The sequence below is a fragment of the Pongo abelii genome, chromosome 9 (genome assembly GCF_028885655.2).
Source record: "Pongo abelii isolate AG06213 chromosome 9, NHGRI_mPonAbe1-v2.0_pri, whole genome shotgun sequence".
Classification (NCBI taxonomy): Eukaryota; Metazoa; Chordata; class Mammalia; order Primates; family Hominidae; genus Pongo; species Pongo abelii.
This window is the reverse complement of record NC_071994.2, coordinates 15,565,573-15,853,930: the sequence shown is the minus strand read 5'-3', so window position 1 is coordinate 15,853,930 and position 288,358 is coordinate 15,565,573. Positions and strand designations below refer to the sequence as shown.

Here is a 288,358-nt window from a genome sequence, read left to right as displayed (position 1 = left end):
AGCAAAAAGAAATAAATGGAACTACATCAAACTAAAAACTTCTGCACAGCAAAAGAAGCAGTCAACAAAATTAAAAAGCAAGCCATAAATTGGGGGAAAATGTTGCAAACTATATAGCAGATAAGAGTTAATACCTAATATTTATAAGTCATAATATTTAATAGCAAAAAAAATGCAACCTGATTTTTAAAATGGATATAAGACCTGAGTATACATTTATCCAAAGAGGAAACAAAAATGGCCAACAGGTATATGAAAAGGTGTTCATCATCACTGATCATCAGAGAAATGCAAATCAAAACCACAATGAGATACCATCTCACACCAGTCAGAATGGCTACTAGTAAAAAGTAAAAAAAAAACAGATGCTGGCAAGGTTGCAGAGAAAATGGAGCACTTATACACTGTTGGTGGGAGCATAAATTGGTTTAACCATTATGGAAAGCAGTATGGTGATTCCCCAAAGAGCTAAAAACAGAACTACCATTTGACCCAGCAATCCCATTACTGAGTATATCCTTAGAGGAACATAAGTCATTCTACCATAAAGACACATGCACACGAATGTTCATTGCAGCACTACTCAATGAACAAACAATAGCAAAGACATGAAATATAAATGCCCATCAAAGACAGACTGGATAAAGAAAATGTGGTACCTATACAGCATGGAATACTATGTAACCATGAAAAAAGAATGAGATTATGGCTTTTGTGGGAACATGGATGAAGCTGGAGGCCATTATATTTAGCAAAGTAACACAGAAACAGAAAACCAAATGCCACATGTTCTCACCTATGAGTGGGAGCTAAATGATGAGAATGCATGAACACTAACAAGGGAACAACAGACACTAGGGCCTAATGAGGGTGTAGGGTGAGGGGAAGGAGAGGAACAGAAAAAATAACTATTGGGTACCAGGCTTAGTATCTGGGTGACAAAATAATCTGTACAACAAACCCCCGTGACATGAGTTTACCTATATAACAAACCTGCACATGTTCTCTCAACCTAAAATAAAAGTTAAAAAAGAAAAGAAAAGAAATGAAGAAAACACAGTATGGCATCCTAAGTTCTTGTCATTTCTCTACACATAATATTTACCAGCCATTTGTTCTCAAAAACATAATCACATTTTAGGGTTTAATCTACCTGGGTTCTCATCATGGAAACTGACTTTTTAAACTGTATTCAATGTCAGTGACACTGTCTCAAACAGATCACTTGGTGGTGGCTGACTACAATGGCACCAGAAATCCAGGAAGTAAAGTTTGTACTTCTTCTCTCTACCTAGCTATTCTTGTGACATACAAAGAGTCACTTACATATTCTTGTTTCTATCTTCGTTATAGAAATAGCAATATCTACCCAAATGTTGTTCTTACTAATGTAAATGTGTTGCTCCATTTGTCACCCTCTTGAGGGCCCCTTTGATTTCCTTGTTCCTCAAACTATAGATCAGAGGGTTTAACATGGGGATAAGGATAACATAGAACACTGAGAGCACCTTGTCCTGCTTCATGGAGTGGCTAGAGCTAGCATGCATGTACACAGAAAGGGCTATGCCATAGAAGACAGCCACAGCTGCCAGGTGGGAGGCACAGGTATTGAAGACCTTGGCACGACCTTTGGTTGATGATATTTTCAGTATGGAAGCTACAATGAAACCATAAGACAAAAGGATAACAAGCAAAGAGACCAACCCAACAAAAATAGCTACCAGAAAAAGAATCATATGGCTGATAAAGGGGTTGGAGCAAGACAAGGAAATAATCTGAAGTATGTTACAGAAGAAATGTTGAATGATATTTGGCCCACAGTAGTAGAGATTAAAGTAAGGGACTGTATGAACTAAGCTACTAAGGAATCCACCCCCATAGACTCCAGCTACCGTCTAACAGACACTAGGGACCATGATTGCTGAGTACTGCAGGGGGCTGCCAATGGCCACATATCTGTCACAGGCCATGGTGACCAAGAGGCAGCACTCAGCCAGACTCACCCAGGCCCCAACAAAATACTGAGTGGCACAGGCAAGGAAGGAAATTGTCTTCTTATCTTTTAAGAAGACTGAAAGCATCCTTGGGCTGATGGTAGAAGAATAGCAGATGTCTATAAATGACAGGAAACTGAGAAAAAAGTACATGGGTGTGTGCAGGTGAGAGTCTATTCTGATGAGGATGATAAGACCCATGTTCCAAATCAGGATCACAAGATAGATCACCAGGAAGCCTGGAAAGAGGATGCGTGGCAGCTCTTTTTCATCTGAGAGTCCTACGAGAACAAACATGGCCACAGAGTTGTGGTTCCCACTCACTTCCATGGATCTGCTTGGTGCCATCTGCTGAGAAAAAGGAATGAGAAGGAAATGGGTTTATTCCCAGAAAAGAAAAAGAAACACTATTTTTTTCAGTCATGAAGCTGGCTAAATATAAAACCTTGAATCATCAATGTTGAGTTAATTTGTGTCTTTCATATACACAATCATGAAACTTTACTGAAAATTTTTTAGATAACTATCATGCTGTCTTTGGGGACAAAGACAGTAAATAAGCATAATTAGTATGATACCACCTAAAATGTCTTAATTTCTTGTGTTCCTGTTTTACAAATACATGAGACTTTGAAGATATGCTAAATTAAGAAAATTCTGTCATTTCTCTATACAGTTGACCCTTGAACAACATGGATTTGAACTATGGAGCTCCACTTATACATGAAATTCTTTTCAATAAGTACAGTGGAAAATATTTTAGAGATCTGTAACAATTTGAAAACAATTCACAAATAAATTACATAACCTAGAAATATCAAAAATATAAAGACAAAGTTAGGTATGTCACAACCACATAAAATATATACAGATATTAGTCTCTTTTATCATTTGTTATCACAAAATATACAAAGATCTATTATAAAAAGTTAATTTTAAAAAAAGTATAATGAACAGAAATTTATTGGCTCACAGTTCTGGAAGCTGGAAATTCTAAGATCAAGATCAAGGGGCTAACATCTGGCAAGGGACTTCTTGCTGTGTCATAACAATGACAGAAGAGCAAAGAGAGGGCAAGAAAGAGAGTAAAAGAGGGCCAACTTCCCCCTTTTATAATGAACTGTCTCCCTTGATAATGGCATTAATCCATTCTCTCCACCTTCATGGCCTAATCACATTTCATTGGGCCTCATCTCTTAACACTGTTGTAAAAAGTTAAAATTTATCAAAACTTACATTCACAGACACAACCATTCATGGTGCCATTCACAAATGAGGGAAATATAAACAAACATAAAGATTCAGTATTAAATCATAACTGCACATAATTAACTGTGGTACATACTGTACTGCTGTAATAATGTTGAAACTACCTCCTGTTGCTATTGCAGTGAGCTCAAGTGTTGAAATTATCTGCTTAAAGTGCTTTGCGAGGCTAGTTATCCTCATGTGGGAAATTCATCTCTCCAAAAAAATGTGTATAGCAGTAAAAAGTTATCTCTCATGGTTCTCAGATATTTTTCATTGTGCTTAGTACAGTATCATAAACCTTGAATAACACCATGGAACCAATACAAAGTGCTACTAGTGATTCTGGAAGTGCTCCCAAGAAGCAGAAAAATAGTCACGACATCACAAGAAAAAGTTGAATTGTTTGATATATACCACAGATTGAGGTCTGCAGCTACAGTTGCCTGCCATTATAAGATAAATGAATCCAGCACAAGGACCATTGTGAACAAAAGAAAAGGAAATTCATGAAGCTGTCACTGCAGCTACTCCAGCAGGTACAAAATCCTTATACTTTCTGTGAAATACCTTTTTATCTCATACTGAAAATGCAACTTTTATGTGGGTGCAGGATTGCTACACAAAAAGCATACCTGTAGACTCTAATATGATTCCAGAAAAAGAGAAGTCATTATATGACAGCTTAAAGCCAAAGAAAGGTAAAGAATCTAAAGCTGGAGAATTTAATGCTAGTAAAGAATGACTGGATAATTTTCAAAAAAGGTTTGGCTTTTAAAATGTCAAGATAACAGGAAAAGCAACTTCTGCTGACCAAGAGAAGCAGATGAATTCCCAGACACCATTAAGAAAAAAATCATTAAACAGAAAAGATATCTGCCTGAAGAGATTTTTGATGAAGACAAAAGCGCCCTATTCTGGGGTGTTGGAGAATGCCACAAAGGACATTTATTAATAAAGAAGAGAAGCAAGTATCAGGATAGGCTAACTTGACTGTTTTGTGCAAATGCCATTGGGTTTATGATCAGGACTGCCCTTATCTATAAAGCTGCTAACTCCCAAGCCTCAAAGGGAAAAATGATAAACACCAGCTGCCAGTCTTTCGGTTGTACAAGAAGGTGTAGATAATGAGAATGCTTTTTCTGGATTAGTTCCAGAATGGACGCTTTGTGAAGTCAGGAAGTACCTTGCCAGTAAGGGACTTCCTCTAAAAAAAATATTTTGATATTGGACAATGCCCCTGACAACCCAGAACCCCATGAGTTCAACACCAAAGGCATCAAAGTGGTCTACTTGCACTCAAAAACAATGTCTCTAATTTAGCCTCTAGATCAGGGGGTCACAGTGACCTTCAAGTCTCATTATACAAGATACTCTATGAAAAGATTGTCAACACTATGGAAAAGGGCCCTAACTGAGAGGACATTGTGAAAGTCTGGAAGAATTACATCATTGAAGATGCTGTCATTGTTACAGAAAAAAACTGTGGAAGCCATCAGGCCCCAAACAATACATTCCTGCTGGAGAAAATGGTGTACAGCCATTGTGCTTTACTTCACAGGATTTATGACAGAGCCAACCAAGAAAATCATGAAAGAGATTGTGGGCATCTAATAATAGTGAGGGGGGGTTCAAGATATGGATCTCAGAGACATTCAAAAGCTAGTGAACACAACATCAGAGGAATTAACAGAAAACAGCTTGATGGAGATGAGTGCTTCCAGACAAGTGCCAGATAATGAAGAAGAAGACATAGAAGAAGCATTGCCAGAAGACATATTGGCATTAGACAATCAGGCAGAAGGATTCCAGTTACTCAAGACTGCTTTTGACTTCTTTTATGACATGGACCCTTCTATGATACAAGCACTGAAACTAAAGCAAATGGTATAGGGTTTGACACCATATAGAAACATTTTTAGAGAAATGAAAAGGGGAAAAATTCAGGCAGAAATTATGATTTATTTTCATAAAGACTGAGTCAGCCTGCCAATCCTGTCTCCCCCTCCATTTCCTCCAACTCTCCTACTTCTGCTACCCCTGAGACAGCAAGACCAATCCCTCCTCTTATTCTTCCTCCTCAGCCTACACAAGCCAGTATTTCTAAAAACCCCTATGCAACATGAAGACAATGAGGATGAAGGTCATTATGATGATCTATTTCCACTCAATGAATAGTAAATACTTTATTTTCCTTATGACTTTCTTAATAACATTTTCCTCTAGCTTACTTTGTTGTAAAAATACAGTATAAAATACATGTAATATTTAAAATATGTTGACTATTTATATTATTGGTAAGGCTTCCAGTTAACAGTAGGCCAGTTCAGGGAAAGCAAAGCATTAAGTCTTCAGCCAAATGGTAAATAACCAATAGAATTTTTTGCCTCAGGCACTGTATGCTCTCTTTAAGATTCTATAGCTATCATTCTTTCTAGATCATTAGAACATCCCCCAACCAAAACACATGTTTATTCAAATGTATTCACGTTAGAAAGAAAGTCATGGGGAACCTTGAAGGTAGAAAATAGCTGTCAAATATAGCCTGGGAGTTGTGTCTAAGGGTAGAAGTTGAAATCCCAAACATTTCCATTGCTGTGATATTAATGGAACAAACTTTGTATGAACTACAAGTATTTGTCAACATTAGCCATCCAAAATATCTTCCTTCTCGCTAACCATTTCCCAGTCTCCTAGTTCCAAAAAGAAAAAGAAAATCTCCACAGAAGCATCAGACTATTCTTAGAGAAGCACACTCTAAGTGGTTCTTTTCCCAAAATGAGATCAGTCATGGCTTCCTGTTGCACTGCATTGAAAAAATTTTTCAAGAAATGAGGTGTTTAATTGGAAAAGAACATTTAGATGTTTGTCATTAATATGAAAGGGGAGGATGGTAGCAGACAGACAATGCATTTGGCATCCCAGACTTAGGGGTTGCCCTGTCCACAGTAAGACTGAATAGAGAAAGAATCTTGTGGGAAGAGAACAGAAAGTTGTATTCATTACCTTTTTCATCATCATCGTCACCAACAGAAGAACAAAGATCTATTGAGGAGCTACAATACGTACTGATCTTCTCCTTGTAACTATAAAGATATGTACAATTTTCTCTAATTTATGCTCATTCAATATAGGAACCTTAAATCTGGTATACTATTTACTAAGCACAATATTTGTATTCTGAAAATTGCCTCTATATTTCTATCATATGTCTCTGGAATCCCAGATAGATGTTTGTTGGATCTTCTTTCTCTATCCTCCACATCAATATAACATTCATTATTTATATTTCTCTACTGTGTTCTGTTTTCTTTTTACAGATTTTTTTCAATAAATTAATTTTATGATAAATTATACTAATTGGTTGTTTGATACATTCATTGTGTTTCAAATTTCAATCATAATATGTTGTTTTCTTTTCTACAAGCTCTATTTTGTTCTTTTCCAAATAGTCAATTTATTGTTCTTTAACCATACTTTCAATAGCACTCTTTAAACATATTAAACATAATTATTAAATTATTACATAATAACTTAAATACCTGTTTGATGTTATTGCTGACTCTCATTCAAGATGTGAGCTATTTACTTGTGTGTTTAGTGAATTTTAATCAGAAGTTCTTTAAAAATGCAGTTACTTTAAATTTATCTGCAGGAACCATTGAGGCTTGAGTATAACATGTGTTCTGCCAGAAATGATTTCTATTACTTCTGTCGGGTACCTTGGGGATAATACCAACCCAGAATCCATATAAGCAATAACTTTGACTTGGGGGTTTCTCGGGGCCACAAAAGTCATAAGATTTAGGCTACATAGCTAAGTAAATAGGAGTTTGAGGCTAAAAATCATCAGGGGAAACCTTTTGTCTTCCTCCAAAACTAAGGCTGAGAGAATTACGCATATCACGGTTTCATTTTGTGGGATCAGGTTTTTCTATTTTGCCCTGAGAGAATGGTACCCTTTGGGAGGCCCTGTTTCAGTGTCATGAGGGTTGTCTCTTACCCAACCTCCTTCACTGTCTTTTTCTCCTACCCTTTATACAGGCCCATTAAACTCAGCCTTAGGCCACCAGGGTTTAGTAGATCCCTCTTGGGAAAATGCTGGCCCCAGCCTACTATCTTCTTAGGTTTTTGCTTTCTTATTATCTCCATACCTTTAGGAATTTATGTTCTTTCTCACTGGCTGAGCCATGAAAAAAATGTGTTTTAGATTTTATCTAGCATTCTTACTAGTTTCTGTGAATGTATAACCCACCATATTCCCAGAAACATGTCTACAAACAATATTTTTATGAAAACCTTGGTAACTTCAACTTATCACTGGCCAGTTTTTCTAAAAACCCCAAGCTCTTTGATTTTCTTATGTTTTTGTTCCTAATATGCCTAAATTTTCCTTAAAAGCAAGGCATGGTAGATAGCTAATGTTATTGAGGGTATACTCTATCCCAGGTGCTATTACAAATCCTTTCATGATTTGTCTCATTTTAATTTGTCCAACAGCCCCAAGAGATCTGTGCTCTTATAATTCTCATTTTGTAGAGAAGGAGACTGTGACAGGTCCAAAATGGTAAATATAGCCCCAAATCAGACAAATCAGAACTGGGATTCAAATCCAGGCAATCCAACTCCAGAGCATCTTAACAGACTGCAATCCACCGCCTCACCAAAACATCAGTGCATTGATTGATTAAATGCATTAACTGATGCATTAATCTTATTTCTAACCACTATGGAGTGTAAAGCACTATACTTTGGATGAGGCAAAAGATCTCATAAGCGGCCTAGAGCCCAGTGAGTTGTGAATTGTGTCCATGGAGGCATACTGCCAGCAAGAGATGATATGTGGCATGAAAAAGACAGAGATAAGATCCTGCAGATAAACACCTGCTGGATGTAGGCAAGAAGTTAAGGAGCCAGAGAAAGCTCCTGCACATACTTTATGAGGATTTCTCATGGTCTCCACAATGGCAGAGCCTATTTTGGAGAAGTTATTTTACAAATGGACAGGGCAATGACAATGTAATTGAACATGCTATCAATAACACAATCACTATATCGCTTCACATAGATATTATTTCAGGAAATGAACAGAGAAGTGGTAATGCTGACTGCTTGCCAAGGAAGTGACAGAAACTGGAAAAGAATGTATCTTCTTTCAGGAAGAAAAAATAATAAAGTATTAAAATGTTTTGCAAATTTTGCTGGTGTGAATGAGTAACAGGAAAGTCTTGGATTTTAGATGGTGACCACTGCAAAACTTGTGTCTACAGATACCTAAGAGATAAAATTACCACCTCTACAAAGATTTGCCACATTGTTTTTCTCAGCCACCTTAGATTTTACCACTTCTAATTAAACCTTATTTCTAGTTGCCTCTTATCTTTCAAGGACCCCTAAGCTTGCTTTTTTTGTTTTGGAAAAATCTATTTTGGGATAAAATTTATCTCTGCTCTCTTTCTTTACTTTTTTCTCATACCATTCCTCACATAATGTATTCCTCCTCCCCATGCTTACCTCCATTTAGCCTTTCTTAGCAAATTAAAAGAAAAAATTACAAGAAACATTAAAGAGTGGCTTCTTTGACATGCTTCTTTTCTTCGAGCCATTTCATCAGCAGCTCTTTCTAATATTCACTTAGTTGACTTTGAAAAAGTTCAACATGTCTGTTGGCTAGAAAACAAAATCTGAAGATTTTTGTCTCTATCAGGAACAATGTGGACAGGATTTGCCTCAGAAGACCGAGTGTTACACTTATTCTTGACAACTGGTTCTCCAGAGTCTCCAAATTAATGACTAAGGTTTCTCCAGAACCTGCCATCCTCATAAGAGCCACGTTGGATCCACTCAATTCAGTAATAATACCCTCCTTAGTCTTCTATAGGCTGTCCAAATTTAACTTTTGAAATGGAGTGAATCAGATAGTATAGGCCCTTCAAAAATAGCCCATAATTCTTCTGGGTCTATATTCTCTCATTTTTAGTACCAATCAAAGATTGGTACCAGTTAAAGATTTTCTAGCCTCTCCCTCATCCCCCTACTTTGTACTAAAGTGTATTAACACAGCTTATATATTTAAATAATCCTTCTATAGATTTGTTTCTCAGGCTAAAAGAGATGCCATGAAAGAGGACTTCTGGTGAAACTTCAAGGACTTAATGATACTTCAAGGACATTGATACAAGCTATTTGTAAATCAGAAATTCTACCTGGATCCTAGGCCCTTGACAGTCCTTAGAGAAGAGTCAGTAAGTAACTCACCTAAGAGCTTTAAGAACGGTTTCCTCTCTTGTGATCCATCTCCTTTTACTTTGTGGTGTAGCCAGATATTCAGAAATGGCCAATAGGTATATTGATTTCCAGCCTCTGAGAGTATCCTATTCCATCAGTGCTCATCTCAGTACTCTGAGATGAGCACATAGTCTATTGCTAGCAATGTTTCATTCACTCAGCCTCCTTCAAAAATGATCCAGCTGTGGAAGAAGGCCTTAAATGCTTATGAGCTTTCTTCAACATATCTAAGAAAGGATCTGAGAGCACAACTCATTAACAAAGAAGGAGCAATTAAAAAGGTGGAAGCTGTAAATAACCTCCCTTGTGGGTGACAGAAAGGAGCCCAACTCTATTAATTGGTCCCTTGCTTAGACTCTAAGCTCTCCCTTGAGGGTGTTAATTCTTTTACATGTTTTGACACCAAGGGTCCCTCCTTGCACCTTGAAAGAATCATGAGGCTGATTTAGAGGTCACTTTCAACCTTGTCATCCATAAACTAACTGTGTCACCATAGCATAGGAACAATCATCAGAGACCTCTGTCTGGGAAAAACACCAGGAAGTAGCAAGCATACTCTCAGCTATTCTGAGTCAGACTCTCTGCAGTAGATGGATTCTCAATTCTTTACTTTCTTATTCTGGACCAATTTTTTAATTTCTACATTGGACTCCATGGATGGATCATATTCAAAAAGACCTTACGGAGATTTGGAGTAGGGAAGAAGAAACATAAACAGGTTCATTTTTCTCCCTCATAGCTCCAACAGCTTGGTTTAACTTCCCACACAGAGGTGTCCAATCTTTTGGCTTCCCTGAGCCACACTGAAAGAAGAATTGTCTTGGGCCACATATAAACTACACTAACAATAGATGATGAGCTAAGAAAACTCTCAGAAAAACTCATAATGTTTTAAGAAGTTTATTAATTTGAATTGGGCCACATTCAAAGCCATCCTGGGCTGCATGCTGCCCATGGGCCATGGGTTGGACAAGCTTAGAAGGCATAAAAGAGTAGCAGATGAAGAATGGGAGGGGAGAGTGATTATACCAATAAAGGCAGAGATGAGGAGTGTTAAATCAAGTTTAGTCTAAAGCTGCCTCCTTGCATATTTTAAATTTGGTCTAAAGGTTTTTCTGTGCATCATGAACTATAACAAGTGGAGGTGTAAATAGACCATAGCCTACACTTGTGCCAATCACCAAGTATTGGCCAATCAAATATAGTCAACTTTTCTAACCATGTTCAAATAAAGCAAATGCTGAGTTGTAACTAATCCAGCTGTTTCTGTACCTCATTTCTGTTTTCTGTATGTCATTTTCCTTTTTCTGTCCATAATTCTTTTTCCATCATGAAGCTGTGCTGAAGTCTCTGAGCCTACCCTGGCTCAAGAGGCTGCCCAATTTGTGCTCAATTAAGCTCCTTTAAAGTTAATGCAGCTGAAATTTTCTTTTATTAGATGGTTTCAGTAGTGGGATCTGAAGTAGAGCTTCTAACAATTCCCAGAAGCACTGAATGACCCAATTGTGTCCTTTGCTCTCTCAGAGCAGCTGGAGATTGTGGTAGGTTCTCTCTGGGATTCCAAAGCTCCACAAATTTGTGTTTTGAGCAATTTGGGGTTTCTTTGAGAAAATTTCTGATTCAAACTGGGTTTGGAAGTAGCAACAGAAACTACACCAGGTCCAGGATAGGATTGGATCTGGTAATCAACTGGCTTGGATCCAGTCAGAGGCCTCTTGCATCTGACTGGGTCAGAAAGAAACTGGTAGAAAATGGCAGTGTAAAATTTTTTACAGGAGGTGTAAAATTTGGCTTTTGGAAATTTGAAGGCAAATGAAACACTTAAGCAACTAACTACAAAAAAAAAAAAATTAAATCTGCCTTGGACTCTTCGCTGACATCTATGGGTGACAGGATTAGGCATGTGCAGGATCATGGGACATGGGGAAACTTTTTCTTCCTAAAGAGGGAAAGTTCAGAGCTGATGGGGCTGCTGGAAAAGATCCCTTCATGACCTACAAGCGGCTGCCTGAACTTCTGATTCAGTATTGCTGCAATGAGTGGATCTTTCTCTGGCCTCTCTGAGCTCCTCACCTTCCCCACCCTGCTGTGGGCAATGCTTTTCCCCCTCTCTCTCTCTTGCTCTCACTCTATGAAAACTGACTGTGGGAATAGTAAAAATCAGTGTCTATTGCAAAGTTTTAATTAATGAGAAAAATTTTGTCAGGCTAGTCTTTAGCTGTAGCAAATCTTGTGTACTTTTTGCTATGATTTTGTTTTGTGTGAATTTGTCTTTCTGCATCATTCTATCATAAAAAGGGATACCATAGGATGGAAGATGGGCTTAGGACTCCATAATCTCACTGTTCAAATCAGCCCAGCAAACTGATCAGTAACAAATTTTACAGCAGGTCCCTGGAACAAACAAAAAGTGGATGAGGTCTCTATCTTGTTTTATGTCCTTGAGAGCTTGACCTTATAACCACATGGTGGTACTTTCTCTTGATCTCTGCCATCTAGGGAACAGGAATTTTGGGGTTCATGTCATAGTTAGCTCTAGAAATTATCTTGAGCAGTTAAAAGCCTTTGCAAGCTCAAAATTGACTAGCCTCCTTCTGGGAAGAGCAATGGAAAGTACCCAGTGCTGTAGCTTAGCAGCTAAGGCTTTGCCATTTTACAATGCAGCCCAGGTTTAATCCTGTCTTAGGAAATGAGTCCTTTCTGATTTGATATCTGTGTGACCTTTACCATTTGTTGATTCTGTTTGTCTCCATGAATAATTTCTGGCATCCCCTCTTAAGTTTTCCTTTTTCTGAGCACCTTTGGAGATTCTAGATCTTGTAGACACTGCTAACCACTCCTTTGAAAATACCTCATACATTCATGGTTAAGTCATAACCTTTGTTGAGGCTTGTGGCTTTCACCTGTGAAGTCACTTTTGGTAAGGTTTAAAAGCCAAAAATATTGGCCATTTGGCCTGGCTAAAGTAGGGTAATAAGAAATGTAAAAGGACTTTTATGTATAAGAACACTATGGTTAAAATCAGCTTAATTAAAGGCAGATATCCAAGCTATACGTATACTTAAAAGGTCTTTATGTTTTTTCTCTTTTTGAATCTTGTTTTCCTGGAAAAATGGCTTTTTTCTTCTCAGTTGACTGAATTATTTCTATATTTTGCCTTCTTGCTGTTCTTGATGCTCACATGAGAGAGCTTCAGATAATTGCTAACAGTTTCCATTCTGGGAAAAAAAACCTCTGTTTTTCTCATGGAACCCTGGGAATTGAAAGCAGATAGGTGTCTCTCAAAATCTAAGGTTCTGTTTGATTTTACATTATGTTACCTGACTTTTTTTACTTTTGGGGGTATCAGGTATTACTTTACATTATGAGAGAACATTGATGTGTAATAATCAAGTAGGAAATATACTTTTAGGGATGTCTAATGGCAGTTATGGGGGAGATACTCAACTCTTTGCATGTTTGGATTAGAGAAGCATGCTCTTGGTCACCTAGAAGGTATAGAAATATCCCTACCCCCACTGAGAAATAAGGCTTCCATGGGAGATGGGCTGATTCCCTCTTTTTTGGGATCCAGGATCTGGTATAAAAATGAGACCCTTAATTTTGGGAATCTGTTTTTGCCTTTCAGCTGTGCCTGCTTATTAGGCCCTAGAAATTGCATGTTTTCCTAGCCATATTCCTCCATGGACTCCACCCTGAAGCCAGTAATCCAACTAAGAAACTTAAATACTGGCAAATGAAAAACCTTACAACTACTAGTTCATCTTTCTCTGTATTTATATGTGTCATGTCTGTGATGTTTACACAAAAGAGCTCAAATTAATTGGCTTAAAGAAAAATAAGCACTTAAATCAAGTATTTTGTCAGAAAAATTAAAACTAATGCCTTTTAGTTCATGTGACTTTAGTACTCTTTGAGAATTAAAGACAGTTTTAAAGATTATTGGTAAAATAAAAATGTCTTCAAAATTTAGACATTTGATCTAAAGTAGATCAGGTATTAGGTTTGCTAAATGCTTTAAGGTCATAAACTGCTACTCTGACATTTTGAAATTGTTTAATTTACCTACCTTGGAGCTGTTAGATTCTAGATAAGGACTGGGGATGTGTGGAATTAGCCATGCCACCTAGCTATGCAAAGAAGGTGATAAACAAAAGAGATTTTAGGTGAGAAAGGATCTTCTATGGTAAATTATTGTCCTAAAGTAAAATGATTGTTTGTTTAAAAGGAGGGATGTTTAGGACAAGTCAGAAAGTCCAAGCATGTCATAGATGGTCTGTATAAGTCATGAAAAGGAATTTATTCCAGAAATCTTGTACAATTTAAAGTTTATTAGGCCTCCTAAATGCTTCATAAAATACCACTATGACTCTTAACTATACAAATTTCCTGCTTTACAGCTAAGTAAGGCCTGGGGACATGGGGTATTAGCCATGCCCCCTAGCTATGCTGGAAAAAGTCAGCCTTTATCTGCACTTCTGACTGGTGTCCCAGGGTTCATACCCACTGCATAATTAAAATTGATTACTAACAAGGTTTTTCACCACAAGTAAAAGTTGCTAAGAGTTAACAATATAACATATATTTGAGACTACTGAACAAACAATTCTATACACAATGGGTGTAAGGGAAGTAGAATATACTTTTGGTAAAAGATTATAAGAAGGCATGGGAATATGGATTTCTTGCCTAAGTTTAGATGGTAAAAGATTGTTTTAAGTGAGATAGGAAAAACCTAAAGGTTTGAACAAGTTGTGAAAGGTTTATAAAAAATTAATTGTAAAAAAGATTCTGTGTGTGAACATATTAGCTAAAGTTAAAAGGGTATTATTCAGTTTTTTTGTAAATTGAACATTGGAATAAAAGCACAACCAGCTTTTCTTAGAGCACTAAGCTGCTTTTTAACGAATTTGTAAACAGTCATAAAGTATTTATCAGAATCTCACCTTATGGTCAAACTAATTAAGATTAAATAGATTTGTTTATGAACTTTTATTAAAAATTTACATAAATAGTACATTAATGCAAGGGTGAAATTTGGCTTTCTCTCTTAAACAAAATTGCATGTAATATTAATAAAAGATTAATGAAAGATTTTTGTTTGCCTTTTGAGTAAACTACAGGAAAAAGATGTAAAAAACAAGAAACAGATTGTTTTGAAAGCTAAGTCTTCCTTCTATCAATGAGTAATGGTTTTTGCCTTTTTAAAATTTTCGAGTTATCATTTTGGTAACTCAAAAATGAATGACTTATGGTGATCTGGAATTCTATTTCATAATATCAAACATTGTAAACCTTTAACATATTTGATGTGTCCCAAAATCAAATTTCTGCTTCAAAATTAAGTTTTTTTAATCTCTAACTTTGTGGTGTTACAGAGGGCCCCTGAAGAATCCAAAAGAAAGGTAAACAGAATTACTTGACATGTTAAGTTACATGGGAAGCACTGTCAAAATAAAAAATAATGTTTAACTTCCTTTGGGTTATATTTTAGTGAGTATTAATATATGTTCCAAAATTATATGGTATTTCTAAAATTCTAATGTGTCTGAGTATATGCTATTAATCATAATTATGGTTATTATGTGTAGTTATTGAAGACCAAGAAATAACCTAATTTCTTTGTCAGTTGTGTCTTTCACTATGACTATTTAAAGTTATTTCCATAATTAATTGCTTGATGCTGATGCAGTTTTTGAAAACTTCACAAGCGTGCAAAATCCTAGAATATGGTGTCTTTTAGGAGGTTCATGAAAAGATGGAAAGGACCCTGAAAAGCATTATTGAATACAGGTTTCTGGCTGCTAACCCAAGTAGAACAAAAATTAATTGAATACCAAGAAAATACTTTGCCAGATTTTCATGCTAAATCAGCCAGTACTGAAATTGTTTAGACATGCAATTTGAACAAACTCCATGATCTATGTCAAATTACCTACAATAACCCATCAGTTATCAGTGCTATGCACATAAATTTGAGAAACAACTGGTATTCAAGAGGACATAAATTCAATGATAAGCTTGGACTTATGGAGAACAAGGATGTCAACTTGTCCTTCCAGAGTCCTTAAAGCTTTTGTTATTAAGAGTTCTGCATTCCATGACTCATCCTGAAAAAGATAAAATAATCCAAATTAAATACATATTGGTGTGGTGACTTTTAAATTGCTAAAATAGCTTATGACCAATGTTTGCTTTGTCAAACCCATATTCCTGGGAAGATAATCAAAGTCTCAGGTACATTTGGCTACCTGATGGGCCATTTAAACCTGTATAGAGAGACTTCATTCAATTATCATTTTCAATGCATGTTTTCCAGTTGTATAAAAGCTTTCCCATGCAAGAGGTCTGATGTTATAACAGTATATTGTGATGTCACAGTATATTCTTACCAGGTAAAGAAAGATTTTTATGGTTCACTGACTGGGGAAAATCAACCTCTTCACAATCTAGAATCTGAAGATTGGGTCTTCTGAAAACATCAATCTAGAATCTGAAGACTGGATCTTCTGAACACATCAGAAAAAGACTGCCCTTGCCACCCACACTGCAGCAAACTTTGAAACCTTGAATCTTGGGTTAATAATCTTACAACTGAGAAAGGTCCCTCCACACTCTTGGAACCTTACATGCATTGGAAACCTTAAGGTAAAGCTAACTGGGAAGTTTCTCCTCAGAAAAAGATGGCATCCTTGATGTGAACAGCTTCTACTGAGATCATGGATCAAGACATCTGTACTATAATGATCCTTATTTTTGAATATTTTCCCTTGCTTTTGCCTCCATGAAAAATAGAAGTGAAAAGGGGGTCTGTTGTGTGCACTCATGGGGTATATTTTAATTTGTGAAGGATTTTGCAGCCAGTCTTTTACACGGATAACCTTGTACCTTGACAGATAAAAGATAAAGGCCCCAATGTAGGTGAGAAATTTTAATGGTACATACATTGCCCCATAATCAGTCAGAAATGGAACAGTGGTTCACTCCTCCTAACCTACATCATGGCTTAAAGAGAACATTGCCAGGAGGGCTCCACTCTTCTAGAAGGGCATCAATTGTTAAGTCCTTTTCCCATGGTTTGGAGTAAAAAAGGAAATGATTAGAAATGTATCTCTCATGATAGGCTCTATAGAGGATTCTACTGTAAAGGCTATCATTACACAACAGACTTTACATTCTCTTGTGAAAGTTATGCTAAATAATAGAATTGCTCTAGATTACTTACTGGCTAAACAGAAGTATCTGTGCAGCCGCTGCCATTTGTGGCCTATGGAGAAATACATCAAATGTAGATTATAGAGATTCAGCTGTAGGGGGTTAATGAAGAGACTGCTTACTTAAGTGAGTGAACTCTAGCTAATTCTTTGATCTATTTGATTTCAGGTAGTTTGGTTTATGGGGACTCTGAGTAAGAAGCATACTCCAAAATCTTGGTATTATTCTCCTGATAGTCATAATAGCCATCTCCCTGGTGGGCTATGTTCTCTCAAAAGTTTTAAATGTTTGCATGCAGCCATCTCTGGAATGTCTCTTCAACTGGAATGATAAGAGCTGACAGAAATGTGTGACCATGAGGACACTGTAACCTATGAATGACATGCTGAGACCAGAAACCACAAACAATGGTAACAGAGTGGAGCTAAGGCCCTAAGTTTTGCCACACTCTCACCTATGTGAGAACCTGACCAAAAAAGGGGAATTTTTAAACAAAATTATGGGAGGTCGTTGTTTTGGACTGAGCTCATGCAGTAGGCCCCAAGAAACCAGACCAAACAAAAATGGAGTCACTCATGCTAAATGTGACATAATCAAACTAAGACTTTAAGGAAATACATAGATCCTCCAACAGACAAGGTTTTGGTTTTTTCATGTAAACAGGACATTCCAGCATAAGGAGGAAACTTCTACTGAATCCTTGTTCCTACTTTGTAAAACCCACTCTTTTACTGTTTCCCAGTGGGTTTCAATAACAAATAAGTACATTTACAATGATGGTAGTGACATCAGTTACTAAAGTTTCAGTCAATCTCTCAAAATTGAAAAGATATTTTTAGCATAAAGCTGCCTCCTTATAGATTTTAAGTTCAGCCTAAAGGTTTTTCTGTAAATTGTGAACTATAAAGAGTGGAGGTGTAAATTGACTGTAGCCTACACTTGTGCCAATCACCGAGTTTTGGCCAATCAAGTATAGCCAACTGTTCAAACCGTGTCCAAATAAGGCAAATGCTGATATGTAGCCAATCCAGTTGTTTCTGTATTTCACTTTTGTTTTCTGTAGGTCACTTTCCTTTCTTTGTTCATAAATCTTCTTCCACCACATAACTGTGCTGAAGTCTCTGAGCCTACTCTGGCTCAAGAAGCAGCTCAGTTCATGAATTCTTCATTGCTCAATTAAACTGCTTTAAATTTAATTTGGCTGAAGTTTTTGTTTTATCAGGAGTCAAAGAGGAAGAACTGAGTAAAATGTGCAGGAAAGTTTGAAAAGATAAATAATATTCAGCCACCCCCATCTGCCAAGCATGAACACTTTCACCTCCTTCCTCCCTGCCTTACTAGCTCTTTATCTTCTCTCTCCAGATTGAATAAGAAGAGAAGAAATCCTATTTTTCAACCCAAGACACTAACCGGGATTAAGCCTATGTCATTTGCTCTTCAAAGTCTGGCTTTTCTTTCAGAAACACACTGGACATTATATGGGAAGAACACTTAGAGACTGGGCTGTGGAGAAGACCAAAGAGTCTGCTGCAATATATTAGCAAGTAAATTCTCCTCATACTTCTAACATGAATTTAGTCTTTGTTTTATTCCCATCCAGACTTCCTATTAGAAATTTTACTTAGCTGTATACAGCAAGATAATATGTTTGAAATATCATCTAGTTTTTTACTTAGTATTCTTTTCCCCATATCTCTAATCATTTCTTTCTCCCAGGCAGGTAGGTTGTTAGGTCCTCAAGCCTCAGAGAAAAAATGTGACAGCAAAAGGAAGTTGAATTAAAAATGATAAGACCAAAATCATGAGTGAGTCTTCAGAATGGCTTACAGACAAAGCCCGAGATAAATCACAACCTTCATCCAGGTTAGGAGACACCAAAAGCAGAGAGCCTCTAACTATGTTTTGTTCAAGGTCTTGGTTGGCAGGCAGAAACTTAAGAAAATAGGGTCATGGGGTCTTCCAAATAGACATTTGAGTGCTGCAGTTTCCTGTGCAGTATTCAGGATGGGAGAAAGAACAATCTCCATCTAACCAAGGGTGGCTTATCAGAGTCATCGGACCTAATCAATCTTGAGGATAGGAATAAACAGAAATCAGCAACAACGCGTTTGTGATTTAACAGCTGGGATCTGATGAAACAACAGATATTTTCAGAGTTGCTAGTACGGTAAGATCAAGGATCAGATGCCCCCAATACTCTGACATCATTCAAGTTCTATAGAACTTAGACAAACCTGGGGGATGGGGAAGAAAAGGAACTTGAATTGATACTTTTTCCCTCAGTGGAGAAAAAGGAGAGCATAAAGTAAAAATATTTATGGGATGATGATGAAAACTGCATTTCTTGAATACCAGAATTTGTAGGGTGTCGAAATCCCTTGAGTGCTTATATAAGTATTATCATCTTCCAGGTGCATTATAATAGACCAACTGACTATACCTCAATTTATTTAACCTTTTTCTTCTATTTTTGTTTTAAGCCACAATGTTTTGTAGTAATTCCTTGTACAGTAATAGGCAATTAACATCCCAAGAATGTAGACAACTTATTCAAAATGAGTCCTATTTTTGTGATTCTTGGTATATATTACAAAATTAATTTTAGACTCAGGAATCTTTTATTTTAATGGCAGAAGAAAAAGAACTTAAACTGGATGAAGCATTAAAGTTAATCTTTTAGTTCATAAAACAGAGGTATTCAGAGAAAATTTGATCACTGGCTCAAACAGTATTACCAAATATCCAATTTCCTTCATTAAGTTTAGTATGCCTTATGCAGGAATTGTGCCATCCTGTGGCAAATTTTCCTAGTAGTAGCATAATTCTTGTACAAGTTCCAGATCTCATGGTCTCACCTCACATCATCCTAAAGAAGAGAGCATCTCTTCTGGTAGATAACACAGATGAAAGGTTTCTTCCCAGATGCCTAGCAAGCATCTCCTTGCATTTTTCTGTCTTTGATTGGGCTATATTGCCCACTTCTACTCCAAGCTAGTTGTTACAGCTTTTGGATGATATTTGCTGATTGCTGATTGGCTTAAACCAATCAGAATTTATCTCTGAACCCAGAGTTGGAACCAAACTTACTCAATGACAGCTGAGAACAGAAAAGGACATCTCTCCCCACTGTAAAAAAAAAAAAAAAAAAAAAAAAATTCAAGATACTCCTCTGAGAAAGAATGATTATTGATGCTAGGCGGCATACAAATAAATAAATAAATAATCACTGACTTTTGAAACTTAACTCTCAATGTAATAACTGTAAATTACACATAGTTTTAAAAGTCAAGTTAATTTTAGTACTTAATATGGAAAACAGTTCTGGTTCTATCCTCATCCTTGCTCCTGATATAGCACTCTGTTCTTGTTTGAAGGACACAATATCTTCTTTAATCTGAGTGTATTAATTTTTGGATTTTTTTCCTATTCCTATAGCTCTTGAATTGTCTTTTGTCATTGGGTTCCTTTTTTCTGTTTGTTTTAGGGCTCTGTCTGGTAGTCCTTGAGTATGCTTTCAAATTACAGAATGAGCATTAAAAAAAACAAGATCTGAAGCTTGGTGCTCATGGTCAGAGATAGTCTTCTGGCAGACTTTCTGCTAGGTGATCTGGCAGCAACTTCACAATTGCTGAGATGGACCCCTCCTGTAAGCATCAGTAGTTATGTTCCCTTGGGCAGGATTTTCTCTACATAAAAATTCAGTCTTTTGCCTAGAAGATATCAACCCAGTTAGGAGTGTTCCAAGTGCTGAATGAGTGAACGGAGTAAGTGCATGGTGGACAGAGGAGCTCAAACTGGGGAAATCTCCCCTTTCACGATGTAGATACTATTGTAATGCCTCTTTTTTTAGCATTCCTCCTTAGCTATGTCTGATAGCTCTGAGCCCACAGTCTCTGGTTCAGTTCTCCAGAGAATAAACTTCCAGTCTTCTGACAGAGTTGGGAAGGGATGGTTGGGGGAAGTTTGCTGTATGCAAGAAGAAGAGAGGGGATGGTCCGGGAATCCAGTTGTTTCTTAATAGATTTTCAACCAAACTGCCAGTTCTAAGCCTCACACACCCTGTACAGGTTCCTAGTGTTTTCCATTTCTGATCCTTTCTGAGACTGTGCAGTCAAATGGCTTCTTCCCTACTCTTCCACCCTAGCCCATCCAAAACCCATAGCTTTCTGATTTATTTAGAGTTGGTTGCCTCTCATACATCTGCTTTCTACCTTCCAACTCTTGTCACCACTTCTCTTATTCTCCACATCCTGGTGGTTTTGTAATTTAAAAAAAACTTTTATTGTCATTTGAGGTGGGCTCCAGGAAGGGGTAAAGACAAAAGTATGGTTTTAGCCTAAATGTTTAACCAAATATCGCTACAACTATATTTTCAAAATGTTTAAATCATTTTATATTTTTCCTAGAAATAAGTGACTATATACTATCACTCACTGTATTTTCACCCATATTCAGATAATGCAATTTTTAAATTATTTTAATATTTGTTTTGGGCTGATATTTTATTAGGTAGAATTACTTTAATTTTCCATTGTTACCTTTGGAACAGAACTTTTTGTTCATATGTTTATATTTTTAAGCAGATTCATTTAATTCTAATTTCTATTGCCTCTGCTTATTAAAATGTAATTAGCTTACACTGTTATTGTACCAATTTCTGTAGCCTACCAATTGCTCATAAAAACATGCTTTAATATTCCTAAGGCCTTATTCCTGAGTAATAAACATATATACATATATGTGTGTAGATTAAAGATATGAGGAAACCACATTTTGCTTTCATTCTAAAAGTATAATTAAATCATAGTTCTAAAAATTAAACTGTGATCTGTCAAATTTGACTGAAAAACTGAGAAATTCTGTATCCTCAACATATAATCCAAAATAAGTAATTTATTAACATACATTAATTGATCTAATAAACAAGGCCAATCAATACACAATTTTGATTTGCACTATAAAAAGCTAATTCTAAAACAAAAAAGAATATATGTTGTTACAATATAATATAGCATAAAAATTAGATAGTCTTGATAACCATATTTCTCCCAGAAGAAGTCTACTGAGAACTTACCTGCCACATAAATTATTTGTTTTATTTTTTATCAAGCACTTTTAGGAACTTCACTGAATGTAAGTGATAGGATAATTTTGACTCCGTAGGAGCCCAAATACTAAGATTTGCTCTAAAATACTAACGTTTATTCATTCATTCAACAAATATTGATCAAATGCATACCTAATGTGCCAGGCACTGTTCAGATGCTGGTACCTTAACAGTCCTATTATCAATGACAGAAGCCTAGGTGACAGAGTGTACAGCATACGGTACATCTTCCCTTCCTCTTTAGAACCTGACAAAGACAGGTAGGTAATAATGTCACAGAAAAATTTGCTGAAGTGAATGATATGGTTTGTCTGTGTACCCATCCAAATCTCATCTTAAATTGTAGCTCCCATAGTTATCTCATTCTGTGGCAGGGACCTGGTGGAAGATAATTGAATCATGGGAGCAGTTTCCCCTATACTGTTCTCATGGTAGTGAATAAGTGTCACAAGATCTGATGGCTTTATAAGGGGTTTTCCCTTTCGCTTGGTTCTCATTCTTCTCTTGTCTGCTGCCATGTAAGACATGAGTTTCACCTTCCACCAGGGTGGTGAGGCTTCCCCCAGCCATGTGGAACTGAGTCCATTAAACTTCTTTCTTCTGTAAATTGCCTAGTCTTGGGTATGTCTTTAACAGCAGCTTGAAAACAGACTAATACAGTGGGACTCCTCCCCATCACACTCCCACTAAGAACTCCTACAAGACGAAAGCTACCTTTCGAGGATAGAGAAAAGGTACCATCAAACTCAGCTTTAGGGATGCATGCCAAATACAAAAAAGAAGGGGGAAAAAAAGGATAAAAGTGATTATTTTAATTAGCTTGACTTTATCATTCCACATTGTAAATACATATCAAAACATCACATTGTACCCCATAAATACATATAATTATGATCTGTCAATTAAAATAATATAATTTTTTAAGTGTAATGGTGAGTTACAGCTCATTGTAATTGTAAAATAAAAGTAAATCAAACGCCAGCCATAAAAAGGAACAAAATCATGTCTTTTGCAAGGACATGGATGGAGTTGGAAGCCATTATCCTCAGCAAACTAATGCAGGAACAGAAAACCAAACACTGCATGTTCTCGCTTACAAATGGGAGCTGAATGATGAGAAGACATGAACACATGGAGGGAAACAACACACACGGGGGCCTGTTGGGGTAGGGAGGGAGAGCAACAAGAAGAATAACTAATGGATGCTGGGCTTAATACCTAGGGGATGGGATGATCTGTGCAGCAAGCCACCATGGCACATGTTTACCTACGTAACAAACCTGCACATGTATCCTGGAACTTAAAATAAACACTGAAACAAAAAAGTGATGAGGAAGACTCTCCAAGTAGGTAACTACTTTCCAGGTAGGACTCAATGGGTTCTTGGGAGCCTTCAGGTTATTCCTGCTGCTTGGGGGCAGGAGGTGGAGGAGGAGCTAAAGGCGGAGGTATGAAATCAACCATAAAAATAAAATGTATGTAAAGTTTTAAAAAAGAAACATAAAACCACATGATAAAGTTATTTGTTTTTGAAATGTTATTACAAATAGTTTGTAATGTTAAAACATAGGAAGAGGTTTAAAAAAAAGTAAATCAAATGAATAAAGAAGGCCAAAGTCCTAATAAAAAGATGCTTAAGTTGCTAAAGCAAGAAAATCTCATCTATCACTATCTGTTGGAAAACTACCAGAGATGGTATGTATGATGAAAAACAATTCCAGAACCTTTCAAGATCTGAAAGTCTCAGACACTGAAGGTGTTAAACAGGGAAGGAATACCTACTTTGCCTTCTGGTAAAAAAGAGGGTCTGCAAGAAAAAAAAAAAAAAGTGGCATTTATACATGTAGTACAGACAATATAAGCAATTGTCAGTAGTATCTCTCACAGGGTACATGAAATGTGGAGAGGGAAGGCTAGATTGGTGCAGGACTTCTGAGAACCCACATCTTCTTGATGACTCTCCCAGGACACCTCCCGCTGCAGCTCAGCCCCAGATGCGGTCTCACTGCCAATCCTGCCAGGCTACATACATAGCTTTCAGTTGTTAGGAAATGAGCTATGAGTTTCAGTGTTGTGTCTGACTTATAGGCTTTTCTCCTTCTAAACCATGCGGAGCAATTTTGCTCCTTAAGAATTTCTTAAGATCAAAGCAACCCAGCCTCTTTTTGCATAAGAAAGATGTTTTATTAGAACAAACAAGAATATACCATACAATATCAAAGTGATACTTTATGCATACCAATTTTTCTATGCATGCTGACATTTAAGTCTAGTTTGACATCATAGTTCTATCTCAGAAGAACTTGCTTTGAGCACAAAATGAATTCTCTGTTTTTCTATGAGGTCTCCCTGGGTCCCAGCTGCCAATTTATTTATAGAATGTGGTCCCACCCAAAGTGTGCGGTTAGTCTCTTCAACTAGATACTGCCAGCCATTTGGTCTGGCAACTCTGAAGAGAGATGCTGCTATATCTAGTTTGTAAAAGTTCCAAGCCATGAATGCAAGAGACTGGTGTGGCTATTTATTTGCTTGTACAAAAGAGTGAACTCTTATCCCTGGCCAGGCCCACAAGCAGTATTGCATATAGGAGGTCTTAACCAGCATAAGGGGAGAGAGAAGCACAAGAAGAGAGAGGGTGGAATAAAGGCAGCAAAGGTCAATAGAAACACCTGGCTTATCATCCCCAGGGGGTTTGAAAATGTTATAGACATGAGGACAAGTCACCAGGAAATCAGGGAGGTAGTCACGGATCAAGCTGATGGAAGAATGTGCTGGTATGCATGGCGTATCTCCTTACATGCAAGATAGTCAGGTTGCCCCTGCTTGCTTTTATGTCAGGGAGATCCAGATTCATTATCTGGACACAAGCAGATGAAATACAAATGATTCCTCATTTCTGTGGATGATCACAGAATAGGCAAGCTCTAGGTTTGTGAAGGTTTAAGACTAGAAACATAAGACTATTCATCTTTAGAAAAATGTTAAGCATCTCATCAGAGCTCCTTTAATGCATCACTCATTAATTCGTGAGTGTGCATAATTATATGTACCTACAAAGAAAAAAAGTAGGTGAATGTTGATGGTGCATAGGACAACAACAAGGTGTCTACAAAACTCTAAAACTTAAACCATAAAATCAGCCCGTGGTTTCACTATGCACTCTCTGTGTGTAAATTGTGTCACAGAAGCATTTTAGAGAAAAAATATATATATTTCTTAGACCAAAAGTAGGAAAAGCTGTAAGTTCATCAATCTATAAATATTGATTAGAAGGGAGGACAGTCATCTTGGAAGAGAGGAAAAGGAATGCTTGGGGAGAAAAATTGGTAGTGCCCTTGCCCAGGGCCTCAGCCGATCTGGACCCTCTAGCTGGGTGTATCAGGAACTGATCCACTTTATCAGCTTTGCTGTGATCCCTTTCTCTCCAAATAGACTTTTCATTGTAATTTGTCTTTCTGTATGGCTTCCTGACAGATGGATAATTGTGCCACTGGCATAAGTTCAAGCTTGGCAGCTTTGTTCTTCACTGAAAATTAAATCTGTCATTCTGGCTTATGCAGCTAGCTATTCTGAGCTTGGTTAACTTCAGTCCATCTGGAAAAGATTTTTGGAAGTTGCAAACATGAGTGCCACACCCTGGATGACGGTTTTTACTAAAGTGAATTCTATCTCCAGCTAGCTAGCCCTCCCAGGAAAGAGTTTCACCTCCTCCTCCTTCAAATGGCTATAAAATGCCTGATTCCTTAAGGGCCCAAAATATTCTGTTTAATGTGTGTCTGATTATATGCCCCATAATAAATACACTTGTTTAGGAAATTTTTAACATGTGGCTTACTGTATACCCCAAAACATTCAAGTCTTACAAGCAATCTCCATCTTATGCATTAGAATTAATGCATATTAATTCTATTAATAAGACTTACATTCTTCTTGGTAGTTGGGCAAACTGCAAAAATACCTTATATCTTCTCAGTGCAATGAGAAAATTACCATTACTCGTAGATATATATGTGATTGAACAAGAAAAATTTTTATGAAGACTTTTTATTCAGAATCTCTGTTCATCAAAAAAGTTTAGGGATGGTAAAGACTGATAATAGCTCCATATAAATCCAAAGCATGAGACATTTTCATTAGTTAATTGTGTCATTTCAATGACTTTTGACATTAGGAGAACTTAAAATTAACTACCATTTTGAAAATTGATAAACTGAAGGACAGGAGCTTGCTGAGTTGGAGTACAGGTCAAGAAATGTGGAGGAAAAAAAAATAGCTATAAGGAAAAGGGGGAGAGGCATCCAGGTAGCTGATAGAGTTGGCAAAATGGCCGCAGCTGTGAACCTGAGCGCGCTCTAATTCCCTAAGAACTGCTTCTGATATGCAAGAGAAATAATCACAGAGATAGTAATATGGGTGTGCCTGTTGGCTGAGACTGATATGTCTCAATTGGAGTGGATGCCCTAAACCTATTTCTTCGGTCTCTTTTTAACACATTACCCCGGATTTTTCTTGATTTATATAAAACTGAGTAAAAATATTGACTAATAACATAAGCTAACCTGTACTAAGTATTACCATATGCCAGGCACTGGGCTAAGTAAACCCTCTTTATGCATATTCTCGCTTAATTGTTGTATCAATTTTATGGGGTATGTTGAAAAAAAAAGTCAAACTCTGTAAAATATTTGAAGAGATTTATTCTGAGCCAAATATGAATAACCATGGCCCGTGACACAGACATCTCAGGATGTCTCAGGACATCCTGAGAATATTCGCCCAAGGTGGTTGGGGTACAGCTTGGTTTTATATATTTTAGGGAGGCATGGTACATCAATCAAATACATTTAAGAAATACATTGATTTCATTCAGAAAGGCAGGACAGCTCAAAGTGGAGACTTCCAGGTTATAGGTAAATTTAAACATTTTCTGGCAGACAATTGGTCGAGTTCATCTGAAGACCTGGGATTAATGGAAAGAAATGTTCAGGTTAAGGTAAAGGATTGTGGAGACCAAGTTTTATTGTGCAGAAGAAGCTCTCAGATAGCAGACTTCAGAGAGAGCAGGTTGTAAATTGTTTCTTATCGAACTTAAAAGGGTACCTGGCTCTTAGTTGATTATCTCCTAGATCAGGGAAGGAAGGAAGGAAAACAAAGGGGAGAGGGGATTCTCTATAGAATATGGATTTTTCCCACAGGAGACTTTGCAGGGCAATTTCAAGGTATGGCAAGGAAATATATTTTGGTGTAAAACATTTTGATTTTCTTCCTTGTTATGCTACAGTCAGATTGTAAAGTAAGTCACTGTATACAGAGTTAAATAAAACCAATCTAATGAGAATTTATGGTTTGCAGGGCATGACTCCCCAGACTCCTTAGAAAGGAATTTGGGCAAGATAAAAAAAATCAGAGCTTAGTCCTCAGGTAGTTACAGATGAGGAAAATAGAGTTTCTAAATAACTTGGATCAGGCTATGTACCTACAAAATGGCAGAGATGAAATTAATAATCTCAGGTCCGATGACTTAAAAGTGAATATTCTTAACCCTCTTTGCAAAAGTCCCTCTAGAACCTCTTTCTAATTCAATAAATCCATTGCAAAAATTACATTTCCTACCAAACTAAGGAAATCTCTTCTATTTCTTCTATTTGGATAATGATTAAGCATTATATAATAATAATAATAGTAATAGCACCTCTGGGACATTTTCTATTCACAATGCAGTATTCTAAGTATTTACATGTACTGATTCATTTAATTCTTCACAATAATCCTAGGATAAAATTACTATTATAATTTCCATTTTATGATGAGGATCTGAGGCACCTAGAGTCCAAGCAACTTGCCTAAAGACACACAGGCATATATTATTTACTCACTTATTTATAGCCTGCCCAAGAAAGGCCACAGCTGAATGAATTTATTCCAGTTCTTTACTGCCAGTTCAAGGATACATAACAAGTTCTGAGAAAATGTAGAAGAGAAAAATCATTTTCTTCAATTCTTTGGCTAAGTTCTCTTCTAGAATTAATCACAACCCTGGTAAAAATAGAGAACTTTTCATCCCAAATGAGCGTATGCTTCTCTTTAGATTCCTAAGAAACTTTAATTGTTGGTTAGAAAGCTGTCACTCTGGGCCTAAGCAATAATTCCTTGGTTTTATTCAAATTGTTTTAGTGGCCTCTTTTCTTAGCTGATTGAATTAGCCAAGAGGTTGTTTGTTCAGTCATTAATGCCTACTGTTCTTGCACTGCTATAAAAATATTCCTTAGGCTAGGTAATTCATAAACAGATTTAATTGGCTCACAGTTGTTCAGGCTTTACAGGAAGCATGGTGCTGGCATCAGCTTAGCTTCTAGGGAGGCCTCAGGAAGCTTACAATCATGGCAGAAGGCAAAGGGGGAGCAGGTACATCACATGACAAAAGCAGGAGCAAGAGAGAGAGAGGAGAGTGAGAGGAGAGAGAGAGTGGCAGGGGGTTGGGGGGAGTGCTACACACTTTTAAATGACCAGATCTCACAAGAACTCACTATCATGAATACAGCACCAACCCATGAGGGAACCATCCCCAGGATTCAAACACCTCCCACCAGGCCCCACCTCCAGCACTGGAGATTGCAATTAGACATGAGATGTGAGTGGGGACAAATATCCAAATTATATCAAGGACCAAATCAGAATTCTTGCCTTAATGCATCTAAAGAGTATGAAAACTCTCCCATCAGTCACAGGGGCTCCTATGGCCGTGATTCTGAAACACGGGAAGGTATCTGCCCTGTGTTTTCATGAGCTCTAATGAAACCATTTGAGAATCTCAGAAGAGGGAAAGGCAACTGTGTTTAGAAAAAGCATCATCCTCTTCAGGTCATTATACCATGTTGTACCTTAAAGATCACCACACTAAATGCTGGACTAACATTTTTTCGATGATTTTCCTCCTATACATACAAACTCTGTTTTGACGTTCCAGGATGTTTTTTTGTCATGGTGAAGTTTTCTGCTAGGTAGAGCATTTAAAATCTCAAACTATACAATGCTATTCATTTTACAAAGTAACAATGGCCAAAATGTTTTCTAATAACCAACAGGCAAACTATTAGTGAAATCTTAAGAATTAGAGAAAAAAACCTGATTCACACAATTCATTCTATAGATCAACTAGTTTAAAATTACGTAAATGTCTGCACAATTGACCCAGCTCACAGCTTCATTATAAACATTAGCCCAAGGTCATAAAAATGAATGGTCCACCGTGAGAAATCCTGGGGTCTCTTCCCATGGCTTTCCTCATGGCATTTTTAATCTCCTTATTCCTAAAACTGTAGATGATGGGATTGACTGTGCGGATCACCAAGGCATAGAATATGGACACCACCTTGTCCCTGTTTAGGGAGTAGCTGGAACTGGGTCGCATGTACATGAAGAATCCAGAACCATAGAAGAGGGTCACAGCAGTCAGGTGAGAGGCACAAGTGCTGAAGGTCTTTGTCCTACCTGTAGCTGAGCTGATCTTCACAACAGCGGCAACAATGTAACCATAAGAGATGAGGACCACCAGCACAGACACTATTCCAACGACAACACTGACTATGAAGGTCACCACCTCGCTGCTGAAGGTATCAGAGCAGGACAGAGCCAGGACTGGAGGGAGGTCACAGAAAAAGTGGTTGATCATATTGGGCCCACAGAAATCATGCTGATACACAGAGTATTGTTTCAATGAAAGAACTAAGGAATCCACCCACATAGGCGCCAACCACCATCTTTAAACAAAGTGTGTGGGATATAAGGACTGTGTAAAGCAAGGGGTTGCAGATTGCAGCATACCGGTCATAGGCCATAGCTGCCAGGAGAAAGCATTCAGTCAGCCCCATCCCACAGAAGACAAAGTACTGAGTGGCACAGCCAACAAAGGAAATGGTTTTCTGTTCTGTGATGATGTCAGACAGCATCTTGGGGGCACTGGAGGACACGTAGCAGATGTCCAGGAAGGACAGGTTACTGAGGAAGAAGTACATGGGCGTGTGCAGGTGAGAGTCCATCTTAATGAGGGCAATGAGGCTTAAGTTCCAGGCCAATGTCAGGAGGTAGAGCCCCAGAAATAACACAAAAAGAAAAATCTTCATTTGAGGATGGTCTGAAAGTCCCAGGAGAATGAATTTTGTCACAATTGTGTTGTTCCTTCCTACAGCCATAGGCCTGCTTCCTGCATAAAGGAAAGAAGAATCCTGTGGTCAGTTAGATTTTGTTTGTTATTGTAAGAGTGGGTATTTCCTAGAAGATCATACAAACAGTCAGCACCAAGTTAAACAACACCCAGTTAAAGCCCAGCCACCTGCTAGGCAAAGACTTTTCAGAGGAAGTCAGCCTAGGATAATCAGTATGCTCTAAGCTTGTTGACCAAAAGAGAATCAATCTAATAATAAAGTAGAAACTGATTGGGAGTCAGAAGCCTGAGTTTTGTCTTCAGCTCCATTCATAACTTGCTGGAGACTTTGAAAAAGTCATTTCTCCAGATTCTCATTTTCCCAAATGGGAAATGAGAGGGTTGAATCAGATGAGTTTGAAGTGTCCCTTTGGACTTGGGTTCCCTATGGGTTTTTTAGACTTTCTGACTTGAAAATAAAGTGTAAATAAATAAAGTATAATAAAGTTAGGCATTTTTATGCATTATAGATCTTTAGTATGAGAACTCAAAAGAAGGGAACTGAATTCAGTGGGCTACAATTTTTGACATATTCCATTTTGGGGGAGGAAATCCAGGCAACGGTCTAACAATCTATTCTTCTAGGTAGTAAAACTAAGTGGGAAAAAAATGTGTGTGTGTGTGTGTGTATACATATTTGTGTGTATATGTATATTTGTGTATATATATATATATATGTTATATGTATGTGTGCAGGGATAATTGTATATATGTGTATGTTTATGCATATATATGCACACACACACTTAGCATGCTTAAGACCAGAACATTTATTCTAATTATATAATGCTCTTAATAAAAGTCATTGCACAAAATTCATAGAATGATGAAAATTTGGACTAGCACAGTCAGCACAATTATAGGAAAGAAGGGATATGAACAGGTTTCCATAAAGGGGAAAGGGGAGCAGTACCTAAGCTGACTGAGATGGGCTGAGCCATTCTGGTCAAGAACAAATAGCAATCAATATTTTTTTCTGGGCAAGAAAAGCAGCACGGAGAAGAGGGTTCATTCAATATTTAAAGACAGTGATAAGCAAGGAACAACTTTGATGTCATCAAGCCAGAACAGATGATCACTATGAAGACAAGAGATAAGCCCATACATATCTGGCAGTTAAGAAAGACAGACTGGCACTGATGTAAGATCAAAATGAGGAAACAGGCCAGGAACAGTGGCTCACTCCTGTAATCCCAGCACTTTGGGAGGTGGAAGCAGCCCAATTTCTTGAGCTCAAGAATTTGAGACCAGCCTGGAAAACATGGCAAAACCCTGTCTCTACTAAAAATACAAAAATTAGCTGGGCATGGTGGCACATGCCTGTAGTTCCAGTTACTGGGGAGGCTGAGGCAGGAGAATCGTTTGAACCCACGAGGCAGAGGTTGCAGTGAGCTGAGATCGCATGCCACTGCACTCCAACCTGGTGACCAAGCGAGACTCCGTCTCAAAAAATAACAATAATAATAATACATAACAGCGGGGTGTGGTGGCACACGCCTGTAGTTCCAGCTACTTGGAAGGCTGAGGTGAGGGGGATCGCTTGAGCCCAGGAGGTCTAGGCTGCAGTGAGCCATGACTGCGCCACTGCACTCAAGCCTGGAAGACAGAGTGAGACCCTGCCTCAAAAAAAAAGGAATTTTTTTTAAAAAATTAGGAAATACAAATGGGTATAAAGAGGCAGAAATGCCCTGAGAAAGACTCTGGTGAAATTAAGGTTGCTGTATTTTATTATTTGTATGGAATTTGTTTGCCCATGCATGTTTGCACCCAATGGTAACTGTGGTTCTCTGTCATTCATCATATTAAAAACTGCTCCTAGCTTTGCGTTTTTTACAAATTTCTAATCTCCCCTCAAGTCACTGGTCAAGCAGTCAAAACCAAGACGAGCCTAGATTGATCTTCACTAAAACATCAATCTATTTAATCCTATCAAAAAGGAAGTAAGATGAATTTGGTATCTCTTATCTTGGTGAAATCTTCCCTACCAGAATGTAAGTTACTCAAAGACAGGCAGGGAGTGTTGCCCATTCTGTTTCCTGATCTATCCTTGTAACCACCCAATGGGTTCACCTTGCCCACTGCCTAGACAGAGCTCATTTATCAAGACAGGGGAATTGCAATGGAGAAAGAGTAATTCAGGCAGAGCTGGTTGTGCAGGAGGACTGGAGTTTTATTATTACTCAAATTAGTCTCCCTGAGCATCAGGGATCAGAGTTTTTAAAGATAATTTGGCGAGTAGGGGCTTGGGAAGTGGGGAATCCTGATTGGTTAGGTTGGAGATGGAATCAAATGGGTCGAAGTGAGTTTTTCTTGCTGTCTTCTGTTCCTGGGTGGGATGACAGAACTGGTTGAGCCAGTTAACAGGTCTGGGTGGTGTCAGCTGATCCATCTAGTGCAGGGTCTGCAAAATATCTCAAGCACTCATCTTAGGTTTTATAATAGTGATGTTATCCCCAGGACCAATTTGGGAAGGTTCATACTCTTGGAGTCAGAGGCTGCATGACCCCTAAACTGTAATTTCTGATCTTGCAGCTAATTTGTTAGTCCTGCAAAGACAGACTGGTTCCTAGGCAAAAAGGGGGTCTCTTCAGGAAAGAGCTGCTATTAATTTTGTTTCAGAGTCAAACCATGAACTGAACTCCTTCCCAAAGTTACTTCAGCCTATGCCCAAGAATGGACAAAGACAGCTTAATGGTTAGAAGCAAGATGGAGTCAGGTAGGTATGATTTCTTTGACTGTCATAATTTCCTCAGTTATAATTTTGCAAAGGCAGTTTTATCATAAGTACAAAGAATAGGGCCTGGGACATAGGTGCCCAGTAAATAATTTTGTTGAATAAATAGATTTTTTTCCCACCGCTTATCCTCAGAGTTTGGCAGAAGGGTTTGGCCTATGACTTAGTATATTTGGTCTGTTATTATTATAATAACAAAACATGTAATATATAATTAATCACAAACACTAATCATATAACAATCATAATATAATAATATAATCAAACACTTATTTAGTACTTATTGTGTGCCAGGTACTGTTTGAAAGACTTGATTTCTGTAAACTCATTTAATTCTCCTAATAGACTCAAGAAGTGGCAGCATTACTCGCCCCGTTTTACAAATAAAAGGTAGAATAGGTTGTAAATGTATAGTTGTGATTTGCTGCTGAATGGATGAGGTAGGAGGGAATGAGCTGGACTTACGGGATTGCACTGGGCAGAAGGGTCCTGCAATCTTGTGCTACAAGAGAAGAAATATTGATTGCTTTGTTGCCATAACATCTTTTGCAAACCAGGTCATCTGCATTTCCCACTGCTCCACGGCTGGTTTCTCATTCCATCAATTTCTTATGCTTTGGCCTCATGTAGATAGTAAACCATGTTTCTGGAATCTCCGCTCCTTTGTTAACAAGTCTTCCAAATAAATGGGCTGTGGGAGTTCATTATTTTAATGGGCAGAGGTAGCCACATTCTTTCTCCAAGAGGCTGCCCTCTGCCACTCATTCCAGGGTCCAACATAAAAAGCCCAGCAATCATTAGAGCTAAACATTTCTGAGCACTAATTGTTCCCTGGAGTGGTGGCGAAAAGAGCCAACCACTCATCACGGGAGCCTCTTTCCATCCCCCTACCTATTCTTCTCTGAGCTTTCCCTGATTTGAGTCCAGGAAGACTCCCTGCTGGGTTAGTAGATGCCTTTTGCTTAAAAGAAACTTCATCAGAAGTAAACCACACATAAACACACCAAGCCTTGTGCTGAAATATACTGGTTAGAAACACATGTTTCCAACTCTGAGAATTGGGTTTAAATTCTGGCTCTGCCCTTTCACCGATATAAACATGTTCAATGTTGTTTAATGTCTCAAACTTATCAACTCCCTCATTTGTAAAACTGGCGTAACAAGAATACCTACCTCAACAGAGTTGTGACAATTAAATAAGCTATGAATAAGAAAGGCTTAGCACAGTGCCTAACAAACAGAAATCACTCAATGAATGTAAACTAATGATGTCATTAACTCTGTTTCTTGGGTCATGGCCAAAAATGTGTCTTTCCTTTCTATCTTTTTCTTGTGACTCATTTGCATCACGATGAAAAGATTTCTTTTCTCTTTATTTTTTTTAATGAGGCTGGATGGGATGAAGGGCTTGATGGGGCTCTTCTTTTCTCTTTTTAATATTTCGGGTGCTACTACCAGCAACGCCACTACCTGGATGTGTCACTGTGGGCAAATCAATTAACCCCTCCAGCCTGAATGAATTGGGCTCACTCTCCAAGAATTCCTCCAGTCCTGAAAGTCTGATGTTTTAAAACATTGATTTCCTGTTTTTTTAAATGTTTTCTTCAGGAATAAAGTTTATAAAAAATAAATTAATCTATTTCATGGAGACTAAGTCAGCAATCCTCAGTCTCAAAAGAAAAAAAATTAAATGAGAGAAATGTCTTCTATATAAAGGGATATAATTACTGAGACTCTTGACTTACAAGGTAATAGGCTTAATTTAGGTAAGAAATATAGCAACTAAGATTGTTGAAAGAAAAGGAGGTAAATGGCTTCAAGAATCAACTGGGAACATGAAAAGGCAAGGAAGTCCTTCATCAAAAGAAACATTCTTATCTAAGGTTGAAGATAAACTGTCCTAGGAAATTCTGATGCTGAAGGAGTAAACCCCAACTAACTATGAAAGAGTTTTGATACTGAGTTAAGATCTGGGGAATTTAAAAGGTAAATCTCACAGTTATGATGGATACATTTTTCTAGGATTAGAAAAGGCTGATAAGATAGGGTAGTGATAGATTTCATCTGTCATGGCAACTCTGATTATAGTGATAATGACTATCTACAAAGTAAGATTGAGAATCTTAAGAATAAAGAGCAATAATGTCTTTTGCGCCAATTTGGATGGAGCTGGAGGCCATTATTCTACATGAAGTAACTCAGGAATGGAAAACCAAATACTGTATGTTCTCACTTATAAGTAGGAGCAAAGCTGTGAGAACACAGAGACATATAGAGTCATATGGACTTTGGGGCCTCAGGGGGAAGGGTGGATGGAAGTGGGATGAGGAATAAAAGACTACATATTGGGTATACTGTGCAATGTTTGAGTGACAGGTACACTAAAATCTCAGAATGCACCACTAATAGAATTCATCCATGTAATCAAAACCCACTTGTACCCCAAAAGCTATTGAAATAAAAAAAGAACAAATTATAAATTAACGATGTCTGTATTGGACAGAAAAATGCAGAATGAGGACTCAGAATGTATTTATTAACCTAGTCTCTAAGAAATCTGAGAATGAGGAAGAAAGTCATCCTATTAAATCCATCTGGATAAAACCATAAACTCTTCATGCCCTTACTTTAAAAAATCAAATTTGATCAAAATGCCAGAAGTTTCAGTGAACATCAGAAAGTATCAAAGGAAATATGTTACAGAACAATATGAATATATTTAATATTACTCAAGTGTACACTTAAAAAATAATTAAGATGCCGGTTGAGGTGGCTCAAGCCTGTAATCCCAGCACTTTGGGAGGCCGCGGCGGGCGGATCACGAGGTCAGGAGATCGAGGCCCTCCTGGCTAACACGATGAAACCCCGTCTCTACTAAAAAAAAAATACAAAAAATAAGCTGCGCATGGTGGCGGGCGCATGTAGTCCCAGCTACTCGGGAGGCTGAGGCAGGAGAATGGCGTGAACCCGGGAGGTGGAGTTTGCAGTGAGCCGAGATCGCGCCACTGCACTCCAGCCAGGGCGACAGAGTGAGACTCCGTCTCAAAAAAAAAAAAAAAAAAAAAAAAATTAAGATGACGTGATGATTAATTTTAGGTGTCAATCGGACTGGATTAAGAAATATCCAGACAGCTAGTAAAGCACTATTTCTGGGTATGTCTGTAAGACAGAGGATGTTTTGAACCAGTGGACTGAGTAAGGAAGATCCGCCCTCACTCAATGTTGATGGGCACCCTCCAATCAGTTGAGGGCCTGGAAAGAACAAAAAAGCAGTGGAAAAGTAAATTCCCCCTTTCTCCTCTGAAGTTGAGATACCTTTCTCTCGTCCTTTGACATCGTATCTCCAGGGTCTCCTTTGGAGTCTGGGATTTGCATTAGTAGCCCCTTAGGTTATCAGGCGTTTGGCCTCACGTTGAGAGTTACACCGTTGGCTTTCTTGGTTTAGGGGCCTTTGGACTTAGACTGAACCATGCTCAGGAAGTCAGGATTCTGTGATTCTTCAGCTAGCAGATGTTACGTTATGGGACTTCTTAGCCTCCATAATCTCATGAGCCAGTTCTCCTGATAAACCCACTCTCACCTATCCATCTGTTAATATCTGTCCATCTATTCATCTATCTGTCTATCCATTCATACATCCTCCTGGTTCTGTCTCTCTAGAGAACCCCAACTAATAAAGATGGTAAATTTAATATCATATGCTTTTTACCACAATAAAAAAGTATGAAAGCAAATAGCACATAAAGGCAAATAAACTCCACATCAAATTATAAATGTTTAGAATTGGAAGTGCTTTAAGGTCCAACTCAAAATTTATCTCCCTAGGATCCTATGCATCTTAGAGTTTGTTCTCTGAGAGCATCTCCTGAAATATGATTTACTTTCATTTTAGCTTAACATTTTAGCATGGCTGTTTGAATGAGTTTACTTGAATTGTTTCAAAGAAAACCCAGAGAAAAATCCAAATATCCTTAGTAGTAAAACATCTTAACTCTCAAATTGGAATTTGAAAAGTTATCTCCGGGTGCATTTCTTCCACTAGCGACTAGGAAAAATTTCAACCTGATATGGATCGAAAGTGTTTTCACAAGACATCTCTAACAAACCCAAAGTGAAGGTATACTGAAAAGTTTTAGAGGTCTTTAACAATTTATACAAGAGAGAAATTGCAAAGGCATCATAGGACCTGAATTATAATTCCCATTCTACTATGGCAGATTGGACTGTTGATCTCTCTTGACCCCTCTCTGGACCTCAATTTTTTTTATTCTGAAACCAAAGAGCTAGAATAGAAAACCTCTGAAAACTCAAACAGCATGATTCCTGCTAAGATAACTTTATTACTACACCATTGTCTGTCAAAACCAAGCACCTATTGGTTTTTATCCGTATGAAATGTTGCTGCCACCTAGTGGAAATATGCCTAAATTGTAGGGTCAGTTGCAATAGTGACAAACACATTCCTCACTGTGATCCAAGCACTGTACCGTGTGCTTCTCAAGCACCTGAACTCAATATTATCATGAAGTTCAATTCTGAGAAATAAACTACATCAGGGAGAGGGGCAACATACTGAGCATAATGTAAATGGTAAATAACAATAATAAGCAAATATATTTAAATAAGGGTGATGTAACTGAAAACAGTAAGTCATAAGTATACATTCATGGTATAATTTTTTAAATCAGATTTTTAAATATTTAAAAAGAGATACAATGACATAACAAGAGAGCAAATGAGAAGAGTAGGCATCAGAAGTAAAAATAATTGGTAGTGGGACCACACATCATGGGCTGAAATCCATCCGATTGCCAGTGTGTGGTCTTGGATGCCTCAGTTGATCTTACATAAACTTTTCCTTTATCTCTGAGAGTGCACCAAATCTATCAACATTGTATGTCTGTGTGAAGAGCATATAATATACAATCTATATGAAAACCATTATATAATCCATTCAAACATGAGGGGTTATCATTTTGATTTTTAAATTGCCCATTTGTCTCAGAAGAAACATCTCCAGCAGTAATATTCTGATAATTAGTTTATTAGAAATAGCATGATAATCTATATTATTGTTGTCCCTGGCTAACTATATGTTTTTATTAAATACCAGTTAGCTATATGTGTTCATTAAAATGTCATCTAATTTGGATATGGTTTTTTAAAACTTTCATTTTTAACCAATCTTGGCACAGTATTTTTTAATAAACAATTACCTTAGATATCAGGGTCATTTTTATTTTTATTCATGTACTTAGTATTATCATAGCCCTAATTATTTGTAAATAATGTAAATTTTATGCTCCTGAAAAACACCTGAAAATATTGAACTCTCATGAAATTGCCAGGTAAAACTTAAATTAAAAAATGAATCATTAGGAAATTTTAAGTGTTAATTCCAAATCAAATGAAAATATGCTTAATTATTGATATAGTGAAAGTTGCAGTGAATATTTTAAATAATGTTAATGCAAAAAATAAAGCACAATTTTCTCTACTTATCAGGGTATTTGAGGACTCAAATGAATTGACAACATCATGAGTATAAATTTTCCAAGAAGGCTTTGAACATTGCTCTGACTAAACATCCATTGAAATGAATTTCCCTCAGGAACTCTTAAAGGGAGCATCTCAAAAGAAAAGAATCACAAGGTACTCATCTAGTTTCAGAACAATGACCTGAGCTCAGAAGAGAAAGGAGGTTCTGGAAAGAACCAGTTTTCTATCACTTAAATTATCCTTCAGCCCAGCCCAAAGACACATTCCTGAGTCCTGGCCCAAAGGGACTGGGAAAAGAATGCTGGAAAAAAGAAACTGAAAAGAGTATTGACGTGCAAGTAGTACTAATGCCAGCAGTTTGGGTAGCATCAGGGTATGATGCTCTCAATGCAGATACTTGTGTCTTCAGTGCCAGCATCTCAGCCATGAGACACTGTTGTGCATCAGAGCTAGTGACATGGTGTCTATCTGCAGGAAATATCATCCTGATCCATAACAGGAAGGAAGGAAAACAATAGATAACACACTAGTAGATTATTATACAAAGAGTATGTGAGCCACTCCCTGATGGCTTCCACAACTAGGAGGAATTTTGAGGACTATGTGGGTATAGAAGGAATTCAAAGCAATCTGGGGTAGTAAGACACCCTGGAAACTTTGTTTGATAACTATTATTGTGATCATGTTTCAGTCTTCCAGCTGATGTGGGCAAGAACAGTGGTTATACATAGCATTATTAATTTAAACTCTGAGATAAAAGGAAATAGCCTAGGTAAAATGTGTAGAAGATGAAAAACAGACCACAGACAAGACTTTGAGGATTATTCCCACATGTAAGGGTATAGAGGGAGCAAGAATCTTTGACGATTACAATAAGCCTACTATCTCTCATGTCCATTCTGTTACCCCAACACACACACACACACACACACACACATAACATATTTTCACCTACAATTGTGAGGGCTGAAGGCAAGAAAACAATAAACAAATGCAGCTGGTGACTCCTCCTTGGTACCAGAGTAACTCCTGGCTATGTCTTTATTGAACTGCCTCCCATGGCTACCTTGGGTTTTAGAATTGAAAATTGCATCTGCTTCTGCTTTAGGATTCCACTCCTGAAGATCAACTGCGTGGCTCTTGTTCTCTTCTCTCTCTTAAAATTAGGTTCTTTGGGAATTACCTTCTCTCAAATCCAACTACCTGGTTAGGGATATATATTATATACATATATCCAAGTTGGATTTATCCTCAAAAATATGTAAATCTGGTTCGACATTTTAAAATCAGTCAATGAATCTCTCTTTATCAATAAAGTGAAAATCAAGCAGAAAATATAAAATCAATCAATTCAATATATGTCTTTTACAAAATCCAGCATCAATTTATGATAAAGACTCTTGGCAAACTAGGCTTAGAAAGAACGTCTGCAACCTGATATAGTTCATAGGTTAATAACAAAAATACCCTACAGCTATTATGACACTTACTAATAAAAAACTAAATGTTTTTCTCCTAAGATCAGGAAAAAGGCAATGATGTCTGCTCTCACCATTCATTTTATACATTGTACTGGAGTTCTTATCAATAAAGCAGGAAAAATGAGTAAAAGTTACATAGATTGCAAAGAAAAATATAAAACTTCCTTTATGCAATGTATTAGTCTGTTTCACATAGCTATAAAGAACTTCCCAAGACTGGGTAATATATAAAGGAAAAAGGTTAATTGACTCAGTACTACATGGCTGGGGAGGCCTCGGGAAACTTAAAATCATGGTGGAAGGTGAAGGGGAAGCAAGGACCTCCTTCACATGGCAGCAGGAGAGAGAGAGTGAGACAGCCAAGCGGGAAGAGCCCCTTATAAAACCATCAGATCTCATGAAAGCTCACTTGCTATCATAAGAACAGAATGGGGGAAACTACCGCAATGATTCAGTTACCTACCCCCAGGTCTTTCCCTCAACACTTGGGGATTACAATTCAAGATGAGATTTGGGTGGGGACACAAAGCCTAACCATATCATCCACAAATAATATGATTGTAGAAAATCCCAAAGAATCTATAGCATAGGTTCAAGAACTAATAAGTAAGTTAAGCAGTGCCCCAATAAACAGTCAAATTATAAAAATTAACTGTAGTGAACAATTGGTAATTGAGCTAGTAATTAACAATTAGTAATTGAACACTATTAGTAAATAATTGGTAATTGAAATTTTCAAATGTATCATTTACAATACAATAGCATTTTTAAAAACATGAAATACTTAGGTATAAACCTAATGAAATAAGTACAAGATCCGTGTGCAGCAAACTATAAAACACTGATGAAAGAAACCAATTATCTAAATATGTGGAGATATATACCATGTGTATGGATTAGAAGACTCAATGTGGTGCCATAATAAATATCAATTCCCCCAAAATAGATCCTATATTCAACACATTTTAAATCAAATATCAACAGGATTTTCTGTAGATATTTTCAAATTGATTCTAAAAATTTTTATGTTGATGCTGATCATTTTGAAAAAATAAAAATAATAAAATAAAATATTTATGGAAAGATAAAGCAACTAGAAGAGCCAAAATAGTTTTGAAATAGAAGAACAAAATTGAGGGACACACATTACTTGCTTTGACAAGATACACATACAGCTACAATAATTAAGAAAGTATGGTATTGGAGAAAGAAAAGAATACATAAATCAATGAAACAGAATAGACAGTTCTGTTCTGAAGAACAGAAATAGACCCACATACTTACAATCAAACGACTTTCATCAATATGCAAAAAACAGCTCAAATGAGAAAGAATATACTTTTCCACGAATAGTGCTAGGACAATTGGATACCATTGTGCCAAAATATGAAACAGTTCTTACTTCACACCATACACAAGTAATTAAATCATACAACTAAACGTAAAATATAAATTATAAAATTTCTAGAGGAAAACGTAGAAAAAAATCATTATGACTTTGCGTTATGTAAAGATTTCCTAGGTGTTACACCAAAAACACAATTAATAAAAGGAAAAATGATAAATCAGACATTGCAAAAATTGAGGATTCTGCTCTCAAAAAATATTATTAACGGAATGAAAAGACAAGTTACAGATTGGAAAAAAATATTTTCAAATTATATATTTGATAAAGGAATTGTATGTAGCATATACAAAGAACTTTCAAAACTAAGTATTACATTTTAGAAATTTTTTAAATGGGCAAAATATATGTGAACATATAATTCAGCAAAATAGATACATGGATGGACATATGATACTCAACACCACTATTCATTAACAAAATAGAAATTAAAATCAAAACTAAACCCCACTTGTATCTATTAGAATGGCAAAAAATAAAAATAAAAAACAAGTAGCATACAGTAAGTGTAGCCATTCTGGAAAACAGTATAGATATGCCTCAAAAAACTAAACTTAGAACTGCTATATGACCCAGCAATCCCACTACTGGGTATATATCCAAAGATAGTGAAATCAATACGTCAAAGAGATAACTGCACTCTCATGTTTATTGCAGCACTATTCACCATAGACATGATATGAAATCAAGCTGAATGTCCATTAATGGATGAATGGCTAAAGAATATATAGTGTATATACACTATTCTGCCTTCAAAGAGAAGAAAATCTTGTCGTTTGCTACAACATGAATAAACCTGGAGGGCATTACGGCAAGTGAAATAAACCTGGCACAGAAAGACAAATACTGTATGCCCTCAATTATGTAAAATCTAAAAAAAATTGAACTCATAGAAGCAGAGAGTAGAATGGTGGCTATCAGGGGCATGGGTGGGGGGAGCAGGGAGATGTCACTTAAAAGGTACAAAGCTTCAGTTAGACAGGAGAAATAAATTTTGGAGATTTGTTGTACAGCATGGTGACTATAATTAATGATAATGTGTGTAGTATACTTGAAAATCACTGAAAAAGTAGATTTTCAAATGTTCTCATCAGAAAAATCATAATTAGGTGAGCTGATGGATATGTGAATTTGCTTGATTTAATAATTCTTCTATGTATACATATATCAAAACATTATGTTATATAACATAAATATATACAATTTGGCATTTGTCAATTTAAATAAATAAATAAATGAAGAGACCTAACTCTCAATAAATAAATATGTACGTACTTAAGGAATGCACGAATGAATAATTTCTCCCTTATCCATGTTTTTCCTTTGAATTCTACTCTCCAACCATTTTTTTCTCTGCCTGGTTGGATAGCTTTCTCTCCTTTAATTAGCCATGGAATTGAGATCAGTCATCCACTGTTTATTGTAGTTACTTTGAAAAGACCGAAGTTCCATGTTCTCAGCTTAAGAAACAAGAGAATCAAATATTTTACTTTTTCCCCTCCACCTGAAAGCACATGTACTAATGGCTTGCTTTTTGTTAAATGTGTGGCCCAATATTACTTTTTATTCGTATGTAGCTCTCCACAGAAAAAAAGTTCTACACCTTTATATTACACCTTTATATTCCATAGCAGAATAAGTTATTTAAAATGTTTTAAGAAAAAAAATGCCCTATTTCTAATGTCTCTTTCCTGGAATAAGATAGTAGATTTCTGTGGAAAGAAAATGGATTTATGATTGACCATATCAACACATTTATGTGAGTTTCAAAATAAATGCATGTGTCATACATTTATATGCAGTGTTTGGTATTACACAAGGTTCAAATATCAGATCAATCCCTTACTAGCATAAAATTTCGATCAATTTATTTAGCTTCTCTGAATTTCAGTTTCCTCCTCTGCACGGGGAATTTGGGAGAACTTAGTGAGTTAACACACATAAGGCACATAGTATAGCGCTTAGCACATAGCAGGAGCTCAGGAAGGTTAAGGTCCCATCCTTTTAACATACTTCTGGCCAAATAGGTTCTACTAAGTAATGGAAAAGAGTCAATAAATATGTATTTATAGATAGGCAATGTTGCTTTATTTTGTAGAGTGGTGTTTAACCTATCCTTATGTTCCACTGCTATCCTGAGTTTTTTCGTCATGTACTACCAGAAAATATCTTGATTGGCCTTGGGGGATTGGAGGCCCTAGCCACTAGGATGGAGTTTAATAAGCAACAGTTTTGGAGCTTTTAGAGTTTGCGTTCTAGACAACCCCAGAGACCAATTAACCATAAAGCTGTGAAGTTCGGGTGATACATTCCTCCCTTTCAAAAAGACCCTCAGGGGCAAATATAATGAAACATCTCCAAGGAGAGAAGAAAAAAAAAACCTCTCCCCAATTTATCCCCAAGCCCAGCTTTGAACATTTTCTCAAAATGACCCTAAATGCAGATATTAGCTGATGCCAGAAGAGCTTCTTAAAGATTACAACCTCCATCCTTTATATATCTTTTTCCTCCTTTACTCTGCCCCAAAACACACCTTCTATGCACCAAGAGGATATTTTGATCCTTGAGGAAAAAACCAGCCTCAAGCTCTCTCCAAACTCATTAGCACTTTGGGAATTGGAAGCAGCCACTGAAACCCGATTAAACTCCTTCCAAAGCAGAACAACTCAAAACAGATATCAACTAAAGGGCAGACAGAGCAGGAGCAACAGGGTAAGTGCAGTTTGCTCTTTGTCTTCATGCCCATATTAATCTCACATGATAGAATTCCCTATATCCACAAGCCCATATAGGTAACCAATAAGTTCTTTGACTTTTAGTTTTTCTCCCTGCACCTCTCAATGCTATTTGTCTTTCCTCAAATTCAGCCAAATCTTTTTTTGTACTTTTTTAAAAATAGACCTTACTTTTTAGAGCAATTGTAGAGTCATAGCAATATTGACCAGAGATTTCCTATTTATCCTTTTACTCCCACACATGCATAGCCTCCTCCATGATCAACCTCCCCCACCACGGTGGTACATTGTTACAATCAATGAACCTGCATTGGCACATTATTATCACCCAAAATCCATAGTTGACATTTGGGTTCATTCTTGGTGTTGTGCATTCCGTGGGTTTGGACAAATGTATAATGACATGTATCCACTGTTATAGGATCATTCATAGTAGCTTCACTGTCCTAAAAACCCTCTGTGCTCTGCCTGTTCACCCTTCCCTCTCCCTGACCCCTAGCAACTACTGATCTTTTTACTGTCTCCATAGTTTTGCTTTTTCCAAAATGTCTTATAGGTGGAATCATACACTATGTAGCCTTTTCAGGTTGATTTCTTTCACTTAGTAATATGCACGTAAGGTTCCTCCATGTCTTTTCATGGCTTGATAGCTCATTTCTTTTAGGTACTATACTTTTCAAGATGTCTGCTGTATACTTTTTTGTTTTCAAGCATTCTCTGCTGTCATTTAAGTACTTAAGTAGAATATGGAAACTTTGAATGTACAGATTTTTTTGCCAAAGTTTTTTAAATGTACATTATTCTTTTTGTATTTGAGCTTTCTCCAATTCAAAACTGAAATTCCAGATAATATGCAGAAATTTAGGATTTACATTGAAGTTTGTTGTCTGTCTCAGATAATTCTATGCTCTTGATTTATCAGTTGAATAGTTTTCCCAGTGCAGTGTTTTATTAATTGTTGTATACGATAAGCTGGACCCTGTTTGATATAGTTTGAGTGTTTTTTCCCTCCAAATCTCATGTTGAAATGTAATCCCCATTGTTGGAGGCGGGGCCTGGTAGGAGGTAATTGGCCCATGGGGCGGATCCTTCATGAATGGGGTAGTGCTATCCCCTTGGTGATGAGTGAATTCAGGCAATAGCTGGTTGTTTAAAGAGCCTGGCCCCTTTCTGTTGCTCTCTCTCTCTTGCGTCTGCTCTCACCATATGAGATGTCTACTCCCCCTTCACCTTCCGCCATGATTATAAGCTTCCTGCAGCCCTCACCAGAAGCAGATGCCAGCACCACACTTCTTGTGCTGTCTGCCGAACTGTGAGCCAATTAAACCTCTTTTCTTTATAAATTATCCAGCCTCAGGTAGTCCTGAAAAATGGCCTAATACACTATTCTATATTGTCTTAAATGGGACATATTACTAAAAGAGAGCTAAAAGAGACACATGGTCTCTTCAACTGGTAATCAGTTGACTATTAAATGTTCAGTAGCTTTTTTTTAAGTCTTCAGAAAATCATGATGAATTATTAGCTTTATAAATGCATTAATTGTTCATTACAAATTTTGTGAACAGTAAACCCAGCATACTATTAGATGCTAAGGTAAAACAAATATGAAACCAATCTTTTCAAAAACCAAGGTTACTCTAAGAACGGAAATTTGCTCACCGTGATAATCTGAGTGAGGCATTTAAGAGCCTGATTCTGAAATCACAGCCCAATCTTGGTTCTTCTCTACCGCTCCCGTGATGAGCTTCCTGAAGTACATTTGAGCCCTTGCAACTACCAAGATGATTAAAAGGGAATGACATTTCTGAAGGAACCTCTATGCCCTTAAACACAGCCTCAATTATTAGTAAATAATCCAAAAAGTAATTTAGAAGGCCTGTAATCCAGACACACTTTACATAGCAGATTTTCCAAACACTGCAGAGGCCTCTAAACTCCAAAACCCTCCTTCTCTTTTCTCACTAATGCTATGAATGATACCATCTGAATCTTAATTCTTGAATTAAAGTCTTGACCCCTTTAGCATTGTCACTTACATTGAGAGGAACTCCTCATTTCATCAATCATTTGTACATTCAGATAAAAGAAAGACCTGGAAGAGCATTATCTTGAGGGCACCAGGCACTGGCAGGGATGAGAGGAAAATGGCATCATGAAGTGAAGGACACCCAGATCAGGATTGATGGGGAAATCACAGAACACCTCCAACTCCACAATTTGGCTGAGGTCCTTATCATTCCATGTTTTCCTCCATCACCAACTGTGTCTGTGAAGCTCAAATGAGGCAAATTTGGTTACAAAGTTTAATACTTCTTCCAGATATATTTGATGGAAAATGAACAGAATCATAAATCAACTCTATGAGTCCCCATCAATTATCCAATATCTTCTATGTGCAAAGGTCTGTGCTAGGTGCTTGGTTTTACTGTATTATTATCTTCCCATGTCTGTCAAGGATAGTGTAGTTCACGAAGATGCTGGAACTGCATCTATGAGTCTAATGAGATCACTGAGCCTCTCAGACTCTTCCTCTTCAGCTCTGTAAAATAGACCTGGTGTTGATTATACCTGTATCATAGAATTGTAGGGAGTCCAGGCTCCCCAAGTTTGCTGCAAGAGTGAATAAAACCTCCTTTCCCTCTCAAGGGAAGAAGCACTTCTTCGTGACAGGGTTCCAGGCCATAAAGCACTCCATACGACCCTTAAGATACCTTCTCTCTAATGTTCTAAAATAAGCTCCAGGGCGTCTATATGTGGGAATAAAACTCTACATATGCTTTTCCTTTTGTTTCAATTTGTCCAGCTCCACTTTCTGTTTCTGGGGCTGGGAAATCTCATCCTTAAATACAAAATTTCTCCCTCCTGATGACAATATTCAAAACAGACTTTCAATTAACCCATCAGACCTCCAATCATTAAGTTCCTCAACCTCACTCATAAACACTTCTTACAAACCTGCATGGTCCATTAGTGAACTTCTTATTTCTCTAACATAAGCATACTTCAACCTATTACATAAGGAGGAAGGGTTTCAAAATTAATGGTTGGTTCTATCAATAATACTTTAAGGAATAGTTGCTGCTGATAACAATCACAGTCCCAGTTTATTAAGCAAACATTCTATCTCAAGACCCATCATGATCCCTTTATACATTATCTTAAGCAATTTTCAAGCTCTGTTAAGTAGTTACTGTTTGTTCTGTTGTTGTTTTGAGTCAAGGTCTCCCTTTGTCACCTAGACGGGAGTGCAGTGGCATGATCACAACTAAATGCAACCTCAACCTCGTGGGCTCAAGCAATCCTCCCACCTCAGCCTCCTGGTAGCTGGGACCACAGGTGTATGCCACCATGCCCTACTAATTTTTCACTTTTATTTTTATTTGTAGAGATGAGGTCTCACCATGTTTCTCAGGCTGGTCTCGAGCTCCTGGCCTCAAGCAATCCTCCAGCCTCTGCTTCCCAAAGTGCTAGGATTATGGGCATAAGCCACCACACCTGGCCAGTAGTCACTGTTATTCCCATTTTACAAATGAGGAAATTGAAACTCAGAAAGGCTAAATGAGTTGCCCATCATCCCACACCTGGCAAGTGGCAGAGTCAGAATTAGAACCAGTCTTTTTCTAAAGCCTACCCAGGATCAAACCACTACCTTCTCCCACTCCCCTTTCTTCTAACCTGAATAGGTGCTGCCAGATGACCCTGAATCATAACACAGACCTCAGGTTTCTACCTTGCCAAATGGCTGTACCTCTATGGAATGTGTGAGGGCTCCCGCAGAGCTCTTTTTGTTTTAGCTCCCAGTTTCTCCATGTGGCTCTACATCTGCTCTCGACTATGCCAAAGTTTGTTGCACGTTCCTCTTTTATTTCCTCGAAGGATAAAGAATCCTCTCTTGACTCTAGAAAGTTCACAAATCTTTCACAAACAGGAGCAAAACCTTAGAATATAGGATGAAGCTTAAAGTCATACTGACAATATTGTGACTAATGTGATGAATATCTAAAACTCTGCACAAATGACAGCATGATGATAGCTAAAAGGAGCTTCACATTCTCCCATTATCCAAATTTGAGGGGTTTAGCACTGAAAAATAAGTAGAAGGAACTATTGAAAGGGGAGAAATGGGCCCCAACTTCAAGGGCATCTGTGTGTGCAAGTTCCAGGAAAAAATATTAAGAATGTCAATGAGACCTTAACTGGCAATGAGTAGATGTGGATTGATTTGTGAAAATTGAGGATGTCAAAATAAAGTCGCTCTCTTAAACTAAGCAAGAAAATTTTGGCACAAATAGAGTATTACTTCCCAAATTGTGAAGTTATTGACTTGCAATGATTTCTATAATGTATACAAGTTACGAAAGTTTGTGTACTATGATACAAACACCTATGCACATAAACATATACTTGTACATAAAAACTATACGCCAAAATGTTAAGAGTTATTATTTCAGGAGATAGATCATAATGTTCAGTTTCCTTTTTTTTCATTAATCAGGAACATGATTTTTGGTTTCAATAGTTCACATTTGTATATTGATCATATTAATCAAAATATTTCACAGTTCTTTAATTTAAAAGCCAGCTAAAATAATTTCATTGATTTCCAAATTATTTGGGTTAAGAACTGAAGAAGGATCAAGATATATTCCAAACCTTTAAGGGTCATTCACCATGAGCCACATGGCCCTCTGACCACATTTTTCCTGGTACTTTCTGTAGGATTAGGGACCCAGTTTCAGAGACCTGATGACTGCAGTTCTCTTCTGATTAATGTGCATTGAGACTCATTGTGGATGTGTGAGGGGGCAATGGGAGTCCTTACTGGTGTGGATTTAATAAAATCAAGTCCCTGATCTTGAAAGATGCTTCATGCACTGAAAATTCAAACAATTTAATTGAGGATACTTTGTAACTTAGGTTTAAAATAACAACAGCAACAACAATAAATACTTATAGAACAGTTACTATGGGCCAGGCATGTTCTAAGAAGGTTAGATGATACATGATGATGATGATAGATGGTAGATAGATGATAGACAGACAGATAGATGGATGGATAGATAGATAGATAGATAGATGATAGATAGATGATAATTAGACAGATCCTATAACAAAGTAAATACTATTGTTATCTCTAATTTTACAGAGAGAGACAGTTCAAGTGACCTGGTCAACATCACACATCTACTAAGTGAAGCTGAGAATTAAATCCAGGCAGTCTAGATCCAGAGCCCACACTCAACAACTAAACAACTCAGGCCAGGGGCAGTGGCTCACACCTGTAATCCCAGCAGTTTGGGAGGCTGAGGCGGGCGGATCACCTGAGGTCTTTCGAGACCAGCCTGACCAACATGGAGAAACCCCATCTCTACTTAAAATACAAAATTAGCCAGGTGTGGTGGCACATGCCTGTAATCTCAGCTACTCAGGAGGCTGAAGCAGGAGAATCGCTTGAACCCAGGAGGCGGAGGTTGTGGTGAGCCGAGATCGTGCCATTGCACTCCAGCCTGGGCAACAAGAGCGAAATTCCGTCTCAAAAAAAATAAAAATTAAAAAATAAATAAATAAATAAAATAATAACTCAGAAAGCTCAGACTGAGATAAATTTGAAATTCAACCTACATTGGTATATTTGGACCCAATATTTGATGATTAAGGGTGTTTTTATATACATGTGCATTAAAAACATGCATCCTTTGCATTAAAAACATTCTATCTGATTAATCATCTCACAACTACATAGCTGAACCTAGTTCCATTGATCTTTCCTTCCTAATATTGAAACTTAGGTAAAGTAGATGAATAGTTATTCCAAGTCATGACTTGACTTACCTGAGGCACACAGAACTGTCCTAATAATTACTCATTGGTCACTTGTTACATGCCAGGCACTTAAAACAAATCTGTGAAGTAATTGCTATCATCTATTTTTAAGGATAAATAAACTGAAGCCAGAGATGTTAGCTATCTCACCCAAAATGGTGGAGGTAGGAGTTGATCCTAGGGATTTTGGGTTCAAAATTTAGATTCATTATCAACTACACTATACTACCTAAATATTTAAGATGATGACTGCAACTGCCTTCTTTGAGAGAGAGAGACTGAGATTGAGACCAAGAAAGAGAGTCTTTGCATAAAGCTGTAACCTGTAATCCTCTGCCCTCCCTCTCAAGCATTTTGTAGTTATTTGCTAATACCACCTGTAATGTGGACTGTCATTACTATCCCAGGTCTGCATCTTGTCCTTGTGGTCCATGGGAAGCATGTCCATAACCAAAGCCTGGAACAGCTCATCAGTGACCATGTTCATCCTCCTGGGATTCACAGACCATCCAGAACTCCAGGCCCTCCTCTTTGTGACCTTCCTGGGCATCTATCTTATGACCCTGGCCTGGAACCTGGCCTTATTTTTCTGATCAGAGGTGACACCCATCTGCACATACCCATGTACTTCTTCCTAAGCAACTTGTCTTTCATTGACATCTGCTACTCTTCTGCTGTGGCTCCCAAGATGCTCACTGACTTCTTCTGGGAGCAGAAGACCATATCATTTGTGGGCTGTGCTGCTCAGGTTTTTTCTTTGTTGGCACGGGTCTGTCTGAGTGCCTCCTTCTGACTGCTATGGCATAAGACCAATATGCAGCCATCTCCAACCCCCTTCTCTACCCCACTATCATGACCCAGGGCCTCTGTACACGCATGGTGGTTGGGGCATGTGTTGGTGGCTTCCTGAGCTCCCTGATCCAGGCCAGCTCCATATTTAGGCTTCACTTTTTCAGACCCAACATCATCAACCACTTCTTCTGTGACCTCCCACCAGTCCTGGCTCTATCTTGCTCTGACACCTTCCTCAGTCAAGTGGTGAATTTCCTCGTGGTGGTCACTGCCTTTCCTCCAACTCCTTATCTCCTATGGTTACACAGTGTCTGCTGTCCTGAAGATCCCTTCAGCAGAGGGCCGATGGAAAGCCTGCAACACTTGTGCCTCACATCTGATGGTGGTGACTCTGCTGTTTGGGACAGCCCTTTTCATGTACTTGCGACCCAGCTCCAACTACTCGCTAGGCAGGGACAAGGTGGTGTCTGTGTTCTATTCATTGGTGATCCCCATGTTGAACCCTCTTATTTACAGTTTGAGGAACGAAGAGATCAAGGATGCCCTGTGGAAGGTGTTGGAAAGGAAGAAAGTGTTTTCTTAGGTCATGCGTAGAAACTTATTTATCCAAACTGCTGGAGAATTAAAAGATCCAAGCCTTCAACTCCACCTCTGCCTCAGGCAAGGGAGACATTTTGTGCTCTTATTTGTGGAGACTCTTCCCTCCAGATTCCTCTCACTCTTCCTCATGATCACTTGTCTACTGACTGTGACATAGATAGCCAAAAAGGAGAAGGAATTTCTTCAGAAAAAAAAAAAAAAGGACCTCCCCAGGATAGCCTATTTTCACAATAATCACAATAACTAGCCTTTATTGGGCCCTTAGTATGTACCAGGCACAAAAGTTATTTAATTAAATACTCATTGCAGTACTAAAATACACAATGAACTATCTGTATGTTACAAAATAAGGAAACAGTGTGTCAGCAAGGAAAATTAACTTGTTTAGGATCACCAAGGAAGAGGCAGAACCCTGATTCACACCAAGGTCTTCCTGACTCCAGAGCCCACGGTCTGCCCAAACGCTGCACTCCACATTCAACAAAAAAAATAGCCCAAAAGTAGTACAAGCATATAACTCTTGTTACTGGCATATGGCAGAATCTGAAAAGATACACTATGTGTAGTTAAGGTAAATTACAAGAACGAGATGCCTACCTCATCAAATGCCCTCTCTAGGATCTCCCTGTTGAATTCCCATTATGGCTACTGAGTAATTTGCTAAGCAAATGCTGAAGGACATTCCCCTTGGCTGCCATTTCTATCTCAGCTATGTAAGGGCTGGGGAAACTTGAGTCCAGTGGTGTCACACCAATACTCTTCTTTTCTCAGTCTCAGTCCCCTAAACTTCCTATCAGTCAGTACCTCCTTGATTTTTCTTTAGTATTTCACTAAATGTTGTATTTTTTTCTTTTAATTTTATGGTATTTTATTTTAAGTTCTGGGATACATATGTAGGATGTGCAGGTTTGTTACATAGGTAAACATGTGTCATGGTGATTTGCTGCACCTATCCACCCATCACCTAGGTATTAAGCCCCACATCCGTTAGCTATTTATCCTGATGCTCTCCCTCCTCCCTGCCTCCTGACAGGCCCCAATGTGTGTTGTTCCCCTCTCTGTGTCCACGTGTTCCCATTGTTTAGCTCTTACTTACAAGTGAGAACATTGGATATTTGGTTATCTGTTCGTGTGTTAGTTTGCTGAGGATAATGGCTTCCAGCTCTATCCATGTCCCTGCAAAGAACACTAATTCCTTCCTTTTATGGCTGCATAGTATTCCATGGTATATATGTACCATATTTTCTTTATCCAATCTCTCATTGATGGGAATTTGGGTTGATTCCATGTCTTTGCTATTGTGAATAGTGCTGCAATGAACATACACATGCATGTATATTTATAATAGAATTATTTATATTCCTTTGGATATATACCCAGTAATAAGATTGCTGGGTCAAATGATATTTCCATTTCTAGGTCTTTGAGGACTCGCCACACTGTCTTCCACAATGGTTGAACTAATTTACATTCCCACCAACAGTATAAAAGCATTCCTATTTCTCCACAGCCTCGCCAGCATCTGTTGTTTCTTGACTTTTTAATAATTGCCATTCTGACTAGCATGAGATGGTATCTCATTGTGATTTTTTATTTGCATTTCTCTAATAATTAGTGATGTTGAGCTTTTTTTCATATGTTTGTTGGCCATACAAATGTCTTCTCTTAAGAAGTGTCTGTTCATGTCATTTGCCCACTTTTAGATAGGGTTGTTTGTTTTTTTCTTGTAAATTTGTTTAAGTTACCTTTGTCAGATAGATAGATTGCAAAAATTTTCTCCCATTCTGTAGGTTGTCTGTTCATTTTAATGATAGCTTCCTTTTCAGAATCTCTTTAGTTTAATTAGATCCCATTTGCCAATTTTTGCTTTTGTTGCAATTGCTTTTGACGTTTTCATCATGAAATCTTTGCCGGTGCCTATGTCCTAAATGGCATTGCCTAGATTTTCTTCTAGGATTTTTATAGTTTGGGGCTTTACATTTAAATCTTTAATCCATCTTGAGTTAATTTTTGTATAAAGTGTAAGGAACTGGTCCATTTTCAATTTTCTGTATATGGCTAGCCAGTTTTCCCAGCACCATTTATTAAATAGGGAATCCTTTCCCCATTGCTTGTCTTTATCAGGTTTGTCAAAGATTCAATGGTTGTAGATGTGCAGTCTTATTTCTGAGATCTCTATTGTGTTCTATTGGTCTACATGTCTGTTTTTGTACAAGTACCATGTTGTTTTGGTTACCATAGACTTGTAGTATAGCTTGAAGTCAGGACGTGTAATGCCTCCAGCTTTGTTCTTTTTGCTTAAGATTGTCTTGGCTATACTATCTCCTTGATTTTAACCATGCCATTCTTTTACCAGTTCAGGACCTGCCTCCATTTCACAGTTTGGTGTCCTTTTTGATTACCACACCCTGAATTCCCCTTGCTATCTTCTATCTGAACCCATTGCTCCCATAAAATTCCTGTTTCTCCTCTTGAATAAATTAAACCTTGCAGCCCACATTGGGTATAATTTATTTGCCATCATCTCAGGGAGGTATATCCCAGGTTCCCACCTCCGATAATTACCCTTTCATTTCAGGCACTCACGGTGGAATTGTCCCACACAACTATTTCTGTTGGTAAATCTCTCTCTCTGGCCATTTGTAACACATTCACTTTTCCATTGATGTAGGTCAATTGGATAAGTAGATATTTGATTTGATTGTTCATATAAGAGAATTAATTATTTCCTCCATATCTAGAAGAACATAAACAATGCATAGGAAAGCAGAGATCCCTTCTCAGGTTTCCCAGGTTCTTCATCCTCTAAATTCATTCCCATCCACGGCCAATAAAATGTAGAATGACTCCTACAAATCATATATACAGGTACTCAGAGAGAGAGAGTTGAAATTTGCTGAGTGCTTACTAAGTTTCAAGTTCTATTCTGAACATGTCATACATGTTAAGCCATTGAATCCCCACACACAGCCATTGACTGGAAACTGACTCAGCATGGCTCCAGAGACTAAACTCATCAACACTTTGTGACATTTCCCCCAAGTGGGCCCCTGATTAGGTTGAAGTGGGGAGGTTTTATAGTGGCAGCCAAATATACCACCCAGGGAAAATACTAGAGAAACTCAACATATGCCTCCCTCTTCTGTCTACTGGAAGTATCCCATGCCTCCATTTTTCTATTGCACATCTTCCAAAATGTAGGCCCAGAAGCAGAGGCCACAGCCATACCTAGAACTACAGAACGATTGCCATTGGGGTCAGGCTGGTGTATGAAACTGCAACAATTAAGTCAGTAAAATTTTAGGAATGAAAAGCTGACAGTACATCTGTATATTAAGGGATACTTGCTTTACAGAAATATCAGCAAATGAATCAAAAATTTATAGGCATTTTACCATTACAAGGGAAATTCAAGAAAGAATATGAGAAGGAGAGATTGTCTGATCCTCACCCCTATTTGGTTGCAGTTACATCATTAGCTTCTTCAGGCATTATTGGGTAGTAGAGAACAGCAGGAGGCAGGGAGACAAAAATCAACATATCAGTTTAATAATGTTAAACCGACAGATAATGTTCTGTTGGAGGACATGGCTTTGATCTGGTCCTATGGCTGCCCCACAATGTACACTAGAATTAGACAGGCTAACCCAGGAGAAGCAGGCTTGCCCTGTTGCACTAATTGCGTAGATGAGAGAAAATCAGTCTACGTGCTCCCTGCAGGGAGACAGATCCCAAAGAAAGAGAAGGAAGATCAGAAGGCCAAGTTCTCCTGCCTAATTTTTTTCCTGGATTCACCACTCCTTTAAATCAGGGGTGTTCAATCTTTTGGCTTCCCTGGGCAACATTGAAAGAATTTGTCTTGGGCCGCACAAAAAAAACACACTAATGATAGTTGATGAGCTTTAAAAAAAATCACAAAAAAAACTTAATGTTTTAAGGAAGTTTACAAATTTGTATCGGGCCACATTCAAAGCCGTCCTGGGCTGCATGAAGCCCATGGGCTGTGGGTTGCGCAAGCTTGCTCTACATCACTCCTACCTTCCTAGAAAGGACTGAGTGAAGGAGGAGGCACAAAACCTGCATGCCATTTCAGTGTAAGTCCCTCTCCAGGAAAACAGGAGGAAAAGGGAAGGAACTCCCCATACACATACTAAGATCTTTAAAGTTACTTCACCCTGATCCTCTAAGAAGCCCTAAACTGAAGTTCCATCCACGACTATGAGGGGCCACTAGACCAGGAGGTCTCATCTAGTGGAATCCAATTTGCCAGTATCTCCAGGTCTCTGTCAAGGCCTCTTTATGATGACGTTGGTCTCATCCAATGCTTGGATCTTACAGGATTATTATGAGCCCAAAAAAATGAAAATTGATTTTTAGAAATCTCTTAGAAAAAATTTAAAACATTATATAAATACCAGGGATTCTTGTTATTATCAAATGCCGCTTCCCCCAAGGAAGCATTCCCAGACTCCCTGGACCTCACTAAATCCCTGGGCCAATTTCGCCCCATTCTTGCCCTTTGGTGTGAATCATCACAGTTGTAAGTTCATGCTTGAGGGTGGGGGTCACATCTGTCTCTTCAGAAATATATTCTCAGCATCTAGAACTATGCCTGATATACAAAACGCAATAAATATGCATTTTTGTTCAATTATTACAATTGATCTGTTTGAAAAAAATCAATTATGTGACCCAAATTGTAACCATTGTCACATGAAATTGACTCTTGAACTATAATATTGTTGATGAAATTGCTGTAATCGTTATCATACAAGGACTTTGCATCAAATTTGATGTTGATATAATTTAGAGAAGGGGCCTTTGGAGATTCCTCAGACTTCCCTGTACACAGTTTCATCACCTCCTTATTAGATGTGCTATCATAATGGGTGTGTGTGTGTGTGTGTGTGTGTGTGAAAAGGAGAGAAAAAATATGCACACATGTTGCTTAGTAACTTTTTGATAACTCCCATTGCATCTGCAACTGCCAGCTTCTCCACTGAAAATATATTTCCTACAAATATCCAACATTACTCCCTATGCTAATTATTATAGTAGACTTCTTATTCAGCATCAGTTAGGAACAGTGTAAACTGTTCATGTGTTTGGGTGAAGAAGGGCAGAGCAGTGATGATGGGGAACTTGTCAGGCTCACTTTACCAATGCAAAGGTAGGTGAGGGCGTCCTGAAAATTTTGCACACCTACAACCTTATGATTTCGATAGTGTCTCTGAAAGGCAAAATGTCCATTTGCAATTCTGGAAGTATATGTCATCTTGAACTAAAAGCTTCAGGCTGATTAAGATCTCCTACCTCTAACCTAAAATACTGGGCTTCTTAAGACACATTCAAATAAGGTAATTTTTCAAAAATTAAAACTCATTCCATAAACATTACTAAGCCCCTACCATGTGTAAAAAAAAAAAAATAACTGGCATGATCTCTTTCTTAAAAGGTGATTAAAAGTTAGATGGCAGCAGAAAGACAATTATATGATGATATTAGTATTATGATAATATTAATACCCTACATTTGTATAATACTTTGAAGTTTACAGTATTCTCTCATATGCATGAAACCATTTAATTGACTTACACAGCAACATAAGTGAATAAGGGATGTAAGATGAGGCTGAAAATGGCGTAAAGAAAAACAAATACTTGTTGGGGAACTACTGCACATCAGGAGCTGGACACCCATTTGTTCATTCATCTTCAAAAAGAATTATTGAATAACTGCTATGTTCCAGGTAAGAGCTGGGGATACAATAGTGAAAAAAGAAATCCTTGCCTTCAGGGAGTTTACATTTGGAGGAAAAGGCAGACACACATAGACCCATAAAGGCATGGAGTAAAAAGTGCTAGATTATCACAAGCAAACCTCACTATGCAAAGTATGGTGTATGTTCCCCATTTCATGGAATAAGGTGCTGGGGTTCATAAAGGTTAACTTGCTCCGGGTCACAAGAGCCACAGTTTAAAATACTGGAACCTGGCTTCGAAGGCTGTGCTCTTTTGAACAAGCTAATTCTACGTTCAATCGTGCAACCCTGAGGTTACAAAATAGAAAGGCTATCATTTGATCCTGACCTGACATTGAGCCTGATAGTCCAGAACCTTCTAAGGTGATTGGCCAGAAGAGTAGGTGGAATAATATTAATGTGAAAGAGAAGTCAACAATAAGTAGATTTGACCTCAGTTCCCAGAGACCTGAGTTGGCTGATTCCAGGTTCTCCTCTGGGTGCCTCCAGCCAATGCCTCATGGAGCCATAACACACCAAAAGAAAAATTAGAGCTGTCTTTCCCACACACCCTTTTCCATAATAAGTCAGCTTCTTAGAACAATTTTAAAAACAAAAAAAAGAAAAATACAAGTTACATAATATCAGAGCTCAAATTAATGGAGAATTTTTTACTTCAAATTGTAAATAGGTATAATACTTTTTGTGATTTTCATAATCAGAAGCCATTTAAAATCATTTTTTTAATTAGACACAACAGAATGTCTTTTTAAAATAAAAATGCCAAAATCCAATTACCAACAGGTAATGGCTACTACTGTTGTGATATATTAATACATCTTTTCAGACTTCTAGCCATGTAGATATTTTTCCCAAAAATAACATCATGTGACATATTCAGTGTTTTAATCTGTCACTAAAAAGAAATCTTTCCATGTTTAAAAGTACAATTCTACGTTATCACTTTGAATGTCTGCAAATACTTAATTGTACTATTGTGCCATATTTATTGAACAAATTTTCTATAACAGACGCTAACTTAAATTCTAATTTCTACTATTTGAAACAGCAATGTGATGAGCTTTGTTTATGTTTAGGACATTAAACATTTGGTTTATTAACTCTTTAGCATAAATTCCTAAAGTAGAAATTTTGAGTCACGGGGTTTGCACATTTTACACTTTGACATATATTTCCAGAATGACCCCAGAAATGTTGCCCATGTGTGCACTCCTGTTAATCATATAAAAGTGTCACTTTCCCCACATCTATGCCAACAGTGGACTTTTCAACATTGGTTAATCTTCTAGATGAGAAATGATACCTAATTGCAATTTAATTTGTATTTCCTTTTTTCTTTCTTTCTCTCCCTTTTTTAATAGAGACAGGATCTTCCTATGTTGCCCAGGCTGGTCTCAAACTCATGAGCTCAAGAGATCCTCCCGCCTTGGCCTCCCAATATATTTCTTTGATCAATAGTTGATTGACTGTCTTTTCACATGTGGGCTAACCAACTGTATTTTTCTGTGAATCATGACTCATTTTTGTTTTAAAGTATCAAAATGTCTGTGTCTTACAGATTTATAAGAGCTCTTTATATATCAAAGATGTTAAGCTTGTTTTACATTTTTTTAGATATTTTCCCAAGTTTTTTATTTATAGTTTTAAGCTTATTTATAATGCTTTTAAAATGTAAAAGTTTTATGTTTTTACTTAGTCATATAATAATTATTGGTGTAATGCTCCTCTACTCCAAAAGTTATGAAAACACTTACCTAAGTTTTATTCTAATATTTTAATTGTTTTATTTTTTGGTATTTATATTATTAAGGTGATAAAATCTTCTTGTCTTCCATTTCTGTGAGAAGTTAAAGAGTGTTGCAATTTATTTCATCTCATGGTATCTATATATAAAAAGAAATTAAACATTCAAACACAATTAGAATTGGGCTGTGTCCTTTTTTTTTTTTTTTTTTTTTTTTTTTGGAGACAAGTTCTTGCTCCATCACCCAGACTGGAGTACAGTGGTGCAATCACACTTCACTGCAGAGTTTCAATGTCCCAGGCAGAATTGATCTGCCCAGTTCAGCCTCCTGCATATCTGGGACTACAGCATACACCACCACCAGGCCTGGCTAATATTTTTTGTGGAGACAGGGTTTCAGGCTGGTCTCAAACTCCTGGCCTCAAGTGATCTGCCCACCTCCACCTCCCAAATTGCTGGGATTAAAGGTGTGAGCCACCACACCCAGTCTGTTTCTTTTTTTGTTTTTGTTTTTGTTTTTTTTCACTTTTATTTTAAGTTCAGGTGTGTAAGTGCAGGTTTATTACATAGGTAAATTTGTTGTACAGATTATTTCATCACCAAGGTATTAAGCCTAGTGTCCATTAGTTATTTTTCCTGATCGTCTCTCTCCTCCCACCCTCCACTCTCCAAAAGGCCCCAGGATGTGTTGTTCCCCTCTCTGTGTTCCTGTATTCTCATCATTTAGCTCCTACTTATAAGTGAAAACATGCAGTATTTGTTTTTCTGTTCCTGTGTTAGTTTGCTAAGGATAATGGCCTCCAGTTCCACCCATGTCTCTGCAAAGGACATGATCTCATTCTTTTTTATAGCTGCATAGTAATCCATGGTGTGTATGTACCACATTTTCTTAACTCAATCTATCATTGATGGGCATTTAGGTTGATTCCATGTCTTTGCTATTGTGAATAGTGTTGCAATGAACATACACGTGCATGTGTTTACAATATGATGATTTATATTTCTTTGGGTGTATACCTAGTAATAGAATTGCTGGATGGAATGTTATTTCTGTCTTTAGATCTTTGAGAAACTGCCACACTGTCTTCCACAATGGCTGAACTAATTTACATTCCCACCAACAGTTTATAAGCATACTTTTTCTCCACAACCTTGCCAACATCTGTTATTTTTTGGCTTTTTAATAGTAGCCATTCTGACTGGTATTAGATGGTATCTCATTGTGGTTTTGATTTGCATTTCTGTAATGATCAATAATGTTTAGCTTTTTTTCATATGATTGTTGGCTGCATGTACGTTCTCTTTTGAAAAGTGTCTGTTCATTCTTTGCCTGTTTTTTTATGGAGTTGTTTGGTTTTTTCTTGTAAATTTATTTAAGTTCCTTATGGATGCTGGATATTAGACCTTTGTTGGATGCATAGTTTGCAAAAAATTTTCTTCCATTCTGCAGGTTGTCTGTTTACTCTGTTGATCATTTCTTTTGCTGTGCGGCAGCTCTTTACAATACCTTTATCATCAGTTAAAATGAGAAAATTAACGTGCCATTTGACCTAGTAAGTTCATTTTTGGGAATGTATCTTAAAAAGAAATCATAGATGCACATGAAAGTGCATTTACAAAATGTTGAGTGCAGGATTATTCAAAAATACTAATCAGGGACCGACTAGGCAACTGAAGAGATCAAGGTATGACTTTTGTAGCCCCTCACTTCCTGTACATTCTACAAGCCTGACTCGCAATGCCACTCACTCACCCTGGTTTTCATACTCTCTATCTTAAGTCCTGAATCCCAAACTACTGTGCTCTCCTGGCTGGTGTCTCGTTCCATTTTAGCCATCACGACTGACGCTTATTCTTCACCTGCCTGATTCCCACATACCTATGAAAACCTGTCTCTACCTTAGTAACCAATGTATTTCCCATCACATTCCACAAGGGATCAGGGAGATCTTGCAGCAACAATGAAAAACTACATACAGTAAAACAATAGAATGTAAGTAAGGAACTGTTAAGAGGCTACATGTGAAAAATTATGGAGTAGGAAATTAAGTCACACATATGTTTTTGAATGTATGAAAGCCAAAGCGAAGATACATAGTCAGGGCCTGGCGCGGCGGCTCACGCCTGTAATCCCAGCACTTTGGGAGGCTGAAGTGGGTAGATCACCTGAGGTCAGGAGTTCCAGACCAGCCCGGCCAACATTGCAAAACCCTGTCTCTATTAAAAATACAGAAATTAGTTGGGCATGGTGGTGCGTGCCTGCAATCTCAGCTACTCGGGAGGATGAAGCAGGAGAATCGCTTGAACTGGGAGGCGGAGATTGCAGTCAGCCAAGATCGCACCACTGCACTCCAGCCTGAGCAACAGAGCAAGACTCTGTCTTAAAAAACACACACATACACAAAACCACAAAGATACACAGTCTGTTACACAATTCTTATTGCCTCAGAAAAGAATGCACACTGATGTCCCACAGGAGCTCTGCCTTGCACTGGGGTCTAGGATAAATGTCTTATTTGGAGTCTCCTGGGAAGAACTAAATAGATCTTGCCCTGAGTACAATCCAAAGATGGATGCTCTTCCTTGTAGACACTCTAATAAAAGGCAATAACATAATTCCAAATACATTGTGCCAGTTACTGTGTTACTGGATGCTGGCATAGTAAAGTAAGATTTCTTTTGGGCTGTATACCGTAAATATGTGCAATTTTTAAAAGACTGTAAAAAGTTTTTTAATTAAAAATAAATAAATAAAAATAAAAGAGGCAATTCACTTCCACAGGAATGAAATGATTCTAATGGTGGAAACATCAGGGATCTAAGAAGATCACAGGATTTTTGTTTAAGAGGAATTCTGTATGTTCTAACCCCTCAAACTAAACTATAAAATACACTCAACTGTAAGAGAACTGAAATAAGAAAAATTAAGAACTATGTTTCTTATGGAATACTTTCTTTTGCTTTTATTTCAGGGAAAATGCTCTATCCTTTTTTCATCTGGTATACTGTCTTCTTTCTTTTCCTATCTTTTTCAGACATAATTACGTTTTTTTCAAATGCCAATTGCCTACTTTTTATTGTTGAATTAGATTTTGGTCATCTCAATTATTTAAATTTTTTTTTTTTTTTCTGAGGCGGAGTCTCACTCAGTCACCCAGGCTGGAGTGCAGTGGCGCAATCTTGGCTCACCGCACACTTTGCCTCCCGGGTTCACACCATTCTCCTGCCTCAGCCTCCCTAGTAGCTGGGACTACAGGCGCCCACCACCACGCCTGGCTAATTTTTTGTATTTTTAGTAGAGACGGGGTTTCACTGTGTTAGTCAGGATGGTCTCTATCTCCTGACCTCGTGATCCACCTGCCTCGTCCTCCCAAAGTGCTGGGATTACAGGCGTGAGCCACCGCACCCGGCCTCTTAAATTTTTTAAAATCATCCAGAGTATGAGTCTTTGGGACATACAGATATTCTTTTGTTTCACATGCCTGCTGTATCAAATGGTTTGGGGGCGGGGTTGTTGTTTTGTAGAGACAGGGACTTGCTCTGTCACCCAGGCTGGAGTACAATGGCACAATCATAGCTCACTGCAGCCTCGAATTCCTAGGCTCAAGTGATCCCCCTACTTCAGCCTCCTGAGTAGCTGGGACTGCAGGTGCACAGCACCATGCCTGGCTAATTTTTTTTTTAATTTGTTGTTGTTGTTAAGACAGGGTCTCACTATTGTCCCGGCTGGTCTCAAACTCCTGAACTCAAGCAATCTGCCTGCCTTGACCTCCCAAAGTGCTGGGATTACAGGCATTAGCCACTGCACCTGGTTCATACAGATATTCTTACTGAAAGAAGTTTGTCCTCACATGACTGAATTTCTGATTTGGGAAAAAGAAGTATTAATATAGTAAATTGCTGTTATATAGCAATAGTAGAATATCCCTGGAATTTGAGTCAACAAACCTGGTCACAGTTCTCTGTCTTTCACCAATTCAAACTCTGATTCTGAAAAAAATAAATGTCCTTCTCTAGTCACTCCTAAAGTAAGAAGCATTAGACTAATTTATCTCTGAAGTCCTGTGACGCTCTAATGATCAGTTTTTCTGTGATACTAAAACATGCCCTGAACAATGATTGTAGCTCTATACTCTACCAAGAGCCCTGTGTGCCAATAGCAAGGTCCAGGCTTCCCAGAGTGCCAAAGAAGAGTACTTATGAAGGCCTGACTCTTCTCTTTTTATAAGGGATGAGATGAGGATTAGGTAGTCAGGCTACTTAATAAACTGTTTAAGCCTTATATACACACTAGTATTCTGGTAAGCCAAAGTAAGACCCAGACTCTCTGATTGCTCAGAGTGGTACAGTGGAAAAACCTCTGGAGACTATGTTAAAGAAAAATTATTCACCAGAAAATTATTAAAGACAGGAAGATAGATTTCATTTAAAACTCTTGCAACAGAAGAAAAAAATTGAACTCAACTCGAAATATAGCAAAGACAAGTGAAGATTTATAAGCAATGAGCAGAGTAAGGGAGGTCAGTGGATTGAAAATTACTAAGAAACGATATCAAAGGTAGGGTGGTTCTTGCTAAACTGGCATAAAAGAATTCTAGCTAAAGACTGGCCAAGGACTTAGACACAAGGACTTAGATATTGAGGGTGAGGGATGAGGTTAAAAATAATAAATATATAAAAGGGTAAGGGGTGAATAATTTGATTAGATTTCAAGGGTGAGGAATTCTCATTAAACTGATTTGGCAAGATTCATGTTAAAATTGGGCTCAGCAAAGACAGACACAGAAGGTCAAGGTTGAGTAATAGTCGAGAAAGGGGCTCAGAAGGGCCTAACCAACATTTGGTCAAGGAGGGAATCTTTTTCAAGTCAGGAGAATGATTTGGATTTGAATCCTCGATTTACAATTCACTAATTTTGCGACTATGCAGATGTGAGTAAGTCATTAACTGCTGTAAAGCTTCAGTTTTCCCATATATAAAATGGAGATAACCATTCTAAAGACTCTTCAGAAACTTCATGAGAATCTAAATCAAGATGAGCTATTGCAGGTGAAAGCCCTTGGTAAAGCATAGGCAAACGGCCACAGTCCATCCATCTCTCTCTGGTCAGAGTGAGGATACAGACATGTGATGGTTTTTTCCTGTTAACGCAAGGTATTTACAATAAGAAGAACCATATGAAAGAAGAATTTCCAGACCACAAAGGGAAGATTGGCCCAGTTTTTCTGTGTAGTCATGATGACCTGGATGCTGGAGAACAGTATGTGATCAATGATTTTGCCACCTCATGTAGCCATAATCCAAGTTCTAACATATCTTTGCCCAAGGTAGGACCTGGAAGAGAGTCATCCCCATCATGGACCACATCAACCACACTAATGTGAAGGAGTTTTTCTTCCTGGAACTTACTCGTTCCCAAGAGCTGGAGTTTTTCTTGTTTGTGGTCTTCTTTGCTGTGTATGCAGCAACAGTCCTGGGAAATGCACTCATTGTGGTCACTATCACCTGTGAGTCCCGCCTGCACACTCCTATGTACTTTCTCCTGTGGAACAAATCAGTCCTGGAGGTCGTTTTTTCATCTATCACCGTCCCCAAGTTCCTGGTGGATCTTTTATCAGACAGGAAAACCATCTCCTACAATGGCTGCATGGCACAGATCTTTTTCTTCCACTTTGCTGGTGGGGCAGATATTTTTTTCCTCTCTGTGATGGCCTATGACGGATACCTTGCAATCGCCAAGCCCCTGCACTACATGACCATGATGAGGAAAGAGGTGTGGGTGGCCTTGGTGGTGGCTTCTTGGGTGGGTGGTGGTTTGCATTCAATCATCCAGGTAATTCTGATGCTTCCACTCCCCTTTTGTGGCCCCAACACACTGGATGCCTTTTACTGTGATGTGCCCCAGGTGGTAAAACTGGCCTGCACTGACACCTTTGCTTTGGAGCTTCTCATGATCTCTAACAACGGACTGGTGACCTTGCTCTGGTTCCTCCTGCTCCTGGGCTCCTACACTGTCATTCTGGTGGTGCTGAGATCCCACTCTGGGGAGGGGCGGAACAAGGCCCTCTCCACATGCACGTCCCACATCCTGGTGGTGACTCTTCACTTCGTGCCTTGCGTTTACGTCTACTGCCGGCCCTTCACGACGCTGCCCACGGACACAACCATATCCATTAATAACACGGTCATTACCCCCATGCTGAATCCCATCATCTATTCCCTAAGAAATCAAGAGATGAAGTCAGCCATGCAGAGGCTGCAGAGGAGACTTGGGCCTTCCGAGAGCAGAAAATGGGGGTGAGCAGTCAGATGGAGAGTGGAAGTCTGTCTGACTTAGTTTTCTCAAAATGCTAGCCTAAGAGTAACAGGTAGCTAGCTCTTCTTCCACCACTTCATTGTATATCTTCATAGCCACTCGATTCTATTAGCTGGCATATACAAACAAAAAGAAGAAATCAAATTAACAATGTGAGCTATTGAGCTTGTGGACTTAGGAGAAGAAGGGGGTATAAGGTTGAAATCAATACCCTAAATGCTTTTTGGTGTTATCTGTGACTCATACCAACACTTATCTCACTTTCAGCACCCGTAATATGGAAATATCATTACTTGCTCACAAGTTTGTCAAAAGAATGAAATGTGATCAATGCTGTGAGGATGATAGTTGTGAAGGTTAGTACTGCTCCTGGCATTAATCAGGTATTCAATCAACATTCCCTACTACCTATCCCTCTCTTTCTAAATGTGCATATACACAGAATATGGCCTCATTTATTTCATATATGCTTCCTCTGGTGACTCTGCTATATCCAGTCAATTATTGAAATCACTTTATTATTTTTTTTTTTTTTGAGATGGAGTCTTGCTCTCTTGCCCAGGCTGGAGTGCAGTGGCGCTATCTCGGCTCACTGCAAGCTCCGCCTCCTGGGTTCATGCCATTCTCCCGCCTCAGCCTTCTGAGTAGCTGGGACTACAGGCGCCCGCCATGACGCCCGGCTAATTTTTTGTATTTTTAGTAGAGATGGGGTTTCACCATTTTAGCCAGGATGGTCTCAATCTCCTGACCTCGTGATCCACCTGCCTCGGCCTCCCAAAGTGCTGTGATTACAGGCATGAGCCACCGTGACTGGCCTTGATTTTATATTTTAAGTACAGAATCTTAAGTATATTTCACCAATTAGTGAAAATGGAAGGAATATTTAAACTGTAAGTCAAATATGTACATGGACAAATTTATACATGGACCAAGTATTTCCTGTTCTCAGGTCTAGTCTACTGGTTTACCAACTGAAATTAAAAAGATGCTTGTATGGTTTGGGTACATACACGTGCAGAGATAATTTTTTTTATGTTAACCTGAACTTCCTTTTCTTCTTTATACCCTCTTTACATTTCACCCTCGGGGCTTTTATGACTGGAATAAAACCGTAGTTTTTGTTTATGTATGGGTAGACAATTCAAGACAAATCATGGTGGTTCAAGAAAACAAAACCTGTCTAATAAATACACTTTATGCATTCATGGCCCACTTTTTGTTCCAGGAGAGAAAAGAAACACATTGTATTCAGGGTCATTTGGGAATAGCCACTGGGTCTGTGTTAGAATCCACCTCTCTCTCAAGGGAAGGATTCCAAGAGAGTAGATATCTAAAGACAATGAATCCTCCTTCTTCCTCCATACGCACCTCAAATCCACCCTTCAGCCTTCAACAATCATTCAAAAATTATCCAAGAGAAGTAAGGAAGCTCAAGAAATTGCAACACATTGAAAAAATTTTGCAAGGTACCAAACTGTTATAACGCATTAATATTTGGCCAAGAAGATCCTAGTAGTTGACATACATCCGTGATCCTCCCTGAGTCCTACAAGACAGAGATATTGAGCCAGGACTCTGCATCAGCTCCCCTGCAGCCCCAAGGGCCTAGAGTCGCAGTTACTCGTGGCAGGAGGATCATTTGAACCCAGGAGTTGGAGACCAGCTTGGACAACACTGCAAGACCTTGTTTCCACACACACACAAAAAAATTATTAGCCCCCTCAGGGAGCTTTATTAACTATTTTTCCTAATTGCTCCCTTATGAGGAAATTCAATACCAATAATATACTGTATATAGTTATGTGTACTGAGGCCTTTTGAAGGGTCATACATCATTGTAATATATAAGTTTTGTTGCTCCCCTGAAAACGAATTGTCTCTTTGGGCATGTCAGGATCTCGTTCAGTGTGAATGATTATATGACATTAGATGTTTCCAGAGACCAATATTTCCCCAAAACTCAGAGAATCACAGAATAGGTAGATTCATGTCCATGTGTTCTGGGGCCTTGCAAGAATTTGGAAAGCAGAGAAACGTGGGCATCCTTGTGCGTATCTCTGTGTGTGTGTGTGTGTGTGTGTGTGTGTGCATATGTGTGGACTTGCTTGCAGTAATAACTTGAAAACTGTTTAATAACTCCCTCTGGAACTCTGACACTACCAGAAGAATGCCCACTCTATTTCCACACTCACATCCAATAAAATTTCCTTTGCTAATTCTCATATTAGGCCTGAGCCTGAGACATTAGTGCACGTAGCAAGGACATTTTGAGCCAAGGAGAAGAGCCAACAATGATGTAACTCTCTTAGTCAGCCCTTTCCAACATGAAGGCTGAAGAGAAGACATTGAAATCTGGTATAATTTATTTTCAGAAGGACTTTGCCTTCAAGCACCATATTTCCCCACCATTATATATGCTGAGGCCCAGCTACCCAGTCTCAGATGGTGTAAATTCATGTTGGACACTGAAGGACCTAGGTAAGAATATTGAACTGTCAGAGTGTGAGATATTATGGATTATACATGAATATGATGAGCATGAAAAATGTGTCAAGTGTATAAGATATGGCAAAAATAGTTGAAAACTTTAGCAACAGGAAACCAAAAAAAAAAGGATGTTAAACATTGGGAAATAAGTAATATCTTCATAAAAAGGAACCACAGCAATGGGGTCAGCATAATAAAAGAGAAGGCAGTTTGTATTTGATAGAAAAATAGACCAGGTGGTGGCTTACATCTGTGATCCTTTGAGAAGCTGAGATGAGCAGATTGCCTGAACTCAGTTGAGCCAACATAGTGAGACCCCATCTCTACTAAAACCACAAAAAATTAGCCAAGCATGGTGGTGCACCCCTGCAGTCCCAGCTACTCAGGAGGCTGAGGCACGAGAATTGCTTGAACCCGCGAGGCAGAGGTTGCAATGAGCAGAGATCACACCACTGCACTCCAGCCTGGGCAGCAGAATGAGACTCTGTCTCCAAAAATAAATTAAAGTGAAATAAAATAAAATAAGAAAAAGAAAGGAGCAGATTTTGTTTCAGTTTAGGGTTTGCCCATGAGGATCATGAAGCTCTTTCTACCAAATAGGTGCTTGCTTAAAAAAAACATGACTTTAACCTCAAATTCCCTTAACAACTGTGAAGGTTTCAAAGTCAGCTCCATATGCATACTTTGCCCATGGCTCACTGGGTGTCATTTCTCTTTGATTTGGAAACAGCTTTAGTCCCAAACCCATTCACCCAGTGCTGAAGCCTCGGTTCCACTCGGTCAATTCACACATGTTCACTGAAACAAAAATAAGCAAGCTGATTCAAAGAGAAGCTGTCCTTTCACAGAATAGCATTTTACATTTTGCAAATGTCTTCATAAATAACCCTTCATGATAGGCAGGAAAGATTTGGTTTTAGGAGAAACGGAAAGGAACCAAGTTAACTGAATGCCTACTACTGAATGACGGGTACTTACAAACACTACCTCATTTAATCCTTAGGCTACCTAACAAGGTGTTATGCTTCCCAGTTTCCAGAGGAGTAAACTAAAGAAAAATAAAAGACTTGCCAAGGTAACAAAGTAGGAAGAGAGAGAATTCCAGCCCCGGTGTGCCCTACTCCAAAGCTCTTAACATTATCCCACACTGCATTATCATAGACTGCCGCGGCATTTCACCATTGAGGATCTGAGGCACAAAGAGGCAAAGCGGCTCTCTCAAAGTCACAGAACATTTTCATGGCCTGGATCAGAACATGAATCTTTACCTAGCATCTGAAACCAAGTCAAAGATATGAGCAACATAGGCTGGGCACAGTGGCTCACGCCTGTAATCCCAGCACTTTGGGAGGCCAAGGTGGGAGGATCACCTAAAGTCAGGAGTTCAAGACCAGCCTGGCCAACATGATAAAACCCCACCTCTACTAAAAATACAAAAATTAGCTGGGCATGGTGGTATGCACCTGTAACCTCAGGTACTCGGGAAGATGAGGCAGGAGAATTGCTTGAACCCGGGAGGCGGACGTTGCAGTGGGCCGAGATCACACCATTGCACTCCAGCCTGAGTGACAAGAGTGAAACTCCATCTCAAAAAAATATATATATATATATGTATACATATATATATGAGCAATATTGTTTCTTAGCCTGTGTTCGTCAAGATCCTTCTCACTCACTCAGACTCAAAGACCAATACATACAAGTCACGATGTGCCCTTATCAGCTAGATGTATTCATTAATGTAAAAAACATTAATAAGCACCTAACATGTGCCCCAGACTAGGTGAGGCTTTAAAAACATTAGGATGAATAAAACATTGAGCAGACAGGATGAACTTGAGGCTTAATAGGAAAATTATACTGAATTAAGGAGAGACAGACATACAAGAAATTAGATGCTATAAACCACGATAGGTGTCAGGGTAGAGAATGGCGGAGACACAAACGAGGGACCTAGGTGAGGGGTGTTAGGAACATGTGGTCAAAGGAGTATACCCTGAACCTGAGTGTTGAAAGCCCGGGATTTGTCAAGGCAGATAGTTGGGATATTCTGAGAATGGGAAGGACATGGTAGGCAGAGGCAGCAACAGGAACGTAGACCCAAAAGCATAGGCAAACAATAATTTGCATAATATTTGAGCCACTGAAACCAGAATCAAAGGAAACAAGGCACCAGATAATATCCAAGATGAAGAAAAGTCTTGGATGAAAAAAAAAAAAAAGGAGTTTGGGGGCTTTTTTGGTTGTTTTTTGAGACAGAGTCTCGCTCTGTCACCCAGGCTGGAGTGCAGTGGTGCGATCTCGGCTCATTGCAACCTCCACCTCCCGGGTTCAAGCAATTCTCCTGCCTCAGCCTCCTGAGTAGCTGGGATTATAGATGCGCACCACCATGCCCAGCTAATTTTTGTATTTTAAATAGAGATGTGGTTTCACTGTGTTGGCCAGGCTGGTCTCAAATTCCTGACTTCAAGTGACCCGCCTGCCTATGCCACTGCGCCTGACCCAAAAAAAAGGAGTTCAAACTTTATTTTTCAGGCAATAGGGTACCATTTAAAAAAATAAACAAAGAAATAACATGGTCTCATTTAGAATATAAAGACATTTCTGGAAATAACAAAGAGAATGAGGTAAGAGGAATGCAGACCAAAGAACAGGAGACCAGTTAAGGAATTCCTGTAATAATCTAAGAATAGATGACAGGCTTTAACTGAGGATGGAGAAGAGAGAACAAGAGAAGTAAAGAAAGTGGAATCCTAGGAGAGTTAATTTTGCACAATGTCCAAGTGCGTAGCTCAGTATATGTCATTGGGATAAAATGCTGCCCCCATCAGTACATGCTGTGGAGTTCACTGTGCCCATGTGGAATAAACAGACTCAGGAAACAGAGGGTCACATTCTCTGGAGCAGATGAGAGGCAATGTGTGTTTTGGGTTTGTTTATCCACACGATTTTTTAAGGTTATCGCCCTTCCAAAGCTTGTTTTTCCGCAGCCCGAGCACGATGCCTCCCAGCTGTGCACTGAACTGGGGACCTTCTATCTGTAATATGGTGCCAGATGACTCAGGCAGATGCTTAGGCTGAGTATGACTATTTTCCTCTGAGTTAACTTTTGTCATGCTGCCACCATCATAAATTTTATAAGTTATTGAAATTATGGTGTCAGGCTCCAGAAAAAAATATATATATATATTGAAGTGTTGTGAATGGAAAATGTATTGGGCTGAAAGTCAAACACTGACTTCACCACTACCTTGCTGTGTGGTCTCCTACATGTCACTTCAGCCTAACAGGAAATTTACTTTTCTTTAATTGATCCAAAAGCAACAAAAGGTTACTGGTTCTTTGAAAAGATAAATAAAATTGATAGACCATTAGCAAGATTAACCAAGAAAAGAAGAGAGAAAATCCAAATAACCTCACTAAGAAACGAAACAGGAGATATTACAACTGACACCACTGAAATACAAAAGATCATTCAAGGCTACTGCGAACACCTTTACACACATAAACTAGAAAACCTAGAAGAGAAGGGTAAATTTCTGGAAAAATACAACCCCCTAGCTTAAATCAGGAAGAATTAGATACCCTGAACAGACCAATACCAATAACAAGCAACAAGATTGAAATGGTTATTAAAAAAATACCAACCAAAAAAGTCCAGGACCAGACGGATTCACAACTTAATTCTACCAGCCACTCAAAGAAGAATTGGTACCAATCCTTTTGACAGTATTCAACAAGATAGAGAAAGAAGGAACCCTCCCTAACTCATTCTATGAAGCCAGCATCACCCTAATACCAAAACCAGGAAAGGACACAACCAAAAAAGAAAACTACAGACTGATACCCTTGATGAATATAGATACTAAAATCCTTAACAAAATACTAGCTAACCAAATCCAACAACATATCAAAAAGATAATCCACCATGATCAAGTGGATTTCATACCAGGGATGCAGGGATGGTTTAACATATGCAGTTCAATAATTGTGATATGCCACATAAACAGAATTAAAAACAAAAACCACATGATCATCTCAACAGATACAGAAAAAAAATTCTGCAAAATCCAGCATCCCTTTATGATTAAAACTCTGAGCAAAGTCAGCATACGAGGGACATGCCTTAATGTAATAATAGCCATCTATGACCAATCCACAGCCAACATAATACTGAATGGGGAAAAGATGAAAGCATTCCCTCTGAGAACTGGAACAAGACAAGGATGCCCACTCTCACCACTCCTCTTCAACATAGTACTGGAAGTCCTAGCCAGAGCAATCAGACAAGAGAAAGAAATAAAGGGCATCCAAATCAGTAAAGAGGAAGTCAAACTTTCACTGTTTGCTGACAATATGATCTTTTACCTTGAAAACCCTAAAGACTCCTCCAGAAAGCTCCTAGAACTGATAAAAGAAATAGCAAAGTTTATGGATGCAAGATTAATGTACACAAATCAGTAGCTCTTCTATACAACAACAAAGACCAAGCAGAGAATCAAATCAAGAACTCAACCCCTTTTACAATAGCTACAAAAAAAATAAAATACTTAGGAATATACCTAACCAAGGAGTTGAAAGTCCTCTACAGGGAAAACTACAAAACACTGCTGAAATAAATTACAGATGACACAAACAAATGGAAACACATCCCATGCTCATGGATGGATAGAATCAGTATAGTGAAAATGACCATACTGCCCAAAGCAGTCTACAAATTGAATGCAATCCCCATCAAAATACCACCATCATTCTTCATAAAATTAGAAAAAAAAATCTAAAATTCATATGGAATCAAAAAAGAGCCCACAAACCCAAAGCAAGACTAAGCAAAAAGAACAAAATCTGGAGGCATCAGACTACCTGATTTCAAACTATACTATAAGGCCATAGTCACCAAAACAGCGTGGTACTGGCATAAAAATAAGCACATAGACCAGTGGAACAGAGTAGAGAACCCAGAAATAAACCCAAATACAGCCAACTGATCTTTGACAAAGCAAACAAAAATCTAAAGTAGGGAGAGGACACGACACCCTTTTCAACAAATGGTGCTGGGATAATTGGTTAGTCACATGTAGGAGGATGAAACTGGATCCTCATCTCTCACTTTATACAGAAGTCAACTCAAGATGGATTAAAGACTTAAACCTAAGACCTGAAGCTATAAAAATTCTAGGAGATAACGTCAGAAAAACCCTTCTAGACATCGGCTTAGGCAAGGATTTCATGACCAAGAACCAGAAAGCAAATGCAATAAAAACAAAGATAAATAACTGGGACCTAATTAAACTAAAGAGCTTTTGCATGGAAAAAGGAACAGCTGGCAGAGTAAACAGACAACCCACAGAGTGGGAGAAAATCTTCACAATCTATACATCTGACAAAGGCCTAATATCCAGAATCTGTAACAAACTCAAACAAATCAGTAAGAAAAAAAAAAAAAAATCCCATCAAAAAGTGGGCTAAGGACATTAATAGACAATTCTCAAAAGAAGATACAAATGGCCAATAACCATATGAAAAAATGCTCAACATCACTAACGATCAGGGAAATGCAAATCAAAACCACAATTCAATATCACCTTACTCCTGCAAGAATGGCCATATCAAAAAATCAAAAAACCGTAGTTGTTGGCATGGATACGGTGAACAGGGAACACTTCTAGACTGCTGGTGGGAATGTAAACTTTCACAGCCACTGTGCAAAGCAGTGTGGATATTCCTTAAAGAACTAAAAGTAGAACTACCATTTGATCCAGCAATCCCACTACTGGATATCTACCCAGAGGAAAATAAGTCATTATTCAAAAAAGACATGAGCACAAGCATGTTTATAGCAGCTCAATTCACAATTGCAAAATCGTGGAAACAACCCAAATGCCCATCAATCAACTAGTGAGTAAAGAAACTGTGAGATATATATATATATTATATATATATATATATATATATTTGTGTGTGTGTGTGTGTGTGTATAGTTCACCATATATATAATGGAATACTATGCAGCCATAAAAAGGAATGAATTAACAGCATTTGCAGTGACCTGGATGAGATTGGGGAATATTGCTCTAAGTGAAGTAACTCAGGAATGAAAAACCAAACATCGTATGTTCTCACTGATATATGGGAGCTAAGCTATGAGGATGCAAAGGCATAAGAATCACACAATGGATTTTGGGGACTTGGGGGGAAGAGTGGGAGGGGCGAGGTATAAAAGACTACAAATATGGTGCAGTGTATACTGCTCGAGTGATGGGTGCACCAAAATCTCACAAATCACCACTATAGAGCTCACTCATGTAACCAAGTACCACCTATACCCCAATAACTTATGGAAAAATAAAATAAAGAAAAATATAGATAAATTGGACAAATTCTTCATAAGACACAGATTACCAAAATTGACATAAGAAGATTATTTTGTCTAAACAGCTCTATATCTGTTCAAAAAATTGATTTTTATCTTAATTTTTAATTTATATATAATATATGAACATAGTTTCAGAGTATATGTGATAATTTAATACATTCATATAATTTATAGAGATCAAATCAGTATACTTGGAATATCCATCATCTTAAATATTTGTCTTTTTGCTGGAACCATTTGCATTTTTCTCTTTCAGCTATTTTGAAATATACAATAGATTACTGTAAAGTATAGTCACTCTACTGATCTAATACTATGTCTTATTTCTTCTGTCAAACTGCATATCTGTCCTCATTAATCAAACTTTCTTCCCCCATCCTTCCCTGCCTCTGATAACCATTAATCTACTCTCTATCTTCATGAGATACACATTTTTAGCTCCCACATATGAGTGAGAATATGTGATATTTGTCTTTCTGTGCTTGTCTTATTTCATATAACATAATGATGTCCAGTTCTTTCTATGTTGCTGCAAATTACAGGATTTTATTCTTTCTATGACTAAATAATATTTTATTGTGTATATTTACCATATTTTCTTTATCCATTCATCCATTAATAGACAATTACGTTAATTCCATATTTTGACTATCATGAATAGTGCTGCAATAAACATGAGACTACAGTTATCTCTTCAATATATTGATTTCCTCTCTTTTGGTTATATACCCAATTGTGGAATTGCTGGGTCATAAGGTTGTTCTATTTTTAGTTTTTGGAAAACCTTCATACAGTTTTCCACAATGGCTCAACTAATTTACATTCCCACTAATAGTGCTGTCATTCTCTCCAGCATCCATTATTCCCTGTCTTTTTATTAAAACCATTCTAAATGGGATGAGATTATATCTCATTGTAGTTTTGATTTGAATTTATCTGATGATTAATGATATTGAACATGTTTTCATATACCTGTTGGCCATTTGTATGTCTTCTTTTCAGAAATATTTATTCAGATGTTTTGGTCATTTTTTTAGTCGTATTATTTGATTTTTGGCTATTGATGTGTTTGAGCACCGTTTATATTCTGATTCTGAGTCCCTTGTCAATAGATAGTTTGCAAATATTTTCTCCCAACAAAGAATTGAATTTTGTTTGTTTGTTTTTGAGACGGAGTCTGGCTCTGTCGCCCAGGCTGGAGTGCAGTGGCGCAATCTCGGCTCACGGCAAGCTCCGCCTCCCGAGTTCACGCCATTCTCCGGCCTCAGCCCCTCGAGTAGCTGGGACTACAGGCGCCCGCCACCACGCCTGGCTAATTTTTTGTATTTTTAGTAGAGATGGGGTTTCACCGTGTTAGCCAGGATGGTCTCGATCAACTGACCTCGTGATCCGCCCGTCTCGGCCTCCCAAAGTGCTGGGATTACAGGCGTGAGCCACTGCGCCCGGCCTTGTTTGTTTGTTTGCTGAGACAAGCTGGAGTGCAATGGAACAAGCTTGGCTCACTGCCTGCCACATTGATCTCCCAGGCTCAAGCCATAATCTCACCTCAGCTTCCCAAGTAGCTGGGACAATAGGCGCATGCCACTGTGCTGGAGATAGATAGATACATAGATAGACAGATACACATAGATAGATGGATGATTGATATAGATAGATAGATAGATAGATAGATAGATAGATAGATAGATAAATTTTTTTTAAGAGATAGAGTTTCCCTAAGTTGCTCAGACTGGTCTCAAACTCTTGAGCTGAAGAGATCTACCCTCCTCAGCCTCCCAAAATGCTGAGATTACAGGTGCGAGCCATTGTGCCTGGCCTAAGAATTAGATTTTAGTTAAAACCTTCACACAAGAAATCGCTAAGCCCAGATGGCTTCACAGGTGAATTCTAATAAACATTTAAGGAAGAAATAATACCAATATTACAAAACTCTTTCAAAAACTAGAGAAGAGAACACTTCCCAATTTAGTATGGTTTTTGAGGATAGTGTGGCAATAATACCAAAACCAGACAATGACATTATAAAAATATAAAAGTACTGACCAAAATCCCTCATGAATGTAGAGGTACTCTGAAATGTAACAACAACAAAAGACATTACTACAAAAAATTAAAGAAGTCCTAAATAGAGAAATATATCATATTCACAGATTGAAAGACTCAATATTTTTAAGATTTCAATTCTCCCCCAAATTAACCTATAGATAAACACAATCCAAGTCAAAACTCCACCAAGACTTCTTGTTCATTACGCTGATTGTAAGTTTCTATGGACATGGGAAGGATTTTAAATACCCAAAACAATTTTGTGAAAGAAAACAAAGTTGGAGGACATAAACTACCTGAACTCAAGACTTATTGGACAACTACTGGAAAACTACAATCATCAATAACATATAAATGAACTTGAATAAACCTAGGTCATTGGAAAGGAAGAGAGAGTCCAGAAACACACACGTACATATATGGTTAATTGAATTTAAGTACAGCTATCTAGGTAAATCAATGGAGAAGGGGAGGAATAATCACCTTTTCAACAAATTATGTGGAAACAACTGATATCCATATGAGAAAAAATAAACCTTCACACTTACCTCTCACTGCAGAAAAAAATTACCTTGAAATACATCAAAGAGTTAAATATAAAAGTTCAAACTATTAGACTTTTTTTTTAACTGTCCCCACTTTCTTTTTTTTTTATTTTATTATTATTTTACTTTAAGTTTTAGGGTACATGTGCACAACGTGCAGGTTTGTTACATATGTATACATGTGCCATGTTGGTGTACTGCACCCATTAACTCGTCATTTAGCATTAGGTATATCTCCTAATGCTATCCCTCTCCCCTCCCCCCACCCCACAACAGTCCCTGGTGTGTGATGTTCCCCTTCCTGTGTCCATGTGTTCTCATTGTTCAATTCCCACCTATGAGTGAGAACATGCGGTGTTTGGTTTTTTGTCCTTGCAATAGTTTACTGAGAATGATGGTTTCCAGTTTCATCCATGTCCCTACAAAGGACATGAACTCGTCATTTTTTATGGCTGCATAGTATTCCATGGTGTATATGTGCCACATTTTCTTAATCCAGTCTATCATTATTGGACATTTAGGTTGGTTCCAAGTGTTTGCTATTGTGAATAGTGCCGCAATAAACATACATGTGCATGTGTCTTTATAGCAGCAACTATTAGACTTCTAAGAGGAAAGACAAAAAGTTTGCAATTTGGGGGTAGACGAAAATTTTTTAGAGAAGATTAAAAAAATAGAAAATATTGAACTTCCAAATTTAAATTGCTGCTACTGAACCTTGAAGAGGAATGCAAAATTAAGAAAGGGACAAAGCAAGAAAATAAGAAAACAATCTACACGCTTAATAAAAATTCATATCCTATGAATGAAATCAGTAATTCCCAGAAACCCCTAACCTAAACATGGCAATGAGATAAAAGTTCTCCCTTAATAGGAAATGGTCAATGTAAAGTTGAATTCATTAATGAAAAAAAACAAAAATTCTAAGTTTCAGCAAGTTATAGAAGGCTACGAACTACATATGTCCACTTCCTGGGGAAAAAAAAAGAGGTATTTATTGGCTCTTTATTGGTAGAGCCAGAGTCCAGCAGAGAGGGCAGCATAAAATGCACACATAAAAAGCACCCGATTAGTGAAAAAACTGATGAATAAAGAAATATGAGTTTTAGTTTTTTAATGGTTTCTTATTGCCTAAAAAATAAAGTTTAAACTCCTTTTTTGGGAGGCCAGACGTGGTGGCCCAAGCCTGTAATCCCACCACTTTAGGACGCCAAGGCAGGTGGATCACCTGAGGTCAGGAGTTCGAGACCAGCCTGGCCAGCATGGTGAAACCCTGTCTCTACTAAAAATACAAAAAAAAAAAAAAATTAGCCGGTCGTGGTGGCGTGTCCCTGTAATCCCTGCTACTTGGGAAGCTGAGGCAGGAAAATCACTTGAACCCGGGAGGCGGAGGTTGCAGTGAGCCAAGATATAGCCACTGCACTCCAGCCTGGGCGACAGGAGCAAAACTCAGTCTCAAAAAAAAAAAAAAGAAAGAAAGAAAGAAAGAAATATGAGTTTTAGTGACAGAAAAACAATAAGTAAAATTTGTGTACTTCAAAATATATCAAGAAAATTAAAACAAGCTGTTGACTAGGAAGATTTATTTGCAATACATATTTCTAATAAAGGACTTGTATCCAAAATATATCCTAAAACTCAAATTAAGAAAAATTAATATAGCAACAAATTTGAATAGACACAAAATCAAAATAAACTATATGATAAGTACATAAAAAATGTACAACATCACTGATGGTCAGGAAAATAAAAATTAACACCATGGCCAGGTGCAGTGGTTCACGCCTGTAATCCTAACACTTCGGGAGGTCTAGGCGGGCAGATCACTTGAGTCCAGGAGTTTGAGACCAGCCTAGGCAATATGGCGAAACCCTGTCTCTACAAAAAATAAAAAAATTAGCCGGGCGTAGTGGCATGTGCCTGTAGTCCCAGCTGCTTGGGAAGCTGTGTTGGGAGGATCACTTGAGCCAGGGAGTTAGAGGTTGCAGTGAGCCAAGATCACGCCACTGCACTCCAGCCTGAGCGACAGAGTGAGACCCTGTCAGAAAAAAAGAAAAACACCATAATGAGATACTACCACATACCCATGAGAATAATGAAAATTCATGATGCTAACAATATCAAATGTTGGGAAAAACATGAAGCAACTGCAACACTGCTGGTAGATCTGTCAATTGCTGCAATCACTTTTTAAAACAGTTGGGCAGTTTCTTATAAAGTTAAACATGCATTACCATATAGCGCCCTAACACCTCCAGGTATTTACCCAAGAGAAATAAAAACCTATGTTCACAAGACTTGAACAAGTATGTTTAGAGTAGATTTATTCATAGTAGCCAGAAACTAGAAACAACTCAAATGCCCATCAACAGTTAATTGGACAAACGAATTGTGATAAATCTATTCAATGGAATACCATTCACAATAATTAGGGGTAAGTAATACACTCAAGAAAACAGATGAATCTCAAAAATATTTTTTTAAAAAGCCAAATACAAAAGAGTTCCTCTATATTATTTCTATAAAATTGATTTTTTAGAACAGAAATGAAATTTTCTTGAATATATATATTTATTTTCTTGACTATTATACATTTAAAAGTTATTTCCATTCTTATATATACTTGTTGTATATTCTGTTCTCTCTCTCTCTCTAGATATATATATATATCGGTGGGAGGTGTATATGTTTCCAATGCTTCTCTTCAGTCTTTTTTTTTTTTTTCTGAGACGGAGTTTCACTCTTGTTTCCCAGACTTGAGCACAATGGCACGATCTCGGCTCACTGCAACCTCGACCTCCTGGGTTCAAGCGATTCTCCTGCCTCAGCCTCCCGAGTAGTGGGAATTACAGGCATACACCACCACGCCCAGCTAATTTGTATTTTTAGTAGAGACAAGGTTTCTCCATGTTAGTCAGGCTGGTCTTGAACTCCCGACTTCAGTCTTTTACACAGCTGCAAGAATGATCCTGTATGATTATGTCACTGCTCTATTTAAACCCTCCAATTTCACTCAGAATAAAAATGAAATTCTCATAATGGACTACTCATTCTATATAATCTTGACATCATCTGCTAAGCACTGGTCTTTTTGATGTTCCAAAAACATGCTGCCTCTCACCTTAATACCCTTGGGTAAAACGCAGTTCCTATCCATTGCACCTATCTCACTGCCTACCTAGTGGTTTTTGTTCTGTTTACCACCAACATACTCTATACATTTTACTGATTTACTTTATTTATTACCTGGGCTATCCCACTAGAATAGTAGCTCCATGAGGACAGGATTTTGGTCTATTTTATTCACTGCTGTACTTTCAGTTCCTTGGGTATAAAATAGACTCTCGAGAAGTAATTGTGGTCTAAACAGGTTTTTACACTTTTCTGTGTATTTGATATAAATCACAGATGCCAGAGAGCTTATATAATCACTAAGTCCCTGCGTCACATAAATGCCATTACTGCATCCTATTCACATATTAATTCTTTTTTCCAATTAAATTTAAAATCTTAAAGCTCTATTCCCCAGTACTAAAATTCCAAAACAGATTCAGATTTGTCTGGATCCAATTCATCCTTCTCACCTTCACTGAAAGGCATCAACTCCCCTCAGACTCATTGCCTATTTAATACGTCTGAATCAGGAGTCTCCACACATGTAACACAATTCATCATAAAGCTTGTAGGTAAAATACATTCTTGTTCTTTTTATTAATTGATTCTCTTCCTTTCCTTGTATCTGCTGCTTCTCACTCAAGTCAGACGTTGATGACTGAGACAGAAGAGGATGGAAACAAAGGTCCATTCAGTCTGCTACTCCAGAACCAGGTTAGTGAGGCCCAGAAAAAGGCAAAAAAAAAAAAAAAACACACACCAAGCATTATCCATCTCAACATGCATGTTCAGTCTCATGCTGTTCTTTGTAGACTAGTTTAATGTAATGAAACACAAATAAGTTCAAACTCATTGTCATTCTGGAAAGAGTGGAGGTGGATTCTATAGAAAACCAAACCTTTCAATAAATTGAGTTAGGCTAAAAATAAGTATTGCGTTTATGTGAACAGTTTTATTATCTTACACTGACCCATCTGTCTCCCAACTGAAAGAGTCCACATAAGTAGGGTTGGAAACAGGAAAATGTATATTCCCCAAATATCACTTAAGTTGTTTCTGTTTATATGGACATTTATTAAAACATCATGGTCATACTCAAATGAGATGGACAGTAAGTAAGTGTGTGTGTGTGTGTGTAAAACAAAAAAATGCATCATGGGGCTATATTCATTCTGTGTTTAATTAGAAACTGGACTGGAAGCAAATTACTTTAGGTCCAGTTCTCCTAGGTTTTTGGCAACCTAATTGCAACCCACAGGTAGATGATGTCCTCTGAGCCTTGCAAGCTGTGAAAATTGGACTCAAAGTCTCTCTGGCATAGCACTTGACGTGTATTAACAAAGTTCTTATTGAACTATGGTTAAGGAGATAGGTTTCCTCTATTGCCTCTAGAGAATTTGGACACCAACCAAAATGTACCCATATGTGTCTGTGTATACATGGCATGCTTTGGTAACATTTTAATAACTCCCATTGAAACTCCATTACCAACAGCAAAATCAGCCACTTGACTTCTCTGTTGTCCAATAACATTCTCTTTCCAATTCATAAATTCAGCATGAGCCTCAGAGGTTTGAACATAAGTCAAGGACACAATGGAAAAACTTTTAAAGATGTGATTGAGTCTGACTTTTCTCTCCAAAAGCAGAGCAAAGACACTGAGATATTTAGCATTGCAAAGGGCTTAACCTTTAGACAAGATTTTCAAGAATTAATGTCAGTAGTCTTCTGTTATGCACTATACCTAATAGCATCCAATTTGTAGTTGGAGTTTTGGGATCAAAGGAACTAGGTAAAGACAAACTTCTAGCTAAGGTTAAGGTTTTGCATAGTGAAATTGAGATGTTTTTATTGATTATGTATGACTAACTTTACTTTGAATATTTTTCAGGTATATCAAATGCTTCAGAGTTAAAATAATCATCTCAATGACAGAAACAACAAAGTTGGGTGTTAAATATTGGAAAAACTGATATTGTGTTAAGGGAGATGCTGGAAATGTGATCCATTTGGTGTGAGAGGAGGCATCATGCATTCACTGTGACCCTTTGAGTTGCTTATGTGTGAGGCCACCTCAGCCTAAGGTCAATGCAAAAGGGTTTCCAGAGCTGCTTTCTGCCAAATGCTTACCTTCGGAAAGACTTTTTCAAATGCTTTTCTGATACAAAGTTTCAACCTATAATGACTGAACTTGGGGAAAAAATGAAATATTGTGTCTTCCATCCTGTTTCCATACCTTCCATTTCATACATTCTTTCTTCACCCAACAAAGATTCATGCTATATTCCATATGAAAGACAAGATTTACACTAGTGCAGACTTACCTAATGGGTGGTGGTGACAATTAAATAAGTCAAGTTTTTATACCACTTCATATATACAAAGGACTCAAATAATGGATTTTGTTACTGACAGAAGTGATCATATTTCCTACCATAGGTGCTGTGCCACCTAAATCTTCTCTTACAACACATCTCACTTTTTATTGTGTGTCATGTTCACTTATTTGCATAAATCTTCCATTTCTGTTGGTCTGTAAATACTTTAGAAATGTGGCCCAACTTATTTGTATACATTTGAAGATTGCAATAAATGTCCACCGGCTATGTATAAGGTGGCGTGAGTAATAATAATTATAAAATTTATTCCAAATGACCAATGACGGCCTATAAACATAGGTGTTATTCTAAAGATGACAATGTCTCTCATTGCTGTGTGATCCCTCCACCTTCTAAGCTTTGATCCAAAGAGGGATAGAGCAGAAGAAAGTGTGATGATACAGTATCCGCTGCCTCCCAGAAGGGGAGGTCACTGTCTTTTTCTCACCCCAACACTCAAGCAAGATCCATAACCTTTCATCACCACTTTCCAGAACACCCCACTCCATGTAATACTAGAAGTTCATGGATCAGAGTTGAGAGTAAAGAAGTCCAAGGGGCCGGGCGCGGTGGCTCACGCCAGTAATCTCAGCACTTTGGGAGGCCGAGGCGGGCGGATCACGAGGTCAGGAGATCGAGACCATCCTGGCTAACGCAGTGAAACCCCATCTCTACTAAAAATACAAAAAAAAATTAGCCGGGTGTGGTGGCGTTCACCTGTAGTCCCAGCTACTAGGGAGGCTGAGGCAGGAGAATGGCGTGAACCCGGGAGGTGGAGTTTGCAGTGAGCCGAGATAGCGCCACTGCACTCCAGCCTGGGTGACAGAGTGAGACTCCGTCTCAAAAAAAAAAAAAAAAGAAATCAAAGGACATTGTCCCCACCTACCATGGACGAACATTTCAGGCTTTCCTATCCTGATTAGGAGAACAAGAAGCTCAGCAGGCTTAAACCATTCATTCACCAACCAAACAATACCTAGGCACCATTGAATGTAATAATAAATCTTTTGTCAATGAGGTTTCTGTTACTAAGAAAAATCTCCTTCCATTCCACACTTCCTCCCTCTGTACTAACCACACTGCATTTTCCAATGTTCTCTGTATAAGCATGTCATCTTCACCACTGACTGACGTTTTACAGGCTGTTTCCTTTGCATGATATATCCTATTTCTGTTTCCTGGAAATTCATCCAAATTGAGGGAAAACTTTCTCTCCTCTAGGAAGGCTTCCCGCACTAGTCTCAGCTAGAGCACTGCTGTGCTTCCACAGCACTATATTGGTACCAGCATCATCTCCCATGTGTGATTATGCACTTACATGTTTATATTTTCCATCAGAGCAAAAATTGCTCCAGAGTAAGAACTTTGCTGTGGTCATGTGAATATTGCTATTACTAGCAGAATCCCAGCCACACTACAGGGATTACAAAATGTGTGCCGAAGGACTGAAGGATTCATTGGCTAAACGAAAGCCTTCTCACTGGCCTAATAAAAGGAAGGTCAGGAATGTAATCAAATCCAGCATTAAGGAGTCATGTTCCATTTTAATGACATCAATTTCTGCAGCACAGTCTTATCGGAGGTGCTGCAGAGGTGTGGAATATTGGGCTGAACCTATGCTGATCCAAACTTACCTTAAAATTTTATAATTTTTTAAACAGTGCATCTGAGACTGTTTTTCTGCTGCCTTTACCCTAAAGTAAATGGGAAGAAACAACTGATCAAGTGAATGCTTAAACAATGATCATATGTTGTAACACATGTAATGTTGTAAGCTTTGGAGGTAAACAGAATCACATCTGAAGTTCAGTTCCAGACTTACTACTGCTGTGAGTTTGAGAAAATGAGTCTACCTTTCTGAAGATCGTTTCTTTATCTGTGGGGAGAAATTTTTTTAAGAAATCTTCTTTATAGGAATACATAAGAGAATAATTCACAAGACACATTTACTCTTGGGGTATGGAGATTGCAGGGACGTCAAGGCTCTCCAGCTGATTTTCTCCCAGCCACATGCGGTAGGTGAAGACAGGATCTACTGTTGGTGAAGACAGAAAAGGCGAAGGAAAAACAGGACAGGAGGTTAGACCTCTCGACAAAGCCTGAAATTGGGCATCAACAGTCAGACCCCAGGGTCTGTACCCTCACTCAGTCTACTTTTCTCTTTTCTGAGACAGGGTCTCACTCTGTCACCCAGGCTGGAGTGCAGGGTGCAATCATGGCTCACTGCAGGCTGGACTTCTGGGGCTCAAGTGATCCTCCCACTTCAGCTTCCTAAGTAGCTGGGACCACAGGTGTGTGCCACCACGCATGGCTAATTTTTTTATTTTTTGTAGTGATAGAGTCTCCCTATGTTGCCTCACTCAATCTTGTATTCTCTCAACTGAATCTTTCCCTCGACTCAGATGCCTACTCCTCTCTGCTGACTCAAACTGGTATTACCCACGCAGAATCCATCTGACACAGGGCAGAGTGCAGGGGTCAGAGCCCATGTCATTCAGCTAGTTGATGGCAGAATAAGGACCACATAGAACTAATGCTCCAATCTCCCCAATCCAGAGCTCTCTTCACTACATCCCAGTGCCTCTCTCAGCAGCGAAATTCTTCCTTTGGAGAAAAAAAAATAAATCACCTTTCAGATTTTCAAAACTTTTGGTTCCTATCAAAATTTATTCCTGTACAGGGCAAAAAAAATAACTGATAATAATAATATTGACCATAAACCAGGAGCAGCCACAACATAAAAAAAAGAAAAACCTGGTACTTTCACTTCTGTCTTTTGAGAAAGCCAGAACGTTTGACCTCCAAAGCAGTATAAGTGACAAGAAGAGATGAAAAGATTTCCTTAAAGCAGAATAAAGAGAGGAAAGATTTATTACATTGGGAGTTTTGTACCAAAAACATCAAATTAAACATGGGTAATTGATTTTTTAAAATACACTATGTCACTACTTAACATATTTTCATTCCCAAAATAGTTCTATAGGAGAAGAATTATTGAATGACTTTGCATATGATAATTTGATTTTATCACCAAACTAACTGTAATCTGAAAAACGTGAACAATGCAACAAATTGCAAAAACTACAACCACGTGGGAAGTTTCTGCACCGCATTCTAGGTGTTTAGAAAGACAACAAAATAAATATCCCAGTGCTTTCACATGACATGGTTTAAAACCAAAGAGAATAAAGAGGATGATTCAATGGAGGTGAAAAACTGCACCAGGGTAAAAGAATTTATTTTCCTTGGCCTGACCCAGAATTGGGAAGCGAGCTTAGTCTTATTTCTTTTCCTACTCTTGGTGTATGTCACAACTCTGCTGGGAAACCTCCTCATCATGGTCACTGTCACCTGTGAATCTCGCCTTCACACGCCCATGTATTTTTTGCTCCGTAATTTATCTATTGCAGATATCTGCTTCTCTTTCATCACAGCGCCCAAGGTTCTGGCGGATCTTCTGTCTGAAAGAAAGACCATCTCCTTCAATCATTGCTTCACTCAGATGTTTCTCTTCCACCTTATTGGAGGGGTGGATGTATTTTCTCTGTCAGTGATGGCATTGGATCGATATGTGGCCATCTCCAAGCCGCTGCACTATGCGACTATCATGAGTAGAGACCGTTGCATTGGGCTCACAGTGGCAGCCTGGTTGGGGGGCTTTGTCCACTCCATCATGCAGATTTCCCTGTTGCTCCCACTCCCTTTCTGTGGACCCAATGTTCTTGACACTTTCTACTGTGATGTCCCCCAGGTGCTCAAACTGGCCCATACAGACATTTTCATACTTGAACTACTAATGATTTCCAACAATGGACTGCTCACCACACTGTGGTTTTTCCTGCTCCTGGTGTCCTACATGGTCATGTTATCATTACTCAAGTCTCAGGCAGGAGAGGGCAGGAGGAAAGCCATCTCCACCTGCACCTCCCACATCACTGTGGTGACCCTGCATTTCGTGCCCTGCATCTATGTCTATGCCCGGCCCTTCACTGCCCTCCCCACAGATAAGGCCATCTCTGTCACCTTCACTGTCATCTCCCCTCTGCTCAACCCCTTGATCTACACCCTGAGGAACCAGGACATGAAGTCAGCCATGAGGAGACTGAAGGGAAGTCTTGTGCCTTCTGATAGAAAATAGAAAAAAAAATCCTCAGCTCTTCATCACCGAAGATATCTTATATTTCTTATTTTTCCCATGAAGTCATATTCATATATTCAAATATATTGTCAAACCAACTATACTTAGTAATAATTAATTTTTCTATTTATGTTAGTAAGTAACTGATAAGCTTCTGGTCAGGGAGAGATTCACACCTTCTAATTGAAAATAAACCAGAGCTCCCTCCTCTTCACCACCACGATTTTGTATCATGATTTTTCTTCCATGGACTCCAAGTTCTGAAAATGTTGCCTGCTGAATTGAATATATTTATTTAGTGATTGCTAAGTATTTGTTTTATTTTCATAAGTAATACATAAAATTATATATATATACCTAGCAAATGCATATTATATATAGTAAAGCTTCTTATCTGCATTTAGTTGACATAAATATTAATAATTTAAACAGAGCCTTTATGATTCAGAAAAGAGAGGGAAAATTGTTAGCAAATGTGTATATGATTTTGCAGTCCAATTTTAAAGAAAAATTAAGCCAAGTGCACGCAGACATTATCATTACCTTTCTGCTCCTGTTACAGTAAAGGAAGTTGTGGGGTGTATCTGAAACACAATGGAGTTTGGGATTGACTTTCTGTATAATTTTCATAAGGTAAATGTATCCTAAATGATCCTTATGATGGGCAAGGTCATTACCTTGCCCCTTCTTGAACCCCAAGCTCACTGGCCACCCTACCGCATTTCCTTGGTACTCTGTGCTTAGGGTTAGCATTGCACTCAGGACTCTATTTTGAAACTTCCTATTTTCTTGTCTCTTTCTCTTACTCGGCAGTGACTTCCCCAGGAGCAGGGATTATGTTTTATTTACTGTCACAGCAGCTAAAACATACTAAGACTTCAACAATATGTTGCTGAATAAATAGCTCGAAGATTGAATGTTGTCACATACTTGACACACTCTGTAGCCTGTGAGTTTCTACAAATGACAAAAACACATTAAGCTACTTTAAGCTATGCATATACATACATAAAGCTTGGAAAAAAGTGAAAAATGATTATTTTACACGTTTCTGCAATTATGTTTTTGGCTGTTCACTTAATACTTTTTATAAGGATCTGGAGTTCTTCTTATTGAAACTGGAATTCTTTCTGTATCTGATACTAATCTTGTCCCACAACCTAGATATGCAAGAAATATAACATTTTAAAATTTTAAATAACTTGATTTCTATTTCAAGCTTCCATTCAGTTGTGGTGGCTGGAAATTTAATTTTTCATTACGAACTTCCCTTAATGGTTTCTGAGTTCCAGGGAAAGAGAGTGGGAAATCGGGATAAAAGGTGATACATCATTATACAAAGGTAAATTCTTTCCTGAACCAATAGTGGCAGTGTTCATGAACTAAGTACAATTGTCTCTGCCTTTCATGTTCACAAGCAAAAAGAATCTGCTAACATATTTCTTAGAGATTAAAGAAAAATGTGATTACCTCAGTAAATATAGAAAAGCATTTGATAATGTTCAACACCAATTTATGGCCAAAACTCATAAATAAATAAAGAAAAGAAGCATTCTTTCTTAACCTAATAAAAAGTCAATATAAATATTATAACACAAATTATATGTTAAGGTAAAATGGAAGCAATCCCTTTAAGTGCTACCTTATATTCCCACTCCAATCAATACTCTACTTTTCACAACAGAGACACAGAAAAACTTTGAACTCAATTCCTGATGTAATTCAGGGCATTCACAATTAAATTATGTATCTGACTTCTATGAGGTCAGCCCTATGGCAATAAGAAATAAATAAGTAGCTGAAGACTTGCATAAAAGCTCTCTGGGGCCAGGCATGGTGGCTCACACCAATAATCACAGCATTTTGGGAGGCCGAGGCAGGTGGATCATTTGAGGTCAAGAGTTTGAGACCAGCCTGGACAACATGGTGAAACCTTGTCTCTACTAAAAACACAAAAATTTGCCAGTTCGTGGTGGCACATGCCTGTAATCCCAGCTACTCAGGAGGATGAGGCACAAGAACCACTTCAGCCTGGGAAGCAGAAGCTGCAGTGAGCTGAGATCGTGCCACCAGACTCCAGCCTGGATGACAAAGTGAGAGTCTTAAACAGAAAAAAAGAAAAAGCTCTCTGGTTCCCAGACTTCACCTTGAGCTGAGCATATAAACCACTTGTCATTTCTTTAGTGTAATTTATTTAATGTAGTTAGGAGTAGCCACCCCTCCTCCACAGTCCCTGTAGTGCTGACAAAGTCAAGTGCAGGAGTCACCTCATGATTCAAGGCACTTGCTTCACTAAGAAAATTGTCACAGTCAATAACATGTGACAATTTGGTTAGTTATAATGCCTGTGTATGCCATGGATTGCCAGAATCTGATTTACCGTGGATAAGGAATTCAGCATGATGTTCATGACCAAGGACATTTCAAGTCATCTCAGAATCTCATCTTTGAGAGTCTGCTTTTTGCTATCACTTCTGTTACCAAATACTTTACCAATCAGGGTCAAGTCAAGACAACAGAAGCCACATCAGTTATTTATCAAAAGATTTTTTATCACAAAAAAAATTTAAATATAAAAGTAAAATGTATGGCAAAAAAAGAGTGGGAAAATAAATATACTGTTGTAAGATTTATATTCAACATGAAGTGATATCATATGAAGTCCATCTGATATGAGTTAAAGATGCATATTGTAAGCCCTAGAGTAATCACTAAAGAATAAAACTGCAAGATACAGATAATAAGACAATAAATGAAATAAAATAAAAAAACTAAAAATATTGAATTATCCCAAAGAAGGCAGAAAAATAATAAAAGGAAGCAAAAAATAAATGGGAAAAAAATTTCAAATAAAAGCAAAATGAGCCACACACAGTGGCTCACTCCTGTAATCCCAACACTTTGAGAGGCTGAGGCGAGTGGATCACTGAAGCTCCGGAGTTTGAGACTACCCCTGGCCAACATAGTAAAACCCCGTCTCTACTGAAAATACAAAAATTAGCTGGGCATGGTGGCGTGCACCTGTAAACCCAGCTACTTTGGAGGCTGAGGCAGGAGAATCGCTTGAACCTGGGAGGCGGAGGTAGCAGTGAGCTGAGATTGTACCACTGCACTCCAGCCTGAGTGAAAAAGTGAGACTCCATCTCAAAAAAAAAAAAAGAAAAAAGAAAAAAATCAAAATGGTAGCTGTAAGCACAACTGTATTCAAAACTACATTAAAGATTTCTCAATGTCGGAATAGGAGCTTACAAGCAACCAAGGTGGTAAGGTAAATATGAAGCATGTGATAATGGATTAGTGTTGGAGACATCAGTATGAAAGCATGTTTAGTGGCCAAGTGTGGTGGCTCACACCTGTAATCCCAGCACTTTGGGAGGCCAAGGTAGAAAGACTGCTTGGGCCCAGGAGTTCAAGACCAGCCTGGACAACATGTTACTGGGGAGGGTGGAAGGGGAGTGAGGAGTAAAAGACTACACATTGGGTACAGTGTACACTGCTCAAGTGATGAGTGCACCAAAGTCTCATGTGGCCCAGGCACTGTCGTTCACACTTGTAATCCCAGCACTTTGGGAGGAAGAGGCAGGTGGATCACCTGAGGTCAGGAGTTCCAGACCACCCTGGCCAACCTTGTGAAACCCCGTCTCTACCAAAAATACACAAATGAGCCGGGTGTGGTGGCACCCGCCTGTAATTCCAGCTACTGGGAGGCTGAAGCACGAGAATCACTTGAATCCAAGAGGAGGAGTTTGCAGTGAGCCAAGATTGCGCCACTGTACTACAGCCTGTGCGACAGAAGAAGACCCTGTCTCAAAAAAATTTTAAAAAAAAAAGAATTTATCCATGTAACCAAACACCACCTGTTCCCCCCAGTCCTATTGAAATAAAATAAATAAATAAGAAAAACTTTTTTAAAAAAGTGCATTTTGTGGAGGTAGAGAGTAGAATGGTGGTTACCAGAGTCTGGAAGGGGAATGGGGGTGAAAGAACGAACTTGGTGAAGCGGTATTAAAACACCATTCTGTAGAGGAAATAAGTTCTAGTATTCAATAGTAAAGTATATTTATAATATAAATATTATAGTTACAAATAATTTATTTTATTTATTTTATATTTCACAATAGCTAGAAGAGAAGATGTGTAATATTCCCAGCACAAAGAAAAGACAAATGTTTGAAGAGATGGATATCCCAATTACCCTAATTTTGATTATTACACATTGTATGCAGGTATCAAAATATCACATGTACCCCCAAAATATGTATAACAATTATATATCAATAAGGTTTTCTTAATTTTTAAAAATAATAAAATAGAAAATGTTTGGTAAAATTTACTAGGGAAGTTATCAGGTCCTGGACTCTTCCTTGTTGGAAGGTTTTTGATTACTGATTTAATCTCCTTATGTGTTATTAGCCATTTCATATTTTCTATTTATTCATGATTCAGTCTTGATAGATGTGTGTTTCTAGGAATTTGTCCATTTCTTCTAGGTTATCCAAATTTTTAGCATATAAAAAGTTTATGATATTCTCTTACAATCCTTTGTATTTTCGTGGCATCAGTTATAATGTCTCTTCTTTGGTTTCTAATTTTATTTAATAAAGTATTCTATCTTTTTTTCTTAATCTAAAGTTTTGTCAATTTTATCTTTTTAAAAAAAACAATTCTTAGTTGTTTTTCTTGATATTAAAAACTGGTTTCTTGGCTGGACACGGTGGCTCATGCCTATAATCCCAGCAGTTTGGGAGGCCGAGGTGGGCGGATCTTCTGAGGTCAGGAGTTTGAGACCAGCCTTGTCCAGGCTGGTGAAGCCTGGACATGGTGAAACCCCATCTCTACTAAAAATACAAAAATTAGCCAGGCATCATGGTGGGTACCTGTAATCTCAACTACTTGGGAGGCTGAGGCATGAGAATCTCTTGAACCGAGGAGGCAGAGGTTGCAGTGAGCTGAAACCATGCCAGCCTGGGTGACAGAGAGACTCTGTCACAAAAAAAAAAAAAAAAAAAAAAAAAATGAAAGTACATATAGACCAAAATACCTCATGAACATAGAAAAATGCCAAAAAATAAAAACAAGAACAAAAAATTAACAGAAAATAAAGTCAGAAATACAGAAAATAAATGTCATAAATAAATCAAGACATACATAGATTATATTCACAAATTGAAAGCCTCAGTATTGTTAAGATTTCAGTTCTGCCCAAATTAATCTATACATTCAATGTAACCCAAATCAAAATTTTAGCAGGCCTTCTTGTTTGTTAAACTGATTGTAATTTTTTTTTCACAGGGTCTCTCTCTGTCACCCAGGCTGGAGTGCTGTGGTGCGATCTCAGCTCACTGAAGCTTCAACCTCTCAGGCTCAAGTGATCCTCCAGCTTAGGCCTCCCAATTAGCTGGGACTACATACAGGCACATGACATCATGCCCAGCTTTTATATATATATATTTTGTAGAGACAGGGTTTCGCCATATTTGCCAAGCTGGTCTCAAACTCCTGGGCTCAAGCGATCCACCTGCGTTGGCCTCCCAAAGTGCTGGAATTGCAGGCATGAACCAGGACTCCATGCCTGATTGTAAATTTTCTATGGAAATGAAAGGAATCTAGAATACATAAAACAAATTTGTAAAAGAAAACAAAGTTGGAGAACTTATACTATCTGAATTCAAGATTTATTGGACAGCTACAATCATCAATACCATATAAAATGGGCATGAAGCTAGCATGGATCATTTGAAAAGAAGTCTGTAAATACAGGCACACGTATATGATCAATTAAATTTAAATAAATGTGCCAAAGTAAATCAAGAGAGGAGCAGAGAATAATCATCTTTTTAATAAATTGAGCAAAAACAACTGGTTATCCATGTGGAAAACAAAAAACCTTCACCTGAAAGTCACATTATGCAAAAAATTAACTTGGAGTATATCAAAGATATAAACATAAAAGTTCAAACTACAAAACCTCTGAAGAAAATTGGACAAGATATTTGCAATGTTAAGGTAAGTAAATATTTCTTAGACATGATTAAAAAAATAGAAAAACATACTAGAACTTCAAATTTTTAAATTTCTGTTCTTCCAAAACATTATTAAGAAAACTAAGAACAAGCTGTAGACTAGGTTAAACTCTTTGCAATACATATTTCTTACGATTAACTGGTATCCAAAATATATTTAAAATCCCTAAAACTCAAATTCAGGAAAAAAAAAGATTTTTTAATAGTTACAAATTTGAATAGGCACACCACAAAATAAATTATATGATTAGTCAATAAGTACTTGAAAAGATGATCAACATCACTGGTCATCAGGGAAATGCACATTAACACCATAATAAGATACCACCACATGCCCATGAGGATCATTAAAATCCATGCTGCTAACAATATCAAGAGTCAGGAAGAGTATGGCAGCCACTGGAACACTGCTGGTGGGGCTGTCAAATAGTGCAATTGCTTTATAAAATAGTCTAGCAATTACTTAAAAAGTTAAACATGACACAACTGATAACTTGCAACAAAATGGATAAATCTCAAAAGCATAAGAAAAAAGTCAAACACAAAAGAGTCCTTCCATATTATAACTCCAGAAAGTTTTTAGTGGAACTGAAATTTGCTTGCCAAAATATTAACATATTTATATACTTGGCTGTGGGTATATAGGTTTTCTCTTTTTTTTTTCTGAAGCAGGGTCTTGTCTGTCACCCAGGCTGGAGCGCAGTGGCACAACCTTGGCTCACTGCAACCTTCAACTCCCGGGACCAAATGATCCTCCTGCCTCAGCCTCCCAAGTAACTGGGACTACAGGTATGCACCACCATACCTGGCTAATTTTTGTACCTTGGGGAAAGACAGGATTTTGCCATGTTATCCAGGCTGGTCTCAAATTCCAGGAATCAAGAAATCTGCCCACCTTGGCCTCCCAAAGTGCTGGGATTACAGGCGTGAGCCACCGCACCCAGCCTCTGTTGCTGCTCTTAAGTATGAAAAATTACAGATCCAAGAGTTTTCCTCTTAAAACCTCCAATTTCACTCGGAATAGAAGTCAAATTCTCACAATGGCCTAATAGTTCACCAAAATCTTACCCACCCATTACCTTTTCACATCATCTGTTAAACACCAGCCTTGCTGATGTTCCAAAAACATACCCCCCTCACCTTAATACCCTTTTATAATTTGCAGTTCTTATCCCTTGCTGCCTATCTCACTGCCCTGCCTAATGGTTTTTGTTCTGTTTATCACCAACGTACTCCATACATTTTATTTACGTTATTTATTATCTGGGTCATCCAATTAGAACACTCTATGAGGACAGGATTTGGGTCTGTTTTATTCACTGCTGTACTTTCAATGTCTTGGGTATAAAATAGACTCTTGAGAAAAAACTGAACAGGTTTTTACACTCTTCTGTGTATTTGATATAAATCACAGATGCCAGAGAACTTATATAATCACAAGTCCCTGTCTCACATGAATGTGATTACTGCATCCTATTCACATATCAATTCTTGTTTCCAATTAAATTTAAAATTTGATGACTCAGACAGAAGAGGATGGAGGCAAAGTTCCATTCAGTGTGGTTCTCTGGGACCAAATTACTTGGCTCCTGAACATGAAACAAACAAAAATTACCTTTTTTTTTTTTTTTCTTGAGACGGAGGCTTGCTGTGTCACCCAGACTGGAGTACTGTGACACGATCTTGGCTCACTGCAACCTCTGCCTCCTGGGTTCAAACGATTCTCCTGTCTAAGCATCTGGGATCACAGGCAAACGCCACCACACATGGCTAGTTTTTGTATTTTTAGTAGAGATGGAGTTTCACGATGCTGCCCAGGCTGGTCTTGATCTCCCGGCCTCAAGTGATCCACCCACTTCGGCACCACAAAGTAGGGGGATTACAGGCCTGAGCCACCACGCCTGGCCAAAAATTACCAGTTTCAACATACATGACCTGTTTCATGTTATGTTTGTAGATAAACTTGCTTTCAAAAAAAAAAAGGTAGAAAAGCAGGAAAATCCAAACTCATCATCACTGTGGAAATAGTGAATTTGAGTTCTATATATCAAACCAATCAATAAACAAGTTATTCTAAATTAACACTGTTAATTGTTGAATAGTTTTACTAACTTATACTGATTTAGCTATCTCCAAATTGAAATATCCCATAAGAGAAAATGTGCATCCACCAAACATTGTCTAAGTTGTGACTCTATTTATGTGGATGCTTATAGCGATGTCATTGAGCTACGATCATTCTGTGTATAATTAGAAACCGGACTGGTAGCAAATTATTTGAGGTCCAGTTCTCCTAGGTTTTTGGCAATCTAGTTGAAACCCAGGTAGATGGTGTCCTCTGAGCACTGCAAGCTGTGAAAATTGGACTCAAAGTCTTGCTGGCATAGCACTCGGCATGTTTTAACAAAGCTTTTAGTGAACTGTGGTCAAGGGGATGGATTTCTTCTATTGCCTCCAAAGAACTTGGACACCAACCAAAATGTGCCTGTATGTGTCTGTGTGTACATGTGCATGCTTTGGTAACATTTTAATAACTCCCATTGAAACTCCATTACCAACGGCAAAATCAGCCACTTAATTTCCACTCCCTTGTCCAATAACATTCTCTTTGCGATTCTTAAATTAAGCATGAGCCTCAGGGATTTGGGCATAAGATAGGGACACAATGGAAGAATTTTAAAGATATGATACCTTGAGTCTGCCCTTTGTCTCCTGAAAGTGGAGCAGACACCAAGATATCTGGTATTCCAAAGGGCTCTACGTTTAGACAAAATCTTCAAGAATTAATGTCAACAATCTTCTGTCATGCACTGTATCTAACAGCATCCAATTTTTTTTTTTTTTTTGGAGTTTCAGGATCAGAGGAAGAAACTAAAGCCATCAACCTGCTAGCTAAGGTTAAGGTTATGTATACTGAAATTGAAATGTTGTTACTAATTACATATAAATAATTTGACTTTTTTCAGGTATATTATCTTTTCAGGTATATTAAATGCTTCAGAGTCAAGGTGATCATCTGACTGACAGAAACAACAAAGGTGGGTGTTAAATATTGGGGAGACTGGTGTTAAGAGCAATACAGAGGCCAGGTGTGGTGGCTCACGCCTGTAATCCCAGCCCTTTGGGATGCTGAAGCAGGCAGATTACCTGAGGTCAGGAGTTCACTAGCCTGGCCAACATGGTGAAACCCTGTCTCTACAAAAATACAGAAATTAGCTGGGCATGATGGCCGGTGCCTGTAATCCCAGCTACTCGGGAGGCTGAGGCAGGAGAATCGCTTGAACCCTGGAGGTGGAGGTTGCAGTGAGCTGAGATCACACCATTGCACTCCAGCCTGGATGACAGAGCGAGACTCCATCTCAGAAAAAAAGAGAGAGATACAGAAATGTAGTCTATTCGGTGTGAGAGAAAGCATCATGCATTTGCTGTGACCCTTTGAGTTGCTTATTGGTAAGGTCTCTTTCTGTCAAATGTTTATCTTCACAACTTTTTTCAAACAATCTTTCTAGAAAAATTTAGAGCCCATATAGAATATTGGGGGAAAGGCACTATTTCTTTTATCCTATTTCCATCTTTTTATTTTATACACCTGTTCCTTCAGCCAAACATAGATTCTGGAAATACTTCATATGAAGTACAGGAATAGCATCAATGCTTACCCAATAGATGGTGGTGAGAATTAAATTAATCAAGTTTTATGCTGCTTCACACATAGGAAACACTCAAGAAAGTAAAAGCTTGTATTTCTACTGGAAATTATCATATCTTCTATCAACTTCCAATCTCACCCAAATCTATCTCTGCTTCTCACATGACATACCTCACATTCTATAATGCATGATGCTTCATCAATTTACACAAATCATCCACATTTATTAGGCTATACACACTTGTTAAACACAGACAATGTGGTCCAATTTATCCATATGCATTTGAAGATTGCAATAAATATTCACTGGCTATGTTTAAGGTGGAGCAAGTAATAATAATTTAAAATTTCTCCTTCAAATGATCAATTACTGCTTATAAACATTGGCATTATTCTAAAGATGGCAATGTCTCTCACTGCTGTGTTGTCCCAACACCCTCTTACTTTGATCCAAAAAGAGAAAGAGCAGAAGAAAGTCTAATGAGACAGTGTAGGCTGCCTCTCAGAAGGGGTCACTGTCTTTTTCCCTCTTCCACACTGGAGCAAGAACCACAGCCTTCCATCACCACTTTCCAGAACACCCTCCTCCGCATGATACTAGAAATTCATGGATCAAAGTTGAGAGTAAAGAAGTCGAAGGACATTGCCCCGACCCACCATGGAAGAACATTTTAGACTTTACTATCCTGAATATGAGAACAAGGAGGTCAGTAGACAGTTCAATCATTCACTAACCAACCAATACCTAACAAACACTGAATGTAATGATAAGCTCTTGGCGGGGCGCAGTGGCTCACGCCTATAACCCCAGCACTTTGGGAGGCTGCCACGGGTCATGAGGTCAGGAATTCAAGATCAGCCTGGCCAACATAGTGAAACTCCGTCACTACTAAAAATACAAAAATTAGCCGGGCGTGGTGGCACGCATCTGTAATCCCAGCTACTGGGGAGGCTGAAATGGGAGAATAGCTTGAACCCAGGAGGCAGAGGTTGCAGTGAGCCAAGATCATGCCACCGCATTCCAGCCTGGGCAACACAGCAAACTCCATCTCAAATAATAATAATAATAATAAGCTCTTTATTAGTAGAGTAAGAAATCCTTGGTACTAATAAAAACCTCCTTTCATTCCACACTCTCCCACTCTGTGCCAACCACACTGCATTTTCCAATATTCTTCTGTATAAGTACGTCATCTTCACTACTGACTGGCTTTTTATAGGCTGTTTCCTTTGCATGATGTATCCTGCTTCCATTTCTTGGGAACTGATCATGACTGAGGGGAAAACCTCACCTCCTCTAGAAAACCTTCCTGCACTATTCCCAGCTAGAGCTCTGCTGTGCTCCCACAGCACTATATTGGTACCAGCACCATCTCTCATGTGTGATTACAAACTTATATTTTTGTATTTTCCATTAGAGTGAAAAATTCCCGTAAGAACCTTGCTGTGCTCACGTGTATAGGTAGTATTCCAACCACCCCATGAAGATCACAAAATGTGTGTTGAAGGATTAAAGGGCTCATTGGCTAAATAAATGCCTTCTCACTTGCCCTGATAAATGCAGGCTCAGGAATGTAATCGAGTCCAACTTTAGGGAATCAGGTTCCATTTTAATGGCATCAATTCTTGCTGCACAATCTTACTGAGATTGTTACAGAAGGGGTGAGAGATTGGCTGGGTTAAACTCGTGCTAACCTCAAACTTATCTTGGAATTTTATTTTTTTTAATAAATATCTCATCTGGGACAGTTTTTCTGCCACCTTTACCCTAATGCAAAGACATAATTCTGGTCAACTGAATGCTTAAACAAAGATTGTATGTTGTAGCAGATGGAATGTTGGCTTTGGAGCTAAAAGAATCACATTGGAAGTTCAGTTCCATCACTTACTACTGTTGTGAGTTTGGGAAAATGAACTCACCTTTCTGAGCATCGTTTCTTTATCTGTAGGGAAGAAATAAAAAACTCTTCTTCATAAGAATAAATAAGACAACCTTTCACAGGACATTTTAACTCTTGGGGTATGAAGATTAGAGGGGGATCATGACTCTCCAACTGGTTTTCTCCCAACCACCTTCAAATGCACCTACTGATGGTGGAGACAGGAAAGGAGGAAGAACGGGACAGGAGAAAAAAGTAGATTACCAGTTGGTTCCCGCCTTTCGACACAGCCTGAAATTGGGGATCAACAATAAGACCCCAGGGTCAGCCTTGTAACCTCTTAAATGAATCTCCTCCTTAGCTCGTATCCCTCCTCCTCCCTGCTGGTTCAAACTGATAATGTCCACACTGAATCCATTTGATACAGTCCAGAGATGAGGAGTCAGAGCCCCAGTCATTCAGCTAGTTGATGGCAGAATAAGGACTAGATGGAACCAATGCTCCAATCTCCCCAATCCAGAGCTCTCTTCACTACATCTCACTGCCTCTCTCAGCAGGAAAATTCTTCCTTTTGGGAAAAAACTAATCACCTTTCAGATTTCCAAAATCACTGAAGGTTCTTATCAAAATGTGTTCCTGCACAGTGTAGAAAACTAACTGATAATAATAATAGTATTAATAATACAGCAGCAGCTAAAACAAAAATAAGAACCGGCTGATGGTCCTTTCACTTCTTACATCTAGAAAAATCAGAACCTTTTGACCTCCATAGCAGCATAAGTAACAAGATGAGATGAAAATATTTGCTTAAAACAAACAGAAAACAAAATTATTACAATAGCATATTTTAATGCTATTCACTCTCAAAAGGACAAATACTGCATGGTTCCACTTCTAAAATAGTCAAATTCATTGAAACTGAAAGTAGAATAGTAATTGCCAGGGGCTGATGGGAGAGGGAAGAGAGGAGTTTTGGTCAATGGGCACAAAGTTTCAGTTATACATATACAAGATGTGTAAGTCCTAGGGAATTGCTGTACAACATTGTACCTATAGTAAATAGTCCTCTACTGGTACACTTAAAAAATTGTTAAAAGAATAGATTTCGTGCTAACTGTTTTTACCATAATCAAAAACATTAATTATATTCCTTGAGATTTGTTTTTACACATTGTTTCAAATCTGTTTCCTAATAGCAAATTTAACATGCTTTCAAATAAATATTAAGCAAAAAATCTGGTTAGTGTAAAGTAGTGACAAGGACAAGTTGACTAAATGAAATCATAGGCTGCAATTTTAAGAAATCTGACAGAATACAAGCAAGAGCTAGGAAATTGATCCGTGACATGCAACATTGCAATAAGAAATAGAACAGCAAGATAAGACTCTCTTGAAGTCAACAGAATATTAGCTAATATGACTATTAAGTGTGTAGACTATAAGTTTCCTAATGGCTGGAACTACGTCTAACTTATCTTTGTATATAACACTTCACAGTTCCTGGCAACCAATAAGTTTGCATGGATATAAAAATAAATAATAAATATAATAAAAATAATCAATTTATTAAATATACTATGTAAATGTCACTATTAAACATGATATGTTTATTCTTTCCCAAAATAATTTCATAGGAAAATAATTATTGAATGACTCTGCATGTGATAATTTGATCACCAAACTGATTGCTGCCTTAAAAATGTGGACAATGCAGCAAATAGTGAACACTGCAATCACGAGGGAAGTTTCTGAATTGCATTCTAGTGTGCTTGGGAGGACAATCAAATAAACATCCCTGTGCTGTTGTATGACATAGCTTGAAACAAAAGAGAATAAAGAGGATGATTCAATGGAGATGAAAAACTGTACCAGGGTAAAAGAATTTATTTTCCTTGGCCTGACCCAGAATGGGGATGCAAGCTTGATCCTATTTCTTTTCCTACTCTTGGTGTATGTGACAACTCTGCTGGGAAACCTCCTCATCATGGTCACTGTCACCTGTGAATCTCGCCTTCACACGCCCATGTATTTTTTGCTCCGTAATTTATCTATTGCCGATATCTGCTTCTCCTCCATCACAGCGCCCAAGGTTCTGGTGGACCTTCTGTCTGAGAGAAAGACCATCTCCTTCAATCATTGCTTCACTCAGATGTTTCTCTTCCACCTTATTGGAGGGGTGGATGTATTTTCTCTGTCAGTGATGGCATTGGATCGATATGTGGCCATCTCCAAGCCGCTGCACTATGCGACTATCATGAGTAGAGACCGTTGCATTGGGCTCACAGTGGCAGCCTGGTTGGGGGGCTTTGTCCACTCCATCGTGCAGATTTCCCTGTTGCTCCCACTCCCTTTCTGTGGACCCAATGTTCTTGACACTTTCTATTGTGATGTCCCCCAGGTGCTCAAACTGGCCCATACAGACATTTTCATACTTGAACTACTAATGATTTCCAACAATGGACTGCTCACCACACTGTGGTTTTTCCTGCTCCTGGTGTCCTACATAGTCATATTATCATTACTCAAGTCTCAGGCAGGAGAGGGCAGGAGGAAAGCCATCTCCACCTGCACCTCCCACATCACTGTAGTGACCCTGCATTTCGTGCCCTGCATCTATGTCTATGCCCGGCCCTTCACTGCCCTTCCCACAGATAAGGCCATCTCTGTCACCTTCACTGTCATCTCCCCTCTGCTCAACCCCTTGATCTACACTCTGAGGAACCAGGAGATGAAGTCAGCCATGAGGAGACTGAAGAGAAGACTCTGACCTTCTTATAGGAAATAGACCAGTACTTCCCTCCTTATCACCACTTTTGAAAATGCTTGCCCAGCAAATACATTCTACTCACTAATTGATTTCTAATTATTTTTTAGTCTACTAACAAAAAACACATGACTTTCAAACATTCTGATTAGCAGATCATAATAATGTAAAAAAGATGGGTTCTGTGTCACAGGAGAAAGTACAGATATAAAATTGTTAGCAGGAGAGGTGTATATTGTTTTTGCAATACAGCCTTGGAAAAACTAAAGGAAATGAAATCAAAATACACTCAGACATTTCCACTACAGTCCTGTACTGCTGCCAGGAAGGGAGCTGAGACACATATTAGAAATATGATGCAGCTTGGGCATTAGGATTCCATAAGATCTTTCACGGAGTCATCATATTTTAATTAAAGAAACCACATCCAGGTTAATTTCCTCCTCCAATCCTATAATATGAACCAAATAAATATCACTGTTCGATTTTTTAATCTAAAGCCCACCTACCGATAGCTGAGAGCAGGTGCTTGGATCAGCACAGCTTGAGTTAGAACATAACCTCACATATTGTGACCTCTGTGACCTTGAACATAGTTCTAACCTGATCTTCCTCTGAACCCCAGGTCTGCTGGCCCCCCCCAGGACACTCCGTCAGTAGCCTGGGCTTGGCTGTAGCACAGCCCTTGGGACCCTGTTTCAATTCCCTGTTCTCTTTCTCCCAATCTCCCCCAGTAGGATTATGCTTTATTTATTGTCATATCCCCAACACCTGGCACAAGTATAATATAATAAGCACTACTGAAAATTACTGAATTAAAACATTCAGTGAAAGACAGTTACTGCTCTCACTCATTTCTGCTATTCAAATCATTGGAAAGTATTGTTAAGAAAATAATTCATTTTTTACTCTCTGAAGACATGACTTCCTAAAAATGACTGAAATCTTTGAAGCTGCTTCAGACTGTGCATACTTATTCAAAAAGCTAGAATAAAATGGAAAACATTATTCGATATATCAAGTTGGTTTTTATTTGTTTACTTAATGTGCTATTACAGCTGCTGGGAGTTGTTCTGTTTTTTGTTTTGCGCATTTCTGGAGGTAGATCCTAGATATCTTAAAATTGTTGAAACTAGCAAAATGTGTATGTCGGTATACAAATCTCAGTTCACAAATCAGATATGCAAAGACCCTGAGATAGGGATGTGTCCACAAGGTCCAAGAAACAGCAAGGAGGCCCTCGGGACTAAGTGAGAAGAAGCAAGTAAGAGAAAGGAAGTGCCTGTAGTTGAGTTCAGAGGGATGGTAGGGTCATGGGGCCAGGTCATCGCAATTTTGTGGACCACTGCAAAGCTTTTAGCTTTCACAGTGAGTAAGATGTGGCACATTTGGAGGCCTTCAAGGAGCAGAAGAGGGATAAGGACAAAAACCAGGGAGGAATTCAGAGCCTACTACAGTAGCCCCATGAGAGAAAGAATGAAGACATGACTTAGAATGGTTATGGTGGTCATGGTGAGAAGTTTGAAAAACTTTGAAGGTCAAGTTGGCATGATTTGCAGATGAACCCAACATGGGTTTCCTGACTACTATGTATCCCGTGAGAACTCCATCATCCAATTTGGTCATCAGGTCATTGAAAGTTCCTTCATTCTCACCTACATGATCCCTTCAGATCCAATATCTCCTTCCAGTACTTATGTGTCACACTTCAGACTCATCCTGCATGCATGGGACTGCAAGAATAGAAACTTATTTCCCAGCAGAAGCCAGAGGTTTACATCTTCTAGTCACATTGTAGGAGTCCGTATAGCTGTGGAATCTTCTTAGGGACTCACGCTTCCCAGAAAGCATCCAGGTAATCCAAGCTAGGAAAATTAATAAATTAAAATAAAAACTTTTTATGTTCATGAATAAATGCTGTACCTGGAAATAATCAATAATATAAAAAGTCAGGTTTTTGTTTTGTTTTCTTTGGTTGGTACCATTTATTGTGTTATTTATTTATATTTTCAAATCACTTAATAAATTTTTTTTTAACAAAGGCACCAGTATTTCTTGGAGAAATGACTGATTTTAGGACTGGGGCAGGGAATATACAATATAAGCCTGGAGCATCTTTTAGCACCAAAAAACAAAGAAATGTTTAAAAAGCAAAACAGTGGAGGTACTTCAAAGGGGCACAGGAGCCAACTTAAAGAGTTTCCCATGGCCAAAGTTGGAACAACAAAATACATAATGTAGTCATGGATTATAACCCAAAGTACAAAATAAATATCCATGAGCCCAATCATAAATAAATGATTAAATAAATCAATAAATGGAGGATAATAGACAAGTCTTGCATGCAGGAGAATTCCAAATAATGTATGTAGATTCTCCACCCTCAAGGACGTGGAGCATGACTCCCAATTTTTTTTTTTTTTTAATTGAGACATGGTCTCACTCTGTTGCCCAGGCTGGAGGGCGGTGGTGCATCTTGGCTTACTGCAGCCTCAACCTCCTATGCTCAGGCGATCCTCCCAGCTCAGCCCCACAAGTAGCTGGGACTATAGGCAGGTGCCACCATGCCTAGCTAATTGTTGTATTTTTAGTAGAGACAGGGTTTCACCATGTTTCCCAGACTGGTTTCAAACTCCTGAGCTCAAGCAATACTCCTGCCTTGGCCTCCAAAATTGCTGGAATTGCAGGCACAAGCCACCACACCCAGCCCCAACTCTCTAAGTGTGAGTTATAAATAGTTATCTCTTCTCTCCAAAGAGTACAATTTTTTTAAATCCTGGAGAAACCTGACAAAGACTACCTCAGCTGGGTGTTCAAAGTTAACATCATCAGTGATCAATCATGTTAATGGCATGTACCCTGATATTGTTTGACTATGTCCTCACCCAAATCTCATCTTGAATTGTAGCTCCCATAATTCCCATGTGCTGTGGGAGGGATTTGGTGGGAGATAATTGAATCATGGGTGTGGTTTCCCCCATACTGTTCTCATGGTAGTGAATAAGTCTCATGAGATCTGATGGTTTTATAAGGGGTTTCTCCTTTCTCTTGGTTCTCATTCTCTCTTCCCTGCCACCATGTAAGACATGACTTGCTCCTCCTTGCCTTCCGCCATGATTGTGAGGTTTCTCCAGCCATGTGAAACTGTGAGTCAATTAAACCTCCTTCCTTTATAAGTACCCAGTCTCTGGTATGTCTTTATCAGCAGTGCAAAAACAGACTAATACATACCCTTTGATATGATGTGATGAGAGTGACATTTGGCCTCTGTGTTCTTTCTCCCAGACATCTGCCACCCCTGTCTAACCATGAGAAAATCATCAGGACCAGCCAAATTGAAGAACGTCGTATAACAGCAGTCCCCAACCTTTTTGGCATCATGGCTGGTTTCACAGAGGATAATTTTTCCACAAATGAAGGTGGTGGGGATGGTTTTGGGATGATTCATGTGCGTTACATACGTCGTGCACTTTATTATTATTACTTGTAATATATAATGAAATAATTATACAACTCACCATAATGTAGAATCAGTGGTAGCCCAGGGCTTGTTTTCCTGCAACTAGAAGGTCCTATCTGGGAATGATGGGAGACAGTGACAGATAATCAGGCATTAGAGTCTTATAAGGAGCATGCAACCTAGATAGCTCGCATGCAGAGTTCACAGTAGTGTTCCCCCTCCTATAAGAATCTAATGTCCCCACTGATCTGACAGGAAGTAGAGCTCAGGCAGTAATGCCAGCAATGAGGGGCGGCTGTAAATACAGATGAAGCTTCTGTCACTTGCTCACCCCCCACTCACCTCCTGTTGTGTGGCCTGGTTTCTAACAGGCCAAGAGCTGGTAACAGTTCATGGCCTGGTGGTTGGGGACACCTATTCTATAAAATACTTGACAATGACTCTTCAGTACTGTCAAGGTCATCAAAAACAAGGGAAACAATGGGAGCAATTATGGCCAGTATTCCATTTTTAGAAGCTTAAAGCTGTAGATCTTAAAGATGGTCAAACAATGAAGCTAGCTATTGAGTAGAATCACATTTTCACTGTGTGGCCATCTTGATGTCTTGTTTCATTTGACTTTATTTTTCTTAGTATAGACAGCCAACCATGCTACTCTGTCCTGTGCCTGTTTCAACCTCTTCCCAAGCTGGGGATTCCCAGTCAGTAAAGTAAGTGTTGAGATCTGGAGAAGGGACGAGCCTTCCCCAAAACTTGCATGCCCCTGTGCTGTTTGTTCCTAAAGGTTCCATTTCCAGTTCTCTTTGTGTAAGTTGTTAGGCTTGGAAATAGAATAGGATGGAAGACCAGGCAGAGTCCAGTCCCCTCGTCAGCTCCAAGTTTCTCTGCACCACGGGTACTCGTGGAAGGGTGCCCTCTGATCACTAAGAATAACACTTTTTGGACTTTCTCAGGAATACAGCTTGACATGTTTCCACACAACCTTTCTTCTTTTTGAAGCCAGAAGATAAGGGGATTCATTCTTTCAGTTGCCTCTAAAAAATTTTAGGCTCTAGACAAAATGTGTGTTCCTAAGTATATGTGTCTGAGTGACTTCTTAATTACTCCCACTGAAACAACCTCACCATGAGCAGAATTTTTCCACAACTGCATCCAACTGTAATCCCTCTGATAATTCTCACACTAGTTCTGGGATTAAGGAACTGGTAAATATGATGGGGCACTGTGAATCAGTGTGGAAGAGCCAAGAAAATATTATTCCCTAAGTCCTTTCCACATTAAGATAGAAGAGATGCCATTGAAATAACTGGCCTTCAGAGGGGTGTTGAGCAGAATTTTCTGAAGTTGGATGATTCCTGAGATTCATGTGAACATTATTTAAGATGTTGGAATTCTTGGAAGAAGATTGCAGATTTTAGGTAAAAAAATAAAAGTCTGCATGTGTGTGTGTGCCTGGGGTGTCTGGGTGTTTATGCATAGAGTGAGAAATAAGAAAAAGAAAAATTGAAATCTAGATGTAATCGTTAAGATTCACAAATACACTATGACTACAAATAATGTAATATGTATACAAGATGCTGCATTCTGGGAGAACCTTCCTTTAGTAACCGACAGCACAAGCTAGAAATAGTAACAAAGAGTACGTTGTGGAATGAGAGAAAGAGTTGAGGTGAGTTTGGAATTGGGGAAAAGGCAGCTTTTGCTTTCTGCGACCTCTTGAATGGTACAGAGAAGAGATTTTTCTCAGTCTTCTTTTCTCTAGACAGATCTTCTCAGGCTGAAATCAACAGAGGTGATTCTTACCTGAACTTAAACCTACAGTAACAAACGTTCACAAAAGTTGAGAGACTCAGACAATAAACACCTGTCTACCCTTCTTTAGATCTAACACAAAAATAAGAAGTTTATAGTGTAGGGGACAGGGGAAAACTTCCCCTTCATCCTCTGAAAGTTCACTGAAAATCAGCTGACAAAAGGCAGACAATTAGGAGAAAACGAATACAAATGTATTTGATCATAGTGTTACATGACATGGGAGCCTTCAGAATGAAGACCCAAAGATGCAAAGAAAATGTTCATTTTTATGTTTAGGTTCAAAAAGGTGTGGACAGCCATGTAGAAATATGATTGGACAAAAAAAGGTATGATCGCTTGCTTTGGCAGCACGTATACTAAAACTGGAACAATACAGAGGAGATTAGCATGGCCCCTTTACCAGGATGGCACGCAATTTAGTGAAGAGCTCCATAAAAATAAAAATTTTAAATTTAAAAAAATGGTATGATCTAATGCTAATGGACAATAGTGAAACCCAGCAGGTCCTGTCTGTTTATATCCTGTTTGGCCTCTCTGTGCAGCAATTCCTTCCTCCTAGGTATGAGGCAGTGCTCACTCTCTCTCTCTCTCTCTCTCTGTCTCTCTGGAATGGGGTTCTTATGACCTACAATCAAAGTAGACCTGAGAATTTATTTATGGCCAACTCTTACACAGAAAGGTGGAGTCACAGGGAGGTTAGAACAATATGTTTAGGTTTTATGGCTGGCTTTGGAGAAAAAGCGTTCTGGTTTCCATGACCCACCTTAGGCAAGAGGTATTGTAGTTTCTACAGCTAACCTTGGGGAAGAATGAAGGACCACCCACCTGACACAGGAAGGCAGGAGGAAGTCAGAGAAAAACTTTTACTTCTGAGGCTACTTTTGAGGCCTTCATTATAGGGTATTGTTTTCTGAGACCTTATGATAGCAATGATTTTCTTTTCTCTGTCTTTCCATGCTGTCATGTTTGCACCCTTTCTTTCCAGCCAAACTTCCCACTCATTAGCAACTTTCATATATTTAAATAGTCCCCTAAGGCCAGAATGTCCTTTCTCCCCGTTCCTATATGTCCCAAACATAAACACCACTTCCTCCATACAGCTTCACTGAGCCTCTTATTTGGAAATCATCCTCTTTTCACACTCAGCTCTTCATCTGTCCTTAGATGGTCCCCATCACTCCCATGTAACTATTAGATTCAATGCTTTTCCCACTGCATTTAGATTATATTCATTTCTCTCAAATAACCTAGAACTCTTCCCATACTCCATAAATATTTGCTAAATAATTGGATGGATTAAAAGTAGCAGAAGGGTGGAGCAGAAGCTAGGGGATGTTGTCTTTAAATTACCAAAGGCAGTTTGTGAACATGAGACCTATTTCTTTCTGACCAATAGTCCTGGCCTGGGGTCTGGGATATGGTTTACCTTCCACCCATGTGTGTGTAAACAATGTGCTGTTTATATGGAGGTCCCTTTGAAGAGTTTAATAACTATATTGGTTTTCCTCACATCTCTAGTAACCATACTGAGTTGGTGTTCCTAGTGACCATTTCCTCTCTCTTTAAGCTAATCAGGATTGATAGCTACCATTTAGTTCAATACACTCCATTTACTGATGAGGCTTCACTGTTAGGGTTACCCAGCATAGCACTAATCATGACAGATAACCAGCCCATATGCTGAGAAGTTTACACAAGTTAATTCTCCAACCCTCATAACTTCCCTGTGAGGTGAGTATTGTTATTATCCCCATCCTACAGATGAAAAAATAGAGGCTCGATGAGGTTATGTTCTTGCCCAAATCACACAATGGCAAAGCCAGGACTTTAACCCAGATGAGTCTTGATCCCAGAGCCCTTGCACTGAACAATTTCTCTGGTCTGCTAATAAGATGTCAGAGAAGAAGCCAAACCAAGCAAGTGCTCTTTTTACTGTCATACACTGTCACGACTCTCTGGGTCACTGGAAGGCAAATATCTCCTAATTCCTTCAAAACAGCAAATGTTCTGATGAAGTGGTTGAGGACACACGTGTGGGAAACATGCAGCTCCTCTAAAAGAATGTCCATAAATATATTGGAAATATGCTTATTGAAGAAGCTGTGTGTGGGAATTATTAACCCGGAGTTGTCTTTAAGGTAGCACACATATAATTACACTTATTACAGATTAGGCAACGCTCTAAGTACTGATGCTCTACGTAGATTAACTTATTTAACCCTCACAAAAGTCTTATGAAGGAGATGCTATTGTCTCCAAATTACTGATACAGAGAATGAGGTCAAGGGATGAAGCAATTTGCTCACGTTAACACAACCAGTAAGTACTCAGCTGGGATTTGAACAGGTTGTGTGGTGCCAGAATCTAGTAGGCATCTACCTCAAAGGTAGAATACTTCTTGGCAGCTTGTTTTTGGATTTACCCATTAAATAGACTTTGGACAAAATTGCCTAGAGAGGAAAGAAAACTTGAAGACAAAGTGAGCTAAGTGAGAAGAAATATCTTCATTTAAATTGGAGAACACACCCAAAGAACAGGAAGAAAGGGACTTTTGCCCTTCATTTGTTTCTAATTATGGAAAGAAAAAGGAGATAAACTAGGAAGAAAGAAAATAAGGCCCATTTCAAAGATTCACCAAAAAAAAAAAAAAAGAAAGAAAGGAATTCAAAAGCAACACAGTTATAAGGTAAGTGTATGTGTAACAGTTTTTTTAAAAATTGCCAGCCAGGCGCGGTGGCTCACGCCCGTAATCCCAGCACTTTGGGAGGTCAAGGCTGGTGGATGACCTGAGGTCAGGAGTTCAAGACCAGCCTGGCCAACATGGTGAAACCCTGCCTCTATTAAAAATATAAAAATTAGCTGGGCATGGTGGTGGGAGCCCGTAATCCCAGCTACTTGGGAGGCTGAGGTAGGAGAATCGCTTGAACCTGGGAGGCAGAGGTTGCTGTGAGCCAAGATTGTGCCACTGCACTCCAGCCTGGGTGACAGAGCAAGACGCCATCTAAAAAAAAAAAAAAAAAAAAAACTGCCAAACTATTTTCAAAAGTGATTGTACCATTTTACATTCCCACTGGAGTTCCATTGGTCTACATCTTTGTCCACTCTTGATATATCAATCTTTTTCATTCTAGTGACTCTAATGTATACTATTTTTAAATTACACTGTGGTTTTAATTTATATTTTCTCAGTGATAAATGATGTTGAGCCTTTTCATGTGCTTATTTGCTCTCTCTATGTCTTCTTGCTGAAGTGTCTGTTCAAATAATTTGTCCTTTTTTCTCTTCTTTTTTTTAACTTCTTTTAGTGACTTCATTTTGTTAAAATAATTTGTCCTTGTTGCTTAATTGGGTTTTTTGTTCTCATACTATTGAATGTTAAGAGTTACAGCCATTCCACTCCTAGCTACTTACCCAAGAGAACTGAAAACATATGTCCACACAAAGACCCAAACGTGAATGTTCATAGCAGCTTTATGAGTAATATTCAAAAGCCACAAATAACCCAAATGTTCACCTACAAGTGAGTGGATAAGCAAACTGTGGTATATTCATACAATAGAAAGGAACAAAATAGCAGTACACACAAAACAATGGATGAATTTCATGGTTGAAAGAAGGCAGACAAGAAGAAAATACAAATAGAATTTCACTTATAGAATATTGTAGAAAATACAAACTAATGTATAATGACAGAAAGCAGATCAGTGGTTGCCTGAAGAAGGAAGGGTAAAGGGGACAGGCTACAAAGGGGCCCAAGGACATTTTCTAGGTGATAGATATATTCACTCTCTTAACTATAGAGATGGTGTCACAGGTATATATGTCAAAACTTATCAGCCGGGAGCAGTGGCTCATGCCTGTAATCCCAGCACTTTGGGAGGCCGAGATGGGTGGATCACAAGGTCAGGAGTTCGAGACCAGCTGGGCCAATATGGTGAAAGCCTGTCTTTACTGAAAATACAAAAATTAGCCAGGCCTGGTGGCACACGCCTTCAATCCCAGCCACTCAGGAGGCTGAGGAGGGAGAATCACTTGAACCTGGGAGGCAGAGGTTGCAGTGAGCCGAGATCGCGCCACTGCACTCCAGCCTGGGCGACAGAGTAAGACTCTCTCTCAAAAAAAAAAAAAGAAATTATCGAAGTGTGAATTCAAATATGTGCAGTCTATGGTATGTCGATGATAGCTCAACAAAAATTATTTTTTAAGAAAGAAATTGAAACAACAGAAGAGAAGCTCTGAGTAATATTTTCATTTCCATAGCTAAGGAGCTATTCACCACCCCGGGGTTTCAGTACCTAAAGTAGATTAAAGTAAAGAAAGAAACAAAGAAGTCCCCTTAAAGAAGAATAGAGCAATAGAAATGAATTTTATGACTTAAACATTTTCTAATTTTTCATGGAAATAAGTTTGTGATTTAAGAAGGGAGGGGTGCTGCTTCCATACAATTCAATCCAGTGGGGGGCCTCTTTGCAGACAGGGGTTCTTAGAACCATATAAATGGAGCATCCAGTCTGGGAAAAAACAACAAAATCCTCAGCCCTGTGAAACTCAAGGTGTTCTAGTCACACAAAGTAAACACTGCCTTATTCACACAACAAACTAATCCAATTTTTATATTTCCCATGCCACAATAGTCTCTTTCTAAATAGTTAATACCCCCATCTGTTTATCTTGAATAATGTTCTAAGTATCTTGAATAACTGGAACATTATTTTTATGCATTTTTATACATTTTTTAAAATTGTAATTTATATAAGTGTATGCATGATGGTGTAATAAGATGTCATTTTACATGCATTGGCAATAAACTTGAAATTGTAATTCACGTGGTGGTAATATCTCACAAGTTTTCAGACCTAATACCTGAATCTATTAAGAGAGAGTAAACACTTTCTGAAATAACATTATTTTTTCCAAGATATTCAGGAAAGAGAAAACATGATTCAATGGAGTTGGGAAATGTCACCAGAGTAAAAGAATTTATATTTCTGGGACTTACTCAATCCCAAGACCTGAGTTTGGTCTTGTTTCTTTTTTTATGTCTTGTGTACATGACGACTCTGCTGGGAAACCTCCTCATCATGGTCACTGTGACCTGTGAGTCTCGCCTTCACACCCCCATGTACTTCCTGCTCCACAATCTGGCCATCCTTGACATCTGCTTCTCCTCCTTAACTGCTCCTAAAGTCTTGCTGGACCTTCTGTCAAAGAAAAAGACCATATCCTATACAAGCTGCATGACACAGATATTTCTCTTCCACCTCCTTGGTGGGGCAGACATTTTTTCTCTCTTTGTGATAGCGTTTGACTGCTACATGGCCATCTCCAAGCCCCTGCACTATGCGACCGTCATGAGTAGAGGGCGATGCACTGCCCTTATCTCTGCCTCCTGGATGGGGGGCTTTGTCCACTCCATCGTGCAGATCTCCTTGTTGCTGCCTCTCCCTTTCTGTGGACCCAATGTTCTTGACACTTTCTACTGCGATGTCCCCCAGGTCCTCAAACTCGCTTGCACTGACGCTTTTGCTCTTGAGCTCTTGATGATTTCCAACAACGGCCTGGTCACTACCCTGTGGTTTATCTTCCTGCTTGTGTCCTACATAGTCATCCTAATGACGCTGAGGTCTCAGGCAGGAGAGGGCAGGAGGAAAGCCATCTCCACTTGCACCTCCCACATCACTGTGGTGACTCTGCATTTCGTGCCCTGCATCTATGTCTATGCCCGGCCCTTCACTGCCCTCCCCACAGATAAGGCCATCACTGTCACCTTCACTGTCATCTCCCCTCTGCTGAACCCTTTGATCTACACTCTGAGGAACCAGGAAATGAAGTCAGCCATGAGAAGACTGAAGAGAAGACTCGTGCCTTCTGAAAGGGAATAGAAAACAAATCCAAGCCAGGCGCAGTGGCTCACAGCTGTAACCCCAGCACTTTGGGAGGCCAAGGCGGGTGGCTCGTGAGGTCAAGAGATCGAGACCATCCTGGCCAACATGGTGAAACCCTGTCTCTACTAAAAATACAAAAAGTAGCTGGGCATGGTGGTGCGCACCTGTAGTCCCAGCTACTCAGGGGGCTGAGGCAGGAGAATTACTTGAACCCAGGAGGCAGAGGTTGCAGTGAGCCAAGATCGCACCACTGCATTCCAGCCTGGCAACACAGCAAGACTCCGTCTCAAAAAAAAAAAAAAAAAGAGGCCGGGCATGGTGGCTCACGCCTGTAATCCTAGCACTTTGGGACACTGAGGAGGATGGATCAAGAGGTCAGGAGATCGAGACCATCCTGGTTAACACGGTGAAACCCCGTCTCTACTAAAAATACAAAAAATTAGCCGGGCGTGGTGGCTACTCGGGAGGCTGAGGCAGGAGAATTACTTGAACCCAGGAGGCAGAGGTTACAGTGAGCCGAGATCGTGCCACTGCATTCCAACCTGGCAACACAGTGAGACTCTGTCTCAAAAAAAAAAAAAAAAAAAAAGAAAAGAAAAGAGAACAAATTCAGCTCTTCATCACCAAGGACACCTTATATTATTTTTCCCATGAATTCACATTTACATACTCAGATACATTGTCAGTAAACCAACTATACTGACTACGAACAATTTGTCTTCCTATTTAAGTTAGTAGATAACTGATAACCCAAGCTTCTGTGCAGCATGAAGTAACTAGTGTTATAGGAGTGAACTGATTGTTATTTTTCCAAAGATGAAGTAACCTTATGTCAATCAAGACAGCTATCTGGCAGGCAGATAAGATGATTAAGTCCAACATTTTTTTCAGAAGATAAGGAAATAAAAGCCCAGAGAGATAAAGTGATGTGTTCAAGGTCTTATATTAAGTTAATTACAGAGACATCTTCAGATGCTCAACCCATTGTTCTTCCACCACATGAATGTAATTTATTACATTGTTGGACCTGTCTATACCAAACTATAATCCTGGTCCAGAAGGATGTCATGATCAATGCCTCTGGAGTACATATACGTGGGTATGTATGGCCTATTGCAGATTGAGAAATTGGCCTCTGCTGAGTTAAACTAAAGTGGGCTCATGAGCTACTGAGAACTTCGTAGGAACATAATGGTTATTCTCTTGGATTCCTATCAAGATTGATGAGGCTTGGGAAGATTTCTCATCATGGCCTAAAGGTATGTATCTTAATGCAGAACTAGACATGCCATACATTCTCATGACAAGTTTGGATAAAGGCAAAACTTCAGAAACCACACACATGAAGCAATCTATCTCTACCATCAAAGGACCGATTTTCCAGTTGCAGCCTTACAAGGGTCAGTTTTGCCTTGGCCTCACCATTGAGAATTCACATTTCTTTTCACTGGAAAGAGAGAGAATGGGAGAGTTAAAGAAGAAAAAACTCCACCCAGTCTATTTTTTCAAACTTCTAGTGTTTGTGAAGAGGCAGTATAGGCTAGTGTTATTATCTGGGAGAGCAGTAAAGCATGGTGGATGAAAGTTCTAATTTCAGAGTCATACAGACCCAGGTATGAATCCCATCTCTGCCATCCACCAGCTGTGCAGTCTTGAGCAAGTTATTTCACCTGTCTCTCCAAAGGTCATAGTTCACCTACACAAAGATTCTCATTATAATATCCACCTCATGAGGTTGTTGTAAAGGACAAAATGAGATGGTATACATGAAATATATGATACCTGGCAGAGAATAAATGTGCAACCAAAGATAAATGTCATTATTAATATCACCTTTATTGCTTTGCCTAACACAGCTTCTGTTTCCCATTGGCCTGTCACACCCTTCTCCTATATGACCCATATTCCTCATTTTTAGATAAAAACTGGTTGAGTAGAAAACATGAAAACGTATATTGAGTTCAAAACATCTATCATGTTAAAATGTCTAGCTTTCTATTATCAAAACGTGACAATAGGTTTGCTTGTTATTTATAAGGCTTAAAGAGTCACCCTGGGTGAGCGCAGTGGCTCATGCCAGTAATCCCAGCACTTTGGGAGGCCGAGGCGGGCGGATCAGACTGAGGTTGGGAGTTCAAGACCAGCCTGCCCAACATGGTGAAACCCCGTCTCTACTGAAAACACACACACAAAAAGTAGCCGGGCGTGGTGGTGGGCACCTGTAATCCCAGCTATTCGGGAGGCTAAGGCAAGAGAATCATTTGAACCTGGGAGGCGGAGGTTACAGTGAGGCAAGATTGTGCCACTGCACTCCAGCCTGGTTGACAGAGCGAGACTCTGTCTCAAGAAAAAAAAAAAAAGTCACCCTGAAGCTGATGAGAGAAACAGCACAGGAGAATTTAATGTCAAAAGAAGATAATGGGTCAAAAATAAACCCTGGCTTATAGAGTAGCCAAGAGGACAGGCCCCATGGGATGGAACAGTGAGCCCAAGGAGAGTAAATTAGCCAAAGGATAATGAATGTTGAAGGGTAGTGAATGTTGAAGACAAACTTTACTTAAGTCCCTCATTGGATCTGGCCTGGCCCTATAAGCATTCATGAACTAACTGGCTCAAATGTTTGCCACTTCCTGTCACCTGATCAACAAAATCTAACTTCTTACAATATTAACTTACTTCTGCAAGCAAACAGATTCTAATAGAAAGTCACGCTTGCCAGATCACTATTCATAGGGTCCTGCTACCTTTGCCCAAGTAGCTTTGGTCTCAAGAGTCCCTAGGCTTTTCTTTATGAAATTGCCTATGAAAAATACACACTACAAGCCACTTAATAGCCCATTTCACGCAAATCCGTCCTTTGCACTTTTCTTTCCTTCCTGACTCTTGTGACTTACTCAGATCAAGTTTTTATCTCTATATCAGAATCAGATGACTCCACAGATCTATAGGGCCTGATTAAGAAACATAATCCCAAGAGATCAAGAACCCAGGAACTCTTGGCGTATCATTGTCCCTGTTGACTTCCTCATGACCGTGTCTAAACATGCAACATAACCTGATTCAATAACTCAGGACAGAAAAAGCAATTGCATCTGATCACACAAACGCTTATCGGCAGTGACATAAAATCACAAGTTAAGCAGCATTTTTCCCACTTCAATTAGTTTTTACTAGTTTTTGTTTGTTTTGTTTTGCTGTTTGTTTTTTGAGATGGAGTCTCGCTTTGTCACCTAGGCTGGAGTGCAGTGGCATGATCTCAGCTCACTGCAGGCTTCGCCTCCCGGGTTCCAACGATTCTCCTGTCTCAGCCTCCTAGGTAGCTGAGATTACAGGCACACACCACCATACCGGCTAATTTTTGTATTTTTAGTAGAGATGGGGTTTCACCATGTTGGCCAAGCTGGCCTCAAACTCCTGACCTCAGGTGATCTGCCCACCTCAGCCTCCCAAAGTGTTAGGACTACAGGCGTGAGCCACTGCGCCCAGCCTAGTTTTTACTTTTTTTTTTTGAGATGGAGTCTTGCTCAGTCACCGAGGCTGGAGTGCAGTGGCGCAATCTTGGCTCACTGCAACCTCTGCCTCCCGGGTTCCAGCAATTCTCCTGCCTCAGCCTCCCAAGCAGCTGTCATCAATAAATAAAAATTGTATATATTTACAGTGCACAGTACAATGTGATGTTTTATTATACATACACATTATGAAATGATTGTTGTATGCTTTCACTATTTTTTAAGCTCTGCTGCTAAGAACTGTAGAAAAGTCAACAGACTCTGGGCACACACGTGGCTTTCAAACTGCTCTTTTATATATGTGCTCCCCAAATCAAATGATTTCATAGTGAATATCTCTGGGTACGCATGAAAAAATAACATAAAATAATTATGAAGTAACTGAGTTGATGAATATCAAGAGCTGTACCTAGATGTAAAGTGAGCTATACATTTCAGAAATGTAGGTTAAAATAACTGTGGGGGCTGACAGGACACAGTGGCTCATGCCTATAATCTCAGCACTTTGGGAAGCTGAAGCAGGCGGATCACTTGAGGCCAGGAGTTCAAGACCAGCCTGGCCAACATGGTGAAATCCCATCTCTACTAAAAATACAAAAATTAACCAGGCCTAGTGGCTCGTGCCTGTAATCCCAGCTACTTGGGAGGCTGAGACAGGAGGATCACTTGAACCCGGGAGGCAGAGGTTGCAGTGAGTTGGGATCATGCCACAGTACCACTCCAGCCTGGACAACAGAGCGAGACACTGTTTAAAAAAAAAAAAAACTGTCCTGGGACAATGTACATGTTGCTTTAAACAGAAAATGTGGCCAGGCGCCGTGGCTCACGCTTGTAATCCCAGCATTTTGGGAGGCAAAGGCAGTTGCATCACCTGAGGTCAGGAGTTTGAGAACAGCCTGACCAACACGGTGAAGCCCCATTTCTACTAAAAATACAAAATTAGCCGGGCGCGGTGGCGGGTGCCTGTAATGCCAGCCACTTGGGAGGCTGAGGCAGGAGAATCGCTTGAACCCAGGAGGCAGAGGTTGCAGTGAGCCAAGATCGCACCACTGAACTCCAGCCTGGGTAAGAAGAGCGAAACTCTATCTCAATAAATAAATAAATAAATAAATAAAATAGAAAATGCACATATAAATCTATACAGACTCTGAGAGCTGCTCTGACAGTAGCCACAGAGCTTTGAATTTTTCACTGTTACTCTTTTATTTATTTAAGTTTCATTTCCTAGCTGATTGCAGGCAAGGTGACTTCGGTCAAGAGGAAGACTGCACAGTCATTGGTGTGGTTTAACAAAACACTCTCTTCCTGAGCCAAAGAGGAAAATGCAGTGTCTCATGTGCTTCCTCTAGAGGAAAGGGTATGTCCTGAGTGCACTGGTGCCTCTGCCATGTATGTATGAGAGAGAACAGAGAAAAAAAGAGAAAGAGGGAGAGAGAACAAAAGAGAGAGTACAAGACAGAGAGCACTTGGTGACATTTTAATGACTCCCAAAGGAACTCCTGAGTTGTATTGTAGCATATTATGTTGGCCACTCAGCTTCCACATTCATACCTGATAATATTCCCTTTGCTAATTCCTATATTGGGCTGTGGCTGGAGACTAATACAGGTGGCCAAAACGTAGTAAGGCAGAAAAGAGTCAGAATACTGTAATTACCTGAGGTTGCCTTTTCCCATCTGAGGAAAGAAGATAATAAAATCACTCACTTTGAGGTAGGCTTTACATTAAACAGAGAATTTCCCCAGTACCTACTTCTTCTAAAATGCAGCTGGGGCATCATAAGAAGATCGATTTCCCACTTAAAGATTAAATCAGCAGTTAGTGTTAGTGCCTATGAACTTCTGAAACTGAAAAGCTGTTCATGCTGAATTTTGAGAAATGCTGCAAATGTGTAGAATGTTCCTATAGAAGCCAAGACTCTTAAGAAGCAAAGAAAAGAGGTAGTTTTTCACTATTAGAAAGAGGGAAAGTGTGGCTTGCAAAATATAGTAAGACGGTCAGTTGGCTTCAGGAAATGTGGCTGTATTTTAGTTGGGATATTGAGGTTCAAAGTTTATTAAAGGTAGTTGAGAACGCGCTGACATCACCAGCTCTCAGGAGGATGAATGCCTTGGAAAAACAGCCTTTAAAGGCAGTAATTCCTGAGTTTAGTAGATGCAGTTTTGCCTCTTGGCTGGGAATGAAATTTTGGAGGATCTGAGTAAGATGTTTTAATGACAACATTATCTGTGCCTTCATGTACCACTGAATATGAATAATGCTTCTAGTAAAAGTTTTAGGGATTCAATCAAGAGTAAGGGGTTTTCAAAATTGGAAAAGAGAAAACCATGATATGTGTGGCATCCTAGAAAGTCAACTTAATGTAGAGAATGAGGAAGAATTTGCTCAATGGGATGCTGGGGTAGGGGGGGAAACCTCAGTTTGCAGGCTCTGTCCAAGATACTTGATAAGCTTGTTTCCAAAGAAGGGTCCCCTTTGGGATGACTTTTTTTTCTTTTTTTTTTTTTTTTTGAGACAGAGTCTCACTCTGTCACCCAGGCTGGAGTGCAGTGGAGCGATCTCTGCTCACTGCAAGCTACGCCTCCTGGGTTCACGCCATTCTCCTGCCTCAGCCTCCCAAGTAGCTGGGACTACAGGTGCCCGCCATCAAGCCTGGCTAATTTTTTTGTATTTTTAGTAGAGACGGGGTTTCATCATGCTAGCCAGGATGGTGTTGATCTCCTGACCTCGTGATCTGCCCACCTCAGCCTCCCAAAGTGCTGGGATTACAGCCTTTCAGATGATTTTTAAGAAATCCTCATTATCTTTATTCTGACATTGCTAGACACATGAAACTGTATTTCTTTATTCATTTCCCCACACACTTTTTTTTTCGAGACGGAGTCTTGATGTCACCCAGGCTGGAGTGCAGTGGCGCCATCTGGGCTCACTGCAACTTCCACCTCCCAGGTTCAAGTGATTCTCCTGCCTCAGCCTCCCACGTAGCTGGGATTATAGGCGCCCACCACCACGCCTAGCTAATTTTTGTATTTTAGTAAAGACAGAATTTCACCATGTTGGCCAGGCTGGTCTAGAACTCCTGACCTCAGGTGATCTGCCTGCCTCGGCCTCCCAAAGTGCTAGGATTACAGGCATGAGCCACCGCACCCAGCCCATTCTTTCTATCTTAACTGTAAACTTCTTAAGGAAAGAATCTATATTTGAGTCACCTTTCCCTCAAAAAGACCACCTTAGTGTTATGGAAATCATACATAGAGGAAGGAAATAAGGAAGAATATAGAAAAAAGTAAAGAATAGGAGAAAGGAAGAAGGGAGGGAGGGAGAGGACAGGTGATATGGGACACTCTTAGGCTTGTCACAGTGGTTTCCTGAGCAGAAGATTTGAAAACCATAGATTGATCATTGCAATATCCAAAAGAAAGTTCCTAGAGTGGGCTGCTGTCATTTACTAAAATACGTATCTGCATTCCAGATTAACCAAAGGTATCTTCTTGGATGATTCCTTCACTTTCCAGCCCTGGTAAGTACAATGTAGGGAGTTCTTCCTTCAAGGATTCTGGAGACTTGAAATCTGTGATGATTATTCTGAACATTTTTTCTTGCCACCCCACGTTGTTGACATAAACACCTTAGGGGGTGATTGGGAGAATCTCAATAAACACCAAGGGAATGGGAAAGAGAGCTCTTATTTTTCCACGTGAGTAAAAGAAAGAGTGCTGCATAGGGAAGCATAGTCTTTTAAGGACTTTTTTTTCCCTAAGTTTGGAAGAGCAAAATGGAAAAAAAAAAAAAAAATAGAGAAATTAAAGTCAGAATCAGAGAAAAGAACTATGTGTGGACACTAGGGTCACCTACATAACACAAAAGTTTAAGAACACCTCAATTAGGAGATCGAGACCATCCTGGCTAACACAGTGAAACCCTGTCTCTACTAAAAATACAAAAAATTAGCCGGGCGTGGTGGCGGGCGCCCGTAGTCCCAGCTACTCGGGAGGCTGAGGCAGGAGAATGGCGTGAACCCGGGAGGCGGAGCTTGCAGTGAGCCGAGATCGTGCCACTGCACTCCAGCCTGGGCGACACAGCAAGACTCTGTCTCAAAAAAAAAAAGAACACCTCAAATCCATATGTGAGTAAAAAATAAAACGGTAACTCTTGGGTTGGTCACAGTGGCCCATGCCTGTAATCTCAGCACTTTGGGAGGTCCAGGCAGGTGGATCACTTGAGCCCAGGAGTTTGAGACCAGCCTGAGTGACATGGTGAAAGCCAGTCTTTTTGTAAAAATACAAAAAAAAAAAAAAAACAGCCAGGCATGGTGGTATAACCTGTAGTCCCAGCTACTGGGGAGGCTGATGTGGGAGGATCAATTGAGCCCAGGAAGCGGAGGTTGCAGTGAGCCATGACTGCACCACTGCACTCCAGCCTAGGCAATGGGAGTGAGATCCTGTATCAAAAAAACAACAACACAACAAAAAGTTTACTCTCAGATGATAGCTGGTGAAGACTATAACCACGTAACTATAAAAGTAACTTATAAAAGTGAGTGGTCCATTAAATTTTGCTTTAAATGTAATTCATTCTTTAAACATGAGATTAAAGTGTTATAAATGATAAATGTTATGTTTGTTATTTAAAACTTTATACTGAAGTATGATATGCTAACATACAGAAAAACGCACATACATGTACAGCTCAATGATTTTTTTTTTTTTTTTTTTTTGAGACAGAGTCTTGCTCTGTCACCAGGCTAGAGTGCAGTGGCGTGATCTCAGCTCACGGCAACCTCCGTCTCCTGTGTTCAAGTGATTCTCCTGCCTCGGCCTCCCAAGTAGCTGGGACTACAGGCACGTGCCACCATGCCCAGCTAATTTTTGTATTTTTAGTAGAGAAGGGGTTTTACCATGTTGGCCAGGCCTCCACTCACCTCAGCCTCCCAAAGTGCTGGGATTACAGACGTGAGTCACCACGCCTGGCCAACTCAGTGAATGTTTTTACACCAGCAGAATATGCCTACTGGTGTAAACCAGCACCCAGATCAAGAAACGGAATATTACCAGCACCCAGAAGCCTCCCTTAGGCTCCCTTCAGTTTTGTACATATGAATAAAATGGTAGAGTGCATACTCTTTGGTCCCTGGATTATTTAGCACAACATTATGTGTGTGGGATTCTCTTATATTATTACGTATAGTGTAAATCATTCTCATTGTTGTATAGTATTGTGTGAATGTAACACAATTTATTTATCTTTTCTACTGTTGATGGATTTCTAAGTCGTTTTCCAGTTTGAAGAAATTATAATCAGTGCTACTGGTCAGGTGTGGTGGCTCATGCTTGTAATCAAACTTAAGAGGCCAAAGTAGGAAGATCACCCGAGGCCAGGAGTTTGAGACCAGCCTGGGTAACATAGGGAGAACCCAACTCTATAAAAAAAATTAAAAATTATTCCAGCATAAAAAAATAAATAAAAAGAAAAATATTATTCAGGTGTGGTGACAGGCACCTGTAAGTCCCAACAACTAGGGAGGCTGAGGTGGGAGGATCGCTTGAGCTCAGGAGTTTGAGGCTACAGTGAGCTATAAGCTCACCACTGCACTCCAGCCTGGGTGACAGAGTGAAACCCTGTCTCAAAAAAAAATAAAAAATAACAGTGCTGCTGTGAATATTCTAGGATATGTCTTTTGATGAACATATGTACATATTTCCTAGAAGTAGAAATATGTCCTTAGGAGATATATAGGTAATGATATTCAGATAGATCCTTTAAAAGAGATATATCATCATACATGTAGATATATAGATATCCTCCTATGTATATATAAAACTATATTTATATACAGTCTTAGCAGAGATAATCAAATAGCAAAGTGGTGATACCAATTTTACACACCCACTAGCAGTGTATTAGAGTTCCAACTGTTCCACATCTTCACCACCATTTTTTCATCTTTTCAGTTTTTCTCTTTTTCAATTTAGCCTTCTGGCGTGTGTATTGTGGTTTATCGCTATAACTAATGAAGTTGAATTGGCATTTGGATATCCCTTTTGTGAAGTATTGGTGTCAATCTTTTGCCATTTTGAGGTTGGGTCATCCAGCTTTTTTACTGATTTGTAGAGGCTCTTTATATATTCTGAACATGAGTCATTTCTCAGATAAATGTATTGTAAATATCTTGCTCCATTTGCAGGTTATCTTTGAATTCTCATAATGATGCTTTTATGAACAGAAATTCTTAATATATTCAGATTTCTTCCTATTATTTATTATTTTAAGTGTCAGATTTTATAGTGAAAGTACAATTGAATAGATTCACGGTCTTGCAATCTCTGTTTCAGCAGCAGCAGTGAGAGAACTTTGTCTCCTTGGATGACTGAATCAAAAACCTGGGTAAACTTTCATCCAATGGTGGCATACTGACTTGCAGACACAGTGAGTGCATAGGGAAAAGAACTTCCTCCTAATTCTGAGCCAACACTTAAGTGAAAAGATAACACTAGATTTTAGGACATATCAATATTATTTAACTGCACTATTATTTCTTCCAGAGATGAACCTGATAAAGGATCTGTGATTCAATGGATCAGAGAAATTACACCAGAGTAAAAGAATTTATCTTTCTGGGAATTAGTCAATCCCGAGAACTGAGCCGGGTCTTATTTATCTTCCTGTTTTTGGTGTACATGACAACTCTAATGAGAAACCTCCTCATCATGGTTACAGTTACCTGTGAATCTCACCTTCACACGCCCATGTACTTCCTGCTCCGCAACCTGTCTATTCTTGACATCCGCTTTTCCTCCATCACAGCTCCTAAAGTCCCGATCGATCTTCTATCAGAGAGAAAAACCATCTCCTTCAGTGGCTGTGTCACTCAGATGTTCTTCTTCCACCTTCTGGGGGGAGCAGACGTTTTTTTCTCTCTCTGTGATGGCGTTTGACCGCTACATAGCCATCTCCAAGCCCCTGCACTATATGACCATCATGAGTAGGGGGCGATGCACAGGCCTCATTGTGGCTTCCTGGGTGGGGGGCTTTGTCCACTCCATAGTGCAGATTTCTCTATTGCTCCCACTCCCTTTCTGTGGACCCAATGTTCTTGACACTTTCTACTGCGATGTTCCCCAGGTCCTCAAACTTGCCTGCACTGACACCTTCACTCTGGAGCTCCTGATGATTTCAAATAATGGGTTAGTCAGTTGGTTTATATTCTTCTTTCTCCTTATATCTTACATGGTCATCTTGATGATGCTGAGGTCTCACACTGGGGAAGGCAGGAGGAAAGCCATCTCCACCTGCACCTCCCACATCACCGTGGTGACTCTGCATTTCGTGCCCTGCATCTATGTCTATGCCCGGCCCTTCCCTGCCCTCCCCACAGACACCGCCATCTCTGTCACCTTCACTGTCATCTCCCCTTTGCTCAATCCTATAATCTACACGCTGAGGAATCAGGAAATGAAGTTGGCCATGAGGAAACTAAAGAAATGGCTAGGACAATCAGAAAGGGTTTTAATTCAATAAGGGTAAGATAGTACCCATATTTAAAGATAGACATTAAATTTCACTTTCTCAAAATGGGAAAAGAGCATGTTCATGCCCAAAATAAAGAGATACCTATGGCCACCATCGAGTCCTAAAAGAAGTTATTCAGTAGTATATGCTGGGGACCACGTGGATGATACTGCTTTAAGACAAAATCCGCTCATGTCTTTCCCTACTCACTTATTCATTCCACAAATTTTTATAGAGCATACACTATATGCCTGAAGTACTGGGATTCAGATTGCTGCAAAAAGATTATATGTAGTCACCTTCCTGGAGGCATAACCCAAAATACTTTTTAAAAAATATAAACAGGCCAGGCGTGGTGGCTCACACCTGTAATCCCAGCACTTTGGGAGGCCGAGGCAGGCAGATGACCTGAGGTTGGGAGTTCAAGACCAGCCTGACCAACATGGAGAAACTCAGTCTCTACTAAAAATACAAAGAAAAATAGGCCAGGCATGGTGGCACATGCCTGTAATCCCAGCTATTCGGAAGGCTGAGGCAGGAGAATCACTTGAACCCAGCAGGCAGAGGTTGCAGTAAGCTGAGATCGTGCCATTGCACTCCAGCCTGAGCAACAAGAGCGAAACTCCATCTCAAAAAAATAAAAATAAATAAACAAAGTGCTAGGGAACCTGTAGCCACAATTACTTGAGAGTTTCCAAAGACATTTAACAGCCTGTAGACATTTTCAAGGGGAAAAGGATCAGAAAAGAACAATCCAAGCAAAGAAAACAACATGTACATGCCCACATGAGGTGTCTTATGCCTGTAATCCTAGCACTTTGGGAGGCTGAGGTGGAGGGATCACTTGAGCCCAAGAGTTCAAGACCAGCCTAGGCAACTTAGTGAAACCTCATCTCTACAAAAAATCATGATAATAGGCCTGGCGCAGTGGCTGATGCCTGTAATCCCAGCACTTTGGGAGGCCAAGGCGGGTGGATCACAAGGTCAGGAGATCGAGACCATCCTGGCTAACATGGTGAAAGCCCCTCTCTACTAAAAATACAAAAACAAAATTAGCCAGGAGTGGTGGTGGGTGCCTGTAGTCCCAGCTACTGGGGAGGCTGAGGCAGGAGAATGGCATGAACCCAGGAGGCGGAGCTTGCAGTGAGCCGAGATCACACCACTGCACTCCAGTCTGGGCGACAGAGCAAGACTCTGTCCAAAAATAACAATAATAATTAATAAATAATTAATATTTACTTATAAATAAATTAATTATATTTATATAATTACTATTTATAAATAGTAATTATATTTATATAATTACTATTTATAAATAGTAATTATATTTATATAATTACTATTTATAAATAGTAATTATATTTATATAATTACTATTTATTTATAAATAGTAATTATATTTATATAATTAATAAATAAATAATTTATTATATGTAATTAATATATAATTATATATTATAAATAATTATATATTATATAATTATATATTTTATTATAATATAATAATTATAATATAAATAATTATATATTATATTTTTATTACAATATAATAATTATAATATAAATATTGTATATTATAAATAATTATTATATATAATTAATAAATAAATAATAAATAAATAAAAATTAACCAGACATGAGAGTGCATGCCTGTAGTCCCAGCTACTTGAGAGACTGAGGCAGGAAAGGTTGAGACTGCAGCGAGCCATGTTCACTTCACTGCACTCCAGCCTGAGTGACAGATCAAGACACTGTAAAAAAAAAAAAAATAGAAAAGAAAAGACAAAAAGAAACCAGCATGTGCAAAGGAAGAAAATGAGGCGAGATTATGCCACATTTGTGTAACAGTGAACTCAGTGCAGCCATGGCGTAATACACTCTTGGGGTGAATACCGGTACTGGACCTTTAAAAGAAAAGTTGGGAAGAATAACTCCATTTATGACCACCTGAACAATGCAAGCCCGTGATTTCTGTTGAGAGAGGATCCCCAATTCACTTCAAGGACATAATTTCCTCCTAGTAGAAGGAAATAATGCTGTTAGTGAGAGTGTTCATAAAGAAGAATCACTGTTGCCGGGCGCGGTGGCTCACGCCTGTAATCCCAGAACTTTGGGATGCCGAGGTGGGTGGATCACGAGGTTAGGAGATCGAGGCCAGCTTGACTAACATGGTGAAACCCCGTTTCTACTAAAAATACAAAAATTAGCCAGGTGTGGTGGTGAGCACCTGTAATCCCAGCTACTTGGGAGGCTGAGGCAGGAGAATTGCTTGAACCTGGGAGGCAGAGGTTGCAGTGAGCCAAGACTGTGCCACTGCACTCCAGCCTGGGCGACAGAACGAGACTCCATCTCAAAAAAAAAAAAAAGAAGAAGAAGAAGAAGAAGAAGAATCACTGTTGAGGCTGTGGACAGCTCCTTTGATTTTGAGAAAAAAATGAGCAAAGGCAGATGCCACGCTCTCGCATGGGAAGCAACTGACTCCCCATTATATAGCGGGATTAGCCAGATCCAAACTTCCCATTGTTTCTGTACACAGGGATCTCACCACTCCTTCACCTGTGTCACTCAATCTATTAGAAGGTAAAGAAAGGGTATAAAAAGCATGATAGTTTAATTAGTGAACCTGAGAATTTGCCAGTCTCTGCTGTGAAAGAGACAGGGATAGTGCTAGGAGAAGATTTATCTGAGAATCCAGCTGATATTCTGCTAAGATCTATTGACTTCACCATACTGTGTTCCCCACTATGATAAAGCTCAAGCCATAGCAGCCAGCACACATTTATCAATCAGAGTAGGCCAACCATTGCAACAAAAATGTCCACGGTCTAAGTAGTTAGCCACAACAAAAGTTTACTTCTTGTTGATGTCACAGGCCAATGCTGGTCTGCAGAAAGAGGGCACAGTGCCACACTATCATTCAGAAATGCAGGCTTCTTCCATCTTGGGCTTCACATTCTCTAGATCCTCAGAATCCTGTCCATGATCCAGCAGATAGAGAAAGGGAGAGAGAATTAAGAATAAGCGATTCTCCTGCCTCAGCCTCTTGAGTAGCTGGGACTACAGACATGCACCACCATGTCTGGCTAATTTTGTTTTTTGTTTTTTTTTTCATAGAGACGAGGTCTCACTAAGTTGCCCAGGCTGGTTCAAACTCTGGGGCTCAAATGATCCCTCTACCTCAGCCTCCCAAAATGCTAGATTTACAGGCATGAGACACCTCACCTGGACATGTTCATGCTGTCTTGTGCTCCATAGTCTCTAGATCCTCATAATCCTGTTCATGCATCCGGCAGATAGAGAAAGGGAGAGAGAATTAAGAATTATGGGGAAGGGAGGGGTGTGTCTTTATGGGACAGTCCTAGAAGTGGTGTGAACTACTTATGACCACATTCATTGGTCAGCCCTTGGTCACATAGCCTCACCTAACTGCAAGGGAGCCTGGAGAATGAAATCAAACTCTGCTCCCAGAAAGAACAAAATATGAAGAACGAACTCTAGTGATCTCTTCCACATGTAAGATTCACTGCTAAGAAATCACAATTGGGTTACATTACAAAGATTAAGACTTTGTCTCTAAAAGGATTCTCTTAATACATAAAAATGTTTGCTATGGGGCTGGCTGCGGTGGCTTATGCCTGTAATCCCAGCACCTTGGGAGGCCAGGGAGGGTGGATTGCTTGAGCTCAGGAGTTTCAGACCAGCCTGGGCAACATGGCAAAACTCCATCTCTACAAAAAATATAAAAATTAGCAGAGCATGGTGGCACACGCCTGTAGTCCTAGCTACTCAGGAGACTGAGCTGGGAGGATCACTTGAGCCTGGGGAAGTCAAGGGTGCAGCAAGCCATGAATGCCCCACTGCACTCCCGCCTGGGCGAAAGAGTGAGACCCTGTCTCAAAAAAAAAAGAAAAAGTTTGCTGAAAGACAACTAGACCCTTAGAACACACAGAGAGCCAAATCGAAATGAAGGAGATGGGGGGAAATTTTTTCTTAACTTAAAGGAAGAGAGAAATGATCAAGGTAAACCCTGGGATTAGGATGACAGTAGACTAGAAGGGCAGGGTTCCATGAGATAGAACATTAGGGTAGAGTGCCCCAAGAAGATTGGCCAGAAGACAATCCTCATAGAAAGCAACTCACTTATTCCCAAACTTTTCATGGGCTTGTTGTAAACAAGTTTTATTAATGCAGAAGCTCCTTTAGCAATGAATGGTCTCCAAAACTACCATTTGACACAGCAATTCCATTGCTGGGTATATACCCAAGAGAAAATAAATTATTCTACCAAAAAGACACAAGCACCTGTATGTTCACAGTAGCAAAGACAAGGAATCAGCCTAGGTGCCCATCAATGGTGGACTGGATGAAGAAAATGTGATACATTATACACCCTGGAGTACTATGCAGACATTTTTAAAAATGAATTCGTGTCCTTTACAGCAACGTGGATGCAGCTGGAGGCCATGATCCTAAGCAAATTAATGCAAGAACAAAAAATCAAATACCACGTGTTCTCACTTATAGGTGAGAGCTAACCATTGATTTGCACATGGACACAAAGATGGGAATAATAGACACTGAGGCCTACTTGAGGGGAGGAGGGTGGGAAGAGTGTGAGGTCAAAAAACTACCTATTAGGTACTATGCTCACTACCAAGATTGTCTTCTTGGCCAATCTTCTTTGGGTACTCTACCCTAATGTTCTAGCTCATGGAACCCTGCCCTTCTAGTCACTACCTGGGTGACAAAATCATTTGTACACCAAACCCCAGCAACACACAATTTACTCATGTGACAAGCCTACACATGCACCCACTGAACCTTAAATAAAAGTTAAACAAAAATGAAATCAATGTTATCTTCTTTGCTGATTGACATTTCCTGTGTTCTATTTCTACCACTCAAAAATGTTCTGAATTATTTTCCAATATTGGATATCTTTCCCCAAGTATGAAAATGCTAATATAGACATAAATTAGTTTTCAGCTGGATCCAGCTGCAGCTATCGAATCAACACTTCCTGCCTGGCTCCATCCTTGTTCCAGTATCATTGTTCCCCTCATCGTCTAGTACTTTTTGCAATGATACCTTTTTTCCTAACTCCCTGTTGATTTTACCGAAAACAAGACCTTTGTGACTGGGAATAATTTTAAGTGAACAAAAATCCGCACAATCTTAGTTTATGTTCCTGAGTGTAGGATCTCACAAATGACAGCAACCCAGCAAAAGCTGCCCATGCAGCTGCTTTGGACTAATTGGAGAAGTAGAGAGAGTGTCAGAGTAATTCAGAGATACTGAATCCATTGGACAAGGAGAGTGACAGAGCCAGCTACAGGAAAGGAAGGGTTCAGCTCTGGATAATAATGATCAGATCAGTTTTAGACATTTGAAATTACAGGTGTGCAACATACCCAAGTGAGATAAATCTATGGTGAGAGACAAGGTATCAAAAAAACATGCAAAACAATCTGATAGAGTGAAGAAAAGCAATTGGGCCAGGTGCAGTGGCTCACACCTATAATCCCAGCACTTTGAGAGGCCAAGGTGGATGGAACACCTGAGGTCAGGAGTTCAAGACCAGCCTGGCCAACATGGTGAAACCTCGCCTCTACTAAAAATACAAAAATTAGCCTGGTGTTGTGACAGGTGCCTGTAGTCCCGGCTACTTGGGAGGCTGAGGCAGGATAATCACTTGAACCCAGGAGGTGGAGGTTGCAGTGAGCTGAGATCATGCCACTGGTGATCTCAGCGTCATCAAGATGCCTCTACCTGATACAAAATACAGATTAATCCAAGTAATTATTTGATGTTATATACTTCTGATAAATATACTTCTCTTTTAATGTAACATCAAATAATTACTTGGATTAATCTATATTTTGCTTCAGATAAAGGCCTTGTCTTAGGAAACTATTAAATATTAAACTGATTCTAGCTTAACCTACATAGATCATGTAAACAGTCCTGGCATCTTTTATGTTTTTTCTATATAAGGAAGGCTTCTTTTAAATTTCTGCAGTACTTTTTCATAAGCAAATAAATACATCTATATATTCAAACTGACATAGGAGTTATCCTGGTTTAGGAGTGATGCTGACATTTGGGTCTTCTTTAAGAAATTCAAAGAAGATTCAGATTGCTTTGGCTTAGTTTCTAAGATGCTAGTATTGTCAGAACCACAGGACCCACATGTAAGCATCCACAAAATTCCATCACAAAGTGCTACTCTGGAGAAGTCTACAGAGTTTTGTTGTTGTTTTTGCATTGCTTGTTTCTCAAGTCTGAAAGAAAATGTTTTCAACATAGCTCCTGCTCAATAAAACAGATTATTCATTCAGTGTTATATTAGGAATCTATGGCTGCATAACATACTACCCCAAAAGTTTGTGGTTTAAAACAAAAAAAAAAAACCAACATACTTTTTATGTCACAGTTTCTGTAGATCATGAATTTGATACAACTTAGCTAAGTTGTGGGCTTCAGGGTCTCTCACAGGCTACCATCAAGGTGTCAGCTAGGAGCCACAGTCTCATCTCAAGATTCAGCTAGAGAAGGATCCATTTCCAAACTCACGCATACAACTGTGGGGCAGAATTATGAGTTGTTGAACTGAGGGCTTCAGTTCCTTAGTGGCTGTTGCTGGAGGCTATTCTCAGTTTTCAGAGATGAGTTCTCAAAAATTACATTGGGGGTGAGCTGAGATCAAGAGTTTTTGAGGGGAAAAAAATGAAATTATTTGCTTTTAGGACCTCCAAATCCTCAGGCCTGGAAGATGATGGGTATTCAAAAAATATATCACAATTAAATATTTGGTGAATGAGTAGTACCAACACATCATATGTCTGTATATTTCCTCTCTTCACATGAGAAGTTTGGTGGAAAACAAGGAAGAAAATGCGTTTCCTAGACTTTATGATCCTCTGATTATCTACATTAAAAGGACAACAAGCAGGCCAGTGCGGTGGCTCACACTTGTAATCCCAGCACTTTGGGAGGCCGAGGTGTGCAGATCACTTGAGGTCAGGAGTTTGAGACCAGCCTGACCAACATGGTGAAACCCCGTCTCTACTAAAATACAAAAAGTAGCCCAGCACGGTGGTGCATGCCTGTAATCCCAGCTACTCGGGAGGCTGAGGCAGGAGAATTGCTTGAACCTGGGAGGCGCAGGTTGCAGTGGGCTGAGTTCGTACCACTGCACTCTAGCCTGGGAGACAGAGTGAGACTCTATCTCCAAATTTAAAAAAAAAAAAAGGGACAACAAGCAAATCATCTGCCTAGAAAAAAAAAGAGGATGGGATAAAACACACAATACTAGGAGTTCTATTCATTTTTCCTAAGTTCCCACCTCTTAAGAAGATAGACTCCCGTTTAGTCCCCTATGACCTCTTTAGGCAAAGCTTGGGGCTCTAAGCACAGTCTGTAAGGATCCATCTCATCCCCTACATTGGGAGAATTCCAAAAGCAAAATATGTGTGTTGCACACACCTACCAGTATATATGTCTGACTTCTTAATAACTCCCAATGGAACTTCATCTCAATAGGAAAGTCTGGCTGCTCAACTTCAAAAGCCACATCCAAAAATATATTCCCTTTGGTGATCATTTCCTTGGCTCTGAGACTAATGGATTGGTACTCATGGCAGGCCCACTGCAGGGCAGTGTGGTGGAGCCATGCAGAAGCGATTCTTGGAGACTGCAGGGGAGAAGACACTGAACCAACCAACTCTCAGATGCAGGTCTGCCTTAAAGGAAAATAGTCCTTGACAAGTAATGACTCCTAAGGTCAGAACAAATGGCCAGTTCTGCTTCTTGGGTAGGGATTAGAGGTGGGGACTTTAAATGAGAACATTGTGTTAAGTTAGAGCTTTGTGGTGTGTGCTTGTATGTCTAGATGTTTATCTATGCAGGCGTACCCATGCACAGCCAATTTTGAAGTATTACTGTAGATTATTTAGAAATGTATTGAATGCTAATGATGCTCTTGATAGATGTAGAATGACATACATTAAAGCTAAAAATTGTAGTGGTGCAGAGCAGAATAATTAGTTGTCCAATATTAGGAAGGTGACTTGAAGTGCATAGAAATGTCAACTTGTTAAGAGAAAGGGAGCAATATATGCTTTGTGGACAATAGAGTCGAGGGATTCTCCAGGTTGGAGATGCCATAAAATTCCCTGTTTTAGTAGAATGGATTTACCTAGGCATATTTCTAAGGAACAAACTGTGGGGGGGGGGTCCTCAGTTTGTTCTTGCCAAAAACAAAAACAAGAGAAAACTCATAAACTATACTTCTCTGTTTTCTTCTTTCCTGTTGCAAACAGACACATGCATTCACAGGGCTTCCCACTGATCCTTTCACCCTCTATCTTTTATCTTTAGTTGTGCATAAATGTTATGCATGGAAGAGCATCATTTTGGCATTTTTCAGTTGAATTGGTGATTTGATCACTTTCACTTCTTTACAGAATCTCACATAATGAATGGATTCCACTCGTCCCATTTTTAAGACAGAAAGCAATGATAGAATATTTTTAGATCCGCCTCATATTTTTCTTTCACCTGAAGTTACTGAACCACACACATCCCACCATGCAAGTGTTTGTCGTTGTTGTTGTTGTTGTTTGGTTGGGTTTGGTTTTGTTTTGTTTTTTTTGAGACAGAGTCTCGCCCTGTCGTCCATACTGGCATACAGTGCCATGATCTTGGCTCACTGCAACCTCTACCTCGGGGCTCAAGAGATTCTCCCGCCTCCGCCTGCCAAGTAGCTGGGATTACAGGCGCGCACCTCCAAACGCGGCTAATTTTTGTGTTTCTAGTAGAGACAAGGTTTCGCTATGTTGGCCAGGCTGGTCTTGAGCTCCTGACCTCAAGTGATCTGTCCACCTCGGTCCCCCAAAGTGCTGGGATTACAGGTGTGAGCCCACTGCACCTGGCCCAACCATGCAAGTTTTATCTGCTTCCCAATTTCTTAATTTTCCATGTGTGGAGCCCAAGGAACATCAAACACTTCTCATTTTCAATTTTTCCTGACCCAATTCAATGCCCTTGGACATTGAATTGTACATGGTTATTGATGTGATTGAATATATAGGTATATTAATATACCTATATATTCAAATATATGGAATAATATAGAGATTGTTATATATTCAAACAATGGGATATATACACACACATATGTGTATAAACAATATGGAAATCTCCAACATTAATTTATTTCTAAGCGATCTGTTAACACCTTTGATCACTTACTTTAAGGCTTTTATTTTTTCCAGACAGTCTCACTCTGTTGCCCAAGCTGGAATGCAGTGACACGATCTCAGCTCACTGAAACCTCTGCCTCCCAGGTTCAAACAACTCTCCTGCCTCAGCCTCCAAGCACCTAACACAGGCAGAGGTTGCAGGAACTCTAGGAGCCTCTGTTCAGCTCTTCTGCAGATCTCCAGTCAAACCCACACGGAATTCTGAATCATCCCAATCCACATGGGTCCACCACTTACTAGCTGTATACCCTTGCTCAAATAACTTATCTTTTCCTAGCCTCAGTTTCCTTATCTGTAAAACAAAGGATTTACCTCAAAGTATTGCTGTCAGAGCTAAATGAGCTGCAGCAAGTAAAGAACCCAGAAAAAATAGCTCAATTCAGATTTGCCTTCTCCCCTTCCCCACCTGCATTTGGATGGCCCTAAGTATGATAACTCACACACCCCTTGGTTCTTAAATATGCTCTGGATCTGAGTTTAACTCTGATCCTTGAATTGTTTCTTTTTTTATCACACATGTTGGTCTTTTCAATAACAGCTTATAAACCTGCCTATGTGACGTATGAGAAGCACAGTTGGAGTCATGCAAATAATCTAGATTTTTGTATATATCTGTAGCAGTTTGGATACTGCAGAATGAATATGTTCTAGAGTCAGATGTAGACTAGATAGCCCTTAACTGCCAACCCTCCGCTGAAGAGACAAAGAAAAAGAAATCCGCTTGTTAGGTATTTTTACTATTTTTTTCTGATTGCACATGGTTATTGATGTGGAATAATATAGAGACTGTTATATATTCAAACAATGGGATATATACACACGCACATATATGTGTATAAACAATATAGAAATCTCCAACATTAATTTATTTCTAAGAGATCTGTTAACACCTTTGATCACTTACTTTAAGGCTTTTTTTTTTTTCAGACAGTCTCACTCTGTTGCCCAAGCTGGAATGCAGTGACACGATCTCAGCTCACTGAAACCTCTGCCTCCCAAGTTCAAACTCTCCTGCCTCAGCCTCCTGAGTAGCTGGGATTACAGGCATGTGCCACCACGCCTGGCTAATTTTTGTGCTTTTCTAGTAGAGAGAGAGTTTTGCCAGGTTGGGCAGGCTAGTCTCGAACTCCTGGCCACAAGCAATCTGCCTGCCGTGGCCTCCCAAAGTGCTGGGATTACAGGCGTGAGCCACCGAGCCCAGCCAGAGCATTGAATAATCTTAAACACTCCATGAATTGATGATACTCATCAACCCCTTAGTCATCAATATCTTTCTTGTTTTCAGTTTTATTTTACCTTCATTGATGCTGGTATTGCATTTTGTTGTTGTTTTGCTTGTTTGTTTGTTTTGATATGGAGTCTCGCTCTGTTGCCCAGGATGGAGTGCAGTGGCGTAATCTCGGCTCACTGCAACCTCCACCTCCCGGGTTCAAGTGATTCTCCTGCCTCAGCCGGGACTACAGTCATGCACCACGACGCCTGGCTAATTTTTGTATTTTGTTAGTAGAGACAGGGTTTCATTCTGTTGGCCAGGGTGGTCTTGATCTCCTGACCTCGTGATCCACCCACCTCAGCCTCCCACAGTGCTAGGATTACAGGCATGAGCCACCGCGCCCGGCCTTGTTGTTATTTTAAACTGAGTTTCGCTCTGTCACCAAGGCTGGAGTGCAGTGGCATGATCTTGGCTCTCTGTAACCTCTGCCTCTCGGAATCAAGCGATTCTCTTGCCTCAGGCTCCCAAGAAGCTGGGATTACAGGCGCCTGCCACCATACCCGGCTAATTTTTGTATTTTTAGATTTTTAGTACAGACGAGGCTTCACCATGTTGGCCAGGCTGGTCTCAAACTCCTGACTCAAGTGATTCGCCCACCTCGGCCTCCCAAAATGCTAGGGTTACAGGTCTGAGCCACTGCACCTGGCCTGTTGCTAGTATTTCAATTTAAAGTAATAAAAATGGAATAAGGACCAGCATAAATATAATTAGTTGAGGGCATCTGGGGCCGAGGAAGAGCATGAGCACAGATATGGTCCAGCAAACTTCTATTTGGAGGAACAGCACTGTATGGTCAGGGCAGTAACTAAAACAGAAAAAAGAAAAACCAAGAAAGGAAAGGAAAGTGTTGGAGCCAGGTAGGAAGGTAGGAACTGGAGTCAAATGCTCGAAGTTGACTCGGAAGACATTAGCATACCTTTAAGCAAAGGTACCCAAGGCTTATTGATTACTTGTTAAGCATGTGAATGTCAAGCTCAATTTTAATCCTACTTCTATCATTTACTGACCTATGAAAATCTTGATGTTAATACACGGAAGTGACTGCAAATCACATAAATGCATGCTGCTAGATCCAAAATAAGTGTATCCTAACTCAACCTCACCTTAACTAGATCCCCAAAATGCCTGTGACCTCTCTAAAGCCACCAAAATAAGAGTTGTGATGGAAGGGAGTTCAGAGTAGAAACAGGAGCCCTAGCTCATTGTGGTTATAATATTTTACTATTGCAAGCTCTACAAAAACATGTGACCATGTGAGCATATTGCTAGGGCGCTTCCCAGGGCCTTGGGCTCCACAAATAAGGGGCTACAAGGCTTAAGCTCCGTTAGCCTCATGAGAAATCCAATTTTCATCCTCCAGCCAGACCAAGGCCTCCTCAGAACTGGAACCCCTGGGCCTAAGTCAAATGTACTAATATAGGTCTGTCATAGATTTCATCTTTTTAGAATTTCATAATACAGGTACCAGTGAAGTGCTGCATAAACCACATTCAAAACTAAGGTTTTATTTCTAGACAAACCTGACCTGTGAATATATTGTTGCCAAGTAATCTCTTTAACAAACAAACCAGATTTACATTCAAAATGGCATCTGCACAGGTGAGATGGAGTTTTCCACTCGATCCTGGAATGGCAAGAAGAGGCCCTTGAGCCTCAGGGGCACTAACAGGTTGCTTCCTTCTAACAGAAGTCCCTGGGGATAGGAGCCCTCCGCTGTGATTTAAGGTGCAAAAAACTGACTATTTCAACCTGCTTGCTCCTTCCTTAAATTTGGGAATTTCTAATTCTTTGAATGTTATAGCTAACTCCAGGCTAACAAAGACCTCCCTTCTTTCCACACTTTGTTAAAAATCTTTCTCAAGACTGGGCACAGTGGCTCATGCCTGTAATCCCACCGCTTGGGAAGGCTGAGGAAGGAGTTAGAAAAAATAAATCTTCTACCATTGCTCTATGAAGGTAGCAAGGTTGGCATCCAAAGCTCATGACTTCCAAGATGGTGTCTTTTCTCTATACCCTATTACTTCTGATTATAGTTCAACACAAAAGCAAAAAAACAAAACAAAACAAAAAAATGACTTGTATGCATTATCTTGTGTTCTGATTTTTCTTAATACTTTTAAATATTTACTCTGAAGAAAATACCTGGCCTTTTAAAAACTAAAAATGTTTGAAAATGATGACATTCGCTGAGTTATTGATGGATTGATAGTTAATTGGGAGTCAGCCTAGAAAATTGGTTTTGTGTTGCTTGAACTTCAAAGGGAAGATCATAGGAGGTAAATTAGCTGAGTAGAAGTTGTGCTCTGATGAAACAATGAGAGGTAAAGTACCGTGAAATCCAGAGAGCTCAGTGGTTAGCAGTAGGACCAGACATTGGCCTCAGTATGGGCAGAACATGGAGGGAAAGTGTACAAAGGCACATCAAAGATACACACAGTGGGACATTAGTTAAAGCGGCAAAAACAGATTTTATTCAGTAACTACTGACAGTGGGGGAGTGAGCTGGGCTCCATTGTGATTCGTGCAGAGGTGATTCGAGCATTTTACAGGGAAAATGAATGAAGAATGGGCGAGTGTGAGGTCTCAATAGAGTCAGAGAAGTGAAAAATTGCAAACAGTTCGTCAGTGTCAATGCGATGAGGCCAGCTGTGTCTGCTAGCTGGCAATCATCAAAGTTAGGATTCCACCCTCCCACAGAGACTGGAAGACAGAGGCTTCATCCTTTTTGATAATTACATTTCAAAGGAATGGCTCCCAGGTCCTTAAGAAAGACATTTCTGAGTTCTAAGAGATACATGTTCACAATCATAAGCCATTTTTTGTAAATGCTCTAAGCAAGGGAGGTCAGGGGCCTATCATCAGGGTTTGGGTAAAACAAACCGTAAATTCTCCTGGCAGTATTGAGCTTACTCAGGCAGGCATTTAATGGGGGGCTGGGGTCATTCTAAGGACACAGCCTTATGCTGCTAGAAGCCATGGGAGAGTTTGGTCTAGTTCAGGGATTTGGACGGAGCTATATGCCGAGAGTTCTGCAGTTCTCAGGAGCATGAGGTTTGGGGGATAACGGAGATACTCATTATCTCCTAATGTATCAGTTTCACAGGTGTGTGGTGTCAGTTTCACAGGTGTGTGTGTGTGTAAGTGTGTGTGTGAAAACTCATCAAGTTGTACCCTTTAAATATGTGCAGTTTACAGTATGTAAGTTATACCTTAACAAGGCAAGGGGCAATTTCATTTTAAGCAGTCTGCAAAACACAAAAGACATCCAGAAGCCTGTCAGCACCCAAAGTGGTATTTATTTTAAATGTTCTTTTTAAAACAGAGTGGAAAGCGGGAGGAGTTGAATTAGGATTTACAAGAAGTGATGTTTGGCAATAAAAGTTAAAAAGAGTGTCTCTTTACTTTGTACTCTGTTTTATCATTTGACTTATCTACTTTTTAAAAGTTAATATCTTTTTTTTTTTTTTGAGACTATGGTCTCACTCTATCGCCCAGGCTGGAGGGCAGCGGCACAATCTCGGCTCAGTGCAACCTCCACCTCCCAGGTGCAAGCAATTCTTGTGCTTCAGCCTCCCGAGTAGCTGGAACTACAGGTGCGCACCACCACACCCAGCTAATTTTTTGTATTTTAGTAGAGACGGGGTTTCATCATGTTGCCCAGGCTGGTCTGGAACTCCTGAACTCAGAAAATCTACCCACCTCGGCCTCCCAAAGTGCTGAGATTACAGGCAGGAGCCACCAACACAGCTTTTATTTCTTTTTTTTTTTTTTGAGACGGAGTCTTGCTCTGTTGCCCAGGCTAGAGTGCAGTGGCGCAATCTCGGCTCACTGCAAGCTCCGCCTCCCGGGTTCACGCCATTCTCCTGCCTCAGCCTCCCGAGTAGCTGAGACTACAGGCGCCCGCCACCCCGCCCAGCTAATTTATTTTGCATTTTTAGTAGAGACGGGTTTTCGCAGTGTTAGCCAGAATGGTCTCGATCTCCTGACCTGGTGATCCGCCCGCCTCGGCCTCCCAAAGTGCTGGGATTACAAGCGTGAGCCACCGTGCCCGGCTGGCTTTTATTTCTTAAAGCAGTTTTAGATTCACAGAAAAATTAAACTGAAACTGTAGGGTTCCCATATACCTCCTCACCCCTCCAACACCACAGTTATCCCTCATTTGTTAACAATTGAATCAATATTGATATCTTTTTTCTTCTTCTTTTTTTTTTTTTTTTTTTTTTGAGATGGAGTCTTGCACTGTCGCCCAGGCTGGAGTGCAGTACAGGCGCCTGGCACCACGCTCGGCTAATTTTTTTTGTACTTTTAGTAGAGACGGGACTTCACTGTGTTAGCCAAGATGGTCTCGATTTCCTGACCTCGTGATCCGCCCGCCTCAGCCTCCCAAAGTGCTGGGATTACAGGCGTGAGCCACTGCACCCAGCCTTTTTTTTTTTTTTTTTTTTTGAGACAGGGTCTCGCTCTGTCACCCAGGCTGGAGTGCAGTGGTGCAATCTCAGCTAACTGCAACCTCAACCTCCAGGGGCTCACTCCGTCCCTCCCAGGTAGCTGGGACCACAGACGCGCACCGCTACACCCAGCTAATTTTTAGTAGAGTCGGGATTTCACCATGTTGGTCAGGGTGGTCTCAAACTCCTGGCCTCAAGCGATCCACTTGCCTTGGCCTCCCAAAGTGCTGGGATTACAGGCGTGAGCCACTGCACCGGCCAGAATTCAGTAAATTTTCAAGAGGAACATAGAATATGTAACATTTTGGAAAGTAAGTTTTAATAAGAATTATATGAGTACACTGATATATATATGCTTCAATTAATTATACTGTGGGAAGCCCACTCTTCGGTGTGCTCTGAGAAAACTCAAGAAACACCATCCACTGGAGACAGTGCCCTGAAGTGTAGGCATCTATGTTTAAAAGGGAAACAAACCCTTAAAATAACCCCAAAGTGGCCGGGGGCAGTGGCTCACGCCTGTAATCCCAGCACTTTGGGAGGCCGAATGGGCGGATCACGAGGTCAGGAGATCGAGACCATCCTGGCTAACATGGTGAAACCCTGTCTCTACTAAAAACACAAAAAATTAGCTGGGTGTGGTGGCGGTCACCTGTAGTCCCAGCTACTCGGGAGGCTGAGGCAGGAGGATGGTATGAACCCGGGAGGCAGAGCTTGCAGTGAGCTGAGATCGCACCACTGCACTCCAGCCTGGGCAACAGAGGGAGACTCCGTCTCAAAAAAAAAAAATACCCCGAAGCATACAACTCACATTTCTTTTGTTTTGAATGATAGGCCTTCTATAACAAAACTCTCTCTCCCCAGGTGGTTGAAGAACAAGAAGAAACATGATCCCATTGAGCAAGGAAATTACACCAGGGTGAAGGAATCTCTTTTTTCAAGGACTGACCCAGTCCTGAGAGCTGAGCTTGATATTTCTTTTCTTATTTTTTGTGTACTCAGCAACTGTGCTGGGAAACCTCCTCATCATGGTCGTGGTGCCCTGTGAGTCTCGCCTTCACACCCCCACGTACTTCCTGCTCTGCAATCTCTCTGTGTTGGACATCTGCTTCTCCTCCGTCACTGTTCCGAAGGTGCTAGTAGACCTTTCAAGCAGAAAGACCATCTCCTTCAATGGTTGCATGACAGATGTTTTTCTTCCACCTCCTTGGTGAGACAGACGTTTTTTCTCTCTTTGTGATGGCGTTTGACCAATACATGGCCATCTTCAAGCCCCTGCACTGTGTGACCATCATGAATAGGGGGCGATGCACAGGCTTCATCATGGCTTCCTGGGTGGGGGGTTTGTCCACTCCATCAGGCAGGTTTCTCTGTTGCTCCCACTCCCTTCTGTGGACCTCATATGGTTGATGGTTTCTGCTGTGATGTCCCCCAGGTCCTCAAACTTGCCTGCACCCACACCTTTGCTCTTGAGGTCTTAATGATTTCCAATAATGGCTTGATCTCTATGCTGTGGTTCATCTTTCTCCTCATATCCTACATGGTCATCTTGATGATGCTGAGGTCTCACCCTGAGGAAGGCAGGAGGAAAGCCATCTCCACCTGCACCTCCCACATCACTGTGGTGATCCTGCATTTCGTGCCCCGCATCTATGTCTATGCCTGGCCCTTCACTGCCCTCCCCATGGATAGAGCTGTCTCCATCACCTTTACAGTCATTATCCCTGTCCTGAACCCCATGGTCTACACCCTGAGGAACCAGGAGATGAAGTCAGCCTTGAGGAGGCGGAAGAAAAGACTGGGACCTTCTGGAAAGGGATAGATGCTATGAAGTCCAGATTGGAAAATCAGAACTGAAAAGTATTTCCTCATAACACAATAGAAGGCTCCAATCAATAGGCCATCTAGAGGCCAAAGTTTTGTCTTTGTCCTACAGCAGAGTCCTCTGATAAGGCTTTCCTGGGTCCATCATCGCTTTAGGGTTTTCTCACAGTGAGGTTGTCGGCAGCTTAGAGTTTCAGATCTCTAAATTGTCAGCTCCTAAAGGAACTTTAAAGCTTCTGTCACCCAAACACCTCATTTTACAGGTGAGGAAATGGAGCCTGAGAGGAAATTATCTCTCAATTCTTGAGCTATGGCTGTACCATGTGTTGCCCAGGCAATCATTAGTAAAATCACTTCCAGGGACCAGGAGTCAAGGCTATAAAATCCAGCAGCCTCTCCCTATGAAAAATATTGGTTTTCCATTGCTAACCTTAGATGATTCAAGTTCCGTTTTTCTAAGGAAGCCTCTGAATTCCCCTTGCCAAAGCTGAGAAGTTTCATATTTTATCAAAGATCGCCCAGCACAGTGGTTGATGCCTATAATCCCAGCACTTTGGGAGGCCAAGGCAGGAGGATCACTTGAGTCCAGGAGTTTGAGACCTGCTTGGGCAACATAGTGAGAGGTCGTCTCTACAAAAAAAAAAAAAAAAAAGTGTCTTAAATTAGCCAGGCATGGTGGCTGTGCCTGTAGTCCCAGCTACTTGAGAGGCTGAGGTGGGAGAATAGCTTGAGCCTGGGAGGTGAAGACTGCAGTGAGCCAAGATCGTGCCACTGCACCACTCTTGCCTGGGTGACAGAGCAAGACCCCATCTCAAAAAAAAAAAAAAATTCTAGCTAATTAACGGCAGAGGCACAGCTAGATCTGTCATATCTGACCTTCATTTAAGTGCATGTTTAACTACTGCTGCTGCTTCATGCAGGGTTTGATGCAGTCTGAAACAAGCTCATTTATAAAAATGTCTCCTCTATTGTAGTGTCATGAAAGGCACTTGGTTGTCCTTTTCACCTGACCAAATAGTACATATTGCAGGGCTTCAGATCTAAGAATTTCAATGTCATTTTACAGCCATTCATTCCTGGCCAGCCCTTGAGGGAATAAGAAACCCTATCCTGCCTGCATCTCTAGAACATGCCTAATTCAGCTGGGCACGGTGGCTCATGCCTGTAATCCCAGCACTTTGGGAGGCCGAGGCGGGCAGATCACCTGAGGTCAGGAGTTCGAGACCAACCTGGCCAACATGGTGAAACCCCACCTCTACTAAAATACAAAAATTAGCCAGGCATGGTGGCAGGTGCCTGTAATCCCAGCTACTTGGGAGGCTGAGGCAGGAGAATTGCTTGAACCCAAGAGGCAGAGGTTGCAGTGAGCCAAGATCATGCCACTGCACTCCAGCCTGGGCAACACAGCAAAACTCTGTCTCCAAAAAAAAAAAAAAAAAAATAGAATATGCCTAGTTCACAGGTCCACAAGATGCAAAGGCTTAAGAAAACTCTTTTCATCATCCAGGGACTGATTAGCTAGAGGATCACAAAGCAGCCCCTTTCAAATTCCTCCTCATTCCTCTTTCTATCCTGTTCTTTAGCACCTCCTCTTTAACCTAAGGGAATAGAAAACAAGACTAAATTCCAACTGGTCTCCTGGAAACCTAGTTCTTTGTGAAGCAAATAGTTGAAATTGATAACAAACTAAAATTTAGACTGGAAATGCTGACTGACCTGTAACATCCCAGTCTTCCCTCCCAGGCAATCCTGATGTACCTGTGGCTGGAACCACGTAAGAGAAGTAAAGAACCATTTGCTCAGTGTGATTCAGGAGGAAACACAAGCGAGGAAAACTTGCCTTAAAGCATGGCCCGTCCCAACCAGGCGTAACACTGCCCACTGTGTCTCTGGTAGTGCTGGCCTGAAATTCCTGCTCTTGAGATACTTGAAAAATTACACACAGTTCACAGAAGCCATGTTACATACAATGCCACAGCTTCACAAATCATATAGTTCCAGTCATAGCAACCTGAGAAACATGGTAGCCGTGATGGAGGGGTTGGAGGGGCGGGGGCATGCCTAAGTCTGTTCTCAGTAATGCCTCTCAAGGGGTTAACTTCACATGGTCTAGGTGACTTGTGAAAGGCCCCAGGGGTCATCCAGGGTAAAGGAGATGTAGAACAGAAAAGCTTCAGTGGGTGGACCTGAGGGGAACAAATCCAAGCCCAGAGTGTCAAAGGTAGCCTGAGGGTCCCAATTACAGAGGATGGAATGCTTCAGCACAGTGGCCTAGTCAAAGCAAGGCAGACACTGCTGACAAAATTCACACTTGCTTATGTATCATCCTGGACACATGGGTGTCTTATTAGAGTAAGTCTTTATTTTTTATTTTATTATTAATATTATATTATTAGTTTGAGGCAGGGTCTTGCTCTGTCACCCAAGCTGGAGTGCAGTGGCACAATCACAGCTTGCTGCAATCTCCACCTCCTGGACTCAAGCCATCCTCCCACCTCAATCTCCTAAGTAGCTGGGAATACAGGCACCCCAGCACCACAGCTAATTTTTATATTTTTCTGTAGAAATGGTGTTTCACCATGTTGCCCAGGCTGGTCCCAAGCGATCCACCTCCCAAAGTGCTGGGATTACAGGCATGAGCCACCACACCTGGCCAAAGAATATCTTTTTAAGAATCTGTATTTCCAAGACTGGGCGCAGTGGTTCACGCCTGTAATCCCAGCCTGTAGGCCCAGGCAGGTGGATCACTTGAGGTCAGGAGTTCAATACCAGCCAGGTCAACATGGTGAAACCCCATCTCTACCAAAAATACATAAATTAACTGGGCATCATGGCAGGCACCTGTAGTCTCAACTACTCAGAAGCTGAGGCACGAGAATCACTTGAGCCCAGGAGGCAGAGGCTGCAGTGAGCCAAGATTGCCCCACTGCACTCCAGCCTGTGTGACAGAGTGAAACTCCGTCTCACAAAAAATAAAAAGGAAAAAAAGAAGAAAAAAATATGGATTTGCTTCTTTTGAGTGCTTTATTTCTGCCTAAAATTAAACCATTCATTCACATCTGACTTCATTCTTGAATTTTCTAATTACCCACTGAGCAAACTTCAGGTACCATTCAAACTTCCCTTTGAACCAGAGTACAGAAACATGTTCAGCCATATCCATTATGTTATCAACAGTATGCAAATTAAAAAAATTTTATCAAGCAACAATTGCTTAATAACAATCGCAATTTTATCAATCTTTATGTTATCAACAGTAGCAAATATTTTCTTTCTTGTGAATGATTTTTATTGTTAAAAATGCCTTTCAGGTTGGGGGCAGTGGCTCATCCCTGTAATCCCAGCACTTTTGGAAGCCGAGGTGGGCAAATCACCCAGTAGTTTGAGACCAGCCTGGGCAATACAGTGAGACCTCATCTCAAAAAATAATCATGCTTTTCATAAAAATTAAACTCCTGGCCCAGCGTGGTGGCTCACACCTGTAATCCCAGCACTTTGGGAGGCCGAGGCCGGCAGATCACGAGGTCAGGAGATGGAGATCATCCTGGCTAACACGGTGAAACCTCCTCTCTGCTAAAAATCCAAAAAATTATCCGGGCGTCGTGGCAGGCACCTGTAGTCCCAGCCACTCGGGAGGCTGACGCATGAGAATCACTTGAACCCGGAAGGCGGAGGTTGCAGTGAGCGGAGATTGTGCCACTGCACTCCAGCCTGGGCGACAAAGCAAGACACCGTCTCAAAAAAAAAAATTAAACTTCCCTTCCTGAGTTTATCCTAACACTTAGGCTTTACTTTTTAGAGGCAAATAATGAATTGAGAATTCACAAATGACTATTCAGTTTCATACACATATTATATATATATATTTAATATGTGTTTTATATATATATACTATGCGTGTCCTGTGTATATGCATGTGTATGTTTACTACTTAATATGAGAAAAATATATAGCATATATTTAATTCTAAAATACATACACACATATGTACACTTGTTACTTTGGCATCATCCCAGGATACACACACACACTCTGTGTTTCCTAAGACTATGGTGCTTTTTTTTTTTTTTTGAGACAGAGTCTGGCTCTGTTGGAGTGCAATGGCGCGATCTCGGCTCACTGCAACCTCCACCTCCCGGGTTGAAGCGATTCTCTCCCACCTCAGCCTCCTGAGTAGCTGGGATTACAGGCATGCGCCACCACGCCTGGCTAATTTTTGTATTTTTAGTAGCGATGATGTTTCGCCATGTTGGCCAAGCTGGTCTCGAACTCCTGACCTCAGTTGATCCGCCCGCCTCGGCCTCCCAAAGCTCTGGGATTACAGGCGGGAGCCACCGCTCCCGGCCTCAGACTATGCTACTTTGGAAATGAGTACTATTCATAAAAATCTACTCCCCATAAAAAATGTGTTCCTTCTTCAAGGTAATGAGAATTGATAAAATTGCGACTGTTATTAAGCAATTGTTGCTTGATAAAAAATGTTTAATTTGCATATTCTAATACAGGGTCATTTAAATTTTTGCTAAATTGTTCGACATTTCCCACACTGAAAGGAAAACGAACTTCTAGACAATCTTCTCTGGATTTAAACAGACGCAGCGTCTCCCAAGTAAAATGTTTTTGTAATGTTTCTTCACCACTAGCGGGAGCTATTTCTTTTCTGTGTTTTTCCGTTTGGCGGAAGTTCATGAACCGGTGAAACCCGGTCTCTACTAAGAATACAAAAAAAAAAATTAGCCGGAGGTGGTTGCGGGCTCCTGTAGTCTCAGCTACTCGGGAGGCTGTGGCAGAAGAATCGCTTGAACCCGGGAGGCGGAGGTTACAGTGAGCCGAGATTGCGTCACTGCACTCCAGCCTGGGCGAAAGAGGGAGATTACGTCTCAAAAAAAAAAAAAAAAAGGAGGCGGGAAGGGGGAAGGGGGAAGGCGGAGAAATTTTTATTTCTGGAGACAAAATGTCAGAACCCATATATCAGATTTGTTTTCTCCCTCTAAACCCTCAGATCTGTTTCTTAGAAGTGGACACGTGAACTCTTACACAGATCAAGAGGAGCAGCTCTGTAAATATTTCCCCGAGGTACGTCTGGTGCAGTCCTCTAGGGCCCCACAGATCAGAGTTGGAAACTTCTGCTATGGCATTGAATCCACTACATCACCTAGCAGTTTAATAACAATGCAAAATCCTAGGCACCATCTGCAAAAGATAAAATAGTTCTGTCCTAGATACTAGGAATCTACATTTTTAGCCAGCTCACCCTTCCCTTCCCTTCCCTGTCTCATCCATTATTCTGAGGCTGGCGACCTGTGTTATAACACTTTGAGAAACCGTTCCAAAGTCAATGTTTTTCAAACTGCAGATCCTGACATTCCAAGGAGTGTGATTTCATTTTAGTAGGTGTGGACATGCTTTGTTTTAATGAAATAGGATAGTCTAGGGTAGCATAAAAAATTATACAATTTGCCTGGTGCGGTGGCTCACGCCTGTAATCCCAGCACTTTGGGAGGCCAAAGGCGGGCAGATCACTTGAGGTCACGAGTTCGAGACCAGCCTGGCAACATGACGAAACTCCGTCTCTACTAAAAATGCAAAAAATTAGCTGGACATGGTGGCGCATGCCTGTAATCCCAGCTACTCAGGAGGCTGAGGCAGGAGAATCTCTTGAACCTAGGAGGTGGAGGTTGCAGTGAGCTCAGATAGCACCACTGCACTCCAGCCTGGGCAACACATCAAGACTCAGTCTCAAAAAAAAAAAAAAAAAAAAAGAAAAGAAAACAAAGAAAAAGTATACAATTCATTGAATATATATATATATATATAGTATCAAGAGACAACCTATGGAATGGGAGAAAATATTTGTGAACCATGTATGGTTCAGATATGTCTGAAAAGAGGTTACTATCCAAAATATATAAGGGACTCAAACAATTCAACAGCAAAAACAAACCAAAAATAACCGCATTGAAAATGGTCAAAGGATCTGAATAGACATTTCTCAAAAGAAGACATACAAATGGCCAATAGACATATGCAAAAATGCTCTACATCACTAATCATCAGAGAAATATAAATTAGAACCACAATGTTGTACCACCTTACGCGTGTTAGTATGCCTAGTATCAAAATGATGAAAGACAACAAGCGTTGGCAAGGATGTGGAGAAAAGGGAACCCTTGAATACTGTTGGTGAGAATGTAAATTAGTATAGCTATTATGGAAAACAGTATGGAGATTCCTCAAAAATTAAAAATAGAACTACCATACAATCCAGTATTCCCACCACTGGGCGTATATCCAAAGGAAATAAGACCAGTATGTCAAAGAGGTATCTGCACTTCCGTGTTCACTGCAGCATTATTCACAGTAGCCAAGATATGTAATCAACCATCCACCTAAATGTCCATCAATGAATGAATGGATATATATATATCCATATATATAGAGAGAGAGAATGATTGAATGGATCATATATATGATCCATTCATCCGTAAAATGAAGGAAATCTGGTCATTTGCAACAGCAGAATGAAATTGGAAGACATTTTATTAAGTGAAATAAGCCAGGCTCAGAAAGACAAATACTGTGTGCTCTCACATATATGTAGAATCTGAAAAAAAAAAGTTGAACTTATAGAAGCAGAGAGTAGAATGGTGGCTACCAGAGGCTGGGAAGTGGAGGGACTGAGGAGACATTGGTCAAAGGATATAAACTTTTAGCTAGACAGGAGGAATAACTTCAAGAGATCTATCATATATCACCGTGACTATCATTAGTAACAATATATTGTATACTTGAAAATTCTGGCCGGGTGCAGTGGCTCATGCCTGTAATCCCAGCACTTTGGGAGGCTGAGGCGGGTGGATCGCTTGAGGTCAGGAGTTCCAGACCAGCCTGGCTAACATGGTGAAACCCCGTCTCTACTAAAAATACAAAAATTAGCTGGGCGTGGTGGCATGAGCCTGTAATCCCAGCTACTCAGGAGGCTGAGGCAGGAGAATTGCTTGAATCCTGGAGGTGGAGGTTGCAGTGAGCCAAGATCATGCCACTGCACTCCAGCCTGGATGGCAGAGTGAGACTCCATCTCAAAAAAATAAAAAATAAATAAATATATATATATATATATATATGAGTAGATTTTAAGTGTTCTTACCACAAAGTAATTCATATGTTAATTAGCTTTTATCTAACTATTGCACAATAAATACATATATCAAAGCATCGTGTTATATAACATACACCTATATGTATTAGTCTGTTCTCATATTGCTATAAAGAGCTACCTGAGAGTGGGTAATTTATGAAGAAACAAATTTAATTGATTCACAGGCTGTACGGGAAGCATAGCTGGGGAGGCCTCAGGAAACTTACAATCATTGCAGAAGGCAAAGAGAAAGCTGGCACATTTTATATGGCTGGAGCAGGAGGAAGAGAGAAGTGCTACACACTTTTAAACAACCAGATTGCATGAGAACTCGCTATCAAGAGAACAGCAAGGGGGAAATCCGCTCTCATGAGCCAGTCACCTTCCACCAGGTCTCTCTTCCAACACTGGGGATTACAATTCAACATGAGATTTGGGTGGGGACACAGAGCCAAACCAGGCAATATACAGCTTTTGACGATTAAGAATTAATTACTTTTCTAAAGAATCATTTCATGAAACGTTTATTGCAGATATATATGTAAATATAATCACCTTAATGTACGTAAAATATATTTCTTTTTTGTTGCCCAGGCTGGAGTGCAGTGGCACGATCTCGGCTGACTGCAGCCTCCTTCTGGGTTCAAGCAATTCTCTTACCTTAACCTCTCAAGTAGCTAGGATTACAGTCATGTGCCACCACGCCCAGCTAATTTTGTACATTTAGTAGAGATGGGGTTTTACTGTGTTAGCCAGGCTGGTCTCAAACTCCTGACTTCACGTGATCCACCCACCTCAGCCTCCCAAAATGCTGGGACTACAGGCATGAGCCACCGTGCCCGGTATAAAATATATTTCTTAGTATGTGTTTGATATGGTTTGGGTGTCCCCTACCCCAAATCTCATGTTGAAATGTAATCCCCAATGCTAGAGGTGGGGCCTGGAGGGAGGTGATTGGATCATTAGTTTCTAATGGTTTAGCATCATCTCCCTAGTGCTGGTCTCATGATAGGGTTCTCCCAAGATCTGGTTGTTTAAAAGTGTATAGCATCAGGCCAGGCGCGGTGGCTTTATGATGTGATTCCTCAGGCCTATGGGGTTGCTTCAACATAAGATGTTGATGATAGTGAATGCCTGAAACCACTTGGTCCTTGGGAGCTTCACCTTCTATATTCTTAGACTTGCATACTTGCTGGAATACCCTGATTTATCCAGAGATGCCCACTGATCTTCAGGATCCAGGATATGACTGGATCATCACTACTGGTGGGCTCCTGTAGTCCCAGCTACTTGGGAGGCTGAGGCAGAAGAATTGTTTGAACCCTGGAGGCAGTTTTCTGTTTCTGTTTTTGTGTTTTAAGTATTCTAACAAATGTGTAGTGGTATTTTATTATGATTTTCATGTGCATTTTCCTAATAACTAATAGTGCTAATTATCTTTTTATGTTCTTATTTCCCATCTGTATGTTTTCTTTGGTGAAATGTCCATATTTGTGCCCATTTTTTATTAGGTTATTTTTCTTCCCCGATCATAAGAGGGTTTTTTTTTTAAGTCTGAATAATAGACTTTTACCAGATAAGTCTTTTGCAATTTTTTTTCTTCCAATCTGTGACTTGTCTTTTCCGTTAGCAATGTCTTTAGAGGAGCAAAAGTTTTCATTTTGATTAGGTCAAGTTTATCAATTGTTTTTTAGTTTCTGGATCATATTTACTGTGTCTCGCTTAAGAAATTTTGCCCAACCATTGATTACAAAGCTTTTCTCCTATATGTTCCTCTGGAAGAAATACCTAATAGTTTCAAGTTTTACATTTTGCTGTATGATAAACCCTGCCTTTTCGAAGCTTAAAAGATAGTGATCGCTAAGAAGACATTCCCCTGCAAAGTGTGTGCTGTGTTTGAAAATCTTCAAAGACAAACTTCAGGAAAGGCTGATCAGTTTTTCTTTGACGGATAAAAATCAATTACAGGCCGGGCACAGTGGCTCACGTCTGTAATCCCAGCACTTTTGGAGGCCGAGGTGGGTGGATCACCTGAGGTCAGGAGTTCGAGATCAGCCTGACCAACATGGTGAAATCCCGTCTCTACTAAAAATACAAAAAAATTAGCCAGGCATGGTGGCAAGTGCCTGTAATCCCAGCTGCTCAGGAGGCTGAGGCAGAGAATTGCTTGAACCCGGGAGGCGGAGGTTGCAGTGAGCCGAGATTGCGCCACTGCACTCCAGCCTGAGTGACAGAGCAAGAACTCCATCAAAAAAAAACAAAAAAAAAATTACAAAAGAAGTTGAATTAAATTTACTTCACGAGAAGACCAAATTTTTAAATATTAAAAAGGTGTTTTTCTCAAAAACATTTAATTGGATATGCATGAACCACATGCCAGTTACAGATTGGGAACCAGCTGGGGTACTGACAAATGCTGTCCTTGACCAGACTTCAGTCAGACTTCTCTGAGCCCTCTTCTCCACTAGGCCTAGACCTTGGCCTCTGTCCCATCCTCAGCTTGCAGATAGTCCAGTTTTATTAAGTATCCTTCTAACTCAATGTATCAAAAATCCCTCTGACCCTTGATATCTGATCACCCTTGTCCACCCTCAGCAAGAATCCTGTTAATTCAGCAAGATTCCTGTTAATACCCAGAATCCCCTTACCCTTGATGTCTCCTGTTACTAATTTTCCATCCACTGATCCCACCCCACCCCAATTCTGCTCCTTTGCTGTAAATTCCCAGCTGTCTCTACCACATTTGGAGTTAAGCCCAATCTGTCTCTTCTCTTGCAATAATCTTTTCTTTAAGAATACCTGGGAGTAGGAGAAAGAAATATATAAAAATAAATAACAAACCAAGTGTGGTGGCTCATGGCTGTAATCCCAGCACTCTGAGAAGCTGAGGCAGGAGGATTGCCTGAGCCCAGAAGTTGAGACCACGGTGGGCAACATAGCGAGACCCTGTCTCTATAAAAAATTTTTAAAATTAGCCGGGCATTGGCCGGGCACGGTGGCTCACACCTGTAATCCCAGCACTTTGGGAGGCCGAGGCAGGTGGATCACGAGGTCAGGAGTTGGAGACCAGCCTAACCAACATGGTGAAACCCCGTCTCTACTAAAAATACAAAAAATTAGCCGGGCATGGTGGCACGTGCCTGTAATCCTGGTTACTGGGGAGGCTGAGGCAGGAAAATCGCTTGAACTCAGGAGGCGGAGGTTGCAGTGAGGTGAAATCTTGCCATTGCACTCCAGTCTGCGCCACAAAGCAAGAGTCAGTCTCCAGAAAAAAAAAAAAAAAAAAAAATAGCCAGGTGTGGAGAATGTGCCCCTGTAGTCCCAGCTGCTTGGAAGGCTAAGGCAGGAGGATGGCTTGAGCCCAGGAGTTGGAGGCTGCAGTGGGCTGTGATTGCATCACTGTATTCCAGCCTGGGTGACAGAGCAAGACCCTGTCTCTAAAATAATATAAATAATAAGTAGCAAGATGCCCTGACCTCCTTCACCTTCACACCACAAAACTGAATGGGCCTGGAAGGGGTGACCAGTGCCACTGAGGCTGCAACTGAAGTCAAGAAAGCATTGCAGAAAAAAATTGTATCCAAACTGTCGAGAACAGGGAGTAGTTGGTTTTATTTTATTTTATTTTATTGTACTTCAAGTTCTAGGGTACATGTGCACAAAGTGCTGGTTTGTTACATATGTATACATGTGCCATGTTGGTGTACTGCACCCATTAACTCGTCATTTACATTAGGTATATCTCCTAATGCTATCCCTCCCCCCTCCCCCAACCCCACAACAGGCCCTGGTGTGTGATGTTCCCCTTCCTGTGTCCAAGTGTTCTCATTGTTCAATTCCCACCTATGAGTAAGAACATGTGGTGTTTGGTTTTTTGTCCTTGCCATAGTTTGCTGAGAATGATGGTTTCCAACTTCATCCATGTCCCTACAAAGGATATGAACTCGTCATTTTTTATGGCTGCATAGTATTCCATGGTGTATATGTGCCACATTTTCTTAATCCAGTCTATCATTGTTGGACATTTGGGTTGGTTCCAAGTCTTTGCTATTGTGAATAGTGCCGAAATAAACATACGCGTGCATGTGTCTTTATAGCAGCATGATTTATAATCCTTTGGGTATATACCCAGTAATGGGATGGCTGGGTCAAATGGTATTTCTAGTTCTAGATCCTTGAGGAATCGCCACACTGTCTTCCACAATGGTTGAACTAGTTTACGGTCCCACCAACAGTGTAAAAGTGTTCCTATTTCTCCACACCCTCTGCAGCACCTGTTGTTTCCTGACTTTTTAATGATCACCATTCTAACTGGTGTGAGATGGTATCTCATTGTGGTTTTGATTTGCGTTTCTCTGATGGCCAGTGATGATGAGCACTTTTTCATGTGTCTGTTGGCTGCATAAATGTGTTCTTTTGAGAAGTGTCTGTTTATATCCTTCGCCCACTTTTTGATGGGGTTGTTTGATTTTTTCTTATAAATTTGTTTAAGTTCTTCATAGATTCTGGATATTAGTCCTTTGTCAGATGGGTAAATTGTAAAAATTTTCTCCCATTCTGTAGGTTGCCTGTACACTCGATGGTAGTTTCTTTTGCCGTGCAGAAGCTCTTTAGCTTAATGAGATCCCATTTGTCAATTTTGACTTTTGTTGCCATTGCTTTTGGGGTTTTAGTCATGAAGTCCTTGCCCATATGCCTATGTCCTGAATGGTATTGCCTAGGTTTTCTTCTAGGGGTTTTATGGTTTTAGGTCTAACACTTAAGTCTTTAATCGATCTTGAAGTAATTTTTGTATAAGGTGTAAGGAAGGGATCCAGTTTCAGCTTTCTACATATGGCTAGCCAGTTTTCCCAGCACCATTTATTAAAGAGGGAATCCTTTCCCCACTTCTTGTTTTTGTCAGGTTTGTCAAAGATCAGATGGTTGTAGATGTGTGGTATTATTTCTGAGGGCTCTATTCTGTTTCACTGGTGTATATCTGTTTTGGTACCAGTACCATGCTGTTTTGGTTACTGTAGCCAAGATGGTTTTAAAGATAATAATGAGGGTAGGGGAAAAGATACCAGAAAGACGACAAGGGCTGGGGCACCAGGGAAGAGAGGAAATGAAGCAAAAGATAGGCTGGAGAGGGAGATGAAATCTCAGAGGGCTCTCGTGGGTGAGGAGATGGGACGTGACATTTACACTTTAGAGAAGTCACTCTGGTTGCTGTGTGAAGCATTGATTGGAGTGTGCAAGACTGGAGACAGGGACACGCTTGGTATTCCAGGACAGAGACGAAAGAAACCTGAACTAAGTAGCAAAATGGAGGAGAAGTCGTTGTGAAACCGCCCAATGGGCTCACCTTACCCACTGCCTAAACAGAGCCGATTCCTCAAGACAGGGGAATCGCAATAGAGAAATAGTCATTCACGCAAAGCCGGCTGAGCGGGAGACCAGAGTTTTATTTTTACTCAAATCAGTCTCCCCGAACATTTGGGGATCAAAGTTTTTAAAGAGAATGTGGCGGGAGGGCAGGAGCAGTGAGTTGGAGAGTGCTGATTGGTCGGGTCGGAGGTGAAATTATGGCGCGTCCCTGTCTTCCTGCGCTGAGTCAGTTCCTGGCTGGGAGTCACAAGATCAGATGGGCCGGTTTCTCGATATGGGTGGTGCCAGTTGATCCATCAAGAGTAGAGTCTGCAAAACATCTCAGGCTCTGATCTTGGGAGCTATTTAGGGAAGGTAAGAATGTAGCCTCCAGCTACTTGACTCCTAAACCGTAATTTCTAATATTGTGGCTAACTTTAGTAGTCTAGTCTCCAGGCAAGAAGGGAGTTTGTTCTGGGAAAGGGCTATTATTGTCATTTTTTAAAACTATAAACTAAGTTCCTCCCAAAGTTTTTTCAGCCTGCGCCCAGAAATGAACAAGGTCAGCTTGGAGATTAGAGGCAAGATGGAGTCGTTTAAGTTGGACCTCTTTCACTGTCTCAGTCATAATTTTGCAAAGGCGGCTTCAGTTGCAGACAAAAGGATCCACAGGCTCCAGTGACTGTCTGCATGGCGGGAGAAAACACAAGGTAATCGCTCAGTGTCTGGCTGGAGTCCTGGGTAGATGGTGATATCATTCGCCAAGAAGGGAAATATAGAAGGAGCCCATGTTTGGGGGAAAAATTATATGTTCTGTTTTAACAACTTAGGCTATGGGTTGAATTCTGTCCCCTTGAAATTCATATGTTTAAGTCCCAACCCCCAGTACCTTAGAACATAACTTTATTTGGAGACAGGATCTTTACAGAGGTAAAGTTAAAGTTAAGATAAAGGTAACGTTAAAATGTGGTCATTAGGGTAGGCCCTGATACGATATAATTGGTGTCCCTTACAAAAAGGGGAAATTTGGAGACCAAGATGCCCATAAAGGGAAGACGATGTGAAGCGATAGAGACAGAGGACAATGATTTACAAGCCAAGGAGCAAACAGATTTGATATGCTTAGCAATTAGCATTTTCTAGAAATGTCCCCAAGGAAAAGCCTTATTGTTCTATGCAAATTGAACCAGACTTACCTGGCAATACAATAACAGTAGATGACATTTATTCTGTGCTTACTATGCACAGATCAGTTAATCCCAGCACTTTGGGAGGCCAAGGCAGGCGGATTGCCTGAGGTCAGAAGTTTGAGACCAGCCTGGCCAACATGGTGAAACCCCGTCTCTACTAAAAATACAAAAATTAGCTAGGCGTGGGTGGTGGCAGGTGCCTGTAATCCCAGCTACTTGGGAGGCTGAGACAGGAGAATAGCTTGAGCCCAGAAGGTGGAGGTTGCAGTGAGCTGAGATTGTGCCACCGCACTTCAGCCTGGCCTGGCTGACAGAGCGAGACTGTCTCAAAAAATAATAATAATAATTAAGTAATTAATTAATAAATAATAAATCTTCTCCGGAATCATGTGAGCTATTGTCCCCATTTTAGAGGAGGAAGCTAGCCCATAGCAGTTAAGCAACTAGTCCAAGGTCACACAGCATGGACTGGTATATACTGTGGTAAGTTCACACAACCAAGAGGAGATAACACTGAACCTCGATTTGGCTCTGGGGTTGCCTGTGTTGAATCTCTGGAGTCTACACCACACTGCCCAAAACTATGCTCTTTATGAGAAGGGAACTTACCCAACCTAAGGAACGCAGGAAAGCAAAAGGGAGTTTGATGAACTCAAGGAGTATGTGCAGGAAAGTCTAGGTCAGCAGAACTTCTGGAAAGTTCTAAGGAAAGGACATTAAGCAACATGTTACAGGCAGGACTACCTTCATTTCTGGAATTGTTGGGATTTTACCAGGGTGACCGATTTATACATACACACCTAGATTATCCAGAGTGCTATATAAAATCCCTTTAAAGAAGTCCATCTTTCCTATCTCATGCCAGTTATAGAAATTTCATGTGGATCAATGTGGTACCGGAAAGGGGTCCCAATCCAGACCCCAAGAGAGGGTTCATGGATCTTGCACAAGAAAGAATTCAGGGCAAGTCCATAAAGTAAAGTGAAAGCAAGTTTATTAAGAAAGTAAAGGAATAGGACAGGCGCGGTGGCTCATGCCTGTAATCCCAGCACTTTGGGAGGCCGAGGAGAGTAGATCACCTGAAGTCAAGGAGTTCAAGACCAGCCTGGCCAACATGGTGAAACCCCATCTCTACTAAAAATACAAAAATTAGCCCGGCGTGGTGGTTCGTGCCTGTAGTCTCAGCTACTGAGGAGGCTGAGGCAGGAGAATCACTTGAACTCAGGAGGTGGAGGTTACAGTGAGTCGAGATTACACCACTGCACTCCAGCCTGGGCGACAAAGCAAGACTCCATCACCAAAAAAAGAAAAAAAAAAAAAAAAGCAAAGGAATAAAGAATCACTACACCTTAGGCACAGCAGCCCACTAGGGCTGCTGGCTGTCCACCTTTATGGTCATTTCCTGATTATATGCTAAACAAGGGGTGGATTATTCATAAGTTTTCTGGGAAAGTGGGGGACAATTCCCAGAACTGAGAGTTCCTCATCTTTTTAGACCATATAGGGTAACTTCCTGACATTGTCATGGCATCTGTAAACTGTCATGGTGCTGGTGGGAGTGTCTTTTAACATGTTAATGCAGTATAATTAGCATATAATGAGCAGTGAGGGCACCAGAGGTCACTCTCTTTGCCATCCTGGTTTTGCGGGTTTTGGCCAGCTTCTTTACCATAACCTGTTTTATCAGAAAGGTCTTTGTGACCTGTATCTTGTGCCAACCTCCTATCTCATCCTGCGACTTAGAATGCCTTAATCTCCTGGGAATGCAGCCCAGTAGGTCTCAGCCTTATTTTACCCAGCCCCTATTCAAGATGGAGTTGCTCTGGTTCCAAGGCCTCTGACAGAAGGTTGAAACATTAGAAAATGTTTAACTATACAACAATCAGGAGAAAATATAGAATAATTTTTGAAATATAATCTCAAAGTGAGGAAGTATTTTCTAGGCAGGAAATGTTAAAAGCCCCTCTCCCACACCCCCCCAAAAGATGATGAAATCGACTTCATAAAAATGTTTAATTTCTGTATCATACGGAATATCAAAAATATAATCAAAAGACAAATGGCAAGTCTGGATACATTTGCAAAATATATCCTAAATCTGAATTTACAAAGAGCACCTAAAAACCTATTTATTTATTTATTTATTTATTTATTTATTTATTTATTTAGAGCCAGAGTCTCGCTGTGTCGCCAGGCTGGAGTACAGTGGCACGATCTCGGCTCACCGCAACCTCCGCCTCCCAGGTTCAAGCGATTCTCCTGCCTCAGCCTCCTGAGTAGCTGGGATTACAGGTGTGTGCCACCACACCCAGCTAATTTTTGTATTTTTAGTAAAGACAGGGTTTCACCATGTTGGCCAGGATGGTCTCGATCTCTTGACCTCATGATTCGCCCTCCTCGGCCTCCCAAAGTGCTCGGATTACAGGCATGAGCCACCGTGCCCGGCCTAAAAACCAATTTAAACATAAATTTACAGAATATATATATTAGAAAATTGAACAAAAGAGGTGAACAGATAGTAGGAAGGAAGCTTTTAAGTACATGAAAAATGTTCAACCTAACTCACAATAAAAAAACACAAAATAAACCATTTCCAGCTGACTCAAAATTCAGTTATTTTCATTTGAGAGAGACAGGAAGAACAAGGGCTTTCATATTGGTGTGAGTGTAATTTGATACAAGTTGTTTTGAAAGGAGCTGTGGTGGGGTTGGTGGGGCCGAGCAGGGAGGTTGGTGGGACAGGTTTGCAGAGAGCGTCTCACTTTTTTGCCCAAGCTGTTTTCGAACTCCTGAGTTCAAGCCATACTTCCACCTCGGCCTCCCAAAGTGCTGGGATTACAAGTGTGAGCCAGTGCGCCCAGCCATCAGTTAAATTTCTTCTAAGACATAAAGGCAACACTCTTCTTGCTTGGGTTGGTACTGTGTTCCGTCCCTGACCAGGGGTGTAACCCTGGGCTATTTCTTAATCTCACTATGCTTCCTCTCCCTCGTCTGTAAAACGGGATAAATAATAATAGGGACATTGTGAACATTAAGTTAGCTACCCATGTAAGTGCCTGTTCAAGGTTTTGCTAGGATTATTTTACATATTGCCCTACCTAAAACCAAGGAACAAGGAAATCTGCTCAGCATTGTTCCTAAGACTAGATACATTGTTCCTAAGACTAGATACAATGTAAGTGTTCATCAAAAGGCATAAAGAATTGTGATATATCCAAACACAGGAAGTAAAAGGATAAGCGAAGATGTATGAACGAAATAGGAAGATTTTCAGAATATTGTTGAGGAAATGGGAGCGGTACCTATGTGTGCTACCTTCCTACAAAAAGCGTGAAGTGGCTTTTAAAGTAAATGTACATGTATACTGGTGAATGCATAGACAATTTCTGAAGGGTCACAAAAGAAACTGCTAACCATTGAAAGATGGGACGGAAACATCACTTGTGAAATACGTGGAGGGATTCTGAATTCTGTGCATGAAATTAATTTTTCAAAAAGCTTTTTTTTTTTTTTTTTTTTTGAGACTGCTGCCTCCAAGGCTGGAGTGCAGTGGCGCGATCTCGGCTAACTGCAAGCTCCGCCTCCTGGGTTCACGCCATTCTCCTGCCTCAACCTCCCGAGTAGAGTAGCTGGGACTACAGGCGCCCGCCACCACGCCCGGCTAATTTTTTTTGTATTTTTAGTAGAGACGGGGTTTCACCGTGTTAGCCAGGATGGACACGATCTCCTGACATTGTGATCCGCCCGCCTCGGCCTCCCAAAGTGCTGGGATTACAGGCATGAGCCACCGCGCCTGGCCTCAAAAAGCATTTTTAATTTAAATAAATAAAGTATGAGGGCAGTGAACTTGGAGTTAATCAGCAAAGAGGGGGCGGCCTTCGTGATGTCCTTCGACTTAGTGGTGGCAATTTTAGAGATGGCCCAAGCAAGGCTTAGAAGAAGGTAGGTGAGCCAAGGGGCAACACCCAGGAACCCCGAAGCCCGCTGGCCAGGCAGTGGAAAGGCGCAGGCGCAGGGGCGCGCGAAGCCTCCGTGAAGCGGAGCCGCCTGCACCTCCAGAGAGGCGCCACATGGGGGCAGCCCCGGAGGCCGACTCAGCGCCGAGCGCTAAGAGGAACCGGGCTGATGCAGCAGGCCGGCAACAAGCCGTAGAAATTCTTGAGACACTGGTTCATCGCCAGCTTCCTGGTGCAAAACCCAACACCTGGCTCACAAAACACAATGTAACACCCCGTGGTTCCACTGGGGCTCGAACCCAGGACCTTCTGCGTGTAAAGCAGACGTGATAACCACTACACTATGGAACCGCACATGACAAAAGGTCTCCTCCAGGGTTTAATAATTGTTCAAAAAGACATTTTTAGCACTGGGGAATGGTTATGTAGACTTGACATCCGGCGATTGTGCACAGAGAAAAACTTTCAAAAGGATTCCTCGTTTTCCAGTATTCAGAGGAGCACGACCGCGCAGAAACATTGTCAAAATGTCTGCGTCTCCAGCTTCCTGAAGCAAAACCCACAATTGGGCTCGCAAAATGTTAATACTAAACATTTTAAAGAAAGAAAAGAAAAGCCGTGTCAACCACGCCGTGGTTCCACTGGGGCTCGAACCCAGGACCTTCTGCGTGTAAAGCAGACGTGATAACCGCTACACTATGGAACCGCGTGCGGAATAGTGGTTTCTGGATTTAGCAATTCTGCATAAAGACATGTTAACAACGTGGACTGAAACTGATTTACTGCTCAGCGATCGCGAAGAGAGAGAGAAACTTTCACCAGGATTACAGACTTTCTAGTGTAATTCCTACCCACGCTCTCTTCAGAGACAAAGGTTCCACACTTACTCGTGGAAAGAAAGTACCTCCCCTGATGTGTTCATCGCGGAGAGGTCGCACGTGTCTGGCTCTGTGGCGCAATGGATAGCGCATTGGACTTCTAGATAGTTAGAGAAATTCAAAGGTTGTGGGTTCGAGTCCCACCAGAGTCGCTTTTTGTTTGAAGGAGGGCAAACGGAAAGTTAGGCGGAGGGAATGGATACAAAATAGCTGAAGCGAAAACTATCTGCCATTTAAAATTTCCAGAGTGATGTGAATTGCAGCTAATTGCAGTTCCTGGTTATGTCCCTTCACTTGAAGGCGTTAAGAATCCCGCTCCTCTATCGAGCCTTTTCTCCTTCACTTTTACGTGGCCCCAGTTTCTAGTGGCGAGATAAAGAAATTAGGGAAATATAATCAAAATTACCAAGTTTTTTCCCCATGTTATTCTTTTATATCAGGAAAAAAAGTAATTTTAAATTGCTCCGAAACTTTAGTCGCCTAGTGTTACCCGAGTTGCTGTAAAATAAACCGTTGTTTTATCAATTACCAGAATGGCCGAGTGGTTAAGGCGTTGGACTTAAGATCCAATGGATTCATTTCCGCGTGGGTTCGAACCCCACTTCTGGTAAAGAGTAGCTTTTTTTCCTAGCAAAAACCTTTTTTCCTAATCCTTGGCAATCCATTTTGCAATCTTAGGCGTCCAGATAACAATCACTATAGTTAATATCATTTTGCCAGAAACCTTAAATATGGCGACAGCTTCACAGTATATGGTTTGAAAAGTAGAAAGAAAACGTCTGAAAAAAAGAGAGAAAACGTCTGAGTCCAGCTATACAGGAGTGAGGGAGCACAGAGCGAGAGGCACATTGTGCTGCAAAAACGTTCACTCGGAGTCGACAGTTATTTCTTGAGATCCTATTACGTGCCAAGTACTGTTCTAAACACTGGGGTTGTGGTGATGCAGGTTTGGGTTTTTTTCTTTTAAAGCAAAACAACAAAAAATACAAGAGCCTTACCATCAAGACCACTGCCCAATGTCACTTACATGACAAAGTGACAGAAGAAAAATATGGTTTAAAAACAAGCAGACAGCCGGGCACGGTGACTGACGCCTGTAATCCCAGCACTTCGGGAGGACGAGGCGGGTGGATCACCTGAGGTCAGGAGTTTGAGACAAGCCTGGCCAACATGGCGAAACTCTCCGTCTCTACTAAAAACACAGAAATTAGCCGGGCATGGTGGCGCGTGTCTGTAATCCCAGCTACTAGGAGGGCTGAGGCAGGAGGATCGCTTGAACCTGGGAGGCGGAGGTTGCAGTGAGCCGAGATGGTGCCACTGCACTCCAGCCTGGGCAACAGAGAGAGACTTCGTCTCCAAAAAAAAAAAAAAAAAAAAAAAAAAGCAGACAGGTTTGGTGCGGTGGCTCACGCCTGCAATCCCAGCGCTTTGGGAGGCCAAGGCAGGAGGATGGCTTGAGGCCAGGGTTTTGAGACCAGCTTGGGCAAGAACGTGAGACACTGTCTCTATTTTAAAAATTTTTTTTAATTAAAAATAAATAAAAACAACTGGACAAATTGGAGAATTTGACAGATAGCGATATATACTATAGAGAAAATAAAACAAGGCAGCCCAACAGAATGGCTTTTTTCAGGACAAACTTATTCCATTTGATTATGAAAATCATCGTCCTTGACAGAAATGTTCTTTCTCTCTACCAAACAAAGACTTCCAAGGACTAATTCTGACCCTCCTCCTCCACTAAAAGCCTTTCCTGACCAATCACCCTCATTCAACTCTCTATTCTTTCATTCAAGGACAGTTTTTGAGAGCTTTCAGTGAGGCACTGACCCAAGGATTGCAGATATACAGAGAGTTCCTGTCCTCACAGCAGAAACATTCTAGGAGGAAAGCAGATTCGTTAAACAGGTGTTTAAGGTAGGTTGTAGTGGGCACAGCAACAGAGACAGGCTCAGAGCCCAGTTCCTAACCCTGTCTGCAAAGGATCAAGCAGGGATCTCTGGGGCAACTCCTGAACCCTGTCTGTAAAGATCAGCCAGAACCTTCCAAAAAAAAAACAAAAAAACAAAAAGAAAACCACTGTGGAGTGCTAAATGAAATACTAACAGTTCCCTAACAGTTCCCTATGTTGTTTGTTTGTTTGTTTTGACACAGAGTCTTGCTCTGCCGCCCAGGCTGAAGTGCAGTGGCGCCATCTCTACTCATTGCACCCTTCAGCTCACTGCAACCTCCGCCTCCCGGGTTCAAGCGATTCTCTTGTCCCAGCCTCCCGAGTAGCTGGGATTACCGGTGTGTGCCACTACGCTTGGCTAATTTTTGTATTTTTTGTAGAGGTGGGATTTCGCCTTGTTGGTCAGGCTTCTCTCGAACTCGTGGCCTCAAGCGACTCGTCCGCCTCAGCCTCTCAAACTGTTGGGATTACAGGTGTGAGCTACCGCGCCCGGCCTACTTCCCTGTGTTAAGCAGTCCACTACCACACAGTTAACACTTGATACAGTTAAGAGTTTGAGACTTTTGGTCTGTGTTTGATGCCTATCAAGCTGGTCTGTCCTAGAACAGGAAACGCATCTTCATGATCTTATTCATTCAAAGCTGTACTCAGTAACCAGTGTTACTCAGTTACTGTACTCAGTAACTCAGTGTACCTGGCACTTTTGTAAGAAGTGGAGGTTCACCGGGCGCGGTGGCTCATGCCTATAATCCCAGCACTTTGGGACACCGAGGCGGGTGGATCGCAAGGTCAGGAGTTCGAGACCAGCCTGGCCAGCATGGTGAAACACCGTCTGTACTAAAAATACAAAAATTAGCCGGGCATGGTGGCGTGCGCCTTTAATCCTGGCTACTAAGGAGGCCGAGGAAGGAGAATAGCTTGACCTCAGGAGGCAGAGGTTGCAGTGAGCTGAGATTGCGCCACTGCACTCCAGCCTGGGCGACAGAGTGAGACTCAGTCTCAAAAGAAAAAAAAAGAAGTGGAGGTTCAGAGGTTTGGAAAGAAACAGGCCAAAGGCTCATAACCCCGTGGGACTGACCTCACGAGGCACAGGCACCTCCTTTCCAAGGGGTCTGGTTTTAGTTTTCTTCCTTGAGCCGAGGCTTGCCATCTGATGCCTAGGGATCCACATCTTCATTTGTGAAAACTGTACCTGTCAAATTTGTGATTTTTCAGTACCAACAACTCCCATCCAAAACAATGAGGCATGGAGGGAGCCCCGCAGAGGAGGAAGTGTGTGATTTAACCCTTCTCTCCTGGCTCTTTATAGAAAAACTTCAAAGGAAGCTTTGATCTAAGGTGCCACTTCTGCCATCCCAGAAGCATGGAATATTTTATTAATAACAAATCATATTTTTCCCAGCACTTTGGGAGGCCGAGGCAGGCGGATCACATGAAGTCAAGAGTTCCAGATCAGCCTGGCCAACATGGTGAAACCCCGTGTCTACTAAAAATACAAAAATTAGCCGGGCATGGTGGCGGGCGCCTGTAGTCCCAGCTACTCGGGAGGCTGAGGCAGGAGAATCGCTTGAACCCGAGAGGAGGAGGTTGCAGTGAGCTGAGGTCGCGCCATTGCACTCCAGCCTGGGCGACAAAAAAAGAAAAAAAGAAAGAAAGAAAAGGAAGGAAGGAAGGAAGGAAGGAAGGAAGGAAGGAAGGAAGGGAAAAAGAAAAAGAAAATAATGAAAACGTCCTCTCACAGGCTTCACTGCCATTCCTCAAACTGTAGCCATTTTATCAGGTTATTTTCTATCTTTATAGACCTTCCATGTATATGCAAACAACATTTATATATAATTATAAATTATATATATTATTAAAGGATATATGTTTATATACGCTCATATACATAAATCCTTTAATTTCTTTTTTTTTTTTTTTTTTTTTTTGAGACGGAGTCTCACTCTGTCGCCCAGGCTGGAGTGCAGTGGCTCGATCTCCGCTCACTGCAAGCTCCGCCTCCTGGGTTCACGCCATTCTCCTGCTTCAGCCTCCCGAGTAGCTGGGACTGCAGGCGCCCGCCACCACGCCTGGCTAATTTTTTTGTATTTTTAGTAGAGACAGGGTTTCGCCGTGTTAGCCAGGATGGTCTCGATTTCCTGACCTCGTGATCCGCCCGCCTCGGCCTCCCAAAGTGCTGGGATTACAGGCGTGAGCCACCACGCCCAGCTGAATTCTCTTTCAAGGGATCCAATGCTTCAAGAAATGAGATGGCAAAAGAAGTTATGAAGAAACAGGTCGAATTATAGAATTGACTAATTAGGTACGTCTGGGACACAGCTACCAAGGTAACAGACTCCCTAAAAAGATAAAATCCAGCCTGTAGCTTGCCTGATCAAAATCTTTCAGTGGACGCTTCAGCTAAATGGTCAGATGCCCAAGGTCAGTAAATATCATCATTTTCCATTTGCTCTTCCCTCGGCTAGAAATTCTCTTTCCAAGTCTTCAGGTGCCCAGTCGCTATCCACAGCTCGGTTCAGGCATCATCACTCCCTGGAAAACTTGGCTCTTACTTCGGGTGCCAACCAAGTCCTCCGGGGTCTGCAAAGGCTGGCCCTCCCACCACCAACGAGCGTGACTGGGGCTTCTGTTTTGCGCGTCTTCCAGTTCCACTGAGGGCCGAGACTTTGTCTTTGCGGCCCCAGTAGTTGCTTAGTTCCGAGAGTGCGGTTTGCACTCAATAAGTGTCTAATCGATTATTGGAAACCTAATTTTTCATCACTGCTTCTCCCACAAGACGCCTCAAAGACCAAAACTGGAATTAGAAATCCCGCTGTTTACCCGGAGGCCCAGTCAAATGTCTTAAATCCGGGAAGATTCCTCCTGGGAAATTCCCTTTAGGGCGCGGGGCTGGTCAGGAAGGCGGTTACTTTTTGGGTCTTTATCGTCTATGATGGGAGAAAAGGAGAAATGAAGACTCGATTTTGCTGAACGCCTGCTCAATGTCAATTTTGCCGGTTCATCTCTCAAGAAATCAGCAAAAAGACTCAGAATTGTAATCGCAAAGGGAAAGAATGCCGCCACGTGGCCTATTTTCCTGTGGATAGACTAGGCAAACGCACTTGTTCAGGGGCCCGGATAGCTCAGTCGGTAGAGCATCAGACTTTTAATCTGAGGGTCCAGGGTTCAAGTCCCTGTTCGGGCGGATGCCGTTTTAGTTTCCAATACAGATGGATTTGGGCGAGGCTGAGTGAAAGGAACGTTATGTAAAACCCGCTTGGGTTGCCCCCTCCTTGAGGGAAACCGAAACTTGCCAGTGGGTTTTTGCCGGAAAAAGTGAAACGTGTGGAAAATGCCAAGAAACTTTCTCTTCCAATCGCAGGCTTTTCTTTTCCAACCTTTATACGTTGCTTTGTCTTAGGATATTTTTTCTTTTAAATTGTATTTATTTTATATTCAAAACATATCAATAAACACATCGTCAGAGTCACAGTAGTAATATTCTTGGCAAGAATTGTGCAGCTTTTGGCACCAAGGAATGTTTTCAGGCACTTTTTATTAAAAGTGCGATGAGGAAACTGAGATTCAAGAAATATTTCAGATGAAGACACGTGAAGACGCAAGATTCCTGCATCTCCAACTGGACGCAGTCCTTCACCAGATTCTTAATGCTTTGGTGGGCCCCCGACTTGTGTCTCTTGAGATAAAGACTAATGCTTTTGAACACTGTCCTCATGTCTGTCGTCGATGAAAAAACGTGCAGCCCCAGAGAGCTGACTACACTGGTGACCAAACCCAAGACCTTCCGCCTGTGGAACAGGCGTGTTGGCCACCTCAATAAAAAATCTTGTGCCACGTATTGCCATTTAACATCCAATAGTATAAATAGGGTGATTACGGAACTGGGAAGAAATCATTCTACGACTTCTGATTCCTTTGAGAGGCTTAAGTTCATCATGCATCCTCATAATGACTTTGACTTCTGATTTCTCGAGAAGCTTATTCTTTGCATCCTTATAATACCTTACTAAATACTTCGTCTCATTAGTTTGTGCCCGCTTAAGAGACAAGGAGAACAGCCGTCTCTGGGTGTGTATGGCGTAGGTGCAAACGTGCAAGGGTACTGGGGAGGGACGCGAGCCTCCAGAGAGGCTAAGAAGTGGACCATAGCCCTGTCTGTTCAAAGGGGTTGAGCCAACAAAAGCTCTGCCGAAACCCGGGATCGAACCAGGGACCTTTAGATCTTCAGTCTAACGCTCTCCCAACTGAGCTATTTCGGCGGAGACGTGAGACGGTCCCGCCCTGTCAAGGAAATTTAAAAGAAAAAAAAAAAGAAACCGGGCGTGGTGGCTCACGTCTGTAATGCCAGCGCTTTGGGAGCCCGAAGCGGGTGGATTACCTAAGCTCGGGAGTTCGAGACCAGCCTGGCCAATATGGTGAAACCCCGTCTCTACTAAAAATACAAAAAAAATTAGCCGGGCGTGGTGACGAGCCCCTGTAATCCCAGCTACTCAGGAGGCTGAGGCGGGAGCATCGCTTGAACCTGGGAGGCGGAGGTTGCAGTGAGCCGAGATGGCGCCATTGCACTCCAGCCTGGGCGACGAGAGCGAAACTCCGTCTCAAATAATAATAACAATAATAATAATCCTGTCTCCTCCCACTTCCAGGCTTTTAGTTCTTCATTTCATCTACCAAACTGTATTATTTTTAGCCCTGAGGTTTTAAGAGCAATCAGTGAGAAAATTAATTCCTTTCATGCGAGGAAACTTTCGCGTTCTGCCTTTTCCCAGGCCACGTTGTGTTGTCTTCCTCATGCTTTCTCTCTTCCCAGGGCTCTAATAAGAGTAAGAACCGCCGCTTTCTAAGAACCTACTGTGTGTCCAGCAGGGATCTACAGCATTGCATTCAATTCCGTCCTCCCCCACGCCTGCCTTTAATTGATATGATAATATACAAATTTTTAAATGAATAACAAATGTGCCACCAATCACCCAGAACTATTAGGGAGGCTCCAAAGCATCAAAGGCTGAACACCATGGCTGGAGAGGGAATGAACTGGAGGAGGGAAAGGAGGAAAGACTGGGGGGACCCAGAGCTCTCCACCCTTGTCCTCTCGCTCCAGCCTGGTCTGTTCTTGCTCATTCAGAAACTGGTTGGAGTAAAGAGATTCCCCTTTTCAAGATCGCCAAAAGTGGATCTGATCGCTTTCGAAGGGACTCCTTCAGGAAGAAGGAGAAAAATTCGAGAAACTTACCTGTTTCTCTCCCTTGAATGCCTTCTGACCCCTGTGATTTACTTTCCTCAATAAAGAAGCTCGCCTCGCGCACCCAGCCCACTCTTCCTAGGAGCAGCGAGGATCGCTGTCCCTCCAGCACATACCAATTAACTCAAGTCATCTGAATATGGGTATATTGGGCACATATTTCTTTGTAATGGTTCCTCTCCTATTACAATATGTATCTGTTGTTTCATCCTTAGATTGAAAGCTCTTTAAGAATTATGAAAGAATTACAGCTCTTTCAGAATTTGTTTAGCGGGTTTTCTGGTTTTCACACGAAAATAAAATAAAAACAATAATTATAATAATGGCTACCGTGTTTTGAATGCTTGCTTTTAGGCTATTAAGCACAGTACATGCACTGATATCCCATTTAATTATCACAAGCTTATGAGATGGAAGCTATTATTATTCCCTTTCTCCTGGGGAAGCTGAGCTTTAGAGAGCGGGAGGTAATGCTAGGATCTGTGTGGACCACGGTAGAGCATTCCTGTGGGCAGGGTGAAAGCCCTGCCTCACGACTGGGTGCTGTCGCCATCCTGGCCTTTCCCCACTAATCAGGACTCACTGGGCACCACAGTCCACCAGCTAAGAGGGCAGCCTCTTACACGTTCAGCCCACATCCCCATCCTGTCAATGAGGAGATCAAGACCGACTTTCTTCCGTTGCCTGGTTGAAGCCAGGAAGGCTCCATCATTAGCCAAGCAAGGGATGCAATCGGTCCCTTCACTTCACAGGGAAAATTAGCTCACGTTGATGACTTTACATTCTAAAAACCTCTGCAGGAGCCGGATGTTTCCCCCACACCCCGCCTTTTTTTCTTTTTTTTCTTTGAGACAGAGTCTCGCACTGTCGCCCGGGCTGGAGTGCAGTGGCGCCATCTCGGCTCACTGCAACCTCCGCCTCCCGGGTTCAAGCGATTATCCTTCCTCAGCCTCCCGAGTAGCTGGGATTACAGGCGCCGGCCACCACGCCCAGCTAATTGTTTTGTATTTTTACTACAGATGGAGCTTCACCATTTTGGCCAGGCTGGTCTCGAACTCCTGACCTTGTGATTCGCCCGCCTCGGTCTCCCAAAGTGCTAGGATTGCCTGTTTCCCTTTTTAATTTGTAGTAGGGGAGCACTAACATTTCATTTTTCCCATTTCAGTCCCTTGAATACGCTGTCTCTTAATACACACCCTCTTCCTCCCACCAACAGAAGCTGCTGTCTCCGCCTCAACTTCTTCCTGTGTTCAGATCACACTTTTGAGAGGGGAGTCAGGGGTGGATTTGACCTGGTTTAACGAGGGGAACGGCTCAGTTTGGGGCTTCAGTTTCTAGATGATCATCACTTCCTTTTCATAGTACAGAAAACTCTTTCCTAAGGTAGTAAGGAGGGCTGGGAATGTACAGGATCCCAGCCATATTCCTCAGGCACCCAATCGGAAAGAACACAAGAGGGAGGGTCAGCAGGAGCCGTCACAGGGGAGCGAAGAGAGGCTGTCACTGGGGGAGCCTGGTCCTTTGATATATCCGCTGTTGGGATACAGCAGCCCGGCAGGTGGCTACAGAATAATCTGCCTATTTCAGCCCCCGAAGTGATGGATTAGAAGTTTCCCGTATACCTCTGCACAAAGGCCTATCCCCATAGACGGCCCAGGCTTACCCTCCGAGAAGTGTTTGAGGTCGCAGTTTACACAATCCAGGACTTTATTCCCTTCTTTTGCAGTGGGTTAACAAACAAAAGATCCTAAAATTGGTTGTCATTCTTTTAATGAGGAAAAAAACAAACACCGCCCGAACAGGGACTTGAACCCTGGACCCTCAGATTAAAAGTCTGATGCTCTACCGACTGAGCTATCCGGGCTCACGCCAGCAGTGTGGCTTCCATTAATGAAGACTGTGTTATCATTATGCCGTGAACTAATGAGCAAGCTGGTGAACGAGTTCCTGGGCTCTTCCTTTGTGTGTGATCCAATTCAATTCCGATGCAGAAATCCGGCGAGGACTGGGAGCAGGCGAAGTCGGGCGTGGGGAGGAAAGGTGATTAGCTTGTTCTTTGGCAGCTGAATACAGATTCGTTAAATAAAGCACGTTCTCCTTATATTTAGAGACTGCGTGGCAAACGTGAACCCTCAGTTCTGCAAAACCGCGCAGGGGAGAGAAAAAGCCGCCCACGAATTGAACTGTCTGCACCGCCTACGCGTGTCTTAGCCCTGAACCCAAAGCGCGTCCGGTCGGAAACCACAGTTCAGTGGTTAAAGACATCAGGCTGCCCCTTCCGAGGAGACGCCACTTTGTGATTCCTTGACCCCATCCCAGGTGCCCACCTCAAAAAAGTAGCGTGAAGCAGATTAGCTGAAAAGAGACGACGGGTGGTAGCCACAGCTCGCCGGAGATCCAGTGAGCGCGCTCCGGACCCACCCCGCCCCCACGGCCGCGGCTTCGACGCACGCGCAGCTTCGTCGCAGCTCGCAAGCCGACCCGCCCCTCCCACTGCTCCCCTCTACATGCAGCTGTTTTCTTCTGACAGATCCCATCAAGAACTTTCAGTCCTCTAGGCCTCGCACGTGCTGTCCCATCGCTAACTGTAATGTCACCTTCCTTTCAACTCCTTTCCCCTCGTTACCTCCAAGCACCTATAGAGAAGGAAAAATAATCTTCCCTCTACCAATTCGAGTTCTCAGCTGGGACTCCTGTAACAACAGACAGAATGAAGAGAAAAACAAACAGAAGTGTATTAACATGTGCATTTCATATATACATGGGACATACCCAGGGATGAGTAATTCCAAAGGTGTGGCTGAGAACTCCATTTTATACAGCATAGTCAACAAAGAACAATACGTTTTTGGAGAAGTGACAACACAAAGGAAAAGGACCTTAAAGGCCGGGCGCGGTGGCTCACGCCTGTAATCCCAGCACTTTGCGAGGCCGAGGTGGGCGGATCACCTGAGGTCAGGAGTTCAAGACCAGCCTGACCAACATGTGGTGAAACCCCGTCTCTACTAAAAATACAAAAATTAGCCGGGCCTGGTGGCGCGCGCCTGTAATCCGAGCTACTCAGGAGGCTGAGGCAGGAGAATCGCTTGAACTAGGAGGCAGAGGTTGCAGTGAGCCGAGATCGCGCCACTGCACTGCAGCCTGCGCGACAGAGCGAGACTCTGTCCCCAAAAAAAAAGAAAGCAAAAAGAAAGGACCTCGGGTCTCCAGGGACAGCAAATTGTGGGAAAGCACATATATGGAAATTAATGGTAGATAAAGGCAGGTTCCTAAAGCTTGTTAAATATACTCCTCTGGTCCCCTCTGTTCACGTCTCCAAGCTGTTAAGGATCTAAAGTTGTCTTAGGTTATCAACCTTTGTCCTTCCTCGTAGAGAAAGGAGGAGGAACGACTTTGTAAATGTATATCCTGCTTTTAGGCAGATAGGGGGAGGCTATGGAGCTTTATTTTAATCAGCTTCTTCCCAATTGCCTTTAGCGCAAAATAATCCTTAGGCCGGAGTGGCATATTTTGGGGTGGTATATACTGCTACCCTTTACACCTTTGAGAATGCAGCTTGGCCAAAGCAGTAGTTCACGCCTGTAATTCCAGCGCTTTGGAGGCCGAGGCGGGCCAATCACTTGAGGTCAGGAGTTTGAGACTAGCCTGGCCAACATGGTGAAACCTGGTCTGTACCAAAAAATACAAAAATTAGCCGAGTGTGGTGGCGCGCACCCGTAGTCCCAGCTACTCGGGAGGCTGAGGCAGGAGAATCGCTGGAACCCGGGAAACGGAGGTTGCAGTGAGCCGAGATGGCCTTTAATCAATGCTTTAATAGAGAAATAAGCAAGACCTTTGGTAACCCAGAGAAATGACTAGAAGGAAGGCAGAGTAGCACCTGGCAGGGGGGGAAAGGCATTAGAACTGTGCCTTGAAAGGTGAGTAGGAGTGTGCAGGCATGCAGGAAATGTGATTCAGCCAGAAATACCGTGTCTTCTTCTCTGAGCTTGAATTCCAAATGCTTCTCACCAGGATTCCCCCTCTCCTCTTCAGGCTGAAAACAGACAGGGCTTGCCTTTTTAGGGCAAAGGCTAAGCCCAGCATTTCCTAGGAATATGCCTCCCACTTTTGGTCCCAAGGTGGTTGGCTTTTGCTCAGAGCAACAGTAACAATCTCATTCTTCACTCTTACCTGTGTATAAGTAACACTTTAAAGCATGCTGTCAGGTTCTCCAAAGAAACAGAACCAGTAGGACAGAGACAGATAGAAACAGAGGTAGAGAAAGATTATTTTAAGAGCTTGGTTCACACATTGTGGGGGTCAGCAAACCCAAAACCTGTAGGGCAGACTAACGGTTTGAAAATTCAGATAAGAGTTAAGGTTGCCATCTTGAGTTTAAATTCAGCAGGGCAGGCCAAGTGCTGTGGTTCATGCCTGTAATCCCAACACTTTGGGAGACTGAGGCGGGTGGATGACCTGAGGTCAGGAGTTCCAGACCAGCCTGGCCAACATGGTAAAACCCCGTTACTACTAAAAATACAAAAATTAGCCGGGCGTGGTGGTGCACACCCGTAGTCGAGCTACTTGGGAGGCTGAGGCAGGAGAATCTCTGGAATCCAGGAGGCAGAAGTTGCAGTGAGCCCAGATGGCACCACTGCATTCCAGTCTGGGCGACAGACCAGGACTCCGTCTCAAAAAAATTAAATAATTAAATAAATAAATAAATAAATTCAGCAGGGCAGTTAAGCTGGAGACTCAGGAAGGCAGGTTTTCTATACCAAAGTTTTTTGTGTGTGTTTGTTTTTGTTTGAGATGGAGTCTTGCTCTGTTGTCCAGGCTGGAGTGCAGTGGCTCGATCTTGGCTCACTGCAACCTCCGCCTCCCAGGTTCAAGCAGTTCTCCTGTCTCAGCCTCCCAAGTAGCTAGGATTACAGGCATGCGCCACCATGTCTGGCTAATTTTTGTATTTTTATTAGAGACGGGGTTTCACCATGTTGGCCAGGCTGATCTGGAACTCCTGACCTCAGGTGATCTGCCCGCCTCAGCCTCCCAAAATGCTGGGATTACAGGCGTAAGCCACCGCGCCTGGCCTATAGCAAAGTTTTTAGGAGAATTCCTTCTTCAGAAACTCCAGTCTTTGCTCTTAAAGGCTTCAGCTGATTTAATGAGGCACATTATAAAGGGTGATCTTCTTTACCTGGAGTCTACTGATTTAAACGTTAATCACACGTAAAAAATACTTTCATTGCCAGGGGCTGTGACTCATACCTGTAGTCTCAGCACTTTGAAAGGCCGAGGCAGGCGGATCGCTTGAGCTCCAGAGTTCGAGACCAGCCTGGGCAACGTGGCGACACCCCGTCTCTATAAATACAAAAAATTAACCAGACATGATGGTGCGTACCTGTGGTCTCAGCTACTAGGGAGGCTGAGGCCAAAGAATGACTTGAGGCCCAGGAGGTTGAGGCTGCAGTGAACTGTGATGGTGCCACTGCACCCCACCCCTGGGCAACAGAACAAGACTCTGTCTCAAAAGAAACAAACAAACAAACAAACCAAAAACACCTTCCTAGTAACATCTAGAATGGCGTTCGACCAAACCTCATGCAAAGTTTAATTCTCTCGTCTATTAGATGATCACTTGGGGTTTCTTCTTATTGATCACCACTGGATTTTCAAGAGCCCCTCATCAAAATACATCTTTCCACCCAAGAACTCAGCGATTTTGGAGGTGAAGCCCCATATCAGCTAGCATATTGGCAAACATTAACAGAAAGGGGGAGGGGTATAAATAGGCCTAAAAAACCATATGGCTGGCTTCATTTTGCCTTTTACCACACTGCGAGTTCTTAGAATGTGGCACATGGATCTCCTTCCTCTCCCTCCATGGTCCAGCCTGGCTAAAAAGAAGGCACTCCCTAAGTGTGTTGTTCCATTGCCTTGCCTTGAGTGGAGTGGCTCATCTTTTTTTTTTTTTTTTTTTTTTGAGACGGAATTTCGCTCTTGTTGCCCAGGCTGGAGTACAATGGCGTAATCTCGGCTCACGGCAACCTCTGCCTCCTGGGTTCAAGCGATTCTCCTGCCTCAGCCTCCCGAGTAGCTGGAATGACAGGCATGCGCCACCATGCCCGGCTAATTTTGTATTTTTAGTAGAGACAAGATTTCTCCATTTTGGTCAGGCTGGTCTTAAACTCCCAACCTCAGGTGATCCGCCCGCCTCAGCCTCCCAAAGTGCTGGGATTACAGGCGTGAGCCACCGTGCCCGGCTGTGGTTCATCATCTTAATGAGGCTTTCTACCGAAATTCAATCCATATCCTCCAAGTTCCACTGACCTCCGCCCCCATGCCGGACAAGCATGGACAACTCTGGAAGCCTAGAAACTGGTGGGATGGCCGATTCCCGGGGTGTTTCCTAGTGATCTCTGCCAGGAGCTTCTCTGTTGGTGCTGATAACAAATTAGCCAATGGATACAAACCTGTTTTGTAAACTATCAGATGTTGAAGATCAAACGGTGTCCTCTGAAATTCAGTTCTTCCTGCATACAGCGTCTGGATATCTTTGCTGGGGCGGAGAGGGTGGTGCATAGGGTTCAGAGGGGTGCAAGGATATGATGTACAAGTGACTTACAATTTGGAAAATAAAAATACAGGATGTCCAGTTAAATCCAATTTCACAGAAACAACAAATACGTACTTTGTATGTTCCATGCAATATTTGGGACATGTTTGTAGTAAAAAGTATTTGTTGTTTCTCTGAAATTCAAATTTTGGCCGGGTTCAGTGGCTCGTGCCTGTAATTCCAACACTTTGGGAGGCTGAGGCAGGAGGATGACCTGAGGTCAGGAGTTCGGGACCAGCCTGGCCAACATGGTGAAACCCTGTCTCTACTAAAAATACAAAAATTAGCCGGACACCTGTAATCCCAGCTACTCCGGAGGCTGAGGCAGGAGAATCACTTGAACCCAGGAGGCGGAGGTTACAGTGAGCCGAGATCACACCACTGCACTCCAGCATGGGAGCAAGACTCCATCTTAAAAAAAGAAAAGAAAAGGAAAAAGAAAAAAAAAAGAAATTAATTGGACGTCCTGTATTTGGTCTTCTAATCCTAGTGTAGATTTAAACCAGAAGGGCTTCCGATCTCTGTCTCCTGCCCCACCTAAGAGCTGTTCTAGGGTCCTTGTTATTGTTTTTGTTTTCTTTTTTAAAGACAGGGTTTCACCCTGTTGGCCAGGCTGGTCTCGAACTCCTGACCTCAAGCAATCCGTCCGCCTCGACTTCCCAAAATGCTGGGATTACAGGCGTGAGCCACCGCGCCCGGCCCCGGTCCTTGTTATGGTTAAAAAAGCTGGACAAATCCCGGCTCCTTTGGCCAAGAAGGGGCCCGGGCTGTCACCATTCCCGGCGAGCCCGCGACCAAGCATGCGGCGGAGGCGGCGCAGGCCGAGAGCTCCCGCCCCTCTGACCATGAGAGAAAGGTCGCAGCGCCCACGGCTGCCTAGAACCCGAAAGAAGAGGAGCGGGGTGTGGGGGGACAGGGTTGCTCAAGAAAGTGAGCTATGCGCAGTGCTCCGGGAGAGTTTGTCTCAAACCAGGCTCCAAGTGAGGGGAGAGGCGTAACTTCGTACTGGGCAGTTTAAAAGGTAGGACGTATGTCCCCAGTATCCTCCCTCCCAGAGGAAAATGCCGATAAGTTTTCCCTTAACTGCCCCAGCCCGAGTGAGAACACACAGGGTGTTGACCCTGATGACTGTGCAGAAATCACATGCAGTGATGACTAACGCCAAAAGGGAAAACGCTGCCCAAACCCGGTGTCGAACCAGGGACCTTTAGATCTTCAGTCTAACGCTTTCCCAACTGAGCTATTTCGGCTGCTCTGGAAAACATTTTTCTTTTCTTTTTACATAATTACAATAAAATAGTATTTGTTCCATGGTAACAAAGATCATATGGATTCAGCTAGAAGTAGGCATTTTACAAATGTTACAAAGGTGATAAGGCAAGGCCCTTGTTTACAAATTAGAAGTGATAAATCACTTTTCTCAGAGTTTTTTTTGTTGTTGTTGTTTTAAGTTCCCTGCAATTTGCTTTTTTCATTTAAAAACATATTATGGACTTTTTTCATGGCAGTTATGTAGACCTATCATGCTTTTTAATCCACATTCGCCAGTATTGGATTGTATGGTTATAACATAATCTATGTAATCAAACTGACAACTATCGGCTTTTTTACCTTTTTCTATATCTCATTATTAAAAACAATACTGCCATAAATTTTTAAAATATACTTGTTGTTCTTGTGCAAAGGCGGATTTTGCAAGGTAGATATATATAAACATTGTGATTTTTCTTCAGACTGAAATCCAGGATATATAGAAGAGGTAAAGAAGGCCATTTGTAAAGGCTTCAAATGTAGACTTTCAATGCTACCTCCACATGAGGTAAACATAGAGTCACTGTACAGTATTTGTTAAAAACATTGATTTGCTAAACCTAGCATTAAAAATATACCTCAATTTTTGGAATACCATCTTGGCATTTTTCATTTTTAAATATATATAGTCAAAAAAAAAAAAGAAGTCAGGCTTCCCTCAAACTCTAAGAAGTAAGCTGTGGTTTAATAATATCTCTAATATGCTGATTTTATTCCTCCTCCACCTCCCATTTCATAATTTTCATCTCTTGCATTTACTCACTTAAAAATGTTTTAGCCAGACGCGGTGTCTCTGGGAGGCCGAGGCAGGCGGATCACCTGAGGTCGGGAGTTCAAGACCAGCCTGACCAACATGGAGAAACCCCGTCTCTACTAAAAATACAAAATTAGCCGGGCATGGTGGCGCATGCCTGTAATCCCAGCTACTTGGGAGGCTGAAGCAGGAGAATCGCTTGAACCCGGGAGGTGGAGGTTGCGGTGGGCCGAGATTGCGCCATTGCACTCCAGCCTGAGCAACAAGAGCAAAACTCCGTCTCAAAAAAAAAAAAGTTTTATATAAACTCCATAAGGCTGTTAGAATAATTCAACGCTTCGTATTCACTTGCTTCATAAATAAGGAGCCAGCATGGGCTCATTATAATTTGAAATAAAAACATGACCTTAGTTTAGAATTTATAAATAATAGGCTTAAAATGGAGGATGAGTATAGACTGTCATTCTCAAGAAAGGTTAAGAAAAGAGTACATCTGAAATGAGATGTTTGTGGCTGTCACACCTAAACTAGGTGACTTTACAGTTTTTTCAGACTCAAGAGCCTATCATTTGTTTAGCTTAAATTTCACCCTTTTGGTTTCCCTTGGTAGTTGAAGTAGGAAAAATTCTAAAACGACCCACAAAACACCCTCCCAGCCCCACAAAACCCTGCATAATCCCTGGGACTATGAAATTCATCATATTAATTTATAACCTGTTATTAGGTGATATTATATAGTACAGGTTACTCTAAAATATGTGATTATCTGGGTGAGCCTGACCAATCACTTGAGCCCTTTAAAAGCAGAGGGTTTTTTCTAGCTGGTTGCAGAAAGGAGTCAGAGACTCAAAACACAAGACTTGAAGATGGAGGGGACCATGTGGCAAAAACATGTGGGCAGTCTCTAGAAGTTGAGGGTGGTTCTCAGCTGACAGCCAGCAAGGAAATTGGTCTTCAGTTCTACAACTGCAGGAAACCTAAGTTGGCCAAGAACAAGAATACGCTTGGAAGCAGCTTTCCCCTCAGTGCCTCCAGATGAGAACTCAAGCTGGTCAACTCCTTGATTCCAGCCTTGTGACACCCTGAGTAGAGAACCCAGTCATATCATGTGGGACTTCTCATCTACAGATGAACGGATAAACCGTGAACGGATAGAACAGGTGTTGTTTTAAGCTACTGTTTATAGTAATTAGTTATGCGGCTATGGAAAATTAATACCGTAGTATAGACTTACCATAGGCTAGGTATATTAATGACAAATAGTGGATTTAAGTCCTCTTCTGGTCACTTATTTGCCTGTTCTTGAGTCACTTACTTGTCTATGCTCAAGTCGGTTTCTAGGTATATTGACAAAGAGTGGATTTAAGTCCTTTTCTGGTCACTTACTTGCCTATGTTCTTGAGTCATTTACTTGTCTATGCTTAAGTCAGTTTCTTTTCTTTTTTCTTTTTTCTTTTTTTTTTTTGAGACAGAGTCTTGCTTTGCTGCCCAGGCTGGAGTGCAGTGGTGCGATCTCGGCTCACTGCAACCTCCGCCTCCCGGATTCAAGCGATTCTCCTGCCTCAGACTCCCGAGTAGCTGGGACTAAAGGAGCCCACCACCACGCCCGGCTTGCTTATTTATTTATTTATTTATTTATTTATTTATTTATTGAAACAGAGTCTTGCTCTGCCGCCCAGGCTGGAGTGAAGTGGCATGATCTCGGCTCACTGCAACCTCTGCCTCCTGGGTTCAAGCGATTCTTCTGTCTCAGCCTCCCGAGCAGCTGGGACTACTGTTGTGTGCTACCACGCCCAGCTAATTTTTGTATTTTTAGTAGAGACGGGATTTCACCATATTGGCAAGGCTGGTTTCGAACTCCTGAGGTTGTGATCCCCCCGCCTCGGCCTCCCAGTATGCTAGGATTACAGGCGTGAGCCACCACCCCCAGCCCCGGCTAATTTTTGTATTTTGAGTAGAGATGGGGTTTCGCCACACTGGCCAAGCTGGTCTCGAACTCCTGACCTCAGGTGATCCACCCTCCTCGGCCTCCCAAAGTGCTGAGATTACAGGCATGAGCCCCCTGCACCTGGTCCCAGTGTGATAACACACACATGCACATATACATACATATATAATTTATATATACATATATGTGTATATGTATAAAAAAAGACACACACACACATACATACACACATATATATGTAAAATACCTGGACTCCATCTGCAGAGATTCTGATTCAATTAGGGCTAGGGCAATTATATACGTGTGTATGTGTGTGTGTGTGTGTGTGTGTGTGTGTGTGTGTGTGTGTGTGTGTCTAAAATTGCCCTAGCCCCTAATTGAATTAGAATCTCTGCAGATGGGGTCAAGGTATTATATGTGTTTTTAAGTTGGCCAATTGATTTTATGTGCAGGCTCTCTCAGTCTCTCATTCCTCCGTTCTCACAAAAATGCCACTGTCACATTTTAAGACCCATTTTCTAAAATTGCTTACTCGACCTCTGAACAGGCACATCTTACAAAGTATGTCTAAAACTGAACCTGTTGGGTGCAGTGGCTCACACCTGTAATCCCAGCACTTTGGAAGGCCGAGGTGGGAGAACCGCATGAGGCCAGGAGCTTGAGACCGTCCTGGGCAACATGGTGAGACCCCGTTTCTACAAAAAATAAAAAATAAGCTGGGCGTAGTGGCGCACACCTGTAGTTCTAGCTACTAGAGAGGCTGAGGCAGGAGGACTGCTTTAGCCCAGGAGTTGGAGGCTGCAGTGAGCTATGATCATGCCACTACACTCCAACCTAGGCAACCCAGTGAGACCCTATCTCTAAAAAAATTAAAAATGAACCTAACTTTCCTTGTAAACTTGCTTATCTTACTACCATCTTCCATCTAGGTTTCCTAAGTCAGAAAAATAAGAATTCCTTCTTCCCTCTGCCCTCCATTTTATGGGAAAGCCATGAAATGCTTTCGTTCTACTTCATCCTTTCTGGAATCCCTCCGTGTCTCATCTTCGTATCCTCTCCAACCTCCTTTTTTTTTTTTTCTTTTTTTTTTTTTTTTGAGAGGGAGCTCTGTAGCCTAGACTGGAGTGCAGTGGCACGATCTCGGCTCACTGCAACCTCTGCCTCCCGGGTTCAGGCGATTCTCTTGCGCCAGCCTCCCGAGTATCTGGGAATAGAGGCACCCGCCACCATGCCTGGCTGATTTTTTTGTATTTTTAGTAGAGATGGGGTTTTGCCATGTTGGCCAGGCTGGTCTGGAACTCCTGACTTCAGGTGATCCGCCTGCCTCGGCCTTCCAAAGTGCTGGGATTACAGGCATGAGCCACCGCACCCGGCCCCTCTCCAATCATTTTCCACCCTGCTTAAGAATGTTTCACTAGCTCTCTAGTTGAAAACAGAAATCCAGGCTCTTGGGCCGAATGGGGTGGCTCAGGCCTATATTCCCAGCACTTTGGGAGGCCGAGGCAGGTGGATCACCTGAGGTCAGGAGTTCAAGACCAACTTGGCTAACATGGTGAAACCCTGTTTTTACTAAAAATACAAAAAATTAGCCAGGCGTGGTGGCACGTGCCTGTAATCCCAGCTACTTGGGAGACTGAGGCAGGAGAATTGCTTGAACCTGGAAGGGGCAGGTTGCAGCGAGCCAAGATCGCGCCACTCTACTCCAGCCTGGAAGCCTGGGTGACAGAGCCAGTCTCCATCTCAAAAAAACAAAAACAAAAACAAAAAAACAACAAAAAAAGCAAAGCAAAGAAAAAAAAAACCCAGGCTTTTTTTTCCCTTTAAATATAAACAGAGACCAGGGTCTCACTATGTTACCCAGGCTGATCTCGAACTCCTGGGCTCAAGGGATCCTCCTGCCTTGGCCTCTCAAAATGTTAGAATTGCAGGCAGGAGCTACATGGCTTCTCCATAGGGTATGTAAAGCCTTCCATAACTTGGGGCTAACCTTTCTCCAGCAGCATATCTCAGGGCTCTCTCTTTGACCCTAAACACAAGCTATTCATGCAGTTATCTGAACTCAGAATGCTTTGGCCTTGCATTTCATCTTCCTCCATGCAGCATTTTTGACATTGCCCTTCTCCTAACCCCTATGTAACCTGCAACTCTCAGCTCACATACATTCTCCTAGTTCTAGAAGTCTTCTCAGACATGTCTTTATCCCCTCTCTCCTAATTCACTACAGAATAGTTGTCCCTACAGTGCTTTTACACCACTTATAAAACTGGATTGCAATCGCCTGTTTACGCTCTTTCTTGCTATTTGTATCCCCAATGTATGTCACATAACAGGCTAGAGTAAATGTGGAATTAATAATTAATTTAAAAATCTCTAGCCATATCTCAGGACCAACTCTTTAGTAACCTCTAATGTCACCTGGTCAAACTTAGAAGATGTGACCTCTGCAATACTCTTTGTAAAAGATCCGAGACCTTCAGCTTTTTGCCTTTAAAGAAGCCTCATCTGGCTACCTTGTCTCCTTCCCCTGAGGGATCAATGTGAGCAGGAGAGTTTAGCCAAAAATTATGAGGAGAGTTGAACCACAAATTATGAGCTTTGGAGGGCAGCGCCATGAAAGGCTTGGGATGCTTCCCACTGGGTATGGTAGAGTACTTGGCAAAAGTTTTTTTTTTTTTTTTTTTTTCACTCTGTTGCCCAGGCTGGAGTGCAATGGAGTGATCTCGGCTCACTGCAACCTCCACCTCACAGGTTCAAGTGATTCTCCCACTTCGGCCTCCCAAGTAGCTGGGATTACAGGCACCTGCCACCATGCCCAGCTAATTTTTGTATTTTTAGTGGAGATGGGGTTTCACCATGTTGGCCAGGCTGGTCTGGAATTCCTGATCTCAAGTGATCCTCCCACCTCAGCCTCCCAAAATGCTGGGATTATGAGACGCCCTGCCTGGCCATAGGTTTTATAAACTTTTAGAAGCAAGTTATAAATTTTGATAACACTCTTAGAGTTGCACAAAATATACAACTATAGTGAATGAATTGCAAAGATTTTCTATACCTCTTTTTAGGCCAATACTGTAGGTTGGTTCTCAATTATCTTGCTGAAAGTACAGCAGACCCTTAAATGTATAGGATTAACATTTTTGTAAAAATTCAGAGGTCCCCAACAAATTTAATAGTTTATCATTTTGCTGAGTCATAATTTTGAATCATGACTGAGCATGGTAGACCCCTCAAGATCCACATCCTAGCCCATCATGTCACATTAAAAGACGTAATGAGGGGTCGGACACAGAGGCTCACACCTGTAACCCCAGCACTTCAAGAGGCCGAGGTGGGAGGATCCCTTGAGCCCAGGAGTCAAGAACAGCCTGGGCAAATATAGTGAGACCTCCATCTTAAAAAATAAACATAAAAATAACAAAGGATTCAATGAGGGATCGTTAAATGTTTCAGCTACATTTGATTGTCCCTAATGTAGGACACTGTATGCCATGCTAGTATTCAAGATTGCAGGATACAGCTCTCACAAACGTCAGGGGTCTACTGCAGTGGTTCCTTAGCTTGCCGGAAAAAAACCTTTGCTGAAACTTAATACCAAATCCAGCCAATGAGAGTCAGGCAAATGACTTGGAACACTTAGGTGGCCTTCCTAAGAACCAGGCTAGAAAATCATCCCTGACATCAGAGCCAACTTTGTAGACATAAGGGCCTTGATCAATCAAGGAACCTGTAGGCTGAATTTCAGGGATGTTCCTTTCTTCATGTACAGCCTTAAAAGAAATGGTGCTGCCGGGCGCAGTGGCTCATGCCTGTAATCCCAGCACTTTGGGAGGCTGAGGTGGGTGAATCACAAGGTCAAGAGTTCGAGACCAGCCTGGCCAACATGGTGAAACGCCGTCTCTACTAAAAATACAAAAAATTAGCTGGGCGTGGTGGCATGCGCCTGTAATCCCAGCTACTCAGGAGGCTGAGGCAGGAGAACTGCTTGAACCCGGGAGGCGGAGGTTGCAGTGAGCTGAGATCACGACACTGCACCCAGCCTGAGTGACAGTGCGAGACTCCATCTCAAAAAAAAAAAAAAGAAAAAAAAAGAAATGGTGCTATCGATATTAATTAGCTTCTGGAAATGGAAATGTGCATTTATACATGATGTGATACAATCTAGGAGGAAAGTACTTAATTATCAGCTGCCTTCCAACCCAGAGTTTCTTCCAGAGCACAGGACTGTAGAGGTCACAAACTCAACCCAGCTTTGAATTCCAACACTGTGACTAACTGACCAGCTACATGCCCTTGAGTGAATTTATTTAAATTAGGTTTCCTTCATCTTCAAAATGATTGCAACATTTTCTTCTTAAAATTGTTTATGTGCAAGCCAGAGAATGGTCAGAGTTCCTATTTCAGCACCCTGTACATGGAGGCAGATGCTCAGCAAATGTGAGGTCCCTCCCACAGGCAGGAATTGTGCTTGCTCTGATCTGAGCCCCCGCCAGGACCACAGGTTACTTTGCCTATCCCCTCCCTGAACCTGAACTTTCCAGCGAAAACTTGTACAAACATATCCACTGTCATTAGTTTTCTCAAAGGTCTTCAAATCAAAACTCAATTGCTTGTTTCAAAAACAGAACTTGAGGCCAAGTGCAGTAGCTCACACCTGTAATCCCAGCACTTTGGGAGGCAGAGGCTGGTGGATTGTTTGAACCCAGGAATTCAAGATCAGCCTGGGCAACATGGCAAAACCCTGTCTCTACTAAAAATTCAAAAATTAGCTGGTTCTGATGGCATGCACCTGTGGTCCCAGCTACTTGGGGAGCTGAGGTAGGAAGAATCGCTTGAGCCCAGCAGGCGGATGTTACAGTGAGCTGTCATGCCACTGCCCTCCACCCTGGGTGACAATGTGAGACCCTGTCTCAAACAAAAAACAGAATTTGAATTCCTACATAAAACAGCCAACAATCTGAGAATCTAAATGGACAAGATAAATTAAATTTACAGGGAAAATTTTTGAAGTGAAGCAGGCCCAGTACCAAAAACACTAAAAACTATTCCCCTGTACTAAGGTGGGATGTTGATGACTGTTAATTTAAGCAGCAGGGGCTGTTAAAACTACTCCTCTGCTCATGGCCCCTCCGGAGTGGTGAACAGCTTTTCTTTCCATTTCTCATGAAGACCAGGGCTTCTGGGCTTCAGATTCTTGAGCAGAACAAATTACCATTGGACCAGTTCTCCTTCACCTCCCCAACACCACTTCCTGCCTAGCAGCAGAAGTGAATCAGACAAACAATATGACTTTTAAAAAATTATTTAATTTAGTAGTTTTTTTTTTTTTGGAAAAAAAGCAATAAGGCAAAAAAACTGAAAATATATATAGTTGTGTTTTGTTTTCCTGTGACTTTATTCCACCTGAAAGATTCTAAACTTCTTCCATTAGCGGGAATCTGATTGGGGATCAAGCCAGAAATGTAGTGCAGATGGTGAAGGAAGAAAAGGGGATAAAGCAGAGAAGTCCAATTTAGTTGGGGAATTCTCACTCTATCCAAAGCCCCGGATGAGGTCACTGCTTTTATGAGCCTCCTTGAAAGAAGCCTTGACATAACCCCTGGCTTATTTTGGGAATAAGGTTCTTAGGAGGAAATTCCCCAGCAGTCAAAGTCACTCCTCTCCCATGTTTATCACAACTAGGAAGGAAGGGATAGGGGAAGGAATAAAAGTACTAATTTACCCAGTAAAACCAATTTCCCCGTAGGGATGGCTTCCTTTGGAATGATATCTCCCCCCAGGACCCACGCTGGCTGAGGCTCAGCAGTTAAGGAACAAAAACAAAAAATACTAACAAAAAGCATACAAGGAAGGCACCTCAATTTGTGATCCTCAACCAAGGGTGGGTTGCACAGGGGTGGTATTTCTCAACAAGACAACAAAAACAAATACTGAACAAGCAGAGAAGGAAGCCAGGGCCCCACAGGAGCAATTATCTGATCCACCCCACATGACGGTGCTTTAAGCCCCACATCCTAGGAAGAAAGTTCTTTTGGGATTTAGCCTATGCGCCGGACAGAGCAGAATTAAATTGGAAGTTGCCCTCCGGACTTTCTACCCACACTCTTCCTAAAAAGAGAAAGAAAAGAGGCAGGAAAGAGGTTAGGATTTCATTTTCAAGAGTCAGCTAATTAGGAGAGCAGAGTTTAGACAGCAGTAGGCACCCCATGATACAAACCATGGACAAAGTCCCTGTTTAGTAACTGCCAGACATGATCCTGCTCAGGTTTTGATTCTCTCTGCCCATAAAAGATGGAGAGCAGAGGAGTGCCATCCACATCAACACGTGTCCAAGAGAGAGTCTCAGGGAGACAAGGGATATCAAAAAACAAGATTCTTAATGGGAAGAAAATCAAACCAAAAAATTAGATTTTTCTCTACATATATATAATATACAGATATTTAACACATTATTCCAGAGGTGGCTCCAGTCCTTGGGGCTTGAGAGACGGTGAAAACTTTTGTTCCAGATTAACTTCTGCTCTCAAATTCTGAAGCATATCAGAATGGGACAGGCAATGTTTTGCTCCACACTGGAGCACAGACCCAAAATGGTACTGTGCCAGGAGAAAGAAGAGAAGCCAGAAAGACAATGAAGGATGGCATTGAGGGGGGTTGGGAAAGCAAAAGGGGCTAGTAGTCTTTTTCCAACCTGCCTGTGTTCTCAGAAGCTCTCCGCCTGAGGAAGTCCATAAAACCCCTTTGTGAGGAGAATGCACCCCTCTTACCAATGACCAAAGTGGTCTCCAGTTGCTATTAAAGATGATGGAGAACAACAGAGGGGTGTTTGATGCAAGTAAAAACAGAAACTTCCAAGAATGTAACTCTGAATATTCCAGTCCTATAAAACAATCTCTCTCACAGGTGTTCCAATATCGCAGTTATCTCCCCGTGAACACTCCATTAAACCGACACCGCGTGTGAACACACTTGATGATGTTATACCTAAGCTCCACTGCAACCATTCACGATGCCTCCATTGGTAAGTCTTATGTGTTTCTTTTTAAGGGAACTTCTAAATTCGGCTCTTGCTTTGAACAGCACCAAAATGCCCCTGAATTCACAATCTTACGCAGATCTTGGCTGAGCAGGATACTACAAGGGGAGGGTGAGTGACATCATCTTAAATGGGGGCAGAGGGATAAAGAAGAGCCAAGAATACTTGACTTTGTGGATGTGGAATAACACTAACCTTCGGCCACTAAACCTCTCCCTTACAGACATAGGATAGTATCTCATATGTCGATTTCAGTTTCAATCAGCTAAGGCAACCAGCCAATCACCACCACTGGTGTCTCCTTCTGGTGATTGATTTGGAAAAAATGATTGGTCAAGAGAGACAAACTTGAGGAAAGCACTTGGTAAGAGAGTCACAACTCCCAGCTTTCCCACACATCCTCTGTCCTCTTCTCCATTAGATGCTCCTCTTTTTTGTTACTGCCATTTCAGAAAATGTCCGGGCATGAACTCCAGTCCTGTTTTTCTTTACACTCCCAGTATTCTCCCCTATAAATATGGGTTAACTCCTTGGTAACAGGGTCCTTCTTCCGCTCAAACCACAGTGCCTTATAGGGATCATATGGTGTGCCTAAAAGGAAAAGAGAGGAAAGAAAAAAATTAGTGCTGGCATTCTCCATGCATCAAGAAAGAAGAGTAGAAGGGAAGTTCATTACCATCCTCTGTGGCTTTCATAGCTTCCGCTTCTCTCTTCTTTCTGGAAAGTCTTTGTTTTTCCTCTAGGCGCTGCTTCTCCGCATTTGCTTCATCCCAGCGCCCATTTTCCATCAGTCTCTGGTCAGGTCGTAACCGGCTGTCTGTAGGGGCAGTGCCACTTTCCCAAGCATTGAGAGTCAGAGCAAGCTCTGAGAAGTAGTACATGTTTTCTGCATTCTTCCTAAAAGTAGAAGATAAGAAAAAGAAATGGTAATCCCAGAGCCCAGACCCTATTTAAAGAGCAACAACTAAGTACACTGCCAAGGCCACATCACCAAGGCTGTTCTACAAAAACAGGATCTGTGAAAAGGATCTAGGACCATGTCACATTGCCCTAACTAAAGGAGACAAATTGGATTCCTCCCCATCCACTCCCCGGCATCACCAGTTCCATAGTCTTCTGGTGTTGTGTGGTGCCCAGCTGAAATTATCTACGTTCATTAGAAAGAAGGAAACATTCTACTGAATGAAAATTCCTCACTCCTGTTTCCTTAGTTTTCTTTTTAACTCTCTCTGGGATAATCTTGGCTATCACTACAAACTGGCTGTATTAGATGATGACAGGAAATAAGTGACCTCCATCTTGTTTCCAAAGTCCTGTACATTGTCTCAGGGATCTTTCTTTTCTGCTGGGCTTTTTTTTCTTTTTCTTATTTATTTATTTATTTAGACAGTCTCACTCTGTCGCCTAGGCTGGAGTGCAGTGGCATGACCTCAGCTCACTGCAACCTCAAACTTCTGGGATCAAGTCATCCTCATGCCTCAGCCTCCCAAGTAGCTGGGATTACGGGTGCGCACCACCATATGTGGCTAATTTTTGTATTTTTAGTAGAGATGGTTTCACCATGTTGGCCAGGCTGGTCTTGAACTCCTCATCACAAGTGATCCACCTGCCCTGGCCTCCCAAAGTGCTGGGATTACAGGCGTGAGCCACCGCACCTGGCTGCTGATGGGCCTTTAGGCTAAATTGTTAACAGGTGGTAGGCACCTTCCTCCTCTAGCCACTTTTGAACAGTTTTGCTCTAAATAGTAGAAAAATACCCTTCTGAATCACAATCCAAAGGACCTTTAGAAAGCACAAAGTATTTTTTGTCAGATGTAGTTTGGTTTGAACTTCCTTGAAATAAGCATGCTACAAGTCAAATCATACAATGACAACCTTCTGTTAATCTCTCCAAAGGTCTCAATTTCCCTTGCTCAATTCCCCACATAATTAAGTGAGAGGGCAGGCAGAAATGCCTTCAATATTGCTCCACAGTCAAGGTCAAAGTGGTATCTGGGCAGCATGCATGCTGATACTCACGGTAAAGGATTCCTTTTCCACAGCATGACCCTGCTTTCCTCTGCTTCATGGCCTCTCTGTCGAGCATCACCCCCATTTTCCCCAATGACTGGCTGTACTTTGAAACATTCCATTTTCTCATCCCACGTCCCCAGAAGAGCAAAGTGGACTTTTCCTGATGGATCTGTCACTTCCCCCGTCACCTGCAAGGGTGGAGAACAGGGCTTGGCTATGTAGAATTCATTGTGAATTAGCTTACCTGAGTATACTGGAAGTCCTAGGATAAATAATGGTTAGATCCTGTTATAACAAACACCAGGGAGTCATCCAAATTATTATTATTATTAGAGATGGGATCTTGCTCTGTTGCCCAGGCTGGAGTACACTGATGCAATCACAGCTCACTGTGGCCTCCAACTCTAGGGCTCAAGTGATGTCTCACCTCAGCCACTCGAGTAGCTGGAACTACAGGCATGTGCCACCACATCTGGCTAAGTCTTTAATTTTTTTTGTAGAGAAAGGGTCTTGCTATGTTGCCCAGGCAGGTCTTGAACTCCTTGGCTCAAGCAATCCTCTTATCTCCACCTCCCAAAGTGTTAGGATTATAGGCATGAGCCACCATGCCTGGCCTCAAATTATTTTGTTGTATTTTTTTTCTGCTACTTGAAATAACTGAGCCATGACTTGGGGATTTCATTATCATTTTTTGTTATATGGGGATTTTTGGTAAACTTTTAGTTTTTAGTTTTGTGAGTTCATAGTAAGTGTATATATTTATAATTTGCATTTATCTTTTGTGTTGCAAACAATTCAATTATACTCTTCTAGTTATTTTAAAACGTACAATTAAATTATTTTTGACTGTAGTCACCCTGTTGTGCCAGCAAATACTAGAATTTATTCTATTTTTTTTTGTACCCATTAACTATCCCCACTTCTTGCTCTCTGTCCCCTCCCCTCACTACCCTTCCCAGGGATTTTTGTATCAAAGATACATGTAGAAAAAGCATCTGACTGGTACTCAGAATTATAGTTTCTTCTCTCAAGAAATTCACAGGGACCTATAAACAGATTTAAATCCCCAGCTATTCTTCAGTCTCCCACAGAAACTCATGACACAAATCATTATGGTGGTATCACACAACTCCCCCTCAAACTTCTCAGTGATCACACCCCTTTTTCCTGAAATCTTTTATTAGTCCTTCCTCTATGTTTTCCCATTTACTTTCTTTCTTTTTTTTTGAGACTGCGTTTCTCTCTTGTTGCCCAGGCTGGAGTGCAATGGCGTGATCTCGGCTCACCACAACCTCCGCCTCCCTGGTTTAAGCAATTCTCCTGTCTCAGCCTCCCGATTAGCTGGGATTTCAGGCATGTGCCACCATGCCCGGCTAATTTTGTATTTTTCATGGAGACAGGGTTTCTTCATGTTGGTCAGGCTGGTCTCAAACTCCCAACCTCAGGTTATCCGCCCACCTCCGCCGTGTTTCCTATTTTCAATCTCTCATTGCTCTTGACACTTTCACTTCCTCACTTATTGTCATTCCCAGAAAAGAGAAGGAATTGGTTTAGTAATACAATATAGTCTTTCTTGATGACTTTCTCCTTCACCTCTACTTTTTTTTTTTTTTTTGAGACGGAGTCTCGCTCTGTTGCCCAGGCTGGAGTGTAATGGTGCGAGACTCACTGCAGCCTCTGCCTCCCAGGTTCAAGCGATTCTCCTGCCTCACTCGAGTAGCTGGGATTACAGGCACGCGCCACCACACCCAGCTAATTTTTGTATTTTTAGTAGAGACAGGGTTTCATCATGTTGGCCAGGCTGGGCTCGAACTCCTGACCTCAGGAGATCCGTCCGCCTCAGCCTCCCAAAGTGCTGGGATTACAGCTGTGAGACACCGCACCCAGCCTTTCACCTCTACTTTTTTTGAATCACTATATGTACATATACACTATATATAATGTACACACCTCCATAACACCCCACATGTATATACATTCCAGTCCTAAAGGATTATGCTTTCTAAGAGATACATGCTAAGTGAAACAATTTAAATTTCAACTTCCCTTACCTTTCTTGCTACATCCCGAGAGAAGTAGCTATAAGGAACAAATTTAAGATTACACTTGTCTCCTGTCTTGTGATTCACAATATCAATTTCGCCAGACTGTAAAATGAAAAAATTCATAGTTTTATTAAGACTGGATAAATTCAATGTCTGCCAAACCCATGGTTCATAATTCTTTACTTTTCAATCTTACATTCTAGTAATCCCTTGTTTAAGATTCAGATCTTAGCTAGCCTTGGGAATGCTATAGAATCCCTATGTAACCTTGGTTTTCCAGGTTGAGATCAAGACCAAGTGACCACTTGTTTTGAATTGTATCTCACATGTTAGATGGCATGATTCGACCTTCAGCATATATACTGAAATTCACGTGATAATTTACCTTTCCAAACCAATCCCTCACTAGTACCCTTCATGAACTCTTCTGCTTAAATCAAAATACTCTACTCACAATTGCAAATTACATATGGTGGGCCTTTCTATACTTGATTCATTTCATTTTCCCTCCCTTTTTTTTTTTTTTTTTTTTAATTTTTTGTAGAGACAAGGTCTCACTATATTGCCCAGGCTAGTCTCAAACTCCTGTGCTCAAGTGATCCTCCCACCTTGGCCTCCCAAGGTGTTGGGATTACAGGCATGAGTCAATATGCCCAGCCCATTTTCCCTTCCTATCTTCTAAATCCCAAGCCACACTTTAAGATTCAGCTTAACTCCCACATCTACTGTGAGGCCTTTCCTGACTGCTCAGAAGACAGTATTCCCTCTTTTCTAAATTTGCTGCAACCATTGTCTTAAGAGAAAACTGACAATTAATTAGATACTATCATAGGGCGTCTTTTATATTAGTGTATGTTGCTGCACATTTTCCAACCTACACATTGGTCATGTATCTCCAATAATATAATAAATTCTTGAGGGACATCTCATCAGACTTTGTATCCCCAGGACCTAGCATACCGCCTGGCAATAAATATTTGATGAATAATGAAAGGATTAAGAGTTGGGGCCACGTTTGTTTCTTCTACCTGTCGTAGCACCCAACACAGTCCTAGCAGAATAGTCATTGATGAATGTTATAATTTGGTCATTTATAAAAAATAATTTGTGGTACAGAAACTTGGAGAGGTAGAGGTAGGGCTACTGCCTGAGAGAAATTCCTTAGGAGAAACTGATGAATCAGTAGCAACATTCTGGGACCAGTTCACATGTTCTAAATACTGCAGAAATATACCTAAAGAAGTATTCTTTTAAACTTCACACACACTTTGGGTACCTTTCCTCACCTGATCTATCCACAACTTGCCCACAATAATGTTGTGTACAGTTGTGGTAACTTTCTTCCAAGTGTAGTGGTGCCCAGTTGCATGGAAAATACAATGAATGGTACCTGGAAGCAGAAAGAGGTATCCAAATTAAGCCAAATGTCAGAAAAATAGCACCATGCAGCCTCACAACAGTAATGTATTAATTTCCTTCTATTGATATTTATTACTTTTAGAAATAAAACAATAAATCAAAAAGGACTTACACTTTCTCAAATGTTGGAAGTATTGACTGAATTTTTCTCACTTGACTTTTAAAAATCTATGAATAAGACATAACTAAATGATGACAAACCCTGGCAACTGATATACCTTAGCTAGGACGCTGTATTCTACAACACAATTGCAAAATTTACAGAAACAAGTCAAATGCACCCCAACATGCATCATGGAAGTAACTGCATTATGGAAGGAGCACACATTGGTAGTCTGTACTGGGACCGGGCTCTATTGTTAGTTACTAGCTGTGTGACCTTAAACAAACCACTTATCTAAGGTCCTTAATTGTAAAAATGGAATAGTGGATAGAGCTGGGGCTTTGAATTCAGACAGAACTGGATTAAATCCTGGCTCTAGTCCTCATTAGATGTATGACCCTCTGTTGTATAATGAAGAATAAAACCCTTGTAATTTCCCAAGTGACAGGAATATCTCTGTTATTTATGGTGGACCTTGACAATTTATACTAATGAGGTGATGACTCATGGAGGGCCCCAGATAGCTAATGCTAACAACTTAGGATGCCAGGCTCCACCATGTGATTAGAGACAGGGTTTTGAGTCACCTGATATTGGGTCAACTTCCTGACCTCCGGGGATGAAAGAGGATCTGGATATTGAATTCAATCCTGCAATCAAACCTAAATAATGAAGCCCTGCTAAAATCTCTGGACACCAAAGCTCAGTGGAGTTTCCTGGTTGGTGAATACATCAATGTGCCAGGAGGGTGATGTGCCCTGATTCCATGGAGACAGGGCACAAAGCTCTGTGTTCAGGACCCTCCCAGACCTCACCCTATGGGTCCCTTCATTTGGCTGGCCCTGATTTGTACCCTGAATAATAAAATGGTAATGATAAGTAGAGCACTTTCCTGAGTTGAGTCATTTTAATGAATTATCAAACCTGAGGTAGTTGTGGGTATTCCTGAACTTATAGCCAGTTATCAGAAGTGCAGGTGGCCTAGGGTCTCCAACTTGTTGCTGGCATCTGAAGCAAGGGCAATTTTGTTGGGTACTATGCCCTTAACTTAGGGAGTCTGCGGGAACTCTGGGTGGGTAGTGTCAGAATTGCATCACAGTATTGCACTACGAATGTTTCAAAGGCCTTGGTTTTATCATCTGTAAACTTGGGATAACCTGTCCTGTTGTACAGTAAAGTCTGTTTATTTGCCTAATAAAATGCTTGAAACATATAGCTGACTCCTGTTCCTATGAGTCAATCTCCAATGGATACCAAAATCAGTGGTTTCACAGCAGAGATAATTGAGGATTCAAAATAATCAAACATTTTAAAAGATATATAGTTAGTAATAGTCAATTCCAGGCCAGGCGGGGTGGTTCATCCCATAATCCCAGCACTTTGGAAGGCCAAAGCGAGCAGAATACTTGAGGTCAGGTGTTCAAGACCAGTCTGGCCAACATGGTGAAACCCCATCTCTATTAAAAATACAAAAAATTAGCTGGGTGTGGTGGTGTGCGCCTGTAATCCCAGCTACTTGGGAGGCTGAGGTGGCAGAATCACTCGAACTCAGGAGGCAGAGGTTGCAGTGAGCCAAGATCACATCACTGCACTCCAGCCTGGACGACAGAGCGAGTCGCTGTCTCAAAAATAAAAAATAAAAATAAAAAGTTGATTTCAGTAAAAGTATAACCCTAAGTTCTCTCTGTAACCACTAATAAAAAACAACTCACCAATTGTGGTTTAGACATGTTTCTTATACAAAAAATTAAAGTAGCCCTAGTAATTGGCAGATAAGGATAACAACAATGAAGGCTATGACATTAATGATAATAACAGCCACTCTGCTGAGAACACTTGCTGTGTTCCAGGCGCCATGCTATGGTCTCCTCATGCATTATTTCATTTAATCTTCACAAACACCTTCGAAATATTTGCTCCACCTAAACATATTCTAAATCTCTGGGTTTTTTTTTTTTTTCCGAGATGGAGTCTTGCTCTGTCACCCAGGCTGGAGTGCAGTGGCACGGTCTTGGCTCACTGCAACCTCCGCCTCCCGAGTTCAAACAATCCTGCCTCAGCCTCCCAAGTAGCTGGGGTTAAGGTGCCCGCCACCACACCCGGCTAATTTTTGTATTTTCAGTAGAGACAGGGTTTCGCCATGTTGGCCAGGCTGCTCTCAAACTACTGACCTCGTGATCCGCCCACCTCGGCCTCCCAAAGAGCTGGGATTACAGGCATGAGCCACCACGCCTGATGGTTTTTTTTTTTTGAGACAGGATCTCACTTTGTCACCCAGACTGGAATGCAATGGTGCAATCATAGTTCACTGCAAACTTGACCTCCTGGGCTCAAGTGATCCTCCCTCCTCTGCCTCCCAAGTAGCTGGGACTATAGGCATACGCCAAAACGCCCAGCTACATTTTTTTATTTTTTGTAGACACAGGGTCCCACTATGTTGCCTAAACTGGTCTTCAACTCCTGGGCTCAGGTGATCCTCCCACCTCAGCCTCCCAAAGTACTAGGATTACAGGCACAAGCCACTGCACCCAGCCTAAATCTCTTAACCAATACCTCTTCCACTACCATCTCATTCTATGAGGCCAGCACTCCCTGACACTAAAGCCAGACAAAGACACTATAAAAACCCAAAGCTACAGACCAATATCATATCCCTTATGAACAGTGATGTAAAAATCCTCAATAAAAAACTAGGAAATTGAATTCAGCAGCATATTAAAAGGATTACACACCATGACCAGGTGGGATTTATTCCTGGAATGCAAGGATGGTTGAACACATAAAAACTGGTAAATGTAATACACCACATGAACAGAATGAAGGGCGAGAAAACACATGATCATCTCAATTGATGCAGAAAAAGCATCTGACAGAATTCAACACCCTTTCAGAATGAAAACACTCAACGAGCTAGAAATACAAGGAAAATACCTCACCATAATAAAAGCCACATATGAAAACCCCACAGCAAATATCATACTCAATGGTGAAACACTTAAAGACTTTCTTCTAAGATCAAGAACATGGCAAGGATGCCCACTTTCACTGCTTCTATTCAACATAGTACTGGAAGTTCTAGCCAAGGCAATCAGGCAAGAAAAAGAAATAAAAGGCATCCAAGATGGAAAGAAAGAGATAAAATTATCTGTGTTTGCAGATGATATGATCTCATATGTGAACATGCTGAGAATTCCACCAAAAAAAGAAATCCTGATAGAATTAATAAATGAATTCAACAAAGTAACAGGGTATAAAGTCAACACACAAAAATTGGGTGCATTTCTATTATACATTAACAATGAATAATCTGGAAAGGATATTAAGAACAATTCAACTTATAATAGTATCAAAAAGAACACTTAGGAATTAACTTAATCAAGGAGGTGAAAACTGTAAAACATTGCTGAAAGAAATTAAAGTTAAGATAAATAAATGGAAACACATCCTATGTTCATAGATTGGAAGACTCAACATTGTTAAGATTGTCAATGCCACCCAAAGCAATCTACGGATTCAATGAAATCTCTATCCAAATCCCAAGATGTTTTCTGCAGAAATAGAAAAACCTATCCTAAAATTCATATGGAATCTCAAGGGACCACAAATAGCCAAAATAATCTTGATAAAGAACAAAGCTAGAGGACTCCAACTTCCTGATTTTGATACTTAATACAAAGTTACAGTAATCTAAAATGTGTGGTACTAGCATAAAGACAGACATATAGGCCAGTGGAATAGAACAAAGAGCCCAGAAATAAACCCTTCATATATGGTCAAATGATTTTTGGCAAGGGTGCCAAGACCACTCAATGGGGACAGGACAGTCTTTTGAACAAATGGACCCACATGCAAAAGAATGAAGTCGGACCTTTATCTAATACCATGTACAAAAATTAACTCAAAATAGATGAAAGACCTAAATTTAAAACCTAAAACTATAAAACTCTTAGAAGAAAACATAGGGCAAAAGCTTCACAACATTGGGTTTGGTAATAATTTCTTGGACATGACACCAAAAGCAGAGGCAACAACAACAACAAAAAGACAAAACAAACCTCCTGAATGTTAAAAAATTTTGTGCAATACATGACAATAGCAACAGAGTAAAAATGCAGCCTCTAGAAATGGGAGAAAATATTTGCAAATCACATATCTGATAAGGGATTAATATCTAGAATATACAGAGAACTCCTAAAATTCAACAACAACAAAAAAAAACTAAAGAACTCAAGTCAAAAATAGGCAAAGGAGACTGGGTACGGCAGCTCACGCCTGTAATCCCAGCACTTTGGGAGGCCGAGGCTGGCGGATCACTTGAGGTCAGGAGTTCAAGAGCAGCCTGACCAACATGGTGAAACTAAGTCTCTACTAAAAACACAAAAAATTAGCCAGGTGTGTTGCAGGGAGCTGTAATCCCAGCTATTCTGGAGGCTTAGGCAGGAGAATCACCTGAACCCAAGAGGTGGAGGTTGCAGTGAGCCCAAGACTGCGCCACTGCACTCCAGATTGGATGACAGTGCGAGACTTCATGTCAAAAAAAAAGGCAAAGGACTTGAATATTCCTCCAAAGATATACAAATGATAAATTAGTACATAAAAAAGTGCCCAACAACACTAATTATTAGAGAAATGCATATCAAACCACAATGAGATACTACCTCACATCCATTACGATAGCTATGATATATTTTTTAAAAGTGTTGGCAAGGATATGGAGTAACCAGAACCTTTGTGCACTGTTGGTGGGAATGTATAACCATTGTCGAAGACAGTATGGTAGTTTGCTCAAAAAATTAAGAATATAATTGCCATGTGATCCAGCAATTCCATTTCTGGTATATACTGCAAAGAACTGAAAGCAGGGTCTTAAAGAGATATTTGTTGTTTTTTAAACTTTTTTTTTAAGACTTTAGGCAAAGAGATGAAAGGGTATTTGAACATCCATGTTCACAGCAGTGTTACTCACAATAGCTAAAACATGGAAGCAATCCAAGAGTCCATCAACAGATGAATGGATAAGCAAAATGTGTACATACACACAATAGGACAAATATTATTCAGCCTTAAAATGAAAGGAAATTCTGACATTTGCTACAACATGGATGAACTTTGATGACATTACGTTAGGTGAAACAAGCCAGTCACAAAGAGACAAAAACTATATGATTCCACTTATAGGAGGTAATTAAAGTAGTTAAAATAGAGACAGAAAGTAGAATAGTGGGTGGTAGGGTTTGGGGAGGGAGAATAGAAAATTATTTTTTGGCTGGGTGTGGTGGCTCATGCCTGTAATTCCAGCACTTTGGGAGGCCAAGGCGGATGGACCACTTGAGGTCAGGAGTTCAAGAACAGCCAGGCCAACATGGTGAAACCCCATCTCTACTAAAACAACACAAAAATTAGCTGGGTGTGGAGGCGGGTACCTGTGATCCCAGCTACTCGGGAGGCTGAGGCACAAGAATCGCTTGAACCTGGGAGATGGAGGTTGCAGTGAGCTGAGATCATGCCACTGCACTCCAGCCTGGGTGAGAGAGTGAGACTCAGTCTCAAAAAAAAAAAAAAATTATGTTTTTAATGTATATAGAGTTCCCGTTTTACAAGATTAAGAGTTCTGGAGATGGAGGGCGGTGATGGTTGCACAACATTATGTATTTAATACCACTGACCAGTACACTTAAGAATGGGTAAGGTGCTAAATTTTATGTTATGTGTATTTTACAATTAAAAAATTGGAGGCTGGGCGCAGTGGCTCATGCCTGTAATCGCAGCACTCTGGGAGGCCGCAGCAGGTGGATCACTTGAGGTGAGTAGTTCAAGACCAGCCTGGCCAACATGGAGAAACCCCGTGTCTACTAAAAATACAAAAGTTAGCCAGGTGTGGTGGTGCACGCCTGTAGCCCCAGCTACTCAGGAGGCTGCGGTAGGAGAATCGGTTGAACCCAGGAGCGGGAGGTTGCAGTGAACCAAGATCACACCACTGCACTCCAGCCTGGGTGACAGAGCGAGACTCCGTCTGAAAAAAATAAAATAAGTAATAAAAATAAAAAAATAAGAAAAATTGGAAAAAGGACAAAAAGAAAAATAAGTCATAGAGGCCAGAAGGCAGTGGGATAATATATGCAAAATGCTGAAAGGAAAAGACTGCCAAAGCAATCATTCATTTTTTTTTTTTGTAGAGATGGGGGTCTCCCTATGTTGCCCAGGCTGGTATCAGACTCTTGGGCCCAAGTGATCCTCCTGCCTTGGCCTCCCAAAGTGTTGGGATTACAGGCATGAGCCACTGCATCTGTGCCAATAGTCTTAATTAAATGTATCTTTTTGGCCAGGCGTGGTGGTGCCTCACGCCGGTAATCCCAGCACTTTGGGAGGCCAAGGCAGGTGGATCACTTGAGATCAGAAGTTCGAGACCAGCTTGGCCAACATGGTGGAACCCAGTCTCTACTAAAAATACAAAAATTAGCTGGGTGTGGTGGCAGGCACCTGTAATCCCACCTAGTTGGAAGGCTGAGGCAGGAGAATCGCTTGAGCCTGGGAGGCGGAGGTTGCAATAAGCAGAGATTGCACCACTGCCCTCCAGCCTGGGCAACACAGCAAGACTTTGTCTCAAAAAAATAAATAAATAAATAAATAAATATAAATAAATGCACCTTTTTAAACTTCAAGCATATCAGCTAGTTTCTATATCCTAGAACTCAATGAAAAAATTCTTATTTGCACCGGGCATGGTAGCTCATGCCTGTAATCCCAGCACTTTGGGAGGCCAAGGTGGGTGGATCATGAGGTCAGGAGTTTGAGACCAGCCTGGCCGACATGGTGAAACCCTGTCTCTACCAAAAATACAAAAATTAGCTGGGCGCAGTGGCAGGCACCTGTAATCCCAGCTACTCAGGAGGCTGAAGCAGGAGAATCGCTTGAACCCAGGAGGAGGAGGTTGCAGTGAGCCGAGATTGTGCCACTGCACTCTAGCCTGGGTGACAGAGCAAGACTCAGTCTCAAAAAAAAAAAAAAAAAAGAAAAAAAAAAGAAATTCGTATTTGCTCCTTAAAATAGCCTTCATTTTATTTGGAAACTTCAGTTATATTTTCTAGAAGCATTATTCTTTCCAAATGTCAAGGGCTCTAATCTTTTTAGCCTATTTTATAGGGAGACTCAAACTCATTGCCACTGCCTCCAAATATCTTTAGGCACTTTCACTGGTATTAGATTTTCTTCAGTCATGGCTATGACTTTTTCAAAGTGGAGTTAACAGAACCATAATTTTGTACAAAGTTGTCCTGCTACCAAATAACCTTAAAACTGCCTTATCTTGTCAGACCTCAGTGAGAATATTGGGCTGATGTCTTCAGTGTCCTTTTTGCACTGTAATTGCAACTGATGGCTTGTAGTCTCTCCTTTTCAGTACAGCCTAGCGATAATGACAGGGGTCCCTGAAGCCAGATTGCCTCAACTCAGATCACATACTAGCTGGTTAAGTTGACCCTGACAACCCAACCTATCTATGCCTAGTTTTCTTTGTTTAAACAATGGCAATAAAGGTGTCTATCTCATAGAATTATTGCTGGGCCTGAATGAGTTAATACATGAAAAGCACTTATATCAATGGCTGACCCATAATGAGCACTCAACAAATGCTACTTCAATTATCAATACAAAAGTTTGAACGACTTTTCCCTAGATGCCTTACTTTATGCTGAATACACTGGAGAAGTGTATTAAACTGCCAGTCGTCTATCTGCTCACTCACTCACAACCCTGTCCATATATTTTTCTTCAGCTATATCTACTGGCTTAACAATAATTTTCTCTCTGAGAATTGAGTGCCATGGCAAATGTAAAAATTTCACTGCATGATTTGCCTTCCAAGCCACTGAGCCAAAAAGTGTTAAATACAGCCATCTCCAGGGCAAATGTCTAGAAATTCCATTCTTTAGATTTCTATATTCAGCTTCCTATCACAAAGTCAATTCTTTCTTCAATCTCCCCATGAAGATGGGGATTTTTGTTTTGTTCACTTACATTTCCCAAACACTGAGAACCATGCCCGCCATGTGGCAGATACTCAGTTAAGCAGCTGATATGTGGAGGAACTTAACAGGATCCTGGTGATCCAAATTCTTAAATAACCATAGGAATGCAAATACTATCAAATTGTTTTCTTTTTAATTAATTTTGTTTTCCTGTTATTTATTTTTAAAATGAAGTTTCCCTAGGATAAATGTTTTAACTTTAAAAAATTAGATCTTTAACAAATTACTAAAAATTAGAAAAAAATTAGATCCACCATCTATACTATGTTCATATATTCATTCCTCAAAGAAACCTAGATTAGTCAAATTATAGAGAAAATGTACAATATTTTATTAGTTAAGTTTATTGTTATCTTTTAGATGAATACTCTTCCTTTGGTATTTGTGAGGGATTGGTTCCAGAACACCCTGCAGATACCACAATTTGGTCAAGTCACTTATATAAAATGGTGCAGAGTATCTGCATCTAACCTACACATATCCTCTCCCTTGTATACTTTAAATCATCTCTAGATTATTTATAATACATAATACAATATAAATGCTATATAAATAGGTATATATTTTTTGGTCTTTTTTTTTGTATCATTATTTTTATTATTTTTCCCTCCAGTATTTTCTTTTCCTTTTTTTTTTTTTTGAGAAGGAGTTCTGCTCTTGTCGCCCAGGCTGGAGTGAAATGGTGTGATCTCAGCTTACTGCAACCTCCGCCTCCTGGGTTCAAGCAATTCTCCTGCCTCAGCCTCCCGGGTAGCTGGGATTACAGGCACCCACCACCACGCCTGGCTAATTTTTGTATTTTTAGTAGAGACGGGGTTTCACCATGTTGGCCAGGCTGGTCTCGAACTCCTGACCTCAGGTGATCCGCCTGCCTCGGCCTCCCAAAGTGCTGGGATTACAGGCATGAGCCACCACACCCGGCCCCCAGTACTCTCAGTCCAAGGTTCATTGAATCCATGAATGCAGAATACCCAGGTATGGATGGCTGACTGTACTTAGCCATCCATGGAATGAAATATAATTCATCCCTTTAGAGATCCTCAAGAGGCCTCCGAAACGCTTCTCTATGGTGAAACGTCACATTGCAATATGGCCACTGACACTCAAATTCTGCAAATAAGATGTTAACATCCCACGAATTTACTACTCTTAAGCTAATACTTCTGAAATTGTTAGCTGCAAAGACAATTAAGCATGTAGAAGCTTTTTAAAGGTCCTTGGTAAAGATCAAGACTGATGTATCACTTAGTCTCCTTTTCGTGTAGGGACCTTCTGCATATTAACCATGAAATTAGAGGTAACACTGCCATTTCTTTTCTCCCTTTACATATGTTACAAAACATTTATGAACTTTTTTTCTGGCTAATTTCTAGTTTGCACTATGTTTGCTGCATTTGTGTTTCTGAGCAAAGGTGAATTCATTAAGCAGTCTATATTGCAATATTTAAAAACTGTAGCCATACCTCGTGAAAGACTAGAACCTGGAAATGGAAAGCCACCAGGAGCGCAGGGAGTTATGGTAAGCTCTGTCTCTTGGGAGCTACTTGGTTTCTCTAACTGCTTTGTGCTTTGATCTCTTTCTGTAGAGCAGCTTTTACTCTTCGGTACACACTTGGCCAAACATGGTTGCTCTAGTTCAAGAAAGCACTGAGAAACTCTACCACACTTTTTGAATAATTGGATTTCTTCTAAGGTATAGGATCTCTAACATTGTATACTAGGACTGATCCTGACACAAAATTAACTTGTAATCCAATAAGAGTTTTTGTTTTTTGGGTTTTTCTTTTTTTTTTTTTTTTTTTTTTGCGATAGAGTTTCAATCTACAGTCCAGGCTGGAGTGCAATGGTGCAATCTCAGCTCACTGAAACCTCTGCCTCCCGAGTTTAAGCAATTCTTGTGCCTCAGCCTCCCAAGTAGCTGAGACTACAGGCGTGCACCACCACACCCAGCTAATTCTTTTGTATTCTTAGTAAAGACGGGGTTTCATCATGTTGCCCAGGCTGGTCTTGAACTCCAGAGCTCAGACAATCTGCTTGCCTTAGCCTCCCAAAGTGCTAGGATTACAGGGGTGAGGCACTGTGCCCAGCCCCAAGTAAGATCTTTTTAAAATAAAGTTTCACTGACCTAGAATTCAGCCATTACATAAAATCATACCTAACCCATCAGGTAGAGGAAAAGGGAGGAAGGAGAGGAGAAAGCAGAAGGATTAGCTGAGAAACCTAACCTTGCAATCATGAGTTCTGATTTACAGAGAGAACCTGATTGCTAAAGGAAGGAAGAAAACACCACCAGTTAAGAGACAGAATTTTTTTTTTAATGCATGCTAGAACTTGTGTTCTAAATAGTGCTTAGAGATGCATTAAATACAGCTAAGAGGATAAAGAATTTAGGACTAGATGGGTCCTTAAAGAGTTTCTAGCCTCCACACTCATTTGATAGCTGAAAAGTTAAATACCTGCCCAAAGCCAGTTAGTGAGGGTCAGTGCCCGAATCAGACCTCCTGTCTCCTGACTCTTGAGCCAGTGACCTCCTCCATTGTGCCAGAAAACCTTTCATTCCAGGAGCATTAATTCTGACAAAGATGGTAACCTTACCGAGGGGCATAATGGAGAGGTATTTGCCTCGAAACTTGCTGGTGATTTTGATTTCCTGACGCAATGTCCAGCCATTTTTGGACTCAGCATGGTGCGCAGCAGCAGGGGGATGATGACTCACCTTGAAGAAATCAGGTTCAAATTAAGACGGCAGAAAGGAGAAGAAAAAGATACTGGCTATAAATTGGTGAGAAACACCCAAAATTCACACTTGACGTTTTTACACCCACAACAGTAGGTGAATCCCAGAACCTCCAGGGTCTCCAATGCTGAAGTTCTGAAGAAAAAGAATAAAAGCTGGAATGACAGGGACTAGAATTTCTGCAAACATAAGACCCAGGGGATTAGCCAAAAAATCATCTCTTTCTTCAGAAAGGAAATGCGTTATGGTCCTGAGGCTCCTTTACCTGCTCACAGAGGGATCGGTACCCATTCTCCTCTAATCGGTCCAGCTCAAAGGTCTCTCCAAGCAGTGGGTTGAATGGCTTACTGGTGCGGAAGACGGTAGTGGAGTAGGAGGACACGGTGAAAGCTGCAACATAACAGAGCTGTTCTAGAGAATTCTCACATTTTGCAGCTCGGTCTAACAGCTCATGGTATTCCAGATCTTCAGTAAGGCGCTGAAGCATGGACAAGGGCTCATTAAAGTTTACCTGTAAGGAAAAGAACAGATATAAAAACTATGCCCACTCATCTATAAAAGACAGTTTAATTTTTTTGCAGTTTAGGAAATAAATCACTGGGAAAACAGGGCTTTGCTCAGTAGAGCAGCTCTAATATTTAACCAGCAAACAACCCATTCTCCTTGTCAACTGTTCATGTCTGTGAGTGGCAGAAATCACTGTTTTCATTTCACTAACTGTAAGCTCTTTGACATGGGAACCATGCCTCTTCTGCTGAGTGCTACATACCCAAGATCCATCAGTGCCTGGCCCACAGAAGACTATCATCAAATAGGTGTTGGATGAATAAGTTTTTTAAAAAAGAAATGCAATGTATTTTAGCACAAGTATACCCAGAGAGGAAATCAGGTATTTAAAATTCTTGGAGAATGAAAGAAACAGTAGTAAATTATAAGTACAGCTATATCCTGACTAGTTATAAAAGTTAGCTTCCACCCTGGACAAAACAATTGCTAAATCTCAGTTCAGTTCTGCATCAGGCCAGGATTCTGATTTCTCCTCTGAGGCTGGATAATTGCGTTTCTGGGAGTGAAGTGCTCATGATGGGGGTTGAGAGGGGGCTGTGCATGCTCTTACCTTTCTAATTTTGAAGCCAGCTTAAGGCAACCAAGTACTGGATAAAGCAAGCATGTGTGTGTTTACGTGTGTGTGCCAGGGATTGGGGGCTTCTGTTGGGGGAGATGTTCATTCATTCATTTATTCACTTACTCATTCCACAAATATTTACTGAGTACCCATGTGTGCCAGACCCTATGCTACCCACTGGATAGAGAGAAGTGAACAAGAGAAGCTGACTTTTTTGGGGAGTGGAGGGGTAGGGAGTGAGAAACATTGTTCATGCTCCCCACCCATCTACTCCCCAAAAAAGTCAGCTTCTAAATTAACTTTGAAATTTTAAATGATTTTACTATGTAAAAATTCACTATAAAACAAGTCAGGTTCCCAAGTTAGTCCATAAAGCTTATTTAATTAACAATATAGATGAACAAGTCTAAATATTATTAGCCTGAGTTCTAAGTCCAGAGAACAAAAGAAGAAAGAAAAAATTCTCTTTTTAGTGAATGGTTCTGGCCTAAAGCTACACTTTACTTAAACAAACAAAAAAAACACAACACTTTTCTTTCTGATGTTCCATCTCTTTTGGCATTTTTATTCACCCTCCTACCCACCAATCTCTGAGCCTACATATTACCCTAATATTTGCTATCCCCCCCACCGCTCAACCATGAAATTAATATCGTATAATTTTTAACTGTAAAAAACTTTGAAAACAAAGTATCAAGCAAAAAATTTTCTTGAAATGAGATCACCACTATTAACATTTTCAGTTTGTTTCTACACATTCATACATTTTTAAAAGTAATAAACTTGGCCGCGTGTGGTGGCTCATGCTTACAATCCTAGCACTTTGGGAGGCTGAGGTGAGTGGATTGCTTGTGCTCAGCAGTTTGAGACCAGCCTGGGAAACATGGCAAAACCCCATCTCTATAAAAAAACACAAAAATTAGCAGGGTGTGGTGGCGTGCACCTGTAGTCTCAGTTACTTGGGAGGCTGAGGTGGGATGATGGCTTGAGCCCAGGAAGCAGAGGTTGCAGTGAGCCAAGATCATGCCACTGCACTCCAGCCTGGGCAACAGAGCGAGACCCTGTCTAAAAATAAATAAATAAATAAATAAATAAATAAAATTCATAAACTAGAGCCTGCTTTTTCTCTCAGAAATATCCCAAATGTTTCTCTGTGAACATTTCCCAGTGAACACAGAGCCACAGGACCTACAATACTCATCCTTTGAGAAATAGGACCCACCAAAACAGTGTGCCATACTCCAGAGCCCTCTACCCTACACTGAGAGACAAGCAGTATGACGACACGAATGCACACTGAAGGGTGGCGAGCTGCAAAAGCCCTAATCCTCGATTCTTTTTAAAGAGGGCACTTATTAACTACACCCAATAAAATCTGACAGTGGCAGAATTTAGGCAATATGAAGTAACATTTCCATACATTTTGAGGAAAACTGGGGACAGGCAGTGTACGCCACTGGTGGTACTAGACATACCAGCAGTGCATGGGACTAGAATCAGCACATTGCTATCACTGCTTTTCACACACACACAGCCTTGCCCATCAACAACCAGTTTCTCCAAAAGCGCCAAGCTTCTTATAATGGTCATTTTATTACTCAAAAGGCAAACAGGGAAACAAATGAGTCTGAGTATTTAAAGTAGAAGGAAGCAGGGAGCTATACAGCTGATGAAAAATTGGGCAGCCAAAAAAAAAAAAGACAACCCAGAGATTAGCAGCAGCAGGAAGCCATAACCATTGGTAGGGTGGAGAGATGGGCAGAAGCAGCAGTATTACTACAGCCCAGAGGTGGGGGTCCAAGAGAGGAGGATCAGGAGAATGTAAAACATCAAGGCAGGGGAGGCCTGTCCAGTGAAAACTAGAGCCACATAGGTGCTGCCAGAGCACCACTCAAGAGGGCATAGAGGGAGAGACTTCCCTTGGCTATAACCTCCTACTGGTATCTTGCATTAGTGAAGCCCAGCCAGACTCCAGTAGCCACGGAAGCCTGAAAAAACACTTCCTAGAGGGATTAGTTTTCCTGTGTCACAGCCTAGAGTAGGGGAAGGGTGTGGACTTGTTCTGTGGGCAAACAGGTACAGGATTGTACATTCTTAAAGGCAAGATCAACAAGGAACTAATGGTAAAGGAGGACAGAGAAGTCACCTAGACCCAGAAGCTGTTTCTTTTTTTTTTTTTTGAGACGGAGTCTCACTCTGTCATCCAGGCTGGAGTGCAGTGGCACGATCTTGGCTCACTGCAACCTCCGCCTCCCAGATTCAAGCAATTCTCCTGCCTCAGCCTCCCAAGTAGCTAGGATTACAGGCGCACGCACACATGCCTGGCTAATTTTTATATTTTTAGAGAGATGTTGGCCAGGCTGGTCTCGAACTCCTGACCTCAAGTGATCCGCCTGCCTCAGCCTCCCAAACTGCTGGGATTACAGGTGTGGGCCACCGCGCATGGCACCAGAAGCTGTTTCTAAGCAGGAACTACATTCCTGAGACTGCAATGACATGCCTTTCCAGTCCACTTTCCCACTATTCCCTTCAAGGCACCTAATACTCCAGGCAAGTGGGGTTTCTTTTCAAGCCCCCAATAAACTAATTATTATTTTAGGTTTATCCTAAGGCTACTCATGGCCTTTTCTTATCTGAAGGTCAACCTTTTTTTCTTTTGAGACAGGGTCTTGCTCTCACCCAGGCCGGAGTGCAGTGGTGAGATCATGGCTCACTGTAGCCTCAACTTCCCGGTCTCAAGTGATCCTCCCACCTCAGCCTCCCAAGTAGTTGGGACTACAGGCACACACAACCATGCTGGCTAACTTATTATTATTATTTTGTTTTGAGAGAGAGTCTCGCTTGTCATCAAGGCTGGAATATAGTGGCACCATCTTGACTCACTACAACCTCTGCCTCCAGGGTTCAAGCCATTCTCATGCCTCAGCATCCTGAGCAGCTGGGACTACAGGCTCGTGCCACCATGCCCCACTAATTTTTTCTATTTTAGTAGAGACAGGGTTTCATCATGTTGCCTAGGCTGGTCTCAAACTCCTGAGCTCAGACCATCCACCCACCTTGGTCTCCCAAAGTGCTAGGATTACAGGCATGAGCCACTATGCCCAGCCGAATTTTTTATTATTTTAGAGACAGGGTCTCCCCATGTTGCCCAGACTGGTCTTGAAGTCTTGGGCTCAAGCAGTCCTCCTGCCTCAGTCTCCCAAGTGTTAGGTTGCACCCAGCCCAACACTTCTCTAACAAAAATTCTACATATTTGTACATAAACCTATTTGTTTTACAAGACCCAGTTAATTAATTACTTCCGTATTTGCTAAATGATTTATACATGCCAGGCAAAGGGCTAAGCATCAAGGTTATAAACACCATCAAGACGTAGCCCCAGATCACAAGGAACGCAGTCTATGAAGAGGCAGAAACCACACATTGGTCCATAGCTTCAAGAGGGTAGGGAGAATGCCTTCTGTATTTTTGTATGCTAAGTAGCTGGCTGTGGACAAAACCTGTAGCCACTCGCCCATCCCCACTATCCATTCTTCCCTTCTTCTACAACTGGTAGAACCCTTAATTTTTCACAAGGCCATGCCATCCAGAACAGAAGTCTTCATTTCTAGCCTTCTCTCCAGCTAACTGTGGCCATATAGCTAAGTTTTAGCCACACAGATTTAAGTGATAGTGATTTATGCAACCTCCAGGAAGCATCTTCTTGGTTTTTTGAGACAGAGTCTAGCTCTGTCACCCAGGCTGGAGTACAGTGGTGCGATCTCAGCTCACTGCAACCTCTGCCTCCTGGGTTCAAGCACTTCTCCTGCATCACCCTCCTGAGTATCTGGGACTAGAGGTGTGCACCACCACACCCGTTTAATTTTTGTATTTTTAGTAGAGACAGGGTTTCACCATTTTGCCCAGGCTGGTCTTGAACTCCTGACCTCAAGTGATGCACCTGCCTTGGCCTCCCAAAGTGCTGGGATTACATGCATGAGCCACTGCGCCCAGCCAGGATGCACCCTTAAATGGTATAGCCTTTCCTCTTTTTCCGTTTTCCGGCTGGCTGGAATAAGGCTCTGATGACTCAAGCTGGAGCGGCCACTTTGGGCCTGTGGACTGAGGCCAAAGGCAGCAGAGCCCCAGGACAGAAAGAAGCCTGGCCCTGACACCATAGAGTACGGCACTAGCCCTGGACCACCTACTTCTGGGCTTGAACACAATAATGAGTTAAGCCAACATTTGTTTAAGGCAGAGGTTGACAGCTTTTTCTGCAAAGGGCTGGATAGCAAATATTTAGGCTTTGAGGGCCATATGGTCTTTGTCACAACCACTTAACACTGCTGTTGTAGGATGAAAGCAGCTGCAGATGATACGTAAATGAAAGAGTATCACTGTGCTCCTATAAAATGTCATGGACGTTAACAACTGAATTTCATCTAATTTTCACATCACAAACTATTATGCTTCTTAGATGGTAGCCAGAGTTGGCCTGAGGGCCTTAGTGTGATGACCCCTGGCTTAAACTGATATATTTTGAATTTTTTTTTTTTTTTTGCCTCCCCAACCCCAGTTGGTCCCATGAATTTGTTTCTTTAATAAATTGAACCTGTATCTTCTATACCTAACTGAAAACTAGCGCAATATCAGGCAAATAGTAGGCACCCAGAAAATGCTTGTGAAATGAACAAGCAGTGATACACACTGTTTACACCATCAACAGTGGAACTTGTTAGAACACAAAGGAGAGACATTTCATCCTGACAGGATGCACTGGAGGAGGTTTGCTGAAAAAGACACACTACAGCTGCATCCTGAAGAAATGGGTATTAGCCACAGCAGAAAAAAAGCAGCAAGTGTTGATAGGGAACTGACAAAAGTCTAGGCAGAAAGAGCAGTGTGTACAAATGCCCTGAGGGAAAGGACAGGATGCTTGAAGGAAATCCTAATGACTAGAACTTGGGAAGCGTGGGATGGAGCCTCACCCATGGGGAGGAGTTACCAAGCCCCCTGAGGTATCTGGACTATGATGAAAGCTATGAAGATCCAGTAAAGGATTTTCAGCTGAGGACTGACATGACTACATTTACCATTTTTCAAAAATCACTTTGACAACAGTGTAGACAGACTGGAGGAAGACATGACGGGGCAGGGAGGTCAGCCCAAACACCATCTTTGCCATGGGGATGGTCATCATTCTGGTTTGAATGAACGATTTTTGCTTCTGTATTCCCTAAGCCTTTGTTTGTGTTGTACTTTCCATAATACTATCACAGAAAATAATGTTTTCTACCTGTTTTCATGTCTGTCTCTTTTAAACTACATGCTTCTTGAAAACAGAAACTATAATGTATTTATCTTTGCATGTCCCCAGTGCATCTAGCATAGGAATCTGCTCAAAAATAACTGTTACTGAACATATACATCTGATTCTAGGTGATCTGGGAACATATCAGATCCAGAGCCAAAATTAAAGCAGCTAAATTTATGGAACAGTTTATGACTATAAAGGTAAAAAAGACCATGCCCCAAACTGCCGCACAAGTGGGTGGGGCTGTCATATCAGCACTCTTCCCACTGAGGCTTGAGAGGAACTCCTGGCAGCAGCTCCAGTGTGCAAGAACCTTACCGGCATGGGGATCTTAGAGAGTTCTTTTCCAATGCAGTTCTTCATGATGCTCCATAAATTGAGGCTATAGTTTGGCTTGTATGGTATTCTGGTTCTCTTTTCCTTTTTGGTCTCCTCCAGCTGATGCTTGTACTGAGAGCAAAACAAAGCCATTCAACCACCCACAAAGAACAGAAAACCTGGTATTTATAACCTTCCCTTCCCCCGTGCTAAAAAAAGAAAAAAAAAATCAGTTTCTCTTAGCACTTCACAAAAAAAAAAAAAATCCTTGGGAATCACAACCCACGTCCCTCACCTGTGACATCTCCCATATAAGAGTTACCTGTTCATCAAGGCTGATGTCACTGCTGGCCCCACTGATATTGCTGCCAGTACGTCTGTACAGACGGGAAACACAGGAGAATTAGAACAAAGACCAGAACTAGAGTTCGGTCCTGGACATTTCTTTAAAAAGCAGAATGCCAAGTACACTGTATAAACTTATTGATGGGTGATCAAATGATGACATTTAGAATAGGAATGAATTTAAATATCTCTGGAGAATTTGTTTATGTAAAAAAGCTGACACTTTTTCACTTACTTAAGAAAAAGGGCCCATGCTACAAACAGATCTTGAGACAAAAAAAAAGAGAGAAAAGGGCCCAGATTCAATATTGACAATTATAATATTCTCACTGAAATGTTTTTAACCTTTTGATGGTTACAATATGATGGTAAAATACGATGGTGAAGATATGTTTATTTTCTTCAACAATCAAGGATAACTTACTTGTGGCCCAAATTTTCAGGCATGGTGATGATCTCAGGCGCATCAAAAAATTCATTCTCATCATCTTCATCACTCATGTCCCCTTTGCCAGAGCAGCACTGATCTACAAGAAGAAAAGCCCCATTTATTGACTTTGGTTGTCTTTACCAAATGTCTGATATAGCAAGTTCTTTTAAATACTAACTACAAACACAGCAAAAAATGGTAGAAAGCAGTGGAAAATCCAGAATAAATCAATGGGTTCCAATTCCATTTCACATGAGTCACTGACTGTGGAGAGTTGGAGTTCTCCTACCAACTGCAGAAAACCATCTGGCTCACCTTAGACCAGGCTACCTGAGAGCTAAGAGTCTTACCTTTACCAGAACCCACATTGCCAGGAGTGTTTGCCGGCAGCACCGTGGCTCCTCGGAAGGCCCTCTCCAGGTGATTATGCTGCTTTGCCAGCTGCTCGAGGGTCTCTTCCAGTCGGATACGCTGGTCTCTTTCGTACTGTAGTGACTTTTGCCATTTTTTACTATGGGTCTGGGCTAACATGAGGAAATCTCTGCAGGCCTGTATGGAGAAAGCGTTGACTGTGTCACCTCAACTAGTCAGAGTTTCCCCTCAGGCTTCTGCAAGCCCATTGAGTAACCTTATTCTGGGAACTTTTAACTGGCAAATTACAATGAAAGACTTTCCCTTTTATGCCAAGGTATCAGGGACAGCTAGCTCCATGCTGAAATCAAGGTCAAACCCAGAAAAAAAGTAAATATGGTTGTCATGGTTCTTTTACACTTTCCTGGTCACGAGAACCAAACAAATGCCAAGTGAGCAGTAAACCTAGACAAAGTATCTGTGGCAACATCAAAAAGAGCAGGTATGTGAACTGCACCAAAAGTAGAGAACTGCTGACTGAAAGAAGGATGAGAGCACACACAGGATAACTGCTTTCAACAAATTCAGACACTGAGAACAGAGGATCTACACTGAGGTAGACCAAGTATGGGGAAACTCATTTGGTTTTTATTTTGGTCACTAAGAGAAACAACTGACCTTAAAAATTAGGAGCTTTCAGTGTGCAGGAAGAAGGGTTAAAAAGAAAAATATTAGAAGCCTACTTGAAAAATCAAAGAAGAGATTTAGAGAAAAAACCCACAAATATGATGATATCAAGTCCCTCCACTGGCTCCCCACTAACATGAGGATCGAATACTAACTACTGGTTATGAACATAAAGAGACCTTCACAATACAGCCATCACCTGCCTTGTATTCTCCTTGCCAGGCAGGTGTACTTAGCCCTGCACCCTACAATGCAGCCACACTGAACTGCTCACCATTTCTTGCACACAGATTTCTGGCACAGGCTGGAGTAGAGTGCAGATCACAGCTCACTGCAGCCTCAACCTCACTGGGCTCAGGTGATCCTCCTACCTTAGCCCCGCTGAGCAGTTGGGACTACAGGTATGTACCACCATGGCCAGCTAATTTTTGTATTTTGTAGAGATGGGATTTTGCCATGTTACCCAGACTGGTATCAAACTCACAGACTCAAGTGATCTACCCATCTCAGCCTCCCAGAGTGTTGGGATTACAGGCATGAGCCACCGTGCTGAGCCGTGGACACAGATTTCTTTCAGGCCTGCCTACCTCAGCATATGCTATTCACTCTACCTAGAATGTCCATCCCTATCCCCTGTTTCTAAGAAAGGGCAAATCTTTCTTTAAGATCTATGGCAAATGTTGCTTTGTGACATCTCCCCACCAGTCTCATAAGCAGCGAGTCTCTTCTCCACATTTCCATTGCATTTTGCACAAACTTCTATTTTACACATGCACAGCAGTATCGTGACTGATTTTCTATCTCTCCAGATGGATCATATGCAATTTAAAGACATATTTTTGAGCTTATTCATATATAGATCTCCAGCTCCTAATTTAGTTGCTCTGTACATAATAGGGACCTGATAAAGTTTGCTTAATAAATAAATAAAGGAAGGAGGCAAGCAATGTAAGCTTAAAAATCTATTCCCTGTTACAGAGAAGCTAAAAGGTAAACAGGATATTTACTCCCATGGTTTCAACCACTGCCCATAGGCTAATGGTTACTAAATCAGTAATTCTAGCCCGGCACTTACTGAGATTCAGAATGGAATATCCAACTCCCTATTCAATGGCTCAAAGTAACTTCAAAATTAATGCATCCCAAAGTGAACTCATCACCTTCCGTTTTTTTTTTGAGACATGTTCTTGCTCTGTCACCCAGGCTGGAGTGCAGTGGTACAATCATGGCTCACTGCAGCCTCAACCTCCCAAGTTCAAGTGATCCTCCTACCTGAGCCTCCCAAGTAGCTGGGACTACAGGCATGAGCCACAATGCCCAGCTAATTTTTGTAGTTAATATAGAGGTGGGATTCTGCCATGTTGCTCAGGCTAATCTTTCAACTCCCAGGCTCAAGTGATTCACACCTGGGACTACAGGTGTGAGGCACCACACCCAGCCTCATCAGTTTCCTATGTTGTCTCTGCTTTTCCCTTTGATGTTCCCCAATCCAACTTTCAGGGCCCTCCCAGTTGTCCAAGCCAGAAAACTAAGGGGCATCCTTCTCTTACTTTTGCTTCCTTCCTCACAGCCAGTTATCAAGTCCTATTGATTCTTCTTTAATATTTTAAAAATCTGTAACATGTCTTTCCATCCTCCATACTCAGAAACAGTACAGAGTGCATACTCTGGAGTTAGACCGGTGGGGCTCAAATCACAGATCCATCCCACTATCTAGCTATACAAATAAGGGTAAGTTATTTAAACTCTCTGTGCCTCATCTTCCTTTTCCATAAACAAATAATAACAATAGAGTAACTACCTCAAAGAATTGTTGTTTTACATATAAGCACTTAGAACCATATTAGGCTCACAATAAACATTCAATAAGGTGTTAGTTACTGGGCATGGTAGCTCACGTATGTAAAACACTTTGGAAGGCCAAGACAGAAGGAGTACCTGAGACCAGGAGTTTGAGACCAGCCTGGACAACATACAAGACCCCATCTCTATATAAAAATTAAAAAAAGATATAAAAATTTAAAAAAGAGGCTGGGTATAGTGGCTCACACCTTTAATCCCAGCACTTTAGGAGGCCGAGGCAGGCAAATCACCCGAGGTTAGGTGTCCGAGACCAGCCTGGCCAACATAGTGAAACCCCATCTCTACTAAAAATACAAAAATTAGCCAGGCATGGTGATGTGCGCCTGTAGTCCCAGCTACTTGGGAGGATGAGGTAGAAGAATTGCTTGAACCTGGGAGGCAGAGGTTACAGTGAACCAAGATTGTGCACTGCACTCTAGCCTGGGTGACAAAGCAAGACTCTGTCTCAAAAAAAAAGTTGAGTGTAGCAGCTCTGCCTGTAGTCCCAGCTACTCAGGAGGCTGCGCAGTGAGACTCACTTGAGCCTGGGTGCTCAAGGCTGCAGTGAGCTATGATGATGCCACTGCACTCCAGCCTGGATGAGAGAGGATTACTCTATCTCTAAAAAAAAAGAAAAGAAAAGAAAAGAAAAAGGCCGAGCACAGTGGCTCATGTCTGTAATCCCAGCACTTTGGGAGGCCTAGGCAGGTGGATCACAAGGTCAGGAGTTCAAGACCAGCCTGGCCAAGATGGTGAAACCCCATCTCTACTAAAAACACAAAAAATTAGCCGGGTGTGGTGGTGTGCGCCTGTAGTCCCAGCTACTTGGGAGGCTGAGGCAGGAGATCTGCCTGAACCCGGGAGGCGGAGGTTACAGTGAGCTGAGATCACACTATTGCACTCCAGCCTGGGTGACAAAGTGAGACTCCGTCTCAAAAAAAAAGAAAAAAAAAATTGTGACTGCATCAAAATTGGTCTCATCTTCTAATCCACTACTACCAAGCTTAGTTGGTATGATCTGCACTCCTTCCTCTCCCCCACAATTAACTCCTCCCAAGCCTCAAGCTAGCTACTTCCTTGCTCGACTAATAGTCAATTACCAGCAGTTCCCAGACTTTGGGGAAAGGGATGGATCTGAATATCCCATACCACTACCTGGATCAAAGCTTCTCCCTCATTCCCTTTTATTTCATTTATTTATTTATTTATTTTTGAGATAGAGTCTCGCTCTGTCGCCCAGGCAGAGTGCAGTGGTGCGATCTCAGCTCACTGCAACCTCAGCCTCCTGGGTTCAAGTGATTCTCGTGCCTCAGTCACCATGTCTGGCTAATTTTTTTATTTCTTTTAGTAGAGATGGGGTTTCACCATGTTGGCCAGGCTGGTCTTGAACTCCTGACCTGAGGTGATCCACTTGACTCGGCCTCACAAAGCGCTGGGATTACAGGTGTGAGTCACCATGCCTAGCCTCATTCCCTTTTAGTAATACTGACTGTAATTAAAATTTGCCAGAGACAATCGTATGTCAGGCACTTTGCTGAGCACTTCACATCAATTATCTGACAAAAGCCTTTCAACAAGCCTTTGAAGTATCTACTAGTATCATTACCATTTACAGATAAGGAATTGATGTCACAGAGGATGCAGGTTGCCCCAAGTTATATACATAGGTCATAGAGGCAGTTGGACAGGATGCGGGTTGCCTCAAGTTACACAGATAGGTCATGGAGGCTGTTGGACTCCAGGCCCCAAGCTCTAGCTTGCCTTTCTTCATAGGAAGACTCTCACTGCTCCTTCAGAATTTAGTTGAGGAAATTAGAGAAATTTCCTAGTCTGAGCCAAATACTTCCAAAGTGCTATACCACAGCAGCCTGTGCTCATTTCTATCAAGTCACTTAGCATAGTCCATAATGATCCCTTTAATTCTCCATCCCTCACTAAATAGTGATCTTCCTGAGGACATGGACCATATCTGCCCTCAGCAATATCCACTAGCACAGTTCGTGGAACACAGCTCATGCTCAATAGATGGCAGATGAATATACTAAAAGTGTCAAATTTACTTCTCTGGTCAGATTCAATTTGACAGTTAGAAAAGCTCTATCCTAAGCAGTCAAGAAACTGAAGCGGCCATAAAAAAGAACAACATCATGTCCTTTGCAGCAACATGAATGCAGCTGGAGGCCAATATCCTAAGTGAATTGATGCAGACACAGAAAAAAAAAATACATCTTCTCACTTATAAGTGGGAGCTAAACACTGGGTACACACCAACACAAAGATAGAAACAATAAACACTAGGGATTCCAAAAGTGGGGAGGAAGAGAACCAAAGGTTGAAAAACTACCTGTTGCGTACTACGTTCGCTACTTGGGCAACGGGGTAATTAGATGCCCAAACCTCAGCATCACGCAATATACCTATGTAACAAACCTGCACACGTGCCCCTTGAATCAAAAATTAAATTAATTTTTAAAGAAGTAATTGAGTGAAACATATTCTTCCTTTGATATAACTTTGCCCGTTTAGAGCTGTGATGCTCTAGCATGTTAATTTTTAACATGTGTATTATACTTAAGGCCTTGCTAGTATCATCTAAAAGGTACAAAGGAAACAACACAGGGATAAAAAAGTGTATTTTAAGCAATAACTGGCTAGGAAAAGGGCACAGCCAGTGCAGCAAAAGAGTAAAGAATGAAAGCAGAACTCACCTCTGACTTCCAAGAGATCACTCCCTTTAACACAAACTCTGGACACTTAGGACTTGGGGAAGAATTTCCCCAAGGAACAAAGATGAGTACATTTTCAAGAGAAAAATTGAAACTAAAGTTTTAGTTTTATAAAAGGGTGCTTTACTTAGCAAAATTTTTACATCAGGGTAAAAAAAAAATTATGGATTGGGGTGTTCACCTGATTTGGATAAAAGGTGGCATTCACTCTCAGGAGAGCACTGTGCCGAGTTGTTTTATTTAAAAAGTATATGTATTTACTATTTAATTAACTGTATGACTTAATGAGGTTTTCCTGATCACAAGGGGACTGGAAAACCAGGCACACAGTCTCCAGGAATACACCACCAGACATGAGAAACACAAGCACCCTGACTGGCTGACTGGTCAGTCCTAGGAGATAATCTTCCTGCAGTCCCTAAGTGGAGAAAGTAATTTGTCTTTTTACCTTCTGGGAATCACAGCACTGAACAAAGTGCTAAACACCTCAGAAAAATGATGTTAAAATAAAGGTTATCCAACTTTCTATTAAGTAAGAAAGGGGTTAAATGAGAAAAACGATACTTTTCCATGGTCATGGGAAAGTCTGGCACTAGAGAGGTAAGGTCACCCCATTTAATCAGGAAAAAAAAAATCTACCCTGCATAATTTCTCACAGAGTACTCTTCTCACTTATGAAAAGCCTTTGAATGTTTTTATGCAGAAGGTAACTAAAACAACTGCCAGGCGAGAATCAGTAGAGGAAAAGCAGCACTGTTTAAACCATGTATTCATTTCATACATATCAATACATTGGTAATGCCATGGGTGCCCTGTTTACTCAGAGTCTTGCACCCAAGCAGCTAAAATGCTCTGCAAACCAACAACAGCCACCCAAGTTAGGAGTCATAAGGAGGCTGAAGTTTTACCACTCTTTTTAAAGAAAGGTGCCCAAAGTTGAATATTTTGTCTTATCACCAAAATTATCCTTGAATTCGAGGACTAAAGATGGGAATAACTAGTATTATAAGGTTCTCACTAGCACCTGATCTAGCCTCCACTTACCACCCTTTATGCCTGAATGCATTAGTAAAGTAAGGAGATGACTCCAACTTAAAGCTCAAAGAACATGACAATGGAAGGGATTCAGGGAGATCTTTTAGTTCCAACAGATGAAATGAGACTAAATAAATAAATAAATAAATAAATAAATAAATAAAATCACGACCTAGAGAAATTAAGGGACTCAGCTAATACTGATCAGATGTCCTAGTGGTTGCAGAGCAGTCAGTGAAGGAACCCTGGACTCCTGATTCCCAGCTGAAGCAAAGACCTCCTGATCACTTGAGCAGAGCATGAAAGTCATTCAATCTGTACAGCCTGTTCTATTTCATGCAGTACACAATGTAACTTAAAGTCCTTGAGCAGTGAAGCAGGCCCTAATGTTCTGTGCTTTATCAATTACAATTTTTAGGCATTTGGGGAGAATTATGTTTCAAAGACGGAATGAATCAAAAAGCAACACAGACACCATCTACACTCACGTTGATCATGGCATTGGATGTTATCCTAAAGAGTGTGGCTCGTTCGTTGACCTGTTTGATCTTTTCATTGCTCTCAGCAGGCAACTTCAGGGACTCCAACTCACTGAGGGAACGCTGCAGAGCTGTGCCATGCTTAGCTATCAAGTCATTGCATGTGCTCAAGTCCTCTACTTTGCTGGAGAGGGTCCGAAGGGTATTCTGCAGCTCAGTCTTGTCAGTTTGTGAGACAGACTCTTCATCTCCTGATTCATCTGTAGGAATGAAAAGAAAGGTTATATGATTCCAGAACCAGGAGTGAGAGTTGGAACCCTACCTACTCTGTCCAGAAACAAAGCAACATTCCTCATGCTGTGTGCATTCTGACTCCCTCAAAACTTGCCATTACCAGATGGTTTCTCTATAGTGTGGTCCACAGATCACCTGCACCACAAACACCCCACGTCCTTCTTAAAGGGGCAGAGTCTGTAGGCCCACCCCTAGAGACTTTGATTTAGCTGCTGTGAGGCAAAGCCCAGGAATCTGCCTTTCTAATAAGCTGCCCAGGTAACTGACACACACTGAAGTTTGAAAACCACTGACCTACGAGACAGAATGGAAAAGCTGAAAGGCTCTTGGAATTGGGAATTAATTACTGAGCTCTTTAACTCTAGCTTGAGGATTCCTATCTAGTCCAAGCTAACTATTATTGCAAATCCACTATCATCTGATAGGTGACTGATGGGACCTGTATTAAATGAGTTGAGAATCACAGTCTAGCTCTTTGTAGACAAAGTCCACATCACAAAAAAGGCCATTAATCTGTCTTCTGAAAGAGAGCTCAGAAACTTTATGACTAAAGCCACCATGAAAAGAATGCAAAAACTCACTTTAAATAGCTCTCCAATAATAAGTCAAGTACAGAAGCTATGTTGTACCTCTCACACTCAACACTTTGTAACTGCAAAGTGCTTTTCTAGCAGTGTCACTTCCTTTGGAGGAGCTAACGTCGGCACTAAAAGCAAGAAAAAAAAAAAAAAAAAGAGAAAAGACCTGTCCTTTCTGCTAGACAGAGAGACGGGGCCAAAGTCAAAATATAACTTACTACCAAACAATTTACAAACTAATGAATTCTCCTTTCACTGATGAATGAACATACAGTAAGGGAAATGACAGGAGATAAGATAACAAAGTCAGCAGATGACCATCTTTGTCAGTTCTAGGTAAACAAGCTCAATATGATTAAACTATCAATATAGCAGGGGAAAATCCTACCATTTTCCTTGAAGAATAATCAAAACGTAACTTGACTGCTCCTTTTAGTTAACCAATGCAGCAAAATGAAGATTTTTCATAGAAAATATCACATATACAGTTTTTGGCAGTCTACTAAAATTGTTTCAACTTAACTAACAAAGAGTTAAGTAAGAAGGTATCAGGAGAAAAAGCATGAATAGATCCAAATTCTGAGGTATAATATTCCCAAGACTGGCCCACCAATAAAATAATTATTTCTCAAAATTTTAAGGTAGCCAATTAAAAGGCAAAAGAACAACTGTTATGCTCTAGGACAGAATTTTTCAACCTTGGTCAGATAATTCTTTGTTTTGGCGGCTGTTTGGTATATTATAGGAGGTTCAGCAGCATCCCAGGCCTCTACTCTCTAGACGCCATAGCACCTCCCTCCCTTCAGCTGTGACAACCAAAAATGTCTCCAGACATTGCCAAATGTCTCCTGGGGAGGAGAATCAACCCTGATTGAGAACTATCACTCCAGCAGAAATACTGCATGAAGACGAGAAGCTTGAGACCTCTAGGAAATAGGTGATAATCAAATGACACAGCATAATGATGACAAACAAAATCTGTGCATAAAAGGGGCAAAAAGAAAGTTCCCCAGGCAGGTGTTCTTTGCTCCTGACCTGACTCTGCCAGCATCTTCACAGCTTTGGCTTTGGCCAGTTCCAGGGCCGTCACCCAGCGCTGCCGCTCAACTTCTGAACTAGCTTTCAGATGGTAGGTCTGAGCACCCCCATTGGAAATGATGAAGTTGCAGGAGTCCTCCACGGTGATGTTGGCTGTGGCGAGGTTGATGGTACCACGGCAGGTATGTCTCATTTCTGCCTTTGATCTGTAATAACAAGATAAAGACAATTTAAACAGAAAGTTGACGGTTTATCCTTTATCACATTCCATTTCTTTTCATAACTCTGAGCTCCCTGAAAATGTGATAGTCTTAGGAATCAGCAAGTTCTAGTCCCTCAAACGGGTCCCTAAAATTCAAGAAACAATTAGTGGGGATTTCCTTTCAGAGCCTATAAGTGTTGTTTCTGAGTCAGATTTTTTTTTTTTTTTTTTTTTGCTTTGCTGTCCCTCTTACCATTTTCTTTTTAGAAATAGGCTTTACAGGCCGGGCGCCTGTAATCCCAGCACTTTGGGAGGCCGAGATGGGCGGATCACCTGAGGTAAGGAGTTCCAGACCAGCCTGGCTAACATGGTGAAACCTTTTTCTACTAAAAATCCAAAAAATTAGCCAGGCGTGGGGGTGTGTGCCTGTAATGCCAGCTACTCAGGAGGCTGAGGCAGGAGAATCGCTTGAACATGAGAGGCAGAGGTTGCAGTGAGCTGAGATCCCACCATTGCACTCCAGCTTGGGCAACAAGGGCAAAACTCCGTCTCAAAAAAAAAAAAGAAAGAAAGAAATATGCTATACTGAGGTATAACTACATGCAATGTTAATTTAGCAATTTTAAAGGTACAACTGAATGAGTTTTGACAAATGTACACAAGTGCATAACCACCACAATCAAGAACATTTCTATCATCTCAATAAGTTCCCTCATGCCCTTTTGCAGTCAGGAATTATCTTTTACTTAGCAAGTTATAATTATAAATTGCCCTATAACCTCATGCAACAGTCTCATTTCCTAAGAATAGCTCCATTTTATATATACCAAACCATCTCGCTCCCGACTGTAACTCAGCCCAAATGAGAACTCAGCCCAATGTTACACCATGCTTAGAATTATATCGCAGAAGCGTAAAAAAAGCACCCTTAAATGTTTAGAGTATTAAATATTGGCTATGGTTCAAATGATATGAAATAAGAATAACTAGCTTTCTGGGGAAGTAAAAAGGAATCACCAAGTGTTTTAATCTTTCTGGAATATGTTCATTCCTAAGGTCCACCATACTCTACTGGTGGGAACTCCTAAGCCGTCTATTAATAGCTAGGAAAGATTCAGCAGATCTGCTCTCAGAGAACTGGGTGTAAAAATTTTCCCGATCTCTAATGACTGACAGTTCTATTAATAGACTAACTTTTGAACTTTACAGCATTACTTGGTGACAACAACCTATAAGACACTTCACATAAAATACCAAGCTTCACATAAAATATCAAGCTTCTAGCACAATCGAGTGTCTAACACAAACTGTGTCATTTCCCTAACACCCGCTGGTTATGCCCAGGAACCTGCATGTTGAGACTGCAGTTTTCCCTGTCCAAATTGGAACACAGAGGTCAAAGTCCTTTGCCAACTGCCACAGTACAAAGCAGAGCCATTTCCCTTTTAGTGGAGTCAAGCAGCCAAACACACCTGGCATATCCAGAATTCCTGCATGCCAGAAATGGCACACACCCCATAAGATTTGGTATGTTTGAGAAAGTCTGGAAGACAGGTTTGTTGTTCAGTTTCTCACATGAACTGTTCTTCCTTTCCCAAATGCACACTTGAATAGTATGGGAAGGCCAGAGGGGTCTCAATGGACTGGGCCATTTTCCATCTCCTGCACCTGCCACACTGTAACATGAATCCGTTTTTTCTGTTCTTACCTCCCCACCCCCAAGCTTCAGTTACATTATGAATAATGCAGGCTAAATTACAGATGCACAGCTGACAGGCCAGCTCGCTCATGTTTTCTACTCCAAGTATACTACTTGGACCTTCTTCCACATTCCTCCTTATTGGAGCTTTTCAGAAACCACTTCTTAGGAATCTCTTCTGCCTGGGTCATCATTGTAAACTAAAGAAGTTTCTCAAATTACAAAAAGTCTGTAGCAGTTTAAAAAATACCAAGGAACTCTGGGAGTAAGGCAGACTTGATCTCGGAGCTCTTGGGTTTGGGCAGATACACTTATGATTATAAATGATTAGTGCAGAAGCTGGAAAGACATGAATCTCAGGGTACAAGATAGGTTCTTCAGGTACTACAATATTAGGTGGTATTTTCTGGCCAGAAAGCTCTTCCCTGAAAAGGCTAGCTGAAATAGTAATTCAATCTCTAGAAGCTAGCCAGGAAAACTAATACTATGGCCTGTCACAATGTTTCTGGGAGAGCTGGGATTCTATATAAGGTTTTAAGTAATGGGACATCTAAGTAACTGGGTACGTAAGGAAGCCCAGGATAGGTAAAGGAAGTGGTTTGCCAAGGCCTATTAGGACAGCTCATCCGAGGATGGGTCTAGGACCACTTAAAAGGAAAACAGTATTTTGGAAATAGCATATATAAGAAACTGCAGGTTTTGGAGGTATGAAAAGCAGGAGGAATGACAACTTGTCTAAATAATTCTTGGAGGAAGATGAGGACCAGAAGAATCCTGCAGGAAAAAATAAACTGCCAGTATGCTTGATAGGAAGTAATTCAGTGCAATTTTGAGGGTAGTGCACAGACTGATAACTCTGGATACCGCTGGTTTGTTTATGGGTGGGACCACCTAAGTTGACTAGGGCAGGCCTATGGCATATTTCCCAATATGTGGTTTGGTATGTTTTGAAAGGAGTTTTATATGTAGTCAGACAGGTACCACTAGCTCTTGTAAGGGAGAAGTTCAAAGTGGTAACAAATACTTAAAGAGACAGCAACATATAAGTTATTAGTGTCTAAGATCACTATTGATCAACACTAGTACTGATCAAAGAATCAACTGGCCTGGAAAGTGGATCTGGTAAGAACTTGGATGAGAAATGACCACATATGAAGGCCCTGAGGTGATATACAATTTTTGAAAATGCAAAAACAGTATTAATATTGACTTGCGACACAAGTCAGGATATAAATCAATTAAACATTAAAATGATGGTCAATAATAACAGGAAAACATGAACTTGAATGAGAGAAAAATCTGGGGAAATTAAAATTTTAGATTTGTAATCTAAGTTTAAATGGATGGTCCTGGATAAGTAGTTAGAAAGGGTTATAATTAAAATCAATTCTGAATACAGTGATGCAAATGAAATATACAATTACTCACAACTGTTGATTAAGCAGTGAGGATGAGCTATCTAAGGCATTTTGCCCTGTAAGAGGACAGGTAAAAATGTGTTCCTGCCAACAACCTCCAACTCCCACCTTCAATTTCTCCTCAAAATTCTCTAAGAGCCAATACAGTGGAGTTGATGGAAAAGAGACTTGTTCAGCCTAACTCTCTGGGTAGCAGAATGATTCCTGGTGAAGGAAAAGAAATATAGAGTGAGCTGCTCTTCAACATCAGTGTTTTGGGTCTCAAAGAGGATGGTCTCCGGAAAAAAATATTTCAATTGGAATGTCATTAAGCAAAATATCCCTTAAAGGAGACTTTTATACTTTTTGCATAAAATACATATAGTAAGCATGATCCATAAAATTACTTGCTATTGATAAGCAATTATCTCTGTAACTGACCGATTCATTTAACACTAACCTGAGTTTTAGGTTAGATTAGTGTGAACAGAAGTAGTTTCAAATCCCAACTCCTCCAAAACCTCGGGAAAGCTGCCCATGCTAAGTCTGTTTTCCTCATCAGTAAGATGGGAATATTTCCCAGCTCCTAGGGTTGTTGCTGGGAGTCAACAAAATACTGTAATGAAACACTGTATATAAAACACCTAGACACATTGTCCAGCCCTCAGGAAATGTTTACGCCCTGTCCCCAAATCACCTATCTTAACTCCTCTATCCTTTTCAGCCCAAAAGCGTGCTATGTGATGGCCAGGTTATGAGTCACCATAAATATATATTAAACAGTCCCAAATAAACCTTGTTGAACAGAAGTAATCATACCAAAGACATGGATTCTTCTTTTAATAAAAGTTAATCCTAACTAACCAAAAAATCACAGAAATACCAGATAAAACACTTAATCATTTCCACGGGAGGAGGTGGGGCAAGCAAAAATAAAAGCAGCACTGGGGTGCACATCTCCATTCTGGGCTGTCCAGAGGCCAAAGCATATGCAAAGTCTTGGAGAGATAAGGCAGAAAGGGGACGGAATACCGAAGCCACCCTGTGTGTGATGCCCTTATTTCTGAATGTGAAGGGAGCAAGGACGGGTACATCAAGAGCTACGAATAACCTTGAGTTTTGGAGACTGGGCACTGACAGCTAAAACTTGGGACTTCCACTGTAAGTTCCTTGGGAGGAGTGCCTCGGGTTTGCTCTGCTGTATGTGTGTTCCCTTAGTACCTACACCAGTGCCTTGCTTGCAGAATTAATAATTGCACCCATGTGCTGGTGGAAATACAATGGAAGAACAGACGCTCTCCAAACAACTGCTGACTGGAAAGGCCGGGAGCGAAGGGAAGATTAGGCACCAAGAGTGGGTAACCCGAGGGGAGGGGAGGTGTACGTCCAGGGGCTTTTCACTTTCGTGACAGTGGGCTCCGACCCCTGGGCTGTCAATCCGCACAGATGACGAAAAGGGGCCTGGGGCAACCCTGGCTGCGGTGCCGGCTGGCAGTAATGCGGGCGCTGGGACTGTTGGCAGATATGGGGGAGGCAAGGTGAGCGACAGCGCCCCGGAAGCAGTTACCTGTAGTAGCTCAGGAGCCCGTTGCTCAGCACGAACCACCGCCGCTGGTAGCCTTTGATATAATTGGTCCATTTGAAGAGCCAGCCCTCTCGAGCCGAGCCCGAACCCCCAGCGCCCGAGACGCCCGAGCCCCCAGTCGGCGGCGCAGGGGCCGGGCCAGCCGCCGCCACTCCCCCGGCCCCCGGGCCCGGGCCTCCCGCCGCCGCCGCCGCGACCACCGTCCCTGACGCGGCCCCGGAGCCTGGCCCCGCATCTCCGCGGCCGCCGCCTCCTCCCACCATTGGGGGACCGGCGCCGCCGCCGCCAAGTGCTGCAATGGCTGCCGGGCCTGGCCCCACCACTCCTCTCAGCTCCGTCGCCGCCATGAGCCGCCGCCGCCTGGAGATACAGGACCGGAACCGCCTACGAGAGCCGCCGTCGCCGCCCGGAGCGCCCCACACGGCTACCGCATCACCCACCGCCGCGCAGCGTCCCCGCCCCGCCCCGCCCGGCCAGCCGCGGGGAGGAGGGCTCGGCCGCCGGGAAGAAGGAGGTCGATTGGTGCCGCTGAGTGTCACTTGAGGAAGACCCCGCGGACATTGGCATTTCTCTCGGGCCTGTCATTCTACAGCGCCCAGTGAGAGCCTGGGGTGGGACGCGTCCGCCAGACCCACCGTTGATTGGTTCAGATAAAGGCCAATCAGACTTTTGGGGAAGCTCATTGGTGCTTTCCTGAAGTTTCCAGCGCTCAGGGAGGACGGGAGAATGCGGAATGCCCGGCCAATCTGATCGCCGATTGGCTGATGTTTCCGCCATTCATTTCAGTTTATGCTCCTGTCACTGCCACGTCACCCCCTCCCATCACTCTTCTCATCATCCTTTTCCGCCCTTATGGATTGGTGGTTGGTATCAGCTGCTCCACCTTTTCTACCATTTACTGAACGAGTTGAGGAAAACGGGAATGAGTCTCGTCTTTACATCCTTATTTTCTTTTTTTATTGGTTGGCACCTATGCCACTCACGTGGTGGAGAGGCGGGGCAATAGTTGGAGATGATTGGTTCTGAGAATTGGCTGTGAATGTGGCATTGCTGACCAATGAGAGAGACCTAATGAGAGAGGGGCAGGCCGGGGCAACCAATGAAATCCGAGAAGAGCGCTTGGGGGCGTGTCCGTCTGCTTTCAGCCTTTGGCAAGTTGGTGGGAGGTGAAAGTGACTCGGCCTCTTAAAAGCGTTTTTTTGACGTGGGTGTGATGTCGTGTTCCGTTTTTCTGAATTAAGACCTTCGTAGCTTCTTGTTAGGAAGAACCTGGAGGACAGAGTAACTCTCGGCAGTCAGCCCCCGCCTGAGGCTCTCTTGAAGGGCCCCCTTCTAACTCGAAACTGGACACCCAGATTCCAGGGGTGCCCAGAAGTAGCTTTTCCAGCCCCTTCCTGGATCCATGGTCCCCTTAGTTTCCTTCCCTGTTTGCTCTTTGTCGCTCCACACCCCTTGTGTCTTGATTCTAGACTGTCATATGCCTATACCAATTCTGTCCCCTTCAGAAGTAGATTCGCGAGGACCTGACTTTATGTGTCTCTTCCAGACCTAAAGGCCCTTGGTTTTAGCATCATACGTGCCATGTATATGCTTAACTTTGAACAGAAGATCTTTTTTTTTGTATCTTTAAACTGATATATCGTAGTTCTACATATTTTCAGGGATACATCTGATATTGTGATACATGTATTCAATGTATAATTATCAAATCAATGTAATTGGGATATCCATCATCTCAAACATTATCTTTGTGTTGGGAACATTTTCTGCTATGCGTTCTCTTGTAGCAGGAAATCGTTATTTTTGATCAACTGACTATTCACACATTTGTGAAGATTACAAATTCAGTAACATTTAGATGTAAGCTATTGTTGCAAATGTAGCCTAAAGCGCTATACTTTGGGGAATCTAGCATCTGTTACATTTTGCTAGTTTGAACAGGCAATAGAAATAGCTATTAGATACTGTGAAAGAAATTGACTTTCTTTGCCAATGTGCTTCCCAGTGTCAATAAATTAAAGTATCCTTTTAAAAAAAAATCGTTTCAAAAGAAGCGAAGTATTTATTGAATTCTGGAGAGAGAATACTCTTCAAAAATCTGCAATTTTTACTATCAGGGCTCATTTGTATAGCTCATTACTAGTGAATTTCTCTGAATGTGTAGAGCAAAATAAAATCTCCTATTAGATGTAGGCTATTTGGGATTTTTTTTTTTAACTGAGCTAGAGTTAATCCATTTAGGCTTGAGTCCTGCTTTTGCTACTTACTGGGTCTATTACTTTGAGAAAATTATTTAAGCACTCCAAGTCTCAGTTTTCACTTCTGTTAAACAGGAATAAAACCTTACAGGGATGCTGTTGTGATTAAGTGCGTTTGAATGTGTTTGATAAACTGCAGACAGCTACAAACATGTGAGTTGTGTTGCCAAACACATCTCACAGGTTACTTGCCATCACAAAGCAGAAACATACTTTTACAACGGGGAGATCTGGCAGTCCCCACCTTAACCCAGTTATCCAATTTAGTATCAGTAACCCTTGGACAACCAACATTTTTATGAGGTTCCCAGTGTGCTGCAGCATGAAGTATACAGCATCACTTAATGGTGTTTTCTTGCCAAAAATACTGAAAGTGAATCTAATCAAGCCTTTGGATCTAAACTCCAGTTTACTGGGCTGGAGGAACCAGTTGAACCATAACCCCAAGGAGATAATCAGATAAATCAAGAACGTGAAGCATTCTATAAGACAACTATTTTATAGAAGATAAGACATAAAGATCAAGGAAAATCAATGTCATAAAAATGGTCAGGGGTGATTGTTCTAAATTTGAAAAAAAACTTAAAAAGATACAGTCAAATGCTTAATTGGATTCTGGTTCTGAAAAAGCAGGCTTTTAGACATTTTTGAGACAATTGGGGAAATTTGAAAATGGACTGGTATCAGATGTTGTTAGTAATTACATTTTTTCATTGTAATAATGGTATGCTGGACATGGGGGAAAACATCTTTACAGCTTGGAGAAACGTAGGAGTGAAGAGTTATGATATCCGTAACTCTCTTTGAAATGGTTCAGCAAAAAAGAAAGATAAGAGACCAGTCTGGGCAACATAGTTAAACCTCTGTCTCTACTAAAAACAAAAGCAAAACAAAACAAAACAAAAAAATTAGCTGGGCATGGAGGCATGTGCCTGTAGTTCCAGCTACTTGGGAGACTGAGGTGGGAGGATTGATTGAGCCCAGGAGGTCGAGGCTACAGTGAGCTGTGATTGTGCCACTGCACTCCAGCCTGACAGAGTGAGGCCCTATCTCTCTCACACACACACACACACACACACAACCAAGGAAAGATAAATACTTTGAAATGCATACACACACATCTGTCTGTCTGTCTACCTCCCTACCTGCCTAGCTATCAAGCAAATATGGCAAAATCTTAATTGTTAAATCTATGTGGTAAGTATATAGGTGTTTACTGTACTATTATTTCTACTTTTATTGTATATTTGGAATAATAATTTTAAAAAAGGTTTTGAGAGGCTAGTTTGACCTACTGTTGTTACCTAACACTGCCTCCGGAATACAGAACAGAATTCTTGGCCTGGCAAATGAGACCCATGACAATCTGATGTCACCTCTCCTTTCCAGTCCTTTTTTTTTTAGACAGAATCTCACTCACCTAGGCTGGAGTACAGTGGCACAATCTCAAGTGATTATCCTGCGTCAGCCTCCGGAGTAGCTGGGATTACAGGCATGCACCACCACACCCAGCTAATTTTTATATTTTTAGTAGAGACAGGGTTTCACCATGTTGGCTAGGCTGGTCTCAAACTCCTGACCTCAGGTGATCTGCCTGCCTTGGCCTTCCAAAGTGCTGGGATGACAGACATGAGCCACCAAGTAGTGGCTTTGAAATGCATACACACATATCTATCTGTCTGTCTGTCTGTCTCCCTCCCTACCTACCTATCAAGCAAATATGGCAAAATGTTAATTGTTAAATCTATGTGGTAAGTATATAGGCTCACGCCTGGCCTCTCTCTTTTGTATTGGTGTACTCTGTGTTCCAGTTAAATTGATCCACACATTTTTTTCCACATTCACCCTACACTTTCTCAAACTGATGCCTTTGTGTATGCTTTCCCTCCATTAAATGCCCAGTGAACTCCCTCCACAGAATTTCCTCGAATTTTCCTGGCTAGACGTAATGCCCCTTCCTCAGGACTTGCAGAATTTCCTGTGAGGTTAATTGTCTTGCCTTATAATTATCTATGTTTCAATCATATCTCCCCTACTAGAGGGTCAATTTCTCTAATGTATAACCTGTATCTATTTCATCTTTGTTTCCCCCATGACAGCACACAACCTAGCATATTCATATATTTAACAAATATGTATCAAGTATCTATTGTATATCTTCAGGCCTGAGCCAAGTCTTAGGGACAAAGTAGTGAATGTACAAATAGGCTCTGGCTCCTCATGAAATGTAAAGGATCTTAGGGATATACACAGTATTTGTAGTGAAAAAATATGTACAGTAATTATACACATATGCACAGTAATATGGAGGACAACAGGTGTAACCTGTTTATTTTTTGTTTGTTTGTTTGTTTGAGACAGAGTCTTGCTCTGTTGCCCAGGCTGGAGTGCAGTGGCACGATCACGGCTCACTGCAAGCTCCACCTCCCAGGTTCACGCCATTCTCCTGCCTCAGCCTCCCGAGTAGCTGGGACTACAGGCACCCACCACCACGCCCAGCTAATTTTTTGTTTTTGTATTTTTAGTAGAGACAGGGTTTCACCGTGTTAGTCAGGATGGGCTCGATCTCCTGACCTCGTGATCCACCCGCCTCAGCCTCCCAAAGTGCTGGGATTACAGGCTTGAGCCACTGTGCCCGGCCCTAACCTGTTTAAAGAGGGATCAACTGTTTAAGTTGCCATCTGGGGACTGGGGAGGAGTAAGCAAAGGAAATAAATCAGTCATTCTTTTCCTTTTCTTTTTTTTTTCCTCCGTAGCTAAAATCAGTCATTTTCCTGCGAAGGCCTGAGGAGGAAAAGAGAGGCAGTAACTGAGGTGGGTACATAAGGCATGGAGAGTGAAGACCCCAAAGGGCTGTAAGACCTCATAAGGACTTCAAGTTTTATTCTCATTGCAACAGGAAGCAATCAAAGGGATTAGGGCAAGTGACCCCAGTTCATTCATTCTTTCTTTCTTTGTTTCTTTCTCTATCTCTCTTTCTTTTCTTTTCTTTCTGTCTTTTCTTTCTTTCTCTCTGTCTTTTTTCTTGACAGGGCCTTGCTCTGTCATCTAGGCTAGAGTACAATGGTGTAATTAATTATGGTTCACTGCAACCTTGAACTCCTGGGCTTAAGCAATCCTCCTGCCTCAGCCTCCCAAATAGCTAGGGCTACAGGCATGCACCACTATGCCTAGATACTTTTTATTTTTTGTAGAGACAGGGTCTTGCTATGTTACCCAGGCTGGTCTCAAACTCCTGGCCTCAAGTTATCCTCCCGCCTCAGCCTCGCAAAATGTTGGGAGTGGAGCCACCATGCCTGGCGTCAATTCTTGTTTAAAATTATCACTGGCTGATGTGTGGAGTCACAAGAGTGGAGAGGGACAGCAATTAGGAAACATCTACCATCATTTTTTTTTTTTTTTTTTTTGAGATGGAGTCTCAAATTGTCACCTGGGCTGGAGTGCAGTGGCGCCATCTCGGCTCACTGCAGCCAGGTTCAAGAGATTCTTCTGCCTGAGCCTCCAGAGTAGCTGGGATTACTGGCACCTGCCACCACGCCAGGCTAATTTTTTTGTATTTTTAGTAGAGATGGGGTTTCACTATGTTGGCCAGGCTGGTCTGGAACTCCTGACCTCATGTGATCTGCCCGCCTCGGCCTCCCAAAGTGCTGAGATTACAGACGTGAGCCACCACACCCAGCCTTCTACTATCTTTTAGAAGAGAAATATTGATGACTTGGTTGAATGTGGTGGAAACAGGGATGAAGAGAAGTGGATACATTCCACATATATTTGGAGATATAACTGATAGGACCGGGCACATGATAGTGATTTAGTTAATGCTTAATGTGTGAAATAATTACAACTTTAAAAAATTGGTGTTTTATTTTTCTCATGAAGTCATTGTCCTCATCCCAATATCCAGTCAGTAACAAAAAACTGATGATCTTTTATGTACCCCTTTCTTTACTGGCCTAGATTCTTGTGCTTTCTTCTCACTTTTAAACTCGTCTATTTGCCTCTAGTCTATCTTCCAGAATTCTCCTCACAACTGCCAAAGGGATCTTCTTTTTTTTTTTTTTTTTTTTTTTTTTTGAGACAGAGTCTCTCTCTGTCGCCCAGGCTGGAGTACAGTGGCACAATCTTGGCTCACTGCAACCTCTGCCTCATTGGTTCTAGTGATTCTCATGCCTCAGCTTTCCAAGTAGCTGGGACCACAAGTGCATGCCACCATGCTCTGCTAATTTTTGTATTTTTTGTACAGACAGGTTTTTGCCATGTTGCCCAGGCTGGTCTTGAATTCCTGAGCTCAAGCAATCTGCCTGCCTCAGCCTCCCAAAGTGCTGGCATTACAAGCGTGAGCCACCACGCCCGGCCAGGATTTTCTTAAAATAGTCTGTTCCTTACCTGAGTTTCTTGCTCTGTAATCCTCAATGACCCCCTCTGGTCTACAGGATAAAGTCCTGATAGCTCACTTTGCCATCTAAGGACCTTCCCTACCAGGTCCTAATCTTGCTTTCCTGTCCCACTTTTTACAACTCTTTTCAGTCCATACTGGTTTACCTGCCAGACTCCAATATATTGGATATTTTTGCTTTCATGATTTTTTTTACATATACTATATTTTTTTAGAGCAGTTTTAGATTCACAGCAAAATTGAGCTGAAATTACAGAGAGTTCCATGCACAGCCTCTCCTACTATCAACATCCAGAGTGGTGTAAGTGTTAAAATTGATGAATCTACACTGACACATCATTATCCCCCCAAAATCCATAGTTTACATTAGTGTTTATTTGGCATTGTACATTCTGTGGGTTTTGACAATGTATAATGACATTTATCCAGGATTATAATATCATACAGATTAGTTTTATTGTCCGAGAAAACCTCTCTGCTCCACCTATTCATTCCTCTTTTTTCCTTAACTCTTGGCAACCAGTGATGTTTCTACTATCTTCATAGTTATGCCTTTTCCAGGATGTCTTGTAGTTTGAATCACACACATACATTTGTCCTTCAGTATCCATGGGGAATTGGTTCCAAGATTCTCTGCAAATACCGAAATCCACAGATGGTCAAGTCTGTTATACAAAATGGTATATAGTATTTGCATATAACCTATACACATCTTCTCTTATACTTTAAATTATCTCTAGATTACTTCTAATACCCAATACAATGTAAATGCTATGTAAATCGTTGTTATCCTGTATTGTTTAGGGAATAATGACAAGAAAAAAGTCTGCACATGTTCAGTACAGGCACAAGCATCTCTTTTTGGGAGAATATTTTTGATCCTTCGTTGAATTCGTGGATGCAGAACCCACAGATATGGAGGGCTGACTATAGTTTGAAAAGAAGCCTTTTAAAAATTGGCTTCTTGCCGGGCGTGGTGGCTCATGCCTGTAATCCCAGCACTTTGGGAGGCTGAAGTGGGTGGATCACAAGGTCAAGAGATTGAGACCATCCTGGCCAACGTGGTGAAACCCCGTCTCTACTGAAAATACAAAAATTAGCTGGGCGTGGCGGCACGTGCCTGTAGTCCCAGCTACTCAGAAGGCTGAGGCAGGAGAATCGCTTGAACCCAGGAAGGGGAGGTTGCAGTGAGCCAAGATCGTGCCACTGCACTCCAGCCTGGGTGACAGAGCGAGACTCCATTTAAAAAAATAAATAAAATAAAATAAAATAAATTTGGCTTCTTTCACTTAGTAGTATGCATTTAAGTTTCTTCTATGTATTGCATTATATAGATGTACCACAGATCTTGACCACCTCGCTTCAAATCCTGTTTTGGCTAAGTGATGCAATCTTGGGCTGTTTACTTAACCTCTCACCAGTTTCCTTATGACCGTACTAACAGCATCTTTTTCTCAAGGTTTTGGGGAAGGATTAAATAAAAATACATGAAATGTGTCTGGCATATGGTAAATCATAAATGCTGACTGTAATCACTAATTATGCAAGACTATCTTTGTAGCACAACATAACTAACCCTAAGAGGACCCACATGTCTTTCTTCAGGGCATTAGACGTACCGTAGAAAAACCTGGAAATACTGGGACTTTATATGAGGTAAAATATAATGAATGGATGCCAGCTTTTATTGAGTGTTAAGCACTTTCACAAATATTGATTTTTTGTCATAATCCCACTTGTTCTACCACCCTTTTACAGGGAGAGAAACTGAGATTCATGAATATAGTAACTTGCAAAGGTGAAGCTAAAACTCAAACACAGATATGAATAGGGCTATAGTCCGATATTACTTGTGCCTTGGAGTCATTTTTAAAACAACAACAAACAATTCGAGGTGCTGGGTGCAATGTCTCACGCCTGTAATCCCAGAATTTTGGGAGGCTGAGGTGGGCAGATCACTCGAGCTCAGCCTGGGCAACATGGTGAAAACCCGTCTATACCAAAAATACAAATCATTAGCCGGGTGTGGTAGCTCACGCCTGTAGTCCCAGCTACTCAGGAGGCTGGGGGAGCCTGGGAGATGGAGGCAGCAGTGAGCTGAGATCATGCCACTGCGCTCCAGCCTGGGCAACAGAGTGAGACCTCGTCTGAAAACAAACAAAACAATTCAAATAGTTAAGTTAGGAGTCGAGATGTATTATATTTTCTGTCATCAAAATTAAACCAAATGTCACACAAACCCTTCTGTTTCACAACTGATAATCATGCTTTGCACTTCACAGAGAAAATGCAGGCTCCCAAAGTGCTGGGACCACAGGCCTGAGCCACCATGCCTGGCCAGACACAGACTTCTTTCTCCTCCTTTGTATATTGTTTCTGTTATTACTTTTTGCCCTAAGGTGGCTGCTAGAGCTTCTAGAATTCCCTAGAATTTGTAATAACTTAAAATTCAACAGTGGGCACAGTGTCTCATGTTTGTAATCCCAGCACTTTGGGAGACTGAGGCGGGTGGATCACCTGAGGTCGGGAGTTCGAGACCAGCCTGGCCAACATGGTGAAACCCTGTCTCTACTAAAAATACAAAACTTAGGCCAGGCACGGTGGCTCAGGCCTGTAATCCCATCACTTTGGGAGACGGAGGAGGGCGGATCACCTGAGGTCAGGAGTTCAAGACCAGTCTGGCCAACATGGTGAAACCCTGTCTCTACTAAAAATACAAAAATTAGCTGGGTGCAGTGGCGGGCACCTGTAATCCCAGCTATTCAGGAGGCTGAGGCAGGAGAATTGCTTGAACCCAGGAGGCGGAGGTTGCAGTGAGCTGAGATCGCCCCATTGCACTCCAGCCTGGGCAACAGAGCGAGACTCCATCTCAAAAAAAAAAAAAAAAAATTAGCCGGGCATGGTGGCATGTGCCTATCGTCTCAGCTACTTGGGAGGTTGAGGTGAGAGGATGGCTTGAACCCGGGAAGTGGAGGTTGCAATGAGCTGAGATCGCGCTACTGCACTCCAGCCTTGGCGACAGAGTGAGATCCCATCTCAAAATAAAGTAAAATAAAATAAAATTAAATTAAATTTAAAAAAATTTGTCTAATTACACTTAATGAACTCTAATACAGGTTGAATAGCCCTTATCTGAAATGCTTGGGACCAGAAGAATTTCAGATTTCTGATTTTTATTTTTTGGATTTTGGAATATTTCCATTATATATAGAGTGCTTACTGGTTCAGCATCCCTAATCTGAAAATTCTAAACCTGAAATGCTCCAATGAGCATTTCTTTTGAGCATCATGTCAGCACTCAAATAGTTTCAGATTTTGGAGTATTTTGGATTTCAGATTTTCAGATTAGAGATGCTCAACCTGTACCAAATGACTGAAAAAGTCCTTCATAATAATTGGGATTAGGTTTATTTGGAAGTAACAGAGGCCCAATTTACATTGGTTTAAACCCATAATAGTTTATTCTCACACAGGAAAGAAATCCCAGGATAGGAAGCTCAAGGTTGGAATGGTGGCTCAATGAAGTCTTCAGAGACATAGATTTTTTTTTTTTTTTTTTTTTTTAGCCAGGGTCTCACTCTGTTGCTGTTGCTCAGGCTGGAGTGCAGTGGTTCAATCTTGGCTCACTGCAGCCTCGACCTCCCAGTCTCAAGAGATCCTCCCACCTCAGCCTCGTGGCTATTTTTTTTTTTTTTTTTTTTTTTGGTATTTTTAGTAGAGATGGGATCTTGCTATGTTTCCCAGGCTTGTCCTGAACTCCTGGACTCCAGTGATCCACCTGCTTTGGCCTCCCAAAGTGCTGGGACTACAGGCCTGAGCCACCTTGCCCGGCCAGACACAGACTTCTTTCTTCCCATTGTATGTTGTTTCTGTTATTACCTTTCGCCCCAGGGTGGCTGCTAGAGCTTCAGTCATTACATCTGCATTCTAAGCAGCAAGAAGAGGGAAGTAAAGAGGACAAAAGTGTAGTGCCTTCCCCTTAGGGAGAATTTTTGGAAGTCACACACAACATGTCTACTTATTCTTTGTGGGATAGAGAAATGATGGAAAATGATTGTAATCAGGCTTTCTTTGTCTGCCGCTCACTCACTGCAATCTTGGACACATCATGTACATGTTCTCTCTCTCTTGTTTTCTTCCTTCAAACACAAGCCTATTACATTTTAACTTAATTCACTCTTTAAAGAACCTATTTTCAAATAGAGTGACATTCTGAGGTATGGGGGTTAGTTAGGACTTCAACATAAGAGTTTTGGGGGTGGACACAATTTAGCCCATAACATACAGAGGATACATATGATATGTGAAAGTTACAAAGCACAATAGTCAAACCAATACTGCTCAATGCACCACTCAACATAAGAAATACAAAACACCAGTTTTCTACATCCTATCCCAATACCACGCCCCTAAACACTTCCAAAAGTAACTGTTGTCTTAAATGTATTTTTTTCCAACTTTCATTTTGGATTCAGAGGGTACATGTGCAGGTTTGTTAGAAGTGTATTGTGTGATGTTGAGGTCTGAGGTATAGATGATCCTGTCACCCAGGAAGTGAGCATAGTATCCAATAGTTTTTCAGCCCATGTCCACCCCTCCCCCCACTTTTGGAAGTCCCCAGTGTCTATCGTTCCAAGTTTATGTCCATGTGTACTCATTGTTTAGCTCCCACTTATAAGTGAGAACATGCAGTATTTAGTTTTCTGTTTCTGCATTAACTCACTTAGAACAATGGCCTCTAGATGCATCCATGTTCCTGCAAAGGATAACATATTGCTCTTTTTTATGGCTGTGTAGTATTCCATGATGTATATGTACCACATTTTATTTATCCAATCCACCATTGTTGATGGGCACCTAGGTTGATTCTATGCCTTTGCTATTGTGAATAGTGCTGAGATGAACATATGTGTGCATGTATCATTTTGGTAGAATGATTTATATTCCTTTGGGTATATACCCAGTAATGGAATTGTTGGGTCAGATGGTAGTTCTGTTTTAAGTTCTTTGCGAAATCTCCAAACTGCATTCCACAGTGGCTGAACTAATTTGCATTCCCACCAGCAGGGTACAAGCATTCCACAGCCTCACCAGCATCTGATATTTTTTTTCACTTTTTACTAATAGTTATTGTGACTGGTGTGAGATGGTACCTCATTGTGGTTTTGATTTGCATTTCTCTGATGATTAGTGATGATGAGCATTTTGTCATGTTTGTTGGCCATTTTTCTGTCTTGTTTTGAGAAGTATCTGTTCATGTCCTTTGCCCATTTTTAAATTGGAATATTTGTTTTTTGCTTGTTGCTAAATCTATGTTTAAAAAAATTGTTCCCTCAGTCACTTTGCCTTTTAAAGGCCCAGATTCATCCTGTAGACCAGTGATAATATGAGGCTCTCTGATAAGTGCTCCCTTTTTTTGTTTATTTCCATCTCCATACAGCAGAGTGATTTTTAAAAGTATAAGTCATATGACGTTTTGTGTTTTTTACTTAAAACTCTGCAAAGATTTCCCATTGCAATAAGAATAAATCCCTTCAAGACCATATGTGGTCACTCTCTGCCCCACTCCATTCACTCTTAACAACATTGACTTTCTGTGGTTCCTTGAACTCAAACTCATTTTCATCTCAGGGGTTTGGCTACCTTCTTTATTTTGCTTAGGATGCTTTTCCTAGACCTTTGCATATCTGTCTCTTCTCATTATTCAGATGTCTGCTTGAATGTCACCTGCTTATCGAGGCCTTCCTTGCTACTCTGTCTACAGTACAAGTACATCTCCCCCACTCAAATCACTTTGTTCTTTTCTTAGCACTTATCACTGTTAAGTATCCCCCTCAGAATGCAAACTGCACCAGAATACGGGTTTAGTTTGTCTTTGTCACCACTGTATCTGGAGTAATGTGGGACATACAAGACCTTAACTGACTTATATTATCAAATTGTTCCTGACCTAGGGGTTGTTGTGATAAAATGAGTGACAATGTATTTTGAAATGAGTCTTGTAAACACAGACTAATTTATTACATCGAGCTCTATTCTCTGAATAATCTTTTTAAGCTCTGTTTGTTTGCTTCTTTTTCTTTTCTTTTCTTTTTTTTTTGTTTTTTTTGAGACAGGGTCTCACTCTGTCACCCAGGCTGGAGTGCAGTGGCGCGATCTCGGCTCACTGCAACCTCCACCTTCCAGGCTCAAGCGATTCTTCTGCCTCAGCCTCCCAAGTAGCTGAGATTACAGGTGCCACCACCATGCCCAGCTAATTTTTTATCTTTTTAGTAGAGGCAGGTTTTCACCAAGTTGGCAGGCTGGTCTCAAACTCCTGACCTCATATGATCCACCTGCTTTGGCCTCCCAAAGTGCTGGGATTACAGGTGTGAGCCATCATGCCCAGCCTTCTCCTCTCCCCTCCCCTCCCCTCCCCTCCTTCCCTCCCTCCCTCCTGCCTGCCCACCTTCCTTCCTTCCTTCCTTCCTTCCAGCCTTCCTTCCTTTGTTTTTGTGAGATAGGGTCTCATTTGTCAGCTGGAGTGCAGTGGAGCAATCACAACTCACTGCAGCCTCAACTTCCTGGGCTCAAGTGATCCTCTCACCTCAGCCTCCCAAGTAGCTGGGACTATAGGCACGTGCCACCATGCCTGGCTAATTTTTAAAATTTTTTTGTAGAGATGGGGGTCTCACTATGTTGCCCAGGCTGGTCTTGAACTCTTAGGCTCAAGTGATCCTCCTGCCTCAACCTCCCAAAGTGCTGGGATTACAAGGGTAAGCCACTGCACCCAGCTAAGTTTGTTTCGTTTTCTTTTCTTTTTCTTTCTTTCTTTCTTTTTTTTTTTAGATGGAGTCTTGCTCTGTTGCCCAGGCTGGAGTGCAGTGGCACAATCTCAGCTCACTGCAACCTCTGCCTCCCGGGTTCAAGCGATTCTCCTACCTCAGTCTCTTAAATAGCTGGGACTACAGGCGCAAGCCACCATACCTGGCTGATTTTCGTATTTTTAGTAGAGACAGGGTTTCACCATATTGGCCAAGGTGGTCTCAAACTCCTGACCTCAAGTGATCTTCCCACCTCAGTCTCCCAAAGTGCTGGGATTACACATATGAGACACTGTGCCCAGCCTTGAATTTTAAGTTGGGATTACAGGTGCTGGGATTACTGGTGTGAGCCACTGTGCCTGGCCAGCTTTGTTTCTTAATAACAAAACTATTTCATGACCACGTATTTGTTGGATGTCTGCTAGGTGTTGACTCTGTGCTGGGCTTTGTGGTACAGCCGTGAACAGGACAGACTATTTCTGTATTTGTGAAGCTCCCATATTAGTGCAGTGAATTTATGAAAAAAACAATTGCTGTGACAATATATCTAATGTAAAAAATACATTTCAAAATACTGGGAATGAGGAAGAGTGGAAGCAAGGAGCTCTTTTTTTTCCTCCCTAGATGATGTTTAAATAAAAAAGACCATAGAGATGCCTGACAGCTGCATTGCTGTGACTCTGATCCTTATATATTGCAATTGGTTCTGATAATTACAACCTGAATTGCTCCCTTTTCGACATTACTGAGAGGCAATTGTCTAATCTGCTTACTGCAAATGAAGGCATTAAAATCCAATCAGAAGAGTTTGCAGATGCAATGTTAAAGCCTCGCAGCTTTTCAGCTGCTCCTCTGAAGCTTGGGTCCAGGAATAGGAGCCTTCTTGCAGCCAAGACACTAGAAATGGAGCTCAAAACTTAAGGTTTAAATCCCAGTTTTAGACCTTACTAGCTGGAAGGTCTTGCTGATCTAGTTTTGGTACTGTACAATTATAGTTGCCCATTCTACTTCAAAAGGTTACAGAGAAGACTGAATTGGAACACAAATGTGTTCTTTGTACACTATAAAATAACTATGGATATGTGACATTGTGGGTTTACCTTTGTTACTGTTAGATGAACAACAGTAACTGAAAAAAAGTATTTGAAGATTGAATCCTATTAACAGGAGAACAATCAGATAAATGATGGCATAATGGCACACAGTGGAATATTATACAACTATGAAAAAGAACAGGGGACCAGGTACAATGTCTCACGCCTGTAATCCCAGCACTTTGAGAGGCCAGGTTGGGAGGACTGAATGAGCCCAGGAGTTTGAGACCAGCCTGGGCAACAAGCAAGACCGTGTCTCTGCAAAAAATAAAATAATTAGCCAGGCATGGTGGTGCACACCTTTTTCCCCAGCTATTCAGGAGGCTGAGGTGGAGGTTGGGGGTCTAGTGAGACATGATCACACCACTGCACTCCAGACTGGGCAACAGAGCAAGACCCTGTATCAAAAAGAAAAGAACAGGATAGCTCTGTATATACCAACACAGAAAGATGCCCATGATGTATTAAGAGAGAAAAAAGTAAAACTATAATTCTATCTATGTATGCATGTGCATGCAGACATCACTTGGAGAACAATACACTAAACTGTTAGCAGTGTTTTTTCTGGGGGGTCAAATTTGAGAAACCTTCCTTTTGTTAGTTATATGCAGATTTGTTTCTCATTTGTTAGAGTAGTGCAAGCTAAGCAATTTAAGAAATTTTATATTCACAACTGGCAAAGTACATGTGTCACTGATTACCTAGCTCCCTGCTAGATATTTCACAGATCTCAAGTCTGATTTTGGTTAATATTGCTTTGGAGAATGAACTTGGCTGAACTGGGAGCTTGGAGAGTCATGTTGAATAATAAACAAGCTCCTCAGAACAGCCTTACATGCAACATTTGCAAAATAAGAAGCAAAGCAGAGGCTGTCATGAGACCTGCAATCTATTCACAAATGTGCTTCTGATGCAAGAAGGAAGAAGGTAAAAATGCTATTAGGTGATTTTAAGATACTGATTTCCCAGACTAAGACTTATTTCCTAAAAACCCACATACTAAGTTCTCAGAGACCACAATATTAAATGTATTTAAGCATAGCTGGGAGGGGAGGAAAAATATAAGACCCCTTCAGTCTTCCCAGTTCTGCTTCTCACACAATGAACTTCACAGACCCCCAAAAGTAGATGGCTGTCAAATTCAGAAAGCTGGCCAGGCGCAGTGGCTCATGCCTGTAATCCCAGCATTTTGGGAGGCCAAGGCAGACAGATCACTTGAGGTCAGGAGTTTGAAGCCAGCCTGTCCAACATGGTGAAACCCTGTCTCTATTAAAAATGCAAAAATTAGCTGGGCGTAATCTCAGTAGCTATAATCTCAGCTACTTGAGAGGTTGAGGCAGGAGAATCGCTGGAGCCCAGGAGGCAGAGGTTGCAGTGAGCCAAGATCGTGCCACTGCACTCCAGCTTGAGCGACAGGGTGAGATTCTGTCTCAAAAAAAAAAGTTCAGAAAGTCATGTCTTGTCCTTCCTAATGTTTAGCAGGGCAACTTGGGCGATTTAACAGCCACAGTTTGGAAAAAATGCAATTTAGCGTAAATATGGAAGCTGTATTTGGGATTTGTTAAAGTGGTTCTTTGATCCCACACTTGGTATATCATCTTAAATGTTCATAGCAGAGGTCAGGTGTGGTGGCTCAGGCCTGTAATCCCAGCACTTTGGGAGGCTGAGGCGGGCAGATCACAAGGTCAGGAAATCGAGAACATCCTGGCCAACATGGCGAAACCCCGCCTATACTAAAAATACAAAATTAGCCAGGCATGGTGGCACATGCCTCAGGAGGCTGAGGCAGGAGAATCGCTTGAACCCAGGAGGTGGAGGTTGTGGTGAGCCGAGATTATGCATCGCACTCCAGCCTAGGCAACAAGAGTGAAACTCCATCTAAAAAAAAACAAAAACAAAAACAAAAAACAAAAACTGCTCATCACTGGTCATTAGATAAATGCGAATCAAAATTACAATGAGATACCATCTCACGCCAGTCAGAATGGTGATCATTAAAAAGTTAAGACTTATTTTTTCACTAGAAATAGCTACTATGTTTAGCAGTTTTAAGATAATATCCCCCTTTTAAGGTTATAATACATGCTCATTGAAGACAAATTGGGAAAATATGAAAAAGCAGGAACAATCACCTAAACACAAAATCCTCCACAGCCCTTTCCCTTAAAGGCAACCACTATTTGGTCATCTTTGATTTCACTCTTCTTGCCTATATATATATCTAGACATATATATGTAAAATATCTATATCTATCTATCTATATATTTTGAGACGGGGTATCACTCTGTTGCCCAAGCTGGAGGTCAGTGGCACAATCTTGGCTCACTGCAACCTCCACCTCCTGGGTTCAAGCGATTATCCAGCCTCAGCCTCCCTAGTAGCTGAGATTAAAGGTGCGCACCACCACGCCCAGCTAATCTTTGTATTTTTAGTAGAGACGAGGTTTTGCCATATTGGCCAGGCTGGTCTTGAACTCCTGATCTCATGTGATCTGCCTGCCTTGGCTTCCCAAAGTGCTAGGATTGCAGGCGTGAGCCATCATGCCTAGCCTCCCATGTATTTTTTTACTCCACAGAGATTGTCATGTACATATACAGAACCTATTTTTTACTTAGCATTATATTCTTACATTTTCCTATGTAACTAAATTCTTCAAAAACAACTTTTTCTTGAAAAATATTTTTTTCTTCTAAGAACATAAGCAATACGTTTTCTCTATAGAAATTTTGAAAATTATTGAAAAGCCAAAAGGAAAAGAAAGTTCTCCATAATCCCATCACCTACAGATACCAGTAATCTTTAGAAACATATCTTTGCAATATTTTCTTCATACATGCATTTTCTTAAAAATTGGATTCAAAGCATATATGTTTTTTCACCATACCATATAAAATACTTTCCATGATTAAATATTCTGCCTTTTTAAATTTTTCTAGACAGGGTCTCGCTCTGTCTCCTAGGCTGAATCTCATTATAGCCTCGAACTCCTGGGCTCAGGCAATCCTGCCTCAGCCTCCTGAGTTAGCTGAGAGTACAGGCACATGCCACCATGCCTGGCTAATTTTTAAATTTTTTTGCAGAGAAAAAGTCTTGCAAAGTCTTCCCTCCCAAAGTGCTGGGATTACAAGCATGAGCAATTGCACCTAGTCCAATATTCTGCCTAATTGTCCACAACACATGGATCATTGTTTACTTAACCATTATTGTAATATTGAACATTTAGATTATTTCTAATTTTTCTATTATAAGTAAAGCTGACTGGGTGAAATGGCTCATGCCTCTAATGAATCATTTGGGAGGCCAAGGCAAGTTTGAGACCAGCCTGGGTAACAGAGCAAGACCCTGTCTCTACAAAAAATAAAATAATTAGCTGGGCAAGGTGGCATGTGTCTGTAGTCCCAGCTACTTGTGAGGCTGAGGTGGGAGGATTGCTTGAGGCCAGGAGTTCAAAGCTGCAGTGAGCTATGATTGCACCACTGCACTAAAGCCTGGGCAACAGAGCAAGATCTTGTCTTCAAAAACTAAAAATAAGGAAAGCTGTGGTAAGTACCATTGCTTTGTTATATTTTCTTAGATTTCTAAAGCCAAAGTAATTGTTCAAAGGCTAAGAATACTTTGAAGTGCTCCACACTGTGAAAGCACTTTCCAGAAACGTAGACATTTACCCCTGCCAGTGAGTGGCAGCCCCAAATTCTCACTAATGTTATTTTTAAAGTTTTCATTAATTTGGTAGGATAAAAACATTTACTTTTTACTTCTCTGATTACCAGTCGGGGTGAGGTTCTTAATATTATTCACTTGCACTTTATTTTGTGAACGTTTATTCACAAGGCTGTACCTATTACCCATTAGAGTTTATTACCTATGTATTATTTAACAGGTTCTTCTTTTTCTTACATAGGACATTACATGCATTAGTATCAGTTTTCAACTCTGTGCCATATTCTTGTAAATTATTTTAGTGCATCACTTAATTTTTTTTGAAGTTAACATTTTCCTCATTAGTTACTGAGGTTTACAAATTATTTTTTAATAAATAATAATAAAAAATTGTACATGGGATTTTATTATGTTGCCCAGGGCCAGGTATAGTGGCTCATGACTTTTAAGTCATTTGTGACCAGGCACAGTGGCTCATGCCTGTAATCCCAACACTTTGGGAAGCCAAGTCGGGCACTTGAACCCAGTAGTTCAAGACCAGCCTGGGCAACATAGTAAAATCCCATGTACAAATTTTTCTTTTCTTTTTTTGAGACTGAGATGGAGTTTTGCTCTTGTTCCCCAGGCTGGAGTGCAGTGGCATAATCTCAGCTCACTGCAACCTCTGCCTCCCGGGTTCAAGTGATTCTCCTGCCTCAGCCTCCCAAGTAGCTGGGATTACAGGCATGTGCCACTATGCCCGGCTAATTTTGTAATTTTGGTAGAGATGGGTTTTCACCATGTTGCCCAGGGTGGTCTCAAACTCCTGACTTCAGGTGATCTGCCTGCCTCAGCCTCCCAAAGTGCTAGGATTACAGCATGAGCCACTGCACCTGGCCTCACATATGAGTTTTTTTCTTGGCTTTACTACTAGCCAGCTGTGGCACCTCGGGCAAGTCACTGCACTCTCAGAGATTTGGATTCCTCAAATTGTGAGGACTGGACTACATGATCGCTAGGGATTTCTTCACGTCTGACATTTAGAATCTTGTCTTCCGTGAAGGTAGGGGCATCCTTGGGCCAGTCCACTCTAACAAAGCAGGGCTATCTAATAACACCTGCGTTGTTTCATGTTAAGAGGTGTGAATAAATCTTTTACTGGAAGATAATTTTATTTCCTTACAGCAATAATATTCTGTATGAGCCTCCTGCTCTGCTGCCCATTACCTGCGTCACCTCCACAAGCTACTGAACCTCAAGGAACCCATCTCCTCATCAGGAAAAAAAAATAAGCTTTATGTAGGCAGGCACCTAATAATGTTAAATTATCTCCTGTCTCTTTATCATTTAAAACTTTGGAGGCTCACTCCTGTAATCCAGCACTTTGGGAGGCCAAGGCAGAAGAATCCCTTGAGCCAGGGGTTTGAGCCCAGCCTGGGCAATGTAGCGAGACCTCATCTCTACTAAAAATCAAAAAAATTAGCTGGGCACGATGGCACCCGCCTGTAGTAGTCCCAGCTACTTGGGAGACTGAGGTGGGAGAACTGCTTGAGCCTGGGAGGTAGAGGCTGCAGTGAGCCATGATTGTGTCACTGCACTGTAACCTGGGTGACAGAGAAACTCGTCTCAAAAAAAGAAGAAAACCTTCAGGCTGAGTGCGGTGATCCACACCTGTACTCCCAGCATTTTGGGGGCCAAGGTGGGAAGATCACTTGAGCCTGGGAGTTCAAGACCAGCCTGGGCAACAAAGGGAGATCCCGACTCTACAAAAAGTATAAAAATTACCCAGGTGTGGTGGTGCACACCTGTAGTCCCAGTTACTCGGAAGGCTGAGGTGGATCGCTTGAGCCTGGGAGATCGAGGCTGCAGTGAGTGGTGATTGTGCTACTGTGCCACTATACTCCAGCCTGAGTGCCAGAGACCCTGTCTTGAAAACAAAACCCCACTTTTTTTTTGCCCCTTTCTATGTGTTTGCTGAATCTTTTATCTTGAGCATTTTAGAGTAAAAATGACACTCAAGTCTGAAATAATAAAAATAAATTTACTATAAAGAATGACCAACCTTTTCCCATCTCCTTTGAAGAGATGAGTTTTGAAATACAATGTGCTCAGAACTAAGTAAATACTATCCATGAAGGCAGCTGAATGCCTCATTGGGCTACATGAGTCTCTTAAAGGGGGACAGATTCCTCAATGCCTAGAGATGGGCAGGATGGAGAAGACAAACTACAGTTTATCTACTACAATTTATAATTTTGTCGTACAGTTAAAATGGGGGGAGGAGAAACTGAAAGCATCTTAGATTTTTAAAGAAAAGTTATTATATAAAAATATTTGTCTTCTTTGCAACAAAATTAAAAAGGTAAAAATATAGGTAATAATATCTTTAATCCCCAACATCAAGAAGTTGACAGTCTATCTAAATATGCTAGAAACATAAAAATCATATTCTGAGGTAACAAAGTAGAAATGCAGGCACTCATTTTTAAGTATACAATTTGTTTTTATTTACAATACCCTATAAAAATGTAAATTTAGAAACTTTTATTTTCATTAATTAGAACCAAACAAAAAAGATAAAGCACAGTAAGGAAGAGATAATAATCAAGTATTCACTTGATTGGTTGTGAAGGGAAGGTAGGAAAGGCGTGTAGTGGAAATGGTCAGTAGATAATGGTAGAGGGAAGCTAGGTAACATCACTGGGGAACAGCTGGTGGAGCCTGGGGTTACAGCATGGGAAGAAATGGAGATGGAGAACAGGACAGCTGGTTTTAACAGAGGATCTTACTGTTGTACAATACATGTATGTGCAAAATGTTTATTCTCTTTAAATACCATAACCTGTCCCTCCCACCCCCCAACTACATTCGAAAAAGTAAGAACAGCAGAAAGATCACGAAGGCCATGTAAAATTAATTCAGATTTAATTTTCTTCAGGGCTGTAATCACTAGGGATCAAAACTCCTTAGTCTGGTTGACTGCTGAATGGGAGAGGAGTAAGTGAGAAAGATCATGGCAGGCTGGCCCTGCAATTATTCAAACCCAGGCCCCTGGCTGCCTGAGAACAGGACTTGGGTGAGATGAAGTAGTAAAGACAGCAGTTCTGCCCATGGCGTGGGGACTAAAAAGCAAAGCAGGCCAAACTTAGCTTCCATGGTTACATTTGGAAGTTTCTATTCATGACACCAAATAAAAGTGGGGAAGAAGGAAGCATGGCTTACTGAAGTAGTCTCAGGAAGACAGGGCAAGTGTGCAAAAAGCCACACTGCCAAAGCAGGCTACTAGTGAGGATCATCCTGGGTGACTTCGAATGCACTTGAGGGGAAAGGCTCAAGCACCCTGTAGTTGTAGCAGGAAAAAGACATAACCATGTGCTGTTTCGATTAAGGTGGACAGAAACTAAGGAAATAAAGGTGGGAAGAAGAAAAAGGACTTCTCAGCCTAGACCTGGGCATAAGCCAATTAAGAGTTCTGATTTTATTAAACGTGCTGCATACTCTTTATTTATGTTAAAACAAGTAGAACCCACCAAATTAATTACAAGATAGAACAGAAACAGATTAAAATACATCAGCTGGTTTGTGTTTAGAAGAGGTAATGAGACAACTAAATATTTTTCAATCTAAAATTCATTCTTTAAGGACCCTCTGAAGACCACATAAATACATGTATGGGGTGTGTGTGTATATCTTGATTTCTACTTAATTGGCTCTTCTATAGTCATATTAATATGGGGCAATGAAAAAACAACTTTAATAGGATGAGGGAAGGAATCCTTTGGCAGGCTACAATCTACTCTGAGGTGGAGTAGTGGAGGGATAAAGGGAGAGATCACACTTGTGTCTCTAGGGCAAAGAAAATGCAAAACAGAACTGAGTAAAAGTAGGACATGCAGAACTGTAACATAGAAGGTAAAGAAACCAGCAGAAGTATCACCCAGCCAAATTTCATAGAGCAGTGGGGAAATATCTGACATTTAGAGAGACAATCCCTGTAAACAGGAATCGATCCCACAAGACTTTGCTTTGGGGAAAAAGCTACCTTCCCTCCCTCATTTAAAACACTCCATTGGTGATGGCAGCAGTGCAGGTGGCAGCCAAAAGGACGTACAGGACACATTTGGAGATCTTTTATCGTATCCCCTGAACTAGCCTAGAGGTACAAAGGAGAGAAAGGAAAATTGCATAAATGAGTTAAAACACAAGGCAATCTTTCATATTACAGTTACATCTTTGTAAGACTTCTCATAACAAAATACCCGAGATATTTCTCTACCCTTAGCATTTGGTCATCTTTTATGAAGGCCCTGTTGTACCCAGTTCAGTGTTTTATATCTAACAGATACACAAATAGTTAATAGAAAGTCAATCTCTTCCACCAAATTCAGTTTTATTCACCCCTCCACCCCAATCATAACTTTATGTATTTTTTCTGAGACAGGGTCTTGCTCTGTCACCCAGGCTGGAGTGCAGTGGCATGATCTCAGCTCACTGCAATATCTGTCTCTCGGTTTTAAATGATTTTCATACCTCAACCTACCGAATAGCTGGGATTGCAGGCATGCACCATCGCACTTGGCTAATTTTTGTATTTTTTTAGTAGAGACAGGGTTTCACCATTTTGGTCAGGCTGGTCTGGAACTCCTGGCCTCAAGTGATCCACCCTCCTGGGTGTCCTAAAGTGCTGCGATTACAGGTGTGAGCCACCGTGCCCAGCCTCCCAACCATAACTTCTAAAGTCCCAACTTTAGTGAGATGTGAAACTCTCCTGTTTCAAACTTACTGCAGTTTTGTCTCCAGCAAGTTCAGTTTCTGCCGGTCAACATAGCGAGAAAAGAGGGACACTAGGTTTGTAGGTATAGAGATTGGCTTGGCCAGGGCTGCTTGGGGAATCCGTAGAAGTTCTCGTGTTGCCATGAACATCACCTCCGTCCTGACAGGGAAGACCCATAATAATATTATGAGAAAAAAATTTAAAAGATTACCTCAAAGAACTTAAAATAAGAGAAGAAACAGTCCACACTGACCATTGATTATTTTGCGTTGATTCTGTAGCAGGGTCTGAACTCTGTAGGTCTTCACCACGGCTCAGGAGGATGAGGAGCAGTGACAGGCCAAACTACGAGAAAAGACAGAGGGAATCAAACTCAACACTGCGTCTAAACCTCCTCCACCACTGTTGAAGGGATCCTGGCATCAGATGGGGAACAGCTCTAAATCAAAATAACCTCACTACTGTGCTCTTCTGTAAAACCAGGCAAAGATCAGACAAACATGAGTTGAAAGGCTATGTCTCTCTCCAAGCTTTATTCTGCCATAGCAGTGACCAGGCGCAGCCAACGGAAACGGAAAGTCATGGTGTCCAACATGCCTCTCTGTTCCCCATGCTGAGGTTAAAAGATGGTTTTTCCTTGCCATAGATAATGTAGAATTTGACTTTTCTCCTATTTATGACAACTGAAATAGGCTAAAAAAGAAAGTCAATGAAGACTAATTTTGGTACAGAAATTAAAAATCAGGAAAAAATAAGAAAAAAGCATTACAGTAAGATATTTTGAATTAAGAAACAAGGTGTAAACTGTAGGAAAATATACAAATAAGGACAACTGAAATAAACATGGTATAAAGAGAAACTTTTCATTAAAAAGCACATCTCTGTCTGGAAATACAAAGTCTTAGAGAGAATGTTAATAAAAATCTAAAAAATAAAAACAGAGAAAGGGTAAACAGACGTATACACCGTATCTATAATTAAAATTCAGCAACATGCTTTAGAGTATGAAATATATAAAAATGGTCTGTAATCCCAGCACTCTGGGAGGCCAAGGTGGGTGGATCACCTGAGGTCAGGAGTTTGAGACCAGCCTGACCAAATGATGAAACCCTGTCTCTACTAAAAATAGAAAATTAGCCAGGCATGGTGGCACATGCCTATAATCCCAGCTACTTGGGAGGCTGAGGCAGGAGAATTGCTGGAACCCGGGAGGTGGAGGTTGCAGTGAGCCAAGATCGCACCATTGCACTCCAGCCTGGGTAACACGAGTGAAACTCCGTCTCCAAAAAAAAAAAAAAAAAAAAAGTAACATATAAAAATGTGTTTTATTTAGTGGACAGTAAAATCAGGAAATGTAGTCTTTGGGGCATAGGATTAAAATATGGGCCGGGCGCAGTGGCTCATGCATGTAATCCCAGCACTTTGGGAGGCCAAGGTGGGTGGATCAAGAGGTCAGGAGATCGAGATCATCCTGGCTAACACGGTGAAACCCCGTCTCTACTAAAAAATACAAAAAATTAGCCAGGCGTGGTGGCGGGCGCCTGTAGTCCCAGCTACTCGGGAGGCTGAGGCAGGAGGATGGCTTGAACCCAGGAGGCGGAGCTTGCAGTGAGCTGCGATCGTGCCACTGCACTCCAGCCTGGGTGACAGAACAAGACTCCGTCTCAAAAGAAAAAAAAAATGAACAGGGGGCTGGGCATGGGCATGGTGGCTCATGCCTGTAGTTCCAGCACTTTGGGAGGTGGAGGCAGGACTGCTTGAGTCCAGGAGTTAGAGACCAGCCAGAGCAACATAGTGAGACCCTGTTTCTGCAAAAAATATAAAAATCAATCGGAGGCTGGGTGTGGTGGCTCACACCTGTAATCCCAGCACTTTGGGAGGCTGAGGCAGGCGGATCACGTGAGGTAAGGAGCTCTGGACCAGCCTGGCCAACATGGTGAAACCCTGTCTCTGCTAAAAACACAAACATTAGCCCAGTATGGTGGCGGGCACCTGTAATCCCAGCTACTTGGGGGGCTGAGGCAGGAGAATTGCTTGAACCTGGGAGGCAGGGGTTGCAGTGAGACAAGATATCACCATTGCACTCCAGCCTGAGTGACAGAGCGAGGCTCTGTCTCAAAAAAAAAAAAAAAAAGTCAATCGGGCATTGTGGCACATGCTACTCAAGAGGCTGAGGTGGGAGGATCGCTTTGAGTCCAGAAAGTTGAGGCTGCAATGAGCTGTGACTGTGCCACTGCACTGAAGCCGGGGTGACAGAGTGAGATCCTGTCTCAAAAAAGAAAATACAAATAGGGACAAGAAGGTCTAGGTTAAATATATGACTCATAGCTATAAATGGATTATAAAAGGAAGGCTGGCAGTACTTTGGGATTTCATCCCAACTTTCTAGGCTCACTCACTTTTCCACAAAATTTCCCTTCATGGCCGGTTGCAGTAGCTCACACCTGTAATCCCAACACTTTGGGAGGTCGAGGCAGGCTGATAGCTTGAGCTCAGGAGTTTGAGACCAGCCTGGACAACATGGTGAAACCCCACCTCTACAAAAAATACACAAATTAGTTGTGCATGGTGGCATGTGCCTGTAGTCCCATCTACTTGGGAGGCTGAGGTGGGAGGATGGCTTGAGCCCAGGAGGCAGAGGTTGCAGTGAGCAGAGATCTTGCCACTGCACTCTGGCTTGGGTGACAGAGCAGATCCTGATTAAAAAAAAAAACAAAAAAACTCCCTTTTCATGTTATTCTCAGAAAAAAAATACTACTGCCTTTACTAAAATTAAAACTAAGAGACCAAATAACAGAAAGGCACATTCCTGATCACTCCAGAACCCCAGAGGCACTGTCACCTCTTCTGCCTCTGATATACTGCCCTTTAGTGTCATGCTTTGGTAGGTTTTCTGGTGCAAAGGAGCAAGAGGCCTTGAGACCACTTCTTCATCTCTACTGTACATAGAATGGCCCTTAATGAGTAACTACTATGTACCGGGCATTATATCGAACCACTTAAAACTGTTATCTCATTTAAGTACCAGGACAACTCTATGAAGTCTACATCATCACCTCCATCTTATAGACCAGGAAAATGATTCAGCAATGTGATATCATCTGTCCAAGGTCACAAAGCTAGACAGTAGCAGGGAAGGACTAAAAATTCATATTCTTTATTTCATATTATGTTTCCCCTAGGAGTCTCTGAATCTTTAACCTGATGCAAATAAAATATGAAATGGATGATTCTACTATTCATAGTGTTATGACAGAGACTGCTAATTGCCTAATATGCCTTCCTACCCATTATCAGAACTCTTATGTGTCACGACAATGGCATAAACTAGAAGATATTTTCCAGCCTTCCCTGCACTTAGGTGTGGCCATGTGACAATGTCCTGGCTATTAACAGTAAGTAGAAGTTTCTGGTTAGAACTCCTGGAAAAGGTCTCAATAAGGAAGATGGACAGCTGGTCCACATCTTTTTGCCCTCCACATCCACCCGTCCTTCTTGATGTAAAGCTGAATCTTGAATTCCACAGCCATCTTGGACCATGAGGAATAATGAACATGGAAGCCACTGGTAAGAACGGCAGAGGAAGAAAAGTGAAAAAGCCTGGATCCCTGATGACTCTGTCCAGCTACTAAATCAAATTTATTTCACACTAGACACATAAAATCCCATTTTGTTGAAAACACTGTTATTTCTAGCCTGTTACTAGTAGCTTAATGTAACTCTTGACTGAAAGAAGCCTTTTCCCCAAGTTGCTAGAGATACAGCAGCCATTATTTTAATCTATAATGCAAATTAAGACACTTCACAAAGTTCAAGGAGTTAAAAGGGCAAGATCACCTTGTTCTGGAGCACAGCAGTGAGGTGAGGATTGGAGGGTGCTGGTGTAGCTGCACTTTGAGGTAGGTTCATTAGCTGTTGCAAAAGGCTGGTGATAGTCACTGATGGAAGATGATAGAGGAGGAGAGAGAAGGGACTCAGTAAGCATGGCAGCACCTACAAAAAACAAATAAAAGCATTATATCCTGGCACGTGTTACTTCAGTTACCCCCCATCAGGGGCATGGATGGAAGGATGTTCATTTGTATATTCAACCACTTAAGGCACAAGTCTGGCAGATATGACTAGAGTCTTAACAATGAATTCTAAGCTATCTACTGAAAACTTTTTCATCTCAATTTGCATTGGAAACACCATGACTTGTGTGAACCAAAGGTGCAAAAAAAAAATCACTCCCAAATACATACCAAGAGTTATGCTAAAACATCAATATTTTAACTAATTCCATAAATATTTAAATGCTTACACTGTGCCAGGCACCATGGGCTAAAAACAACTGGCAAAAGGACACAGAACCTCAGGGATCTAAAGTATAGCGGAGAAGATATGGGTTAATTGGCCCTTTCAATATACTGTGAGAAGCACTCCAAGATAGGTTAAAGGCCAAGCAGAAGATCAGTTCAGGCCAGGAGTTCAAGACTAGTCTGGACAACGTAGTGAGACTTCATCTCTACAATAAATAAAAAAATTTCACCTGTAGTCCCCAGCTACTCAGTAGACTGAGGTGGTAGGTTTGCTTGAGTCTAAGAGTTCAAGGTTACATTGAACTATGATTGCACAACCACATTCCAGCTTGGGTGACAGGGTGGGTCCCACCCTGTCTCAAAAGAAGTGTTTTCAGATTTAATTGTATTTTCTTTTATTTTTATAAAAGCTCAATGAGGAAGAAAAGAAATAATTAGCCAATTTTTATAGATTTTTAGAGAATCTATAAAGTGATCAGAAACTCAGTGTTTGGAGTTACATAGCCACAGCTAGAGCCAGAACCCAAGGCTGTTGAATTCCAGCCTTCTAGTCATTTATTTCTTTTTGTCATGTAGCCAACTGGAAAGTTAAAATAAAGAACTATTAATATAAATAACTAGGTTATAACACAACAAAGGAAATCAAGAGTGCTTCCAGACAATCAATGCCCATGGTATAAAGTGATGGCTGGTTTTACTTTAAACGGTAACTGCAAATGGGGAGTAAAATATTTTTTGTGGTCTACTACTATAAATTAAAAAAGCTTTTATTATGGTCATTTTAGAACATACATGAAAATACAAACAACAGCATAATGACATTCATGTACTCATCACCCAATTTCAACATCAACCAAATTATCAACATTTTGCCAATCTTATTAAATCTATGTTCCTTCTGTATCACATCATTTCATCCCAAAATACATCGGTTTGTATTTCTAACAAAATCTCTCACAATATCATACCTAACAAAATAAACAATAATTTTTCTTCACAGACCATTTCTCAGAAAAGAATTTTAAAATATCATCTAGTATCTGTTTCCAATTCAAATTCCCCCAAATGCCTTTAAAAATATCTTTTAGCAGCTGAACTTTGTATTAGAACCATTATTGTGCTAATTATGGTTCAAACAAGATCCACACATTGCATTTGCCTGGTAAGGTTTTTAAAATCTCTCTAACAGGTCTTCTGCCACTGGCCCTTTTCTCTTGTTGTTTATCTGTTAAAGAAACTGGGTCATTTGTTCTATAGTTTGAATTTGGCAAACTGCATGTTGGCAGTGTCACTTAGCAGGTTCTGCTATCCTGTTTCCCTCCTAAACGGATAGTTAGAATAACAGGTTTATTTGATTCAGGTTCAGTAGGGTGTGGGAGGGACATGTGAGAAAACGTCATGGATAGAACTGTGTATTTTCCATTGCATTATGTCAAGAAGAGCTAGGTATGGTGGCTCATGCCTGTAATCCCTGCATTTTAGGAAGCAGAGATGGGAAACTGCTTGAGCCCAGGAGCTCGAGACAAGCCTGGACAACATAGGGAGACTTCGTTTCCTTTTTTTTTTTAAAAAAAAAAAAAAAAAAAAAAAAAAAAAAGCACAGTGCTTGGTTGTCCCACTCTTAGAGGTGTTAAGAGTTCATCAATGGGTTCAGGTGTTGCCAGGCTGCTCCAACCACTGTAAAGTTCCCCATCCACTTTTTACCTAATGCTTTTAGCAGCCAGTAATGAGCGCTGTCTAGATTGACTGCTTCTCTGTTGAGGCTTGCAAAAACAGTTATTTTCTAATTTTATCATTTCTTTTGTATTTATTAGCTAAAATTCTTCTACAAAGAACTTTGTATTATCAACTCTCTGATTACCATGACATTTGGTTGTAATGGAAAGGTAGGATAAATGCTTTTCTTTTCCTTTATTTACCAATTTTCTGAATAGTGAGTTGATGGCCTAGTAGTCTCCAAAGGTGATCAATATATGTTTAACATTATTAACTCATTAAATATATTTGATATATTTCAATCTACTGCTGTAACTGTTCTTTCTGATGAAAATTATTCCACTTTTGGCCAGTATGAGTCCCTTGAAGTTGGTTTGTGTATCCTTTAGACAGGAGTCTAGTAATGTATTAACTTCCTTGCTTTCTGGCACCAGATATTCCAGGATATCTTGTACATTTCATGATTCAGACCTAGAACCAGCTATTACTTCAAGAAAATGGTATTTAGAGATGTGGTTTATTACTCCTTAAAACATACAGGTAAAAATCAGCCTCGGTATTTAGCCAAGCTTTCCTCCTAGCAGGTAAGCTCCATGAAAGCAGGCATTTTTGCATCCTTATCTTTTAGCACCTAGAACTAGGTGTTGTATTTCTAGGAGGTAAAATAGTGCCCGGCACATAGAAGTATTCAGCAAATATCTCCCAAACTTGTTTCCACACAAGAGCTCTGGTGGGATTATGAGTGCCCATTACACTGCTTACAAATTACATGCTCTAAGGTGCTGTTACTTTTTTAGTCTGGTCTTCTATTTTCTAGGATAAACCTCAAATACTGGAACTTTTCCCCAACGAATTTTTCATTTGTGGAATTTTTTTTTTTTTTTTTTTTTTTTTGAGTAGCTGGGACCACAGGCATATACTACTGTGTCCAGCTCATTTTTTTCTTTTTTTTCTCTATTTTTAGTAGAGACAGGTTTTCACCATGTTGCCCAGGATGGTCTTGAACGCTTGGCCTCAAGCGATCCACTTGCCTCAGCCTCCCAAAGTGTTGGGATTATAGGCGTAAGCCACTGTGCTCAGCCAAATCTTTTAAATATATACTTGTCCCAACCCACTTCACTTTTTTCAATGAGACCTAAACTTCTCATTCATTTCTTCTGCAGATGCTAACATTTCAAGGATCTATGAAAGAATAATTTCCCCTTCATAGCATACCATTTATAAGGTATTCTGCTATTCTGTGTTTTCTGGGGACTCATTACTTAGATGGTTATTACTCAACTTGTAGTCTATAACAGGTTCACTCCCATATATTCTACTATTCTGAATCTTGCACTAATATTCATCCTTTGTCCCACTTTTATCGGTTTCTTATTTTGAACTTAAGACTATTCTAAATTTTGCTTATCTTTCAGGTGTGCTATGACAAGGATAAGGAGAGAAAAACTCTAACCAAGAATTAACTTGTACATGTGATAACCATGTTAAAATTCCAGCCTAGTTTAGATCATGATAAAAATTATTTAAAGGGCTGGCTCGGGCTGGACACAGTGGCTCAAGCCTGTAATCCCAGCACTTTGGGAGGCCAAGGCAAGAGGACTGCACGAGTCTAGGAGTTTGAGACCAGCCTGGGCAACGTGGCAAAATCCTGTCTCTACAAAATGTAAAAAAAAAAATTAGCCGAGCATGGTGTCGCATGCCTGTAGTCCCAGCTACTCAGGAGGCTGTGGTGGCAGAATCACCTGAGCCTGGGATGCGGAGGTTGCACTGAGCCAAGATCACACGATTGCCCTACTGCCTGTGTGACAGAGCAAAACTCTGTCTCAAAAAAAAAAAAAAAAAAAAAAAAAAACCCAAAAGGGGACTAGCTCAGTTGCTGTGGGATACCATTTAACTAAGTCTACAGGCTAATGTTAAGCTACTGATAACAGACCAATGAATGATACTTTATATCTAGCAAAGTAACCAAAACTAAAAGTTTTCAAACTTCAGTGAACATCAGATTCAGCTGGAGACTAAGATACAAAAACCCTAATCCTTCTGTAAATTCTGATTCAGCAGTTTGGGGTGGAGTTGAATTATCTACGCAAGTAATCCTGATACAGACCACATCTTTACAACTATGTCAAGTAAGAGAGAACTGTTGTTTTTCTCATGTTTAGAAACATAGTCTGTTCCATCAAATATGCGATTAAAAATATAGGCCTGAAATACTAAAGGCTTTGTTTTAAATAATCAAATCACACAGCCAAAGATTAGACAAAAATACAAAAGGGAAGAGGAGAGGAAAATAAGTTTGCATTCTAGAAATCTTATCACTTATAAAGACTCAAAGGAAAGATGTCCGGTCTTGTATAGTCACCTCATCTTGTGCATCCTTCTTGATAAGGAAAGGGAGGTTCCTGGCTGTTGTCATGAGAATGTCAGCTGCTTGCTCTGTGGAGAGGAAAGGAAGAATACGGGCAACCATTCTCTTCCCTTTTCGGATACACATGATCTGTACAAAGTGGTCATCACTAGGCCTGCAAGGAAGAAAAATGCCAGCTTAGGTCAGCAAGAACAATTAAGAAACCCTCATTTTTTTCCTCTTAGATGTTACCAAATGAATATACTGCATTCATTTGCATTCTATAATAACCTGTACTATAAAACAGTAGGAATCACTTCTCCAAATCTCAACCAAATAAAAAGTAAATTTTCAGGTTTTACAAATGTAGAAAATAATCATTTCACAAATTATATGGTTAAAAAAACTTGGCCAACTGTATGCACTAATTTCCTTAACTTTTTTTCTTTTTTTTTTTTTTTTTGAGACAAAGTCTCGCTTTGTTACCCAGGCTGGAGTGCAGTGGCGCTATCTTGGTTCATTGCAGCCTCCACCTCCTGGGTTCAAGTGATTCTCCTGCCTCAGCCTCCTGAGCAGCCGGGATTATAGATGCCTGCCACCATGACCAGCTGATTTTTGTATTTTTCTAGAGACAGGGTTTCACCATGTTGGCCAGGCTGGTCTCTGAACTCTTGACCTCAAGTGATCTGCCCACCTCAGCCTCCCAAAGTGCTTGGCCTCCTCTCTTAACTTTTAAGTAACCACACAAATACCATATGGTTAACAGCAACAGCTTAAAAAAAAAAGGAAAAAGAAAAAAGAAAATAAAAACATTCATCAACTCAGAGTTAATTAATGTTACCATTTTAAACAACATTTTGCTTTGTATTATATATTTTTTCTTTCATAAAAAACGGGCCCATATAATTCATATGGTTTTGTACCCTGACTTTTTTCACTCAACAACTTATTTTCATGTCAATAAATATATTTCAGCTACATACATTTTAATGGCTGCATAACATCCAATCTATGGATAAACCATTTATTCAACTAGTTCCCTGTCAGCCTAACTCCAGACAAGGTGTGTTAAAAAGAAAGTGCTTATTCTTATGTTTGGTTTTGTGTATGTCCTGGCTTAGAAGGATAAGCAATTCTCTTGAACGAGTAAAAAGAAAGGGAGTTATTAGAAGTTGTAGTTCTCTTGAATACATCAAATAAGTATTCAGGATTTACAGAACATTTAACATTAGCAAGATGCTTTTGCAGATAATGGGTAGGTGAGGGATTCCCCATTGGAAGACTGAAGGGTTTCGATATATTTTGTGGAAATCCCAGGAAGTATAAATGTTTGTACATCTGATCTTAGTAATAAAGGAAATATATAAAGATTACAAGGTTAAACATGCTAGTAATCATAAATCAGGTGCAATCTGTAAGCACAAAAACCCAATAACATTACCCACTATATCTCTAGTGCCTAGCACTGTCCCCAGCAGATACTATGTATTTGTTGAATGAATAAATTCAGGATAAAGACTTTTTTTTTCTTTCCTCACTGGAAAAGATAATTCATATTTTAAATGAAGTGGCATTTGAGTTAGGCTAAAAGGATAGATTCTGAGCTTACAGAGATGGTAGGGAAGTGTACCTAAAAGGCAAAAATGTATGAAATCCAGTTATGACCGAGGAAGGAGTCCAGTTAATGTTTTCCTCAAAGAGCACAATGCTTACCTCTCTTGTCCAGGCAATTTCCCCCTTAAGTTGTCATACATGCTACAAATTTTGTGCTTTCTCTCATCCATTAGGGCAGGTCGCTCTTCTTCCAGACTTAGGAGATAACGTCTTTCATAGTCCTCCACGTCAAGGAGTAAGCTGTAGGTCTAAGAAGGGAGACAAAAGCAGGCCACAGCATGCTAGGTCAGAACCACAGTATTAGTTAAACAATTTCACAGTTCAGGACTACTAGATAAAGACAAAAGAATAAAAACTCATTATAGAAAGACTGAGTTTTTTTTTTTAAATGTAGAAAACCATACGAAATAACTTAAAAAATTCCTCAAACCACCATTCTTTGTCTCTCTCTGACCTCTATTCTAGCAGGCAAAGACAGTAAAATAGTCCAGGCGCGGTGACTCACGCCTGTAATCCCAGCACTTTGGGAGGCTGAGATGGGCGGATCACGTGAGGTCGGGAATCCAAGACCAGCCTGAACAACATGGAGAAACCCCATCTCTACTAAAAATACAAAATTAGCCAGGCATAGCGGCACATGCCTATAATTCCAGCTACGCGGGTGGCTGAGGCAGGAGAATTACTTGAACCCGGTAGGCGGAGGTTGCAGTGAGCCAAGATCTCGCCATTGCACTCCAGCCTGGGCAATAAGAGTGAAACTCCATCTCAAAAGGAAAAAAAAAAAAAAGCAATCCAAAGAGAAAACTACTACTATCATCTCCATTTTTACAGATAAAGAAACTGAGGACAGCATAGAAAGGTTAAATAACTTGCCTTAAGTTACAGACTCAGAAATGGAAAAAGACATGATTTGCAGCTTGGTTCTAGAGTCCATACTTTTAACCACTATGGTGTATGGCCTTACAATGTGGTATTTACATTTTACAAATCAACTATTAATATCCATTATTTTCCTCAGCACCCAGAATAGTGCCCAGTAAATATCTGTGAACTAAATTAATCCATAGGTAGGAGAATGTAATTTTTATTCCCATTTTATCAGGCTTAGAAAGGTAATTTGCCCAGACACTCAGCTATTAACCGAATAAGCTTGGACAAAAACCCAGTACACTTCCAACTTTAACTGCAGTGTTCTTTCCATGATGCCAATAGGTGAAACATACCATAATCCTTTCCAGAGTTATCTGGTACACAATAGTCACTTACCAACAATATATTCATGAATTAGAACCGAAGAACATTGATTGCTCACTGTTTCAGTTCTAGTGTATACATACATTTGACAGTTCCATATTTGAAACTAACTACAGCAACAAATTCTAAACTTACTTTCTCAATTATAACAAGGGTTTTTCTCCTCTTGTCTCGAACTTGTTTTTCTTTTGTCTCCTAAAAAAGAGAAGACTATTCAATGCAAATTCTTTATCTCTGTTAAAATAATTTACCAAGTGGGCATTTGTAGGTTCATTTGTGACAATACTTTGAGAAGATAATTGATTCTCTGAAGGTTAATAATCTAAAACAACTCTAGTATGAACAAAGGTCAAAGTTGACTGAATCAATCCACAAACTATTAAATTCCATTCATAGATAGGCAAAGGGTAATCTTAGTAGAGGATAAGGAAATCATATGAAATATGAAAATCTTTTTTTTTTCTTAAACTTTAATTTTAGGTTCAATGGTACACGTGCAGGTTATAGGGTACATGTGTTTGTTACATAGGTAAACTTGTGTCATGGGGGTTGTACAAATTCTTTCATCACTCAGGTACTAAGCCTAGTGCCCCAAAATTATTTTTTCTGATCCTCTTCCTGAAAATCTTAAAACACACAGAAAATGATAATTTTTTAAAACATCAAACTGGAGTAAATACAAGCTGCTTGCAGCCAGAGCTACCCAATCCAAAGACTCCTGCCACCCTAGTCCCTGCCTGGCTGCCTTAGAAATGAAGGTGTTAATATTGCAGCACATCTGTGGAAAACTAGAATGCATGACAAGGTGGGAGGCCCCGGGTTAGACTACAAACAACTCTACCATGCCTGATCTCATTCCATGGTGACCCCAAAAGAAGTGGTCACAAATCAGATGTTCTTAAACAGACAATTGTGTTGACACTTACATCATCCTCACTCCGAGATGTCACGACAGCATCAATCATTTTTCGGGGATTATTCACACTAGAAACGGTAAGCTTTCCCAAAGAGCCCTCAAATTGCACTGCAAAGACAAAAAATAAAAAATTCCAACAAAATAAAAAGTCAGCAATGCAGGCAGGCAGTGTTCAAAGAAGAATTTTACTTTCCTCTGTCCCTTACTCATAGTCTAATAACTTACTGCAAAACTCAAGGTATCATTTAGGCTGGGTGTGGTAACTCACACCTGTTATCTCAGCACTTTGGGAGGCCGAGGTGGGTGGATCACTTGAGGCCAGGAGTCCGAGACCAGCCTGGCCAACATGGCGAAACCCCGTCTCTACTAAAAATACAAAAATTAGCTGGATGTGGTGGCACACGCCTGTAATCCCAGCTACTCAGGAGGGTGAGACATGAGAATCGCTTGAGCCCAGGAGGTGGAGGTTGCAGCAAGCTGAGATGGCACCAATGCACTCCACCCTGGGCAACAGAGTAAGGTTCTTTCTCAAAAAAAAAAAAAACAAAGACAAAAAGTCAGTGTATTATTTAAAGCAACTCCTTATCAAAATCTATCCTTTCTCTCTTTGTTACAATAATTATCACAATAAAAATCTAAAGTATTTCCCCCTTATTTATTTTAGGGGTACTGAAAATTATAACACATTAAAAAAATCATGAAATCTCAAGTAGAAAAGGACCTAAAAAGGCACATGTCAAAGCGTTCAGTCCAGACTTGAATGAAGGCTGATTTTTGCATTTATTAAGGACAATGGTACTTTTAAAATCACTTTGAAACATCTTTGCATATCCTTCCACATATACACTTGTCTATATTTAATCACATCAGCAGCTTCTCAAATTTCTTTTATTATGGGCATTTTTCTTATGAGGACCTTACCTGGCTTATAGGTGTGCTCCAGTTTGGCCACCTGAGGGGTGATAAGCTTGGTGCGCTCCTTCTTAGGGCCATCACCTTGTATTTCTTCAGCAGCTGACAGTTTCTCCAGTTTTTCAAAGTAATTCTACCACGAGAAGATGATTTCAGTTGTAACACAAGCACAGAACATGACTGTTGTTTACTATCAAATAATTTATGCCAGTGACAGTAACACAAGTTCAGCTCTAGAAATATACTGACAGTGAATAGTGCAAGATGCTAAGTACCTCAAAAGAAAATTTTACAAATATTTAATTGTACCAATATTTAAATGAATACCCTCACCAGTGTAGGGGACCAAACTATTATCCTCAAAACTAGCACAGAGTATTTACTTGGTAATAAAAATCATCCAGGTAGGGATCAGTGCTTTGCAGTTGCATCATCTGGATTTTAGAGACCCAATCCTTTTCCCGCTGCAACATGAGATTGGCATATGGATCCTTTCGGAGATGATCTTGATGACTGCTCCGGTGACTTCCTCTATCTCCCGCACCATTGAGATTCCGATGCTGACTGAAAAACATACACCACATTCGTTCCAAGTGGGCAAATTAATTACGCTTTTTTAACAACAGAGGAATAAACCAGGCCAGTTTTTTTTTTTTTTTTTAAAGATTCCCCTTTGCTTTTCTTAAAAGAGGAGTGAAAAAGAACTAAGTCTTAATAGAATTTAAGAGGAAAGAGCTATGTAATAAATAATGAAGAAATAAAACTAAGACCTGAGTACCTTACCATATGCTAAGCATATTCACCTATGGACTTTTGTATAAGCTCTAGAATAACTCTGTGAGGTAGGTAGTTTTCTCTTTCCCACTTAAAACAACAAATCGATGCCAAGAGAGATCAAGTAACTTGTCCAAAGCCATACATCTAGTGGTGGACTAAGGGATTTTAACACAGGCGATTCAGCTCTGAAGTCTACATAAATTGTTTTAACTCATTAAAAATCACAAAATATTTCAAATGCAGAGAAAAAGCCCAGCAAATACTAACATAAATATCCATTTACCCATCACCTAGACCCAATAGAAAAAAATGTATTTGGTTGAATTTGCTTCAAATATTTTAAAGTAATATTAAAATAACACAGTGCTACACTGACAGAGGCCCTGTTGTACCCCTCTAGACCCAGTTTCCAGCTTCTCTTCCTTCGTAGAGGAACCACTATTATGCCCTTGGTATGTATCCTCCCTGAAATGTTTTTGTATGTTTATTACTTGTGTGTCTGTCTTTAAATATTACACAGTATTATTCCATGTGCCTTTTAGTTTTACATAAATGGTACATATAATCCTGTTCCTTGCTTCTTTACTCAATATTATGCTTTTCATATTTACATGTTGATAATACATCCAGGTTTATGGATGTGAAGTAAACTTACTAAAAAAACAAAACAACTAAATAGTATGTTGTTACACTGTCAAAATTAAAAGCTGAATTAAGAAGCCATAAAGGAATCGGATGAGTACTTACTTTCTATTCTGTTGCTGTCTCTGATGCAAGAGTCGACGGTGCTGTGGATGAAGGTGAGTTGTGTCCGGTCTAAACATTGGGGCCTGAGATCTAAGAAAAACGGAAAAGAGGTTCTCAGTTTGGTCATCCTGAGGATTTGAAATTTTAAAGAATGTTGTCAGTACAGGATAACTTCATACAGGTTAACTTAAGGGACCACAAAAGTCTATTCGGGCTGGATGCGGTGACTCACGCCTGTAATCCTAGCACTTTGGGAGGCCAAGGCGGGTGGAACACTTGAGGTCAGGAGTTCGAGACCAGCTTGGCCAACATGGTGAAACCCTGTCTCTCCTAAAAATACAAAAATTAGCTGGACATGGTAGCAGGTGCCTGTAATCCCAGCTACTTGGGAGGCTGAGGCAGTAGAATCGCTTGAGCCTGGGAGGCAGAGGTTGCAGTGAGCCGAGATCGTGTGGGTCACTGCACTCCAGCCTGCGAGACAGAGTGAGACTCTGTCTCAAAAACATAAAAAAAAAAAGGGTCTATTCTAAGGAGACATTTTAGAAGCAAAAGATAGTCATATTTTTACATATCTTGTACAAAGACCAAGTTCTAAAAGGGTGATCATGAAATCTGAGTGAATTAGGAGTAAAGCAGTATAATTCTTTTTCTTTTTGCTTCTGTTTAACAGAAGTCTCTAAGTAGGTTTAACGTACTCAGCTTCAACTATGTGGGAATGTCATTAAAGATGTATGTGTGATAGTTAATATGGCTAGGCCTTAGTACCCAGTTATTTGGTCAAACACTGTTTAGATGTTGCTGTGAGGGTATTTTGTAAAGATGTGATTAACATTTATAATCAGTTGACCTTACAAAAGAGATTACCCTCAATAATGTGGGTGGAGCTCATCCAGCCAGTTGAAGGCCTTAAGAACAAAACTAAAGTTTCCCAGAAGAAAGAATTCTGCCTCAAAACTGGAACACAGAAATCCTGTTGAGTGTCTTGACTGCTGACCTGCTACACTGATTTCAAACTCAAGACTGCAACTTGAGCTTTTACCTGTTTCTTGCCTGCTGGTCTGTCTTATGGATTTCCAACTTGTCAGCCTCTACAATCACATGAGCCAATTTCTTAAAATAAAACCTGCTCACATGAACATTCTTGCTCTCTTTCCGCTACTCTATTTTCAAGAGTGTGTCTCTTGAAAATCCTGACTGCCACAATATGATATGTAATAAAACACATCTTCACTGAAACGGGAACTTGAATCCCTTTTGTCATAAAACCAGAGGATAAAAGCAAACAGCTTAGCTAGTGTGAAGATTAGCTGACTTTTCAGTATCTGTCGCTCTATTCCATACCCTCTGGTAATGTGAGAAAAATGTGATTCACAAGAAAGCCTGGAGATTGTCAAACATTTCCATGTTTGCCAACTTGAGGATCCAATAACATCTTAAAATTTATTAGTTAGCAAATATCAAGAGACTTATAAAACTACACATCCACAATCAAGAGACTTAGCTGATAACTGATAAACAGTGGCATTGATTTTGTATACCTTAGGTTTTGCAGGTGGGGTCCTGGGCCAGGAGGGTGCTGCTGTGGAGGTGGTGTAGCGGAGGGTGGAGCACTAAAGAAGGCACGGAAGCCTGGTGCTGGGGGAAGCATCTGCCCAACTCGCCCTTGTAGCAACTTGGGATTCATGGCAGCAAGTGGACTACCAACAAATCCAGGGACCCGTGCAAACTGGCTGGGAGACATCCGTCCAGGCTGTAGCTACAAAGAGGAAGAAGATCTTAGATTTAGACAATCAGCAAGTCCCCTTGCTTTTGTCTACAGAAAAGTGAATACGGTTTTTCATCATTAACTTTGTTTGAAAAAGTAAAGGCAAAAATAAAAGTAGTGATTAACAGCAAAAAAAGGGGCTATCATCTAATGAACTTTAGGAAAGTAAGAGAGTTCTTTACGGGTAGGGCTAATCACAGGCTTACCTGTGCTCCTCCAAGAAGCTGTGCTCTCTGGAGGGGGCTGAGAACAGGAGGAACACTAGGAGGAAAAGGGTGACCCAGGAGGGAAGAGTTCTAAGGTAAAAAAAAAAAAAAAAAAGAATATGCTATAAAACAGGGATACATCAATATAATAAGGAAACTCAGCAGAAATGCAGTATAAACTTGGATATAAAAAACTCAAATTACAGAGTCAAGCTCTGGAATAGAAAAAAAGAGTAATGCTAGAAATTATAAAAACACCATGACCATGTGACATGAAAAAGAAGCAGTAGAACATGGGACTGAAACGGTAGGAACCAGATGATCACAATGAGTTTAGATTTTTAAAGGTAAGAAAAGAGCTGATGTAAGAAACAACTGTCCTCTGACCTGGGGACAATTAGATCCAGCAATTTAAGTAAGGAGACTATAAAAAATAGGTATAATTTAGGAGATGTCAGCAAATCTAAATACTGGCAGTGATCTTACAAATAGTGATCAGAAAATACATACTGCACATTTTTGTTAGGCTTAAAGTGACATACCGGGACACTGCAGAGCTGGTTTGGAGACATCCTCTCACCATAGGGAGCAGGATAACGAGGTGGCATTGGGGGCCGAACATGGACAGGCTTCGGACACAGAATCTATCAGGACAAACATATATACAACTACACTCAATGAAATCAGTTTTTCTTCCACCTACACTCCCTCCCCTCAAGTACTGGTAGAGACACAGAACTCAATGCAAAGCCCTACTTCTAAGCAAATTGCTATGGCTACAGGTTCAAATACAGAACCTTGGGCCACTTTCACTCACAAATCAAGTAAAGTGTCAGCATTAACTGAGGAAGATTTAGCTAATTCTCCAGTTATCCCCACCCTTCCATGCTGTCTGAGGGAGATACCAGCAGATATTCTGACTTGCAAATTCTCTCCAAGAGGATATATTTTGGTAGCACTGAGGGAGAAGGAATGATAAGAAAGCTGGAGGATTAACTAAGTCCTATTCTGAAGCCCCTGTGATATGGCCGCCATGCTCAGCACTTTTGTGATACATTGTGACTCCACCATTTCATAGGATGTTGAGCCTAACTAGGCCATACCAACACCACCCTCCCCCCATACCTTCCAAATTGGCCTTCCTTTTCAGCTGCTGGTTTCAGGTGGAGGAAAGTCTATGGAACAGGACTGCACAGGCTCTAGGGAAAGCAGGGATATCTTAAAGGTAAAAAGGGATGTGGACAATGCTGTGTGTTCCCACTCCCCCCGGCTTTCAGTTATCTCTCTGACAATGTTTTGGGCAGCCAGCAAAACACTTTAAAAAGGATATATGTGCTAAATGTGGCTAACTACCCTTTTTTCTCCCCCAATTAGAAGGCAGCAGCAACAGCAGCAGCAAAGGGTATCAGGGAATGTGTCTCTTATTTGTACTAATTTCTCCTCTAACTAGCTATTTTTCTTTCTAATCTAATGCCTACCCAAAATTTCCACCCTCCACCCAACATCGCCAATTTTCCAAATAATTTTGCCCAGATTCCCAATATCCTGGGCTGTGTGCTTGTTAATGAGAGGTACCTGTTGGGTGAAGCTGGGTACAGCCATCTGTTTAGGTGGGGTGCCTATGGGGACAGCTCTAACAGGAGGACTGCCAATGATAGGTGAAGTTGACCGCCTTGGTAATGCACGTTCAGAAAGGTCCCGATCATCTTCTGGACCCTGGGGGGGCCTCTGAGGCAAAGCATATTCTAATACAGACACTGTAGGCATTTCCTAATTGAGGAAGTAGTAAAATAAAATAGAAATTAACTAACTTGCTATGTTTTAGTAATCTCTACAGATGCCAAAAATACCTTAAGAAATTTTTTAACTTTTTATTTATTTTTAATTCACATATAGTAAAATTCACTTTTTGGTATATGGTTCTCTGAGTTTGGTAAGTGGCTCATGCCTGAAATCCCAGTGCCTTGGGAGGGTGAGGTGGGAGGATCACTTGAAGCCAGGAGTTTGAGACTAGCCTGGGCAACACAGCGAGACTTCATCTATACAAAAATAAAAAAACTTAGCCAGGCATGGTGGCATGCACCCGTAGTCTCAGCTACTCAAGAGGCCAAGGTGGGAGGATCACTTGAGCCCGGAAGTTCAAGGTTACAGGGAGCTATGACTGTACCAATGCATTCTAGCCTGGTTGACACAGGAAGACCTGGTCTCAAAAAAAAAAAAAAGAGCAAGAACAGTTGCATCACTCCCCAGAAATTCCATTGTATTGTTCCTTTGCAGTTAACGCCTCCTGCCATGTCCGACCACTAGTAAACATTGATGACTTCTCTGTCCCTATACCTATAGTTTTGCATAGAAATGACTTTTTTTTTTTTTTTTTGAGACGGAGTCTCATTCTGTTGCCCAGGCTGGAGTGCAGTGGCGCAATCTAGCCTTACTACAACTTCCGCCTCCCAGGTTCAAGTGATTCTCCTGCCTCAGCCTCCTGAGTAGCTGGGATTACAGGTGCCCACCACCACGCCTGGTTAATTTTTGTATTTTTAGTAAAGATGGGGTTTCACCATGTTGGCCAGGCTGGTCTCGAACTCCTCACCTCAAGTGATCCACCCATCTCAGCCTCTCAAAGTGCTGGATTACATGCGTGAGCCACCACACCTGGCTCAGAAATGACTTTTTAAGTGATTCAAATCATAATCATACACTAACAAATTTAAATTCCAATGGCTCCCTTGCAACCTTTACCCTGGAGGCTAAAGGCATAGCTAAGTGCTGGATGCAGTAGTCGACATAATTCTAGCGAATGAAAGACCTATAAACCCCTTCAGTAAGGAAAGGATGACGACAGGAACTTAAAATTTTTGGATATTATAAATTTTATATAAAGAGAAAATATTTAATACCTGAGCAAGCAGTGGTCCTCGGATTCGCCTCAGAACTTCAGATCCATCCCAGATACTGGAATTCAGACTTCCTGGTTGGGGCTAACAAAAAAGGAAAACATACACAGTCTGAAATGTTGTATACTCTCTGGGTGACTTATCTGCTGTTGGGGAACAAGGTTCCAAAAAAGCCTCAAGCTGCTTTAGAATATGAAATTATAGGGCTCCAGAATATACATTATTCCCCAACTTTATCTCTAGAACTGCTATCATCAGGAAATATATTATCAATTTTCTATGGCATATGTAAATCTCTCATTAGAATAGATAAAATAAAATGGCAAAGTTCAATACTTCACTTTAATTTTTAGTCTGCTATAGTTCTCAAATCAGAGTAACTTACTTACTTGTAAAACTGGCCTGGTCTGCACTGCCCTCATAATAGCTGGATCTTCCAGTTCATTTTCAATCACCATCTTACTGAGCCTTTCTGCCAGATTCTCCTCATGGTCACCCAACAAATCCATTTCATCTCTCTCTCCATTGCCTGTTTGTTCATTAACTGCCACTGGTAGCTTTTCTTCCAATTCAGCCAGGCGCTCATGTGCTTCCTGCCAATCATCATCTATAAGATGACACAGTTCATGTAAGAAATAGTTCATAGTGGTACAAAAAAGTTTTACACAATTATTCTGTTTTTTTTTGTTTTAAACAGAGTCTCACTCTGTTGCCCAGGCTGCAGTGCAGTGGCGTGATCTCGGCTCACTGCAACCTCTACCTCCCGGGTTCAAGCGATTCTCTGCGTCAGCCTCCCGAGTAGCTGGAGGAGCTGGGACTACAGGCGCCCACCACCATACCTGGCTAATTTTTGTATTTTTAGTAGAGGTGGGGTTTCACCATGCTGGCCAGGCTGGTCTCAAACTCCTGACCTCAAATGATCCACCCATCTCGGCCTCCCAAAGTGCTGGGATTACAAGCATGAGCCACCATGCCCGGCCTACACAATTCTTCTGCTAACCAAATGAATAATTCCAGAAGATAGGTAGAAAGTTAAGTTTCCACTTAGAAACAGGAAATAAGGTTTAAACTAAGGGACACATAAAGTGTGCTTTTTACAAGTAAAAGCAAATAACATTATACCAGGAATAAAATTCAAACACGTGAATTAATAGCTTAAAACATTATCAATAACGTCCAAACTATATTCTGAAACTGTTTCCTAAATTGGTGATAGATATGTACAGTACTACTAGTTGGTTTTGAGATTCTATGACATTTCAAGCAAAAACTTTAAAGGGAAGTTAAAACTCATAGCATTAGCATACAACTTTCTCTTAGATTGTAACTGCCACATTCTTTACATGCTTTTGAATCCATTCGTTCCATTCAATTAACATTTGGTAAGCATCTATTATGTGACAAGCCCTGTTTTAGACGCATGGGATACACTGGTGTACAAAAAGACACAGAGATTCTGCCTTCATAACACTTTCATGCAGGCAGGAAAGAGAGAGATGATAGACAATAAGCATAATGATTAGATACTATACCAGAAGATGAAACTGCTATAGGAATATAAAGGAAGAAAGGCAGATTGAAAATTTAAATAGATAGTCAGAGGTAGCCCTCATTGAGAAGATGACATTTGAGCAAAGATTCTAAAGAGTAAGAGGGTTAGCAATTTGGATATCTGGGAGAAGAGGGTTCCAGGCAGAGGGTCAGTCAGTATAAAGAAAGGCCTTAAGGTGAGAGACTGACGGTTTTGAGAAACGGCAAGGAGGACTGTGTCTGGAATGGAATGAGCAGGGTGGGCAGAGCAGAAGAAAATGAGGTCATGAAGTCATGAGGAGGGAGCTCATTCTGGGCCACTATGATTGAAATGGGAAGCCAATGGAAATTTTCATTTGGCTTAACTTTTAAAAGAATCACTCTGGCTGCTGTGCTGAAAACAGGCTAGGGAAGAGGAAGGGGCATTTCCTCTTTTATTTTAACTATGTCTGCTATTACTGCACACTACTATAAAGTCTGTAGCACTGACACTAAGGTTGTTTTTGCATTTGGTATGTTGGCATCATTTTTTCTGTTTTGGAATCCCATTACAGCATAGATTACAATCTTCAGAACCCTCTATCAGCTGCTCTGGAGCTAGACCTTACTTCCATCACATCTTACTCCAGTTCTCTCCAATCTTATTGCATTCTGCTTCCATCATGAAAGCTATACTCACAGTTTTGCTCCTTTCAGTATTCTTTATTTTTATTTTTTGAGACACGGTCTCACTGTCACCCAGGTTGGAGTGCAATGGCGTGATCTGGCTCACTGCAGTCTTGACCTCCCGGGCTCAGGTGATCCCCCCACCTCAGCCTCCCAAGTAACTGGAACTACATACCACTATACCAGGCTAATTTTTGTATTTTTTGTAGAATCGGGGTTTCCCCATGTTGCCCAGACTGGTCTTGACCTCCTGGGCTCAAGCAATCCACCTGCAACAGCCTTCCAAAGAGCTGGGATCACAGGCTTGAGCCACTGCATCCGGCCTTTCTTTTCAGGTATTCAAATGCGAAACTTCCTCCTCATTGGAGCTACTCCTAAATAATCCTTTCATTTTATTTCTTCCTTTACCTCATCTCAATATGCACTACTTTCTAACCCACAAAAAGCATTATTTTATATATGTTATATGATATTCTCTTTTTGGTTATATCCTTTATATGTTTTATAAAATTCAACAGACAGGGATAACTGGTTATAACCAACACAGAAACAGAGACTCTTTTTTCTGCTTTCAGAGAAAATACATGTTTAAAAAATTCAAACACCACAAACACATGTAACTTAAGTGAAAGTTCCCCATAATTCCACAGCTGTGTTAAGTTTTAAACAGTTTTAAGCTGTGTTAAGTTTATAAAGTTAACTTGTTTCTTTTTATTTAAGCAATATGTCTTGGACATCTTTTCATGCATGCACACAGGCATAACTACTGATATTAACTCATTCTTTTTAATACCTACATAAGATTGCATTTTATTGCTAAACTATAATGTAATTTATCCCCTGCTGGTAAACATTTGGATTATTTACAATTTTCCAATATAATAATACTGTAATAACATCATACATATCTTAACATTTTATGTGACTATTTAAATAAACTAATTTCCTTTTAGAATCAGATTACATTAACAGTTAAAATTTGCTATATATATATATTTTTTTTAATCACACAACGATGTATCACATAATACTAGTGATCCAAAGAGTGAGGGAAGTGGGACTTTCAAATACATAATTTTGGTATCATAGGACCCACTGCCTAGTTTGGTAGATTTATGTATTAGTTGTGGTAAGGGATTCCTTAAGTTGTGGATCACTGTGCTATCACTGGGATAAAGGCTGTGGGCAAAAGCTATAAAAATATCCTTACCTAAGCCTCCGGGACATGGGTCTTCTTTATAATTATGTAGTATTTTCTTTCCCACCCAGCAGCTTCCTCTTACCTGAGTGACTAGTCAGGTGGCACTCTTCCTCTAAACTGTCATCTTACAGAAAAGAATTTAAGGTAGCCATTTTATGATGATGATCTCTGATAAGCCTATCCTGATGTGCTCCAAAAAATGGAAAAATCCACTTTAAATGAAAATTGCAGTGTTAATTTAAATGACTAGTCATATGAAAGAAAATATTTAAAGAATAATGTAATTAAAAACCAAATGTGACATTCATATTTGTGTCATCCTTGGTAAGGAATAGTAAGCTGAGACAGGATAAACTGTTTTTTGCAACTTTACTAACTTAGCAATGCCACAAGAGTGGGAATCTATCATCCTGAATTGAGGGATTTGTAAAAACATTTACTTCCCAAATTTAAGAAGTTAATTTGTTAGTGGATTTGTTCTAATGCAGTAGAGTTCTAATTTGCAAGCTTTTCTATCACTACTTCCAGTATTCATGCTTGCTAACTTTACCAAATCCTATCAAATATGGATAATCTATTTCCCCTTAATAATAATATTTTAAAAATATTGGTTAAGTCACCATATTCTGTGAGAATAGATCTCTGGTGAATTGATTGTTACATTTTCAAACATGTAATCAAAGGAATCTATGCCATAAAATACCATCATCATCATTTTAGATTTTTCTTACTCTTGTAAAAAATTATCTGAAGTAGTATTTTAGAGATATTGTGCCCTTACTATAAAACAATATTTCACCCTGTATCTTTTTCAAATGACCTAAATATATAGGTACTTAGATATGCCAGTGCTTGACCTGAGTCCATTATTGATCAAAATGATAAAAGGTAGGCAAAAGAATAACAGAGAAATGAAGGGAAAGAGATTATCCGTAATAACGAACTAACTTATACTCTGATACGGGTTACTGAATTCCTGGCTGCTTCTATAAACTTATACTTGTAATAACCCCTGAAGCCTGTCTCAGGGAGTTTTGAATGAAAACAAAATAAAAAGGAAGTAGAAGTGATTTAATTTTAAGGCAATCTCAATCTCTAAAGACTACAGTAGCTATCAATAAAAGGGAGGTAGGAAGGAGGGTGATTCCTTCCAAGTGGAGGCAGGAGATTTCCAAAGACTCCCCAAAAACTATTTAACATAACTAGTAGTTTACCGTAATTGTGTCTATAGTTACTTAACTCATCACTCTTCCTCACTGGTTAAAATGAGGATAATAATAGTACCTATCTCACAAGGTTGCTATGAGGATTAACAATATATATAAAACATTTAGAATGGTGCCTAGCACATAATAAGCACCATGTTAAGTGTAAGCTTTTATTTTTAGAGAAGGAGTTGGGATTACTGCAACACTATTTATTGCTCTAAGATGATGCAAACATTTTTTCATGCAGAAGACTAGTTTCTTAAGGAAAGGTGACCATTTGTAGCCAGTGACCTAAAATGTCTACTGTACTAGCAGGTATTATTCAAGATGCCCGCTATATGCATTAAAAATCATAAAATCAAAACAAATGTCAAAGGTCTGACATTTCACCTCTTGATTTAAACTCTCTATACCAGCTTTATATCAACCTGCAGAGGAGTATCAAAGAAGTCACAGGTTGACTTGGAAAACAATTTTCTTTTTATAGTATTTACACCAAGCTGTTATGAGGAATTAAGATCTTCACTTTACAATTCAAGTACACTACACTCTCAAGGGAAAGGGCTCACCTTTGGAAATCTTTTCTCTATATTATTATAAACTTTCTTGGCCAAAAAATCCTTTCTAATCACCCTTTGGCCCTAAGGTACAAAGTGGGCTAATCATATGCTATTTAATTGCCTTAACTTTGTACTACCTGTTCGTTTACTGTGTAAACCTAATGGCTTTTTCAGCATGTGTGTACTTTTCTTCTTTCCCATCATATAAAATACCGTTCTGGACACTCTAACATCCTTTTAAGGCAATATTATTCCCATCTTATGAGAAAAAATAGAAACTCAGGAAAAAAAGACTGTCCATAGCACTCTGGATGTCAATGAGAAGGCATGACTCTTCCTTTTCTGTCCAGGTTGAAAACTGAGAACATGGAACAATGCTGCCTCATTTTAATGTCTATATATCAATTCTAGCTAATTCATTTTAATACTGAAGAATTTGTTGAAAAAATGGTTAACATTCAGTACAGTATTTTAAAAGAGTTCTAGAACAAGCACATGTTGGTAGCTTCTATGGTATTCTATTTTTAAATTATTTGATAATTAACTTTTTAGAGACAAGGTCTCGCTCTGTTACCCAGGCTGGAATGCAGTGGCACCATCATAGCTGATGCAGCCCTGAACTCCTGGGCTCAGGGGATCCTCCAGCCTTAGCCTCAACCTCCTAAGTGGTACATACCATCATGCCTGGCTATTTTTCAAAAAAAATTTTGTGGAGAAAGAGTCTCACTATGTTGCCCAGGATGGTCTTGAACTCCTGGCCTCAAGTGATCCTCCTGCCTTGACCTTCCAAAGTGCTGAGAGCTGTGGGCTTGAGCCACCACAAATAGCTTATTGTGTCCTACTGATTATCACTGAACTATCTTCCGAATATAATTTGCAATTCACATCAGTTTCCTGCTTTTGTAATTCCACCCTACATCTCTTTGCCTGTGATCTCCATGGATTGATAATAGCATCTTGGATCATGTTATCCTCCTGGACAAACTCATCTCCTAACCCATGCCTATAATCCAAAAGGTCTTTGATTCCTTTCCATCATGAGTCTAGCTTCTACTTTCAACACTTTTCTTGCTGCTTCTAATCATAACAAAGTTTTAGTTCTCTAATGAATTTTACAAATGACTGACAATACTAAAACACCTTCATTTTTGCCAGTTTATTCAACTCAGTCTAATTTATTTATTAGGTCACTGCAAAACCAGTGACCATTATAATACTTTAAGGCCTCTTATTTGTTTTTGATATTCAACATCTTGGGATTACCAACTATTGCTAAATTTTCTCTTTTTCCCTATGACTTAACTTGGAGTATTTGTTGCACAGACAGAAGTGTTGCGACTCCAAAAGAATCATACATATTTATACATTTGAACATAAACGCTGTTATTGCTGCTTTCCAGCACCAAGTCTAAGCAAACATACCTGCATTGACTCTTAGCTATTCATTTGCTTAAAAATATACAGTTTTGGCCAGGCGTGATGGCTCGCACCTGTAATCCCAGCACTTTGGGAGGCCAAGGAGGGATCACTTGAGGTCAGGAGTTCATGACCACCCTGGCCAACATGGAGAAACCCTGTCTCTACTAAAAATACAAAAATTAGCCGGGTGCCTGTGTTCTCAGCTACTTGAGAGGCTGAGACAGGAGAACTGCTTGAACTGGGGAGGCAGAAGCTGCAGTGAGCCGAGATCACGCTACTACACTCCAGTCTAGGTGACAGAGCAAGACTCTGTCTCAAAACAAATATATGTATATGTATGTAGTTTAAAAGTTTAAATTTTAATTTATTACTCCACTTGTTCTACACCTGTTCTAAGTAACATGTGTTCTCAAACTTTATCATATAAGCTTACTTCCTAAATTTTCCATCTTGGTATTTATAACCCCGTGGCCTGTAAGCTTAGTTTGGCTCTTTAGTTTTTAAACTTTTTCCAACTCTTAAAATATGTATCTGTAGGCCGGGTGTGGTGGCTCAGGCCTGTAATCCCAGCACTTTGGGAGGCTGAGATGGGTGGATCACGAGGTCAGGAGTTTGAGACCAGCCTGGTTAGCTGGGTGTGGTGGCGGGCACCTGTAATCCCAGCTACTCGGGAGCCTGAGGCAGGAGAACTGGTTTGAACCCGGGAGGCGGAGGTTGCAGTGAGCCGAGATCGTGCCACTGCACTCCAGCCTTGGTGACAGAGCAAGACTCCATCTCGAAAAAGAATAAATAAATAAATAAATAAATAATACGTATCTATATCCAGGGATGGACAAAATTTCATCTGTGCATACTTTTCTAACTTATGAGTCCTTTCTTGACCCCCAAAATTCTTGCTATAAAAAGCTTTATATTTTGAAGATACTATAAGTTGCAAAGTTATATACTAGTGATAGACTAAATTTTAAAACACATATACCCACATCCTAGAATCTGAATTTTCTACTAGTACACTAGTTTTCCATAAGCTATATGTTATACAAATAAAAATTCCTCTCATCTAGGATTAGTTTAAATCTCTCTTAAATGTTTACTTCTCTAAACATTTGAATCCCTCATAGGGGCAACCTGTACTCATAGATCATATAGCTGGAAGGGGCAAGGCTTACAGAATACCTGATTTTATAGGTGAGGCAAAAAGAGACCCAGAGGAGCAGGATAGGTGCTGTTTTCAGTGAAGAATGAACTATTCTGACTAAGATGAGGAATAGAAGAATATCTTGCCAAGTTAGTGAATAAGGTTACCCCTAATAAGATAAAGCACTTCTAAAAGACAACACTTGAAAAGAGCAGGAGGCTAAGATGATATTATAGGAGAAAGATGGCACTTACCAACTGCTCCTGACCCAAATGTATCATCATTGAATTGATCAATCTCTTCATCTTCTTCTCCCAGTCCCTGAAATGCATCTTCATCTTCATCCAGAGGACAATCCTCCAAAGACTAAAAAAAGAGAAAAGACATTATTCATGAAATTCACACCCTCATTTTAAAAATGTTCTAAAAATGTTCATCCTACCTTCTCAATGAACGTTAAGTGCTTCATTATAACTTTTTGTAAAGATGGCATTTTTTTTCTACTTCCCAATTTCCCTGACACTGGAAGATTTCATCATCTTTCTTTCACTTTCTATTTCCTATTCCTTATTTCATTTAATTCTTGCCCCACCTCACAGCATTCCATTTCTCTATTTTATCACGAATCCACAAACAGCAATTCCTCACGCAGCCAAGAAATTAAGCCCACAACTTCCCTTACATCACTGGTTGGAATAGTGATGACAACTAATAATGAACCCTTTATTTTCTTGTATCTTTATGTATCTTTTCCAGCAAAATTCTCATCTTTCTCATTATATTCATGTCATCTTTTCAACTATTATTCCGTTTTAAAGCTTTGTCTTCATTTTCCATCTTTCTTATCTTCCCTATAAACCTAAACTCTAGTGATGAAACAGAAAATTAGGTCTTCAACCACAATAAAATGAACTCTGGAAAAGCTGTGGTATGACAAGTTCAACTTCTGGCTCCATTCCTACAATCAGTGTGAATATGGGCAACTCAGAAAATTTCTAATTAACTCATCAAATACCTTTTAAGGACCTATTGTGTCTAAGGTTCTGTGGTAGGCTGTAAGGCTCAATGTCTTAAATTGTAATGCAGGGACAATACCAACTATGGCAGAGAGTTGTGATGATCAAAGTGGGCAAAGATTACAGACTATCGAACAAAGGCTAGAGGTCACATCCTAGGTGTGTTCTATTTTCCCCCTTCACTTCAATTTTACTCAACTGATTTATTCTCCAAGTTTTCCTTTCGGTTTGGTCTTGGATCATTCCTATCAAGTATACTTGTCTTCAATTTTCAAAAATTCAGAATCAGAATTCCATATTCTATCAGTAGGTACGTTTGTGATACACCTTGCCTGGCTACCTCTTAGCTACCCTGTTTACAAAGGAAAGATTAGGTCAAAGGGCATTATTCTCACCCCAGAGCCCTTCCAAACTCATGCCAATAGGCATGCCACTGCCTTCTTATCAGAGGCAACTTCCAGCAGTACTCCCTTCCAAATCACAAATATCTACTTTACCAAATCACTGCTTTTTTAAATTAAAAATTCGTAAGGATCATTTACATCAGTTCTTTTGTGCTACAAATCCAGAAAGTTTACGTCCAGAGATTAGGAGTCACTCAAGGTCACAGTGAGTTGGTGACAGGGTCAGTACTGTCTGTTGCTATTGCTACATTCCCGGGACCTTCACCAAACCCACATCTCCCAGCACTAGCCCAGAAGGAACTTCTGCAGGACACGCCCCCCTCCCAACTCGGAGCCCTCTTTACTAAACGGGCTGGGGCCCTAGTCCAACGGCAAGCCCAGGCCCCCTTCACCTGAAGGTAGCCTGTGTGAATGGGGTGTGTGTCAGTGTAATTCGAGTGGAGGTGGGTCGGGGGTGGTTCTGGGTCCAGGGCGGGAAACTCGGCTCTGGGAATTCCCGGGTGACTCCTACTTAAGAAAAGCACCCGGGTAGATGCAGTGCTCTACCCTCTATGGCTCCTCTAGGGATGGGGGCGGGGGTGTGGTCTGGTTACAGCACTTAACGGGCCCTCCCCACCCCAAAACGGAGGCCAACTTTCCCCAGCGGCAACTAATGGGACTGTCTCGACCCCTGAAGCCAGCTCCCAGCCCTAGGATTAGACCCGCGACCCCAGGCCAGTCGCGTCCAGCTAAGTCCTGCGACTCCCGCAGCCCGCCCCCTGCCCCGCAGGAACACGGGACCGGCGCGCGGAGAGAGAGTGAGGGAGAGGGGCGCGGGAGGGAGGGAGGGGTCACTTCCGGTCGCAACAGCTCACCTCGTAGCGGAACATTCTTGGGGAGGGGGGCAGGGAGCGGGGAGGGGAAAGGGGGAGGGAGGGAAAACGCGCTGACTCCTCGGCTCCTCCGCGCGCGGGTCCTCCACCGGCTCGCGACCCCTGGCCGCCGCCGTACGCCGGAGCGTGCGTGGGGACGTGCGCAGGCGCGCCTCAGGCAGGGCGGCCACCCCGCTCGGCGACCGGCGGCGGCGGCTGCGCAGGGACAGATTTGGCGTCCCGCTTCCTAGTCTCAGCGGCGGGAAGGAGGTCCCGTAGCGAGAGACTGCGCACGCGCTGCCTGTCTTAGGCTGCCTGGTGATCTGGGCTTGCAGCTCCGCCCCCTCTTTCTCCGCGCCCTCTAGGCGCTCGGCTTAGAGCTGAGGGGCCGGTCACGAGTTCTCCGTCACCCGCGGGGCGGAGAAAACCCTTGTGATTTTCACAGGATGTGGCTCTGAAGAATCCTGCGCTTAGTCTGGGCTGGGAAACATGAGATTCCCGGGCTGTTTTTCCAACGTCCGACTCGCTCCTCAGGCTGCTTGGAGGTCTCCCCGTTGCGATTTGCTCCTTGCGCAGGGAAAAAAGAATGGAAAGTTGCTGGTCTTCGAAAGGGGCGGACTTCGTCGCCACTTTCAGCGGCTCGTCGCCTGCTGAATCCACAGCAGGTCAGGGCTGTGATTTATGTGGCTCAAAGTGATGACGGCGCCCGTTTTTTTTGTTTTTTTGTTTGAAATGCTGAAGACAGGTTCCGGGAGGTTTAACTAAAGTGGTATTTTTAAGCGCCAGGCTCATTAGGCGCGAGGAGCTGCAGAGCCTCGAAGGGCCGCACGGCCGTGGGCCGCTGGCCACGCAGCAGCAGGGTCTTCGGGCCGGGATGCGCCGCTGGGTGACGCCACTTCCTTAGAGGATCGAACCCAGAGAGGAATGTGTCCAGCTTAGAAGCTTCGGTCCCATGGTTGCAGAATTCTGTTGGGCGGTTTGTTACCTCTAGCACGTTCCATGCCCTTTTTGCCCCTTTCCCTTCAGACAAAACTTGCACCACAAAGAATGAATTCTTGTGGGTTTCGCAATCCGTTTCTTCCCTGGGCGTCTTAAAATGCAGCCTCGCCTCAGAATGGCATACAGTAAATCCCCTAAATGTTACTGTGTCTGGTTCAGTTTGAGTATCGGAAACGCTGAATTTGTAAAGAAAAGTTCTGGGTGGGAGCTTGTGCTTTGCCACTGGCTAGGAAACTTTGGGCAACTTACCTAAACCTCTCTGAGCCTTAGTTTCTTGTAAAATGGGTATAATTACACCTGCCTCATGATGGTAACACTACTACTAACGATTGAAGGCTGCCTGGGACTCTGCTAGGCGCTTTATAAAATGGATTATCTCATTGAATCCTTCCTTATGTGCCCCCCATGAGGTAGGCACTGTTATTTTCTCAGTTTACAGTTGAGGAACCTGAGGATTAGCGACATTAAATTTGCCTCCAACCACCCAATGGCAAGTGGCAAAGCTAGCAGCTGAGATTTGTCTGATTATTAAAAACCCAGTGTCTTAATCACTGTGCCAAAATAACAAAAGCAAATGTTGACATGGGCCAGGCCTGAACTTCAAAGAAGTGGAGCAGGCTAGGGACAAGACGATTTATTGGTTTTCAAGCATGCATGGAATATTATAAAACATCAAATACTAAGTAACAGGCCAGGCGCGGTGGCTCACGCCTGTAATCCCAGCACTTTGGGAGGCCGAGGTGGGCGGATCACAAGGTCAAGGAGATCTAGACCATCCTGGCTAACACGGTGAAACCCCGTCTCTACTAAAAATACAAAAAATTAGCCGGGCGTGGTGGCGGGCGACTGTAGTCCCAGCTACTCGGGAGGCTGAGGCAGGAGAATGGTGTGAACCCGGGAGGCGGAGCTTGCAATGAGCCGAGATCGCGCCACTGCACTCTAGCATGGGTGACAGAGCAGAGACTCCGTCTCAAAAACAAAAAAACAAACAAACAAGAAAACTAAGTAGCAGTACATCTTAATAATTGCGAAATACTTGGTGCCATGTAGATCAAGGGTTAGCAGACTATGGCCCACAGTCCAATCTGGCCAGCCACCTGTTTTTGTAAGGCAAGCTTTATTGGAATACAGCCAACCTTATTTATTTACATATTGTCTTTGGTTGCTTTAAAATCAGAGTTGAGTGGTTACAATGGATACAATGTGGCCTGTAAAGTGTAACATATTTACTATTTGGCCCTTTGCAGAGTTTGCTGATCCCTGATCTTGCAGATCATGTTTTCTGATCATTATGTAAGATATCAATAGTAAAAACAGATTAGGAAAAAAGTCTTAAATTTTCAGAAATTAAAAAAAAAAAAAAAGTCCTGGCGCAGTGGCTCACGCCTGTAATCCCAGCACTTTGGGAGGCTGAGGCGGGCGGATCACGAGGTCAGGAGATCGAAACCATCCTGGCTAACACGGCGAAACCCTGTCTCTACTAAAAATACTAAAAATACAAAAAAATTAGCCGGGCGTGGTGGCGGGCGCCTGTAGTCCCAGCTGCTCGGGAGGCTGAGGCAGGAGAATGGGGTGAACCCAGGAGGCAGAGCTTGAGGTGAGCCGAGATCGCGCCACTGCACTCTAGCCTGGGTGACAGAGTGAGACTGTCTTTAAAAAAAAAAACGAAAAAAAAAAAAAACCAAAAAAACCCTCTAATTCAATGACTAAGTAATGGAAAGCAGAAAATATTTACAACTGAGTGATAAGTGTATTAATGTATCAAAACTTTTAGGACACTGACAAAACAGTTTATATAAGAAAATAGGGGCTGGGTGTGATGGCTCATGCATGTAATCCCAGAACTTTGGGAGGCCGTGGTGGGTGGATTGCTTGAGCTCAGGAGTTGGAGACCAGCCTATGCAACATGGCGAAACCGCGTCTCTACAAAAAGCACAAAAATTAGCTGGGTTAGTTGTTTTATTAGCTGCTCTGCATTATTTCTGGTGGTGGTGGTGTGCACCTGTGCCTGTAGTCCCAGCAGCTACTCGGGAGACTGAGGATGAAAATAGAGAAGGCTGAATATAAATTAGCTATAAAATAAACCCAAAGAAAGTACAAGGAAAGAAATGCTGTAGAGCAGGAATTAAAGGAGCAGAAAACAAGATGTCATAGACAGGATCAATAAAATTTCCCATTTCCTCTTATACAACACCTGTCTGTGAGGGAGATTAAAAGTCCCTTTAAAAGAATAATGTATTTTTAGGCGGGCGCTGGTGGTTCACGCCTGTAATCCTAGCACTTTGGGAGGCCGAGGCCAGCGGATCACGAGGTCAGGAGATCGAGACCATCCTGGTTAACATGGTGAAACCCCGTCTCTACTAAAAATACAAAATACTAAAAATACAAAAATTAGCCAGGCATGGTGGCACCCACCTGTAGTCCCAGCTACTCGGGAGGCTAAGGCAGGAGAATTGCTTGAACCCGGGAGGTGGAGGTTGTGATGAACTGAGATCACACCACTGCACTCCAGCCTGGGCAACAGAGGGAGACTCCATCTCAAAAAAAAACTATATATATATATAGGTTTTTTTGAGCTGCTAATAGGCCCATTATTAAGATGGAGAAGGTACAAGTTCTTTTCACAAGTGATTCTTTAGACATAAAGTATGATGTTTCTGGGAAGTGTCTCTTGAGTGGGTGGGAGAAGGGAGGTGTCTCCTGCATGCCAAGTACATAGGAAAGGTTATTGACAGCTGAGGAAGGCCATCAATTAGAGAAAGCCACCACACCAGCTTTCTTTGGCATCATCTGTGCTTTCTGGAGGTTCTGTAAGCCATTATAGTATTTACAGGGTATACATTGTTTCTTTTTTACTTTTTTTTTTTTTTTAAACCAGGCAAGTTACTTGGGCTGGAGTGTGGTTGCATGATCACAGCTCACTGAGCTTCGACCTCCTGGTCTCATGTGATCCTCCTGTCTCAGCCTCCCAAAGTGCTGGGATTACAGGTGTGAGCCACCACACCTGGCCTGTTTCTTTTCTAAACGTAAAAAAACATGACATACAATTTACTTTCTTGTGAGACTGGTTTCAGATATTTTCATCAAGTAACTTACATCTCTAAAACACTGATTCCAAACTTTAGCATGCATTTAGAATTGCCAAGATGGCTTGTTAAAACATAGACGACTGGGCCTCATCCCCAGAGTTTCACATTCAGTAGGAGGGAAGTCAGGCCTGAGAATTTGCATTTGTAACAAGTTGCCAGATTATGCCGATGCTACTAGTTCTGTGACTACACTTTGAAACCCCACATTGTCCATTAGTACTTGCAGGGTTATAGAGGGAGAAAAGAGTAGGGGGCTGCACCCAGGGTCATTTCTCATGTAATGAAAAAAGTTATGACAAACCTCCCAGAAAGTAATGGGAACCCTTAGTGCAACACATCTTAGGGGAAAAGAATTACCCATATAATGAAAATAACTGTTTACAAGGCAAAATTTGTGATGGACTAAACATGGCCACAAATTCTTTGACAGTTCTCCCATTTAATAATTAACTGATTAGTTTTTATTATTTACTTTTCAGAGATGGGGTCTCACTCTGTTGCCCAGGTTGTAGTGCAGTGGTGTGATTATAGTTCACAGCAGCCTCAAACACCTGGGTTCAAGTGATTTTCTTGCCTCATCCTTCTGAATAGCTGGGGCTACAGGCACACACCACTATACCCAGCTTATTTATTTTTTATTTTTGTAAAGACAGGGTCTCACTATGTTGCCCAGGCTGGTCTCAAACTCCTGGCCTCAGTCTCCTGCATAGCTGGGATTACAGGTGCAAACCAGCACACCCTGCTACTTCTCCCATTAGGAGGTGGATCTATGTTCCCTTTTCCTTGAATCTGGACTGGGCTATGACTGCTTTGACTAATGGAATATGGAAGTGGAGATGCTCTGCCAATTCTGGGTCACCTTTAAGAAGATTGGCAGTGTAAGTCCGTGTAAAATACCCGGCTGCTTTGCTGAAGAGATCACATGGAAGGACCCTGAAATTACATAAAGAGGAAGGTGGGTCCAGCTGTATTTAGCTTATTAACCATCCCAGTCAAGACACCAGGTATGTGAATGAAGCTGTCTTGGACTCTTCACACCTGCTCAGCTACCAACCAAACACTGTGACTCCATTCCATGCCATAAAGAGCAGAAGAATCACTCAGCAAAGCTTCTCCCAAATTCCTGGCCCATAGAAGTATTTTATATATATATATATATGAGATACTTTATTGTATATATATATAAAATACAATGGTTGTAGTTTTTAGCCACAAATTATATGTTTGTTTTGTTTGTTTGTTGTTTTTTGAGACAGGCTGCAGTGCAATGGTGCAATCATAGCCCACTGCTACCTCAAACTCCTGGGCTTAAGCCATTCCCCCACCTCAGCCTCCCCAGTAGCCAAGTCTTCAGGCATGTGCCACCACATGTGGCTATATATATATGTACATTTCAACCACAAAGTTTTAGAGTAGTTTATTGCTCACTAATAGATAGTGGGCATGTGTCCGTTTAGAAAAATTATACAAAACTTGGAAATAAGGAAAAAGGATTGTTGTGTGCCTTGTAATGTTGTAATAAGAGCGTTATCTAACAAGCCTGCCTAAAGGTCATTTAAAGTTCTACAGAGAGGTAACCTTGTTTGACTTAGTGTTTATTATTAATTAATGAGATCCCAGACTCAGTAAAGTTAGATATTAGTTTATAGAAGATTAACAAGTTGCAAATTATTTTTGTCCAGTGAAGATAATTTCATTTTGGTGGGTAAGATCATCTCAAAGGAGACAGTTTTATTTCCATACAGGACATTAACCAATATTATATTTAACTTTTGAGTCTTAATTCAGCATTTTCCCCCACTCTATATAGTTCATAGTTTCTTGTATCCTCCTTTGAATCGGCTTCACCACCTTGCTGTTTCTTTTCATTAATAAGATAAATAAATATTTTGACACAAGCTCATAATATAATTGAAATATAATAATTTTTATTTAGCTTTTTGAAAGTTATACTTTGGCAAACTATTAAACTTTTTTTTTTTGCAGGGGATTCAACTCAATACGTATTTATCGAGAATCTATTATGTAAAATGGTGAGAAGTGATATTTATATTATAGCCTACTGTGCAATAGCAGTATGTCTTTAAAAACTCAATGTACATACCTTAATTAAAAAATGCTTTATTGCTAAAAATGCTAATGATCATCTGAGCCTTTAGCGAATTTTAATCTTTTTCCTGATGGAGGGTCTTGCCTCGATGTTGATAGCTGCTTACTGATAAAGGCAGTGGTTGCTGAAGGTTGGGGTGGCTATGGCAATTTCTTAAAATAAGACAAGGAAGTAAGCCATCTCGATTGACTTTTCCTTTCATGACGGAAAAGTTTCTCTGTAGCATGCGGTGCTGTTTGGCATTTTACCCACGAAGTAGAACTTTCAAAATTGGAGGCAATTCTCTCAAACACTGCTTTATCAACTAAGCTTGTATAATACTCTAAATCCTTTATTATCATTTCAGCAGTGTTCACAGCATCTTCACCAGGAGAAGATTCTATCTTAAGCAAACTCTTTTCTCATGCATAAGAAGCACCTCCTTACCTGTTAAAAGTTTAATCATGAGATTGCAGGAATTCAGTCACATCTTCAGGCTCCACTTCTAATTCTATTTCTCTTGGTATTTCCACCACACCTGCAGTGACTTCCTCCACTGAAGTCTTGAACCTCTCAAAGTCATCCATGAGGGTTGGAATCAACTTCTTCCAAAGCCCTGTTAATGTTTGTAGTGTTATGAAATATATGTACATATAGGTTTTCATACACAGGAAACAGAATCTCTTTGACCTTCTCTTGCCTTCCTTTTACCTGCCTTCCTTTCACCTACCCCAAAGCAGGACTTTAATCTTCTGCTTTTATAATTGTGGATCATAAGACTTATTTCAGAGAGGGTCCCAACCCATGGCCTGGGGGAAGGAATGCTGATGTAAGGAAGCTTCCATAAAAATCCAAGAGGACAGCTTCCTGATAGCTGAACAAGTGGAGGTTTCTGGGGAATGGCTACCCGGGGAGGGCATGGGAGCTGTGTCCCTTCCTCCATACCTCTCCCTATGCATCTCTTCATCTGGATCCTTCGTGATATCCTTTATAATAAACTGGTAAATGTAAGTGTTTCCTTAGTTCTGTGAGCCACTCCAGCAAATTATTGAACCCAAAGAGGGGGTCATAGGAACCTCAACTTGAAGCTGGTTGGTCAGAAGTTCCAGAGACCTGGACTTGCAACTGGTGTCTGGGGGGAGGAGGGAGTAATCTTGGGGACTGAGCCCTTTACCTGTGGGAACTGACATATCTCCAGGTAGTGTCAGAATCGAATTGGAGGATACCCAGCTGGTCTCCACTGCTTGTTGGTGGGGAAAATCCCCCATATATTTGGTCACAGAAGTCTTCTGTGTTGATTGTTGTGGTGTGAGAGCAGAGGACAAATGCAGTTTAAGTTTTTCCATGACAATGTTGATACTTTGACCCCTTCCTATGACTCACAAATGTTCTTTTTGCAGGCGGGGGGCAGACAAGTGCAGTGGCACGATCTCGACTCACTGTAACCTCCACCTCCTGGGCTCAAGCCATTCTCCCATCTCAGCCTCCCAAGTAGCTGGGGCTATAGGCAGGCACCATCATGCCTGGCTAATTTTCGTATTTTTTGTAGGGACAGAGCTTTGCCACACTGCCCATACCTGGCCTCACAAATGTTCTTAATGGCGTTTAGGATGGTAAATCCTTTCCAGGTTTTTTTGTCTTGTTTTGTTTTGTTTGGTTCTTTTCCTTTATCTAGTCATCCAGAAGTATCCAGAAGGTTTTCAATTTCCTTTGCCCAGATCCATCAAAGGCATCATTATCTATGACAGCTATAGCCTTACAAAATGTATTTCTGAAATATTAAGACTTGAAAGTTGAAATTGCTGTGTGGGCTGCAGAATGGATGTTCTGTTAGCAGGCCTGAAAACTACTAATCTTGTACATCTCCATCAGCATTCTTGGGTGACCAGCTGCATTGTCAATGAGCAGTAATATTTTAAAATAAACCAGTTTTTTTTTTTTTTTTTTTGAGTAGTAGGTTTCAGCAGTAGGCTTTAAATATTCAGTAAATCATGCTGTAAATGGATGTGCTGTTGCTATCCAGGCTTTATTGTTTCATTTACAGAGCACAGGCCGGGTAGATTTAGCATAATTCTTAAGGGCCCTAAGATTTTTTAGAATGACAAATAAGCATTGATTTCAACTTAAAGTCACCAGCTGCACTAGCCTCTGACAAGGGAGTCAGCCTGCCCTTTGAAGCTTTGAACCTAGGCATTGAAAGTCCTAGATGGTATCTTCTTCCAATAATATAAGGCCATTTTGTCTGCACTGAAAATCTGTTGTTTGATGTAGCCTCCTTCATCAATGATGAAGCTAGATCTTCTGAATGACTTGCTGGAGCTTTTACATCAAGCACTTGCTGCTTTACCGTGTACTTTTATGTTATGGAGATGGCTTCTTTCCTTAAACCTCATGAACCAAGCTCTGCTAGCTTCAAACTTTTCTTCTGCAGCTTCCTCACCTCTCTCCACCTTCATAGAATTGAGAGAGTTAGGGTGTCTGGATTAGGCTCTGGCTTAAGGGAATGTTGTGGCTAGTTTGATCTTTTATCCAGACCACTAAAACTTTCTGCATAACAGCAATAATGCTGTTTTACTTTCCTACCATTTGTATGTTCACTGGAGTAGCATTTTAAAATCCTTTCAAGAGCTTTTCCTTTGCATTCACAACTTGGCTAACTTCTTGGCCCAAAGGCCTAGTTTTTGGCCCATCTTGCTTTTGACATGCCTTCCTCACTAAGCTTAATCATTTCTAGCCTTTTGATTTACAGTGAGAGATGTGTGACTCTTTCTTTCACTTGAACACTTAAAGGTGACTGTGAGGTTATTAATTGGCCTAATTTCAATATAGTTGTGTCGCAGGGAATAGGGAGGCCCAAAGAGAGGGAGAAAGATGAGGGAACAGCTAGTCAGTGGAACACACACAACACTTAGTAAGTTCACCGTCTTATAAGGATGCAGTCCCTGGTGCCCCAAAACAATTAAAATAGTAACATTAAATATCACTGATCACTGATCACTATAATAGATATAATAAAAATCTTGAAATATTGTGAGAATTACCAAATCTGAGACAGAGACATGAAGTGAACACATGCTGTTGAGAAAATGGTGCTGATAGACCTGCTTAATGTAGGGTTGCCAAAATTTTTTGATTTGTAAGAAACACAATTATCTGTGAAGTATAATAAAATGAGGTGTTAGGTTGTTATTGTTTCTGTAACAAAATTATATTTCTATAGGTCAGAAGTTTAAAATGGGTTACAGAACTACATTTCTTCCTTGAGGCCACTAGGGAGAATTTGTTTTTTGTTGTTTGTTTTTAGCTTCCAGAAGCTGCTTGCATTTCTTGGCTTGTAGCCCTATCCTACATTTTCAAAGTCAGCAGCATAAATCTTCCAAACTCTTTGTCTCTCTGCTTTTGTTGTCATACTTTTCTCTTCCATTCTCCTGCTCCTTTGTTATAAAGATCCTGTGATAACATTGTGTGCACCTGGATAATACAGGATAATCTCCCCATCTCAGGATTCTTAATTTAATCATATCTACCAAATCCCTTTTACCATGTAAAATAATATATTCACAGGTTCTTGGAATTAGGACATGGAAAAATTTGGGGAACCATTTTTCAGCCTATGGTATGTATGTGGTATGTATGAGTCATTGGGGTATAAAAAATGATTTCTGGTAGTATAATGAGAAAAAATTTTAAGGTTTAAGTTTGTGTTTTATGTGCTGCTTAGAGATGAAAAATGAAGATGTCACTAGGTGAACTATGTCAATGGTTTCTGTGTTCATTTCAGTAACTCCCAAGACAACTGGGGCTATGTTCACTAACATGCTGTTAATTATATATTGCTGCATACAAAACTACCCTGAAATTTAGCAGTGATATGGTTTGGTTGTATCCCCACCCAAAATCTCATCTTGAATTTTAATCCCCGTAATCCCCACATGTCAAGGGAGAGAACAGCTGGAGGTAATTGAATAATGGGGGTGATTTCCCTCATGCTGTTCTCATCATAATAAGTGAGTTCTCACAAGATCTGATGGTTTTATGTGTTTGGTAGTTCCTCCTGCATTCATTCTGAGTCCCACCACCTTGTGAAGGAGGTGTGTTGCTTCCCCTTCACATTCCGCCATGATTGTAAGTTTCTTGAGGCCTCCCCAGCCATGCAGAACTGTGAGTCAATTGAACCTCTTTACTTTATAAATTAACCCAGTCCCGGGCAGTTCTTTATAGGAGTGTGAAAATGGACTAATACAAGCACTTAAAACAAAAATAAGTTATTATCTCACAAAGATTTTGGGGATCAGGAACTGGGAGCAGCTTAGCTAGGTGGTTCTGGCTCAGAGTGTTTCAGGAAATTACAGTCAGAATGTTGGCTGAGACTCCAGACACCTGAAGTCTTGACTAGCATTGGAGAATCTGTGCTCAAGATGGTTCGCTTACATGGCTGTTGGCAAGAGGTGTCAGTTCCTCTCTGGCTGTTCATAGGAGATCTCAGTTCCTTGCTACATTAACATCTCCATAGGGCTTCTTGATTGTCCTCAGGACATGGTAGCTTCTTTTACAGTGAGTAATCTGAGGTAGAAGCTAAAGCCACAATATCTTTTATGACCCACCCTCAGAAGTCACACACTGTCACTTCTGCCACATTCTATGTACTAGAAATAAGTTACTAAGTATAGCCCATACTCAAAGGGAGAGGAATTAGGCTCCACTGTGTAAAGGGAGGAGTTTCAAAGAATTTGTGGACATATTTTATAGAACCACCACAGCCTACTTGAAGAAGAACAACAGACCTTTTAATCATGGGAAATTTTCTGGACAGATAAATAGATTCTAGTGTTGGAATGATGTCAGCAAGATGGTGGTATAGGAGGTCACCTGCTTTTATCCCCCAACAATAAGAATTCTTCACCCATCCAGACAAAGGTCTCTTTGTGGAAGCCTCAGGATTCAGGTAGAAAGCTGTGGAAGCCTGATGGAGCCTAAGACCTAGGAGGGTGATTTTGAGAGTGCAGACCCATACCCAGTTGGCAGACCCATCAACTGTGCTCCCAGATTCAAGCCTGGGGAAACAGCCTCATTCCCCAAGGGGCTTGGCAACAGCCCCTACTGGCCTTGAGGCTACCACCAAAACCATCTGCCAGGGGGTTCAGGAAGAATCATGCACACCAGTGCCTCAGCAGGGAAGGCTCATCTGCCTGCTGACATTGGTCTTGGCAGCTTGGACCTGAAAGTTGCCTTGTGGCTCAGCTCCACCCCTCCTCAGCTGTGGTCCCAGCTTAGTACTATTGCTGGGAAATTGCTTCCCAAAGGGAAAGTTGCGCATATCTCACAGGAGTTACCCATTCATCCGAGCCTTTGCAATGGGCTTTCCAGTCTCTGTCCAACAGCAGATTCTGAGACCCAGTCTCAAGTCTGGCCCCACACCCATCTAAGCCAATGAGATGGATTTGCTGACCTCTGTTCCATGGGGGCCCTTGAGTGGGCCCAGTCTCAGCTCCAGCCCCTCTTTCCACATGTGGGTATTGTTCTGCCTGTGCAGGGAACTGCTGGGAGGGGTGTCTGTCCAGGCCACTGGGACAGGCTTCTGGGCTTGGGTCCCTGGCTAGCTTATCTATACAGCCTAGGTACCTTCCTTCAATCTTCCTCAGGTCCATCCTGGCTGGGGTGCTGTGTCAACCTCAAAGCCCTTGCAAAACTTATGATGAACCTGGGCTTAGGGCCCCCTCTAGTGCTGAAGTGGCTGCAACAGCCACAGGCTTGGGAAACACAAGTCACGCTGCTTAGAACTTCTAGACAGGCCTATTGAAGTAAAACAGGCACAAAGCCAGAATGCAAAGACTAGAATAAATACCTAATACACAGACATTGACGCACATCTGCAAGCATCCAGAGTAAGCAGGGAAATTTGACCTCACCAAACAAAATAAGATGCCAGTGACTGACCCTAAAGGGAACTTCAAGAAAACAGAGAAACAATTCAAAAATTTACCAGAGAAATTTAACAGAGATATTGCAATTAAAAAAAAAACCAGAAGTCTAGGAGCTAAAAAATACAATGAATATTAAAAAATATTAGTAGAGAGCATCAATAGCAGAATTAATCAAGCAGAGGAAAGAATCTGTGAACTCGAAGGTAGGTTATTTGAAAATGTGGGGAAAAGAGGGATCAGACTGTTACTGTGTCTATGTAGAAAAAAGTAAACATAAGAGACTCTATTTTGTTCTGTACTAAGAGAAATTCTTCTGCCTTGAGATGCTGTTAATCTGTAACCCTAGCCCCAACCCTTTGCTTGCAGAGACATGTGCTGTGTTGACTCAAGGTTTAATGGATTTAGGGCTGTGCAGGATGTGCTTTGTTAAAAAAGTGCTTAAAGGCAGTATGCTTGGTAAAAGTCATTACCATTCTCTAATCTCGAGTACCCAGGGACACAATACACTGTGGAAGGCTGCAGGGACCTCTGCCTAGGAAAGCCAGGTATTGTCCAGGGTTTCTCCCCATGTGATAGCCTGAGATATGGCCTGGTGGGAAGGGAAAGACCTGAACGTCCCGCAGCCCGACACCCGTAAAGGGTCTGTGCTGAGGAGGATTAGTAAAAGAGGAAGGCCTCTTTGCAGTCGAGATAAGAGGAAGGCATCTGTCTCCTGCTTCTCCCTGGGAATGGAATATCTTGGTGTAAAACCTGATTGTATGTTCTGTTTACTGAGATAGGAGAAAACTGCCTTCTGGCTGGAGGTGAGACATGCTAGCAGCAATACTGCTCTTTAATGCACCAAGATGTTTGTGTAAAGTCAAGCAGAAATCTGGCCTACGTGCACATCAAGGCACAGCACCTTTCCTTAAACTTATTTATGACACAGAGATCTTCACTCACACGTTTTCCTGCTGACCCTCTCCCCACCATTACCCTATATCCTGCTGTATCCCCCTCTCCGAGATGGCAGAGATAGTAATCAATAAATATTGAGGGAACTCAGAGACCAGTGCCAGTGCGGGTCCTCCGTATGCTGAGCGCCGGTCCCCTGGGCCCACTTTTCTTTCTCTATACTTTGTCTCTGTGTCTTATTTCTTTTCTCAGTCTCTCTTCCCACTTGATGAGAAACACCCACAGGTTGTGGAGGGGCAGTCCACCCCTTCAGAAAATATACTGTCATGGAAGAAACAAGAAAAAATAATGAAAAGGAATGAAGAAAGCTTATGGGATTTATAGGATAACATCAAAAGAGCTAATGTATGGGTCATTGGAGTTCAAGGGGAAGTAGAGAAAGATAAAGGAGTAAGAAACTTATTTAAAGAAATAATAGCAGAAAACTTTCCAAACCTAGAGAAAGATACAATTATCCAGGTACGAGAAAGTCATAGGCCACCAATCAAATTTAATCAAAATAAGACCACCTTAAGACGTATTATAATAAAATTGTCAAAGGTAAATGACAAAGAGAGGATGCTGAAATCAGCAAGAGAAAATAACAACATAAAAGGGACTTTTGCAGTACACTTAGCAGCAGACTTCTCAGCAGAAACCTGGTAGGCCAGGAGAGAGTAGGATGATATATTCAAAGTACTAAAGGAAAAAAAAAACCCTGTCCACTGACAATAGTATACCCAGCAAAGCTGTCCTTCAGAAATGAAGGAAAAATAAAAACTTACCCAAACAAACAAAAGTTGAGGAAGTTCATCACTACTAGGCCTGCCTTACAAAAAATGTTAAAGGGAGTTCTTCAAACTGAAATGAAAGGAGCTAATGAGTAACATGAAAACATCTAAAAGTACAAAACTCACTGGTAAAAGTAAGTATATAGTAAAATTCAGAACATTCTGATAGTGTAATGGCAGGGGGACCACTTATATCCTTAGTATTAAGGGTAAAATCTAAGACTTTAAAAATAATAAATATAAAAATTAGCTGGGCATGGTGGCACATGCCTGTAGTCCCAGCTACTCAGGAGGCAGAGGTGGCAGGATCACTTGAGCCTGAGAGGCAGAGGTTGCAGTGAGCCGAGATTGTGCTGCTACACTCTAGCCTGGGCAACAGAGTGAGACCTTGTCTCAAAATAATAATAACTAAAATGCTTTTTAAGGGATTTGCAATATAAAATTATGTAAATTGTGACATCAGTAATCAAAGTTGTTATCTGTTTAGTATAACATGTTATGAATATGTTTTTGTAAACCTTATGGTAACCACAAAACAAAAACCTATGATCAATATACTAAAAATAAAAAGGAATCAAAACAGACTGCCAGGGAGAAACACTTAACCACAAAGGAAGACAGTAAGAAAGGAAGAAAGAAAAGATATGCAATACAAACTAGAAAACAATTAACAAAATGACAGTAATAAGTTCTTACCTAGCAATAATTACCTGAATGTGAAAGAATTAAACTTTCCAATTAAAACACATAAAATGGCTGAATCTATATCTACATCTATATCTATCTATCTATCTATCTATCTATCTATCTATATAAAACCCAACTACATGCTGCCTAACCCTAATGTTGCGCCTCAAGGAACTAGAAGAGAACAAACTAAACCAAAAATGAGTAGAAGGAAAAAAAAATGAATAGAAGGAAGGATATAATAAACATCAGAGCAGAAATAATGAAATAGAGACTAAAAAAATACAAAAGATCAACAAAAGTTTTTTGAAAAGATGAACAAAATTGACAAACCTTTATCTAGACTAAGAAAAAGAGAAAAGATTCAAATAAATGAAATCAAAAGTTAAAAAGGAGAAATTACAACTGATACCAGAGGATACAAAGAATCATAAGAGAATATTATCAGCAATTATATGCTAATAAATTAGATAACCTAGAAAAATGGATACATTCCTGGGCACATATAGCTTACCAAGATTAAACTATAAAAAAATATAAAATCCGAATAGAACAATATTGAATAAGAAGACTGAATCAGTCATAAAAAGTCTCCTATCAAGGACAAGCCCAGGACCTGATGGCCTTACTGCTGAATTCTACCAACATTTAAAGAAGAATTAATAAAATTCTTCTGAAACCATTTCAAAAAATTGAAGAGGAGGGAATTCTTTCAGATTTGTTCTGTGAAGCCCACATTACTCTAATTACAAAACCAGACAAGGACACAACAATAAAAAACTACAGGCCAATAACCTGGATGAAAATAGATACAAAAATCCTCAACAAAATACTAGTATACAAATTCACCAGCACATTAAAAATATTCATTATGATCAAGTGGGATACATCCCAGGAGTGCAAGGATGGTTCAGTGTATAAAATCATAAATGTAAAATATTACATTAACAAAATGAACAATAAAATCCATATGGCCAATTCAACAGATGCAGGA

General features: G+C 40.8%; 9 protein-coding genes, 4 long non-coding RNA genes, 9 other non-coding genes and 2 pseudogenes across 29 annotated transcripts; 15 read left to right on the top strand and 9 right to left on the bottom strand.

The window, feature by feature from the left end:
- Window positions 1–1,385: 1,385 nt before the first annotated feature.
- On the bottom strand, window positions 1,386–2,342 carry LOC100435553 (olfactory receptor 5A1-like; annotated as a pseudogene).
- Window positions 2,343–15,943: 13,601 nt separating this feature from the next.
- LOC129048607 (uncharacterized) lies at window positions 15,944–18,314 on the top strand. Its single transcript, XR_008511100.1, has 3 exons — window positions 15,944–16,178; window positions 17,044–17,155; window positions 18,108–18,314. It is a non-coding gene; the product is annotated as an uncharacterized LOC129048607 (long non-coding RNA).
- Window positions 18,315–29,068: 10,754 nt separating this feature from the next.
- Window positions 29,069–30,139, bottom strand: LOC100435187 (olfactory receptor 5A2). The gene is given in 2 exon segments (XM_002821741.4): window positions 29,069–29,560; window positions 29,562–30,139. Coding segments are annotated over 2 exon segments (975 nt in total). The 5' UTR covers window positions 30,045–30,139.
- A 20,036-nt stretch (window positions 30,140–50,175) lies between these two features.
- LOC100434812 (olfactory receptor 5A1) lies at window positions 50,176–51,110 on the top strand. Its single transcript, XM_009246308.3, is given in 4 exon segments — window positions 50,176–50,311; window positions 50,314–50,481; window positions 50,484–50,799; window positions 50,801–51,110. Coding segments are annotated over 4 exon segments (930 nt in total).
- Window positions 51,111–63,988: 12,878 nt separating this feature from the next.
- On the top strand, window positions 63,989–64,933 carry LOC100460158 (olfactory receptor 4D6). Its single transcript, XM_002833643.4, has one exon. The coding sequence runs from the start codon at window positions 63,989–63,991 to the stop codon at window positions 64,931–64,933; it is 945 nt and encodes a 314-aa protein (XP_002833689.3).
- A 20,163-nt stretch (window positions 64,934–85,096) lies between these two features.
- Window positions 85,097–86,032, top strand: LOC100433680 (olfactory receptor 4D10). Its single transcript, XM_002821739.4, has one exon. It carries the CDS (start codon window positions 85,097–85,099, stop codon window positions 86,030–86,032), a length of 936 nt encoding a protein of 311 aa, XP_002821785.2.
- A 13,401-nt stretch (window positions 86,033–99,433) lies between these two features.
- LOC100447103 (olfactory receptor 4D10) lies at window positions 99,434–100,351 on the top strand. The gene has a single exon (XM_002834981.4). The coding sequence runs from the start codon at window positions 99,434–99,436 to the stop codon at window positions 100,349–100,351; it is 918 nt and encodes a 305-aa protein (XP_002835027.3).
- Window positions 100,352–105,959: 5,608 nt separating this feature from the next.
- LOC112135573 (U6 spliceosomal RNA) lies at window positions 105,960–106,062 on the top strand. Its single transcript, XR_002916839.1, has one exon. It is a non-coding gene; the product is annotated as a U6 spliceosomal RNA (small nuclear RNA).
- Window positions 106,063–110,569: 4,507 nt separating this feature from the next.
- On the top strand, window positions 110,570–111,505 carry LOC100432925 (olfactory receptor 4D11). The gene has a single exon (XM_002821738.1). The coding sequence runs from the start codon at window positions 110,570–110,572 to the stop codon at window positions 111,503–111,505; it is 936 nt and encodes a 311-aa protein (XP_002821784.1).
- Window positions 111,506–121,589: 10,084 nt separating this feature from the next.
- Window positions 121,590–122,535, top strand: LOC100432549 (olfactory receptor 4D9). Its single transcript, XM_009246307.3, is given in 2 exon segments — window positions 121,590–121,925; window positions 121,927–122,535. Coding segments are annotated over 2 exon segments (945 nt in total).
- A 16,003-nt stretch (window positions 122,536–138,538) lies between these two features.
- LOC100434442 (olfactory receptor 4D9-like) lies at window positions 138,539–139,332 on the top strand (annotated as a pseudogene).
- A 4,746-nt stretch (window positions 139,333–144,078) lies between these two features.
- Window positions 144,079–155,899, top strand: LOC129048606 (uncharacterized). The gene is made up of 3 exons (XR_008511099.1): window positions 144,079–144,410; window positions 152,350–152,528; window positions 155,178–155,899. It is a non-coding gene; the product is annotated as an uncharacterized LOC129048606 (long non-coding RNA).
- A 1,343-nt stretch (window positions 155,900–157,242) lies between these two features.
- Window positions 157,243–157,315, bottom strand: TRNAV-UAC (transfer RNA valine (anticodon UAC)). Its single transcript has one exon. It is a non-coding gene; the product is annotated as a tRNA-Val (tRNA).
- A 282-nt stretch (window positions 157,316–157,597) lies between these two features.
- On the bottom strand, window positions 157,598–157,670 carry TRNAV-UAC (transfer RNA valine (anticodon UAC)). Its single transcript has one exon. It is a non-coding gene; the product is annotated as a tRNA-Val (tRNA).
- Window positions 157,671–157,908: 238 nt separating this feature from the next.
- On the top strand, window positions 157,909–157,994 carry TRNAR-UCU (transfer RNA arginine (anticodon UCU)). The gene is given in 2 exon segments: window positions 157,909–157,945; window positions 157,959–157,994. It is a non-coding gene; the product is annotated as a tRNA-Arg (tRNA).
- Window positions 157,995–158,369: 375 nt separating this feature from the next.
- On the top strand, window positions 158,370–158,452 carry TRNAL-UAA (transfer RNA leucine (anticodon UAA)). The gene has a single exon. It is a non-coding gene; the product is annotated as a tRNA-Leu (tRNA).
- Window positions 158,453–162,904: 4,452 nt separating this feature from the next.
- Window positions 162,905–162,977, top strand: TRNAK-UUU (transfer RNA lysine (anticodon UUU)). Its single transcript has one exon. It is a non-coding gene; the product is annotated as a tRNA-Lys (tRNA).
- Window positions 162,978–163,979: 1,002 nt separating this feature from the next.
- On the bottom strand, window positions 163,980–164,052 carry TRNAF-GAA (transfer RNA phenylalanine (anticodon GAA)). Its single transcript has one exon. It is a non-coding gene; the product is annotated as a tRNA-Phe (tRNA).
- Window positions 164,053–166,826: 2,774 nt separating this feature from the next.
- Window positions 166,827–166,899, bottom strand: TRNAK-UUU (transfer RNA lysine (anticodon UUU)). The gene has a single exon. It is a non-coding gene; the product is annotated as a tRNA-Lys (tRNA).
- Window positions 166,900–172,807: 5,908 nt separating this feature from the next.
- On the bottom strand, window positions 172,808–172,880 carry TRNAF-GAA (transfer RNA phenylalanine (anticodon GAA)). The gene has a single exon. It is a non-coding gene; the product is annotated as a tRNA-Phe (tRNA).
- Window positions 172,881–180,926: 8,046 nt separating this feature from the next.
- OSBP (oxysterol binding protein) lies at window positions 180,927–220,792 on the bottom strand. The gene is made up of 14 exons (XM_002821737.5): window positions 220,428–220,792; window positions 215,560–215,768; window positions 213,662–213,912; window positions 206,883–207,081; window positions 206,527–206,629; window positions 206,080–206,134; window positions 205,758–205,889; window positions 199,286–199,531; window positions 198,879–198,999; window positions 188,021–188,124; window positions 186,741–186,836; window positions 184,696–184,877; window positions 183,353–183,573; window positions 180,927–183,267 (listed from the first exon to the last, which is right to left on the bottom strand). The coding sequence occupies exons 1-14, from the start codon at window positions 220,790–220,792 to the stop codon at window positions 183,125–183,127; spliced, it is 2,427 nt and encodes an 808-aa protein (XP_002821783.1). The 3' UTR covers window positions 180,927–183,124.
- A 242-nt stretch (window positions 220,793–221,034) lies between these two features.
- Window positions 221,035–243,861, top strand: LOC129048604 (uncharacterized). Its single transcript, XR_008511096.2, has 3 exons — window positions 221,035–221,308; window positions 225,460–225,517; window positions 243,692–243,861. It is a non-coding gene; the product is annotated as an uncharacterized LOC129048604 (long non-coding RNA).
- Window positions 227,453–275,535, bottom strand: PATL1 (PAT1 homolog 1, processing body mRNA decay factor). 8 transcript variants are annotated; one of them, XM_054523773.2, is made up of 19 exons: window positions 272,856–275,535; window positions 270,836–270,947; window positions 263,249–263,466; window positions 262,863–262,943; window positions 261,541–261,735; window positions 260,508–260,609; window positions 259,966–260,055; window positions 259,533–259,750; window positions 257,995–258,084; window positions 256,854–257,034; window positions 256,480–256,603; window positions 255,569–255,666; window positions 254,778–254,837; window positions 253,488–253,636; window positions 251,790–251,949; window positions 247,248–247,403; window positions 243,664–243,755; window positions 243,420–243,569; window positions 227,453–227,732 (listed from the first exon to the last, which is right to left on the bottom strand). In XM_054523773.2, exons 1-19 carry the CDS (start codon window positions 272,868–272,870, stop codon window positions 227,588–227,590), a joined length of 2,436 nt encoding a protein of 811 aa, XP_054379748.1. In that variant the 5' UTR covers window positions 272,871–275,535; the 3' UTR covers window positions 227,453–227,587.
- LOC129048605 (uncharacterized) lies at window positions 249,338–257,703 on the top strand. Its single transcript, XR_008511097.2, has 3 exons — window positions 249,338–249,597; window positions 251,489–251,556; window positions 257,648–257,703. It is a non-coding gene; the product is annotated as an uncharacterized LOC129048605 (long non-coding RNA).
- Window positions 275,536–288,358: the final 12,823 nt, after the last annotated feature.

Coding starts and splice junctions, on each gene's coding strand:
- LOC100460158 (XM_002833643.4), top strand. CDS start 63,989: ATGGACCACATCAACCACACTAATGTGAAGGAGTTTTTCTTCCTGGAA.
- LOC100433680 (XM_002821739.4), top strand. CDS start 85,097: ATGGAGGTGAAAAACTGCACCAGGGTAAAAGAATTTATTTTCCTTGGC.
- LOC100447103 (XM_002834981.4), top strand. CDS start 99,434: ATGGAGATGAAAAACTGTACCAGGGTAAAAGAATTTATTTTCCTTGGC.
- LOC100432925 (XM_002821738.1), top strand. CDS start 110,570: ATGGAGTTGGGAAATGTCACCAGAGTAAAAGAATTTATATTTCTGGGA.
- OSBP (XM_002821737.5), bottom strand. CDS start 220,792: ATGGCGGCGACGGAGCTGAGAGGAGTGGTGGGGCCAGGCCCGGCAGCC. Junction 206,135..206,526: donor CCTGAAAATTTGGGCCACAA/GTAAGTTATCCT, acceptor CCGTCTGTACAG/ACGTACTGGCAGCAATATCA. Junction 184,878..186,740: donor CTCGGGATGTAGCAAGAAAG/GTAAGGGAAGTT, acceptor CCACCCTTGCAG/GTGACGGGGGAAGTGACAGA.
- PATL1 (XM_054523772.2), bottom strand. CDS start 271,074: ATGCCATCTTTACAAAAAGTTATAATGAAGCACTTAACGTTCATTGAG. Junction 263,467..270,835: donor ATTTGGGTCAGGAGCAGTTG/GTAAGTGCCATC, acceptor GTCATCTTATAG/ATGATGATTGGCAGGAAGCA. Junction 261,736..262,862: donor GAGGACCACTGCTTGCTCAG/GTATTAAATATT, acceptor TTCCTCAATTAG/GAAATGCCTACAGTGTCTGT.